The sequence below is a fragment of the Strix aluco genome, chromosome 30 (assembly GCF_031877795.1).
Source record: "Strix aluco isolate bStrAlu1 chromosome 30, bStrAlu1.hap1, whole genome shotgun sequence".
NCBI classification, from domain to species: domain Eukaryota; kingdom Metazoa; phylum Chordata; class Aves; order Strigiformes; family Strigidae; genus Strix; species Strix aluco.
In genome coordinates this window covers 2,508,693-2,721,599 of record NC_133960.1, presented here as the reverse complement: position 1 = coordinate 2,721,599, position 212,907 = coordinate 2,508,693, and the positions used below count along the sequence as shown (strand labels likewise).

At 56.2% G+C, this 212,907-nt stretch overlaps 13 protein-coding genes across 53 annotated transcripts; 6 read left to right on the top strand and 7 right to left on the bottom strand.

Annotated features, from left to right (window-relative positions):
• Window positions 1-3,443: 3,443 nt before the first annotated feature.
• TPM3 (tropomyosin 3) lies at window positions 3,444-25,083 on the top strand. 19 transcript variants are annotated; one of them, XM_074809600.1, is made up of 11 exons: window positions 3,444-4,918; window positions 5,273-5,398; window positions 11,774-11,907; window positions 12,744-12,861; window positions 13,110-13,180; window positions 13,982-14,057; window positions 15,121-15,183; window positions 15,343-15,412; window positions 17,224-17,302; window positions 19,215-19,278; window positions 23,181-23,906. In XM_074809600.1, exons 1-11 carry the CDS (start codon window positions 4,805-4,807, stop codon window positions 23,256-23,258), a joined length of 993 nt encoding a protein of 330 aa, XP_074665701.1. In that variant the 5' UTR covers window positions 3,444-4,804; the 3' UTR covers window positions 23,259-23,906. The 19 variants fall into 19 exon arrangements, with proteins under 19 accessions (XP_074665701.1, XP_074665715.1, XP_074665700.1 ...); XM_074809599.1 differs by lacking the exon at window positions 13,982-14,057 and adding an exon at window positions 14,552-14,627 and having other exon boundaries at window positions 3,446-4,918; XM_074809598.1 differs by lacking the exons at window positions 3,444-4,918; window positions 5,273-5,398 and adding an exon at window positions 8,267-8,454.
• A 5,318-nt stretch (window positions 25,084-30,401) lies between these two features.
• SSR2 (signal sequence receptor subunit 2) lies at window positions 30,402-37,163 on the bottom strand. 2 transcript variants are annotated; one of them, XM_074809440.1, is made up of 6 exons: window positions 36,897-37,163; window positions 32,881-33,035; window positions 32,210-32,308; window positions 31,728-31,836; window positions 31,529-31,606; window positions 30,402-31,210 (listed from the first exon to the last, which is right to left on the bottom strand). In XM_074809440.1, exons 2-6 carry the CDS (start codon window positions 33,033-33,035, stop codon window positions 31,100-31,102), a joined length of 552 nt encoding a protein of 183 aa, XP_074665541.1. In that variant the 5' UTR covers window positions 36,897-37,163; the 3' UTR covers window positions 30,402-31,099. The 2 variants fall into 2 exon arrangements, with proteins under 2 accessions (XP_074665541.1, XP_074665540.1); XM_074809439.1 differs by lacking the exon at window positions 36,897-37,163 and adding an exon at window positions 34,746-34,885.
• A 2,783-nt stretch (window positions 37,164-39,946) lies between these two features.
• CCT3 (chaperonin containing TCP1 subunit 3) lies at window positions 39,947-49,623 on the top strand. Its single transcript, XM_074809332.1, has 14 exons — window positions 39,947-40,082; window positions 41,322-41,383; window positions 41,864-41,914; window positions 42,010-42,072; window positions 42,651-42,747; window positions 43,171-43,288; window positions 43,474-43,660; window positions 44,947-45,096; window positions 45,543-45,675; window positions 46,140-46,221; window positions 46,721-46,901; window positions 47,167-47,412; window positions 48,455-48,586; window positions 49,260-49,623. Exons 1-14 carry the CDS (start codon window positions 40,052-40,054, stop codon window positions 49,362-49,364), a joined length of 1,638 nt encoding a protein of 545 aa, XP_074665433.1. The 5' UTR covers window positions 39,947-40,051; the 3' UTR covers window positions 49,365-49,623.
• A 217-nt stretch (window positions 49,624-49,840) lies between these two features.
• On the top strand, window positions 49,841-54,767 carry GLMP (glycosylated lysosomal membrane protein). Its single transcript, XM_074809333.1, has 6 exons — window positions 49,841-49,933; window positions 51,176-51,433; window positions 51,728-51,910; window positions 52,057-52,275; window positions 53,172-53,449; window positions 53,736-54,767. Exons 1-6 carry the CDS (start codon window positions 49,856-49,858, stop codon window positions 53,902-53,904), a joined length of 1,185 nt encoding a protein of 394 aa, XP_074665434.1. The 5' UTR covers window positions 49,841-49,855; the 3' UTR covers window positions 53,905-54,767.
• A 1,747-nt stretch (window positions 54,768-56,514) lies between these two features.
• TMEM79 (transmembrane protein 79) lies at window positions 56,515-60,846 on the bottom strand. Of its 2 annotated transcripts, XM_074809395.1 has the most exons (4): window positions 60,715-60,846; window positions 57,527-58,354; window positions 57,114-57,327; window positions 56,515-56,849 (listed from the first exon to the last, which is right to left on the bottom strand). In XM_074809395.1, exons 2-4 carry the CDS (start codon window positions 58,257-58,259, stop codon window positions 56,645-56,647), a joined length of 1,152 nt encoding a protein of 383 aa, XP_074665496.1. In that variant the 5' UTR covers window positions 58,260-58,354; window positions 60,715-60,846; the 3' UTR covers window positions 56,515-56,644. The 2 variants fall into 2 exon arrangements, with proteins under 2 accessions (XP_074665496.1, XP_074665495.1); XM_074809394.1 differs by lacking the exon at window positions 60,715-60,846 and having other exon boundaries at window positions 57,527-58,422.
• Window positions 60,847-61,753: 907 nt separating this feature from the next.
• On the top strand, window positions 61,754-94,717 carry SMG5 (SMG5 nonsense mediated mRNA decay factor). 2 transcript variants are annotated; one of them, XM_074809728.1, is made up of 22 exons: window positions 61,754-61,941; window positions 68,418-68,516; window positions 69,151-69,274; window positions 69,935-70,091; window positions 73,759-73,848; window positions 75,141-75,230; window positions 76,109-76,187; window positions 76,763-76,888; window positions 77,342-77,410; window positions 79,333-79,541; window positions 79,683-79,820; window positions 80,918-81,619; window positions 83,457-83,626; window positions 83,888-83,963; window positions 84,633-84,808; window positions 85,865-86,023; window positions 86,243-86,302; window positions 87,231-87,390; window positions 88,345-88,435; window positions 89,044-89,118; window positions 89,441-89,579; window positions 89,946-94,717. In XM_074809728.1, exons 1-22 carry the CDS (start codon window positions 61,865-61,867, stop codon window positions 90,027-90,029), a joined length of 3,150 nt encoding a protein of 1,049 aa, XP_074665829.1. In that variant the 5' UTR covers window positions 61,754-61,864; the 3' UTR covers window positions 90,030-94,717. The 2 variants fall into 2 exon arrangements, with proteins under 2 accessions (XP_074665829.1, XP_074665830.1); XM_074809729.1 differs by lacking the exons at window positions 88,345-88,435; window positions 89,044-89,118; window positions 89,441-89,579; window positions 89,946-94,717 and having other exon boundaries at window positions 86,226-86,302.
• Window positions 94,718-94,840: 123 nt separating this feature from the next.
• PAQR6 (progestin and adipoQ receptor family member 6) lies at window positions 94,841-100,981 on the top strand. Of its 3 annotated transcripts, none has more exons than XM_074809732.1 (7): window positions 94,841-96,342; window positions 97,523-97,631; window positions 97,866-97,993; window positions 98,769-99,179; window positions 99,422-99,518; window positions 99,632-99,776; window positions 99,941-100,981. In XM_074809732.1, the coding sequence occupies exons 2-7, from the start codon at window positions 97,581-97,583 to the stop codon at window positions 100,210-100,212; spliced, it is 1,104 nt and encodes a 367-aa protein (XP_074665833.1). In that variant the 5' UTR covers window positions 94,841-96,342; window positions 97,523-97,580; the 3' UTR covers window positions 100,213-100,981. The 3 variants fall into 3 exon arrangements, with proteins under 3 accessions (XP_074665833.1, XP_074665832.1, XP_074665831.1); XM_074809731.1 differs by having other exon boundaries at window positions 94,841-97,631; window positions 98,769-98,974; window positions 99,053-99,179; XM_074809730.1 differs by having other exon boundaries at window positions 94,841-97,631.
• A 1,253-nt stretch (window positions 100,982-102,234) lies between these two features.
• On the bottom strand, window positions 102,235-103,105 carry BGLAP (bone gamma-carboxyglutamate protein). Of its 2 annotated transcripts, none has more exons than XM_074809574.1 (4): window positions 103,020-103,105; window positions 102,696-102,740; window positions 102,528-102,594; window positions 102,235-102,379 (listed from the first exon to the last, which is right to left on the bottom strand). In XM_074809574.1, the coding sequence occupies exons 1-4, from the start codon at window positions 103,078-103,080 to the stop codon at window positions 102,247-102,249; spliced, it is 306 nt and encodes a 101-aa protein (XP_074665675.1). In that variant the 5' UTR covers window positions 103,081-103,105; the 3' UTR covers window positions 102,235-102,246. The 2 variants fall into 2 exon arrangements, with proteins under 2 accessions (XP_074665675.1, XP_074665676.1); XM_074809575.1 differs by having other exon boundaries at window positions 102,235-102,376.
• A 1,058-nt stretch (window positions 103,106-104,163) lies between these two features.
• On the bottom strand, window positions 104,164-107,983 carry PMF1 (polyamine modulated factor 1). 4 transcript variants are annotated; one of them, XM_074809524.1, is made up of 5 exons: window positions 107,760-107,983; window positions 107,537-107,642; window positions 106,936-107,090; window positions 105,672-105,867; window positions 104,164-104,747 (listed from the first exon to the last, which is right to left on the bottom strand). In XM_074809524.1, exons 1-5 carry the CDS (start codon window positions 107,966-107,968, stop codon window positions 104,688-104,690), a joined length of 726 nt encoding a protein of 241 aa, XP_074665625.1. In that variant the 5' UTR covers window positions 107,969-107,983; the 3' UTR covers window positions 104,164-104,687. The 4 variants fall into 4 exon arrangements, with proteins under 4 accessions (XP_074665625.1, XP_074665627.1, XP_074665626.1 ...); XM_074809526.1 differs by having other exon boundaries at window positions 106,990-107,090; XM_074809525.1 differs by lacking the exon at window positions 104,164-104,747 and adding an exon at window positions 105,161-105,376.
• Window positions 107,984-109,504: 1,521 nt separating this feature from the next.
• SLC25A44 (solute carrier family 25 member 44) lies at window positions 109,505-121,769 on the bottom strand. 12 transcript variants are annotated; one of them, XR_012621166.1, is made up of 6 exons: window positions 121,683-121,769; window positions 116,138-117,325; window positions 112,314-112,441; window positions 110,921-111,775; window positions 110,768-110,824; window positions 109,505-110,413 (listed from the first exon to the last, which is right to left on the bottom strand). XR_012621166.1 is itself a non-coding variant. In XM_074809367.1 (6 exons), exons 4-6 carry the CDS (start codon window positions 116,757-116,759, stop codon window positions 111,584-111,586), a joined length of 942 nt encoding a protein of 313 aa, XP_074665468.1. In that variant the 5' UTR covers window positions 116,760-116,872; window positions 117,215-117,325; window positions 119,045-119,066; window positions 120,135-120,242; the 3' UTR covers window positions 109,505-111,583. The 12 variants fall into 12 exon arrangements, 5 of the variants coding, with proteins under 5 accessions (XP_074665468.1, XP_074665467.1, XP_074665466.1 ...); XM_074809367.1 differs by lacking the exon at window positions 121,683-121,769 and adding exons at window positions 119,045-119,066; window positions 120,135-120,242 and having other exon boundaries at window positions 109,505-111,775; window positions 116,138-116,872; window positions 117,215-117,325; XR_012621165.1 differs by having other exon boundaries at window positions 110,768-111,775.
• Window positions 121,770-122,673: 904 nt separating this feature from the next.
• Window positions 122,674-135,950, bottom strand: SEMA4A (semaphorin 4A). Of its 2 annotated transcripts, none has more exons than XM_074809560.1 (15): window positions 135,888-135,950; window positions 128,688-128,828; window positions 126,967-127,127; window positions 126,778-126,840; window positions 126,585-126,683; window positions 126,084-126,192; window positions 125,845-125,961; window positions 125,580-125,710; window positions 125,323-125,492; window positions 125,093-125,243; window positions 124,764-124,953; window positions 124,562-124,677; window positions 124,312-124,478; window positions 124,114-124,226; window positions 122,674-124,011 (listed from the first exon to the last, which is right to left on the bottom strand). In XM_074809560.1, the coding sequence occupies exons 2-15, from the start codon at window positions 128,824-128,826 to the stop codon at window positions 123,377-123,379; spliced, it is 2,361 nt and encodes a 786-aa protein (XP_074665661.1). In that variant the 5' UTR covers window positions 128,827-128,828; window positions 135,888-135,950; the 3' UTR covers window positions 122,674-123,376. The 2 variants fall into 2 exon arrangements, with proteins under 2 accessions (XP_074665661.1, XP_074665660.1); XM_074809559.1 differs by lacking the exon at window positions 135,888-135,950 and adding an exon at window positions 130,272-130,422.
• Window positions 135,951-136,520: 570 nt separating this feature from the next.
• LMNA (lamin A/C) lies at window positions 136,521-161,931 on the bottom strand. 2 transcript variants are annotated; one of them, XM_074809228.1, is made up of 12 exons: window positions 161,466-161,931; window positions 143,148-143,304; window positions 142,893-143,018; window positions 142,609-142,779; window positions 142,394-142,519; window positions 141,938-142,158; window positions 141,644-141,848; window positions 141,394-141,501; window positions 141,140-141,259; window positions 140,955-141,053; window positions 139,094-139,348; window positions 136,521-137,981 (listed from the first exon to the last, which is right to left on the bottom strand). In XM_074809228.1, the coding sequence occupies exons 1-12, from the start codon at window positions 161,813-161,815 to the stop codon at window positions 137,949-137,951; spliced, it is 1,971 nt and encodes a 656-aa protein (XP_074665329.1). In that variant the 5' UTR covers window positions 161,816-161,931; the 3' UTR covers window positions 136,521-137,948. The 2 variants fall into 2 exon arrangements, with proteins under 2 accessions (XP_074665329.1, XP_074665330.1); XM_074809229.1 differs by lacking the exon at window positions 161,466-161,931 and adding an exon at window positions 159,925-160,031.
• Window positions 161,932-189,754: 27,823 nt separating this feature from the next.
• Window positions 189,755-202,823, top strand: MEX3A (mex-3 RNA binding family member A). The gene is made up of 2 exons (XM_074809398.1): window positions 189,755-190,223; window positions 201,718-202,823. Exons 1-2 carry the CDS (start codon window positions 189,755-189,757, stop codon window positions 202,821-202,823), a joined length of 1,575 nt encoding a protein of 524 aa, XP_074665499.1.
• The last annotated feature ends 10,084 nt before the right edge of the window (window positions 202,824-212,907 follow it).

Below are 212,907 nucleotides of genomic sequence, written 5' to 3'. Positions count from 1 at the left end.
GTAAGTAACTGGGTTGTAATTAAGTAACCAGGTTGCCATTAAGTAGCCAAGTTGTTGTAAGTAACCGGGTTGTCATTAAGTAGCCAGGTTGTTGTTAGGTAACCGGGTTGCCGTTAAGTAGCCGGGTTGCCTTAAGTAGCCAAGTTGCCATTAAGTAGCCAGGTTGCCCTTAAGTAGCCACCTTGTTGTTAAGTAGCCAGGTTGCCATTAAGTAACCAGGTTGCCATTAAGTAACCAGGTTGTTGTAAGTAACTGGGTTGTCATTAAGTAGCCAGGTTGCCGTTAAGTAGCCAAGTTGCCATTAAGTAGCCAGGTTGCCATTAAGTAGCCAGGTTGTCATAGTAACCAAGTTGCTATTAAGTAGCCAGGTTGCCATTAAGTAGCGAGGTTGTCCTTAAGTAGCCAAATTGTTGTTAAGTAACCAGGTTGCCATTAGGTAGCCAAGTTGTGGTTAGGTAACCAGGTTGCCATTAAGTAGCCAAGTTCCCGTTAGGTAGCCGGGTTGCCATTGCTGTTGCCGGCGGGGCTGGCGCAGAGGCCGGGGGCGGTCCCTGTGGCACCGGCCGTGGCAGCGGAGAGCAGCCAGACCCCGTCTCTGTGCCGGGAGAAGGGGGGCTGGGAAGGGGCTGTCCTGGGGGGACAGCGGGGTGCAGCGTCCCCCCCTCGTGTGGGGTTAAGCCCTGGTGTCCCCCCCCTCAACGTGTCGCTTCGGTCGCAGGCCCTGGCAAAGGGGAGCGCGTGTGCGAAGCGACGGGAGAGGAACCCCGGGGGCTGAACCCCCCCATGCTGGGGGGCAGCCAGCGAGGGGGAGCCACAGTGTGGGGCGAGCTGGGGCCCAGCCCCACGGCCAGGCTGGAGGGGTGGGTGCTGGCAGCCCCCCTGCGCCCTGTCTCGCCCACCCCCCATCCCCACAGCCGGGGGCACGTGGCCGGGGGGCACCCGCGGCGCTGGGAGAGGATTTGGGCCGCGGCCGCCAGGACGCTGCAGCGGAGCGTGGAGTGGGAGCTGCGCCTCGCCGGCAAGGAGCGGATGGGGGTGAGGCGGGGTGCACCCAGTCCTGGGCTGCCTGTCCCGCTCCAGTGCCACATCCTGGGGGACAATGTCTCCCAGCACCCAAGGGGGTGGTGGGTGGGGTTCAGCACCCGCTCCTGTGCCCGCACAGGTCCGCCGAGCCGCCCTGCGCCAGCTTGTGGAGGATGAGCACCAGCAGCAGCAGCGGGAGCTGCGCCGGCTCGGGGAGGCCTTTTACGTGGAGCGGCTGTGAGAGCCTGACCCGGCGGGCTCAGCACCCGCCCAGCACCGCCCGGCTTCCTGGCTGAGAATAAAACACGGCGAGCAAAACGGGGGCTGTGTCTGCTGCGTGCTGGGATGTGAGATGTCCCAGGGTGGGGGTGGAGGGAACATCCAGCCCAGCACAATCCCTGCGGTTGGGATCTGGCAACAGAATCCCAGAATCGTCTGGGTTGGAAAAGCCCTTGAAGCTCCTCCAGCCCCACCATGAACCTCACCCTGACCGTTCCCAACTCCACCAGATCCCTCAGCACTGGCTCAACCCGACTCTTCAACCCCTCCAGGGATGGGGACTCCCCCCCTGCCCTGGGCAGCCCATTCCAACGCCCAACAACCCCTTCTGCAAAGAAATCCTTCCTAAGAGCCAGTCTGACCCTGCCCTGGCGCAGCTTGAGGCCATACGTTGCCCTTGACCCTACGCACGCCGGATCCTGCACACGCGGTCCCGGCCGTGGCCACGCCAGGAGATGGCAGCACGGCCAATGTGCCTCAGCCAGCTCTGCCGGCTCCACGCCTGGGTCCCGCCGAGCCACGCGCTCCTGTCCCCCGTGGCACGATGCTCCTGGCCGTGTGGCACAGCCCTGCGGCAGCAAGGAGCCCGGCCGGGCTGGGTGTGATGCTCTCTGGCCCTGCTCACCATCCAGGCACCCCATGAACCCCCGTCTGCTGCCCAGCTGTGGGGAGCCCTGTCCCCCGCCTCCCGTCCCTGCCGCCTGCACCCGACCTTGGTGTCTCCTGGCCCCAGGGCCCATCAGCGCCCGCCCTGGCTCTGCTTATTGACAGGGCTGGGGGCCGCCGGGCCGGCACCCCCCACCCTCGACCCTTCATTAGCTCGGCTGTCGGGTTGCATCACATCAGCTGCTGCTGCACGCGTGCCCCCGGCTCCCGGCATCGTGCTGCTGCCACATGTGTCCCTGCTGTCCCCAATGCCACCCCATAAGGCCAGAGCCCCTGGTTCCCCAGCCCAGGCCAGCAGCGGGGCAGGGGCTGTGCCCCCCCCCCCATCCCTCCATGTCCTGCTCCATTGGCCCCTCAAAGTTTAGGCCCCCACAAAGCCCCCGACGTCATTCCCAAGGTCAGTGTGTCCTGCTGCGGCCAAGCGCCAGCGTGGCCTGGGGAGACATGTGCCCCCAGCACCCCGAGAAAGCCCATGGGCCATGGCTGGACACCACTGGCTGGGTCCCAGTGGCCCCCCCAGAGCGGGTCAGGGGTCCTGCTGTTGTCACCCAGCTGTGCCCAGCACCCGGGGGGCCACATCTGCACGCGGGATGGGGCAACGTGACCTCTGGCCGCCACACGGAGAGAGCGCTCCTGCGGACAGGGGGTCCCAAAGCGAGACGGGGATGCAGGAGGGGGGGACATGGGGTATGGCCCCCCAGCACCAGCCAGGGCTCGTCCTTGGGCAGGGTCACACACAGCCCCTCAGCAGCGCAGAGCCCGCCAGGATGGGGCCAGCTCCCCGGTATCGACGGCCCCGCTAATGACGGCGGAGCGTGACCAGGGGCCATCGACCCGTATCGACCGGCAGCGCTCAGCGACAAGGGCGCGGGGGTCTGCGGAGGGGGCAGGGGGACGTTGATGGGTGGTAATTAGTGGGAACGAGGCCACGTGCACGGGGCCAGGGCGCTCGCCGGCCGCGTCCCCCCATCGGGTGCGGCTGAGCGCGGTTATAAACGGCGGCTGGGCGGCCCCCGAGCCAGAGCGCCGAGGAGCCCCCCGAGCCGGCCCAGGTAAGGTGGTGACGGACACGGGGTCCCCTCAGCCCTGGGTGCCCAGGGACGGGTGGGCAGCGCTGTCTGCTGAGCCGTGCCGTGCCGTGCCATGCCAGGAGACTGTGCCCACACCTCCCTGCCCCGGCTTCGTCCCCACTGCAGGATGCCTCCTGCTTGGCCATGGGATCCCAGAGCATCCCAGCGCCCAGGCGGGCTCCAGACACTGAGGCGAGGTTGGGGTGCTGCCTGCGCGGTGCCCGGGTGGGTCCTGCCTGGGCAAACAGCGAGGAGTTACCCCCCTCCCAGTTCTTTTCTCCTTCTCTTGCAGGGAGCTGAGCCCCGGGTCCTGTCTGCCTCTGCCTGCCCCTGCCTCTGTCTGATATGTTTGATATTAGGTTGTTTTATTGGAAAACCAACTAAATATCAAACATATTCTTACAGTGCCAGGGATGCCCAGCGCCGACCCGGCAAGATGCTGCCTGCAGCCTCCCGTGGGCAGAGGGGAGTGTGGGGGGTCCCTCTGCACCCCTGTCCGCACCCCCTGCCTGCCCTCTCGCTGCTGCACTAAACCCTGTCTGCCCGCACCTCGTGCCCGTCTCCGCGGGGCTGGGGAGAGGGAGCCAGGAGCTGCCACCCGCGGGGGCCGGCGGAGGTTTGGGATGGTGGCGGGGTCAGCGCTCGCCACCTGTCCCCCTGCTCATGCCTGGGATGATCCCAGGGCAAAGGCACGTGGCCCCGTGCCCGCTGCTGGCTCCGTTGCCCCCATGCGTGGGATTATTTATGGGTCTCAGGGCCCTTCGTGGGCACTGTCCCCTCCTGGTGCCCTGTCCGGGGAGTGGGGAGCTGCCACTGGGGTCTCCGTCTCCTGGGTCCCTGGGTGCTGACCCCTTCAGCCCCCAAAATCTGTCCCTGGGTGGGAGCAGCGCATCTCCCCCATGGAAGATCCCGACCTGGCTCACAGAGCCAGCGGGACCTTGGGGCCGGCGCGAGGAGGCCGTTAATCTCCTTGGCTGCGTAGGAAGTGCTGCCACTCGCCCTGAGAATTCCTCCTCGTGCCTGGGGAATTTGCTCCTCCAGCTGCCAACAGCATCTTCTGCCTCACTGCCAAGCACCGGTGCGGCCGGAGCCGGGCTTGGGGCTCGGGGGGCTCCCCGATGGGCTCTGCCCCGGGTGTTGGGCTCGGCTCCCCCCACTGCTCCCTGCTGAGCCAAACAATTCGGGTCAGGGGCTGATGTTAAGCCCCTTCTCTTAAAATAGCATCCGACTGAGCTTGCCCTTTTCCACACCACCCCCGGACGTGGGTAAATGTCAACCCGGGGGCCACCAAAACATCCCGAGCCCCCCCAGTGGGGTGCAAACTGGGGAGCTTCACTGCCGGTGCCGCATGGACCCAGCTCAGTGTCCCGAGCATGTCCCAAGGGAGTGGCCGGGTGGGAGCACAGTGTCCCCATGACCCTGGTCAGGGTGTCCCATTGCGCGGGGGGAGCGGACAGCCAGGACAATGCGGGACGTCCCGCTCACAGACCTGCCGCTGCTTTTTATAACCACCCCAGCTGTCCTCAGGAGCCCAAATAAGGCTGCGGCCACCCGGACCCCCCCAGGCAGACAATGGGTCCCGAGCACAGACTTTTTGGGAAGGTGGGGAGGCGGCTCGGCCCAAGAAAGGCAAAGCCCCCGCACCGGCGGGCAAGGCAGAGTTGATAAACCAGGTGGCGGGGCGGCAGGCAGCACTGCCCCCCTGCCTGCCCCTTGCCTGTCCTGCTGCCCGCCGCCCCGCCGCCGGCGCCCGTGTCCCACCGAGGATGGAGGCCATCAAGAAGAAGATGCAGATGCTGAAGCTGGACAAGGAGAACGCCCTGGACAGGGCGGAGCAGGCGGAGGCTGAGCAGAAGCAGGCAGAGGAGCGGAGCAAGCAGGTAGGGTGGGTGGCAGAAGCCCCCAGCCCAAGGATGTTTGGGGGGGGGGGGGTGGCTTCTCCCCAAGCTGGACCATGCTGAGCCCAGAGCCAGCACAGACAAGGGGTACAAGGGGGTGAGAGCTGCCACTGTCCCACAGCTCGGGGGCCGGGTCGAGGTGCCGTGGGGGTCAGCCCCTGCCAGCTGGTGGCATGTGGGACAGGGACGGATTCTGTGGGGCAGAGCTGGCCCCAGGATGGGGCAGGAGGGATGCAGTGGGGCAGAGATGAGCCTGCGATGGGGTAGGCAGGGCTCTCCTGCCATGTGGGGGTCCGGAGGGGCAGCCACCTGCGGTGACTGCTGCTGCCCTTCCAGCTGGAGGACGAGCTCGCTGCCATGCAGAAGAAGCTGAAGGGGACAGAGGATGAGCTGGACAAATACTCCGAGGCCCTGAAAGATGCCCAAGAGAAGCTGGAGCTGGCGGAGAAGAAGGCGGCGGATGTACGTATGGGATGCAGGGTGGGAGCTGGGTTGGCTGCCCCCTCCTTGTCGCCCTCCCAGTGGGACCACAGCCCTCCCCTGTGGCCTTGGGGACAGAGGAAGGTCCCTGTCAGGCTCGGTGCACTCCAGGCAAAGCTGTGGGGGTGTCTGGGAGCAGGGAGTGACCCCGGGAAGGACACCGAGTCACAGCTGCCAGCGGAGGAGCTGAGCTCCAGAGGAGGAGGGAGCCCTCGTCCCCCTGGGCAGGCAGAGGCCGCATGGGCAGCGTGACAACGGCACAGCCAGGCTATTGTTGGCCGCTGTTTCCAGGAAAACAATGGCGCGAGCGGTGCAGGGTTTCGCCGGCCGGCCGCTGTCTCAGCCATCACATGGCGCAGCGTCTGTCCCCGCTCATCACCTGCTGGGACCTGGCAGCTGGAGGGGCTGTCACCCCATGGGGCTCCGATGTCTCAGGGGTAGAGCGGCGGGGAGATGCCGAGAAAGCTCCTCTCCCTCGATGGGCCCAGCTCTAGTGTCCAGCCTGGAGGCAGGAGCCTTCCCCTCGCCAGGCCGTGGGGAAGCACCCCAAGCCCTGACACGGCGCCTGGGCTGGCTCCTACCGGCACGTCCTGGCTCGGAGCTGGGCGCCAGGGTGTAATCGGGAACTCCCAAGCCCTCCCTGAGCCCTGGGTGGTTTCTCAACCCCACGGCTTTGCTCGTGGCTCCCTGGCACGGCCCTGGCTGAGTGTGCCGGGAGTGGCAGCCCTGCGCGGGAGCTCAGCACACGCTGAGCGCGGCACTGCAGAGCTCTGGGGAGCCCTTTCCCTCCCTCGCACCCTTCTTCCCTCCCTCTGCTCCCCACTGGCGTTTTCACGCTCTCTCCCTGCCACCACACTGCGGTGCTGAGAGCCACATCCCCACTTCGCAACTCGTTCATCCCTTTCTGTGAATCTGGAGACCCCTTTTTCTGGCTGCCACCCCCCAGGGTGACTCTTGGGACTCCCCCCGTTTCACCCCAGCTCAGGGAAGCGGAGGGGCAGGAGGAGGGATTTCACACCCCGGAGTGTTGGATGCACAGAGCTGCCTCCCAGCTCCTTCCAGTCTGTGGGAACGCACAGGATCGGGCCCCTTTGGTCACCAGCTCATCTCTGGGGGACGTGCCAAGCCGTTCGGCCGAGTGCGTGCCAGCCCTCTCCGCCCTGGCAAACGCACCCCTGGTGCATGTGCCCGGCTGTGCAGGTTTTTAAGAGGTGACACAAGGGCAGCAGCCTGGCGCCCCTTTCCCTTTTATCTGCGTGCCTGAAGCGCTGCCGAAGAGAATTCGTGGCGAGCGAGGGCAGCAGCAGCTCCGGGGGGGTTTATTGAGCTTTCAGGGGGCTCCGTGCAGCGTTTTCTGCCCCAACTGAGACCGGAGAGTTTTAGCAACAGCAAAAGCTTTTGCAACAGCAGGTTTTGGCGCGCGGCGGCGGCGCGGGAGCCTGGCAGCAGCACTCTGCGGCTCGGCAATGCCGGCGAGCGCCCGAGCTCCGTCCTGGGGGGGAAGGAGGGGAGCGGGATCTGCCGCAAGGCTGCGGGGGCTCGGCCCGGTGGGGGCCAGGGGCTCCCCAGGGCTGGGGGGAGGCGGCGTGTGAGCTCAGCCCCCGGGAATGCGACGCCGCTGCGGCCCGGCCGTGGCCGTATAAGGCCCGTGGGGCTGAGGGACAAGGTGGCCCTGGGGTCTCACAGCCGCCTGGCCACAGGACCCCGAGGGGTGGGGGGCTGCGTGGAGCAGGGCAGGGGCCGAGGGGTGCGTGCGCCCACATGGGGCAGGACGTGGAGGCCTGTGTGGGGCAGGCTCCCAGGACTGGGTGGAGCAAGGCCCAGGTGCTCAGGTACCTGTGGGGCAGGTCCCTACGTGCCCACACCAGCGTGGGGCAGGTCCCTGTGTCCCCACATCCACGTGGGGCAGGTCCTGGTGTCCCCACACCCACGTGGGGCAGGTCCTGGTGTCCTCACACCCACGTGGGGCAGGTCCCCGTGCACCCAGGTCCATGTGGGGCTGGTCCTGGTGCCACGTGGGGCAGGTCCCAGTGTCCTCCCACTTGCATGGGGCAGGTCTCTGTGTCCCCCCACCTGTGTGGGGCAGGCCCCTGTGTCCCTACACGCACGTGAGGCAGGTCCCAGTGTCCCAGGCCCCTGTGGGACAGGTCCCAATGTCCCTACACCCACATGGGACAGGTCCCAGTGTCCCCTCACTTGCATGGGGCAGGTCCCTGTATCCTCAGGTGCCCGTGGGGTAGGTCCCTGTGTCCCCCCACCCACGTGGAGCAGGCGTTTGTGTCCCCACACCTACTTGGGACAGGCCCTTGGTGTCCCCACACCTGCGTGGGACAGGTCCCCGTGGCCCCAGGCCTATGTGGGGCTGGTTCTGGTGCCACGTGGGGCAGGTCCCAGTGTCCCCCCACCTGCATGGGTCAGGTCCCTGTGTCCCCACATTCACATGGGGCAGGCCCTGGTGTCCCCCCACCTGCGTGGGGCAGGTCCCAGTGTCCCTACACCCACATGGGACAGGTCCCAGTGTCCCCTCACTTGCATGGGGCAGGTCCCTGTGTCCTCAAATGCCCGTGGGGTAGGTCCCAGTGTCCCCACACCCGTGTGGGGCATGTCCCAGTGGCCCCAGTCCCTGTGGGGCATGTCCCAGTGTCCCCCCACTTGCATGGGGCAGGTCCCCCTGTCCCCAAGCCCACGTGGGGCTGGTCCTGTCCCGCGTGGGCCAGGTCCCCCCCCGGTCCCCCAGGTCCCGCCATCGCGGAGCCGGGCGGCTACTCCCCGTCTCCATGGCAACGCGGGCGGGAAGGGAGGGGGCGGAAGTGACGTCACTTCCCGGGCGGCCGGGCCGGGGCGGCGGGTTCCGGTATTTCAGGGCGGGGCGGGCGCGCAGCGGAGCGGCGGGACGGGCCGGGAGGATGGCGGGGGCCACCACCATCGAGGCGGTGAAGCGCAAGATCCAGGTGCTGCAGCAACAGGCGGATGACGCCGAGGAGCGGGCGGACCGGCTGCAGCGGGAGGTGGAGGCCGAGCGCCGCAACCGCGAGCAGGTACCGCCGGTCCCCCGGGCCGGGCGGCCGTGTGGGTCGGCCCCGCCGCCGGTCCCCGGGGAGGGGGTGCTCCGCAGCCGGCCGTGGCGACCCCCCGGGGTGGGGAGAGGTGGGGGGGGGTTTAGCCGCGGCGGGCGGCGTTTCCGCGGGTGTGGCGGTGCCGAGGGTGGCTCCGGGCTGGGTCCGGGCAGCGCCGCGGGGCTGCGGGAGCATCTGCGGGATCCCGGCCCGGGTCTCTGCAGCGATCCGGGCTCTCCGCCGCTCGCCGGGGGGTCTGCTGGGGTCCCCCCCCGGGCCAGCGTCCCCGCCGTGTGTCCCGGGGTGGCTGCGGCGGCTGCTCTCACCGGGGTCCCCCGGACCCCAACCGCGATGTCTCGGCCGGTGCTGAGGAGCGGAAGGAGCTGACGGATCGTTGTTTGATCGTTACCGGCTTCCCGGAGCTGAAAGTGGTTGGTCGGGGGGTCCCGAGGCTGGTGGGGGATCCTCGGGGAGGGCGCCCGGTCCCCGGTTGGGTTCCCCGGCTGCCTGCTCGCCCCGAGCCGCTGGGGAGGAAGGGGAGGAACCCGGCCATCTTGTCTGGCCCCGAGTTGGAAGCACAAAGGTGTGAGCGGCTTTGGCGTGCGCTGAGAAAATGGAAGTGATTTCACTCGTGATGCTGCCGGTGCAGGAACCCGGTGGAAAACTCCCAAACTCTACATCCTGCCCAAATCCCGGCGAGCGGGGATCTCCGCTGCCCCCGGGACCGGCAGCTGCGTGAGAGCGTGTTGGGGGCAGGCGGGGACCGGGCTGGGGGTGTTTGGAGGGAAGGAAGGAGCGACCGCGGCGGAGTCCGAACTGGCGAGCACCTGCCCTCGCAGCTGAGCCGGGCAGAGGTGGGGACGGCGGTGACACGGGGCAGGTCCCTGTGGGCGACTGGCTCGGATCAGGGCGTGACCCTCCACAAATTTGCTCAGTGATTTTTTTTTTTTGCGGTTGATTCTGTTCAAAACCTCAAGCTGAGGCTTTTCCACCTTCAGCACCCGAGTCTGACGCCGGCAGCGAGCAGTGTGGTGCTGCTGCTGCGGGACGGATCCGGCTCTGCCGCCGAGGGTGATGGCAGAAGCTTCTGCCGTGCAGTGGGACGAGGCCACTCCCAGACCTCAGCTGGGCTCTTTCTTTGCAGCCACATAAGGAATTCTCTTGCAATAGTGGCGTTGTCATGGGAACATGCGTGTTTCTCCCAGCTTGCTGGAGTCTCGCTACAGGGCAGAGCACCAGTGCTCCCAGTGTAGCCGTGTCTTGTGTTCACCCCGTAGCCTGGCCCTCGGCTCCTGAGGAATGTCCCTGTTAGATCTTGGTGGTCTGAGGAAGCAATGGTGGGCCTCAAAGGCCAAGGCTGGCTCTGCCCTTGGCTTTCAGGGCTCCTGGTAGCTCCCTGACTCGGGGCTGCCTTCCTGAAGGAAGCACGGAGTGACAGGAATGTGCTGCTTGGCAGTGGGGCTGCCTGGAATTATCACCCCTGTGCTGCAGGGAAGCCTGACAGCTTCAGTGGTATGCAGTGAGGAGAAGCAGAAAGGGAGGTGTAAGGACCCTTCTGCAGAGTGAGTCAGTTCCTTAAAAGCAGGGGGGGGGGTTTGGGTGGATTAAGTGCTGCCTGCAGGAAGTCAAGGCTAAATGATGTGGTCCAGGAGGTCAGGAAATGGAGGCCTCCTGTGCTGGTGTGTCTCCATCCCCTGGGAGAAGGAGGAGGTTCTCCACCTTGACAGCTCATCGCCTCTTCAATAGGCAAAAGACATGCGTTGTCAAGAAGTCTCCTTCCCAGTTCTGTTTCGCATATCGTTTTGTTCCTCTTTCGAGCAGACCACTTCCTCCTCCGGAGGAACGTGCTGGTGGGGCTGGCTCTGGGGCAGCCTGCTGCAGCGCTGCCTTGTTTGAGCATCAAAGTGTTGTGGGTTTCCCCGGCGAAGAGCAGGGCGTGCCACCATGGGAGCTCCTTTTCAATTTCTGTTCTCGCAACCTGGTCTTGAAACATGCTGTGAGGGGGGGAGCTGAGCACCTTGCTGCCAACGGGGAGGAAGAGCTTGGACTGCCTCTCCCGGGAGCTGGATGTGATTTGTTGGGCCCTGCTCTAACACTGGCTTCTTTCATTGCTTTGCTGCTCCCTCCCTGGGCATGGTTAGAAGCAGCGGGTACTTGCAGGCTGCTTTGTTACAAGTGGCTGGGGTATTTCATACATGCCCAGCGTGTGTCTGCGTACGGGTCTCTGGGGAAGGTCTCAGTGCTGCCCTGAAATGGCTGCAGCCCTGTCCATCTTTGTACCAGCGCAGTTATCCTGCTGGAGAGCAGGATTCGGGGTTCCCCTGGGGTCACTCAGGTGGGATGTTAGTGTCCCCAAAGTGTTTCAGCTTCCCCCCAGACTCTCGTCAGGGTTGACGCAGGCTGGGCTGTAAGCAGACCCCTCCACTGTGGTCGATAGCAATGCTATAACCTGCCTTGTTGAGGAGTGTGATGGCTTCTGATCTCTGCTGATTCATTAAAGCCTCGGTTGCTTTTTGTGGTCCCACTTCTGGCAAGTGCATGGCACCTGCGGGCTCTCGGCGATGTCACCAGCTCCTGGCGCGTACGGCTGAACCGAGGGGGCTGCCTGCCTGTGGCTGTTGCTGGAGAACAGACTCCTCAGCCTGTCTCAAGACTGGACGAGGCTTCTGCTCTTCCCTTGGGCTCTCAGTGAATCGCTGGGAGGAAGGAAACCTGGAGCACAGCTGGGGCTTGAGCCGCCGGGGTCGTGGGCTCGCCAGTGATCAGCTGAGCCCTGGTCGGTAGAAAGCCCGGCCTGACTGCCCTGCCACAGCTTGGCAGCCTTCGGAACCTGAAGCTGTTAAATCTGTCTCACGTTGCTGATGAGAGGGCTTGTTTCAAGCAATGCTCATGTCCGGATCACATGAGTAAACTGACTTTGTGCTAAATGGTAGCTGGTGTGGTGGATAAATAGGACTGTGATTGATGGCCTGGCAGGATTACAGCAGCTGCAGAGAAGATCCATTAGCATAAGTCATCTACTTAGTGTTTATGGCTTAAACTGTCACGTCAGCTCAAGCTGACAGGCGGGAAACCTGCAGGATGACTGTCACACGGACAAAGCGTGTGTGTGTGAAATGTTGGGAAGCTTAACGTGCGTGCAAGTGCACGGGAGCGCGGCCTCTGTAAGAAAGTGGATAGAGCACTCTGGCTTTGTTTTGGCTTCCCGTGTGCTGCCGCTGACCTGGGGGCAGACCTCAGCTGCCCTGCACTAACTGCTAAACCTGCCACGGACTGAGTCACCCTCATCTGCTCCCTCTAGGCTGAGGCAGAAGTGGCATCTTTGAATCGCCGTATCCAGCTGGTAGAGGAGGAGTTAGACCGAGCCCAGGAGCGCCTTGCCACAGCTCTGCAGAAGCTGGAAGAGGCAGAGAAAGCTGCAGATGAAAGTGAAAGGTGAGCAAGGGCTGCTGCTCTCGCTCTGTCAGACACTTCACATGTGTTCCTGACTGAGGGCCCAGCGCCATCAACCTCCTGGGCTTCCTGGAGGGTGGGAAGTAGATACCACATCAAGGCGGGATGTGGGAGTGGGTACCTGCTTATGCAGAGCGACTAAACCAATGCTGCTGGCCTTGGGTGAGTATCTTGGGACCTGAGGTGAAGGAGCAAGTACTGTGTGTTACCGTGCATCCCCGCCTCCAAGGGAGGAGAAATCAGTGGGTTCTGGGACACTGTTGACTTGTAAAAGGTGGCTGCTGGTGGGGAAGCCTCTCTTCCTGCTGCTTCTGCCAGCATCCTCCCTTCTGGCAGATGTCCCCTGACCTGGCAGCGTGATTCAGAGGGGAGCAGTCCACTTCCAGTTGGCTGATGTACCTCACTGGTGTGCACGCTGGAGTGAGCAGCCTGACCCAGCTGATGTCCTGCCATAAAGACAGACTTGGCTCTTCCTGTATTCCAGCCTGGGAAGGGCTTGGCTCAGCCCTGTGGAGTCCCTAAGACAGTCTGGCTTGTTCTTCTCGGCAGCACCACATTTCCCGTGGTCCAGGAGCCCAATGAGCTGCTGGAGTAACGTCCTAAGGAACAGTTAATTCTGAGCAATTGAGGCTGCTGTATTTGCATCAGCCTGGTGGTGTCTGCCTTCCTGTGCTACCTCGGCGCTCAGAGGTGTCACGGCTCCTAAGGAAGCAACGTGGTCCTGAGGGAGCACTGTTAATGCTCTGAAAGTCATTACACTGCTGGCTCGTGTGGGATTGTTTTATACATCTCCCCTCCCTGTGCTTTCTTTTGGGCAGAGGCATGAAAGTGATTGAAAACAGAGCTCTGAAGGATGAGGAGAAGATGGAACTGCAGGAGATCCAGCTCAAGGAAGCCAAGCACATCGCAGAGGAGGCGGACAGGAAGTATGAGGAGGTGAGACCCTTGGATGTTCTAGCACAGCTGGCCCTGGCCAGGAGAGGTGGCTCCTCTTCCTGCTGGCAGGGCTTCCTCAGCAAACCTGGGGGGAGACCCTGGCTCTCAGCAGAGCTACATCAGGGTTCCCCTTCGCCAAAAGACTCTGGCAGCTCCAGTGACTCCTGCGGATGTTCCCTTTACTGCCTTGCACAGCCTACAAGTACAAAATAATCTTCCTTCCTCTTAACTCGGCTTCTCCCTTCCAGGTTGCTCGGAAACTGGTGATCATAGAAGGAGATCTGGAGCGCACTGAGGAGAGAGCTGAGCTTGCAGAGTCGTGAGTAATCTGCTCGCATGTAACTGGCATGGCTACCTTTGCATGGGAACTAACACAGCATTTCTAACCTTGTTACACAAGGCCTGAAGCACAGGGTGGGTTTAGATCCTCAGATGAAAGAGTTGGAAGCACTTTCCTGCTCGGAACAGGCTTAGGTCCACTGAGGATGTGGAGTTGGCGACGATGCGATTTGCCTTGTAGTGGAGATGTTCTGCCCCTCTGCATGAAGGGACTCATGAGTTAGCGAGGCCGGAGAATCCTTCTCCGCTCGGTGTTCACCAGCACTGCTTTGTACGTATGGTCACGAGATCCTCACACGTTGCTACGGGGCACAAAAGTGCACAGTGCTTGTCCTAAAGCAGCAGAGGCCTCCCGGGCTGGGAGCTGAAGTGGCACGTGGGATGTCCAAGGGCAGAACTGTGGCTGAGGTTGGTCTCTGGCCTCTTAAACTATTTGCAGTAACCACTGCAGGCTTCTGCACTGCTGAGCAGCAAGCTGGACTTCCTCTGCTCGGAGCAGACACGCCAGTTGTGGTGTTTGGGCTCCTTTCACGTGTCTGGATGCTTTAGCTGATCCCTGAGGAGCTGGTCAGGGCCTTTCTGTACTCTGGGCCTTGTCTAACAAAGTTAGTGTGTGTGCAGCAGTAGCACTGTGCTTCCTGCCCAGACATGCATGTCGTGACCATGACTTTTTTGTGTTTTTCCCCTACCCCCTTTTTTGCTCTGCGGTATTGTGTTATTGGTGCTCCTTTTGACCCTTGCCCCCACCCGGCTTGTGCCATCGTGTGACCGTCACTAACAGTCGTTGCCGGGAGCTGCGGGAGCAGATCAGAATGATGGACCAGAACTTGAAGTGTCTGTCTGTTGCCGAAGAAAAGGTACTAACCTTTCCCTTCTCGAACCATTAAACCAGAACTCCTGTGGTGGTCTTGCCACGCTCCTTCCCTCAGCTTAACTGCATCTTTCTCTTTCCTGGAATGTTCTGTCCTCTCTGCCCATAAATATTCCTGTCTGAGTGGTGGTGGCTGTCCATCTGTCTGTCAGAACAGCTTTCCTCCTTTCAGCAAACTAAACATGCAGTTTCTACTTGAAGACTCCAGGTCCGGCAGAAATCTGTGTCCACATCTCAGCTGCTCAGCTCAGTGCCCTGCGCGTGTGCTGGCAGAATACTCAAACTATAAACTTGGAAGTGGGAAGGGAACTTGCTTTCCGCACAAGTGCCTCAAAGCAGGGTCCCATCCAGTCTGATTGCAGACCATCTCCTAAAGACCTTCCCGGTCTTCCCTGCACATGGATTTACTACTTGTCTCTCCTGTCTTTCCTTCCCACTTCTTTTCCTTTTTCTCCCCCTTTTCTTTACAAAACCCCACAGTAAATGTTCCGAGCTGGAAGAAGAGCTGAAGAATGTCACCAACAATCTCAAGTCTCTTGAGGCTCAGGCTGAGAAGGTAGGGCTGCTTGTCCAAGGGCCAGAAACATTTCTGTTTTGCTAGGAGGGTGTGTGACAGCAGAGCACCCACTGAGATGGAAATGATGCAACTGCAGCCTTAAGCAGGCAAGGAGAGCGCTGTGCTTGCTGTCTCGGGAGAGCTAACGGATTTCAGTGCAGGGCTGATGTTGGCTCTAGAAGCTGAGAGTGTGGGAAGTCTGGCTGCCCTTCCCTGCCTTGGGGCGGACTCGATAAGCCAAGATGTTTATGCTGCTGGGATGAGAATTTTTCTGCGCCCAAGTTTGTGACATGCATGATGTGGGACTTGCTGTGTGACCCAGTTCTGTTGGACTAGGGTAGGGATGTGAACAACTCCCAGTTGGAAGCTTCTGTGGGCATGTGCTCTGCAGTGAGGAGTTTAAGTCTCCCTCTGTAGCCGTGGGCTCTCTGGAGTGGGAGGTATCTGGGGTTGCTGAGGGTGGCTGACTACTGACTCCTATCCTTTTCCACAGTACTCTCAAAAAGAGGATAAATACGAAGAAGAGATCAAGATCCTGACTGATAAACTCAAAGAGGTGAGTGACTGTGTTGGGATGGCCCAGCTGGGTGAGCTGCCCTCAGCTTGATCAGGGAGAAGTGTTGAGGGTGGGAGACTTCACGTCCTCGGGCGGGCGCCTCTGTGGTCCTTTGTGTCCCAGAGCTGTTGTACTAACTGCCTCACTTCTGTCTGCCAGGCGGAGACCCGGGCTGAATTCGCTGAACGGTCTGTAGCCAAGCTGGAGAAGACCATTGATGATTTGGAAGGTACATTTTGGGGATGGGAAGCCAAAGAGTATGTGGTGAGGAGTGGGGAGCTGAGGAAGGCTGTCTCCTGGATAAGCTGGAGAGTGGAGACACACTGCTCTGCTCCTCAATACTTGGAGCATGACCTAAGTCTGCCTCCAAGGTGAGGCTTGGTGCCTCTGGGCTTGAGTCGTGCCCCGTGTATCTACTCTGAAAACAGTTCCCTGGCTGCGCTGCGGCAGATCTCAAGCTCTTGATTCAAACACCTTGCCGTATCTGACTGATAGTGACAGATAGTGCGGCTGGTGTATCTTGGTTGCGATGTCCTCAGGAAGGTAACTGGATTCCTGGGCTCCAGCTTAACCCAATTTAAGGAGCAGCATAGGAAGCAAAATGCCTGAACTCGACCTGAATTGGTTACAGTAACATACTTGTGTGCAGAATCTCATGCGTGTGGCTGGCTGCTGCAGACAGTGTTGCTGCAAGTCAACCACATAGTCGTGAAACAGGCCCCCATGAAGACTCGGGTTCCCCAGTGTCAGTCCTGGTTCAAGACGAAATCACCAGAAGCCCCATCCATGTGGCATGGTGGTCAGCCTGCGCCAAGGATGGGTTCCTTTCCTCCTCCTCTTTTGGTTTCATAGTACTTCAGGAGCACTCCTGAGGCCAGCCATCACAGAGTCCTACTTTTCCCTAAGCCGTGGAAGGAGAAGGTCCCAACTGCCTTCCTTAAATCTGGGGCTGTGGCTGGATTTCTCCATGGATAGCTGTGGCTGGGGTGGTGGTGTTGGTAAACCAAAACTCTTACAGGCCTCCCGCTTTGGCCACAGCATGCCTTTTAGTGCCAGGTCTTGGAGATTCAAAGCCGCATCCTACTGTCTGGAGTCACTCAGGAGTTTTTTATCTAGAAATAGCAATGGTGTCAGCTAAGTTGTTCCAGAACTGCAGCCAAGCAGCAATTTGAGCCATCTCATGATCCAGGGCAAGTTTTTATTGGGAACTGCAAAAACTCCTCCAAATCCCTGCATGCTTCCCTTGAAACACGTTGATTGAGAGTTGGCTCTGGTCTCCTGCCTTGCTGCTGAAGTGACCTAGTTTATGACAACTGACAAAGTTCTCTGGGCTCTGTGAAGCCGTTAACAACATTACCAGCTGTACTGTAGCCTAGGCAGCCAGAGCTGGGAGAAGCCTGGGCCAGCTCTGCGCAGCGCTCAAGGAGCGCATCAGTGCGAGTTTCAGGACTGCCTCCTCCCCTGAAGGTGGGTGATCTGCCTGTCTGCTCCATTATCTGATGGAGAACAAGGCGTGGCCTGTCTGTTGGGCTCACCCTGCCCAGCTGTGTGCTACAGAACGGGAATTCCCTCTGGTGCCCAAGACTATTACGTGACTGACTTCTCCCAAGCTGTTTTTTTTTGTATTGAGACAAGGTGAGAACAAAGCACTTCAGTTAATCTGTGCCTTCCTTAGGTGTAGCAAGCTTCTCCCTAAGTGGATGGAGTTGCCCTTCCCTGCTACTCCTCCTGTCAGTGGTTCTTGCTGACCTAGCTGGGCAGCTTGTTCTCACAAGCTGATGTGGTTTGAGTTCTTGGCTCTGCTCCCCTCAGAGCTGGCTTGTAATCCTGGAAGGCACTTGCTGGTCAGACTGTCCTCAGGCTGTTGGAACCTTCCCGTTCATTGTTGGGAACTAATACAGAGTCCTGGTGGCTCCACATCTAACTTCATTTTCTTCTGTTCATGAATCCCATACTGCTTTTCCTGCCCCAGGGTGTTGGAAGAAATCCTCTGCCTTCCCTCATTGTTTCCCTTTTGTTCTCCTCCTAAACCTCTTCTAGATGAGCTCTATGCCCAGAAACTGAAGTACAAAGCAATTAGTGAGGAACTGGACCACGCCCTGAATGACATGACTTCCATGTAAATATGAGCTGGCTGGTGTTTGCCTCTCGCTTCAGCAGGCTAGACCGCCAGAGCTTGCTTGGTTTGCTGTGATTTTCATAGTTGGAGAATCAATGGCACTGTGTCTAGGTTACTTCTACAGATCTCTGCCTCGAGGATTGCGGAGGCTTCCCTGCAGCATGCTCTACTCTAACTCTAGGTCCTTGTGATCTGCATGTGTAACACCAAGTGCTGTGCTGGCCTGAAAGGGTCCTGACTTGAACTCTGAGTGCAATTCCCAGTCCCACTGGGAAAGGCTTCCTAAGGTAACGTGGCTTAGCTGACTGCTGGAGCCACTGAGCCATGGTCTCGGGATTCCTCCTGGAAGAGGCTGTGGATAGCGCTCGAGTGGATTCTTTAGGAATTGCTCTAACAGGCTTGAGATGAGCTGGATCATGAACCGATCTGTGGAAGTAGCTGAACTCGTACATTTCTGCAACTTTGCTACTCGGCTTTTTGTTCAGATTTGCGGTGGGTTCTGCTAACAGCTGCTCCGCACAGTCCTTACCACTAACCGAGGAGAGGCCACGTACTCGCACCGCAGAGGAAGAGCCTTACCGCTCGTGTCCGAAAGCTCCCTAAGCAGAGTTTGCTGTGCACAAACCCTTAAGCTTCTCTTAAAATTAGTGTCTCCTTCTGTCTCACACAGATAAGTCTTGCGATTCCAAACTCCACTTTGGATTTGCCTCTCTGCTTGGTGGCTTTTTCTGCATCTGCACCCTACATTCACGCTCTTGTCATCTCACTCTGAATTCCAGTACCTTTTTCCAGTCACTGTGCACAGGGCATCCCTGGGAACGAGTGCTGTAAAGACACTGAAGCTTGACAGCAGCAGCAGCCCCCCAGTTATGCTGCACTTGCTCCTAAACAAAGCTCCCTCTGTTTGACCCGACGTGCCAGACACTGCTGTGCTCTGAGGGGCTGCCTTTTCAATGTCTGGGTGTAGCTGGGAGTATGTTGTTCTCATCTGCATATCTTGTGTAGAGCCATAAAGCTCCTTTTGTATTTCTCTTGCCTCTTGCTTGAGCATGATGTCACCTTTTTTAAGGAAAACAATTCTTGTATAAATTGAATGGATCGGCTGGTGCTTTTGAGAAATAGGCTTCTAGTGACCACTTGCTGCTTTAGAGTAACTGTTTCAATGTTGCCTTCAAACCAGTGTAACCCTCATCGCCCTTGGTGGAATACACAGACTTCATTAACGTGCTGGATTTTTCCCTTTGGGTCTCTTACTGGCTCACAGATGTGAATTGCAGCTCTGCAAACGGTGCTGTGGCACGCAGCATGCTCCGTAGGGTCAAATGGGAGGCTGGGGTTTGTAGCAGGAAGTCCTCGAGCTGTGCCTGCTTAAGCCTGGCTGAAGACACTCCTCACGCCTGCCCGCGCTGTAGCATTTGTGGGCGTCGGTGGCCAAATGCTGCCTTACAGTGGGAAGTCGCCACATCTGATAGTCACTAGGTCACTGGCAGGGTGTGAAAGCTAATAAATACCAAGTGAGCTCTGGCTGGTTTCCAGTTGGACGGGACTGGTTGGGTGGGAGGTGCTGCCTGTGCCTGTGGGGGGATATGTGGCCCCTTCCTTCAGGAAGGAGAACACACCACAGCAGGGCTGTGGCCATCCCAGCCAGGAAATCTGTGTTTTACAGAGTCCTCCCCTCCCCAGGCAGGGGCTGAGGGTGAGGGGATCCTCCTGGGAGTGTGGCATGGAGCTTTACACTGAGCACGGCAGCTGGCAGCAGGCTGCAAACACTTGGCATGCCTCACCGCTGCTCTCATCTGTTGCTGGTTGCTCTGGTATCATAAACACTGATCAGCCTCTCGTAACTGGACGTGCTGCCTCGTGGTGGCTCGTCAACTATTTTTTCCTTTCTGGATTGGTTCATCTGCTGCAGTGCCCGAAGAGCCCTTCATGAGCAGAGTTTTGATGAAATGGGACACCTCCCGTGGTTTCCTCAGGTTTGTGTCGCTCCATTTTCCACACAAATGGCACTAGCAGCGAGGATAGTCCAGACATGCTGAACTGCCCCAGCCTGTTCTCACTCTGTCTTCTGTGTCAGGGCCGTCCCCTCTCTGCCGGGTCTGGGTGGGGAAGGAGGGAGCATTCCCGCAAAGAATTTTGAAGGGTAGTAGCTTGGAAGGCTCTGGCAGATGGTGGTCTGACTCTCCTGGGGTGTGGGGCAATAACTCTGTGCCCTGTAAGCACAAAGCAAGAACCATAACTCCTTGGTAACCAAACCTGCAGCTGGAGTAGGGGGTCTAGATCCCGCAGGAGGGGCAGGGCTACCGTCACCAGCCTCTGGGGGTGTGGAGGCTTCCAGCCCAACGTTGGGTTGCCAGCTCTTACCAGGTGGGAGGTAGCCCCCTTCCTCACGGGGAGGTCTTCTCAGCTGTGGGTTTATTACTGACTCGCACTGTGTGGAGCGGGTGGCTCTGCGGTTGCACAGCGGTGTTGCAAGCGATGGTATCGAAGGCTGGGCTGTGGCAGGCCCTTCCCCTGCTCCTCCTGATGGAACTCCACGCTGGGTGGTAGATGCATGGATGGGTGGGTGATGCAACTTCTGCCCTGGGAGGTTTTGAGAGGCTTCTGGTCTGACTGGATTGCTGGGCTTGTGCAGGCTGGTTACTGGGAGCTGGACTGTTGACTCAGGAGTGCTGGAAATGCAGATTAACTGACCAGGAGACACATGTCCTCGAGCTCTCTGGGTTGTGAGGATGGTGGCTGGTAAAGCTGCCCCGAGGGCTGGGTGGAGAAGGGAGTAGGCCAAACACTGGAGCTAGCCCCAGCAGACCTGGGCAGGCATTCCTTGTGGAGGAGCTGAGGTCTAGGAAGGGTCATGCTAATTATTTCAGTCACTCTGCTCCCTGGTGAGTGGATCCTCAGGTCCCTGTCCACAAGCAGTAACGCTTGTTTGAAGGCTGTGGGCTGTTGCACCGGCCTGCAGTCACCGGTACTTCTGACTGCAGTTCGCTCCCATCTTCTGCCACTCTGGAGACCCAGGACCAGCCCTGATCACCTGGGGCTGGAGACTGGCGTCAGGGTGCTCAGAGCCAGGCTGGAGGCCAGAGAGCATGTCCCGAGCTGTGGTAGTGGCTGATGCGCAGGGTGGGCTCTGGTGTAGGCCAGGATGGGGCGTACCCACCCCCCCTAGCACAACTTCCCTTAACTTCTAGTTAGGCTGTGGTGGGACAAATTGTTGGCTTCTCTGGTTGTTCCTTGGTCCCTTGGTGGCTTTAAGGAACAGTCAATCCACATTACTACCCTCCGTCGTGCAGAGCGAGGTGCAGGTAGAGCAGGAGCCGAGGGTAGGTGGGTGAGGGTGAGCTCGTGTGGGCTGGGACTGGAGGCGGGGTGTGTGCTTTGGGTGCTCCATGTGAACAGCTTGACTCATTGTCCTGAATTTTACTTGGCCAGTTCTTGTTCAAGAGCAAAATATTCCTAGGTTGAAAGTAATGAGGAATGGTGTAGATCTCCTTCAGAGAGTGCCCTAGATTTCTAGGGACTGTGTAGTACAAGGGTTTGAGAAGAAGCCTAAAGCCAGCAAGAATTGCTGTGCTTCGTGCTCGCTCGTCAGGCAGAGGCAGCACGCTGTGCGGGTCGCTGCGGTTTGTGATGATTAGTTCTGCCAGGCTGAAAGCTGTCAGATAAGGATTTTTCACTGCCTGGAATTCCCCCAAATGCAGGAATTGGAGTTGTTGGGCCAGGAGGACCCTGCCTGTGTAGATAGGCAGAGATCGATGCTGAATTGTTTCTCGGCGGTGGCTGGTTGTGGCTGACAGGCTGCATGGCAGGACAGTGACCATCCAGCCCCGAGAGGTGACCTGTGCTGGGGGAGGATCAGACTGGTTCTCCCGTTCCCAGGAGCTGCTGACGGGCACTTGTGCTTGGTACCAGCCCTGGGGATGCGCGTGGCTGCTAGAGCCCCGAGACAGGGACTGGGTGGGAGGTGAAGGCTGTCAGATGCAGTGGCAGTTTGTGCCACTGTGTTTAGTTTTCTGTTTAGTGTGGAGAAGAGGAGGCTGAGGGGAGACCTCCTGGCCCTCTCCAACTCCCTGAAAGGAGGGTGCAGAGAGGGGGGAGGAGTCTCTTGAGCCAAGGACCCAGCGGCAGGCCAAGAGGGAATGGCCTCAAGCTGCGCCAGGGCAGGGTCAGACTGGCTCTTAGGAAGGATTTCTTTGCAGAAGGGGTTGTTGGGCGTTGGAATGGGCTGCCCAGGGCAGGGGGGGAGTCCCCATCCCTGGAGGGGTTGAAGAGTCGGGTTGACCCAGCGCTGAGGGATCTGGTGGAGTTGGGAATTGTCAGTGCTGGGTTAACGGTTGGACTAGATGATCTTCAAGGTCCTTTCCAACCTGGATGATTCTGCGGTTCTGTGCCCTGCTCAGTTGTTCTGGGGCAGTTGTAAAATAGGAGCCTGTGTGCCAGAGCTTCCTCGGTCCTGTACCTGAAGCAGATGCTGCCTTCGGTCCTTGTCTAGATGCAGTGAGTTGTTAGTGTGGCACAAAGACGTGTCCTCCAGGTCAGCTATGAGATGCTGTCATTCTCAGTTCTTACGGTGTCCCTGGTCTGCTGTTAAAACCCATCAATCCCTCTGCCGTGTGGTGTGGCTCACTCTGGAAGGTGCTTCTGGTTCAGCTCTGGTAGGATGACTTCCTGCAAAGTGCTCCACGGGCTTAAAACACATCCCAAGTCTCTCCTTACCTGGGTACAGCCCAGCCTGCAGGCTCCTCTTCTGGTGTTCTCCTCTTCCTTTCTTTGCCTTTGCAAGCACTTGGCAGCACTTTCATTTCTGCCTAAACTCAGTTTCCTCTGATCTTCCTGATCTGAAATGCAAGTTCAAGTAAGACAAACCTCTGTTCTCCCCAGCTTCATCTCTGTAATAGCCTAGACTTGATCCTCAGAGGCACGCGTTATGGAGACAGCTTATTTGATGTGCTCATCTTGGTACTCTACTAACCTTCCCTTTCTCTCTTTTTCTCTCTTCCTCTTGTTTCCCCTAATCCTGTTGCTGCTGCAGAGCGCCTGTACAGCCAGCTTGAGAAAAACCGTCTGCTCTCTAACGAGCTGAAGTTAACGCTGCATGATCTGTGTGACTGAGAAGGGGGCCCACTAATACCATTAAACAAGCTTATTGCGACCACCAGTGCTGTGGACCACAGTGAAATCTGATCATTCTTAAGACTGGCAGACTTGCAAATTTTATGCATTTGCTGCTACTTAATGGGGCACTTGAATTTATTCTCTAATTTATTTAAGTGTTTTTTTTTTATTTTATAAAGGTAACCTCTATTCTTGGTGAAGTAGCCCTCAGACTTGGCTGGGTTTTGAGCAGTCTTGTTCACTTGTCCAGGGGGTCCTGCCTGGCTCCTCCATGGAACCAGAATGGCTGCACCCACCAAGAGAAGAGTTAGGCTTATGTCTGCTAAAAGATGCCTGTCAAGTGCTTATGACTTAATTTACTGTTAGCTGAATGACTGTAGGATTTCCTGCTGCATGGAATGATGGCTTCGAACAATAAATGACTGACCTCATGGTCTGTAAGACACTGCACACCTGTAGTACTTTCCTATATAGTTGAGTTCTGACCTAGGAGGTTTGGGGGCAGCGGTTGTTCCCGGGGCCTCACCCCAGTGCAGCTGCAGAGCCCCAGAATGGGTTGGGAAGGCTCACGGACATCTTGAAAGCAAGTCCCTAAATCCACAGCATGAAGCTGTGCCTTGAGTGCCTGCAGGGAATCTTTAAACGCTGCAGTTTCTAGTGCTCTAGGAAGGCTGCTTCTCGCTCTGTGCACAGTTTCTGACCCTGGGGAGGTTGGGGAGAGGCTTTGAGAAACTGCCTGTACCTAAAGGACATCTTTCTACAGCCTGTCTGTCCGGTGTCCCAGCGCGTGGATCTCTTCAGTGACAAGGGTGGGCTCAGCTTTGGAGTAAAGCCTACCTAGAGCGCTAGTTGCTGATCTGAGCTCTCCTCCTGGCTTAAGGAACATGTGAGAATTGACTGTGCAGCTGCCTGTAGTCTTGGGCAGAGTTGCAGCACCCTTGCTCCTACTTGCTCCCTGCCTGCCCTTCACTGAAAACAGCCTCTTCCCCGCTGTCCTTGAGGCATGGTTGTCTGCTCCCTGCTGCTAGGTAGTTGTGGTCTTGGTGACCAGCTTGGCATCTCTGTCCTGTGCTGGGGGGAAGGGGGGGGGGGGGGGCACAACCAGCTGTAATTCCAGGGGGTGACTTCTAAGAGCGTGTTACCTCTGCGTTGCTCTTGGGTGCCTTGCTGGGCCACGGGGGTCTGCTGTCTGGAAGTGTTGAAGCCCTGGGGAAAGCTAGCTACAGTCGGAGGCACCTGCATGCAAAACACTGCCTAGAGCACTGGCTAAAGGTACGTTGTGACCGTGCCGACTGGGAGCACCAGCAATGCGAGAGGCGAGGGCTACAAACGAGCCAGGTAACTTCAGAGCTTCTAGCTGCACCCAGCCAGGCACCCTGGCCTGAGGACTCGCTGCGGCAGCGTGCTGGGAAGGGGCTAGCGCAAGCTTTCTCTGGCGAAGGTTTCTTGGTTGTCTGAAGCTGACTTGTAACTTTTGACTCTTGCTTCCTGCCAGATAAACTGAAATCCACCAAAGAGGAGCATCTCTGCACGCAAAGAATGCTGGACCAGACCCTGCTAGACCTGAACGAGATGTAATGGATCCCTGCCACTGCCTCCGCCACACGATGCCAGGGCGGCCGGCCCAGCCGCTGCTGACCTCTAACCCTTGGGGACCAGAGTTTACTTTTCTGTTGCCAACTTGACCAAACACAAATCTCCTTTGCCTCAGGGTTAAAGGTCATCAGGTTGGGCAGAGCTTCAAACAGCATTATTAAGGGAAATAAACAATGCAATAATGTTTGGGGAGCATGTTTGAGATGTATACATTTTGTAACTACCTTTTTTTGTAGCAACCATTGTAAACATTCCAAATAACTCGTGAGGCTGGTGAGCTACACTTTGAAGCTCTTGGCTTAAAAATTGGATATTAACCTTCTGTTAATCAGCTCTGGGCCACCCTGCTTTGACAGGGGAGGAAAGAGGGTGTGATGGTTCTGGCTGTGGGCCACTGAATCACAGTGGCTGGGCTAGGGATGGAAGCCTGTTGGGAAAACTTGCTTTCCAGGAGCTGTTTGCCAAAAGAGCAGTTCGATTTCTCAGCTTTAAGGTAACTCTGTGTTGTGGGGAAGCAACTTGGGCAAAAGGAGACTTTTTTCTTTTAAAGCCAAGCCTGTTATCTGAACTGAACCTTTACAGGGGTTGTTTCCACCCTCCCCCCCGCCTCTGTTGGCCATTTCCTTTCCTGGTAGGCTTAGAGAAGCCACGGCCCCTCTAACCCATTGCTACACAGGGGTTGAATTTGCCTTCACTAAGTGCTGATGCACCAAGCTTTATCGCTCATTGCTGGGTTACACTTAACATCTTAAGTACAACAGCCTTGTTTTCTTGGAGAAGTTTTTTTGCCTACCCTGAGGGAGGGAACTGAGGCCTTCCCGCCTGGCCAGGAGTGCTCTTAGTGTCTTAATAAGGTACAAGCCATCTTGCTGTGCATTGCTGATGTGTAGTTGTGAGGCATGAGTGTGCAGATGTGTCAAGCTCGCGGCGTGTAGCTTGTGGTTTGAGCATGCTGCTTGGTTGTAGCAGTTTTAGGGGCCAATCTGGAGAAAAAAAAACCCTATCAAGTGTTTTGATACTAAATCGAAAAATTGTCTTACTGTCTTTTGAAATAAAAACCAATCCCTCCATGCTGCTGTCTGGCTGCAGAGCTTTACTGTGTGAGAGCTGTTCACAGAATGATCGTGGAAAAGCCCTTGAAGCTCCTCCAGCCCAACCACGAACCTCACCCTGACCGTTCCCAACTCCACCAGATCCCTCAGCGCTGGCTCAACCCGACTCTTCAACCCCTCCAGGGATGGGGACTCCCCCCCTGCCCTGGGCAGCCCATTCCAACGCCCAACAGCCCCTTCTGCAAAGAAATCCTTCCTAAGAGCCAGTCTGACCCTGCCCTGGCGCAGCTTGAGGCCATTCCCTCTTGGCCTGCCGCTGGTTCCCTGTGGGCTTGTGGGGGATGAGGGTGGGTTTGAGGACCGGGGCCTGTGCCCGTCCCTCAGGGGGGAGGAGGGGGGTAAAACCGGGCTCGCTTGCTTCTTCCCGGGGCCAGAGCGCAGCAGCGGGCCTGGGGGTTGGGGGGTGGCGGGTGTAATCCGCCCTCTTTTACCTCAGCCTTTGGCGCGGGGCGGGGGGGCCTGTGGCTCCCGCGCAGGGCCCGGTCGGCGGCAGCGCGCATGCGCACGGCGCCTGGACGGGAGCGGGGGTGGGCGGGGCCGCTGGCGCGTGCGCAGTGCGGCGGCGTGTGGGAGCGGGAAGGACGCGGGGCCGGCCCCGCCATTGTGGCGCCGGTCGGAGAGGCTGAGGGGGACGGGGCTGGCTGCTCTCCCTGTCCTCCTCTGCTTCGTGCTGCCCGTCTTCGCCTTTAAGCTGAATGTGCCCAAAGCGCTGCTGCCCTTCAGCTGGGAGCTCCGGGTTCCCTGTGAGCTGGAGGCTGAGTGGGGCTGCTGTTCCTGGTGAGCAGGCAGCGGTATGGGGCAGCAGGGGCCGTTGCTCCTCCTGAGGAAGGGAGTGCTGTTGAGTGGAGAAAAAAGGTGAAGAGGAGTGTTGAGGAGATGGGAACCCTCTGGTAGAGAGGTTCTGTGGTAAAGAAAGAAGGGTCTAAGGGGGGATGTATGGAGGAGGGGTCAGTGGCTCGTTTTCCTGGGCTAGGGAAAGGTTTGGAGAGCACAAGGGGCTGTTCTGAAATAAAAAAGCAAAACCCTGAGCTCAGGATCTTCCTCTGGGGTGGTGGGCGTGGCTGTGCTGTGTGCTTGTGAGACGGAAGGCTCTTGCCTTGTTTAGAAGCACCGTAGTCTGAGGGGCCCCTGTGGTCTGATGGGGAGGGGGTGAGCGAGGGCATGTTGTCCGGTCTGCTTGTGCGGGGCGCCAGTTTGTGTTGTCAGAGCAGGGCTGGTTTGTTTTCTGGCCTCTCACTGCTGGCTAGTGCCGACATCAAAACTTGGGGGAAGAGGGACCATCGGCTGTTGGCCTGTGCACCCTTGGAACTTGACAGGTGAGCGTTGGGAGCAAGCTCTACCCAGCACTGAGAAGAATGCATTGAAGCAGGTTATTACAGGAATAAATACTAAAAAAGGGAGGCTTAAATGACACTATAAGCCTGCATTTAGTTAAGCACTCTGCCCCGGTATGGTTTTAAGCCCATTTAAAGACACACCTGTGAGTGGAGGGGGGAAAAACATCTTCCAGTCATTCTTTCAGGCCTTTCTCACGTTACGATATAGTCACCATTGAGCCCTGTTATGGGAATGGTGCCATTGGTTCCCAAAAAGCTTCGGGATCTGCTCAGTCCTCACAAGCCAGAAAACTAAGCAATGTTGTAATGGCTGAGGAAGATGGTAGGTAGAAAAGTAAAAATTCATAGAGCAGAGGATTGAATGCATAGATGTAAATATTTACAAAGAGCAATTCAGTCTCTTAAAAAATCTGTGGTTTGTGGTAACATACTGTTCAGCCTCTGTAGGACAGGAAGCCACCTATTTGTTCTTTATTATTTTCCCTAGTACTAGCTTTTCACAAGTTTATAACCCAGCATGAGTTTGTAGGTGCTGAATTAAGGATTATTTGTTCTCTTGTAGTGACAGGCATTTACTCCGCTGTGATGTTGTTGATACGATAGACAGTATTGAAATTATCTCCCAAACTCAAGAACTCTGCGTGGATGATTCTGCCCTGGATTTGGCTGAGCGAGCTCTGCACATCAGAGGTTTACGTGTGAGATAAACTCTGCTGCTGTAGTCCCACAGTTGTAATCCCAAAGCTGTAATCCTGCTGCTTCTTGTCTTGATATTTCAAGGGAAAGGAGGTTTGGTTTTATGATGTCAGCTAGCAAGAATCCATGAGTTTTAGTCTCTGTGTGAATTCTCCTTTCCGTAGATGATTATCACATTCCTGTAATTTGCGAAGTGGCCTTTTTGCAGAATTAGAACTTTCCCTTGAATATTATGAGCTTGACGTTTGCAACCAAGTTATTGCACGTGGTGGGTCTGACCTTCTTCCAGTGGTCTGGAGGTGAAGATGGCCACTGTGAGAGCAGAGCAGGTGGGACAGAGCGATCTTGTCTTGGCTCACCAGAGTATCCTTCTAAACAGCCTTCCAGCTAGCTCGTCTGTCCCGGTATGTGCCCATGCTCTTTCCCAGCTATGACCAACCTGATTTGTAGTAAAAGAGACTGTAAAGGCAAACAGGAGTTCTGCGGTCCAAGTCTGAGTTTCTGAGATGGCTTTAACTCCTCAGAGGAGTTACTTGGGCTCTCTGAGGATGTCCGTATCCTCTTCTAATAAGTTGAAAATCTTGAAAGAATTCTTATAAAAGAACAAAGATGTTCACACGCGAGCTGCATCTGGTCTTTCTAAATGCACTATCTATGTTGTGGAAGATGGATTTTTAGGTAATAAGAAAATGAAAGCTTGATTGTAAAACTTGCACATTTCTGTTTGGGTTTTTTTTGTTTTTGATCGGGATCATACTTCTCCTTTAAAATATAATTGGATCCATTAAGTTGGCAGTGGGCATCTAACGCTTAAGGGCAGGCCGTGTCTTTTCAAGTGCATTGATTTGAAAATTGAAGTTGGCTTGTCTCTGTTTGATGGGCCGCTCTCTAAATCAGAGTAATTAACTAAACTAAAGATTAACAACAGAGAGTGGGCCTCAGAGCTTGGAAAGCGTGTGTCATGATTGCCCTTGTGCCACTTTTGTGCTGCTCGCTGAACTATTTTTGTTGGAGAGTGTTTGGATTCAGGAATTAGTTTTTACATGATACTGGATACTTCGGAGGATGAATAATGAGAGCCTTTCTGCTTCAGTCACTAATTCCTATCCAGAAGAGTTTCACAGTGACCATAAGTGCTGGCTGCCTCCTGGCTGTCCTCCATTCTGCACTGAAATCTGTTTATTGGCAGCAGAAACATTTCTCTGGTACAGAAATTACCACCACAAGCACTCTCATTGCTCTAGGACAAAGCGTAATGCAAACTTCAGGTTTCCAAGCCAATTTAGGAGTGCTTTTGTTATTAATCTACAGATTAATAACTTTTGATAATAGAGTTGTGTTTCTTAATGAAAACTGTGTTACCACTATTAGTTGCTGTTGATGGTTCTCAGGAGCAAACCACATGTTTTATTTCAGGTTTCACTGTACCCAGGAGACAGGTGGATACTGGAACTGAAGTGAGAGTATGTGATCCCTGTGTGATCACTACAGGAGTTTATGACACAGACAGCACTAAAGTGTATTTATCTGATGTGAATATGTGTTTAGTTAACAAAGAGCAGCTGCCAAAGGGAGTGCCATGATGAATTGTGTTAGAGATATTTAGCACTAAGATATTTAGCACTAATAAGGAAATGAGAGAGAGAAGGAGATTAACCCTTGCTGTGTTACTTCAGTCTCTCACACTTCTATTCACATTTCATCCACTCCTTACTGTGTTAGAAACCTCTACAGAAACACACGATTCTGTGAGTGTTTGTGGAAAGGGCACCGGGTTTTCCAAACTTCACTGATCTTTGTCAATTTGCAGAACCTGAGAATAAGTCACCACTTCTCTAAGGAGCATTTTGAAGAGCTCCTGTCTTCTCATAATGGATCTTACCATATAGTTCAGCCCCCTTTAAGTCCTGGGAGGCCACTCTAAGGTCTCCCCGGAGCCTTCTCTTCTCCAGCTGAACCCCCCAACTCTCTCAGCCTGGCCTCACAGGGGGGTGCTCCAGCCCCCCGAGCATCTTTGTGGCCTCCTCTGGCCCCGCTTGAGCAGGTCCGTGTCCTTCTGCTGTTGGTGCCCCCAGAGCTGGACCCAGCACTGCAGGGGGGTCTCCCGAGAGTGGAGCAGAGGGGGAGAATCCCCCCCCTCGCCCGGCTGCCCACACTGCTCTGGATGCAGCCCAGTTGTTCTGGTAACTGAGGCACAGCGCTCACTGCACCACGGCCTGGGATTTCTCAGCTGTCACCACCATCCTGCTGAGCGTCCAACAAGCGGCCGGAGCAGGTGACACAGTGCCCCAGGCACAGCCCCCCTCTGCGAACAGCCACTGCCTCCCTGCCCGAAGCTCGGGGCAGAGATCACCCACCTCTCCCCCCTTGCAGGGGCTCACTGTGCCTCTACCTCCCCCGCAGGAAAAGGGCCTTGTGGGCCCTCCTTTCGCCCTCTATTGGGAAGGAGTGGCTGAAAGCTGCCAGTCAGAGAGGGACCTGGGGGGGGTGACTGATTGATAATGAGCCAGCAGTGTGCCCAGGTGGCCAAGGCCAATGGCATCCTGGCTTGTACCAGCACTGGCGTGGCCAGCAGGGACAGGGAAGGGATCTTGCCCCTGTACTCGGCACTGGGGAGGCTGCCCCTCGATGAGTGGGTTCAGTTTTGGGCCCCTCACTCCAAAAAGGCCCTTGAATGACTCGAGCGTGTCCAGAGAAGGGCAACGGAGCTGGTGCAGGGTCTGGAGCACAGGTCTGATGGGGAGCGGCTGCGGGACCTGGGGGGGTTTAGTATGGGGAAGAGGAGGCTGAGGGGAGACCTCCTGGCCCTCTGCAACTCCCTGAAAGGAGGGTGCAGAGAGGGGGGAGGAGTCTCTTGAGCCAAGGACCCAGCGGCAGGCCAAGAGGGAATGGCCTCAAGCTGCGCCAGGGCAGGGTCAGACTGGCTCTTAGGAAGGATTTCTTTGCAGAAGGGGCTGTTGGGCGTTGGAATGGGCTGCGCAGGGCAGGGGGGGAGTCCCCATCCCTGGAGGGGTCGAAGAGTCGGGTTGAGCCAGCGCTGAGGGATCTGGTGGAGTTGGGAACGGTCAGGGTGAGGTTCATGGTGGGGCTGGAGGAGCTTCGGGGTCTTTTCCAACCCAGATGATTCTGGGATTCTTCCGTTTATTCTCCTGATAGCGATTTATTTTACTGACTGTATGCCCATCAGCGGCTCCTGAAGGCAGCCAGCTGCCTCCAGGACTTCCTGGTAAAAGAAAGGCAGGCTTCTTTCACGGTGTTCATTTTATTACAAAAGCCTCAGTACCTCAACACACCTCCACCCTTAACAGAGCAACTGGAAAGAACAGAAACACAGCAAGGAACTGCTCACCAAAATACAATGGGGCTTCCTAGAGAACAAGCATCGACAGGGACCTCCCGTGCCCCAGCTAGCGAAGCAGCAGCTCTAACACCTCTCGCAGAAGGTCTGTTTGCCCCCAGATCTCCTTCCTAGCAGCATTCCAGCGAGGCAGGCCGTGCTCGGAGGAGCGGGACCCTGAGGTTTAAGACATTGGAGGAGGCTGCAGCAGGCCAAGAGCCGTTTGGCTGAGCAGAGGCTGGAGGGCAGCACAGATGTCAGAAAGGCCGCAGAGCTGCGCCCCCCAAACAACCTCCTCTGCGTGTTCACACATTTGTATCACCGAGGCACTGGGTCTGCAACGGAGCGAGGTGTCTCCGAATACGCAGACAAGGGAGTTTGGGATTTTCGGTTGGGTTTTTTTTTTTTTTTTTTACTTTTACTCATTTCTTTTTTAAGATGTAGAAGGCAACACATCACTGCCATGGAAGTGATCAATCCCCTCTTGCCGACAGGGCTGGGGCGTAGCCCAGGGCAGCGCTTTGCTGATCCCAACACACCTGCTGTTCTGGGTGCTGGGATGTTCTTTCCTGAGCTCTGGGGTGCTGGTGGCATTTGACTTTGCTCAGTTCTTTTTGGTCTTGGGGGTGTCGTACTTCCTCTTGCTCGAGTACCACAGCAGCAGCGGGATCCCGATGGAGGGCAGGGTCATCACACCAAAAGCTGCCCAGTCCAGCTAGAAGGAGAAATTGTTAAAAAAAAAAAGAAAAAGTCAAATCGTACAGGTGAATCTTGCAGCCATCAGATCTAGTCTCAAAGCTTCTGGCTCAAATCCCACAGTGCCAGCTCCTTCAGAGAGGCAGCTGGGATGAAAACTCTTTGCTTTTTCTGTGATAAATTTCTGGACAACTGATACAGATTCTTTACAATCCATGTTGGTGTTTTCCAGGTGACTGCAGCACCAACAAAACACACCACAAAGTGGCAAAAAGCCGCTGTGCTGGGTTACAGAGTTGCTGCGATGCAATTTCAATTACCAACGAAAGGTACTTACAAAGTGAGGGGAGAACCTCCTGTCAAACTCGCGCTGAGCCAAGATTCCTCCCTGCCCAGGAGCACTAGTGAAACCAACCTGAAAAAAGTCAGGGGAAAAAGATATTTGCCACCTTTCCTTCTTGTAACAGAGCCCGCGTGGTGTAAGAGTGCAGGGACACGCGTCCCCCCGTAACAAGCATCTTGAAGAGTTGACTCACCACAACCTGTCCACCCTCCTGCGCCAGGTACGTGATGGTAGCGGAGGTGAAGTTGAAGTAACCAGCTTTGAGAGGCCGCAGAACCACAGTGTGGGACACGTTACTCGCTCTGAGAGCCGTGAGTTAAGGAAAATAGTTGCATTTCATCAAAGGAAGAAGAGTGAGGAGATAAGTAAAGGTGGATGAGTCAGTGCTGCTGACAGATCCGAGTCCTCTGCGGTTACAGACGTCCAGACCCATCCAAGGCTGCTCCAGCTGCTCCTCCCTCCCAGGCAGATGAATTGCACCAGGACCTGGCCCTGTTTGCAAGGAACTTCTTTATTTTACCAGCACCTTCAAGGAGACCAGAGATTTTAATTCAACGCCCTGCCCAGGGTCTGGCACGCTGGAATTTCGGTGACAATGAAGGAAGACGGGAGAGCTACAGGATGCTCAGGGGGAAGGAGGAGTGACAGGAGAAATTTCACAACATGAAAAGATACGGAGCGATCCTGTCCCACTTGACGTTGAGCATCCCAGAGACAATGCCAAAATCTTCCGGGGGGAAAGAATCATCCGACAGCTCCACATCTAAAGCAGCACTAAATGCAACAAAGAAAGGGGTGAGAAGAGTGTCTTAGACTTTGCATTCTACTCACAGGGAACTGCACCAAAGAGGGATGACAGTTCCACACTGAGAGTTCAGCAGCTGCAAGAACTGATTTTTGAACCATAAAAAAATCACTAATAGAAGATGGAGAGGAGAGTGAAGGTGTATTACAGGGAGACTGCAGAAAGAGGAAGGCAAAGCTGAGAAAAATTACAAAAAAGGTAGGAATCCAGATGTGAAAAATAGCTCACAAAGCCAGGAAAGGAAGGCTGCGTGCATGGGGAGCAGAGTGTCACAAGACACAAAAGTAACTAAACCAAGCTGGACCAACAGCCAGAGCAGCCACGAGGTGAAAGCAGGAAACAGCAAAAGCAGGGACAACAGAACAGGAAGAAAAAGGCAAATTGCAGGGTCAAACCTTCAAACGCTGTTGGTAAGCTCAGAGTTAGAGAGAGCAAAATTAACAGCACATCATGGAGCCTAAAATAGTCTCAAACCCTGCAGACACACACACACATGTAACGTTTGCTCCGGGTCAGTACTAGAAGCCTGGACAAGGTTTACCTGGAGCCGACGTTGTAGATGTTGTACTGCAAAGTCAAGTCCTTGCCCTCCACTGCGTATCTGTTTAATAAAGATTTGGAGGCCAGGAGCCTGGCGCCTTCCTCACAGTGGGCCACATAAAACAGGGCAAACACAGCGAGAATGAGGAGCTTCATCTAGACACAAATGAAAATGGAATGTCATTGGTAATTTAATTACAGAATCATCTAGGTTGGAAAGGACCCCGAAGCTCCTCCAGCCCCACCATGAACCTCACCCTGACCATTCCCAACTCCACCAGATCCCTCAGCGCTGGGTCAACCCGACTCTTCAACCCCTCCAGGGATGGGGACTCCCCCCCTGCCCTGGGCAGCCCATTCCAACGCCCAACAGCCCCTTCTGCAAAGAAATCCTTCCTAAGAGCCAGTCTGACCCTGCCCTGGCGCAGCTTGAGGCCATTCCCTCTTGGCCTGCCGCTGGGTCCTTGGCTCAAGAGACTCCTCCCCCCTCTCTGCACCCTCCTTTCAGGGAGTTGCAGAGGGCCAGGAGGTCTCCCCTCAGCCTCCTCTTCTCCACACTAAACCCCCCCAGGTCCCTCAGCCGCTCCCCATCAGACCTGTGCTCCAGACCCTGCACCAGCTCCGTTGCCCTTCTCTGGACACGCTCGAGTCATTCAAGGGCCTTTTTGGAGTGAGGGGCCCAAAACTGAACCCACTCATCGAGGGGCGGCCTCCCCAGTGCCGAGCCCAGGGCTCAGATCCCTTCCCTGTCCCTGCTGGCCACGCCAGTGCTGGTACAAGCCAGGATGCCACTGGCCTTCTTGGCCACCTAAGCACACTGCTGGCTCATGTTCAGCCAGCTGGCAATCAACACCCCCAGGTCCCTCTGACTGGCGAAAGGAACACGAACAGGACAACTAAGCATTCACGTGCAGCAAGACATGACCAAGTGTAAACTGCACAGCGATATCGATACAGGATTATCACAAGCTGGCAGAAAATTACCCTCCACACAAGCCTGCAACTGCCCCCGAAACACTTGTACACTTTCTGCAGGGATGCAAGAAGTGGCACAGCGGTGTCCCCGACCAGCAGGCATGGAAGAAGTGACAAAGGTTTTCTCCCTTTTCAAAGCCCCGCAAGTACCACTCCCCTTTATCACATCTCAGCGATGGGCAGAGGTCTCAGATCACAAAACCTCTTCTAGTAACTTTCAGAGCAAAAGCTCTGGCAATTAAGTTTCACCAGTTTTAGCAATTAACAGTTAATTGCCATTGCCAAGCACAGCAGCTTTCCAGCAGCGTCTTACACAACTTCTCCCCAGCAAATTCTGTATTCTTCTCAGAGAATACCAGCTCCTCATTTTCAACATTTCTGCTTTCCTGTTTCCAGCCACTTTCCTATTTCCAGCCACCAACTCCCTCCAGCGGCCTTTCGTTGCCCACAAGTCCCTCCTTCAGGCCACGTCTCCCTTTCCCCAAGCCCAGAGGACGAGGAGACCACACGGCCACTCTACGTGCAACCCCTCAGGAAACCTGATGGGCTTTTAAACGCAAAAACTGCTCCTCACGCGGCAGAGCCTCCTTCCCTCTTAATACCCGCGGACCCTTCAGTCCTGCCCTGACACAGCCTTCACACCAGCATTTCCCCCCACACACCCCGGAGACTCAAAGATAAGCTCAGAGATCCTGTTCCACGCAAAACAACCCGCCGGTTTCACCGACTGCTGCTCGCAGGAGTACCGGACATCGACGGGCCCCTCACATCCCCTCAACACCGACGGCGAGGCCACCACCACAAACCCGGGGACACGCGCACGGGGACGCGTCACTCCCCGGCGCCCAGTCCCTCCCCACGGAGCCCCACGACTGCCCGCGGGCCCCTCACCGTCGGTGCCCCGCGGAAGGCCGAGTCAGCGCAGAGGCCGCGGAAATACAGCGAAACGGAAACGGCGCCCGCGCGGCGGCCCCGCGGCACGCTGGGAAATGTAGTATCGACCCGCTACGGCGGGGACTCCGCGCATGCGCAGAGCGGCCTCCTGCTCTGGGGCTCCCCGCGGGGGGAGGCGGCTTGAAGCACCGTCCTAGGACGTGCGGACAGGATCCCGGAATCCTCTGGGTTGCAAAAGCCCTCGAAGCTCCTCCAGCCCCACCATGAACCTCACCCTGACCGTTCCCAACTCCACCAGATCCCTCAGCGCTGGCTCAACCCGACTCTTCAACCCCTCCAGGGATGGGGACTCCCCCCCTGCCCTGGGCAGCCCATTCCAACGCCCAACAGCCCCTTCTGCAAAGAAATCCTTCCTAAGAGCCAGTCTGACCCTGCCCTGGCGCAGCTTGAGGCCATTCCCTCTTGGCCTGCCGCTGGGTCCTTGGCTCAAGAGACTCCTCCCCCCTCTCTGCACCCTCCTTTCAGGGAGTTGCAGAGGGCCAGGAGGTCTCCCCTCAGCCTCCTCTTCTCCACACTAAACCCCCCCAGGTCCCTCAGCCGCTCCCCATCAGACCTGTGCTCCAGACCCTGCACCAGCTCTGTTGCCCTTCTCTGGACACGCTCGAGTCATTCAATGGCCTTTTTGGAGTGAGGGGCCCAAAACTGAACCCACTCATCAAGGGGCGGCCCCTCCGAGGTGTCGGAAAATGATAAAGGAGCAAAAACATAGCAAAAGACAAAAAGGCAATGTTTCTCATACAATCTGCAGCTGAGAAGGTTTGGTTTGGTGACCAGGATCACTATTGCTATAAACAAACTTACGGTTGCTTAGTTCTAGAGTAGAACTATTGTATTGTTAAGATTTATGATCAACAGAATGGCGATCTGAAATTGTGCTGTAGAAAGTACCTATTTTTGTGTCCTTTAGGTGAATTTAGCTCATTGTAATAGGAAAACCACACTTAAGTTACAGCTTAAGTTACCCACCTCTTCAGGAAGCCCCCCACTCTTTGAGCACACATATATTAATAGGTAGATACTGTGACTTTAAAGGAATAAAACTAACAAAGAGGTGATATTGTGATAAAACACTAACCAATACTTATGTGTAGAGATGTGTGTTTGTGTGTTCAGAATCAAACAAATACAGTGCATGTTTGGAACTTGGTGTACTGGCCACTGTGGCTGCCCAGCACCATTTTCTGTGTAGAACTGTCATAAATGTCACTACAAAACTGTCACTACAAAAAGGCCATTGAATGACTCGAGCGTGTCCAGAGAAGGGCAACGGAGCTGGTGCAGGGTCTGGAGCACAGGTCTGATGGGGAGCGGCTGAGGGACCTGGGGAGGTTTAGTGTGGAGAAGAGGAGGCTGAGGGGAGACCTCCTGGCCCTCTGCAACTCCCTGAAAGGAGGGTGCAGAGAGGGGGGAGGAGTCTCTTGAGCCAAGGACCCAGCGGCAGGCCAAGAGGGAATGGCCTCAAGCTGCGCCAGGGCAGGGTCAGACTGGCTCTTAGGAAGGATTTCTTTGCAGAAGGGGCTGTTGGGCGTTGGAATGGGCTGCCCAGGGCAGGGGGGGAGTCCCCATCCCTGGAGGGGTTGAAGAGTCGGGTTGACCCAGCGCTGAGGGATCTGGTGGAGTTGGGGTCTGTCAGTGCTGGGTTAATGGTTGGACTAGATGATCTTCAAGGTCCTTTCCAACCTGGATGATTCTGTGATTCTGTGAAATATGAATTTCTTGACTCTGTGTTTTAACTGGCTCTTTGCACACTGGGTGAAGAACCCTGGTTTTGAGACAACATGAGGAGAACACAGAGTGCTGCCCCTGCCCTACCCCAGACCCCACAGCCCCAGGGGAGGGCCCCAAGCCCCGCGGCGGAGCCGGCCCGAGCACGGCAGGGACACGTGGCAGGACGGGCTTGCACCAGGAAGGTGCGGCTGAAGGAATTCTCCTTGCCAGGACTCAGTGTCCCCTTAGGGAGAAGGGGACAAGTGGCCTGACCCTGTGATTTGGGTTTGCGGGAGGCTCATTGCTGAAGTTAGTGCTTTGGGAAAGAAAACAAAGCTGCCAAGCAAGGGTGTAACGCAGGGAGCCAGAAGGTGGCCATACCTCCCCTCCTCTGACTACTGCTCACGTTTCTCTCCATCTGTTCTTGAGGTCAGTATGATTCTCCTCTTATCTTCTTCTTGAAGAGCTTTGGGAACAGGAGGGACAAAGAGGTGCCGTCCCCACTTTGCTTTCAGTTAGTGACCAGCACATAGAGCAGAAGCCCGATGACCACCACGACTCGCAGGAGCACCTCAACGAGGAGCAGCAGCACACCGACGACGATGATGGCCAGCAGCTCTGCCCAGCTCACCAGTGCTGCCAACTCCATAGAGGCTCTGTGAAACGAGGGAGAAGAGGATGAGAGCAGCGAGCAGGATCTGGGTTAAATTCCTCAAACATCAGGTGGGACACCTCTCCTCGTGCACAGACCCAAAACTGTATCTTCATGTATTAGGGATGCTCTGTTTACCCAACCCCACGCCAGAGAGGCTCCACCCTTCTGTTTCCCACAGATTAAGAAATGTCGTGACCTCCCTGTTACAAAACCAGTAACAAAACTGAAAGCCACTGGGCCTGATTTTCAGTGCTGGAGGAAGCCTTGAGAGGTGACCTGTTCCCATGTTTCTCGGGCAGTTGCCTGCAGACCTCTGGTGGGAGAAGGGCCACGAATCCCCACCTCGGAACACATATTCTCCCTCACGCACACAAATGAACAACCCATGAATCCACCTCTCCAGGGCCCAGACACTGGCTCCATGTATCAGTTCTTTATCAAAATTCCCCACTCCCAACCTTTCTGAAAAGTTCTCTATACACCCACTTTCGTCTTCCCCTGCTGAAGCACACACGGCTTATCCAAGCTGCAGACTATGGAAAGCATCACAGAGCTTAAATCAACATACACTGAGGTGGTGTAACCTTAGGCTGGGCTTCTCTTTCCCACACCTCAGCAGGGTTTGCTGCAGTGCCAGGATAGACTAGGACCCCATCACTGAGAAAATACCAGTCCTTGGCCTAAGAAGCTTAGAGCTTCTAACAAAGAGGCTTGAATTTTGCTGCAAAGCACCTTACTCACGCAGCTGCTGGCTATCAGCGGTTAATGCATCCAACCTACTTCTACATGTTTTTATTCCTGGCTAACTGTTGGTGGGTCTGTGTGAGCAGGTAACCATGAGAGAGGAAGACAAAGCCTTGTTACTGAGCTAAACAATTTGAGGGGACGAAAATCACAGAATCCCAGAATCTTCTTGGTTGGAAAAGACCCTGAAGCTCCTCCACTCCCACCATGAACCTCACCCTGACCATTCCCAACTCCACCAGATTCCTCAGCACTGGGTCAACCCACCTCTTGAACCCCTCCAGGGATGGGGACTCCCCCCCTGCCCTGGGCAGCCCATTCCAACGCCCAACAGCCCCTTCTGCAAAGAAATCCTTCCTAAGAGCCAGTCTGACCCTGCCCTGGCGCAGCTTGAGGCCATTCCCTCTTGGCCTGGCGCTGGTTCCTTGGCTCAAGAGACTCCTCCCCCCTCTCTGCACCCTCCTTTCAGGGAGTTGCAGAGGGCCAGGAGGTCTCCCCTCAGCCTCCTCTTCTCCACACTAAACCCCCCCAGGTCCCTCAGCCGCTCCCCATCAGACCTGTGCTCCAGACCCTGCACCAGCTCCGTTGCCCTTCTCTGGACACGCTCGAGTCATTCAAGGGCCTTTTTGGAGTGAGGGGCCCAAAACTGAACCCACTCATCGAGGGGCGGCCTCCCCAGTGCTGAGCCCAGGGGTCACATCCGTTCCCTCTCCCTGCTGGCCACGCCAGTGCTGGTACAAGCCAGGATGCCATTGGCCTTCTTGGCCCCCTGGGCACACTGCTGGCTCATTACCAATCCCCCCCAGGTCCCTCTCTGACTGGCAGCTCTCCAGCCACTCCTCCCCAGGCCTGTAGCCCTGCTGGGGGTTGTTGTGGCCCAAGGGCAGCACCCGGCATTTGGCCTTAGTGAAACTCCCCCAGTTGGCCTCAGCCCATCGCTCCAGCCTGGCCAGGTCTCTCTGCAGAGCCTCCCCACCCTCGAGCAGATCACCACTCCCACCCAACTGGGTGTCATCTGCAAACTGACCGAGGGTGCACTCGATCCCCTCGTCTAGATCATCAGTAAAGATGTTAAACAGGAGTGGCCCCAAAACAGAGCCCTGGGGGACACCACTCGTGACCGGCCGCCAACCAGATTTAACTCCGTTTCCCACAACTCTTTGGGCCCGGCCATCAGCCAGTTTTTTACCCAGCGAAGGGTGTGCCCATCCAAGCCATGAGCAGCCAGTTTCGCCAGTTGAATGCTGTGGGAAACGGAATCAGACAAGCTGGAAACTTTTCTAGGCACACAGGCTGTGAAAGGCCAAGCGACAGCGGCTTTGTGCCCTCTTGTAATTAACACTGAACGACTGGAGGGGCCGGACCCACAGTGCATCGTGATCGAAATGGTGCTGTGGGGACGCCTCCCGGCTGCAGGGCGAGGACCTCAGCTCCGAGGGGACGCCAGAGCCTCCGCGGCACTGGGAGGGTCTCAGGTCGCACCACGAAACGCCGAAGGGGCCGCGGCCGGGGAAGGCCGCGAGGGGCGGCCGCGGCCTCAGAAACTACCGCTCCCAGCGTGCCTCGCGGCAGCGCGCCTCTCCCATGATGCACCGCGCGGCGGGCGAGACCACAGCACTGCCGGGAAAGGGGGTGGGCGCTCAGGACTTCCCTCCCACACGGGCTCTCAGAGGCCCCGATCCGCCTCCCAGCTGGCCTGTGCAGCCTCACATCCCGCAGCCGGGGTCTTCCAGGCGCAGTGGGGGGCGCAGCAGGAGAATGTCCCCCCTGCGGCCGCCCGATGGTGGCTCCTCCCCCCCCTTTGCGTCAGTGCAGCGATCCCCCCCCCCGGCGGCTCTCGGCGCCGGGATTCCACGCATGCGCAGTACCGCGCGGCACCGCCCAGCGCTGCACGGCCCCATGCGCTGGGGCGTCACTTCTCAACCGACCATGCTGGGAGGGGCGGGGAGGGGAGGGGGGCGGAGCGCCGCCTCCTTATTGGACGCCGGGCCGGCGGCGCTGGGTGGGATTGGTCGATGCGGGCGGGAGGCGGGGCAAGAGGGTCGCGGCCCGGTGAAGCGGCAGTTCTCGGCGCGGCTGCCTCGCGGTCGCTGTCTCCAGAAGGTTCCGCGCTCGCCGCCGCGCTCGAGCCGCCGCGATGATGGGCCCGCGCCCCGTCCTCGTGCTCAGTGAGTGCCGCCGCCGCCCGGGCCGCGCCCCGGGGCTGGGGGGCTGAGGGCAGGGTGCCCCTTTCCCTTCTCGCGTTCCCCGCCGCCATGTTGGGTTCCCCCTCGCGACCGGGCGCTCCCTCACAGACGCTCCCCCGGGGGTTCCGCTGGGCTCTGGCACGCCCTGAGCTCCCCTCTCGCTGTCCCTTCGCACTCCCCGCAGACTCTCCACTGCCCGGTCCTGAGGGGCCGTGCCCCGCCCCCCCCCCCCCCCCCCCCCGGCCGCCGCTCCACCCGTGGCCCCGCTTTACTCCCTGCGCGGGAGGTCTCAGGGCATCGCAGCCCCCGCTCCTCATTCCGCCTTTCCTGGCGGATCTTGACTCATCTCAGCTCTTATTTCTCCTCGCGTGTTTTTCCTCACGTTGCTTTGTGCTGGCTCTTTGAGCCCCTCACACTGCGTGATTCACCCTCCAACACGAGGCTGTCCATGGGGGTTTATTTCTGCTTGGCTTTCTCATTCTCACTCTCCATCTGCTCCGCTCACCGGCAGCCCAAGAGAAAGGCTTTGCAATAGGCCTCCTTACCTTCTTCTTGGTGCTGCTTTTACCGTTGCTTCCTTTTCTTCTGTCTTATAAATCTATTAGCACAAAGATCCACTCCTGAAGTAAATCTGTGCTCATCCAGCCTAGGCTTGTAGTAACAGAAAAGCAGCACCAAAACTAGAGATTCTTCAGGGCAGACCCTTTTGACAGTTACTCCCCAAATACAGTTGTCAGCCTGTGGCTGCTCACCCTAATCTACCACAGGCCGAGCAACACTAGTGTATAAAACTTAATTTTAAACCTGTGTTGTACTTGACATGAGCATCTGTAACTTCTTTTTGACTGGAAACTGCAGCAGTTCCTAGGCTGCGTGGGATCTTGCAGATCCTAGTGATTCACTGCTGTTTGGTTTTTCTTGGGGGAATAGGTTGTATTTTAGGGTTGCAAAGTTTTGTCTCAGTTGAATTGTGATGCTAATCAGGAATTCTGTTATAATAAGGAATGTTGTTTTCACTGACACTTCTCTACGAATACGTTTTCTTACAGTGGCTGTGGTATACTGTAAACTCTTAATTTAGAACTGATCGTGTATCAAGTGTGTGTGACTGAGAGGGTATCTTTGCACTGTCAGTATCACTGTTTCAGTCTTGGAGTTCTTGGTAAGAGCAGATTAAAGTTTATTTATACTTTAATATTTTTTTTTTCCTGTGTGCTTTAGGTCAGAATATGAAACGTGAGTCTGGAAGAAAAGTCCAGACTGGAAACATCACTGCTGCTAAGGTACCATATTCTTATGTCAGGCTATTTGGATTCTTTTTTTGTGTGTGTGTGGTATTTACTGTGTGTTATCTTTTTTTAGTGTATGTGCTATATTTAAGAGGGAAAACTGGCTCTGAAGCATGTTTTCTGTAGTCTATATGAATCCAGAGTAAAGCAGCATAGAAAATGAATTTTCAGTGTTAAAATAATAGGTGCAATGTAACTGAATGTGGAGGGGTTTAACCCACCAAAACCTCTTTCTCTGCAAAATTTGTGAGTGTGTAATTTCTAACATCTGATTTAGATAATAATTTACTGTGGTGCCAGTGCCCTTATAACCCCTGTGTTCTCACTCCCACACAATTCTGCTGCATCTAAGCAAGCGCAGGATCATTGGGTCACTTAAATTTTGCAGTGGCTGCTTGTGTCATGTAGACTGTGGGTTTTTTTTAGACTTTTCCATGCCCTCCTTTATTGCCTCATTTCTTTTGTTCGTCCTAGACTATTGCTGACATTATCCGAACGTGTTTAGGACCAAGAGCTATGATGAAGGTGAGAACTTTTGCTGAAATACCTCTCTGCATCCTGGCTAGAAACACTACACGTGCTATAGGTCGGTGCAAATATCGTTTCTCTTCTGGTTGCAGATGCTTTTGGACCCCATGGGTGGGATTGTGATGACCAACGATGGCAATGCTATTCTTAGAGAAGTAAGTTTCTCCTTAAGGATTGTCATTCTTAACATGTGAGCTGGAATCTTCCAGGATACGGTTACGTAGCTGCCACTATTCTGTCTTCTGTCCTGAGAGCCAGCAAGTATTAAACAGCAGTACTGAGACTTGCTGGGGAGGAATTAAATATTTCCAGCAAGTGCTCTTCCTCCTCAGAAAAGCAGGTTTGATCCCAGGGTGGTGGATTTTCATGGAGGTTTTACAAAGTGGACATCAATTCTATGGTAATTGTAGCCATAATCACTTGCATCAAAACCTTGTGAGTAGATGCTTGCTCTTACAATGCCAGGTAATTAGACCAAGAAATCGTTGTTGGCTTTTTGGTGCAAGTGCTGTTAAAACAACATCACAAAAATGATAATGCCTGAAAAACCGTGGGAGACACAATATTGTGAAATACAAGGGCTTATTTTTGGTCTCAGAAAGAAAAATCTTTGCTGTAGTAGGGCAGAATGCCTTTGATGGTTTAAAAGGTGTCGTATTTGTTCCGCTGAGCGATGCAAGAAGTTTCAACTTTAGTACTGTGGAACAAAAACATACCCCTCGCTCCTGTACAGATTCAAGTCCAGCATCCAGCTGCAAAATCAATGATAGAGATCAGCCGTACGCAGGATGAAGAAGTTGGAGACGGGACCACATCTGTAATTATCCTTGGTAAGGAGAGTGAATAAGACGTGCTTTTTATAAAAGGTTATGGCTGAAGTTTGCTCTTTTTGCTCACCAGAGCCCAGTAAACGTGCCTTAATGAGACAGATATTTGTTATTTACCAACCCTACAACTGATGTTTGGGGTTTTTTTTACCACAGAAGAGAATGCTTGGTTCATTCTCTAACATAACCCTAACCCTAAGGTTAGGGTTAGGTGATCACCTAAGGAAAGAACACCACTAGAAAATTGTGGTTTTTCCCTGAGATAAGCTCGATTAAGTACAAAGAAAGGTGTAGATAACAGTAGAGCCCTCTGTATGGAGAGCAGATACTTTTTATCTGGTACACTGTTCTGCTGTCTTGACTTGATTGTTACAACAACTTCCCTGGGGAATTTTGATGTTTTGGGGTTGTTTTTTTTTTTTTTAGCTGGAGAGATGCTCTCCGTTGCTGAACACTTCCTTGAACAGCAGATGCACCCGACTGTGATCATTGGGGCTTATCGTAAGGCTCTGGATGACATGATCAGTATTCTAAAGAAAATTGGGTAAGTATGGGCTGTTGGGAGTTAGAAGGGATGTGGGGTTTCTGTCTTGCTTAAAGATGATTCTCCAGGGAATCATGTTAGTGAAATACAATTTAAGGTAATTGGAGAGAGACTCAATGGGATTATGAATAGATTGTAGCTTGGAGTAATACTCAGTTTACTGTTTGGTTTTTCCTTTCTGTCAGCACTTCAGTGGACGTGAACAACAAAGAGATGATGCTTAAAATCATAAAGAGTGCTATAAATACCAAGGCAATAAACCGCTGGTCTGACTTGGCCTGTAGCATTGCTCTTGATGCTGTTAAGACTGTGGAGTTTGAAGAAAATGGCAGAAAGGAAATTGATATTAAAAAATATGCAAAAGTAGAAAAGGTGAGTGTGTCCCGAGCCATTTCTTATCTACGTGCCCCTTTCTCATTCTGAACAAGCTGTTCTTAGGAAGCAGTGGGAAGAATTTTCTGCTACTGATCTGCAGTCCGCAGACATAACACTTAAAGATACTTCAGTCGGTGCTCTCAGACTTGCTGGTTTGCAGTGAAACCAGGGACAGTTATTTCAACACTCTGAGAATATTTGTCAAAAAGATTGTTTAAGTTGTTTTGGTTTCCATCTTCCAAACACATGGTGCCAGGCAGTAGGATGTGAGCAGTTTCTCAAGTTCTTCCGTAGCTCTGCAGAGAGACCTGGCCAGGCTGGAGCGATGGGCTGAGGCCAACTGTATGAGCTTCACTAAGGCCAAATGCCGGGTGCTGCCCTTGGGCCACAACAACCCCCAGCAGGGCTACAGGCCTGGGGAGGAGTGGCTGGAGAGCTGCCAGTCAGAGAGGGACCTGGGGGGGATTGGTAATGAGCCAGCAGTGTGCCCAGGGGGCCAAGAAGGCCAATGGCATCCTGGCTTGTACCAGCACTGGCGTGGCCAGCAGGGACAGGGAAGGGATGTGACCCCTGGGCTCGGCACTGGGGAGGCCGCCCCTCGATGAGTGGGTTCAGTTTTGGGCCCCTCACCCCAAAAAGGCCATTGAATGACTCGAGCGTGTCCAGAGAAGGGCAACGGAGCTGGTGCAGGGTCTGGAGCACAGGTCTGATGGGGAGCGGCTGAGGGACCTGGGGGGGTTTAGTGTGGAGAAGAGGAGGCTGAGGGGAGACCTCCTGGCCCTCTGCAACTCCCTGAAAGGAGGGTGCAGAGAGGGGGGAGGAGTCTCTTGAGCCAAGGACCCAGCGGCAGGCCAAGAGGGAATGGCCTCAAGTTGCGCCAGGGCAGGGTCAGACTGGCTCTTAGGAAGGATTTCTTTGCAGAAGGGGTTGTTGGGCGTTGGAATGGGCTGCCCAGGGCAGGGGGGGAGTCCCCATCCCTGGAGGGGTTGAAGAGTCGGGTTGAGCCAGCGCTGAGGGATCTGGTGGAGTTGAGATCTGTCAGTGCTGGGTTAATGGTTGGACTGGAGGATCTTCAAGTTCCCTTCCAACCTAGGATGATTCTGTAACGTAAGTCAGCGTGCTCTTAAAATTAGATGCATCTTAAAATTAACTGGATGCATCATGATTACTTGAGAGAGTTTTCCTTTATCAGTACATGGGAAGGATAGTTTCAGGAGCAGATACACAGGTTTTCATCGACCAGACTGACTTGCCTCATTTTGCCCCTTTCTTGTGTCTGTCAGATTCCAGGTGGTTTTAGTGAAGACTCGTGTGTTTTGCGTGGAATCATGGTGAATAAAGATGTAACTCACCCCAGGATGCGTCGCCTTATTAAGAATCCACGCATTGTCCTTCTGGATTGCTCGCTAGAGTACAAGAAAGGAGAGAGCCAGGTAAAGCAAGTCCTGTTAGAGATGTCCAGAATGTTTGATTTAAGATTAGTAAAGTGAAAAAACCCAGATAGGTGGATAAAAGCCTGAGTGGCAAAAGGCTCTTCGTGTTCTGCCTTTCAGAGACCTTTTTCCCATGTGGGCTAATCCTGCTGCAGGGTCAGTACCCTGGAGAAAAAAGTAGAAAAATGTAACTGAGGCTACAGTGATGGGTGTATGTAAGTGATGGTCAAGAGTCAGACATGTTTCTGTGCTTTAATGAACATTAATGTTCAACTGACACAGTGTCACCGTTTATTTGGTCAGTATTTTTCACTGTGTAGTTCTCCTTAACCTCTTGCCCAGGCAATATTGGAGGAGTTCAGATCACTCAAGCCAGGGGTTCTGTGTGTAACTCAGTGAAGGGTTGGGAGGAATAAAGTGAGATATTTCCACCTCTTTCTGCGCAGACTGATATTGAAATAACGCGGGAGGAAGACTTTGCCCGCATCCTGCAGATGGAGGAAGAGTACATTCAGCAGATTTGTGAGGATCTGATGAGAGTCAAGCCAGATCTGGTCATCACCGAAAAAGGAATTTCTGGTAATAACACGTTGATCCTTCTTAGTGTTGAATTCAGCTTAATAAGGTTCGTGCTGTGTTAAATGCACCGTTCAGTAACTTCAAAAAAAAATAAAAACCCCAAACCCAAAACCAGCCATACAAAAAAACCCCACAAACCTGATTTTGAACACGACCCTGGTTTTGTTTTGTTTTTTAGCTTTCTAGTGAACAGGTCTACATTGGAGGCATTGAAGTTGATATTTCCTTGTGAACATGGACACTTACAATAATATTTTGCTTTTCCAGCATTTGGAAACGATACCAAAGTATAAGTGAGGATGAGTCCAGCAAACTGGGAAGCTGCTCTGTAACTTTGCCTTGCAGCTTGGTTTAAGAAGCCACATTTAGTTTTTTCTTGCCATAACCCTTTTTACTTTAAAGACACATTGAGTTTGTTTTCATAGCACTGGTTCATCAATAAAACTGCACAAACCTGATTTCAGATCTGGCCCAGCACTACCTGATGAGAGCCAACATCACCGCGATCCGCAGGGTGAGGAAGACAGACAACAACAGGATCGCCAGGTAAACGCTGGCTCCCCGCTGCAGCCCGTTCTTGCTGTCTGTGGCTTGGAGTTTTCCTTCTTGTCTCACCCTTTCCCCGCAGTTTTTATTTGAGTTTTCATTCCTGTCTCACCCTTTCTCCCCAGTTTTTGAGTTTTCATTCCTGTCTCGCCCTTTTTCCACAGTTTTTGAGTTTTCAGTCCTGTCTCACCCTTTCTCCCCAGTTTTTATTTGAGTTTTCATTCCTGTCTCACCCTTTCTCCCCAGTTTTTATTTGAGTTTTCATTCCTGTCTTGCCCTTTCTCCCCAGTTTTTGAGTTTTCTTTCCTGTCTTGCCCTCTCCCCCTAGTTTTTATTTAGAGTTTTCATTCCTGTCTCACCCTTTCTCCCCAGTTTTTGAGTTTTCATTCTTGTCTCATCCTTTCCCCCTAGTTTTTATTTAGAGTTTTTATTCCTGTCTCACCCTTTCCCCCCAGTTTTTATTTGTGAGCATCTAACCTGACTGTTGTTGGGGTTCTAGGGCCTGCGGAGCTCGCATCGTGAGTCGCACAGATGAGCTGCGGGAGGAGGATGTGGGAACTGGAGCCAGGCTCTTTGAAGTTAAAAAAATAGGAGATGAGTATTTTGCCTTCATCACTGATTGCAAAGACCCCAAGGCTTGCACTATCATTCTGCGTGGAGCCAGCAAGGAAATCCTAGCAGTAAGTTATTACACGTTCTGCTTCCCCCTCCTGTCCTGTCACCTTCGTGGTGTCAGTAAGTCATCGCTTCCTTGTGAGCCGCTTTTGGGGGCAAATGAAGCAAGAGTGGGTTTCCTCTGAGATCTGGAGCGACAAAGAATTCCCATCCCATGGGCTGAACTGTACAGCGAGGCAAAACCCGCGTGCTGCAGGAGCCAGCCCCGCCGACTGGGGTGTGCCACAGATCCCTGCGATCCCTAAATCTCTACTTTTGTGCCCATTTCAGGAGGTGGAGCGCAACCTCCAGGACGCCATGCAGGTGTGTCGCAACGTCCTCATCGACCCGCAGCTGGTGCCGGGCGGGGGAGCAACCGAAATGGCTGTTTCCCACGCGCTGACGGAGAAATCCAAAGGCATGACGGGGGTGGAGCAGTGGCCCTACCGTGCGGTCGCCCAGGCTCTGGAAGTCATTCCCCGGACGCTGATCCAGAACTGCGGCGCTAGTACCATCCGTGTGCTGACCTCGCTCAGGGTAAGGCACGTGGCGGGGGCTCCTCGGAAGAGATTCGGCCCTTTCCTGCCACGTCCCACCACTCAGTGCCCTTCTGGGAGCAGCTTTTTAGTAATTAAGAGCTTTACATTAAAAGAAACCTGTGTTGAGGTAACCGAGCCGTTGAGGGCGATGTAAAGACTGTCGCTGCTTCTGTGTTAGCTGGGCTGCAGACACTTTTACTGTGGTTTTGTGCCAAATTTGAAAGCATGAAAATGGAATTAAATAGCTCGTTTGAGGTACCAGAGTTTAAAAACAAAACAACAAAACCCTGAGGCTGAACAAAATCAGAATCTTTTGAGTTCAAATTTGGATGGTGCAGGACAGAATATCTCCCAAGTTTTAACTTATGATATAATTAAGTTTTTTCAAGTGGTGCTCAGCAACATGCTGTATAAACTTCAAACCAGAAAATTCTCATGATGGTTTTGGGCCGCTCCCTCCAAAAAGGCCCTTGAATGACTCGAGTGTGTCCAGAGAAGGGCAACGGAGCTGGTGCAGGGTCTGGAGCACAGGTCTGATGGGGAGCGGCTGAGGGACCTGGGGGGGTTTAGTGTGGAGAAGAGGAGGCTGAGGGGAGACCTCCTGGCCCTCTGCAACTCCCTGAAAGGAGGGTGCAGAGAGGGGGGAGGAGTCTCTTGAGCCAAGGACCCAGCGGCAGGCCAAGAGGGAATGGCCTCAAGCTGCGCCAGGGCAGGGTCAGACTGGCTCTTAGGAAGGATTTCTTTGCAGAAGGGGCTGTTGGGCGTTGGAATGGGCTGCCCAGGGCAGGGGGGGAGTCCCCATCCCTGGAGGGGTTGAAGAGTCGGGTTGAGCCAGCGCTGAGGGATCTGGTGGAGTTGGGATCTGTCAGTGCTGGGTTAACGGTTGGACTGGAGGAGCTCCAAGGTCCTTTCCAACCTGGATGATTCTGGGATTCTGTGATTTACTGTTTTCCTGAGCCTGTGGTCAGTTTGAGTTTCCAGAAGGTGAATTTGCTGTGAATTTTTACTCTGTTGGTAGTGACTTGTCATTCTGTTTACAGGCAAAACACACTCAAGAAGGCAGCCAGACGTGGGGAGTGAACGGTGAGACCGGAGCCTTAGTTGATATGAAGGACCTGGGGATCTGGGAGCCTTTAGCAGTCAAACTGCAGACCTACAAAACGGCCGTAGAGGTGAGGAGAAGGCGGCGGGGGGGTGGACACAAAAGAGCCTGTGTAGCACCACCAACCCAGCGGGGTGCGGGCCGGGGTCTCGGCTCGCCGATGCCAAGGGATGCAGCACCCGTGGGAGCCTGTACTCGGGCTTTTAGAGGGGCTGATTTTTGATTCTGTGGCTAAAATTTGTTGTGTTCCATCCCACCTTTTTCTACAAACTGTTCAGACTAGTCTCTCAAGGATGGGCTGAGAAATTCAGCCCCAGCAATGTGCTGGAGACTAATTAGTGGCCCTGAGAGCTTCTGCCCTCTGGAAGGTCCCAGCGGCCTCGCGTAAGCTGCCCTCCCCCTGCTCAGAGACCCCCTTTGGGGCGTTTGCTCGCTGGTGTTAGATCAGAGGTGGTTGGTCAAAGGGATGTTTTGTCCTTTTGTCAGCTAAAAATAATTGTAAAATAATAATTGTAAAAATAATTGTAAAAATAAATGTCCCCTTTTCCACGGGGCCTCCCCGCTAGGTGCCCGAGCCTGCTCCCCCCTGCCTGGGCCAGGCACCGTGTCCTTTCCACGGGAGAGAATCATTTCCTCCAAGGCAGATGCTGCTTTGGTGTGAAAGCTGAGCAGATTGGATATTTTTTTTTTTTCTTCTTTGTGATGAGCTCTTGACTAGATCTGGGTGTGGGGTTTCTCCCTAGACTGCAGTTCTCCTCCTTCGCATCGATGACATTGTTTCGGGGCACAAAAAGAAGGGGGATGATCAAAGCAAGCAGCCCGCGGCGCCGGAGGCAGCCCAGGAGTGAGAGGGGACACGTCGCTGATGGAGGAACCAGGCGAGAAGAGCTGGAGGGAGCGACCCGGGGCTGAGGCTGAGCTGGGGGGGAAAGTTTGTCTAATGTCTGTGGGAGGGATGGGGGGGAAAAAAAACCCACCCCCCAAGAAGTGGGGGAAGGGCGGATGTGTCATGTGAGAGCCCCTGCTTTGGGTGGAGATACTAATTTAAGTGGTGGGACTGTAACTTCTCCTTAACTGTTTGCCTCAAAAATAAACCACGTCATTTCAGCCTGTCTGTGCGTGGACGGAGGGGAGGAGGGGGATGGAAATACCTCCCTGCCTCTGCGCAGGGCAGTGCGGCGGGCCTGGGGCCGCCCGTCGCGGCCGCTGACACGATCTCTCCACCCCAAAAAATCTCTTCTGAAGGGCGGCGGCTCCTTTAAGAGGGTTCCGCGCGGCCCCTTTAAGGCGCGGGGGGGCGGAGGTCTCCGCGAGGTCACGTGAGCGGGGGGATCGCAACATGGCGGCGCGCACGGTGCTGCTGAGCGCGCTGCTGGCGGCGGCGGCGGGGCGGGGCGGGGCTGCGGGCGGCCGCGAGGTGAGCGGGGGGGGGGCCGGGGCGGGGGGGCGGCTCTCGGGGCGGCCGCCGCGGCCTCCAGCCTCTGCGGGGGAGCTCGGCCCGCGCGTAACCGCGCTCCGTGCCCCCGCGGGGCTGAGCCCGCCCGATCGCGGTGATGCGTGGCCCACGGGGGGGGAGGGGCGGGGAGGAGAGGGGCTGCCTCGGGTCTCCCGGCCGTGGGGCTCAGGCCGGAGCTGGAGGGGACCTGCCCCTGTCTCAGTCCTGCGCGTCAGTGGGGACCCTGCGCTGCCAACCCCGGGCCTGCTGCCCCCACCCCGCCGTGTCCCGGTGCCACCCACCTCCGTCCCTTGTGTCCCCGGGGGCGCTGGGGGCCCCGTGGCTGTGGGTAGGGAAGTGGTTTCACTGCCGGGGCGGGAAATGTTGACCCAGCGTGTTTAGCAACACCCGGGCCGGGGCAGGACTTTTCCCCCGCAAAACCTCACGGTGAGGCCGAGTCAGCTCATGTCCCTCGTCTGACCAGGGACTTGCGTGTCCGGAATTACCCCGCGCTGGGTGGGACCGAGCCCCGCTGAGACCTTCCTCTGGGGACTTGATTGCCAGACGGCTCAACAGGAGCCAGCAGAGTGCCCAGGGGGCCAAGAAGGCCAATGGCATCCTGGCTTGTACCAGCACTGGCGTGGCCAGCAGGGACAGGGAAGGGATCTGAGCCCTGGGCTCGGCACTGGGGAGGCCGCCCCTCGATGAGTGGGTTCAGTTTTGGGCCCCTCACTCCAAAAAGGGCATTGAATGACTCGAGCGTGTCCAGAGAAGGGCAACGGAGCTGGTGCAGGGTCTGGAGCACAGGTCTGATGGGGAGCGGCTGAGGGACCTGGGGGGGTTTAGTGTGGAGAAGAGGAGGCTGAGGGGAGACCTCCTGGCCCTCTGCAACTCCCTGAAAGGAGGGTGCAGAGAGGGGGGAGGAGTCTCTTGAGCCAAGGACCCAGCGGCAGGCCAAGAGGGAATGGCCTCAAGCTGCACCAGGGCAGGGTCAGACTGGCTCTTAGGAAGGATTTCTTTGCAGAAGGGGTTGTTGGGCGTTGGAATGGGCTGCCCAGGGCAGGGGGGGAGTCCCCATCCCTGGAGGGGTTGAAGAGTCGGGTTGAGCCAGCGCTGAGGGATCTGGTAGAGTTGGGAACGGTCAGGGTGAGGTTCATGGTTGGGCTGGAGGAGCTTCAAGGGCTTTTCCAACCCTCATGATTCTGGGATTCTGGGATTCTGCAGGTGTCGATGCAGTACAACCCCGGCTGGAACAACTCCTCTGTCAACCTGCTCCACGTGCGGGCGGTGGGGCCCAGTGACACCCTGCACTACATCTGGAGCAGTATCGGGGCCCCCACGGTGCTGCTGGTGGCTACGGAGAGCAGGACCAGCTCCCTGGGCATCAACTGGACCCAGCTGCTCTCGCCCGCTCCAGCGGGTGCCATCTGGATCGACCCTCCCAGCAGCATCATCTACTCCACTGCGGTGGTCTTCACCAAGGTACCCCTGAGGAAGGTGGCCCTGCCCCAGGAGAGCTGCCCCATGGTGGAAGGGGTGCAGGGTGTTGCTTGGGGGCAGAGCAGGTCGGTCTCAGCTGCAGCAAAACAGCCCCTTGTGTGTTCTACCCTGGTTATCTCCGGCTTGAGGTGTGATGGTGCCTTGAGACGTTTGTTTTCTGTTTGTTTTCTGTTGGTTTTCTGGTGGCAGTGGCAGCCCGTGGACCGTAGCACGAAGCGGTGGTGTCCACAGCACCTGCTAGTGGCTCCCAGCCCCTCTCCCCTTCCTTCTCCCTAGGTGTTTGAGTACAGCGAGGCCCAAACGCTGGAGGAACTCTTCTACCCCACGTACGACCTGTCTGACTTTTCCTGGGACAGCGTCAATCACACCCTGAACCACACAGCCCTGATGGCCGAGTTCACGGGCATCCCGGCCGCCGACCCCAGCGGCAGCTTCTCCAACGGCAGCCTGACGTTTCGGGTAAGGCCACGGGGGCAGAGAGGGGCTGGGATGCTGCAGGAGAACACGGTGAATATCACGTCCAAAGCACCTTCTGGGGAGGGAACGTTGCTCCTTGGTGTCCCGTGGGGTGACTGTGGTGTCCCTCTGACCTGTGTCCCCTGTAGGTGACAGCCTACGAGGCCAGTGGCCGTGACAGGCCCCTGCCCAGCCTCCTGCACACAGCAAACAGCTCTAAAGTGGAGTTTGTCCTGGCCGGGGTGGCTCCACGGGGCAACAGCTCCCGATTTGTGCTGGAGGTGGCCACGGTGGAGGAGACGGGGGTGGCGCAGAAGCTGCGCTCGGCACGCTCCATCGATGACGAGTACACTCCCACCATCTTCGAGGTGAGCGTGGGGTGAGCACTGGGCGTGGGGACATCCCCTGCTGTGGGAACAAGGGTGGGGGGGACGTGGGGCAGCCCGGACAACCTGTGGCTCCCCACTGTGACCATGAAGACCATCTGCACTTGGGCCACAACAACCCCCAGCAGGGCTACAGGCTTGGGGAGGAGTGGCTGGAGAGCTGCCAGTCAGAGAGGGACCTGGGGGGGATTGGTAATGAGCCAGCAGTGTGCCCAGGGGGCCAAGAAGGCCAATGGCATCCTGGCTTGTACCAGCACTAGCGTGGCCAGCAGGGACAGGGAAGGGATGTGACCCCTGGGCTCGGCACTGGGGAGGCCGCCCCTCGATGAGTGGGTTCAGTTTTGGGCCCCTCACGCCAAAAAGGCCATTGAATGACTCGAGCGTGTCCAGAGAAGGGCAACGGAGCTGGTGCAGGGTCTGGAGCACAGGTCTGATGGGGAGCGGCTGAGGGACCTGGGGGGGTTTAGTGTGGAGAAGAGGAGGCTGAGGGGAGACCTCCTGGCCCTCTGCAACTCCCTGAAAGGAGGGTGCAGAGAGGGGGGAGGAGTCTCTTGAGCCAAGGACCCAGCGGCAGGCCAAGAGGGAATGGCCTCAAGCTGCGCCAGGGCAGGGTCAGACTGGCTCTTAGGAAGGATTTCTTTGCAGAAGGGGTTGTTGGGCGTTGGAATGGGCTGCCCAGGGCAGGGGGGGAGTCCCCATCCCTGGAGGGGTTGAAGAGTCGGGTTGACCCAGCGCTGAGGGATCTGGTGGAGTTGGGAACGGTCAGGGTGAGGTTCATGGTTGGGCTGGAGGAGCTTCAGGGGCTTTTCTAGCTGAGAGGATTCTGGGATTCTGTGACTCCTGCCCTCACCTCACCGCCGTTGCTCTCCCTCCACCAGATGCTCTCCCTGGTAGCCGAGTCCCAGAACGGCAGCTCCACGCTCAGCTTCCTGCAGTGGAAGGCGACAGCCTACGGCTCCCAGACCCCCAGGCGCGAGGACAACATCCAGTGCCGCTCTCGTGGCCTGCAGGCAGCCAACTGGACCCTGCCCGTGTCCAGCGTTGTCCGTGCCTACTTTGGGGAGGGGGTAGGCAGCACCTACACCGTCAGCGCCATCAATATCTCTTTTGGGGGAGAGGATGGAAAGGTTTACCAGGAGAAGCGCTACCTTAGCTGGTGAGTGGGGTCCGTTGTGCGTGAGATGCTGCTCTCCCAGCTAAGAACTGGGGGGAAATGTGAGGTTACAGGGTTTATCAGTTTTATCTCCTTTCAAAAGTCTGTGTTTTCTTATAATCCTGTAGCCAGGGGTTTTGCAGTTTATTGATGCTCTCCCTCACTCCTCCCCCTCTCCTGCCAAGAAATCCTGATCTGGCCCTGTCAGGGTAGAAAGCCCTGGATATTCCCCCCATGGGACACGGCTGATCCCCACCCCACGGCTGATTTATCTCCTCCCCTCCCGCAGGTCGGCGCTGCTGGGCTTCGGGCAGCCCCCTAAGGACACCTTCTCCCCCCTCGTCATCTCCATCATGGCGGTGGCACTGGGGACCCCCATGGGGATGCTGCTGGTGGGCAGCTGCCTGCTTCTCTTGGCCCAGAGGAAACGCTACTCTGAGTACGAGCCCATCAACTGAGTGGGACACTCTCTGGAGAGACCCCCAGGATCCTTCTTGTCGCCAGGAAACGACCGCAGCTGCTGCAGGGGCTCCAGTGTCTGCAATCTCTTCTCTGTCCTCCCTCTGTCCCTGCAGTCCAGCCTTGGAGGGGACCAGGGCAACATTTGCAGCAGTTGCCCACGTCGCATATCGCTCTGTCCTGCTCCGTCCCACTGCCCAGATCCTGCATCTGATTTCACTTCTTCCTGTTTTTTCCTGGTCCATCCAGCCAAGGGAAGTGACTAGCAGGAGTTGGTCAGGGTCACCTTGACCCGCGGGATGATCCTCCTCCTCCCAAGGGGTAAAACCACTGTTGTGTGTCTGCAGCAGCCGGGGCTGGGCCCTTCCGGAGCGCTCCAGGGTTCTTCGGGTGCCTCCAACCCAGGAGCAGGGCTGCAGGACAGGGCTGGGGACCAGTTACTGCTCCTGCCAGCGTGCAGGGTGCCTTGCTGCTTCTCGCTGTGCCGGGGGCATCCCAGGACAGCCCCCCTCAACCCAGCTGGGCCTCACAGACTCCCCAGTCCCCAACAGGCACTTTCTGCTGCGCTGGCCTCGGTGAGGGCTGCTGGTGCAAGAGGGAAACCCAGTGCTGCTTTGCGGCAGCTGCTTGAGCTCAGGTATGTCCTGTCAGCCCATAAAGGGCTGATCCAGCCTTGCTGTTGGCTGTTGGCTCTGCAGGGCTGGCTCAGAGGTGCTATCCAGGTGCTTGAAGCCATGGGGCAAGCGTGGTCTGTGGCTGCTGGGTGTTTGCAGAGGTACCCTGTCACTTGGGGGTGTGCTGGGTTTTCACGTTCTCCATCACTGACTTGTCTTCGACCAAATAAAGTGGATTTCTAAGAGCAGTTTCTCGTGGAAACACTGCACTACGGGTGAGTGCGAGGAGAGCAGCTCTGGGGTTTCACAGAGTGCTGAAGCTCAGCAGGAGCCAAGGTGTCAAAACACCTCTGAGAGGACGGAGGCTCCCTGCCCCTGGATTGCCAGTCAGAGAGGGACCTGGGGGGGTGACTGATAATGAGCCAGCAGTGTGCCCAGGGGGCCGAGAAGGCCAATGGCATCCTGGCTTGTACCAGCACTGGCGTGGCCAGCAGGGACAGGGAAGGGACCTGACCCCTGGGCTCGGCACTGGGGAGGCCGCCCCTCGATGAGTGGGTTCAGTTTTGGGCCCCTCACTCCAAAAAGGCCCTTGAATGACTCGAGCGTGTCCAGAGAAGGGCAACGGAGCTGGTGCAGGGTCTGGAGCACAGGTCTGATGGGGAGCGGCTGAGGGACCTGGGGGGGTTTAGTGTGGAGAAGAGGAGGCTGAGGGGAGACCTCCTGGCCCTCTGCAACTCCCTGAAAGGAGGGTGCAGAGAGGGGGGAGGAGTCTCTTGAGCCAAGGACCCAGCGGCAGGCCAAGAGGGAATGGCCTCAAGCTGCGCCAGGGCAGGGTCAGACTGGCTCTTAGGAAGGATTTCTTTGCAGAAGGGGCTGTTGGGCGTTGGAATGGGCTGCCCAGGGCAGGGGGGGAGTCCCCATCCCTGGAGGGGTTGAAGAGTCGGGTTGAGCCAGCGCTGAGGGATCTGGTGGAGTTGGGAACGGTCAGGGGGAGGTTCATGGTGGGGCTGGAGGAGCTTCAAGGGCTTTTGCAACCCGCATGATTCTGGAATTCTGTGACTCGTGCCCTGCAGCAGCGTGAGGGGCTCTGGGGTGGTTTTGCCCCTGAGCCGTGGGCTCAGCGTGAGCCCAGGCCGTGGGCCACGTCTCTGCTGAGAAGAGCATTTGCAAGAGCCAGCCTGTTCCCATTCTCTGACTGCGGTGGGGCAGCTGCAGCCGTGATACAGCATTCGGGGATGGGAGGTGGGACAAGCTGAACACTCGGCAGATCTAGGGATGGAGGGGCTTCCCCTTCATTGGGTGGATTTTTAACTGTTTTGGGTTATGCCTGAGAACTGGAAAACAGAGACAATGAGACGTGCATGGGGCTGGACTCCCGGGGGTCTCCTTCGTGTCTGCAGAGGACTCCGAGGTGGGGTGCAGCCTGGGTGCCCGTTCTGCGGGAGGATCGGCCGCCCCCAGCTGCAGCAACCCTGGTGCTATCTCCCCCATCCCGGCTTCTCCCGCCTCCCTCCTTGGGGCAGGGCTCCCTCTCTCCTACCCGGCCAACTGCTTTGTGAACCAGGTGCTGAACCTCCCGCAGGAGGAAGAGGAGGAGGGAGCAGCTGGGCGGGACTGGCCACCCCACCCTGCAGGGAGCCAGGAGCAGGGTGCTGGGCTGGCGAGCGCTGGGAGATGGACAGTTGGGGGAAACACCATTTTTTCCCCTTTTGGAAACATCATTTTGGGGCTGGATGCTGGCACACTGTGGGCGAAGCTACCAGCAGTGATTCCGAGGGGAATTTAACCCACCCTCCGCAAACCAGCCACAGAACCACTTGGTGAAGGGTTTTATTGGGCAAAGCCAGCTCCAGCAGCTCAGTCAAATCCCACCCCACCCCATCCTCATGGAATGGGGCTCCCTGGGTCTTGCTCCAGGCCCCGTTCGCCCTCCTGCAGAAAACTCCCAGTGCAGAGGGTTTTGTCGGGCGCCCAGCAAAACCTTGCCGGGTCCGGGCAGGGAGCAGGGGCCCAGCCAGGTCTGCCCACACCCCTCCACCTTCAGGGCTCACCAGACAAGGCAGTGAGGAGAGCTCAACCCCTCTGCACCGCGGGGTCCAGGCACCCCATCTCCCCGGGGCCTCCCTCACCCCCAGTAGCGGAGTTTGGCCCCGCTGTCCTTGGAGCGGTCCTCGGGCTTTGGCGTCGCCACAGCGAGGAGGTTTTCGGGCTCCAGGACAAACATGCTGTAAAGGTTCCAGAGTAGCATGGCCAGGAGGGGCAGGAAGGTCATGCTGAAGCCGAAGGCGCGGAAGGAGCGCCCGATGGCGTACGACAGCCAGTAAATCAACCTGGAGAGGGCACAGAGGTGCGGGCTCAGCGAGGGCGATGCCTTGGGGCCGGCACCCAGCTTTGCTCAGGGGTTCTCACCCCAGCAAGGGTTTGCCAGGCGTGGAAGTGGGATGGAGCAACCCTGCCCCTGTGCCAGCTTTCCTGGTTGTTGTTGGCCAGGTGAGGCACTACCGGAGACGGAGTTTGCACCAAGGTGTGGTGTTTGCACCCCATTTGCACCCCAGGCACTGCCGCAGGCCAGGGAGGGTAAAGAAGCCACTTACCGGGAGATGGCAAAAAGCCCCGTGAGCAGGGGGATGAGCTTGAGGACCTCCTGGGGGAGGTAGGTGGCCAGCACAGCCATGTTGAAGAAGTAGAGGATGAAGAGATGGACAGACTGGGAGACGTAGGTGCGGTGGATCTCCACCTCCCGCTGCAGCTCCCCGAAGGGCTCCAGCGCGGAGGAGCAGAGGCGGGAGATGCCGCTGACGATCATCCCTGGGGGGGCAGAGAGAGGGGCTGGGAGTGAAACTGCGCTGGGGCCCGAGGGCTGGGGGAGATGCAACAGGGTGGGAAAACTCAGTCTGCTGCTCCTGGTGGGAGCAATGGAGCTGCAAAGAGCTCAGCGCCGGCTCTACGCACCAACCCAGCCCGGCGATGGGGACAAAGGGCTTTTTACACCAACCCCGCGGCTCACCCAGAACGATGGGGAACGTGGCAAAGGCAGCGCAGCGCAGGGTGTAGACCAGGCGGGCGCTGACGGTGGGCAGCAGCGGGGCATCAAAAGGCAGGAAGGCGTAGGCCCCGTAGATGAGGCAGGGGCAGAGGAGCAGGGCCCCCACCACCGAGGCCACAGCCTTGAGGTTGTGGGTGCCGCAGTCCCTGGCGCACGGGCACCGTGGCCCCTCGGTCGGTGGCTTGGCCGCTCGCCCCTCGAAGCCCAGTGGGTCCCTGTAGCGCGAGGGGCCGAGGGGAAGGAACACCTGCTTCTGGCGGAGGCAGTCGGCTCTGTCGTTGTGGGGGACGTGGCCCTCCTTGCCCTCCTCCCGGGGCCACGGGGCAGGTTGTTTCTTCTGCTTGCCAGGTGTCCGCTCAATGCACTGTGGGTCGATGGGCACAAAGACGTGGGCCGCCATCACGGGTAGCCCGGGGGCTTCCTCATCTTTGGCCTCAGCTGGGGGGCAGGTGAGAGCAGCCTCCTCAGGGTCTTCACGGCCTCCTTCAGGACTTGAGCGCCTCTTCGTCTCCGCCGGCTCTGGCTGGCCCTGGGTGCTGTGCTGGGACCGGTCCCATGGCAGGGTGGCATCAGGGTCCCCTGGGTGTTCATCCAGGGCTGATGGCACCTTGTCCAGGGGGGCAGGCAGGGCCACCTTCCCCAGCTCCAGCAAAGCCACCTCCTCAGGGGGCAGGATGGGGTCAGCAGCAGCCATGAGAGTGCTGGGGATGCAGCTGGGGGCTGGCAAGAAACTCTCCTGCGTTTTGGGGTGTCGAGAGTGGACGAGGTTCCTGTCCTTCCCGCTTCACCCTGCACCAGGAGAAAGAAGACAGATAAAATACAGCAGAAACGAGAGGTTTGGGGTCATGCACGCAGCCGCTGTTACAACATGAGGTACGAATAGCGCTGAGGGATCTGGTGGAGTTGGGAACGGTCAGGGTGAGGTTCATGGTTGGACTGGAGGAGCTTCGAGGGCTTTTCCAACCCAGATGAGTCTGGGATTCTGAACTGGTAGCTGCTGCCCCTGGAGTCCCCGTCGCCTGCCTGCCCTTCCGCTGGTAGGAGAAAGCAGAGCCCAGCGTCCCCGTGCTCTCACGCCCTGCCAGCGCGCCCAGCCCACGGCAGCGGGTTCAGGGCTCGTGTTTCTTACTGATGGCCTGAAATTTGTGTAGGATGATGCTTCAGGTAAAACATTCTCACCTAACTGCAGTAATGTATGCACCTTGCTGGAACACAGACCATTTTGCCTAGTATAGCTTCCTTCTCGACCTTAATTCCCTGTTGACATCCTTCCAAAGATGAAGACCCAATGGGCAAAAATCTAGATTTCTCCTGAAGGAAGCTGCTCTTCTAGACTTCATCCTCACCCCAAAAGTCTCCTTTTAACTCACAGTGCTCAGTCTCACATGTCTGTCCTTCTCTGCTTCGGTGCTTGAAAACTTTTGTTTAGCAAAGAATTTGCTTTCAACCTACATTTGACTTCCTGCTCACATCAGGGAGTGACTGCCTATCTCCTCCTTCCCCTGCAGGTCTGATTGTAGATGCTATACTACTAAAACCTCGTTATTTTTACAAAAATCTACTCCAGTGCAGTATGAAGCGTTATAAATAATTAAAGAAACACTAGAGTTGTCAAAATAAATGAACAAAGTGCACTTTGAGAGGCATGCTCTTGGCTTATTGGGGGTTTGTTCAGTTAGCAGTTGAATCTCAGACTTCAGTCCCTGGAAATATCCACCAGAAATGCAACCAGTGAGCCTTTGTCTTTCTCCCAGAGTCATCTAGGAACAGGGCTGGACATCAAATATCACGTATAAAACACCAAGTGCCAGTCTCCTCTTGGCCTTTCCAGGCAAAGCAAGGACTGAAAACGCATCCAACCACGCATCCAACGCCTGTGGGCACCGCTGCCCAGAGCTGGGCGCCTGGTGAGCCCCGGGTCTGGCTGCAAAACAGCAGCAGCCTGGGAATTGCTTCCCCACCTGGCCAAATATTGCAGGGCACGAGCCCTGGCACGGGGGGCAGCTGGACACTGCCTCGCCGATGCAACTGCCTCCACCCGCGGCTCCGTCCCATGCCACATCCGTGGGGAGATACTTGGGGAGAGGCGGCCAGGCCGTGTCTAGGGACCACTAAAGCCAGGATGAGCCAGATTTGCTGCCTTTTGTGGCTGAGATTGATCTGGGGCGGGCACAGGAGGCTGCTGGGCGCCACTTGCGGTGGGGGAGCAGGAAATCCAGGCAGAAATCTCACATTTTTCCTCTCTTAGCAGGGATCCCTGTCTCTTAGCCCGTCCCAGGTATTGCTGGCTGCAGGTATGAAAATCTCTCGCTCTCTCTTCTGGGCACATTCGTCCCTGCACCCCCAGAAGGACCCGTGGCCTGGACACAGGCGTGGGGAAACTGAGGCACAGAGCGGCACAGGGCTTCCTCCAAGGCCCACACAAGGGAGTGGGGCTAACGCAGCTTCCTGCGCCTCACAGAATCACAGAATTGGCTAGGTTGGAAAAGACCTTGAAGATCATCCAGTCCCACCATTGACCTAACACTGACAGATCCCAACTCCACCAGATCCCTCAGCACTGTGTCAACCCGACTCTTCAACCCCTCCAGGGATGGGGACTCCCCCCCTGCCCTGGGCAGCCCATTCCAACGCCCAACAGCCCCTTCTGCAAAGAAATCCTTCCTAAGAGCCAGTCTGACCCTGCCCTGGCGCAGCTTGAGGCCATTCCCTCTTGGCCTGCCGCTGGGTCCTTGGCTCAAGAGACTCCTCCCCCCTCTCTGCACCCTCCTTTCAGGGAGTTGCAGAGGGCCAGGAGGTCTCCCCTCAGCCTCCTCTTCTCCACACTAAACCCCCCCAGTTCCCTCAGCCGCTCCCCATCAGACCTGTGCTCCAGACCCTGCACCAGCTCCGTTGCCCTTCTCTGGACACGCTCGAGTCATCCAATGGCCTTTTTGGAGTGAGGGGCCCAAAACTGAACCCACTCATCGAGGGGCGGCCTCCCCAGTGCCGAGCCCAGGGGTCAGATCCCTTCCCTGTCCCTGCTGGCCACACCAGTGCTGGTACAAGCCTCGCACGCCTCCATCTCCCCACTCCCAGCCCCACTCCTTCGTCGCCCCACGGGACACGGGAGGAAGCTGGCACCAGGCTCCCCTCGCTGCGAGACTTACTTGGGAAGAAGTGGGGGGCCATAGGGCTGGGGGCCGTGCAGCAGCGGAAGCTCTGCTGGGAGCCTGCGAAACGCTTCCACAGTCTCTCCCCGCCGCCGTCTGGACTTCAAACCAGTTTAACCAGCTAAGGTGGGGCCGGGCTGAAAGGGGCAGGCACAGCAGCCTCGCCCGACGCGGCGCTGAGCCCGCCGGCGGCCCCTCAGCCCTGGGCTGGCCCCGAGCCCTTCCCGTGGCCTCAGCGGGCCCCTCCGTGGCGTGGGGCAGCCACCATGTAGGAGCAAGCACCGGGCAGCGCGTCCCCCTTCGTGGGGCGCCGGGAGGGCTGGGGCCTGGTGAAGGAGACGCCCCAGTGTTTGTCTGCCATGGGACAGGCCAGGATCTCTGGGCTGCTCCTGCGCGAGCCGTGGCCACGCCGAGGGGGTGAAGCGCCAAAGGGATGGGGAGTCCCTGCCCCAGCCAGCAGCACCTGGTTTTCATGCTACATGGCGGTGTGAAGGGACTCCCAGGACCAGGGAGGGAGGGATTCCTCCCACCCTTCTGTCCAGCTGGGCCGCCCACGGCCCCCACAGTGATGGTGGCGCCTGTTTGAGCCCCCTGAGCTCCAGGCGGCCCTGAGGCGCCAAGGCAGAGGGACGTCCACCCCACAGCTCTGCCAGGCCCGTAGCGTGGGGCAGCCACGGGGAGGGCCCAGCAGGCCCACAGTGGGATCCCGCAGCAGCCCTCAGGCCCGGCTACCAGCGCTGCTGCCCTCATCCAGCGCGCAGGGCGACTAATAAAGCTCATTGACTGACGCCGGCGCGGCCGCCATATTGCCAGCACTAAGTGCTGGCGCGGCGGGCGCGTGTGTGCGCGGAGGGGATGGCGGAACTCTCGCGAGATGACGCCGCGCAGCCGCCATATTGCCAGCACTAAGTGCTGGCGCGGAGAGAGGCGCGATTCTCGCGAGGTGAGACCGGCCCCGCCGCCGCCATGTTTGCCCGCCGCTCGCCGCTCTCGCGGCAAGTCTCGCGAGAACTGCGCGGGGCAGGGGGCAGCCGCGCAGCCATGGCGGCCGAGCGGGGCCGGGGGCGGCGGCGGCGGCGGCGCGGCCGGTGCTGAGGGGGCGGTGGGCCGCGCCCGGACGGGCTGGGCCTTGCCCTTGCCGGGCGCCATGAGCCAGGGCGGCGGGGCCACCGGCGAGAGCGGCGAGCCGGAGGCCAAGGTGCTGCACACTAAGCGGCTGTACCGGTGAGGAGAGGGGCATCGAGGGAGGGGAGGGCGGGGGGAGTGTGAGGGTCCGCGGGGGAGATGAAGGGGGTCAGGGGAGATGAGGGGGCCGGGGAAAGGAGATGAGGGGGTCCGGGGAAACTAGGGGGGCCAGGGGGAAGAAAGGAGATGGGGCGGGGTCCAGAGGAGGTTGGGGAGGGCCGGCGCGAAGGGGGGGGGGCGATCGGGGGGAGATTGGGGGGCCCGGAGAAAGGGGCTGGGAAACCAGGGGAGTTTAAGGAGACCAGGGGGGAGGAAAGGAGATGGGGGGGATCCAGAGGAAAACGGGTATGACAAGGGTGAAGTAGATTGGAGCGTGGGGGAGGACGGGGAGCTGGGGAGACTAGAGAGGACCAAGGGGAATGGGGTCGGGGGGATTTAGGGAAGATGGAAGGGAAAGCGGTGGGGGAATTAGTCAGGGAAGATTTAGGGGAGCTGGGGAAGGAGATGGCAGAATCGAGGAAGGACTGGGGATTAACGGGGAGAGGTGATGGGGGTGAGATTCGGGGGAGATTGGAGGGGAACCTGGGGAGGCTGGGGGAAATCAGGGGAAAGGGGATTGGAGGGATGTTCAGGAAAGATGGGGGAAGGAATTGTCGGGATTTAGGGAAGATTGGGGGAAACAGGGCAAGGGGATGGTGGAATTTAGGGAAGATTGATGTGAAGAAAATTGGGGAGAATCCAGGGGAAGTGGGCAGTGCTAAGTGAAAGGAGAATGGGGAAATTTAGGGAAGGTTAAGGGGAAGGGATCCAGAGGAGATGAGCAATATGTGGTGTGGGGGGTGGTACTGGTGAAAAAAGGTATGGGGCATCCAGGGGAGATGAGTCAAAACAAAAGGTGGTGGGGAAAGGAGCTGTGGGGGATCCAGGCAAGATGGGAGAACAGTGGAGAAATGGGGAGAAGGCGGCAGGTGGGAGGGTAAGGATGGGGTCAGGGGGAAGGGGTCGCGGAGCACCCAGGGAGATGGGTCAGGACATGGGTTCTGGAGGAAGGAGTTATGTGGGATTCAGGGAGGTGGGTAGGAGATGACAGGGGCTGAGGGCGAAGGAGGGTGTAGGGATGCAGTGGGATAAGGGCAAGATGAGGGGGTCTCTGGCATTGGCAGGAGACAGGGATTGTGTGGAAAGTGCTGGAGAAGAGTGTGTGATGAGCAGGAGCTTGAGCCACGGCACTTTTTGGCTGTATGGAGGGCAAGACTGCTTTAACTGCAGATCTTCCCAACAAAATGCTCTCTGGGACTCCACTCCCGCTAACATCTCTGCACTGTGCGTTGGAAATAGTGTCAGAAGACGGGATTCAGGAAATAATGATGGCCTTGATCAGCTCAACCCAGCAGGGATGAGATGCCATGCTGTCAGCACTGAGGTGCCTGTCCTCTGCTCTGCTGATGACCTGTTTTGTGAGCGTGGCCCAGAAATTGTCCCCTTCTGTCTCAGTTTCTCCATCAGTAAAGCAGATTCATAGTGGAGTTTCAGCAGTGGCAGCGTGGTTTCAAAGATGAGCAAAATGATGAAGGCAAGAGATGGATTTTATGTTGGGGTCCATTTTCTTTTTGTCTCGATGACTTGCTCGGTGACAGTGGGCATGTCCTTTCATCTCGTGTCCTCCTCTAAAGCAGGGCTAGGCTTGCCTCCCTCAGAGATCCGGCAAGAGCCTTGCCCAAAAGTCCAAAGCAGTAATAGCAGGTTTGAGTGGTAGTTACTAGAATTTGCTTGTTTCCGTGATGCGCTTCGTACAAGCACGTTCCCTGCGCTTTGAAGTTCTTTTAGGTGCATTTCTTTTTCCTATTGCGAGGTCAGTGGTAAAACACAGTGGCTTGGATTACCCGAGGTGTGGGCTGCCTCGTCGCGCTGGAAGCGCCTCCGGGGCCGCGGAGCTCTGTATCTGCTGTCACGCTGAGATACCCCATTTGATCTTCGGGGTGGTTTCCCACGGCTGCTAGTGCAGCAGAACGCCTTGCCCACTGCCACCTGAGGTGTGGTGGACAGGGTTGGAGAGGGTGTACGTGCTCCTGCTTGCAAAGTAGAATGCATTTTGTTTAAACCGTCTTCTTCATGGTTTGTGGTCGCAGTGGCCCAGGCCTGTGCGTGCCGCTGGGCTCACCTGACGAGCGGTACCTCACTGTTCCTCTGGAGCTTGCAAGGGAACGTCCCTTGATCGGACATGGGAATGGTCATCAAGGCAAGGAATTGATTGTTTTCTGTTTAAATTGTTAGGGCAGAATAAGGTGTGTGGTTGCTTTATAGCATTTTTACAGCAGAAAAAGAAAACCACGCTCCTGTAGAGATGGCTCTTCTTTTCGCTGGAAGTAAATACTGCGATTTTAGGGCAGGATTTATAATACCTGCAGTGGCTGCAAATTTTCTTGCTACGTAGCTGATAGCTCTCTTAGCAAGCTTTCTACCTTAACAGTCTCTTGTCAATTCTTCTCTATTTCAGCCCGAAGTTCAGTTAGATGAAGCGGTAACTTCCTGTCCTCTAAGAAGCACGTTGTACTTTGTGTGATGGCTGACTGTCTCTGGAAACTTTTGGCCATCGGATTAATCAGTGCCTTTGAATCGCAGATGTTTGAATGGCACAATCCCAGCTATAAACTGTGCTCACGTGGGATCAGCTTTGTGTCTGCTTGTGAGAGCAGTGGGAGCTGAGCTCAGGTCTCCCTTGGCCACTGGAGTGTCCTTTTGGATTTGAGGTTGCCCATCACTGTTTGTAGAACGGTCGGTCTTTAATCTTTTCCATTTAACTCTTCCTGGATTGATAATCCCCAAGTTTCACTTCAGAACGTGGCAACTGGATTATCCTGGGAGGTGTTTTACAGTGTATGTTTTAGCGTAGGATGACTGGATTTATTTTACTTCTTTTCCGGATTCTGGGTAACCATTAGCTCATTGGCTTTGCGTTACTATTCTTGCCTGCCAGCCTTGTTCTGGGCAGTATTATTTGTGTACTGACACATGCCAGAATACAAATGAATGGCTGCAGTACTTTTTCCCTGAGAAATGTCTTACTCCTCAGAGACTGTGGCTGTTAGTGACGTATTAAATAAAGAAATAGAGAGAGGACAAATAACCCTCCCTGCTGTCTTGCCCCATCCCGGAATGTTGATGGCACAGAAAGAAAGTGATAGATGAGTGTCTGCGTGGCTGAAGAGGACTTCGCGTTGGACCATTTCCACCCTGCTTGGCATGATGTGCTGTACTTGGTTCTTTTAATAGACTGGCATCTGATTTGCCTCCTCGGTGGTTCTGATGTGCTGTCTGAAAGCAACGTTTAAGCCCAGCAGGTATAAAAATGGGTACTGGGACAAAATTTGGCCTCTTAACTGCCGAGTAAAATTCAGCCCGTGGTCTCAAGCCACCCAAGGCACAAATGCTAAATTGCATTTCAACCAGTGCATGGTCTGTAGCGCCTGGCTCGATGTTTCCTAACATTTGTGAAGTGAGGCTGGCTCCTGTACCTTTTTGTCCTCACCGTGTCCCCTTTCCTCACCACTGCGGACACAGGATCCTTGCAGGTCATTGCTGGCTGTCACAGATTCTTTGCTACTCCTGCCTCGACCTCCTGCAGCAGCACCAGGAGCTCATGCTGAGAAGAAGACATTTTAGCTGTCCATTTGCTTGCAACTTGGAAAGTGGGTTCTGGCAACTGCTTTTTCAGTAATTTCTGTCATTTCACGGGTGTGCTGCACAGCATCACGATGCATTTCTGTCACTGCTGAACTCAGGAGGATTCTTGGATGAGGTTTTGTGACCCCCTTTTTTCTCAGATATTAAAAAAAATAGAGGCTTGTTTGGCATGCAAGCTACTGAGCAGTGAGAGAACCTGGACCATGTGCCCATAAAGGAATCTGAATTGGTTAAGTGGCAGGAGAAGGAGTCGGTGTTGAACCTTCGAGTACAGTTGACTTGCACGTGAGGATTTGGCCGCACGGGTTCACACCTGCACATGTGACATCCCATCCTAAGGGCTGGCCGTGACCTTGGATGCAGGTGTCGACTGCTTGTAGACACCGCAAAATCATTTCCCACCTTGAGGTGTCGGTGACATGTGAGCTTGTGTCAGACACAGCAGCTGCCGATTCGGTGCCCAGCGAATGCGTTTTTCCAGCTATTTTGAAGATGTAGAGACTGCCTATTTTGGGAATAGAGGATCATAGTTTTCCTATACTTCTCTCTGGGAATCAAATGAGTCAGCAGTTCCCTTTTCTTCTGGTCACCCTTCTGCATAGGAAACAAATCGGTTCCCTGTGAGCCACAGTTTGTTTCCTGCTGCAGCGCTCACTGCAGAGGGTCTTTGAGAGATATAGTGACAGGACATTAATCACAGGTTGCAGTAAGGATTTGTTTATTGCCTCCTGCTTTGTGGGGATCTATTTTGGGGAAACTAAACGTGGCCGGGGGGGGGGGCTTGTTGGGTTTTTTTCTCTCCCCTCGGTATGCTGTGAGCTTGGATTAATGCCTTTTACCTGTAAAGTATTTTACTCGCTTGCCTGACTTGCTGGTGAGGGTATTGGGTTGTTAGAGTTTGCAAAGGACCTTCAGGCCATGTGGGAAAGATGCTTGTGAGCAGAAGTGGCTGTGGACGTCAAGGTCAGTAGCAGACTTCTGTATGTGGTTCTTCTCTATTCTTGATTTTCTTTATGATTATTTAGGAAGAAGTTGGTTCAACTCTGTGGTGTTTTGACCTTCCAAGCCATTGTGTAAGACAGTCCTATTCCCTACACTCCTCTTCTTCTGTCTGGTTCTGGTTTACTGAAGACAAATGAGATTTCCAGTTATCCTTGGATGAAAGGCTTCCCATGACATAGCATGAGATGGCACACTTTGAGCTCCTGAACGTTCTGATTTTTTTCCAGGGAGGTTCCTTTTGGTTTGTGAAAGGAGATTTGCCTTGCTAGTAAGGGGCTGGTATATGAAACAGTTGCTTTGCAGTGGTATCTGTAGTTTTCAAGGAAGTGGTGGTGGTTTCAGCCTACCTCCTTAGCATATGGTTTTGCATGCTTTTGCTTGCAAATGCCGTGCAGGTGCCCTGTGTTCAGTCTGGCCACCATTTGTGCACGTGCACAGAAGAAAGGTTCGGTCATTGCGTTGTGCTGCGGGTGCGAGGAGGGAGTTTGCATTCTGCAGGTGATGGAGGTTTCGGGGAGAGGGAGCGGGCTGGTATCCACATCTAACTGTTCTGCTTTGCAGAAATTTGCTCTGGTCAGGTCTGTCTCATTCTGCATTTACAATGCATCTTGCTTGTCTTCAGCCTCTTGTTGGAACAGCTCTCCATGTGCGGCAGGCTCAGCTGTAGGAGCGGTAAAGGTATTAGAGCAAACGAGGAATGGCAGGTAGATAGACGTGAAGTTGAGGGGGAGTTTGATAGTTAATGGCTGGGGATGGCTTGGAGGATGTAGTTCTTAAAGAGGAACTTGTAGAGTCAACAGCTGGGAAAAGTTCCTTTCAGGAGTCAGTTTATTGACCTCACATACAGGCTTAACAAAGGCAGAGGTTTAGAGATGATCTCTCTTGGTAGGAAGGGTTTAGCATGGCTGGTCAGTTTTGGTTTATTGAACTGTCCATGAGGTATTGATGGGTGCTTCCTGTCAGCACTAATGCTTCTCTAAGTTTTATTTCACTGCAACGTTCTGGAATTGTAGTCTGATTTGTTCATAGCTACAAACTTTTAAGTGCTTGAGATTTTACACACGGTGTGGTATTCCTCCTCCAGGAGAGTCTGGGGCAGTGATTCACAGTAGTATTTTTTTTTTTTTTGCATGACTCAGGGGTCTGGGAGGTTGGTTGGTTTGTCCTTTAGCTGGCTCTCAGGGGAAAAATCTCAAAAAAATTCATATTTTAGGCTGGTTTTGACTATCTCTGTTACGTATCACTGAGAGATCTTTAAGGACTTTAATCAATGAATCACTGTAATGAAGATCAGGAAGTTTTGGCAAATGAGAGTGACATGAGTTGCCTTCTTTTATAGACAAGTTGTTGAGGAAACAGGAGTTGGTGGAGGTTTGACTCTTACCCTATCAAAACACTAATTGTTAGAAATAAATTGATTTTTTTTTTTTATTCATAGAGTTTAAGATGTTGAAATTAATCTGAGTATGTATAGCATGATTTAATTGCTGAGGGTAAAAGTTGCTAGCATGTCCAAAGACCTTTCTGGCTCTGCTAATGTAGAAATAATTGACATTTTTGACCAGACAGGCAGTGGTAACTGGTGATTAAACAGCTGATTTCCAGCAAAATCATTACAGTATATGTAACTCTGCTTTTTTCTTCTTTCCATAAGTTTTTCAAAATAAACTGCAGAAAGGAAATCTGTTAATATGGTGTGGTGGTATAATGCAGCTTGCTAATAATGGAATTAACCAGGCTAGTATGGTCTGTGCAGACGTTCCAGATCTCATGAAATAATCCCAGATAACCTGCTGTTCTGAAACTCTTCTGTCTGTGTTACCCTGCAGAGCGGTGGTAGAGGCCGTTCATCGTTTGGATCTCATCCTTGGGAATAAGGCGGCGTATCAAGAAGTGTTCAAGCCAGAGAACATCAGCTTGAGAAACAAGTAAGTTGGGCAGGGCACTTGTTTTTTACGTTTGGCCGGCGAAAATCCTTGTGAAGCGACACGTGGAGGTATTGAATCTGCAGTTTCACAGTGTGTTTGATTTGTAGAGCACCTGTTGACCTCCAGGTTTTTGAAGCAGAGGCTGGATGTTTGAACAGCACTTCGCCGTGCAGTCTGTGGCTGGAGGCTCTCGTGGGTGTAGCTGTCATACAGACAAATCATCTTCATGTTGGCCAATGCCTTCCTTTGTGATTATCTTTAAAAAAAACCTCTTGGTGAAGAAACTTCTTATGTGGGTCTTTTACCAGGTTCAGAGGGTGCCTAGCAGGGATGATTTTTCTGACTAATTTTTTTAAGCTGTCAAGACAATTGTGACATGACTGCAATTTAGGCAGTTACTGATGGCCAGCTGAGCCGAGGTGGCTGGTGAGGTGTACGTACGGCTTTTCCTGACACTCTCGTGTGGGAGTGATACAAGCTGTACCATCACCAGATGGCCTAGTAATGAATTCAGATGTAATGATCCATAATGACCATCGTAATGAATTCAGATCCTCCTTTTCCGTGCTTGTGTAGTGGTAGCTGTATTTGAAGCTGCTGTAGCTAAATATGAATTCTCTGCTGTCGATCTCAGGCTGCGGGAGCTGTGTGTGAAGCTGATGTTCTTGCATCCAGTGGATTATGGAAGAAAAGCAGAAGAACTGCTCTGGAGAAAAGTTTACTATGAAGTTATCCAGCTCATTAAAACAAATAAAAAGGCAGGTATCTGCGGCTCTGGCATGAGAAAGTCTCTGGCTGTGCAATGGGCGAGACAAGGTGAAAATTTTCATTTGCTTGGAGAAGTTGTGGTCTGAACCCAGGGCAGGAAGCCAGGCACTCCTGGGTTTGAATCACGGAGCTGCCATACCCCTTTTGTCTAGCTGTAGGCAGGTAAGCTGTAATGATCTGCTGAGAGAGCTGCCATTGCAGAGGATAGTCAGCATAATCTGCTTAATTTTTGTCTTCCCACCTTCAAAAGACTTAAGACCATTGTTCTACATAGAGGTATAAGAGGCTTTGTCAGTGCTGATTGTTTTTACTAGAGTTTATCACTGGAGAACACTCCCAGTATTCACACTTGTATTTTGTAATGCTGTGAACTCTCTCCTGGTGCTCTGGTTGTCTGAACGTATTCAAGGTGCTCTAACCAGACACCTTGATTTTATTTATTTGTTGTTGCAGCAAGTGTTTCTCCTTGATGTTGACCCTTAGTAAATACCACTAGATACAACGTTGAGCAAGAGGAGGTACAGAACTGTGCAATACCAGTTACAGCTGAGCTACCCACTGTCTTGCTTCATACTTGGTATAACTTGGGTGGCCAGCCTCAAATGTTACCGGGAACTTTATTAACATATTCTCATTTTCCTTCCCTCCAGCACATTCACAGCCGGAGCACTCTGGAGTGTGCGTACCGCACTCACTTAGTTGCTGGCATAGGATTTTACCAGCACCTTCTCCTCTACATCCAGTCTCACTATCAGCTGGAGCTGCAGTGCTGCATTGACTGGACACATGTGACAGACCCTCTCATAGGTCAGTGCTCCGTGTGTCGGACCCAACCCCAGGCAGGTGGCTTCCCCATGTGCTGGTCCATCTTTGATTCGGTGTTCAAGGGATTATCTTTTTTTTTTTTTTTTTTTGATTAGCCAATTATCTGTTTAGAACAGCTGCTCTCTTCTCCATAGCACTGTTTTGGTTTGTTTAATGCTAAACTAGGGAAGAAAGAAGGGTTTCTAGCAGGAAGAAAATGCTGCTAGAAAATTCTTTATTAAGTGTTTGGTGATGGTAGATTTTTATGGAAAATTGAAGAGCACTTCTGGCTGTACAGAATGTTTTTAGAAGCTTAATTAAAGCAGACAGACAGGCCATTGGGGGAATAAGTTCTTGAAATCAACAGATTTTTGTCAGGACGTGCTATTCACTAGATGTGAGATATTGTTCCTCCTCTTGGTGCCCCTTCTATCTGTGCTCCCTTCATGTACTTCCTAGTTGTGGCTTTGAAACCGCTATTGAATCTTGGACTGAGAACATGAGGAAGCTCCTGTAACACAGTAAGGTGTGTTTGCTGTCTTGGGTAACTGCCTCTGCACATGCCCCTAGATGCAGGGTAGTTTTGAGGTATCTTACCTGTTAGGGGAGGAAGAATGAGAGTGTTTGTAGTCTTGAAACAGCTCAAGGCTGCGTATGCATTCACGTCCTCCGTTACCTTGTAATAGTTTGTTCAGGTTCACTCCTGGGTTGTGCTCAGTGGCCTCAAGGCACCTGTTTGTGTTCAGGTGGCTCCAGGTGAGAAATGGAGCCTCTGTATGTTTTGTGAACTGTATTAGCAAGGGTTTAATTGACGTTCTTAAGGCGGGTGGGGGGGAGGATGGCAGAAACTGGCATAAGAGAAGTTAGTATGTCTTTAACAATAGAATGTTTTAGTTGCTGCTATCCTATTCTTGGTTCTGGGAGATGGTTGTATCATGATTGGCTTTGAAATGTCACTTTAAAAGGCAGATGTCCCTGGCAACTGTTGCTCTGAGAAATGTATCTCAGTACTGCAGAATTAATAAATTCTCAAAATGCGCATTCCAGATGGGTTTGTACCCTGTGGTGCGCGATTGCGTTTGAAAGGCTCTCCCCATTCAGGTCTCTTAAGGTGTTTAGGCTCTTTAATTAAAAGAACGCAGCAGGCGAGTATGTAACTGGATAATAGAGATGTAACCTTGCATACTCAGAAAAGATGGATGTGTAAGAGTCCTGTATGAACTACAAATGAGGGTGGACACAACTTGATGGTACTAAATGGGAGCAAGAGGATTCAAAGCGAAAAAGAAAGGGAAGGCCTTGTATTTGTATAATGTAACTCCTCCAGCGCCTGCTAGTGAGTGGGAACCATCCCTCACGGGTCACTTCAGCCTCCAGATTTCACTTCCACTCTTCTAAACTAAGCTAAGAGGGAAGCAACTCAGACTGCAGGCTAGACTGGTCTTAAAAAATCTTCCTTTGGGATTCCTGGTTGAGGGAATTTTCTCCTCCAGAAGGTGGAAGTCCTTGGCAACAGGAAGACTGAACCTAGACTGAATCCATGACACTGGCTGCCCGGCGCAGCCGATGCTCTCTGGAGAGGCCGCGTGAGCGCGGTCACCGTTACCGCCTGGTCTCTGGCTGGGGAGAAGGTGCTGATGGCGAGGTGGGGGGCATGGTCTCGCCAGTGTCAGCCCCTCCCAGGAACTGAGTCACGTTTGATGGCTTAAGTTAGTTCAGATCAGCTGGCTGCAGCTTTCCCCTGTTGCTTTTGACACTTTCCACTGCCTGAACTGCTTTTTTTTTTTCTTTCTGTAAGTTCAGTGTAGACTAGAATAGACTATTTCAGTTGGAAGGGACCTACAAGGATCATCTAGTCCAACTGCCTGACCCATTCAGGGCTGACCAGAATTTGGAAGCATGTTATCCAAGTGCCTCTGAAACACTGACAGGCTTGGGGCATCGATCACCTCTCTAGGAAGTGTGTCCTAGTGTTTGACCACCCTCTTGGTAAAGAAATGCTTCCTGATGTCCAGGCTAAACCTCCCTTCACAGAATCATCTCGGTTGGAAAGGACCTCGAAGATCATCTAGTCCAACCGTTAACCCAGCACTGACAGTTCCCAACGCCACCAGATCCCTCAGCACTATGTCGACCCGACTCTTCAACCCCTCCAGGGATGGGGACTCCCCCCCTGCCCTGCGCAGCCCATTCCAACGCCCAACAACCCCTTCTGCAAAGAAATCCTTCCTAAGAGCCAGTCTGACCCTGCCCTGGCGCAGCTTGAGGCCATTCCCTCTTGGCCTGCCGCTGGGTCCTTGGCTCAAGAGACTCCTCCCCCCTCTCTGCACCCTCCTTTCAGGGAGTTGCAGAGGGCCAGGAGGTCTCCCCTCAGCCTCCTCTTCTCCACACTAAACCCCCCCAGTTCCCTCAGCCGCTCCCCATCAGACCTGTGCTCCAGACCCTGCACCAGCTCCGTTGCCCTTCTCTGGACACGCTCGAGTCATTCAATGGCCTTTTTGGAGTGAGGGGCCCAAAACTGAACCCACTCATCGAGGGGCGGCCTCCCCAGTGCCGAGCCCAGGGGTCAGATCCCTTCCCTGTCCCTGCTGGCCACGCTGGTGCTGGTACAAGCCAGGATGCCATTGGCCTTCTTGGCCACCTGGGCACACTGCTGGCTCATGTTCAGCCGGCTGGCAATCAACACCCCCAGGTCCCTCTCTGACTGGCAGCTCATTCCCACGCGTCCTATCACTGGATCCCGGGGAGAAGAGCTCAGCACCTCCCTCTCCACATCCCTTCCTCAGGAAGCTGCAGCAAGTGATGAGGTCGTGCCTCAGCCTTCTTTTCTCCAAACTGGACAAGCCCAAAGTCCTCAGCTGCCCCTCAGAGGACGTGCCTTCCAGCCCTGGCACCAGCTGTGTTGCAAAGACAGTTTTGCCCAGAGGCAGTTCTTCCTATCCAACTGCAGCTGTCCTGTCTACAACACAGATTTGCTGTCCTGATTTTTAACTTGTTTTAATTGTCTTCCTCCCTTTTTTTTGGTTGGCCAGTCCTAAATCTAGATTTCAGTCTTGAGACAGAGGATTTGTTTCCATCTTTGATGTCGGGGAGGGTACGTCCACGTTGTACGCTACTGCCAGGTACAAGTGTGCTCAGACTTTGTTCTGGCTTCCAGGGATTTGCACCGGCTCCTATCCAAAGGTCTCATTAGCCATGCTAACAAAATCAGCCTCTCGACAGGCCTTATTAGCTTGTGCTCAATGCTGTGTTAACATGATCACGTGGCTTGTAGACAGGAATTGGCCTTTGTCCTCTCATCTGAGTGCAAATGGAGCCAGCTCTCTGTGGCATACCTTGTAGACAAAGTCTGAGTGACAGTCACTTCAGTGACTCTTAGGGATGCAGTGAGGTGCACTGCCTCTAATCAGCAGGGAATTGAAGGGGGAGTGGGTGAGCATCAGTGTCTAGATGTATTTTCTACATTTATTTTTCACATTTTGACGACAGGAGTGAACCGGTGCTGGTCTATAAGATGCCACAGACAGCAACCAACAGTGTGGTCTGACCACGTGGTCTCTGTTTTCATCTGGTGAAATGTTGGGTGTCTCAGGCAGAGGTGTAGGCTGCTCGTGTGTCTTTCCAGCAGCCTTTATCCCATTGTATATTTGATTTCATATTTCTCATGTAGGCTGCAAGAAACCTGTGTCTGCATCGGAGAAGGAGATGGAGTGGGCACAGATGGCATGTCACAGATGTCTGGTTTATCTGGGAGATCTAGGTAAGAACAACGTTGCCTTTCAGGGCAACCTTTACCACATTGAAAGGTGGTGCCTGTGCAGTGCTGAGTCCATCGTTGTTAGTCACCAGCCATAGTTACTTGCAGACACTGGTTCTCAATGACTGGTATAAGCTGAAATCCTCGTGGATGAACCGCTGCAAATTGTAGGAGCTTTGTTTTTTGGGCAAGTAGATGAGGAATTTCGTTACTGATAAACAGCTGTATCCATGGCTGTGTAAGAAGGGAAACCTTTGCTTTTATTTATGTTGTTTGGACAGTGTGAGGGGAAACTCCAAGTGGGCTGACTTCTCAGTTCAGACTTGCTTTAAGGTTGCCTTACAGAGCCACTGTCATCGGCACAAGTGTGACTGAAAATCAGTTTTGTTAAGCAATATTGTGAATCAATCCAGGCCACTGCACAAGCCCCAGGTTCTTTGTCATTGTGTCTGGCTCCGTGTCATCCTTTTTAAAGCAGACGTGTCTATCCCACAGTCACGACCTGCTGAAGTGTGTGTGGTAAGCGTGTCAGCTTCTTGCTTGTGAACACGTGGGAGTGAAGGCAGTGAGAAAACATGTAACTGTGTGAAAAACAGCTATTTGAAGTGTGGCGCGGGTAAATGTGCTTGACATGCAGCAGCCTTCAAGCTCTTGAAAGCTGTTTGGCATTATTGTTGTGCATGAATAGGCCTAAAAATGGCATTGCAGATAAACGTCTTATGGGGGTAGTAAGAATGATTTACCAGACTGGTGGGAGAGAAATGTGCTCACCTCTTCACAATGCTTTCACCTGAGGTTTCCAAAACACCTATTGTTGTCCAAAAAAAAAAAAAAATTAAAAATTGATCAAGTCCAGTCTAGCCCCAGCCAGGTATTTTATTAGGGCAGCTGCCTCGCTTTAGGTTTCACCCTCTGCTGTAGTAGAATATGGTCTGAGGTAGTGGAAAATGGAGCACAACTCTGAGTTATTTCAAGGATAAATGAATCAGCACTTAACACATGGAGCAGAAGAATTTCTTCCTTTTGCTTACATGCTGCCACAAGTGTTGAGGGATATCCCCTTTGCTTGAAGTGGCAGGGGATGTGCTGTGCAGAACAGCGCAGTTAAAAGCGCTTCAAACGGGCTGGCAAACTCTCTGCATTTCCATGTTTTGCCAAGAGCAGTTCTTCTTTGATGGAGTTGTTGACTTGGCCAGTATTTCTAGTTTTGTGGTATTTTTAATCTGTAGGGAAACGCTGCTTCTCTGCAGAAGGGAAGAGAAGACACTGATGCGCTGTGTATGGTTTTCTTTCAGCTCGCTATCAGAATGAACTGGCAGGTGTGGACACAGAGTTACTGGCTGAGCGGTTTTACTATCAAGCCCTTTCTGTTGCACCACAAATTGGTGAGTTACCATTAATTTTAGGGTTGTTAAAATTGTGTTGCCGCAACCTAAAAACAATACTCTGTGATAGTGTGCTGGTCGGGTTTATATCCTGCTGCTGAGAGAGGAGTGGTTTTATCCTCTGGTTAAAATTGCTTCCTTCTTTGAGAATCTCTGTTGCTGGCAAGCCAAAGAGAGGAGTTAAAACAATGACCTCTTCAACAATGACTTCGATTTACTCATCTGATAACCTCTGAGAAGCTCAGGCTTTCATGAATGTGGTAAAGTGCTTTCTGGCTAAGGGAAGATCCAGCTGTCTGTTGCCAGAAGCAGAACATTATTGGTCATCTCCCTCTTTTTACCCCTGCAAAATAACCTCACGTGCTGCTTTCTCCTTCAGAAGTGACTACCTTATGAGAACACATTGTAGCAAGAGTTGAGGGCCTGTCTTATCTTAAAAAATGTGTGATTCCAAAAAAATGGTTTCTCTGTGCTGTCTTGGAAGAGTTCTCACTGACTTTTATTTGATAGGCTGATCCCAAATACCAAAAAGTGACAAAAAAATTATGTACCACCGTGAGTTGGAACAGAACTCTTAAATGCTGATGATGTCTGTGTCAAGAGGAATACAGAGTCAAGGCCATGGCATTATTAATACAGAGGACGAGGCACTGTTTGCTCTGCTTTCTTATGTAGATAACTGGCAGGAAGGATCTAAAAGCACTATAAAACAACAAAAATCCCCCTTGGGTGGCAAAAGGATCGAGTATTGCTGCTTTACTGCTTGTGTCTCCTGGCTTCCCTCCTGTGTGGAAATGTAGTGAGAGGGAAAGGATCTGCTTTTGAGCAGGGTTGTTGGAGAATTGTAAATGAATTCCCTTGCCCCTCTCTCGTGACAGGCATGCCCTTTAACCAGCTGGGGACATTGGCAGGGAGCAAATACTACAATGTGGAAGCTACCTATTGCTACTTACGCTGGTGAGTGTCTGCGAGGATCTTGTCTTCCTGGACAGAGAATCAGTGGACTGTGGTTGCTGGTGCCAGATTCTTTTCTCCTTTCCTTTGCACTTGTGACTCTTTCCAGCAGATGAGGTTCAGGAGAGGGGGAAGAGATGGGTTTATTTCGCCCTTGAGCAGGACTAGTAATAAGGAAGAGCCTTGGTCATTAAAATCCATGCGTAGGGCTGCACTCAAAGGGCAGCTTTTCAGCTGAGACCCTCTGCCTGTGCTAGAGCCAGGTTTGGAGGGGAGCGGAGGTGCCGAGCGAGGTGCCCCGCATGGTGAGGTGGGTGGAATTCAGTTATTTGAACGTGGCCTTAAGGCACAGATTTGGAAAGGTGTGTAAACATCGCAGGTGGAGCTGTGGTGCAGCTTGAAGTGGGGTTTGCAGACATCAGTGGGAGTTAAGTACCTCAACATGTTCAGACAAAAGCACTAGGTACCTGTCTTCATGCTTAGATGCCTGCATAACTTTTTAGTGAATTAAAGCCATAAAATGTGAGCAACCTTGTGGCGAAGTAACTTTTTTGATGTGTTGTGTTTCGGTGTCTCAGTATCCAGTCTGAAGTGTCCTTTGAAGGTGCCTATGGGAACCTGAAGCGGCTGTATGACAAAGCAGCCAAAATGTATCACCAGTTGAAGAAATGTGAAACCAGGAAGTTGTCTCCAAGCAAGAAACGGTAAGAGGGAAAAGAAAAGGAGAGGGGCGCAGGCTGAGGGTTTGCAGTGCCCCCAGGGTCATCCTCTGGGCTGAGAGGAGTGTTTTTCTGGGAAGGGGGAACTGGTAGATGGCCAGTTGGAAACAGTGACTGTTCCCAGAATTTTGAGAGCTGCAGTCTAGACCCCATTCTTGATCTCTCGGGTCATAATTTCAGGAGAAAAGTTAAATGCTGGCTAGGTGTAGAGTTTGAAGTGAGAGATTTGCTCGCTCTCCCCTGGAGCTTGTGACTGTTCATGAGGGTTGAGGCATATTGGTGAAAATTAGAAGTGTGTGAGCCATCTCTTTTCTCCAGTTTCATCAGAATGTAGTTTTCAATTGTGACCTGATGTACCTATTAATAGAGCTCTCTCAGTCTAGTCCATCTCTGTGACAGGGTACCTGCTTTACAGTGTTTTCTTCTCAATCTTTTTAGAGGCAAAGACATTAAGAGGTTGCTGGTGAGCTTTATGTACCTGCAGAGTCTTTTGCAGCCAAAGAGCAGGTAAGGTTGCGACAGATTATATCTTCTATTGATAACTCGCAGTAGCAGGCATTCAGAACTGGAAGGGACTGTTCCCTGTAGGATAATAGAGCCTGTGCTGAGGGTTTCTGCCAAAAGGTCCATGACTTTCGTCTTCTAACCTTGCAGGGAGAGTGGAGAAGATTGTCTTCCAAGGGAGGCTGAAATACCAAAGGGTTAAATACTTTGTGACTCTGGCTAAATCGAGCCAGTAGCTGAGTGAATGTTGAACTCCTGAGCCTCGTAGCTCGTCTCTGTGCTGTACAACTGCCTTTGGTGGTTTTTTTTTGCCTTGTTCAGTCATCAAATGCTTTTTCCTGGCAAGCCCTGGATTTAGACTGATAGGACAGCAGAGAGTCACTGTCTGTACGTGTGCAGGGCTGTTCATGGCGTTTGGAAATCTGTAACCAAATACCTTGTTCAAAGAAACAAATAGCATAACCTGTTCGTGTTAGAATAAATGGAAAGCTTTGTACAGATGTCTGCTTTTTTTTTTTGCTTTTTTTTTTCTTGGATGTTCCCTGTCTCTGCTGGGAGGTTTTCAGGTGATTGTAAATTAACCTCTTAGTGCTTGAAATAGGGCATGTGTTTTAAAGGGCTTATACACAGCACTACAGTTAAACTCCTCATGGAATAGTTTAGGTTGGAAGGGACCTTCTAGAGGTCCAGTCCTCCCCCAGAGTAGGGTCCACTGTGAAGGTGGCTTCAAATGTGAAGTTGGATGAGGTTGCTCGGAGCCTTATCCAGCTGTGGTTTGAGTGGATCCAAGGACAGACATCCCACACCTCTCTGGTCCCCCTTCCAGCACATCTAGTCTCATTTTCCTTTTCTGCAGCTTGTACCCATTGCTTCCCTTCCTTTTGCTGTGCACCGCTGAGAAGAGGCTTACTCAGGTCCTCTATAACCACCTATTTGGCATCTGAAAACAGCAGATTATACCCCCTGAGCTTTCTCTCTTTCAGGCTGAACAAACTCAGTTCTCTTTGCCTCTTCTCATACATCATGTTCTCTATTCCCCTTGACAGTCCTCTGCTGGACTAAATCCACTTTGTCAGTGTTTTGTTTTAGTGTTGTGTGAGTTTATTTTTTTTTCTTTTTTGGTATTGGGGACCCCAAGACTGGGCGCAGTACTCCAGATGCCATCTCGTGAGTGCCAAAGAGAGGGGGATAATCATTTTCCTCAACCTGCTGGCTGTGCCCTTGCTAATGCAGCCCAGCACGGGATTAGCTTTCAAATATTGACTTATAGCAGAGTGGAACTTCAAGGCTTATTTAATATCTGCTTAACACATATTTAGCACATAAGAAAATTGGAAATTCCTTCAATTTCCCAAGCACATTGCCCCCTGAAAAGGATTTGCTAGATTTTGCAGATGGGTTTATTTTGTAACTAGGAGACTCCCATAGCCCATTATACTGAATGCTGTGGGTGCTTCTTTTGAAGTAGCTAATAGCTGCAGAGGATTTTGGAATATTCTTACAGGGCTACAAGTTAGATCCATGGAAGGAAGAAAAGTTGAGTCCCCAGATTGTGCGCTGCAATGCTCCACTGAGCAGTGGATCCAAAACTTTTGCTACTTTTAGCATTGGGGTGCCCTGTGTATCTCAGTGGCTCCTGCCTGAGCTGCCGGGGAAAAAGTCATATTTTTTGGACACCCATCTCTTTGCAGAGAGGTGCTCTAGTTATTGTCTTTAGTTTGGCAGCTGTGGGGAGGAAAACATAATCTGATTCATCTTGCTTGCTTCCCATAGCTGTTGTTGCCTGCAGTGTATTCCCTGGTGCTTCATCCTGTCGAGTGCTAAAGGAAGGCCTAACTGCCAGCTTTGGTTCAGTTTCCATGCAGACATTGCCAGGAGCTTGAGTCTTGAATAATAATTCTTGTTTATTTTTCCCTCTTGTTAAGCTCTCTGGATTCTGAGCTGACATCTCTCTGCCAGTCTGTGCTAGAGGATTTCAACCTGTGCTTGTTCTACCTGCCTTCTCCTCCTAATCTGAGCTCAACTAGTGAAGATGAAGAAGAGTATGAGAGTGGCTACTCCTTCCTGCCTGATCTCCTGATCTTTCGCATGGTGATCATCTGCCTTATGAGCGTTCACAGCCTCAAGAGAGCAGGTAACCAGTGCTTTATTCAGCTATTCAGAAAGGTAATGATTAACGTTCAGCAGTCCAGTTAGGCTGAAGAGGTTGTAATTGGCATTCATGTTTTGGACTAGTGGTCAGTCTCCCCCACCTCATTGTGCTGTCTTGTTGCAGGTTCAAAGCAGTACAGTGCAGCCATCGCTTTCACTCTGGCCCTCTTCTCTCACCTGATAAATCACGTCAATATTCGCCTGCAGGCAGAGCTAGAAGAAGGGGAAAATCCAGTCCCAGCCTTTCAGAGTGATGGCACAGGTAAGAGCAGACACAGTATAAGCTGGATCTCCTCAGCTGCCTGCCTGTAGGGCTGGCTTTTACTTTTCTCGCCTAAATCTCCTGGGCGTGGGTTTTGTAGTGTAGTGCCAGAGTGGTGGTAGAGACATCTTGATCTTTGCCTGCTGGACTGAAATCCCCAAAGATGGGTGATCTGCTGAGACAGTCTCCACTTTGATGCTCTCTGTGAGTATCAGCATCATCACAGGATTAAAATGCCACTTTCCTTGTTGGAAGGAGTTACCTTTCTGTATCTCTTGGCAGCTCGTTCATCATCTGTTTACCCCAATCTGTGCTCCTTATTTTCTGTCTCTATTTGCTGTTATTTACTGGACTCTTTTCTCCTCCGCTGAGGAGATGATCTCAGGTGAAACACCTGGGCAGAGCAGTGTCTGGGGGAGGCAGGGCCTGCTCAGCATACCTCATCTCTGCTCAGACAAAAGCAGATCTTTAGTTTCTGGGGGATCCTGTTGAGCAGAGAATAAAACTGCTGAATCTTTCCTCTGCAAACAGTCAGTTTGTAATATTTCACAGAACACAGGACTGGAGTTTTCCTGGTGAAAAGCAACAATGAATGACTCCTCCCCTGCATGGGTTTTGAAGCTGTTAGGGCTGCTGGAAAGTCTGTCAGCATATTGGTTAAGGAAGGGATTAGGTCAACTCTAGTAGATTAGGTCTAGTTACAGGCTGGAGTGGCTGGTTTGAGCAAGCTGACTGGCACATGCCCTTGCCCTGCTTGGTGGGTCGCTTGGCTCTCAGGCTGTAGAAAGCTGGGGAAAAGATTTGAGATTCAACTGTGTATTTTACGCTGGTCTAGCAGCATTCAGCACTGAGGCTGCCTGATCGTGGGGCAGCGCATTTTGGGCAGTAGGAGTCCAGGCTTCCTGAGTCTTTCTGGGCACCTTTTAGAAAGCCAGTCATTCTTCTGGGGTTGCCGTTACGTGTTCTCTGGTTAAAGACACTAATAGAAGCGATGGCTGAAATTCGCAGTAGTGCTGCCCTGGGCTTAGGGCTGGCAAGCAGCTTGTGTGACGTGTTGGGATTTTCTTAACTTGTGGTCTTGTTGCAAATGCCTGCAGATGACCAGGAGCCGCGAGAGCCGTTGAACTCGATTGAGAAGGAAGCTGAAGCTGACTTGGCCAATCATCAGCCCAGCGAGGAACAGCGGAAGAATGACTGCAAGAAAAGCAAGAAATACTCCCGCCTCTCCTGTCTGCGCCGCCGCCGCCACCCCCAGAAGGTGGATGAGAGTGACCTGAGCGAGGGCTTTGACTCTGACTCCAGTCAGGGCTCCATAAAGGGCAGCGATGGCTCAGAAAGTGGCTCAGAGAAGAGCGACGAGGAAGCAGAAGCTGCTTTTGATGTGGAGACGGACTCTGACATGAACAGCCAAGAATCTCGGTCCGATTTGGAGGACATGGAGGATGAGCCAGGTGAGGAGGGAAACGGCCGAGGCAAAAGCGGGCCCAAAGAGGCCTTAAAAAACTGTGTGGATGGCAGTGGGCTGGGGGACTCCAAGAGCCCAAGCATCTCTAAAACTGAGGCTCCGGATCCAGCAGTGAATGGGCCAGCTTCCCTGAGCACTAATGACGCAAGCATAGCCAGTAATCTCCAGGCCATGTCCACCCAGCTCTTTCAGACCAAACGCTGCTTTCGCTTGGCTCCTACTTTCAGCAACATCCTTCTGAAACCGAACAGTGAATCACCCATCTTGAAGGATGGAATAGAAAGCAAGCCATGTGTCAACGGAGATCTGGAGAAGCCCAGCTTGGCAGAGCAAGGTAAGGATCAGCGACCTCGTTCAAAACATTCGTCGTTGCAATTCTCTGTAGAAAACTGCAAGCTGTAGCAGTCTGTCTGTTAAAATTCACATTTTCCTGTGGTGCAAGTTTTCCTTTGGCCAGGTTTGGAGGAGCAGGTTGCCTAAGTACTGGGCAGGTCTTGGGTGTTTCCTGAAGGAGGAGGTTTACTGCCTGACATTCAGGAATATGTGCACTGAGCAAAGGAAACACCTGCAGCCTGCCAGGTTTATCTGTTGCTCTGCTCAACAGGCTAAATGCCGAGCAGCTCTGATAACACAGAGGATAATTCCAGCAGGTATTAAAAATTCAGATTATCTTCCTTTTTCCCATGTGAAATGTCTGTAATCAGACACTTACTAGTGCTTCTGGTGATGGAGAGTGCAGATGCAGTCCAGGAGGTTCTCCATGAGATGTTAGATTGTCAGCTCTGCAAAGCTCTTGTAGGAGCTTGTGTGTAAGATGTGACCTAGGTGCACGCGAGAGGAGTCGAGGGCCTCTCTGTGACCCTCTGAACGCTGCCTGGCCGAGTGCTCGGGACTGAACCAAACTGCAGATGCACAGCAGGTGGAGCTGCAATGTTTCTATTACCATGCGACTTACACAACTGAGTAATGTTCTGGGAAAAAAACAGCTTGAAAGGGAGATCTGATGCACTACAGGGAGTTGTTTGTATTTCAGATAAAACCACATGGGCCTGTTTGGTCTTGTTTGTCATTCCTCCCAGCTTCCCTGGAGCAAGGAAACATTTTTGCATCGTGCTGCCAAATTCAGTGGGCCTGCAGCACTGGCAAGATTCAGGCTTTGCCTGGGCCAGGATTTGAAGGGGAGTATTAGATCATGTTAATGTTTACTGGCTCCCGGCACTGCTTCCTAGCCACTTGAAAGAGATGGGGGTGAAGGAAGAAACAAATGATTTTTGGTCTGTTTAACGTTTTCCTTCAATGGGTTACACAGATGTTGCAGCTCCAGGAACCTATTTGAATAGTGTGGCCATGATACCTTTATAAATGTAAAGATTGAGAGGTTGAGTGAGCCAGGTTGAATGAATTAACTCATGTGCTTTTTAGCTTTGAGCTCTCCTTGCCTCAGCCGTGCTGTTTCAAAACTCAAGCTATTTAATGGTCTTAACAATCTATCAGGGATGGTTTCGGAATAAATTACTTCCTCCCTTTTTTATTCTGAGGGTTTATTGAATGATAATTGCTGTGCTAATAGGCAGAAATGACTGTGCAATTAAAATAAGGGACTGGAGCAAAAGGTGTTGTTGATTCCCAGATTGCTGCTACCTTGACCTCGGGTCACTCACGTAGCCAGGATGCAATTTCCCTGGCAGTGGCTCTGAGATCCTCGGGTCTGTAGAATTACGAGATTACAAAGCATATTCAGTATTTAAACAATCACCTGGGCCCTGGCTCATAAAATAGCCCTGCAGTTGCCTTCTCTTGCACAGCCCAAAGATCGGTGTGCCGTGACCTAACCAGGGATCGCTGGCTCTGTTCTCCGCAGTAAATGAAACGGTCCTTGTGCCAGCACGTGCTGCTTCCCCCGCTGTTAGTGAGCGTCTCAGAGGCTGCTGCAGGGGTGAAGGCATTCGCCAAACTTTCGCAGGGGGATTTTAGCAGTCTTCTCCCAGTGAAGAAGAAAATGCAACAGTGATATGCTCTTATCACAGGGGACAGGGAGTTGATTTTATGAGGATGTGTGGAGGCACCCAGAAGTTCAACTCGTACCAACCCAGTGCTCTTCTCGTACCAGTAGCGCTTGGCTCCTCAAGGGGTTTTATGCCTGCTATCCTGCTTTTCCCTTTGTTTCCCAGATGATGTGTCTGACTCTGAGGAAAGCATTTCAAGTAGCAAATCCTGCAGGAATGAGCGATCCCTTCAGGAGAAACTAGAGATCGTGACCAACGAAGGGCTGCTGCTCACTGTCAAGGTGTTCCTGGACTGGCTGAGGACAAACACGGACCTCATCATCATGTGTGCTCAGGTGGGAACTGCTTGGTGTCCAGCTCCCCTGGGCGGGGACACTAAGGGGATATTGAAGCTACTGTCCCAGTCCTGGACAGAAGGTGACTGTAAATACCCCACCAGCTGAATATAAGATAATCTTGACCTAAGAAGTGTAGTGAAGTTTACTCTTCATAAAGCATTCTCGGGTCTGTGAAAGATGCTGGAAAGCAAAGTGGCCTGGTTATTGCATACGTCTGCCTTGACATTTTCTGTGGCCTCTTGTGTTTTGTTCCTGCAGAGCTCTCAGAGCCTGTGGAACAGGCTGTCTGTGCTCCTGAACCTTCTGCCTTCTGCTGCAGACCTGCAGGAATCAGGTACTGGAGAAGGAAGTGACAGTGTAATGTCTCAGCAAGCCTAGTCGTCAGTGATTTCATGGTGTGTGATAGATCCCGGGGTGAGAGATTTGCCAGTAGCAGTTTACACGTGTGTAAGCAACATCACGTGTGTGTTTTTGTGTTTAAACACCATTCCAGTTAAATACTGTCCCGTAGACTTCAGCTCTGTTAATGTGTTATATATGGCTGACAATATACTGAAACACTCCTGTGTGCATAAGTCTTTGTGTGGCCAACGTGATTGGAATTAACTCTCAAGACCATAAGTAAGGGTATTATTTTTGTCATGGCGATTGTGGAAACTAGTTTTGAAGCTCCAGATGCTCATGATGTGGCCTGTACCTCAGCCCAAAGATCCCCATGGTTCATGAGAAGCATAGTTTAAACAGGGATGTTTGTCTGTCGGAAAGAATGGGAAAGCTAATCCCCCCCAAACTACAGTTTTTTGAAGTGATGTGCCTCAGCAGGCTGTTTGGGACAGTTACTCTTTATATTGTGCGTGGCCTTTTTGTTCCTCCAACACATGCTCACAGTACACGTGTAATTTAAAGCCTTCACCCTTGATCATTACAGATTGTGTGCCTTAAAGCAGTTCTCCTCTTGTTTAAGTCACCATATATTGCTGTGCTTCCCCTCCATCCTCTCCAGGGCTGGCCCTGTGTAACGAAGTCAAGGACATCCTGAGTGGCGCTGAGCTCCCAGACCTCAAAGCCAACTTGCTGCTCCCAGAAGATGTGGCCCTGCGGAATCTTCCCCCTCTGAAAAATGCACACAAGAGGTTTAACTTTGAGCAGGACCGGCCCATTTTCTCGGCCGTTGAGGAGGTGAGTCAGGGCAAATCCTGAATCTTGGCACAAGCTTTATGTCCCTTTCTGGGGGTACAGCCTGTCTTGGCTGTGCAGATGATGTAGTTCTTTCTTGCCAAAAAACTGAGGATGGGTTCGTGTTATTGGTGGGTGCTGTAGTCATCTGTTTATCCAAAAATCAGCGTTCGGAAAATTCCCTGCCAGAGTCGTTATGAAAGGAAGCAGAGTCACGTGTTGACAGCTTTGCTCCTGACCTCCCTGCCTGGGCAGAAGAGTTGTTATCTCTGCCCTGCCCAGAGTGAAGGGAGTTTGGTTGGAGCTGCAGGATACTTCCTGTGATCCTTCTCTAGTAAATGCAAAAGTCGGTGAAATCTCACTTCACGTGCCACACTGTGCCCTCGTGCAACACTTCTGTCTGTTTTCCCAAGCACAAAGGGCCAAGGTCATTGTTTCTGGGTAGCGGAGGTGTGCAGAAAAAGGTTCTTCTCTTCTTTTGCCTTGCTGGACCAATCCGCTTCCTTTGGAGCAGGGAATACATTAACATTTTCTGCCTCGATTTGAGGGCACCGCTCTGACACGTGACGTGGGACCCACGTTTGTTAAATCCCAGTCCTGCGAGTTGAGCTCTCGAACGTCACCTCAAGCTGCTGGGGCAGCTGGAGCAGAGTGCAGTGATCTCACATCCCACGTGAGCTCACCGTTTGCTGCCTTTGTGCAGCAAGAGTGGTGCCTACCCCAAAATCAGATATAGATTGTTTTATTTGATTCCTTTTCCCAGCACTGAGGGCTTGAGCAGAGATTTGTGGGGGAGAGCCTGTTGATGTTTTCTGCAGTCTTCGCAAGTTGGGGAAGCCCAGACTGCAAGCACTTCCAAGCTTTCTGTCCAACTGTAGGCTTTCCTGCAGTCTCTTGTCTTCAGAAGCACATTTTCATCAGAAATGTTCCCTTTAGATTTTTTTTTTTAATAGCGGTTTCTGCCTTTTCCAAAAGCGTGAGCTGCAGGGTCGGAGCTGGCTCAGGCTACAACCCCCATGGGGAGACATGGCTGGTGATTGCCTGTCTGCTTCTTTGCAGTCTGTTGTTCGGATTTGCTGCATTCGGAGCTTTGGCCACTTCATTACCCACTTGCAAGGCAGCATCCTGCAGTTCAACTCGGAGCTTGGGATCTTCATCAGCATAGCACAGTCGGAGCAAGACAATTTGCTGCACCAGGCGCAAGCCCAGTTTCACATGGTGAGTTGGCAGAGGTGGGCTAATTCTCTGTACTTGGCACAATTTCCTGTAGATTACTATTAGATTGTAACTATAATCACAGATCTCTAGTGGGAGGTCAAAGTTTTGCTCCTTAAAGCTACTTGGGTGTCCCCTTTTCACCCTGTTTCTGGAAGCGTGTGCTAGTGTCAGCTTGTGTGTTTCCTGCTAACTGATATGGAAGTTTGTTTTTGTAACTAGGCTGCAGAAGAAGCTCGTCGGAACAGGCTAATGCGAGATATGGCTCAGCTTCGACTGCAGGTAGGAGATGGCAGGTTCCAGCCTGAAAACTGGCAGGGTAGTGGCTGAAATGTCTGAAACTAGGAATCAGAGAATACCAGCTTGGAAGGGATCTCAAGGATCATCTGGTCCAACCTTTCTGGCAAAAACACAGCCTAAACAAGATGGCCCAGCACCCTGTCCAGCTGAGTCTGGGAAGGGAGAGCTCTCTGCTTCCATCCCACGCACAGGCAGTAAGTCTGTTCTGCAAAGACAGAATCATAGAATATCTTGAGTTGGAAGACACCCGTAAGTCCCTGCTCCTCGTAGGGCTACCTAAGACTAAACCGTCTGCCTAAAAGCATCGTCCAGATGCTCCTTGAACTCTGACAGGTTTGGTGCTCTGACCGCTTCCCTGGGGAGCCTGTTCCACTGACTGACCACCCTCTCAGTGAAGAATCTTTTCCTAATGTCCAACCTGAACTTCCCCTGATGCAGCTTCGTTCCATTTCCTCGAGTCCTATCACTGGTCACCAGAGAGATCAGCACCTCCCCCTCCACTGCCCCCCTTGAGGAAGCTGTAGACTGTGATGAAGTCACCCCTCAGCAGCGAGGTCTCCCCTCAGGTTTCTCTCCAAGTTGAACAAGCTGAGTGACTTCAGCTGCTCCTCCAAAGTCTTGCCCTCTAGACCTTTCACTCTCTTGTTTGCCCTCCTCTGGGCACGCTGTAATAGTCTGATGTCCTTATACTGAGGTGCCCAAAACCGCACACAGCACTTGAGGTTGGACCACACCTGTGCGGTGCAGAGTAGGACGAGATCACCTTCCTCTGACCCCCTGGCTGCATCCAGCTCTGCTCCGTGTGCTGGGAGGTTTCATGGGCCTGATGGAGCTTTGCAGGGTGAGTCTTGCCCTGTTAGATCGTTTGTTTTAGCGTAAATACAAAGCGAGTGTCTGTGTGTTTTTTCAGCTGGAGGTTTCTCAGCTGGAGGGAAGTCTCCAGCAGCCCAAAGCGCAGTCAGCCATGTCTCCGTACCTCGTCCCGGACACCCAGGCCCTCTGCCAGCACCTGGCTGTTGTCAAGCAGCTGGCCACCAGCGGGAGGTTCATAATCATCATCCCTCGAACAGGTACGGGGACTCCACAGCAAAAAAACCAGCCTGCCTTCCGCTCATTCCAGAATCATAGAATCATTTGGGTTGGAAAAGCCCTTGAAGCTCCTCCAGCCCAACCATGAACCTCACCCTGACCGTTCCCAACTCCACCAGATCCCTCAGCGCTGGCTCAACCCGACTCTTCGACCCCTCCAGGGATGGGGACTCCCCCCCTGCCCTGGGCAGCCCATTCCAACGCCCAACAACCCCTTCTGCAAAGAAATCCTTCCTAAGAGCCAGTCTGACCCTGCCCTGGCGCAGCTTGAGGCCATTCCCTCTTGGCCTGCCGCTGGGTCCTTGGCTCAAGAGACTCCTCCCCCCTCTCTGCACCCTCCTTTCAGGGAGTTGCAGAGGGCCAGGAGGTCTCCCCTCAGCCTCCTCTTCTCCACACTAAACCCCCCCAGGTCCCTCAGCCGCTCCCCATCAGACCTGTGCTCCAGACCCTGCACCAGCTCCGTTGCCCTTCTCTGGACACGCTCGAGTCATTCAATGGCCTTTTTGGCGTGAGGGGCCCAAAACTGAACCCACTCATCGAGGGGCGGCCTCCCCCGTGCCGAGCCCAGGGGTCACGTCCCTTCCCTGTCCCTGCTGGGAAGCGAGCCCCGTGGGCCGAGGTGGTGGCTTCCTCTCCTGCTGCTGTTGTCTTTTACTTCAGCTGGAGCAGTTGTAACGCCGTTGCCACATGTCACTGTCGGGGCCTGTTTTATGTGTGGCCCATGCTGGGAAGAATCCAACATAGTGTATCGATGAACATCTGGGAAGAGAGAGGCCCTGCTCGCCCTTCACTTCATCTGCCTCCTGCGGCAGCCGCTGCTGCTGCGCATCACAGACTGTTCAGGGCAATGAGGAATTCTTGACACATCTGGATGAGTTTGCAGCAGTAGAGCTGTAAACCAGATGTTCTTTTTTTTTTTTTTTTTTTTCTGTTAGTGATTGATGGCTTAGACTTCCTGAAGAAGGAGAACGCAGGTGCTCGGGACAGCATCCGGTATCTGGAGGCAGAATTTAAAAAGGGAAACAGGTGAGAATGGGGGAGTGATGTGATTTGCCCTTGCTTTTGGTGTATTTTGGGGTGGAATAAAATGTTAATGGTGGGAGCAGGCGCTGCATCCCTTGGAGCAGAGTGAGGAGTGGGCCAAGGAAAAGCCAGGCCTCAGGAATGCGCTTGGCAGGAGGGAAAGCAGTGAAGTAACAGATTTGGCAGCTGGTTCTCCAGATGCGCTTGTAGCTGCTGCTGCGCCATGAAATGTAGCTGCTTCTGAGGACCGGGGGGAGCTGCATCTCTTTATCAGAGCATAAAACTGAGCAGTGCCTTTTACTGATGCCCTGGGAGTGCTGGAAGAGCTGTACGGCGCTATTGCCCAGGGTAGCTGCAGAAGGACAAACAGCTCTTTCTGTGAAGACAAACTGCATCTTCAAGGCCTGTGTTGGGGCTGGTGAGCTTTGAAACACTCGTGGTATTGTGACCTGCACCCAGCTGTGGTGATAAGGGTGGAGGTGATCTAGAGGATTCCTTGGGTGGGGCTTTGGGTGGTGTTTTGGTTGATAAAAGGGCGGACGTGCCGTAGAGCATTGACTCCAGTCTGTGACACGGCCTCTCTGAGCTCAGTGACTCTGATCTTTCCTCAGGTACATTCGTTGCCAGAAAGATGTTGGGAAGAGCTTTGAGAGGCATAAATTGAAGAGACAAGATTTAGATGCCTGGTAAGATTACAACATCTGGAGATGCCTGAGCCCGATTCCCAGCAGGCAGGTGGCTTTGGGGAGAGGTGTTAGCACTGGGACCCATCGTGCAGCGTGCTTGATGCTCTAATAATTTTAAAATTTCTTAGAGTGTTAGGGCATCCATCTGTGCGTCTCGCATAGCACCAAGTGTTTGGTGCTAAGAAGGGTCTCAAAAAGCCCTCAGCAGGCAACAGAGAAACAGTCCTGCTCTCCCTGTGTCCTCCTGAGCATATGAAACTGCACAAACAAGTGGTCTTCCCCCTGATTTTCCCCTCTGTTTCTATTTTCTTGCGTCTGGCAGGAATCTCTATAAAATACTGGACAGCTGCAAACAACTGACAGTGTCCCAGGGAAGCGGAGATGACGACACCACGGGAATGGTCACCATCATCACGGGCTTCCAGCTGGAGGACCCAAGCACGTTCTCGGTGCCCATGCAGGTCGGTAGCTCTTTGGCTGTGCTGAGCCTTTCTGCTTCCTAGCAAGATCAAAATCTGGTTGACTTTTTAACGTTCCTGCCTTGGGTAATAACTGTCCTGGATTTCCCAGATTTCGAGATTCCTGTTTCCTTGAAGGCCCCTTGATTTCTCATGCTTTTGTGGTGCAAAGTATCCTGGGGGAGGTGGGAGAAGTAATCTGTGTGTCTGTGCAGGCCTCTCACGCCAGAGCAACTTCAGCATGGAGAAGGATTGAGCCTTTTAGCCATGGCAAACTCTGCCTGAGAATCTCCCAAGTTGTGAGGGGCAGACTTCTTGACAGGGCAAGAAAAAAAAAAAAAAAAATGTTTTGTCTCTGTTTGTTTGCAGTCTGCCATCCAGGCAGCCGCCAATGCCAGTGTAGAAATAAAAAATGTTCTGGAGTTCTACAAGCAGTGGAAAGAGATGGGCTGATGTTCGGAAAGGCATCGGGTTGGTGTACCTTTCTCTCCCCCTCTCGGAACGTGCAGCGTCTGAACAAAGGAAACAAAAATCCGGGCGATACTTAGAAACGAAGAAGCAGCAGCAGCAACAATAACAAAAATATCTACCAAAAAAAAAAAAAACAAAAAAAAAAATCCAATTTGGGCACGCACACAGACACCCTCCACCTGTATCCCCACCAGACGGCTGTACATCTCCGACGGCGCCAACTGCTCTGAGAAGAGAGAGGCACCTCGGCACGGCCGAGGCAGAGCTCTGCCCTTCTCCCAGTCGGCAGAGATGGGCGAGAGACGGGCAGTCATTCATTCCCCCCTCATTCCTCCCCAAAGCTTGCTTGGTCACCTGAAATGGGCAGGCAGCTTCGAAAGCGTGGACTTGACTTCAGTGAAACCAAACCAGCGCAGCAGAAATGGAGCCCTCCTAGCTTGGGAAAGAAGATCCAAAGAGTGTTTAGCTCTTGCTTGGCAATCTGGTGACAGGAAAGCAGATTTTTTTTTTTTTTTCTCCCCTCCTTTGAATTATTTTTCAAGGGTTTTTTCCTTTTAATTCTTAGTTTTTATATATATAAATAATATTAAAAAAAAAAAAGTCGAGTTCCTTTGGGGTTCTGGATACTCTTCCAATGTCAGAGAGAAAAGGAAACAATTATGCTATTTAAAAGGGGGGGAAAGCTCTTAATATAATTTTTTTTTTTCTTTGAACAAGCATATTTATTTCCTTTCCCTGTCCCCCATGGAGCGGGCTCAGTGCAAAGGGATTTTGGCCTGCAAGGAGAGAGTAGTCTGAAGCGCACATCCTTGCTCTCCTTACAAGCTGCATGCTTCACGAGCAACAAGAGATTGGCTGGGCTGCTTGAGAGAGGTGAAAAGGACTCTGCTCCTCCTTCCCCAGTCCCTCCCACTTCTTTGCTTCCAGCGTAAGACCTTGGAGAAAAGGAGTGGAATCCAGCGGAGCTGCTGGAAGAGAGAGAAGAGCCGTGTGGGATTTAAACACCGCTAAGGCTCAACCACTTGGCTGGAGTGCTGTGACCCTGGGTTGGAGCAGACATCTCCAAAGGACCCAATGCCTCTTCTTTTTTTTTTTTTTCCTTCTAAATCTTGCAATGAGGTGTGGAGGACGAAGGAGGATCTCAAAGCCATTATCTCTTCTGCTGGTTGTTCCGACACACCACTGCTGCTATGCCATGATAGAGAGGGTGGCAGAACTCGAGTGTTTGTGTCCCCCCTCCTCGCGTCCCTCTGGAGACAGCGCAGTGACTGCCGCTGCCCAGGAGGACTGAGCTCACAAACCGTTCAGTGCTTTTAGCATCCCAAAAAAGAAGGGATGATGCTACCTGGACAGATGCTGGAAGAGCTAATTTCCCTGTGAGGGACCTTTCAGACCTCCATCCTGACAGCATCTCAAGCAACCTGTGTCTGACATCCTGTCACACGCCGATGCTTGGAAATGAAGAAACGGGTTGCTCCCGGGACAGCAGAGCGGTGGGAACGGCCTCTTTGTAGTTCATCTGTGTCAATGTACTCAAGAAACAGATGTCTCCATCCACACGAACTAACAGCAGCTATGCAAGTAAAAACCACTAGTCTTCTACGTTTGCGTGTTTTTTCACGTGGGCCAGCCAGAAGCTGCTACGAAAGGGGCATAATACAGACAGACAAGTAACATACTCCAATCTGTGCAGACTTCCTAGCATGATGCATTGTACTGGAGTGGCAGGATGTTCCTTGTTTTCAGGTAAAAACTGAAAAAAAAAAAAAACCAGCACAAGTCCCAGAGGATTCATTTATATTCCAGTTTCAGTTCCTTTGCAGCATGCAGCCTCGTAGCACAGCAGGGAGAGATGCCGAGCTTTAAGTTAGAGCTGGAGCTGGCCCTACGAGGTCTGTACCTTGGGGTCTGAAAGGCAGGTGGAGGGGCTGGAGTGGCAGGATTTCCCTGCAGGTTTTTCCTTTTGCAGCTTCTCCTGAAACTCGTGGTGCTTTTCTAGGCTAAGCCAAGGAAACGATGTAAGCAAGAACGGCAGGTCAAAGACTCTGGCTCATCTTGGGTGTTCTTAGAGATCTAAGATGGGCTGTGAAGCTTGTCAGTCCCTCTTTCCTCCAGTGCTACCAGTGTTTTTATTTGAAGCCATTTGTTTAGCTCATTATTTTTGTTTGATGGGATGGGAAAAGAAAAGAGAATCATCTTGTGGGACTTATCCTTCAATGTATGAGCCAGAGCACAGTCCCCTCCCCTTTGCCCCTCAGCTGATGCCGAGGACGCTGCTTGGTGATGGTGGAAGCCTGGCTCAGTGGGGTGGATAGCTGGTGGGCTGTGTTGGTTTTTTTTTTTTCTTCCAGCTGCTTAAGGAAACCCTCCACCACCTTGCTGCAGAGCCCATCAGAAGGGTCTGCACTCTGCAGCTCCTTTCTGGAGGTCTGCTCGAGCTGAAGCCTGGCTGTGTTTGCCATCTGGAGAGGCCCAATTGTCATTCCCTTCTGGCTGCGTAGTTGGGGTTGGTCAAGGTGAGAGAATTGCTGGGCTGAAATCAAAATCAGGAGGAGCTGGAGGCATTCCTCAGCTCTGCTCTGGGCCAGGTATTCCCTTGGCCACAGCTGGATCTTGAGGGGAGAAAAGAGCAATGCAAAATAAAGCAGCAACCAACAGGGAATGCCTGTGGCTCGTGCCTCGGGTCGGATGGCTCCCAGGCTGCCGGGGGTGCGGGATGAGAGCTGGGAGCCCAGTGCTGTGGGCTCAGGGCAGCAGATGAGGCTGGTGCTGTCACTGCACAGACAGTGCAGGGGGTCACAGTCCGGTGCAGGAGACTAACCCAGTCCATCCATGTCCTGAATCAGACTGGTGGCCTGTCAGGGCTGGACACAGAAGGCAGTTTAAGAACAAAAGTAAATAAACTTGATGTTTCTGTAACAAGACGTTGCTTCTGAGCTGCAGTGAGCCCACTTTGGGGCCACGTGGTGAAATCAGAGGGCTTCTTTCTAAAAGGCAGCAAGGTTGTTGCCTTACTTTCCTCATAACCATCCCTTAGTAAGTGCCCTGGTCTCCTGAGGGGGGGTGGTGTTTAATATTAACACAGAGGTTTTGCACACCTGGAGAGGAGGAAAAGGCCCTTCGACGGGGATTCTTAACAGCCCAGTGGCATCTTTCAGTACATCGTACCTCTGGGCTGAGTGGGGAGGGATAGTAACCTTTTAAAAAAGGCACCTGAAAGATCCCTGTGCAGGGCTTCCTCTCCAGAACATGCAACTGTGGTTGAGGACCTGATGAATTATTTTTTATTTTTGGATGCACATCCCCAGTCAGAGATACACGAAGCTGAAAAAGTGGGAGACTTCAAAGCTCTGGAGCAACGTAGCGGCAAAGCAGCCTCAGGGAAGGTGACGAGCTCTGTCACCTTCTACTGGAGGCTCAACTTCTTTAAGATTGGGGTAAAGGAAGACACTTCTTACCCCCAATCTCAGCACTCACGAGTTGGAGTCTCCTCCCTGGGTATAAATTGATGCAGATCTGCTACGTCCAAGGGTTTGTGCCAGTTTGCCCCGCACAGGATTTGGTGCATCGCTTCCAAATCCCACCCCAGAAGCCAAAAGCAGGAGGCTGCTTTCCCCGGCCTGTTACGTTGGTTGCTGATGTGAAGCCGTTCTCCAGGGCTAAAGAAAACTTGAGAGATCACTGGGGAGGCTCCGTGTATCCCGGCTCCCTGCTCTGCCCGTGGCTCCTGAGCCCCGTGGCTGGGCTTTCCCCAGAGCTCCCCCCAGCCTGCCCCTGCCAGCCCGGGGGAGAGCCGCAGCCTCATGTCATACAGCGATGGAGCCTTGTGAAAGCCAGCTCAGGGCCAGTGCTATTTCTGTACCAACTCAAAGCTTGCTAAAACCAGCTCCAAGCTAGTCCCAGCGCACCCACTGTGCTGAGGAGAGCAAAAAACAAAACAATCTTGTGGGCTGAAAGCGTTGGTTTTAATGTGGTGTTGTGTGTTTCTTGGGTTTGATTTTTTTTTTTTTCTTTTTGCTACCACCATGTTGAGCTCTTGGAAGTTTATGGGGTGACCCCGAGCTGGGGGAGCGCGGGTTTGTGGTGGTTGAGGCTCGCTGGGTTTCCCGGGGTGGCAGTGCAGGGCCCGGGGGCTGTCCCCAGGCCGTGGCTGGTGGCCACAGTCGCTCTGGTGCTTGTTGGACTCGTGCTCGGTGGTTTCACGGGCTGTGCCAAGCGCCTCTTCCTTCTGCTCTGATCCCTGCTCGGCTCGATGCCACCTGCAATGCCTTGGATTTTCGCTTGCGTCTTAGATTTTTTTTTTTTTTTTTTTCCTTCTTGACATCCAGCAGAGCTTCCCAGTCTGGCTGGGGCAGAAAACAGGGTGGGGAAAACAGGGCGGCTGTGAGAATGGAGAAGGGCAGGAGGGTTGGCACAGGAGCCCTGTGCCGCTGGTCCTGCCTCTGTCTGCTGGCAGGGAGAGGACTGTTGCTTGGTTTGAGGCGAGGGACAATCATCTCTCCCTCAGTCCTCCTTTTGTAGCACAAAAAAAAGCCCAGCCTGTGGATTTGTGCTTAGATAGCTCTGGCTGGGGGACCGATGGGACGAGGAGGAGCTCGGGGGCTCTCACGGCATGTGTCTTGACTGTGATCTGAACACATTGACTAGCTTAATAAAATACAAGATGTTTGTACCTCTTGTTTTGTGGTGATTCCCAGCCCGGGTTTCTCCTACGCGGCCCCATTTTTGATACGTGAATCATACGTGCACTTTGACCAAACTTTCTGCTTTTCAGAAAAAAAAAAAAAAAAAGCGTTGCCATTCCCAGCCCCTTTGAATGTTGAGTCAGGTGAAGGAAGAAGGTGAAACCCTTGGTTTGCTTTTGATCTGATGGGATGAAATGTAGGTGGGTCCCTTCCTTATCACTCTAACAGGACTAATTTCCTTTGTTCCTCTCCCCTTTGCTCGCTGCCTTTGTGCGTGGGGACAGATTCATCCTCCTGCCAGGGCTCTGCACGTCGGAGCATCCCCAACCCCAGCGACATTGTGATCAGCAAAAAGAACCGCAGAGGTTTATTGGGTGTCTTCTCAGGGGGGTTAGAAATGACACGTTATTTTAAAATGCGTAACTTCTAAGTGTTGATTTAAGAGGCTTGGTTTTGGGGGCAGAGCTGAGCCTGTGAGGGTCCAGGCCAGGCACTGGTGACACGGAAGCTGGGGGTGGTGTTTTATGGCGGGGGGAAAACCTTCCACTCCCTGTATTCGTTCCCACCAAAGCTCCTTTATTTGCTCTGCTGGTGGAAAGCCTTGAGCCAGGCACTAATATAATTTACTCTCCCTCTCCAGTTCTTTGGAGGCTGCCAGCAGTAGGAAAGTCGGAGAGGGAGGTTGTGAAAAGGCGAATCTGCCTTTTAGTTCCTAGTGGGAGAAGGAGCCGTGGGCGACTTCTTCCCACGGGGCGAGACGTGCCCTGCGTCCCAACGCCGCTGCCTGCCGTGGCACAAAAGGGACCTGTCACCGCCAGCTCTGTCCCCTCCAAAGGGGCTGGAAACGCCTCTTCCAGCTTGCGGGGGCCGTGCTCAGAGGCTGCCCAGCGTCGATGGCCTCGGCGGGGGCTCTGATGTGCCACCTGCCTCCTTAAAAACTCGGTGCCTCCGTTTCCAGGCAGCTTCTTGCTGCAAGAGCTGCCCCGGTGGGGCATGAACTGAGGGGTTTTTTGCAGAATTGAAGCAGATTAAAACCTTATAGCGCTGATGAAGAGCTGGGCCTCTGGTCCTTGGAAAGCCCCGGGAGCCTCCCTCTCACCGGCCGCTCCCCCCCCTGCACCTCCGCTTCTGCTTTCCCTGTACAGAAATGCCATTTCTCTGCCCCGAGTAGGTCCCCACGCAGGGTTTGCTGCGCTTCACACAGGTTATTTTGAGGGGCTTTTCAGCCCCGGGACCTGCACCCCTGCATAGATACAGCAGGTCCCTTTGCGGGCAGGCTCACGGGACCCCCAAACCCTCACGCCGGCCGGAGAAGCACCTCTCAGCCGGTGCTGCCGGTGCCCCAGAGCCCTGGGTGCAGCTCAGCCCCGGCGCCTGCGGATTTGAGCTGCACGTCCTGGGGTGCTGAGCCAGGAACATGAGCCTTCTCGGGAGTAAATAAATCCCCAACGCTGGGAGCTTGGACAGCAACGATCCCGCTCACGGTTCAACCCTCCACCTCCTGAACGGCGGCTCCATCCCACCGCGGCGCCGACGCCTCTGCTGGCATTTGCTCCTGGACTGAGCCCGAGCCACCTCCAGCCCTCGCTGTGCCAGCGGGACGCTCTCAGGTCAGCCGGGAATGTTTTCCCAAATTTAATTTTGCTTTCTTCACCTTTCCCCACCTCCTGGGTCTCTGCGGCGCTCGTGGGGCCCCGTGGTGTAACCGGGTGGGTGTTTGCTGCGGGTCCCTGCGTGGACCTGGCACTCGGCTCCCCCGGCTAAAGAGCTCGTTGGCATTTAAAATCTGATGCCCAGAGCCACTTTCCCGTAGTCCCACCACTGTCGGAGCAGCGGGGTCTTGCACCCAGGGGGAATTTGGGGGGATTTCAGCCAAAGGCAGCAGCGTGTCCAGCACAAAGTTCCCTTTGAGCCCCCGCAGAGGCCCCGGTTGCCCCGTCCGCCAGGGAGGGACCCTCCAGCCACTTTCTGCTGCCGCAGCCCGGGAACGCGGCCGGGGGAGGTGGGTGGTGAGCGGCAGCCGTGGGGCTGAGACCCCCGGCCCGCAGGGGTGAGGGGGGGAGGCCCAGCACGGTGTCACCCACCATCCCACCAGTGCTCCTCGCCAGCTCCGCTCCTGCCCCACGCAGGGTGGTGGGAGGTGTCTCCAGACCCTTTTAGGTTGTTTCTTTTTTTTTCTTTTTTTTTCCTTTTTCTCCTCCTTTCTAAACCACTGGGTGAGTTTTGGGCTGGGGGTTGGCAGGGGACACTCAGGATTCCCCTTGTGCTTTCCCCATGCCGTGCCTCAGTTTCCCCACTGGGGAAACCCTTCCCCAACCACCAAGTTCTGTGTCCAGCTTCACCCTGGCCCCTGTGTAAACCTCCATGGCTGGGCCAGGGCTTGGGGGTCTGCAGGGCATCCGTGGGGCTTTTCTCCCTCCGTGGTGGCCCGGTCCTAAGCCTGGTTCTACCAGGGACAACCCCAAAGCAGGTAAATGGGGTCAGGAGCCTCCGCGGGGACGCGGTGGGGCAGGGCGTGAGGGCAGGATCTGGCTCTTTGCTGCAGCCCCCCCCCGACTGCTGCCAGCCCCCACCCATGCCCCCCCTGTCCTGGGCCTGGGGGGCCCGATCCTGCTCAGATACCCCGCCATCCCCCTCACCCTCCCCGTGGCTCTCTGGAAGGGTGAAGGGGGGAGCTTTGCCAGTCACATCCCTGGAAAAAGCCGCTGAGCTGAGCCGAGAGTCGAGCCAGGGCAGCTGTCCCGGCTCCTGCAGCCCCCTCCCCCAGTGGCCCCTGTCCCATCTCTGCAGGCCATGGGCTGTGGCCCAGTGCCCTGACACCTCTAGCCCCGAGCGCCTCGGCCCCACCATGCTGACGATAAAGCTGCCGCAGATCTTCAGGGTCCATCAGGTGCCGCGGGTACGTGTGGCTGGGTGATGGTGGGGCTCTGCCCTCAGGTTTTCCTCTCCCCGAGTTCCCTCATCCAAGGTGGAAAATCACCTGGGGGTCCCCACCCAACCTTGCTCCAGCTGGTGAGACGCTCCCAGCGCACCCTGCCTCAGTTTCCCCACCCACCACGAGGCCAGAGCAGCTCTCTGGGGCTGCCCCACTCCCCTCCCGTGTGTCTCCTGACCAGCCCCGCTGTCCCCACAGATCTTCTGGGAGGATGGGATCATGTCAGGGTACCGGCACCCCAAAAGCTCAGCCCTTGACTGCGTCCTCAGCTCCTTCCAGATGACTAACGAGACGGTCAACATCTGGACACACTTCCTACCGACCTGGTGGGGATGGGGACAAGGACAGAGACGAGGACGTGACTAGAGTGGCGATGGGTGTGGAGATATGGGATAGTGACAGGGACAGAGATGGGGAGGGGGACAGGGACAAGGAAAGGATGAAAGGATGGAGATGGGAATGGGGACCGGTTTTGGGCACCTCAATCCGAGAGAGATCTCGAGGGGCTGGAGCGAGGGCAGAGGAGGGCAACGAAGCTGGGGAAGGGCCTGGAGAATAAATCCTGTGAGGAGCGATGGAAGGAGCTGGGACTGTTCAGTGTGAGGAGGAGAAGGGGAGGGGAGACCTCATCACTCTCTGCAGCTCCCTGAAAGGACGTTGTGGAGAGGTTGGTGCTGGTCTCTGCTCCCAGGGAATTAGTGACAGAACGAGAGGGAACGGCTTGAAACTGCAACAGGGGAGGGTCAGGCTGGACAGGAGGGAAAAATGTTTCCCAGCAAGAGTGGTCAGAGAGTGGAATAGGCTGCCCAGGGAGGGGGTGGAGTCCCCACCCCTGGGGGTGTTTAAGGGCCGTTTGGATGAGCTGTGGGGGGATGTGGGGTAGGGGAGAGCTTTGTAGAGTCGGGCTGAGGGTTGGACTCGCTGATGCCGAGGGGCTTTTCCAACCTGAGTGATTCTGTGGGACAGAGACAGGAGTGGGGATGGGGGCAGGGACGGGGCCAGGCGTGACGATGAGGAGGGGCTGGAGGTGGGAGTAGGGACAAGGATGGGGACAGAGACAGGGAATAGGGACGGGGATGGAGCTCACCCCTGTGCCCGCAGGTATTTCGTGTGGCGCTTCCTGGTGCTCTCATCCTCCCTGGACTTCTGCCGGGAGCCCCACCACTGGCCCCTGCTCATCTACCTGCTGCTCGTCTGCCTCTACCCCTTCGCCTCCAGCTGCGCCCACACCTTCAGCTCCATGTCGGCGCGCGCCCGCCACATCTGCTACTTCTGTGACTACGGAGCCCTCAGCCTCTACAGCCTGGGTGAGCCGCTGCGGGGGGCCTGGCGCAGGGATGGGGACAGGGACCGGGAGCCACTGGCCCCCTCGTTTTTTCTTGCAGGCTGTGCGTTTGCCTACGGTGCCTACGCAATGCCCGACCACTGGGTCAGCGGCGTTTTGCACCGTTACTTTGTCCCCGTGGCTGCTTTTAACTCCTTTGTCTGCACCGGCCTCTCCTGCTACTCCCGGTATGTTTTGCAGAAAAAGCACCAGAAAAGCACCAGAAAAGCACCAGTCCTGCAGCTGGGTGGAAACTGGGGCTGGATGTTTCCTCCTTCTCAGCTTTGGGGTCTCTGGGGTGGGTCCCCTTGTGCAGGCAGCAGGTGTGGCCCAAAGCTTGCAGGGTCCTCGCTGCAGGGGCTGACAGGAGTCTATGTCCCCCCTCCCCAATTCCCCCTCCCCAATTCCCCTCCCTTCTCCCCCTTCACAGCTTCCCTGAGCTGGAGCATCCCCGGCTGAGCAAGGTGCTGCGCACGGCGGCTTTCGTGTACCCCTTCCTCTACGACAACATCCCGCTCTTCTACCGGGTGAGTCGGGGTGTCCCGGGGCAGGCTGCTACCACCACGGGGGTCCCGGGGTGCTTCCAGGGGTGGGGGGTGTGTGTGTGTGTCCCCACCATTGCTCACCCTCCTCCCCACAGCTCCTCTTCTGCTTCTGGAGTAGCTGCGCCTGGAACGAGGCCGTGGCCGGGTACTGCTACCACCTCCTCTTTGCGCTGCTCACCGGCTTCCTCTTCGCATCCCACCTGCCCGAGCGCCTCGCGCCCGGCCACTTCGACTACATCGGTGAGCAGCAGCCCCCAGTGCCTCCCAGTGCCTCCCAGTGCCTCCCAGTGCCTCCCAGTGCCTCCCAGTGCCACAGCGCCTGCCCCCAAAGCAACCCCTTGCAGTGGGAGCTGGGCAAGGAATCCCAGCACCCAGGGGTGCTGTTGGGCCTCTCACCCCGACAGGACACAGCCACCAGCTCTTCCACATCTGCGCCGTGCTGGGCACCCACTTCCAGCTGGAAGCCGTCCTCAGCGACGTGTGCTCGCGCCGGGCCTGGCTGCGGGGCCGCCTGCCTGCCCCTGGGCTCCCTGGCACCTTCGGCACCGCCGGACTGGCCCTTTTGGGCAACGCCGCCATCATCAGCGCCTTCACCACCGCCTTGCCGCGGGCCCCTGGCAGCTCCGCCGGCCCCGCAAGCGTCCCCACGGAGGCTGGGTGCCTCAGGGAGCCGTGACACTGCGGGGTGAGTGGCTGGGCTGGGGGCGCCCAGACGTCCTGGCACCCCCAGAGCTCCTCCCCTGGCTCCAAGTGTGGGGAGAAGAGGGTGAGGGGCTCAGATGCCTCAGTCCTGCTGTTGGATGTCTTGGGGTGTTATAAGAGGAGGTGCCCCCCCCTCCCCGGTCCCTCAGCCAGCGAAGCTGCACCCCCCCCTTCTCCCTCTTCGTGCCTCAGTTTCCCCACTTTTAAAATACAGCTAATCACACTCATCACTGCAGGGAGGGCACTGACCCATGTAGCAGCCCCCCATGAAGATGCCCAACCAAGGCCTGGGACCCCCAAATCCCTGACCCAAGCAGGTCCAACACAGTTACCCTGGGGACCCGTGTCTGTCTGTCTGTCTGTGCGTGATAGTCACAGCCCAGCAGGGCTGAGGTGCAGTATTGGTGGCCCCACTGCGGCGTTCGTGGCCCCAGTGCAGCGGCGGGGCCATTGCTGGGTGCTGGGGGGCAGCTGAGGGCTCTGGGCCCCGGGGCTGGAGGCAGAGAGAAGGGTTGAGTTTCAGTGAGGGCAAAGGCCGGGCTCTGCCCTTGGGGCACAACAACCCCCAGCAGGGCTACAGGCCTGGGGAGGAGTGGCTGGAGAGCTGCCAGTCAGAGAGGGACCTGGGGGGGATTGGTAATGAGCCAGCAGTGTGCCCAGGGGGCCAAGAAGGCCAATGGCATCCTGGCTTGTACCAGCACTGGCGTGGCCAGCAGGGACAGGGAAGGGATGTGACCCCTGGGCTCGGCACTGGGGAGGCCGCCCCTCGATGAGTGGGTTCAGTTTTGGGCCCCTCACGCCAAAAAGGCCCTTGAATGACTCGAGCGTGTCCAGAGAAGGGCAACGGAGCTGGTGCAGGGTCTGGAGCACAGGTCTGATGGGGAGCGGCTGCGGGACCTGGGGGGGTTTAGTGTGGAGAAGAGGAGGCTGAGGGGAGACCTCCTGGCCCTCTGCAACTCCCTGAAAGGAGGGTGCAGAGAGGGGGGAGGAGTCTCTTGAGCCAAGGACCCAGCGGCAGGCCAAGAGGGAATGGCCTCAAGCTGCGCCAGGGCAGGGTCAGACTGGCTCTTAGGAAGGATTTCTTTGCAGAAGGGGTTGTTGGGCGTTGGAATGGGCTGCCCAGGGCAGGGGGGGAGTCCCCATCCCTGGAGGGGTTGAAGAGTCGGGTTGACCCAGCGCTGAGGGATCTGGTGGAGTTGGGAACGGTCAGGGTGAGGTTCATGGTGGGGCTGGAGGAGCTTCAAGGGCTTTTCCAACCCAGATGATTCTGGGATTTGGGCTCAGGTGGGGGTGCAGGCGGCTGGCAGGGGCCATGCGGGGGGTGAGCCAGGCAGGTCCTGCACTGTAGCCCCCCCAGGAGCTGCGGCCGGGGCTGTGCTGGAGATCAATTTGGGGCAGGGGTGATTAATCACCCTGGGTGGGGCCCCCGCAGCAGCATTGCAGGTGGTTTGGGTGGGGGAGAGGAGAAACAGAGCCCAGCAGCCCCCAGCACGAGGCACACGCGTGTGCGTGGTGGGTGTGCAAGGGAGGGCCGGGGTCCCCGGGCTGTGGTCTCGAGCTCCTCACACCTCCCCCTGCAGCCCCAGCCTTGATGAAATGGTGGTTTGCTACAGGAACCCGGCTGGTGGGAGGGCGCAGGGCTCCGGGGGGGGCACATGGAGCAGCCCCGCAATAACCCCGCGCTTGGGACAAGCATCTTTTTTCTTTAAATTAAACTGGAATAATGGTGATGCAAGTGCTGGGCTCATCATTGCCAGGGCTGGGCGCTGGACACCTTTGGGTGCTGGGAGAGGGAGGTCCTGGGCCTCGGGAGGGTGATGTGGGGGTACCCCCACTGCCCTCCCCCCCCCCCCGCCACCCCACGCCCTCAGCCCAGGAACGAGCTGGCTCCACCATCTGTGCATTTATTTCTTTCCACGGTTAACAGAAAGGGGTGTAAAAGGGGGGCTGTAGGGTGGGGGTTGGCGCCCCTGTGGGGCCGCAGCACGGCTGGGGGGGCCGGGGGGGGTCAGACGGGGCCGTAGAAGCGCCGATAAGCCTCCTGGAAGCCGATGTGGTCGGCCAGCTCATCGCAGGCGGGGTTGAACTCGCACACCTCGCGCTTGGCCTCCAGCGGGTCCCGCACGACCCCGTAGACGCTGCTGGGGACAGATGAGGGATGAGGAGGGTGGTGGAGGAGCCCCGGGGGGGGGGACGCCCAGGATTTCAGCTGGGTGGGGAACGTGTGGCCCCGTCGGTGTCACCCAGGGGGGGACACACGCTCCCCTGCGCAAGGGGGCCAAGCGCTACCTGTCATAGACGTAATTCCTCTTGTGTCTCCGCGCCAGCTCGGCGCTGGCACGTTTGGAGACGAAGGCTGTGGGGACACAGCGAGGAGGGGGGCGGTCAGGGGGGGCTGGGGCCCCCCCCATCCCTGTCCCCAGGGCAGCAGGGACGAATCCCCCTGCGGACACTCACCTTCAGAGCTGGGCGAGTCGTCGGCGCTGACGGAGCGGTCGGCAGCTGAGGGACGAGCGGGTGACTCGGGAAGACCCCACACAGGCTCTGCCCTCACCCCGCTCCTCCTTTTGGGGGGGGGGGTCTCACCCCCGCCCTGCTCCTCAACCCTGTGCTGTCCCCCCTCACCCAGCCCCCCCCCCACCTGGCCGAGGGAGCCCTGATCTCTGTCCCCCCGATCCAGCCCCGCACCCTCCCCTCACCGAGGCTCCACAAATCTCCCTCCAAGCCCCTCCGCTCCCTCCAGCTCCTGGGGGGACCCTCCCCACCGCCCCCACCCCGTACCTCTGCGGCAGAGGCCGAGGGTGAGCAGGGCCAGGAGGGTCAGCAGGACCAGGGGCTTCATGGTGCTGCTCCGCGTGTGCTCGGGGCTCCCCGGGCGCCTTTTATCGGGCGCTGCACGAGGAGGGGCCCGCGGCCCCGCCAGGGCTATTTCCAGCACATCCGCCGCGGCCGGGAGCCGCCAGCGCAGGCGGCAATTGTGGTTTTGGGGTGAACCCGGTTCCCCCCGTGACCGGCCAGAGCCCACAGGGAGGGAAACGCGGCCCCGGGCCAGTGTTTGGGCCCAGCCCTGCCGGCCTGGCAGCACCCCAGTCCCTAACTGGGGCTGGACCCTAACCCGAATGACCCTAACGCTAAGCTCCCAGTCCCTAACTGGGCTGGGAGATGGGGGGCACTGGTGGGACTCCCCACTGCCCTCCCCAGTCGTTGACTGGTCTGTCCCAGTTCCCACCGCTGGATCCCAGCAGGGTTGCTGCCACGCTGGGAGAGTTTCCTGCCAAAACCTGTGGGGATTTCCTCTCCACACAGGGCCAACGGGCACTCGGTGGCCAATTTTTGCCTCGGGGACCAGCGCGTCCTCCCTGTGGCATCGCAGCCCCCGGCCAGGGCTGGCGGCCGTGACCGCGAGAGGCCGCGCAGGCGCCCTTGTCCTTGCCCTCCACACGCTCTCCCGTGCCACATCCCACCCGGGCAGCGCCGGTTCCCAGAAACGAGGCCTCGGAAAGATCCAGCACCTCTTAAAACCCCCAAACGGGGGTTTGTAAGAGCAACAAGCGTTTTGCTGGTGTGGTTCAGGCACCGAAGCGGAGCAGAATCTCTGGTTCATCCATCCATTCACCTCCTGCTCTCCACAAGACCCCAGCAGTGCTCAGGGGGCTCCCCCCCTCCCCAGTTTGCTCCCATTTAACTCCAGAAAGGCTCCGAGCAGCGGGAGCTCCCAGGGCCGCCTGGGGTGACATTCCTCTTTGGGATCCTGACCGCTTTCCCGACTTTCAGATCCTCTAAATCCCAGCCCTGTCTTGAAAAGCGGAACCGGAGGCTTTGGGGCGGAGGAGGAGAGAAATGCCGAAGCCAGAGCCTTTGTCAAACAAACCCATAAATACAGAGTACGCGGGCCAAGCGCACACAGCGGGAGCCAAGACCGGGGGAACAACAGCTCCAATTTATTTAGATTATAATGCAGCGAGGGAAGGCTTGTTTACGACAGAAGGAAAATATGCCTAAGTCAGTCAATCGCAGGCTCTGGCTGCCTGTAATTGAAAACAGAGGTCTGTGCGTGGTGGAAACGGCCACCGTTGTTCTCAGAATTTGTTTTCCCCACCCCGCGGGGCACAGCCTCTCGCAGGTGAGCAGAGAACCCGCTGCCCTCAGCAGATGCGGTGTGGGAACACTCACAATCCTCCTCAGGCTCGGGAGGACGCTCCTCGTGACCCGCCCAGCCCAGAGGAACGACCTTTCCTTCATTTTGAAGAAAATCCTCACTCACAGGGATTCCCCAACACGCTTCCCCAGCTCGTGAAGCCCCGCCGAGGCCGTAAAGAGCAGCTCCAGAGGGGTGAAACCGAGCCCAAAAGTTTGGTTCTAGGAGTCAACGTGGAGGTTTCACAGGAAAATATTCAACCCCTTTGCCACGAGGCCACACCGGCGAGGCAGGGCGCGTCCCCGGCTCCCTCACACCGCGGTCCCCGGAGAACCGCCCTCGCTGCTGGGAGGGGGCAGGTTGGAAAATAACTAGGAAAAAAAAAAAGAATAAACAGCAACGAGGAACTTGACGCGATAAAGCAGCTGCTGACACGGCTGTTCTGAGGGGCCACGGGCAGATAAATTGTTTAAAATCACAGATATTGAAAATGAATGTGGCAAAAAGTCCGACTGTGGCAGCTCCAGCTGCACAAAGTGCCACGGCAGCATCTACCCGCCCGCGGGCTCCGTGTGCTGCAGCTCCCCGGCCCCTCACTCCTGCGCAGGAGGCACCGATTTTTCTCTAACGCACATCTAAGATACCATCAAGGCCACAAATTTGGCTTTAGTAAGCCAGAATCAGGCCCGTTCCCACGCTAAAGCAGCGCGCTGGCTGTCAGATCTGTAGGATTCTCCCCGTTGAGCCGAGCAGGGAATAGGAAATTCTCATCTATTTCCAAAGATCCTGATGCGTTCTTTTTTATTTCTTCACAAACTTTGATCAAATTGTGCAAGTCCGGCAGCTTTTCAGTCCCGCTGCAGGTTTCTTCTGGCCTGACAAGAGGAGGCTGCGTCTGCCACGATGATAAACCCCCCCCGCAACACGCAGGATCTTCCCCCTGTCCTCACTGCGGCTCCTTGAGCGTCGCCATCAGTTCTCGTTGCTCTTTACTAATTGCCTGGAAGGAAAACAACCGCCACTGGACTCAGCAAAGCACTTTTCTCCCCAGACGCCGGCGTTCAGGACCCCGAGCGTCGCGCGCGCCGCCATCCCCCACGCGGCCAGAGCACGACCCGCTCATCCCACCCGCAGAAACGTCCCAGCCACCGCACACAGAAAAACATCCAGGACCTCCAGTGAAACGCCCAGGCCCTACGTGGCTCCTGGTGAGGCCTTTGATAAGTGGAGAGCTGCAGAACCGTGCTTCTTGCACGCTGATGCTGCAGAGAGGTTTATTTATTTTTTGTTTTTACCTGCCAGGCATGTTTGCGAGCTTGTATCAGCTGCTGCAGCTCTGCGATCCTATCCCTCCCTGCAAGCACGGACTCTGCCACCTTCCTGTTCTCTTCCTCCTTCTCCTTTAGGATTTTCTGCAGGTATGCCCTGTGCTTCAGGAGGTACGGCACCATGGCGCTGCAGATATCCTCTTCCGGGATGCCGCTGGGACGCCTGCGAACAAACCGGGATGTGAAGCCACCAGGCAGCAACAATCCTGCACAACAACTTCTGTCACACACCTCAACTTAAAGTTCCACCGCTGGAACGTATCAGCTCAGCGGCTCCTCCGCCTCCGGATGCTCGAGGACAGCTACAACACGCCCATGTAAAGCCCCCAAGGGCACACACGAAGGGAACGGGACGAGACCTTCCCAACTCTGCCATCTGTGAGGCCTGGAGGCGGGCAGGGTGTAATGAACTTCCCCAAATGCAGAATCACAGAATCATCCAGGTTGGAAAGGACCTCAAAGCTCCTCCAGCCCAACCATGAACCTCACCCTGACCGTTCCCAACTCCACCAGATCCCTCAGCGCTGGCTCAACCCGACTCTTCAACCCCTCCAGGGATGGGGACTCCCCCCCTGCCCTGGGCAGCCCATTCCAACGCCCAACAGCCCCTTCTGCAAAGAAATCCTTCCTAAGAGCCAGTCTGACCCTGCCCTGGCGCAGCTTGAGGCCATTCCCTCTTGGCCTGCCGCTGGGTCCTTGGCTCAAGAGACTCCTCCCCCCTCTCTGCACCCTCCTTTCAGGGAGTTGCAGAGGGCCAGGAGGTCTCCCCTCAGCCTCCTCTTCTCCAGACTAAACCCCCCCAGTTCCCTCAGCCGCTCCTCGTACGACATGTGCTCCAGACCCCAGAAACAAGGAATCGTGATGATACTTTTTGATTAAAACACCCAGCCTGCCTTTAGGGCGGGCAAAAGGCGGCGTGTCCAACTTCCAGTGCCTGCTGAGGGCCTGAGCAAGGCAGCCCAGCCAGAAGCGCTCGGCTATTAGCCACCAGCTGTGGCTAAAACATGCCTTCAGCCTTTTAAATTATTCAGAATCGAGTTCACCTCCCTCTGGCCTCAGCAGCACTAATCTCTTTGCGCTGAAGAAGGACATGACCTAGAGAAGCGCAAATAAAACTTATTTTCGAACGTTTTTGATGCTGTTAAGGTTTTTAAAATTTTTTTAAATCTCCTTGCAGCATAAAGGCCTACAGGACACATCAACACGACCCAAACATTGCACGGGAACTGACTTTCGCCCTTGAAGGAATGTGCCTCCACACACGCGCTCCCCAGACCATCCATACCATGCAGGCTCTTCCCGGTTCTTTGCCTCCTCCACGATCTTATCCAGGGAATTAAAGAGCGGCTCCAGATTTCCTTCATCCTTTACCTCCTGGATCTCCTCCTGTGAAGGAAGGACACCGCAGGGATTCAGCAGGGCCCAAACCAAACTGACACAGACATCATCCTGCTTGTGAGCCTTGCTTTTCCCTGGATGAAGGCTACGTCCTGGGAATCACCAGCTATTGAGTCACCATCCCTGGAGGCATTTAAAAGACATGTAGACGTGGCGCTCACGACAGGGTTTAGTGGTGGAGTTGGCAGCGTTAGGTTTAAGGTTGGACTCGATGATTTTAACGGCTGTTTCCAACCAAAATGATTCTACAGCTCTTCCTGTGGAAGACAGAGAGGTCTGGAAGAATCCCTGGGGAGCAATCTTAACTTTCTGGTTTTGCCATTCAAGAAATGTGTTTGCTGCCCTTAATACCAAGCAGCGCAGTGCTTTTACACCGAGGGCGTGAAGCCCCTCCGAAGGCATGCACAGCCCCGAGCCCCTGCCTCCCCCTTCACCTTGATGGACGTCTGCAGCTGGGATATAAACTGGTCGTAAATGCTCCTGGTCATCTCGGGCTGCAGTTTGTAGAAGCAGCAGTAGCAGTTCGCAAACCTCTGGTAGCTGCAAAACCGGAGGGGCCGGGGGGTCACTGCAGGGGGCCGGGGCCTCCCCGCGGCACGGCCCGGCCAGGCCAGGCCGCGCCTCTCACGGAGCGGCGAGACCCGGCCCCCGCCTCACCTCCCGGCCGCCACCAGCTTCTCCAGGAAGGTGTCCACCACGGTGGCAAACACCTGGGCGCGGCCCGGCGCAACCGGTACGGACGGGACGCTCTCGCCACCCGCCGCGGCCTCCTCAGCGTCGCCCCGCGCCGCCGCCATTTCCAGCCGCCCGACGGCCCCGCCACCGCCGCCCATTGGCCGCCGCCACCGCCCGACGGCTCCGCCCATTGGCCACCACCACCGCCCATTGGCCGCCGCCGCCGCTCATTGGCGGTTGCGCGGGGCCCGCCCCTGCTCACTGCGCATGCGGGGAGCGCCGCGCTCCTCCCGCCCCTCCGCAAAGCGCGAGGACGCGCCCTTAGGGGCGGGGGCGTGGCCAAGCGCCAGGGGGCGTGGCCACGGAGAGCTCAGCCCACCCCCGAACCAGGGCAGAATGGCTTAAGCATAAAAACCCCCAAAATAATAAAAATCACAGGGGGCTGAAATGCTCCATCTGTCGCATGAGGGCAGGAAAGGGCGCTCAGCACAATAAGCAGATCACGGGGTTAACCCCCGCCCACGTCTGCTCCCAGGCAGAATTAATAAGGCCAAATGCCGGGTGCTGCCCTTGGGCCACAACAACCCCCAGCAGGGCTACAGGCTTGGGGAGGAGTGGCTGGAGAGCTGCCAGTCAGAGAGGGACCTGGGGGGGATTGGTAATGAGCCAGCAGTGTGCCCAGGGGGCCAAGAAGGCCAATGGCATCCTGGCTTGTACCAGCACTGGCGTGGCCAGCAGGGACAGGGAAGGGATGTGACCCCTGGGCTCGGCACTGGTGAGGCCGCCCCTCGATGAGTGGGTTCAGTTTTGGGCCCCTCACTCCAAAAAGGCCATTGAATGACTCGAGTGTGTCCAGAGAAGGGCAACGGAGCTGGTGCAGGGTCTGGAGCACAGGTCTGATGGGGAGCGGCTGAGGGAACTGGGGGGGTTTAGTGTGGAGAAGAGGAGGCTGAGGGGAGACCTCCTGGCCCTCTGCAACTCCCTGAAAGGAGGGTGCAGAGAGGGGGGAGGAGTCTCTTGAGCCAATGACCCAGCGGCAGGCCAAGAGGGAATGGCCTCAAGCTGCGCCAGGGCAGGGTCAGACTGGCTCTTAGGAAGGATTTCTTTGCAGAAGGGGTTGTTGGGCGTTGGAATGGGCTGCGCAGGGCAGGGGGGGAGTCCCCATCCCTGGAGGGGTTGAAGAGTCGGGTTGAGCCAGCGCTGAGGGATCTGGTGGAGTTGGGAACGGTCAGGGGGAGGTTCATGGTGGGGCTGGAGGAGCTTCAAGGGCTTTTCCAACCGAGAGGATTCTGGGATTCTATAATATTCTCGGTTAATGAAATAAAACGATCAAGCCTGAAGAATTCAAAAGGGGAAGAGTAATCCATGTTCAGCACCAAAAGAGAGGGAAAAGCAGTAAATCTCATTCATTTTTCCCTTGTCAAGATGCTGATTGTAAGAGCTAACCAGAACTAACCACGGCTTGTAAAGGAAGATCTGGACTTGCAACTAATCCATGGTTTCAGGTACCACACCTGCTCTAGCCCGTTTTTTTTCTGGCTTGTTCAGCTCTGCACGCTGTCACTGTCCCTGTTTTTTCAGGCAGCCTCGGCTGGTCAGGTCCCTCCTAGTGCTCCTCAGAAGGCAAAGCGCTAAAACCAAGAACACAGCCTTGTGAAATGACAGAAATTGGCTGAATCCCCTGGAAAATGCACTCACCGAGACTAACGCGTTTTTAAACTCAGGCGTCAAATTGAAGGTCTCTGAAGTTTATTAGTTGTCAACAACTTCGCTGGTTACGAGAGGAATATTAAGCTTGAGAGTGTCTCCCTATGCTTGTGCTGTCTTGCCACTTCTGCGACACACACCAAGACTCACCCTGCTGGTAACCAGCAGAGGCTGGTTATTATTATTTCTTTTAATATTGGTATTACCACCGGCCTCGTGTGAGAACGGGGCTACCGTACGCTCAGGATACCTCCTCGCAATCTTGCGATGCTGCTGTTCCACTTTTTAGAGCGGAATCCGCCGACTGGTGTTGTCTTTCAAACAACAAAAACGCGACAGAAGAGCCGCCTGCAGCACGCGCTGCTTGACCAGCTCTGTCAGTGGCTCAGGCACACATCACCTTATTTAACGCTGCGAAAAACAAAGGTGGGATTAAAAGGCCTTTGATGACTCAGCTGCAACCCCATTAAAGTGTCTTATAACCATGTTCTGCTCTTAAACATAAAAGTCCCTCTCCAACTTCAGCAGCATCTGTCTGTACTTGTTCCACCTCCAGCAGAAACTGTGGCACATCCAGTCTCTGCCTGGGCTGAACTGCAGACGTCGGGATGAAGGTAAGAACCACACTTAGCAAGTCCCAGGTGGAAAAGACGCCGGGCAGCAGCCACAGTTCGGCAGGATCGAGGCTACAACCAGGAATCCCTCGTTACGGCAGCGGGATGGACAGAGGCGCCGAGACATCTGTTATTTGGAGGCGTCTCTCTCGCCTCTCAGACACACAACTAACCTGGGTGAGCACCACGCGTGGGCTGGCATCAGGAGAGGCAAATCTCAACTACTGAGACCAGCAGAGGGAAGTCAAACTGTTCCTTCCTTCCTCCTCCCCAAGGAGCAGCCTCTTGCTTCATCACTCGATTGCAAGTTTGCATCTGGTAAAAAGCACAGGCCACAGCTCAGGGTTTTGATCCAGCAAGAGTGTGCAAAGAATCATCCTTGCCCTTCCCAAACAGGATAAGCAGGATTTAAACTTACAAAGTATTAGTGAACCTTACTTCTTATTCAATATGAACATGCCAATCAGGTTTGAACTGGATCAAAAGCCAGTACAAGCGTTTTTTTTTTTCCTTCCCCACCTCACATCCAGTTGGAGCTCTAATCACACTCGGTTCTCCTCTCGGCTGCTGGCAGCACAACAACCTGACACTTCCAAACACTTTGTGCTTAAACTAACTAAAGGTGGGAAGTGGCAGCGGCCACCCTGAACATGCAGTATTGACACTCACATTGAACAAGGCCACAGAACAACCACTCAAGTCCCCCAGAAATCAGAATAAGCTTCCCTAAAATAAAAAAAATTAAATAACAACAGATTAAAAACATCGGTTAGGTGTCAAAATTGCCATCAGCTAGTTACAAACAGCCAGCTCAACTCCTACCTTGCCTACCAGCCAGCTTGCTGTTTGAAGGATGAGAGATAGGAAACATTTTCCAAGAACATACAAAAAAGGTATGTACAGATCTATTCAAAACGCAGTAAAGAAGGTCTTAAGTGGCTCCAGGTTACTCTCGTCTCACATCTTCTAGAAATAAATGTGGGTGATTGGAGAAGTTTACTGGTCTATTCTATTTTTTCCAGCTTCCCACAGTACAACTGCAATCAGCACCCAACCCACCAGAGGGCTCTGCTGCAGCCTGTTAGACTCCCCTCCTCGGAAGTCTGGCAAAAATTAAAATAATTTAAAGAATAAACTGGCTTTTTGCTTCAGCCAGTAAGTCTTTAATTTAAAAAAAAAAAAAAAAAAAAAAGGTAATTAAGAACTTGCCAGGATGCGTTCACACACCTGGCTGCTTTTGAATGAACTGTCACAGGCAAACAACATTGCCAAAGGTCACATTTTGATGGTTTTAAGCAGAAACGGCAGCAGAGCATTGTATTACAATCAAATCTGAAGAGGTGAATTGCAGTCGCTCTTGCTTCTGCCTTGTACCGTGAAACCAGCTAGAGACAAAGGAGACAGCAGCCGCCTCTCCTGAGCTTTCAACCATGACGGTCCAAATTCAGCGGGTTCAACGGAAGATTTCCCTTCCAGCAGCTGCCTCTACCAGTGTCTCGAATCCACCAGCTCCGGGCGGAGGCTCAGCTTCTTCAGAGTTTCATACCCCACCACGATGACGATGGTGGAAGGAGTTGCCGAGATGATGCGAGCAGAGAGGCCTTTAGTCAGGCCCCAGGGCCCTTCCTCTGCCATGAGCTGTCTGAAGGTGAGGATGATGGAGCTCTTGCCTTCCACCTGCAAAGCCAGAAGAAATATTCACCGAGCTGCCAGACTTCATGCTGAGCTGCTCTGGGGTTCTGCTCCAATTGAAGACTCTAGAGACTACAGATCAGCCTGTCCAATAACCTTGATCTAGTCTCCAGAACTCCCCAAGGGGGGGAAAAAAAAATAAAGTAAGAAATCCTAAAGGGGCAGCAGTAAGTGGGATTCTTAGATCTGTCTCCTCCTTCCTCCCATCTAGAAGGGGCTGGATCAACACAACAGCTCAAGTCTCACTAAAAGCTGCTCAAAGCACCTCTCCTTTTCGGAAGGACGCCACATCTTCTGGGGAACCTCATTTGAGGCAGGCGAAGCCAGCCTCGCTACCTGAGCCGCCTCCTCTTAATGCTGACTGCAAATTAAGCAGCACGGTATCTAGGACAGAACAACCTACGAACTGAGAGAGAAGGGGAGCAGTTTACCTGAAGCCACAGAGATCAAAGAGCCGAGACTGAACCCCACCCCTGCGTCATGCTGCTGTTGCAGACAGACGTGCCGAGCAGGCTGAGCTTACCTGAACCCGAGCCCTGATGACATCCATGGGGTTGGTGAGCGTGGAAGCTGTCGCAGCTGCGAGCGGCCCCGATATAGCTTGCAGGAGGAGATGGGGACAGTCCTTAGGAGTCAAGCTCGAAAGCTGTTCTGGGAACAGGAGAGAGAGTAAAATTTCAGACGAACGGCTGCTTATCTTTAACTCCACCTGCTAATTTAGACTGATTTGCTGGGGGCAGAATCCCTGATTTACAACCTGTCACAGAATCCCAGAATCATCTGGGTTGGAAAAGCCCTTGAAGCTCCTCCAGCCCCACCATGAACCTCACCCTGACCGTTCCCAACTCCACCAGATCCCTCAGCGCTGGCTCAACCCGACTCTTCAACCCCTCCAGGGATGGGGACTCCCCCCCTGCCCTGGGCAGCCCATTCCAACGCCCAACAACCCCTTCTGCAAAGAAATCCTTCCTAAGAGCCAGTCTGACCCTGCCCTGGCGCAGCTTGAGGCCATTCCCTCTTGGCCTGCCGCTGGGTCCTTGGCTCAAGAGACTCCTCCCCCCTCTCTGCACCCTCCTTTCAGGGAGTTGCAGAGGGCCAGGAGGTCTCCCCTCAGCCTCCTCTTCTCCACACTAAACCCCCCCAGGTCCCTCAGCCGCTCCCCATCAGACCTGTGCTCCAGACCCTGCACCAGCTCCGTTGCCCTTCTCTGGACACGCTCGAGTCATTCAATGGCCTTTTTGGAGTGAGGGGCCCAAAACTGAACCCACTCATCGAGGGGCAGCCTCCCCAGTGCCGAGTCCAGGGGTCACATCCCTTCCCTGTCCCTGCTGGCCACACTAGTGCTGGTACAAGCCAGGATGCCATTGGCCTTCTTGGCCCCCTGGGCACACTGCTGGCTCATTACCAATCCCCCCCAGGTCCCTCTCTGACTGGCAGCTCTCCAGCCACTCCTCCCCAGGCCTGTAGCGCTGCTGGGCGTTGTTGTGGCCCAAGTGCAGAAGTCACCCACAGAACATCTAAGTGGTGCTTTCTAGACCCACCAGAAGTTAGCAACATGCAGGGAGAAAGCCCGTAAACACCCCGGCAGCTCAGCGCTCCATCATGCAGCCTCTGGTCAGCTCAAGCACAGACTCTCAGACCCTCTGGGCAGAAAAGACTTGTACGTCCCCAAAACAGAGCATGGAAACGTTCACCCCCCCTTTAAAAGGCAGAGGGGGGAACCTTTAGACAAGGTTGTCAGAAGTTGTCTGCAGAGATTCGTGCGGATCCAGGAAGCTGTCACTGCCACAGAGCTCACTGTCACAGAGATATCCCCACGGTGTCCCGCCGGGGGATCTCCAAGGAGAAAAGCGCTGGGCTCTGCTCGTCCCAGGGATTTCCTCACTCTGCTCCTGCTACCTGGCAACCGGGATTGGAAACTCCCACACTTTTACCGATTCAAGTTGTAGGGAAGACAGTCCAAAAGTCCCAGTTTCTTTGGGTGATGCGGTGGTTGTGTCTATCTGGTGAGAGGGAAGGAAGCTGCTCTGTTTGCGACCCCGAACGCCGATCGGAATCACTGCCAGCAGTGTACTTTGAATGCCGAGGAAGGTCCAGTGACCCGGGCTGCTGCCAGCCGAGACCAGCACACGACCCAGGGACAGAGGACTAGAAAAAGCAGCCAAAGCAGAGATGTACTGACAGCCGGGGCTACATTTACCATCAGACTTAGTCTTTCACTGCAGAAGACTAGGAAAGAGAGCAAACACCTGAAAGAGGCAAGCTCCGTTCTGTCCAGATCAACTTGCGTGTTCTTAGACGGCCACTTTTGAACCTTTTTGCCATGAAAGTCTTACAACTGATACAGTGGATTTGGTATTAAAAATTTTTGATGTGGAGAGCAAAGGGAGCACTCCCAAAAAGCTCAGGCTGGACCAACATCCCAAGCTGCTGTTGCCATTTAAACACAGCAGATGCGTAACCGACGCTCCCCACTGTCACCAGACTGGGCCCGCTCTGAAAAACAAACTAGGCATTTGAGACACCTGTATTTTTAAAAGCAGGTGATTTTCAAGATATACTTTAAGCCTAGTACAGTGAAATCTAAGCCTCTCATTATCATCACTTTTAGGCAGATTGCTACTAGGTAAATATTAGTCTAAAAACCACATGCAAAGCTGCACGACAGAAATCTAAAGGATTATCAGGGGAAAATAAGTAAATCGTAGCTGGGCAATATCTTTAGTATTTGGGAACACCCTGAGGATTACCAGAGCTGAGCTAGGGAGAGAACATACTGTTAAGTGGAGTTTTATATCACAAGGCTTGGTGCCAGTTTTAAAGCTCTGGAAACTGAACCATGATCTTAAGGCACAAAACCACAGAAGAGTCACAGTCAACAGCTCCGTGTCCGAGTGGAGAGCGGTGACGAGTGGTGTCCTCAGGGGTCGTGCTGGGGCTGGCACTCTGTAACAGCTTTGCTGGGGACATGGACAGTAGGATCGAGGCACCCTCAGCAAGTTCACTGACAACACCGAGCTGTGTGGTGCGGTGACACACTGAGGGAAGGGATGTGCCATCCCAAGGGACCTGGACAGGCTGGAGAGGTGGGGCTGTGTCAACCTCGTGGAGTTCAACAAGGCCAAGGGCAAGGTCCTGCCCATGGGTGGGGGTAACCCCAAGCACAAATCCAGGCTGGAAGAGGAGTGGCTGGAGAGCAGCCCCGAGGAGAAGGACTTGGTGGGGTTGGTGGGTAGAAAACTGCCTGTGAGCCAGCAACGTGCGCTGGCAGCCCAGAAAGCCACCCGTGTGCTGGGCTGCACCCAGAGCAGTGTGGGCAGCAGGGCGAGGGGGGGATTCTCCCCCTCTGCTCCACTCTCGGGAGACCCCCCTGCAGTGCTGGGTCCAGCTCTGGGGCACCAACAGCAGAAGGACACGGACCTGCTCGAGCGGGGCCAGAGGAGGCCACAAAGATGCTCGGGGGGCTGGAGCACCCCCCTGTGAGGACGGGCTGAGAGAGTTGGGGGGGTTCAGCTGGAGAAGAGAAGGCTCTGGGGAGACCTTAGAGCAGCCTCCCAGGACTGAAAGGGGCTACAGGAAAGTGGGGAGGGACTCTTGATCAGGGGGGAGGGATAGAACGAGGGGTAATGGTTTTAAACTGAATGAGGGGAGATTTAGATGAGATCCAAGGAAGAAATTCTTCCCCATGAGGGTGGTGAGGCCCTGGCACAGGTTGCCCACAGAAGCTGTGGCTGCCCCTCCCTGGAAGGGTTCAAGGCCAGGTTGGACGGGGCTTTGGGCAACCTGGGCTAGTGGAAGGTGTCCCCGCCTGGGGCAGGGGGTGGGAACTAGATGGACTTTAAGGTCCCTTCCAACCCAAACCATTCTGTTATTTGGTTTTGCTCTGAGACTTGTAGCTCTAGAAGGTTTTTTGCCATATACGAGACTCCCGAGTCAATGTGAACTGAAGGACAAATTATACTGACACGGTGGCTTCAGAACTCTGCCCAGTGCCAGACAAGAACCTTCCTCACTTCCATGCAAAGTCAGCATCGTTTGGGATTAGTGGAAGAGAAAGTTCAAGTAGATGTATCGAGTCCCTCTTGCCTAGAGCTATCTAGTTTTAAGTCCTCTAGCACTGAGGCCTCTACTCTTTGACTCCGCATTTAAAACAAGGCCCTGCTCAACCTTCCACCCAACATCCGCAGAATTCGTTTAAATTGGACACAGCTTTTTGTTTTGGGGTTCTGCCCCCACCCCAAATCAAAGAGAGAAAGCAAATCACACTGGGTCCAGAGTTTCAGAGTGGATCTGGGGGGCTTCTAGGTCTCCTGGGGTAAGATACATTCAAAGTCTCCTTTCACTTACCGGCATAGAAGTGGTAGAAGGGCCACCAGACCGCACTGTTGGGAATATAGGTGAGCAGCGAGGCCACGTAGCCCCTGTAGAAGCCTCTAAAGCCATCGGCCTTGAAAATCTGTACAATGATGTCCTTGGTTTGGCCAAAGACCAACATCCTCTTGCCATCTTGGTTCTGCACCTTAAACCTGCCCATGCTTTCCCCTTTCCTTTGCATCATGAGATGCTGGGAGATGACATCGATGGGCACCGTGATGCTCTGGGCCACCAGAGAGGCTGAGCCACCAGCCACCAGAGACTTCACAGCATTGTTGTTGTTGTACCGTGACACATACTTTCGGGTGAGCTCATACGTTGTCACATAGCACTGGCCAGAGATCAGGGTGAAAGTGTTGACCAAAAAGCCACGGTAGAGCCCAGCTGTCCCTTCTGTCCGCAGGATTTTCACAAAAGCATCAAAAGTCCCGTTGTATAGGCTCTTGCCCTTCTGAACCTGCAACCGTGTCCGGATGAGCGTGAAGGGGTAAACGCTCACCCGGATCATCATAGTCATGCAAATCCCAAACACGTAGAATTTCCTTTTGTCCAGGTGCTCCCACTCGATGATGGGGATGTTGCGTTTGTCCTCCATGACTCCTCGGAGTGGGGTAGGAGAGGTGGCGTGTCCCAGATCTACCTCAAAAGTACAGAGTGGATCCAGGCTCAGCCCTCCTGTCTTGACCGACTAGGCTGAGGCGCTGGCATCTGAAACGAGAGACACTTTCAGTAGAGGACGAAGCACCTCAGTTAGCTAAAGCACCCTACCTCACCTAACTTTGCTGATTTTCCTGCAGTACGCCGAGTGCCCTTGCGTAAACCATTCTGCTGGCAGAGCGGCGGGACCGTAACCTCAGCGAGCGGGGCCGTATCACGCGGCTGACGGCGGCGCCTTCTGATGTCACCGTAGCTCGTTGTTAAACTCTAACAGCACACGTGGCACTTCTCACGACGGTCTAGACTACTCTGCTGCAAATCCAAGCTTGCCGGACTTTGCAAAGCGGTTTGAGATCCACAGAGGAAGAGCTTTGTCCCAAAAGCAAGCGCTACCTTTTAACGAGCACGCAGGAACATGGACCGTCAACCAAAGCAGCTTCTCCCCAGTCATTCCGGGTTCGGGATGCTCCTGGATGTCAGGGTGTCACTTGTCAGTCCCAGGCTCTGTACAAAGAAGGAAGCGACAAGTCTCCATTTGTGTTCCCAGATTCCTCGCACAAATGAGACAAGTTTTTCTGGGCATTTCCATTTTGACTGTCCTAAAGCTGGAGGGTGATGTAAGCCAGGGAAGGGATTGGAAGGGAAGGGAAGGTCGTGAAAAGAGGGGCAGCAATGAGAGAACAAGGCAAAAACAGCCACATAGAGTGTCCATGTTGATGACTGAGACCCTGAAAAGAAAGGGTTAAAAGTCCCCGCTCAGGGATCTCTCAGCTGAGCAGGGCCTAACTGCGCTTTTCAGCTAAGGCGAGCAAAGTTCATCCTCACTTCCAATACCTCATCATCACTTCTGGGAACGCTCACAAACCTGCCATCCCTCCAACCCTGGCAGCATTCAGAGTGCCGGCAGCGGAGGGATGAGGAGGGGAGGGCCTGGCTCAGCCTCCTCCAGCAGCCCCTGCCCCTGGCTCCTGCCCTGCTGCGCTATCGCCGCGTCTCATCCCGTCCCAGCAGCTGCTTCCCCAGGACAAGACTCTCAGCAGTTCCATCCGCTGCCCTTTTGGCTGTAATTTGCTCTAACTTGGTGTATGATTAACCAAGCTTGAAAAGCAGCTGATCTCCTTGCAGGGCCGGGTATAGACAAGCAAAAAGAGAAGAGCATCTCAAAGAATCACCTCAACGTGAAACAGATTCCTCCACTGACCACGAGGATTTTCTTTCCGTATCACAAAAGGCCTACAGGTCTTCAGGAGTAACAGAATACTAAATTTTTAGAAAGGGCTTGACTGCCGCTGCATCCCAGCTTACATTTGAGGCAAACGGGTATTTGAAGTCTGTGCAGAGGCACGAGCTGAGCTGTCGGAGAGCAGAGCAATACCAAGCAGCTCCACTCGCAAACGCAGAAACTGGCACAAGCGTGGCCGAACCAGGGAACCGAAAACAGATTCAGCGTCGACTGAGTGAGAACTCAAATTTAACACGAGATGCAGTCGACATCGTACACCGATTTGGGGGCTGTTTTATGTTATCAGGTCAGGAAGACCACAGCATAAACGTCTCCCAGTTGCAGACTTCGTGAAGAGCTCAAAGAGCCAAGAACCATCTGGTTAGAAACGCGAGAACAAAACAATGGCAATTATCTACCTCTGGCACAGAGAAGAAATTACAATTATGAAATTATGGTAGGGGGGTGCTACTAACAGCCCATTTCATTGCCTATCTGCCAACAAAATATTTGCTTAACATCAGTAAACAGTGTTACAGGCTGCCATGGCTCCTGCTGATGGACAGTGAAGTTAAAAATACCCAAGGGCATCCGGGTCCAACAGAGAGGGTGGGGGAAGCCCTGTTTTACCGAGCACAAAGAAAACTACACTTCATTGTTACAGTCAATTGACTTGACAGATAACGCAGAACAAACACCATGGCCTTGTCTAAACAAAAGTTGTATTGCTTTAATTATAATTACAGCATTACTAGTTCACTAATACAGGCATAATTAGACGGCATAAAGCTTCCTACACAGGAATTACCTGCACACAGCACCTACGAAAGCATAATTTTGTTCTTGTTAGGAGTCCCACTAGCTTAATATTTTATAAAAAAAGTCTAGCCAATGCAATTTCCTGGTGAAGCCTGAGGGTTTAGTCCACACTCCAAATTCCTCTGCCACCCAAAACCTGAACCATACGCAACAGAGCTCCCCACGTCAAAGGTAAGGTGTACCTGCTAAGAAAAGTCCTCAGTGCTGCAATAAGGGAAACAAATAAATAATAATTAAAAAGTATCCCTGATTTTTATTTAGTTTTATGTGCTACAGTGCTTTGTCTTTAGAATTTTACCCTCCTTGAGGAAATAACTGTACTTTCTTTGGACTCTTACTGATTTCATTGAGGATCTAAACTAGAAAGCCAACGTCACTTTACAGTATCACAGAATCATCTCGGTTGGAAAAGCCCTTGAAGATCATCTAGTCCAACCATTAGCCTAACATTGACAGTTCTCAACTCCACCAGATCCCTCAGCGCTGGCTCAACCCGACTCTTCAACCCCTCCAGGGATGGGGACTCCCCCCCTGCCCTGCGCAGCCCATTCCAACGCCCAACAACCCCTTCTGCAAAGAAATCCTTCCTAAGAGCCAGTCTGACCCTGCCCTGGCGCAGCTTGAGGCCATTCCCTCTTGGCCTGCCGCTGGGTCCTTGGCTCAAGAGACTCCTCCCCCCTCTCTGCACCCTCCTTTCAGGGAGTTGCAGAGGGCCAGGAGGTCTCCCCTCAGCCTCCTCTTCTCCACACTAAACCCCCCCAGGTCCCTCAGCCGCTCCCCATCAGACCTGTGCTCCAGACCCTGCACCAGCTCCGTTGCCCTTCTCTGGACACGCTCGAGTCATTCAATGGCCTTTTTGGAGTGAGGGGCCCAAAACTGAACCCACTCATCGAGGTGCAGCCTTACCAGTGCCAAGTACAGGGGCAAGATCCCTTCCCTGTCCCTGCTGGCCACGCTAGTGCTGGTACAAGCCAGGATGCCATTGGCCTTCTTGGCCACCTGGGCACACTGCTGGCTTTAATCCCAGGGCCCGCGAGCAAAGTTCCACCTGCGGGGAGGTGAGGAGGGAAGGCATCCTGGCATCACCAGGGATGCTTCACGGCCACAATTCTCACTCTGCCAAGATGAGAATTTTGCTCAGAGCATTTATTCTTCCAGAAATTAAATCCAGAGCCTTTCTCAGAGCAGTGATCCTGTCGTGCCCAGTTTCAGTTTGATGATCTTTCGGGGAGATCGATACAAAAGTAATTGCTAAATCTCCAAAGAACTGACCTGCCCTCCAAAATGAAATACAAGTACGGCAGCTTCCCTCCCAGGTCACAGAGCCATTCTGTACTTCAACACTCGAAGTTTCCACGCCAAAACTACACTTCAATAGATCTATACAGATGGTGACTTCTCACTATGAATAGAAAAGCATTTCTTGAGTTTCTGCCTAGAAATTAAAGCAGAGGATTACCAAGCAGACTGCACCTGCTTCTGCTCTCTCGTTAGTTTGTTGTCTGACCTACAGGATACAGCTTCAGTCTTCTAAACACAGACCACAACTTAGTATGACACCCCCCCCCCCCCCGCCAATTTATCTCCTCTTTAATTCAGCCCTATCAATCTGTTCTCCAAACCGTTTTTGCTGCAGCTGTATCTAAACATGATTCTTTGGCAAATAAAGACAGGGCCTTTGTGTACCCCTGGCCAAGGATGTCTCCTGCTCAGCATACTAATGCCTTCGCACGCCGGCCTGGGAACCATCCAGAAGCAGGCGGCGAGGCCGAGCTCCAACCACTGTACACGGTTGCCTGTGGAGATGCTCTCAAGTGGGAAAACACGAGATCAAACAAATCCACTACAAGTCTCTCAAATTTGAAGCCTTTTATCTGTGCCACGCTACGCCGAACCCGCTCTAAGTAGGCAGCTCCGCTTTCAGTCTTTACCGTGGCGCTCTTAAATTTACCCCAGGATTGAAGTGGATACAAAAACTGCCTCGGTGATAATCAGAGGCCCTCCGTGAGCGGCTGGCTCTCTGTAAACGGGGCGGAGGCACTCGAAGGCCAGCACTTCCCAACACACCCACAACCTCCCGTACGCTGGAGCTGGGCAGCTGGCGCAGCCACCCGCCCTCCCACCTTAGAGATGAAGCCATCAGTGCTTATGTTTGGCCAGGCAAAAAAAAAAATCCGATGTGCTCTAAAAGCGGTGAACACGTGCAAAGTTTGGTACGGTACCCGCTCAAGGTCACCGTGTGGATGAGCAGTTGTGCGGACGCGAAGCCTTTCCCAGCGCCGCGGTTTCATGTCGCTGGCGTGTCCCCCGCTCTCCCCCCACGCAGCTTCGCGTCCTGCAGCCCCCCGACGGCGCAGGGAACCTCCATCCCCTTCCCCGCCTCCACCCCCTTCCCCGCCCGCCCCTGGGCTCCTCGGCAGCGCAGCACCCACCTCCTCACCCAAAGGGATCTTGCACCAAACCGCCTCCTCCGGCCTCTCCCCGCGGCCCGGCCCCGCGCTGCCCCTCACCCCGGGTTCCCTGCAGGCCCCGGAGCGCCCCCCGCCAGCCGCCCCCCCTTCCGCTGGCTGCCCCGGGAGCTCCCCATCACCCACCTGCAGCGGACCCCCACAGCCAGCCCCGCACCCCGACCCCCCCGCACCTTCCTAACCCCGCCCCAGCAGCTGCCCCCCCTCCACCATCCAGCCGCCCCCAGCACCGGCCCCGAGCCGGGCCACCACCGTCCTGCCCCGCCGCCACTCGCCCAAGCTAAGGCCTCCGAGCCCCCCCGCCGCCTCCTGCCCCGCTCCCCGGGCCCGGCCTCCTCCGCCGCCCCCTCACCTCAAGCCGGCGGGCGGGAGGCCCCCGCCCCGCCCCGCCGCCGGCCAGTCCCGCCACCCCATGGCCGCTCCCCCCCGTCGGTGGCCGCCGGCCGGAAGTGAACGGCGGCAACACGTCGGGGCGTCGCGCGCCACCCGACCAATCAGCGCCCGAGCACCGGCGCCATCTTGGGGAAGGGCTGACGCCGCTCCGGAAGAGATGTCGCCCACTTCCGGCCACAGTAAAGAGGGCGGCGGCCCCTCAGCCCCGGGCGGACGCTCGGGGAACGGAGTGCGCATGCGCACAGCGGGAGGCCTCGCCTGCGCCCTCACCTTAAAGGGACAGCACCGAATTACACATCTTAAAGGGACAGCGGCCCCTTAACGACTGGATGCGACTCCTGTCTTCCACGGGAAGAATTCACGTGTTGGCTGGTGGAAGGGCAGAGGGCGCGGCGGGGTGGGGAAAAGAGCAGAGATGCACTGAAAGTTGAAGTTGGAGGTTGCAGAAAGCTGGGGATGAGCCTCTTTAATCAAGTAATAAGTGATAGGACAAGAGGGAATGGCCTCAAGTTGCACCAGGGCGGGTTTAGACTGGGTATAAGGAAGGATTTCTTTGCAGAAGGGGTTGTTGGGCGTTGGAATGGGCTGCCCAGGGCAGGGGGGGAGTCCCCATCCCTGGAGGGGTTGAAGAGTCGGGTTGAGCCAGCGCTGAGGGATCTGGTGGAGTTGGGAACGGTCAGGGTGAGGTTCATGGTGGGGCTGGAGGAGCTTCAAGGGCTTTTCCAACCCAGATGATTCTGGGATTCTGTGAGAGGACGGGAGTGATGGGTGGGGGTAAGAGGGACATTTCCCCCTTCTGGTGGGTGTGTGGGTCTCTCCCTTGCCCCTCGTTGCACATACACACCTTTGCACACCCCCATGTTGCACAGACGTGCACACCCCCCACACCCCCCCGAAAGCCTGGCACTGCCCTCCTGGGGCTGCTCCTTGGACCCAGCAGCACAACGCAGTAGCTTTTCCTTTTTAATAAAAAAATCAAATGTACAAAGAACAGGAAAATTTACAGCTGGTTTGTCTTAAAAAAGAAGGCTCAACATCATCAAAAAAGCAGCAGGGGCCAACCCTGGGGGGGGCAGCTGGTGAGAAGGGGTGGGGGAGGCCACCCCCATGGCTGTCTGCGGGTCAGGGCGATGCGGTGTCCCCCCTGTCCAGCACCCAGGGCGGTGGGGAGCGGGGTGGGGAGGTCTGGCAGCGCAGGGTGGGTGCCCGTGGGATTGGCTTTCCCCATTTTGGAGCTTTTATGGATCCCAGGGTTTTTTCCTGGGGTGGCACCAGTGTCAGCATCCACCAACTCCGCCCGTCCCCACCCCACGGCCTTGCCCCACGGCTACGTCCTGCCCTCAGCCCCACATCTTTGCCCCATGGCCATGTCCCTCCTCTGTGCCCACGTCCTTTCCCTGTCCCCATGTCCTTCCCTCGTCCCCTCTTTCCCCACATCCCACCTCCTTGTCACACCCCACCCCCTTGCCGCTTCCCCCACTGCTCCCAGGGCCCCATCCCACCCCGCTGCCCCTCGCCGCTACCCCAAAATGTTACCTTATGTTAAAACACGCGCATTAAATTAAAAAAAAAAAAAAAAAGAAAAAAACTTCACATTCATATCACCCCCACACCCCACTCCTTCCCCACGGTCTCCTTGACCCGGTGGTGCTGTCACACGGTGTCCCCCGCCGGGACACGGAGCCTGTTGTTATCAGCATCTATATCCCCATCAAGCTGGAGGCAGCAAGCGCGGGAGCCTTCCTCCTCCTCCTCCTCCTCCTCGGTGGGGACTTCGGGTGCTGGGGGCTCTCTGGTTCCCCCATTGAGGGGTACCTTCTCCCGGCGCTGGGATGGGGGGCTGTGGGGCGTGCTGCACCCCCGCACCTTGCTCCTGGCTTTGAGTTGGTCGTGGTAGGCGAGAAGGGCCAGGCAGGCGGCAGCGGCCAGCGTCACGGCCAGCAGCACGGTGACGGTGACAAACTGGGGCCAGTAAGACCGGGGGGGGCCACGGTCTGAGGACCCCCAGGCCAACCCCTCCTCAGCCAGCCCGTCTGGCTGGGGGGCCGCCCCACTGGGGTCCTGTAGGTGGTAATGAGCCACGGTCCAGGTGTAGCCGTTCTCGGTGGCCTGGCACTTGTAGGTGCCAGCAGTCCCCCGTTGCATGATGACCACCAGCGTGTGGTCAGGCAGCAGCGTCGTGTCCCCCCGGCCCCCCCGGCCCTCGGGCTTCTGCCAGCTGTAGGTGGCCAGGGCAGAGCGGCGGGGGCACGGCAGGCGGACCACGGCGTTAAGTGGGGGGCTGAGCCCTGTGGGGTGCGGAGGGGGAGAGCAGGGTGATGCAGTGCACGTGCCACGTGTCCCCACCCCGCTGCACCCTCACCCCGTCCCGTCGCGCCCCCATACTCAACCCTCTACGGCGGGATCCTCCTGTGCCCCCCCGGCTCGGGGCACGGCCGCGCTCCTCCCACGGTGGCACACGGTGGCCGGGCTCCCCGTCTCGATGTCCTGCAGCCACGTGCTCCTGTGGCCGGGAGAGTGGCATCAGCACCCCAGTCCCTTCCGGATATCCCCCTTCCCATCCTCATCCCGCTGCCTCTGGGGCTCACGTGTCCTGGGTGGGGGCGGCACGGAGGGGCTGGCAGGAGCCCTCGAGGCTGTGCCAAGCGCAGTACGGGTCCCGCGCCAGCACGCACTCGGCGCAGCTCCGGTGCAGGCTGCAGTTGGCCAACGGGACTTGGAGGATGCCACCGGAGTAGCCCACGTAGAGGATGCCCTGGGGAGGGAGAGGTGCAGCGCTGAGCCTCCCCCCCATCCCTCTGTACCAGGCTTGGGGTGGGCTCTTGGGTCACCCCCTACCTTCCCCGGGGCCAGCAGTAGGTTCTTCACCGGCTCCGGCGTCCCGAGGAGCTGGATGCTCTCCACAATGTGGGGACCCCCAGGCAGCTCCACCGCTTTGTGCAGGAAACCCTCCGCTGCGGGGGCACAGGGGACATCACTGGTGTTTTGGGGGGGGCGAGGGGTGACCAGGTGCCCTGTGTGTACCCCCACATAAACCCACCCGTGGCCAGGAACATGACACGGTAGGTGGCCCCCGAGATGCCCCAAATCTCATCCACTGCGATGCGCGTGTACGTGACGTCCGTCTTCACCAGCAGCGGCCGCCCCTGGGTGGGTGACACCTTCCCGTCCATGAGGAAATGGTCCTTCATGAAGGTGAGGGCTTTGTCGGAGGAGGGACCCATGGAGCACTGCAGGGAGAGAGGAGCCATGGGGAAACTGAGGCACGCTCGCCACACCACCACCATCTCACCCCAGTGCGAGCACACTGGGCAAACTGGGACAGACACCCCAGGAGGGTCTTGTCCCCCGGGAGTGGGCAGCACTCACACTGCCGGGCCGGGGATTCATGTCCGGGCCACTGTAGACCGTCCAGCGGGAGCTCTCCTTGTTCAGCTCCTTGTACTTGCCCTCGAAGACCTTTTCCAGAGCCTCCTGGCTGTAGGCACAGACGGCTGCGCTGCCTGCCCTGCCCGCCTGCCTGCAGGGACAGCAAGGTGGGCGTGGGGATGATGTGGGTCCCCGGTGCACCCGCAGCACCCCTGGGTGCTGGGACTCACCACTGCGAGGTGAAGACGGCGTAGAAGTCGGCACCACCGTCGCGGCGGGGCAGGGCGAAGGCGTGATGGATGACGTTGAAGGGGAAGTGGCCGGGTTGCGAGCAGACCAGCTGGGCCTTCAGGAACGTCGTCCACTTTTTCTGCAGCACCTTCTCCCCCCCGACATCGCTCTGCGGGAGCCGGGGGGATGTTCAGCCCTGGGGTGACAGGAGCTGGGTACCCCCATCGTCATCCTCCGTCATGGTCTTTGCACCCACCTTGCAGACACGGGCCACCCGCGGCACCAGGAGCCGCTCGAAGAAATCAAACTCGTCGGCCGTCTCCTCGAAGAAGAAGTAGACCTTGTCATCTCCTGGGATGCTGAAGGAGGCCACGAAGGCGGCGTCGGCTGTGGGGCACAGCCAGGGCGGGTGGGTGAGGAGCTGGAGCGAGGTGGGGGGGCTGCTGCAGGCACCCCCCAGCATGGGGAGGGTGAGGGGGGGGCCACGGGAGGGTCCTCCCAAGGACCATCTCCCTGCTCACCCGAAAGCCAGCGGAGGAAGGCGTCTGTCTTGAGCAGGGTCCGGCTGCCCAGCGAGCGGGAGATGATGGGCTCGTTGCCCTGGAAGTTGTTCATGGTGCCGGCGTAGAGCTCGCCGTCTGCTCGGGGATGGGGTCGGGGTGAGCCACGGCAGGGACACTTCCCCTCCATCGCTGTCACCCCCCCAACTCCATCCCAGGGATGGGTGCCCACCCGTGGGGGCCACTGGCCCCATACTCACCCACCAGCAGGGCCGTGTAGGTGTGCTGGGGGTCAAAGGGGCACTGGCCCTTCCCGTCCAGGAAAGGTTGTCCTTTGCCGCTGGACATCAGTGTGAAGTTCTCCAGGTGCTGTGGGAAAAGGGAGAAAAATCAGCCGACGGAGTTAAACCAAACCCCAAATCTGCAAGAAACGGCTGCGGACTCCCTCTGGCTGTTCCCCACATGCTCAGCAAGTGGGGAAACTGAGGCAGAACAGGCTGCCTGGGGGCACCCTGGGACCCAAAATCCGGGGTTTACCACCTGCATCTGACCTGGCACCACGGGCTCCTTCAGTGCGTGGAACGCAGAGATGCGCCTCAGTGCTGGGGGGCACCCGGCACCCCACAGCCCAGGGGACTCCCCGTGATGCAATTAGCTCCAATCCCCCATCCCGCTGGGCCAGTCTTTTGTGGCTCCTCATGGCAGCGCCAGAACATGTCCGGAGAGTCCCCCGGCATCCTTGGCAGGGGGGGGGCACTCACAATGTAGGTGCACGCGGGGCTGAAGGCGTAGGTCCCGCAGACGTAGAGGTGGGTCTGGTTCAGGGCTACGAGGACCCGGATGAAGTTGAAGCACTCGGTCTGCGGGGGGGAAAGAGCAGAGGTGGGGGCTGAGCATCCCTGCAGCTCTGTGAGACCCATCCCCCCCACCGAGCCCCCCGTAGTGCTGTCTCACCTCCTGGCTTTTCTTCTTAAAAGCACACTCAGAGGTTTTCTCGGCCGTGGGTCCCCACAGAATCTGTGGAGGGAAGGGAGAAGGTCCCCAGCTGCTGAGCCAGGCTGTGACCTCCCAGCCCCAGTGGGGAAACTGAGGCACAGTGGAGGGGACCCCCCCCCGGCCTCCTCAAAAGCGACTGCTGCTCACCGAGGCTTTGGCATGGATGCTGCCCGGGGTGCCGACGGTGAGGGCCAGCACCCGGTCACGGGCCCCCACGTACAGTTCCTCCTCGCTCTCGTGCAGGAGGAAGATGTCGTAGTGGGAGATGTTGTCTTGGCTGAAATGGGTCAGGGTCCGTCGGGGGTCCCCTGGCAGGAGCAAAGCGGGGTGAAGGGGGCCAAGGGACACACACACACACGTGTCCCAGCACTATCACCACCATCAACCCCGGGCGGATGCAGCAGCAGCAGCAGCTGCCACTGCGGCTCGTGTCACCTCTCACGTAGGAAACAGGGTGCGCTGCTTTGCCCGCGCGTTGTCATCTTCACTTCCCCCTCCAGGCCCCCACCTCTCCCCCCCTCCCTGTCCCCTCTTGGTCCTGCTGCAAGAGCTGGACACCCCCAGGCTGCAAAGCCTGAGCATCCCTCGTCCTCTGACGCTGCTTTGCTGTCCTGTACGGAACAGAGTGCACTTTTCTCTCTCACAGAATCCCAGAGTCATCTGTGTTGGAAAAGCCCTTGAAGCTCCTCCAGCCCCACCATGAACCTCACCCTGACCGTTCCCAACTCCACCAGATCCCTCAGCGCTGGCTCAACCCGACTCTTCAACCCCTCCAGGGATGGGGACTCCCCCCCTGCCCTGGGCAGCCCATTCCAACGCCCAACAACCCCTTCTGCAAAGAAATCCTTCCTAAGAGCCAGTCTGACCCTGCCCTGGCGCAGCTTGAGGCCATTCCCTCTTGGCCTGCCGCTGGCTCCTTGGCTCAAGAGACTCCTCCCCCCTCTCTGCACCCTCCTTTCAGGGAGTTGCAGAGGGCCAGGAGGTCTCCCCTCAGCCTCCTCTTCTCCACACTAAACCCCCCCAGGTCCCTCAGCCGCTCCCCATCAGACATGTGCTGCAAGCTCTGCCAGTGATGCTCTGGGACCACAACCACAGGGCAATGGTCCCTTTGGGGGATGCACCACCCCAGGGTGCCAGCCTGAGGGGGTTTACAAGCCCCCCCAGTGCCCTCAAGCACAGCTGGGGGCCGCAGGCTTCTCGTTTGACCCTGATGGCCACCAAAACAGGGAAAAAGAAAAAGGAGGTTTTGCAATTCTCGAATGGCTGCATGGGGAAGGGGAAGTGGCAGCGTGGGCCCGGGGAGGGCACAGCACTGTCATGGGGCACAGGACTCTCCTGCCTGCCCAAACGCCGCCGTCCCACGGCACCACCAAAGCCCTTTCTTTGCCATTTGGCTGGACACGCAGGCAGGACGCCGAGGAGGCGGCTTTTTCTGCCATCCAGGGTGGTCCTGAGCAGATCCCCGGGTGCAAAACCACTCTGCTAGAGCTGGCACCCTGGGGTGCATCCAGCTCCCACTCCCAAAGGGGTTTGGGTGCCAACCAGCCTCATTACATCTGCCCCCGCAGAGGCCTCATAGCTGTTCACATCACCCAGCTGCCACCAGCGCCCACCCCCAGCCCCGTAGCTGCCTTCCCACAGTCCCAGCCCCACACCGGGCTAACGAGAGGGCTAATGAGAGGGGTAATGAGAGGGGTAACGAGAGGGGTAATGAGGCGGGGAGGCTGGGATGGCGAGCAGCCCATGGGTCCCTGGTGCTGGCTGCTCAACCCTGGGGACCGATGCTCTCCCAAAGCCGATGTTGTCCCCGCTCCCCAGCCCGGATTGTCCCCGTCCCCTCCCTTTGGGTCTCTCGGTGCCGTACTCACCGCTGGGGAAGGCGACGCGGGGCAGGGGCTCGGCGCAGAGCATGGCAGCCGGCATCACCACACCGCAGAGCAGGCGGAGGGCAGCTGTGGGCATGGCGGGGGGCGGCAGGGCTGCACCCCTCGAGGGTCCCAGCACCATCCCTGGGGGGGAAGGGCGAGGGTTAGGGCAAGCACTGCCAGGGCTACGTGTCACCGAGCGGAAACGAGCGGGGGGAAGCCAGCACCCGGTGTGGCGGCGGCGGGGGGGGGGGGGAGAGATCCTGGGGCCTCAAGCTGCGTGTGGCCCCGAATATGAGCGAGCTTCCCGCTGTCACCGCGGCACAGGCAGAGACGTCCCTGCACCCTGCTGAGCCCCCTGCACCAGGACACCCCCCCCCCAGCACAGGGGTGTCCAGCTGCTTCTGCCTTTGCCCCCGTAAAGCCCCACAGTTCCCGTCCCCCATCAAGGATTCCTCCATGCAGCTCCATCAGTAGCTGGAGGGTCCATAAAATTAGGGGAGGGGGGACAGGACAACCCCCCACCTCTTGCAGCTCTTTTTGTAGCTCTTGCCGGAAGCAGTAGGGAAAGAGCAACGTCTCGAGGACCGTGTGGTCCCCAGGACCCCTCACGGGTGGCCATCGTGTCCCCAGCGAGTGGCATTACCTCTCCGGCGGGCGAGGACAGAGCTGGCTCACCTCCACCCCTGGAGCATCGGCACCCGGCAGGCGCCTGGCCCCAGGGGTCTGCGGCCAGAAGACCCCCACGGGCCCATGCCCAGCCGAGGTCCAGCCGTGCTGCCAGGCTCCCAGCCCAGCTCGTGGCGGGGCTCGCTGCAGCCCAGCCCAGCCCAGCGTGGCCCCGCCGGGGCACTACGGGAACCAGAAAGTCCTGCTGGAAGAGGACGAGCCTCAGCAGGTTGGGGCAGCGGGTGCTTGCTCCCGCCTCGCCTGCGTTACACCCCCGTGGGAGGCAGCGAAGCCTGGCGGAGAGAGCTGGGATGGGAGCCGGGGTGCTCTGCTCCTCCAACTGGGGTGCCCAGGGGCTGACGTGGGGGGAAATGGGGTGTCTGGATGCCTGGGTCCCCTTCTTGGCTTTGGGGAAATCTTTGGGGCGAGAGCAGGGCAACATCATTTCTCCTGCTGAGAGGATCAACAGCGGGTCTCAGCGTCGCTCCCCACAAACAGCCTCATGAGGCTGAGCGTTGTCCCCCACAAACAGCCCCCCTGGGGCTGAGCATCACCCCCACAAACAGCCCCATGGGGCCAAGCATTGCCCCCCACAAACAGCCTCAGGGGGACAAGCGTCGCTCCCCACAAACAGCCCCATGAGGCTGAGCATTGTCTCCCCCAAACAGCCCCCCTGGGGCTGAGCATCACCCCCACAAACAGCCCCATGAAGCTGAGCATTGCCCCCCACAACCAGCCCGTGGCTGTCCCGGCAGCCAGGCTCCATCCTCCACCCCACTCTGGGATGGCTGTGGGTGACAAACCCAACGAAGCCAAAGCCCTGAGGGTCCCCCCAACACCATAGCCACATCTGAGGTACCCCAATATCTCCCTCCAGACAAGGCTGAGGATCTTCTTGCCCTGCCAGGGCCTCCTTACCTGCCTCCCCCAGTGCCACCATCCACCCGCCGGGACACCAAGCCCCTGGAGGACAGCGCTGTCCCTGCCACCTTGCTTGGCCGGGACAGAAAGCTCCTTGTAAGCACAGAAAGTAGGTTACTCTGCCCCGGATTTCCCACTTGGCGAAGGGTTGGCTGAGAAACGGGGCTGCACGGAGGCTTGGACCGGCCGCATTGTTCTGCCCTGGGCCAGAGCCACCGGGGCCAGCGGAGGGGGAGGAGGGATGGGAAAGGGAGCGGAAGCTCCTCGGTGAGGCTGAAGGCTCAGGGGGACCATGACAGAGCTGGGAAAAGCCCCCAGAGTGTTCCCCCAACGTGAGCCAGCTCTGAGACAGGGTGTGAAGAGCAAGAGCAGCCTCAAGGCTGCTCCAGCATCACAGGGAGCCGAAGCTCCGTGAAAGCTCTGTCCTTCCTCCTCTCTGGGGTCCCCTGGCCAAAGTGGTCTGGGGACATGCTGGGGAGGGGCATTGCACCCCCCCTGCATAGCATTTGGAAGTGACTGTCACCAAGGGCCTCTCAGCTTTGGGGTGGTTTAGTTTCCCCTGGTGCTTTCAGGTTCACCACGGCCGTGGCTCCGTGGGACTTGGTCCCCTGTCCCACCCACCCTCCAGGTTCCCTCCAAGCCAGGGAATCTTACGCTGCCACTAAACACACACCCTCCCTGCAAAGAGCAATTTAACCCCCCTGGGGCGGTGCTCAGCGAGGGGAGACACGATGGTGCAGGGCAGATGTGACGCTGGTGGCCACATCAGCACTGAGACGGCCGCCAAGACTTTCCTCAGGCCTCACTTTCCAGAGTAGCTGGGAATTGGGGTCCCCCCGCAGCAGGGAGGAGGGTGGCCCTTCTCTGCCGCTTGATCCCAACCCCCTGCCCATGTTCTCCCCCCTCCAGGAGCATCCCCACGGCATGGGGAGTGCAGGGATGCTTCTGACACCCGGGCAGGAGACAGGGGCTGGGGCAGCCTGGCTCAGGCTGGGGGAGGCTCCTTCGATCCCCCCCCGAGCCGGAGCGGGAGTGGGTGTGGGGGAGATGGAAAGCAAGAGAGGTGGGGGGGATGCAGTAGGGGTAGGGGAGGCATCTTGGGGGTGCGGGGGGGAGATAGGGGAGGGATTTGAGAGGTGGGGGATGCAAAGGGCAGGATGCAAAGGGTGGTGACAGATGTGGGGTAGCGCAGGAAAGAGGTAGGAGGATGCGCAGGAGGGAACTGGGGGGTAGAGGAGATGTGGGGGGGTGCAAAGGAGCTGTGGGAGGAAGAAAGGGGGCTATGGGAGGGGGGCAAAGGCGAGGGGGCGAGGGGGGGGATGCAGCTGGGACCTCAGCCCCTTTGTCACAGCCTGGCAGCGTCAGAGCTGTCTGGGGGGTCCCCAAAGCCCGTCCCCACTATGGCGACTGCCCCCAGCCCCGGCTCTGCCTCACGGCCCCGCGGAGGCACCCCCAGCCCGTCCCCCCCCCCCCCGGTACCCGCTCCCCGCGCCCGGTGCCGGTGCGGTGGTACCGACCTGTGGCAGCACCCGCGCCCGGGCGGCCGGGGAGGCCTGGCGGGACCAGCATCCCTGCGGGGCCACCGGATCCTGCTCCCGTCGCCATGGCTACGGCTTACCTCGGCCGGCTCCGGCTGGCCTCTCCCCCCCCCCCCCCACCCCTCCCTCCTCGCCCCCCGCAGCCACACACGGACACACGGACAGATGGACCCACGGCTGCGCCCCCTGCGCTCACGCACGGGCACGGGTGGGCGCACAGCGGCGTGAACGCTGCCACGGGCACGCACAGACCCGCACACACGCGTGAGTGTGCACATACACCCCCCCCCACCGATGTGGACGGACACCCCTCTGCACCCACATGCACACACCGGCGCACCCACATGTCCCGTCCACCTCCTCTCCTGACACGTCCCTGTGCCCCCAGAACTACAGCGCGTCCCTCCACCCCAGCTTTGCTCCCCCTCTCTTTGCACCGTGTCCCTGCACCCCCATCTTGGCATCCCTGTATCTGTACTGCACCCCTGCACCCCATCCCTGCACCCCCATAGCCACACTGCACCCCTGCACCCCATCCCTGCACCCCCATAGCCACACTGCACCCCTGCACCCCATCCCTGCACCCCATATCCTCACCACATCCCTGCACCCCATCTCTGCACCCCAATATCCTCACCACATCCCTGCACCCCATCTCTGCACCCCCATATCCTCACCACATCCCTGCATCCCATCCCTGCACCCCAATATCCTCACCACATCCCTGCATCCCCATCCCTGCACCCCCATATCCTCACCACATCCCTGCATCCCATCCCTGCACCCCAATATCCTCACCACATCCCTGCATCCCCATCCCTGCACCCCCATATCCTCACCACATCCCTGCATCCCATCCCTGCACCCCAATATCCTCACCACATCCCTGCATCCCATCCCTGCACCCCAATATCCTCACCACATCCCTGCATCCCCATCCCTGCACCCCAATATCCTCACCACATCCCTGCATCCCATCCCTGCACCCCAATATCCTCACCACATCCCTGCATCCCCATCTCTGCACCCCCCTATCCACACCTCATCCCTGCACCCCATCTCTGCACCCCAATATCCTCACCACATCCCTGCACCCTCATAGCCACACTGCATCCCTGCACCCCCACCCCTGCACCCCCATCTTTGCACCTCCTTATCCACACCTTATCCCTGCACCCCCATCCCTGCACCCCCATATCCTCACCACATCCCTGCATCCCCACCTCTGCACCCCCATCTCTGCACCCCCATCTTGGCATCCCCGAGTCTGCACTGCATTCATCACCCCCGTCTCTGCACCCCCCTATCCACGCTGCATCCCTGCACCCCCATCTCCACACCGCACCCCTGCACCCCCACCTCTTCATCCCTGTCTCAGCCCCCCCCCGCTGCTCACCCGTCCCAGATGAGCAGTGCTGGCTCTGGCTGCCTGCGCTACCCGGCTTTGGGGGGTCCCAGGAGGGGGTTCGGGGTGCAGCCAGGGTCTGGTTCCAAGCAGGCCACACGTTCCCACTGCCACAGCACCCAGAGCCCCCAGTTTTGGTTAACAGCACTTCCCCCCTCCAAACTTCCCTTGCGGGGCAGCCTGGCCCAACCGCCGCCAGCAGATCCCACTTCTCCTTTGGAACCTGCCCTCCTTCCCCTTCCCGGCCGTGTGGAAGTGGGTGCCCTGAGCCCCGAAACAGGATCCCCCGCCATCGCTGCTTCCCCCCTCTGCAACTCCCTTCCCTGCACGACCTCAGGCAAGTCACTTAGTCCCCAGCCTACAATTGCACAACACTGCACGAGGCACCCTGGGAAGGTGCCAGCCCTGCTGCTTTGTGCAAGCTGGGATGCCAGTACCCACACCCCCAAAAGCATCCAGGGGCCCCTTTCCACCCCATGGGTGCCCACGGCTGGGGAGCAGTCCCCCCCTCAGCTGCTCCCCGCTTTCTGCTGTCCCGGTTCCCACGGGGCTCGGGATGTTGGGAGCCTTTGCCGGGGAGTCGTAAGGAGCTTGTGACCGGTGCCTGCCGGCCCGCCGGCACCCAAGGCTTAGCTGAGGCCTGCGGTGGGGAGGCAGAGCTGCCCTGGCCCCCTCGCACCCCAAGGGTTGAGCTGTAGCCCCCCACCCCTGCCTGGGACCCCCGAGGGTGCCCTGTGGGTGTCCCGCGATGTGCAGCACCTTAGGGTGCAACCTTGGGGGGGTGGCAGCGAGCACAAGCTCACATCTTAAACCACCCTTGGGATTAACGGGGCAGCCTGACCTTAATCCCCCTGGGCACGCAGGGGCCTGGAGGGGGCCAGTGTGGGGCTCGCAGGGCCCCCAGCACCCGCTCAGCTGTGCCCCGGCCTCATAAACCTCGGTGGCTGCCAGACATCAGGGTCAGTCCTGGCTCTACCCATCCCAGTGATTGCTCCAAAACTCCCTTGTGTTAGATTTTTGTCCCCAAAAAGCCCGATGCTCTCCTGCGTGTGCCCCCCCGGGTTTGTTTGCCGTGCCCAAACCCCAGTGCTCCCACCCAGCCATGCGGCCCAGGGTGCCTCTGCAGAGACCCCGACGCTCAGTGCACAAGTGAGCGAGGTGGGGTCATGGCCACCTGCTCTGGGCTCCCGTTTGCCTCCTGGGGGAGCCCGGAGCTGGGCTCAGCCCCGTGGGGCTGCAGAAGGAGCTGGAGAAGCCCGACCCTGACTTGGTGCTTCAGCTGGAGCAGGGCTGGGGCTCTGCCGCAGGCGCTTGTGTGCACGGGCCCCAGGGGCTGGGCGAGGTCCCCGTGGGCCGTACACGCTCACTATGGGCTGTGCAAGGTCCCCATAGGGGTGTGTAAGGTCCCCATAGGGGTGTGCAAGGTCCCCATGGGCCGTACACACTCCCCATGGGCTGTGCAACGTCCCCATAGGGGTGTGTAAGGTCCCCATAGGGGTGTGTAAGGTCCTCATAGGGGTGTGCAAGGTCTTCATAGGAGTGTGTAAGGTCCCTATAAGGGTGTGCGAGGTCCCTGTGGGCCATACAAGCTCCCTATGGGCTGTGCCACATCCCCATAGGGGTGTGCAAGGTCTCCAAGGTCCCCGTGGGCTGTGTGAGGTCCCTGTGGGCTGTACACGCTCCCTATGGGCTGTGCAAGGTCCCCATAGGGGTGTGTAAGGTCCCTATAGGGGTGTGCAAGGTCCCCATGGGCCATAAACACTCCCCATGGGCTGTGTAACGTCCCCATAGGGGTGTGTAAGGTCCCTATAGGGGTGTTCAAGGTCCCCGTGAGGCCACACAAGGTCTACGTGGGGCTGCGCAAGGCTCCCATAGGGGTGTGCAAGGTCCATGTGGGGTGTGTATGGTCCCTACGGCTGTGCGAGGTCCCCACGGGGGCCGTGCAGGGACCCCACAGGTCGGGTGAGCCGTGGGGGCACCGAGGGCAGCAAAGGGACACGGAGCAACGCCGCCAGCTCAGCCCTTCCCGGTGTGACGCAGCCCGGCCGTGCCCGGGCGCCGTGGCGGGGCGTGGGGACGACCCGTGACATTTCCCTTTGCCTCCTGACCCCGTTTCTCCCCGCAGCAGGGCTGGGCAGGAGCACGAGGCCCCAGCAGCGTGCTTGGCTTCCCCCCGCCATTCCATAACCCGCTATTTTGGGCACAACCTCATGATTTTTGGGGTCTGGCAGCACAAGGCTCGGGGTCCAGCTGGATTCCCCCGCCTTGGGGCTGGACGCGGCGCAGAGGGGCCGTGGTGCTGCAGCTCCTTGGCATCCCCAGCTGTGGGGGGCATCCCTGAGCTGGCAGAGAGATGGGGGGGCAAATGGGGTACAGGGAGGGGGTGACACGGGAGCTGGTGTGTCCCCTGCCACCCTGCGAGCCCCCCCCCACTGTGACCTCTCCTCCTGGGAGGGGGCGTTGGGTACCTCGCTGGGTCCCCACAAACCAGCCCAAAGCTGGAAGGTGGCAGCGATGCCCCGGAGACCCCTTGGCACCCGCTGCCCTCGCAAGGTTCAGCCCTGCTTGCACCCATGGCCGGGGTGAGGTGACCCCGCATGGCTGGGGGGACCCAAGCATCGAAGCACTGGGAGGGGGGGTACCCCCAGAATGGGCACCCCGGACACCTACCTGGCTGTGCCTGCGCCCCGGCCGCCCGCCCGCGCTCCCTCACATCGCGGCTCCCCAGCGTTGTGCCCGGTAAAGCCGATTACCCGCCGGCTTTACGGCTCCCTCCTTCTCCCCGGCATCTCCTCCTGCCTCGCTCCAGTGCCTGGCACGGCCCCGGGGCCCGGGGAGGGGGGACAAGGGGGGTCCCCTTGGTGGGGTGCCGGGGCCATCCCCATTCTAGGAGCAAACCTGCACTCAGGTTCTGCACCCCCTCAGCCCATCCCATCCAGGGGGATGTCTGCTCCCCAAAACCTCAGGGGGGGGAAATCTCTGAGCTCTCCCCCCTAAATTCCATCTCCCCCCCCAGATTCTATCCCCTCCCCGCCAGCCCCTCTTTGCATCACTGCCCAGGTTCGGGAGGGTCCTGGCCCCACAAGGACCCCGGGCACCCCCCTGGGTGAGCCAGGGTGCAGGGAGCCACCCCGCTTTCCCCACCCATGGCAGGGTGCTGACCCCCAGCCCCAGCTGCGGGGCTAAAAGAGATTCCATTCCCCCCCCCCGCCCCCCCAGGCCAAAAGCGAGCGTCAAGCTGGGGTGCAGCCAAGCCCCCCTCCAGCCCCCACCCCAGGACAGGAATGACGACAGCACACGGGGTGGGAAAGGTTTGGCTGTATTGATTCTGGAAGGAAATACAGGCAGTAATACAGAAGCTTTGCAAGCACAGATACATACGCAGTCTCACCAGATCCCACCGGAGTGGGGGGGGCTTGTCCTGGGGGCCTGATCCTGCCCCCGGGCTGCACTCGAGGCAGGGGGTGCTGTGGGCATTCCCCGATTGAGGCAAAAAGCTGAAATCTCCATCAACGGCTGGGTGGACCCTTGCGGAGAGGGGAGCTGCCCGTGCCAGACCCCAAAATCTCCCTCAATCAAATGAAAAAACTTCCTCACTGCCTTCCTGGCAAACCTATCCTGGACTAAGCATCCTTGGCCTCATCCTGCCCTGAAATGGGCTCCTGAACTCCTGCCACCAGAGAAGGGCCCAACCAACCGCAGGCGAGAAAAACAGGGGTGAACCCCACTGGATGCGGCAGCCCCCAAAGAGGGCGTGCAAGGGGGGGGTCCCGCTGGGTCCGAGCCTGCGGGAGTGAGGTCCATCACCCCATCCGCCAAATCCATGTGGTCCCGGGATGCAGCTCCGGTGGGTTTTCACTTCCCCTACTCCATCTCCCCTCAGTGCCGTGCGGGGTCCTGCGGGGCTCCCAGCCCTGCTCTGGAGTGGCCCCCGCCTCGGCTAAGGCACAACTCGGCTGCTTAAAAAACAACAAAAAAAAAGAAAAACCCCAAGGGCAAGAGGTGCCTCGGCTGGGAAATACAGTACGTGGAGCGATGGGAGCGCACGTGGGCAAGGGGCTGGGAAGGGGGCGAATGCCCGCACGGCCGCGGAGAGACATGGGGCATCACCCGCAAGCTGCCAGGAGCCCCCCGCGCCAGCACGGAATTTTGGGTTCAGATCCCAAAAAAAAAGAGGAAAAAAAGGGTCGCAAAGGTGCTTGAGGCAGCAACCCTCCACCGCACGTGCCCACCAGCGCAGTCAGGGTGATCCGCAACAGCATCGGGGCTCTCAGCTCAGCCTGGGCCCCAGCACCGCTGCGGAGCCGCTCCTGCCGCCGCGACGCGCGTGGCTCCCATGGGGGTGGCTTTGCTTCTCCCAGTCCTATATAAAAAGCTTTGGCAAAAAAGTGATAATCTAAAGAGCTATTAAACTACAATCTCCTTCTGCATGGCTGTTTGGTAAACATAATTCCTCGGTGTCTTTGGCTGAAGTTTTAAAAAAATTTTGAAGCTGAAAAGCTTTTTTTTGTTTGGTTTTTTTTTATAGAAATAGATTTTTTCTTTACAAAAAAAAAAAATCAAAGCATCTTTTAGCATTTTTAATATATATATATATAAAATTTCTGCTATAGAAAACAAAAAAACCCAACCTTGGTTTTTGATACCATCTTTTTAAAGGAAAAGATTTCTTTTGCTTTGGGAAGAAACTAGCTCGAGATGGCCAGGAAACACAGGAATGGTGCCACCGAGTTACATGATGCTGCAGTTTTGCACAGCCTGAGCCTGGGAGGAAAAAAAGAAAAAGAAGAAAATTAATACAGCCCAGGGTTACCATCCATTTGCTCTGGCTGCGAAGGAGGCAGCAATGTCCAAGCGGGACCCTCTGGATGCCCAGTGTGGGCCCCTGGCTCTCGTCCGCCCTGGCCCTTGGGGTATAATAAATGCCCCCTGGCTTGGGTATTTATAGCACTGAAGTCAGAAATTTGAGAATTAGCAGTAATATATGAGGGGAATAACACTGACTAATATCGAGGGTATTAATATTCAAGTGCTGAAATATTCAAGTTACCAGCATGAATAATGCTGGGCAGCGGTGGAACGAGAGCTGCCGAGGGTGAGGGATGTGCTGGGGCTGCCAAAAGGGTCGAGCGTGGGATGGGTGGGGAGATGCTACAGACACCTCCTGCTCCAACCCCTCTCAGACTCCACCATCCCCTTGCAAAGAGGCTTGTGCAAGCCCGAAGGTGCCCGGGGCAAGAGGAAAAGCAGAGAGGAGGAGAGGAGAGGGCCCCTCGCTCCAAAAAGGCCCTTGAATGACTCGAGCGTGTCCAGAGAAGGGCAACGGAGCTGGTGCAGGGTCTGGAGCACAGGTCTGATGGGGAGCGGCTGAGGGACCTGGGGGGGTTTAGTGTGGAGAAGAGGAGGCTGAGGGGAGACCTCCTGGCCCTCTGCAACTCCCTGAAAGGAGGGTGCAGAGAGGGGGGAGGAGTCTCTTGAGCCAAGGACCCAGCGGCAGGCCAAGAGGGAATGGCCTCAAGCTGCGCCAGGGCAGGGTCAGACTGGCTCTTAGGAAGGATTTCTTTGCAGAAGGGGTTGTTGGGCGTTGGAATGGGCTGCCCAGGGCAGGGGGGGAGTCCCCATCCCTGGAGGGGTCGAAGAGTCGGGTTGACCCAGTGCTGAGGGATCTGGTGGAGTTGGGAACGGTCAGGGTGAGGTTCATGGTGGGACTGGAGGAGCTTCGAGGGCTTTTCCAACCCAGATGATTCTGGGATTCTGTGAAAGAGGGGAAGGCACCCCCGCAGTGGTCCCTTGTTGGGAAAGGATGAAGCAGGGAGAGGGTGGAGACCCATCAGCGCAGGGACAGCCTGGAGCTGGGGTGTGGAAATGGCACTGACCTGCCTACGGGGGCTGGAGTTCCCCAGGAGGTAGTTCCTGGTCACCAGGCTCTCCCCAAGGCCGATGCCAGAGTCACCAATGCTGCGGTAGCTGCGGGTGACGGTCACACTGGAGGTGGATGAGCCCGAGGACACGGTGTTGATGCCGGCGTTCTGGTTGCCCGACTTGTCGGCCGGCTGGCCACATGTGCCACAGACCACCGTGCGTGAGCGGAGGTTGTATTCACCGGGGTCCCCAGAGCCACCGCAGCTGCCCTAGATGGGGGGGGGGGGGTGACAAACAACAAGAGGGAACGGCTTTAAATTGCAACAGGGGAGGTTCAGACCGGACAGGAGGAAAAAATTTTTCAGAGAGAGTGGTCAGAGAGTGGAATGGGCTGCCCAGGGAGGGGGTGGAGTCCCCACCCTTGGGTGTGTTTAAGGGCCGTTTGGATGAGCTGTGGGGGGATGTGGGGTAGGGGAGAGCTTTGTAGAGTCGGGCTGAGGGTTGGACTCGCTGATCCCGAAGGTCTTCTCCAACCTGAATGATCCTGGGAGTCTGTGTGGTTCTGTGACCTTGAACACCTGCCCAAGCATCTTCTGCCTTGAGCACCCTGCCCTGAGGACCACAGTGTGACCCAGGAGGGCTCTTCAAGTTAGTCTTCAAAGAGGGTTCACGCTCCCCCCATCCTCTCTATCATGTGGTTTAAAAATAATAAAATATTATTATCATGATATTTATAACCCCAAATTACTGGGGCTGGCACATTGCTGATGGGTGAACTAGCCCTGCTGCCCTGTCCTTGCACCCTGGGCTCTCAGCACACCAGAGACATCCTAACTGTGCTCCTCCTGTGCTTATCTAAGAGCATCCTCTTCCTCGCTGCCTGGGAGAGCACAAGCTGCTGCTTTCCAGCAGGAAAATCGCTCATGGAAAGGATTCAGCCCCCAGCTGAATGGGCAGCACTGGCCCACGGGAGCTTGGCTCCTCCGTCCAGGGACAGTCGATATCCGTCTCGGCGTGGCTCTTCAGATCCCGAGAACTCGAAGGAAAGTGGATGATGGACGCCCCATCCTGCTCCTGTCACGCAGAGCCCCGGGGAGCGGCATCCAGCAGATTTTTCGCCAGCGTTGAGGCACAGCGTGGCGGTGGCGGTGTCTCTCCGTGCATGATTCCTGCGGGCATCTCATGGGGAGGACAGATCTCTCTTTGCTGACGGGCTGAGGGGGCTCCTGGGCTGCAGGCAGGGATGTTTTCTTTGATATGGGGAGAAGTGGTTGCAGCTCTACTCCTGGCATTCTGCCTGCTCTCTGCCCGCTTCTCTTCCTGGTGCGTATTTCGGCTCTGTGAGGGGAACGATGGGCTGAGAGGAAGGATAAAGTCACCTCTGGATTTGTTCCATCACCCCTGTGAAGAGGATGGAGCAGCTGCTGTGGAGAAGTGTCCATCAACTTCTCACCATCCCATTCTCCACCTCCAAGCGATGCGAGGTACCAGCTCAGCCTCCCGCCCAGCTCCTCCAGCCCTTTTCGCAGCAGGTCAAGGTTGTGCAGGGTTGGAGATGGCTTCCAGCAAGGTGTAGTTGAGAACTCTCAGTGTTAGGTTAACGGTTGGACTAGGTGATCTTCAAGGTTTTTTCCAACCGAGAGGATTCTGTGAAGGTCTCCAGAGTTTTTTTTCTAAGCAGTAATCTTCTCCAGGTCTGTTGGCTTCTCCTGTGTAGTTGTTTCCACAGCAGCCTCCCAACTGCCCTCTCCCATAAGGCCTGATCCTGTGTGATGCTGAGCTGCCTCCCGCCCTGACTGGGACCGGCCCCCAGCTCCCTCAGCATCCCCGTGACGGACCCCCTGGGCCCGGCGCCTTCCCCAGCACGGTACTCACGTGGTGGTGGCGGTGGTGGATGTTAACTTCATCCTCATCCTCATCCTCATCCTCATCGTTGATGATCACGGTGCGGACCAGTTTCCTCATGGCCACCTCCTGCGGGGGGACAGGAAAGGAGTTGGGGGGGTTGATGTCTGCCGACCCCCCTGTGCCCCGAGCTGGTGCTGCCGTCAGGCTCTCACCTCCCCGTTGGAGTTGATCAGGGCAGTGCGCAGGCTGTCCCCAGAGCCCCAGCTGCTCTGGGCTTTCCACACCACATTGCTGGGGGGGCTATGGGTCGCCCCAGCCCCTGAGGCCCAGATCTAGGGAGAAAAGCACAGAGAAAAGCAACGTTTTGGGTCTGCGGGTCTGTCCCCAGGCTCCAACCGCTCCGCGTCACCGATGGCCTGGATGGGTTTAGGATCTCGGCTGGATCCTTCCCCGGGCAGGGACTCACCGTCACCACCTGGCCAGCCTTCAGAGTGAACTTTGGGGGGAAGCGATAGGTGATGGGGGGGTCGTCTCCATTTTGTCGCTTGATCTGCCAGTTCCCCATCGCCTGGTCCTGCGGGAGAGAGAGCAGCAACCCTGAGACCCCCCCGTTCCTCCCCAGCTTGTCTTGGTTCACCTCCTGCCTGTGGGGTGAAGTGGGGCTGAGCTACACCACCCCCAGGGATCCCAGGGATCCTTCCCGAAGGCAAACGCACCTCGTTGGACTTATTCCTGAGACGGACGAATCTGCCCTCCAAGTCCACCTCCTCCACGCCGACGCGGCCGCTTGTCCTGGCGTGGTGGGAGAAGCTGGTCCGACTCTCGCTGTCCTCCAGCTTCCTCTTCTTGGAGGAGCCCGGGGTGGACAAGTGGCTACGGGAGGCACCTTTGTGGGAGGAAGGGCTGGGGGACAGCCTCAGCCTGGGCAGGAGGAGAAGGTGAGATGGAGTCAGCGAGCACACGAGGGCTGGGACCCACACAGCCCCTTGGGCACGGTGCCCTGTGCTCACCGCTCCTCCTCGCCCTCCAGCAGCTTGCGGTAGGCGTTGATCTCCATGTCCAGAGCCAACTTGATGTCCAGCAGCTCCTGGTACTCGTCCAGCTGCTGCTGCATGCGCGCCCGCATCTCGGCCATCTCCCGCTCCTTGTCGGAGAGCAGGCGCCGGTTGGTCTCTCGTTCCCTGGCCAAAATATCCTCCAAATCGTGCAGCTTCGCCTCCTTGGCAGCCAACTGTGTGGAGAGGTCAGCGTGAGTTTAATGGTTGGACTAACGGTCAGTGTGAGGTTAATGGTTGGACTAACGGTCGGTGTGAGGTTAATGGTTGGACTGGATCATCTTCAAGGTCTTTTCCAACCTTGATGATGATTCTGTGATTGTGTGAGGGAAGGTGAGGGTGGCTGCTCCACCAGGAGGGGACCATCCCCTGGGGTGGACATCCAGGGGGGATCCCTTGGTCCTGACTCACCTGCTTCTGCAGCTGGCTGACCTCAGACGAGAGGTTGTCGATGCGGATGCGGGTTTGCTGCAGCTCCTCGTGGGCAGCACCCACCATGTTGCTGTTCCTCTCGGCTGACTGCTTGGCATTCTCCAGCTGGAGGACAGGATGGGTGGGTTAACGTCCTCAGCACCCTCTGCCCATCGGGGCGGGGAAGGGGATGGTCGCGTGCGGGTGCTGCTCACCTTTGCCCCGTAGGTCTTCTCCAGTTCCTCCTTGTAAAGCCTGATCTGGGCTTCGTGCTGGCTCCGCAGCTCCTGCAAGGCTTCAGAGAGTTTGCTCTCAAACTCCCGCTGCCGCCCGTTGTCGATCTCCACCAGCCGGGTCTCGTGGCGGCGCTTGGTCTCCCGCAGCTCCTGGTGACGGGTCAGAGGACACAGTGTCACCTCGGGGTGGGATGGGCTTTGGGGATGGGGACACGACGCAATCCCAAGCGAGCCCGGCGCTGCAGCGGCACGTCGCGCCTCACCTCACTGTAAATGTTTTTCTGGAATTCAAGCTCTTCCTTCAGCGTCTGCAGCCGGTTCTCGGCGTCCACGCGACGCAGCATCTCATCCTGCAGCTGCTTCTTGGCTTCGTTCAAGGCGCTTTCCAGCTGCGGGGGATGAAGAAGGATGCTCACAGGGACCCACCACCCAGCTGTGCCTCTGCCCCCCGATCCCCTGGCACAGCGGGGACCTGGGGGGTCCCTGGGGCATTTGGGGACAGGGTTGTCACCACTCACCTTGGCCACCTGTGCCCTCAGGTCCCGCACTTCGTTCTCCAGATTCCGCTTCTCGCCCAAGGCTGTGGAGAGCGCAGCCTCCTTGGAGTTAAGCAAAGCCTCCACATCCTTGAGCCGCGCCTGGGCAGTCAGCAGGTCCCCTTCCTTCTTGGCATTCCTGCAACCGGGATGGCACGGATGAGTGGCACGGCGGGGAGAGACCACACGATGCACCCCACACCCCCACCCCAAGCACCACGTCTGAACTTCTCTGATCACCTGAAAGAGCCGCAGGGTTGTACCCAACACCCACCTGACAAGGAACCAGTAGGTCCCAGCCACCTGGCGTGGCCAGCACTGGTTTGATACTGGGAAACAGAAAGGGCTGGGAAGGACTGGGTGAGCAGGAGGCGTCTCAGGGCTGTAATGTCCACGTGTGACACACACACCCACGGTGGCTGCACTGCTAGAGGTCAGGACAGCCCAGCCCATGCCGCAGAGGCACAGCGCAGCGTGGTGTGGCATGACACAGCCTGGTGTGACATGGCGTGGTGTGGCCCAGTGTGGCACGGCATGGCACAGCATGGCGTGGCGTGACACGGCGTGGTGTGGCAGCGTGCGGCGTGGTGTGGCACAGCACAGCATGGCATGGCACAGCGCGGTGCAGCGTGACACAGCATAGCGTGGCGTGACACCGTAGCGTGACATGGCGTGGTGTGGCACAGGGCATCACGGTGTCGTGTGGCAGTGCAGTGTGACATGGCACACCACGGCGTGGCGTGGCACGGTGTGGGATGGTGTGATACAGTGGAGCACGGTGGCACGGTGCAGAGCAGCGTTGCAGTGTAGCACAGGGCGGCACGGGGCCGTATGGGGCAGTGACAGCTGGGGAGGAGCGAGGGTGCTGGGGGGTGCAGAAGCCCTGTAGCCAGAGCTGCCCCGTAGCCAGAGTTGCCCCATAACCAGAGTTGCCCCATGGCCAGAGCTGCCCCATGGCCAGAGCTGCCCCATAGCCAGAGTTACCCCGTAGCCAGAGCTGCCCCATAGCCAGAGTTGCCCCATAACCAGAGCTGCCCCATGGCCAGAGCTGCCCCATAGCCAGAGCTGCCCCGTAGCCAGAGCTGTCCCGTAGCCAGAGCTGCCCCATGGCCAGAGTTGCCCCATGGCCAGAGCTGCCCTGTAGCCAGAGTTGCCCCATAACCAGAGTTGCCCCATAGCCAGAGTTGCCCCATGGCCAGAGCTGCCCCATAGCCAGAGCTGCCCCGTAGCCAGAGTTACCCCGTAGCCAGAGCTGCCCCGTAGCCACAGCTGCCCCATGGCCAGAGCTGTCCCGTAGCCAGAGATGCCCCGTAGCCAGAGCTGCCCCATAGCCAGAGTTGCCCCATGGCCAGAGCTGCCCCGTAGCCAGAGTTGCCCCATGGCCAGAGCTGCCCCATAGCCAGAGTTGCCCCATGGCCAGAGCTGTCCTGTAGCCAGAGTTGCCCCATGGCCAGAGCTGCCCCATAGCCAGAGTTGCCCAACCAAGGCAGCAGCTGGGCAGAGAAACCCTCGACGCCTTTCCCAGTGCTGGGAGGCTGGTGCCTCTCCCTGGAGCGGACGGAGGGCAGCGGGCGATGAGCCGGGCCGGGGGCTGTCCGGGCGTGGACGCACCTCGCCACGAGCTCAGGCCACCGCCGTCCCCCGGCGGGTGCAGAGCAGCGGTGCCGGCCCCCCAGGCTGGGCTCAGCCTCCAGCACTGCCGTTCCGTGCCTCCATTCCCTCCTTGCTTTTTAAACCCTCCAACAGCAGGTCAAGGCCATTTCTTAGAAGCAGCAGACCCGAGACGCATCGCTGTGTGACCAGGGAACCTGATCCGACTAAACCCACCAAAACACAACCTGACGCTATTTTGGTAGGCCCTATAAAAAGACAAGACCCAATGCACTTTCTGGGGCCGTCAGCACCGGGCTGGCTTGCGCTGTCAGCTCAGGACACAGATTGTCACCCCACCGCCCTCAAAATCGGGTGTAGGACTCGTGGAGGCAGGACGTGCCCGGGGACTGGCGCCAGCTGCGGTGGCCCCTCGGCCGTGGGCGAGCGCTGGCCGTGTGCCGGCGCGTGGGGCACATTCCTGGGGCGGTGAGCGCGCACCCGCGCCATTAGATCATGGGTAAAAAATACCAAGGGAGGGGCTCGGGGCACAGACGGCGCTCAGCCCGTCCCAGCTGCAGGATCCAGCCCCGCGGCAGGACGGGGAACGTCGGCAGCGAGACACCGAGGAGGTGCTGCCGCCCCTCCTGCGCACAGGGACCCCGGGACGAGCAGGGATCAGACTCGCACGTGGGTGGGAAGCTCCTTGCTTGGCCAACGGCAGATTTTCCTGCCTTTCTTTCTGCTTTCTGACCTGAGCCAGCACAGAGATGTTGTTCAGAGATATTCACACCGCGTCGGGCCCTGCCAGACCCGATTCGCCCCCTTTTTGTGGGGAATCCCGCTTTGCCGGAGCCGGCCGCCCAACCGCCACGCCGGCGGGTCCTTCCCATGCAACACGCTCCTTTCATGCCAGTGACTCATAGGACAAAAATGCCATCCGGGAGCCGATGCGGAGCCTCCTCGCCTCATTGCAAGCAACATTTGAGGCTGAGTTTTCCCATCTGACAGCAACTCGCTGTTGCAGCCAGCGTGGCCACCCCAGCACTGCTGGCAGGGTTTAATCCCGCTGTCCTCGACCGAGTTAACCACTCCGAGAAGATCCTGCCCTTGGTGTTTTGCTTCCGTAGCTCTTTGCTCGCTGTGTCGGCTGCAGGGGTACAGCTGGGGGGGTCACTGGCTCTTTGGGATGGGGTTCGTGGCACGTGCAGTGTTCAGGCACATCCTGGAGCCTCTGACTCTTTGGGGGACACCAGTGCCATTTATAAGTGACAGATTCGCCCTCTCCAGGGGCTGGAGGGATCCAGGCTCTAGGCGAAACACATTGATGCCTAGAAAATGGTAAATCCCAGAAGACTCAAGGACAAATCTCTTTTCCTTAAAAGCCTCCGGTGCTGAGCTCTGGGTTACACTGGGGAGGAGCAGAGACGGCAGCTCAGAGCTCTCTGGCTGGGCTGCAGCGGCCGTGGCGGGGCTGAGCTTGGGAGCAGTTCTGCTGGAAGGACGGCGGTGAGACAGACCCTGTCCTGTCCTGTCCTTTCCTCTGGTAAGTCCAGAGGTCTTACACAGCTCACTGCAACCTGAGCATCTCCACCCATGGGCCTTCAAAACACAGCCCCGACCCCGAACGCAGCAGCCACCAGATGAGATTCCAGCACACAGGCAAGTCCTCTCCCACCCCTGTGCCCACCCGTCCACGCAAACCCCTGTGGTCGCTGTTCCAGCCCAGCCAGGCTTTGAGTTTTCCCCTCCCGTTGGGTCCTGCTTTTATTTCCCCTGCAGCCTCCCGGGCTCCAGCTGGCGCTGGGCTAAAAATAAAAACTTTCATGGCAGCTGCGTTGTTCCCACTTCCCTCAGCGAGGGGACGAACAGGGACCTTCCTCCTCCTCCTCCTCCCCGGAGGGTTTCACTGGTCTCTCCATCCTGCCTGTTCAGAGCCTAAAAGATCCCAAATCCTCTGCCAGCCAAAGGGGAAGCACAGACCCACACTGAAGGGCTGCGTGCCTGCAGCCAGGGGACAAGGGCTCAGCGTCCCACAGGATTGGATCCCCTGTGCTGGCAGAGTCGGGTGTAAAAAACAAGCATTTATCGAAGCCAAGAGGAGAAAACACAACAGAGGCACCAAATCCTCAAGAAATAAACGTCTCAAGAGAAAAGATGGAGGGAAAAGGGGCCTCAAGACATTTTATTTTTAGCTTTTAAAAGCAGGAAGGAGGAAAAAAAAAAAAAAAAGAAAATTGCAGCTGAGCTGCCAGAAAATCCAAATGTTAATGGAAAGTTGGAGCTGCTCTGACTGTACTCGGCACAGACACAGAAAGGAGCCTGCAAAGCTGACACGGTGGCTTCAAAAGGGGCCAGGGCTGAAGACCCTCAGGGTGCACAGTCCCTGCAGAAGGTTCAGGGACAGCCCCGCAGGGCAGCGCCCAGGATCTGCTCTTGCTTCCCTTCGCTCTGCCCCCAAATCCCAGAAATCTGGCGCATTCTGGGCTCTCCCTCTGGAAAAGCTGTGACAGGCCGGAGCCGTCGGAGCTCACGGGAGGCGAGCAGCTTTGGGCACGTGCCCCGCCAGGCTGGCAGAAAGGTGCCAACCCTCTCCGAGAAGCCAAAACCCACTAGATGCATTTTAGGAAACACCCTTTGGTTTCACCCTGCCCCTGATCACCACGAGCCATTTCTGCAGCACGAGGCGGCTCCCGCGGGATGGAAGGGGATCAACGGGGTGGTGGAGCCAGTGGAGAAACAGGCGTTCCCCTCCTTCCCAGCCTCCAAATCGCAGCTGCCCTACCCCAGAGAAGGTGCCAAGTCAGGGGAGCTCGCAGGCTCACGCCCCATCTCGAAATCTTTCTGCACGTCCCCAGGTTTCTTTCTCACCTGGCTGGCACGGAGCCGGGTGACACACCAGCCTGCTCCCCCGCAGCCCTGCCACAGGACTGGGGAAACACGACCCCAGCAAAGACTTTACGACATGTTTACGGCTTGGGAAACTGAGGTAAGAGAGGCATCATGTGCCCAAGGAGGTTTATGAGGGATCTGATTGCTGGGAGGACCCAGAAAACCTGCTCTGCCCCACCTTGGCCTTGCTGCTTTGCGCTGCGCTGCCTCCAGCACCAGGGATTGGTCCTAGGGATCGCTCCCCCCACCCCAGGGATCGCTCCCCCCACTCCAGGGATCGCTCCCCCCACCCCAGGGATCACTTCCCCCATTCCAGGGATCACTCCCCCATCCCAGGGATCGCTTCCCCCAACCCAGGGATCACTTCCCCCACCCCAGGGATCGCTTCCCCCAACCCAGGGATCACTCCCCCATCCCAGGGATCGCTTCCCCCAACCCAGGGATCACTCCCCCCATTCCAGGGATCACTTCCCCCAATCCAGGGATTGCTTCTCCTGCCCCAGGGATCGCTCCCCCCACCCCAGGGATCACTTCCCCCATTCCAGGGATCACTCCCCCACCCCAGGGATCACTCCCCCATCCCATGGATCACTCTCTCACCCCAGGGATCACTCCCTCATCCCATGGATCACTCCCCCATCCCATGGATCACTCCCTCACCCCAAGGATCACTCCCGCACCCCAGGGATCACTCCCCCACCCCAGGGATCACTCCCTCACCCCAGGGATGGCTCCCCCGCCCCAGGGACCAGGACCCCCAGGACAAGCAGCAGGGACAGCGCGAGGAAGGGCGGTCTTGAGAAAACCTCCGCAGTGGGGCAATGGGAATGTGGCAAAGCAGCTTCTCCCAGCTCCTGACTCATCTGTGCCGCTGCGCCTTTGCCAAATCACCAGGATAAACACAGGCCGGTCTCCTAGCAGGGGAGCTGTAAATAGGCAGCCCGATGTATAGCGAGGACAACATCTGTACGGAGCCAGCATCCTGTTAGGCACCAAAACCGCTGCCAAATGGCAGCCAGGGGATGCCAGTGCTGGCGGTGCTCAAGGATGCACGGAAACAGCCCCCGCCCTCCAGCAGCGGCTGTGCCAAAGCCCCTTCCTGGTGCCAGGGTTGGTGCCGCACGCTCCTGGCACGCTCGTCCCTGGGGCTGAGGGGCTTGTTTAGCTCCACGGGGCCCCAGCAGAGCGAGAACAGCTTGTTGGCATCGACTAAGAGCTGGGCTTCCCACTCCTGGAATTGGGATCTGGCCTTTCCTTGCATCCTAAAAACAAACCAAAACTGCTGCTTCGCTGGGAACCAGAAACGAGCGTTTCACAGGGATGCAAAGGGACCCCTCAGCCTGGGGTTCCCAAAGTTTTAGTCATTCCTGTCCCTCCACAAACAGATTCACAGAATCATCTGGGTTGGAAGGGACCTTGAAGCTCCTCCAGCCCAACCATGAACCTCACCCTGACCGTTCCCAACTCCACCACATCCCTCAGTGCTGGGTCAACCCGACTCTTCAACCCCTCCAGGGATGGGGACTCCCCCCCTGCCCTGGGCAGCCCATTCCAACGCCCAACAGCCCCTTCTGCAAAGAAATCCTTCCTAAGAGCCAGTCTGACCCTGCCCTGGCGCAGCTTGAGGCCATTCCCTCTTGGCCTGCCGCTGGCTCCTTGGCTCAAGAGACTCCTCCCCCCTCTCTGCACCCTCCTTTCAGGGAGTTGCAGAGGGCCAGGAGGTCTCCCCTCAGCCTCCTCTTCCCCACACTAAACCCCCCCAGGTCCCTCAGCCGCTCCCCATCAGACCTGTGCTCCAGACCCTGCACCAGCTCCGTTGCCCTTCTCTGGACACGCTCGAGTCATTCAATGGCCTTTTTGGAGTGAGGGGCCCAAAACTGAACCCACTCATCGAGGGGCGGCCTCCCCAGTGCCGAGCCCAGGGGTCAGATCCCTCCCCTGTCCCTGCTGGCCACCCTAGTGCTGGTACAAAAACCCCATCCCCAGGAGCCTTGCCGGGACTTGCAGGCACATACAAAGCCCAGCGTGACGGGACCTGATCACAGCAGGTACCACCAGGAATCGGCTACAAATATTCCCTCACGAAGCCTTTCAGGAGCTTTTCTCCTTTCGCTGGATACGCCAGAGCAAACGCCCCGCGCCCACGCGCCGTCTCCCCGGAGCCTCGCCTCTCATGATGGGAAAAGCAATTAGGCTTCATCAGCACTGCAACAAATCGATGCACATGACCACGGCGCGGACCGACGGGCCCCCCTCACTACTTAAAAGCCAGAGACATGATTTCAGAGAATAAATAGTATATTAAAAAGCCTCACGCACCCTGTGCTGGCTGGGGAGCCCCGGTGTCGCTCCCCGTCCCCGGGCTGTCACGCCAGTGCTGGTGACTCATCCCAGCCTTGGCCAGCGGCTCGAAATGGAAATCCCAAGTCACCAAGTGACGTCACTGTTTGGGCTGAGTCCCCCCTAGTAACAGGAGGGCTCTGTGGTTTTGAAGGGCAGATGGTATATTTTCTTCCTTTCTGGAAGAGAAGGATCTGGGGGGTTCTCATTGACAAGCAGCTGACCATGAGCCAGCAGTGTGCTCAGGTGGCCAAGAAAGCCCACGGCATCCTGGCTTGGATTAGAAATAGTGTGGCCAGCAGGAGCAGGGAGGTGACAGTCCCCCTGTGCTCGGCACTGGTGAGGCCACACCTGGAGGGTTGTGTCCAGTTTTGGGCACCTCAATCCGAGAGAGATCTCGAGGGGCTGGAGCGAGGGCAGAGGAGGGCAACGAGGTGGGGAAGGGCCTGGAGAATAAATCCTGTGAGGAGCGATGGAAGGAGCTGGGGCTGTTCAGTGTGAGGAGGAGAAGGGGAGGGGAGACCTCATCACTCTCTGCAGCTCCCTGAAAGGACGTTGTGGAGAGGTTGGTGCTGGTCTCTGCTCCCAGGGAATTAGTGACAGAACGAGAGGGAACGGCTTGAAACTGCAACAGGGGAGGTTCAGGCTGGACAGGAGGGAAAAATGTTTCCCAGCAAGAGTGGTCAGAGAGTGGAATAGGCTGCCCAGGGAGGGGGTGGAGTCCCCACCCCTGGGGGTGTTTAAGGGCCGTTTGGATGAGCTGTGGGGGGATGTGGGGTAGGGGAGAGCTTTGTAGAGTCGGGCTGAGGGTTGGACTCGCTGATCCCGAGGGGCTTTTCCAACCTGAGTGATTCTGTGGTTCTGTGTTATCAGAGGGGTTTTATAGCTGGAAAAGGGGGTTTTGCCGGCTCCCATGTAGGAGTCGAGGGGGGAACGGACGGAACTTTGCTTTCCACTGCCCACGCTGCGCTTTTGGGGGTGAGGTTTCCATCAGGCATACATGTCTGTGTCTGCACAGACAAGGGGCAGGATTTATTCTCCACAGACCTGTGCCCCGGCGTGCAGCGGGCAGAACAACTTCCCACCAGGTCTGCCGGTGCTTGCTGCCTGCAAAACCCCCTCTCACAGCTGCCCTGGATTTTTCCAGGGTGCAGCAAACCGCAGGAGGCAGATGCAAAGAGGATGCAAAGAGCTGGGAAAGGGCAAGTGAGCATCGGTGGCTGGAAGCCAGCGGTGCCAGGAGCGGGCAGAGCCCAGCACGGCTCGTGGCTGAGCCTCGGGGACGAGCGAGCAAAACGAGGGCGGAATTTCCTGATGGATTCTCTTCGCCACCAAACCCCTGGGCTACCTGGAACAAGCAGAGACCCAGGCCTCCAGGCTGGGACTACATACCACCAGCTGAAACTTGATTTAGCAAAACTGATCCAGCCCCAGGTTTGTCCCCAGAGCCGCAGAGCTCGGCAATTTGTCTGCAGGGCGCACAGGAAAAAACCCGGCCAATGTTTTTGTCTCCGCAGGTGCCGAGGGGATCGGCTTACCCTGGGGTTTCCAGAGGGAGGGCTGGTTCCTCGCTTGCAAAATCCACATTTTTGATTGGAAAAAAAAAAAATATCGCAGAAGACTTTAATAACCTGTACATCTCAACCGCTTGAAAAACCACAATCAAGCACTGATCAATCCCCCCTCGCAGCCCAAGCTCGGCATGACCCAAAATCTTTTATTATGAACATTCCAGCCTGCTTTTTGGTGGCTTCCCGCAGATTTTGAATCAGGTTATCTACAAGCACTTGATGGCCTGGGCTTAAACCATCTTAAATATAGATTAAAGCAATAATGTCCTTCATCAGGAAAAAGGAACTCTCTGAAAAGACTGGAATTGTGCTGGAAAGACAATTTTTTTAGACATAGCTCAAATATGTGAATACACCTTCCACATTGCTCACTTTCCACCTCCTGAGGACAAGGTTTCAGTGGAAAAGGCACAGGAAGAAAACTTGTTTTTCCAACCACAATTTACTGACAATTTGCAGTGTCGTGTGTAACATAAAAACCTGTTTAACGCTTAAGCCTCCGTTTTGCCTTTGGGAAGAGGCGAGACTAAGGAAATCCAAAGTATTTGTCGCAATTCTGTGAACATTCACACTGATGAAAAATGTGGTTTCATATCTTTAACATAATGGACAAATATTCCCACAACATCCACATTTTGGACTGAATGAAATTTAAGGGATTTTGCTCAGTCTTGACTATCTTACTCCGCCACAGTAAATTCCAGTTTTTGCAACAACTGGGTTCCAACTTTATGGGATGTTTTGTATGTAAATTATTTTTTTTTTCACCTTAAATGACTCCTAGTGTTGCATTTCCATAGAAATCCCAGAATATTAGAACGACTTGAACGCATCCTTCTCTTGGTGAAGCAGAAAGGCAAAGCCTATAAAACACCACCTTAAAGGATGAAGCCAAAGTGCAGGTTCCCAGGGGTTCCGGGGGGATTTGACATGGTGGGGGGTGGCCTTACAAAAGCAGTTAAAAACAGTGAGCTGAGTCGCTCATATGAATCACGTCTTCGGGACTTGGAGCATTGGGGCAGGAGGGGAAAAACAGTCGTTAAGGTCGTGTTTTGCTGGGACCTGGCAGCTGGTGATGCAGCCAGGACTTGGGGCAGCAGAGAAGGAGCAGGGATGCAAATCCCAGCCCCAGGAGCGAGGAAACACGTTGCCACCATGCAAATGTGGCGGTGGCCTCCTTTCCCTCTGCACACACGTGCGGTCTGATGGCGTCCCGGAATGCAAAGCTCTGCAGCCCCTAAGTGGGGTGATGGAAAGCAGTGAGGAGGTTGTGGGGGCATCGCTGTCCTGGCTACGCTGCGGGGAGAAAGATGCAGCCTGGGCAGTGCCTGCGGCGTTACGGCTGGGAACGGGGTCCCTGGGCAAGACGGGACAAGGCAGGGAGGACCATGAGCCAGCAGTGAAAGAAGAAAGCCAACGGCATCCTGGCTTGGATTAGAAATAGTGTGGCCAGCAGAAGCAGGGAGGTGACAGTCCCCCTGTGCTCTGCACTGGTGAGGCCACACCTGGAGGGTTGTGTCCAGTTTTGGGCACCTCAATCCGAGAGAGATCTCGAGGGGCTGGAGCGAGGGCGGAGGAGGGCAACGAGGTGGGGAAGGGGCTGGAGAATAAATCCTGTGAGGAGCGATGGAAGGAGCTGGGGCTGTTCAGTGTGAGGAGGAGAAGGGGAGGGGAGACCTCATCACTCTCTGCAGCTCCCTGAAAGGACGTTGTGGAGAGGTTGGTGCTGGTCTCTGCTCCCAGGGAATTAGTGACAGAACGAGAGGGAACGGCTTGAAACTGCAACAGGGGAGGTTCAGGCTGGACAGGAGGGAAAAATGTTTCCCAGAAAGAGTGGTCAGAGAGTGGAATAGGCTGCCCAGGGAGGGGGTGGAGTCCCCACCCCTGGGGGTGTTTAAGGGCCGTTTGGATGAGCTGTGGGGGGATGTGGGGTAGGGGAGAGCTTTGTAGAGTCGGGCTGAGGGTTGGACTCGATGATCCCGAGGGGCTTTTCCAACCTGAGTGATTCTGTGATTCTGTGTCCCAAGCGAGGCAAAACAGGGAGCAAGCTCAAGGTCTCCTCTTACCTCTCCAGCAGCACCATCCCACCCCATTTTCTATAAATCTGGGTACACAAAGCTTACAGGCAGCAAAATTTGCTTAAGGAACAAAGCAGGGGATTGTTGGATGCAGCTGCCACCCATCTTCCTGGGAACAAAAGGGTTTGCTATCCCGGCTCTGAGCGCAGATAAAGGCAGGCGAGGTGTTTACATTGCTGCAAGGTTTGTTTGCACGCAGGTTGTTTGCCCACTTCGGCCGCCGGCGTGAGTCACCGCGAGCTCCCGGCTGCACCGGCGCTGTCAGGGTGGCTGCCAGGCCAGCTCTGAAGGCGACGCCGTTGGGAAAACGCAGCTCAGCGCAGGGATGGGCAGCGGGGAAGATGAGTGCCGGTGTTTTGCTGAGCTCTGCCAGCACAGCAGATGCTCCCAGCACACCTCTGCCTGCTCTCCCTGCCCGCACGTAGTGTGCCAGGATGAAGCCCGGAGCGGCTCGGTGCGCGTGCAGGAAATAACCACTTCCCCACCAGCGAGGGCTGCAACGCGGCATCCCTAGAAAGTGCAATTTAACCCCAGTCGCTGCATGCACGGAATCACCTGCAAATGGGGCCACACAACAGCCTTCGGCCTCCCCACTACCTCCCTCCTGCTCAGCCCCACGTGCCCTCACAGCACTCACAGAATCCCAGAATCGTCTGGGTTGGAAAAGCCCTTGAAGCTCCTCCAGCCCCACCATGAACCTCACCCTGACCGTTCCCAACTCCACCAGATCCCTCAGCGCTGGGTCAACCCGACTCTTCAACCCCTCCAGGGATGGGGACTCCCCCCCTGCCCTGGGCAGCCCATTCCAACGCCCAACAACCCCTTCTGCAAAGAAATCCTTCCTAATATCCAATCTAAATACTTCCTAATATCTAGTCTATCCACTCGCCACAGGGCAAGCCCCAGCCCGGCAGCTTTTTGCGCTGGGTTGCCAAAAGCGGCGCCGCTTGCTAGCTGGGACACACATGCCACAGGTCTCTGCCCTGCGAACGGGGGCTCCGGGTGCAACCCAGCCTGCAAAACCATGATGCCAAGGAGCAAATCTGCCCTCCCCAGCGCTCTGCTTCCCCCCTAAAGCCCATGGCAGGAAGGTTCAGCTTTACAAAACTCCCCCTAATTTTTCCCAGTGCCCGCAGGGCTGTGGGGAGATGACTCGGGGAGCGAGCGTGGCACGGTGCCCTGCAGGGGGGGCATCCTTGCACCCCACAGATGCTGCCGGGGAGGGAGTTATCTGGGAGCACCCGTCACACCAGGAAGGAAGGGGCAGGCGAGGGTGGCTGCCGAAGCGGCCGGGGCCTCCCTAAGATGTGTCGAAGCACGGCCCCGCTGCGGCCGCACCCTGCTCCAGCCCCAAGTCATGCAGCTGAGCGTGACTCATCTCCCTGCTCATGCTCTGCTGCAGGTCTCCGATCCTCCTTCTCCTGCCCCACAGCAACACCCCCCCCGTCCCCACGGAGGGGGACAGGCATTAAAAAACCCATGGAGAGTGGCACGGAGGTTTCATTGCCACCATTCACGCCTGCTTCACCACTGGGATGCAAAAGCTTTGCGAGCTCAGCCAGGGCTGGATCCAGAGCCCTCCCCAGAGCCACCAGCGAGCACAGAGCCACCGTATTGCACGGAGAGAGGGACAAGTGGCTCTTCCCAGTGGGGAACTGGGAGCTGCAATGGGGCAACTGGCCACCCCCAGTGCTGGAAAACAGTCGGGTGCCCGTGAGCGCTAAAGCCAAGAATCCTTTGGGCTCCCACTCCTTTGAAGGCCACATGTTACTTACACATCCATGTCAAGAGCGTGGACTTTTGTTTTGGGCTCACATGACTCAGAACTGGGGCTTTAACGGAGAAAGCGCATCACTGAACTGTTATTAAATAAAACCCTAACAAATTGGCACTACCTCTACTGCGGCAGGGAGACGCCAAGCTTTGCTCAGCCAGGGCTGGGGGCACTGAGCTGGGTGGCAGGAGGACGCGGATGTTGGTAGCAGGAGCCAGAGCAAGTGGCTGGAGGTGGCTTTTGTCCAAGAGGGTTGAGAGACCTCCGCTATCAGAAACTCTCCTACAGAAGTGCTTCTGAGCCACTCGCAGCCCCGATGCAAAAATTCAAAAGCTTCAGAAGAGCTGTTGTTTGCTCCCAGCCCCGGCTCCATCACCTCTCGGCACGGACACGGCGCCGATACGTGCGGTGGTGCAGCCCTGTAATTAAGCGGGGTAAAGTCCAGGCAGCGGGGCATTCCCTGAGCAAACTGCGCGGGCTGTTGGGGAACTTTGTCCCTGTTTCTATCGCATCTCCTGGCTCTAAACATGGGAAGGTAGAAAGAAAGCATCGTGGCTGGTGACAGCTTGGAGGATAACCACAGCCACAGGCGCCTTCATCTTCATCATGGAAAGGAAATTGGTTTACGATCGACAACGGGCGACGCTGACTCAGCACCGCTCAGGAACGGAGGTGTCCTAACCCCAGTCTGGTTTTGTGGCATCTCTGCGGGCTTGGTTCAATGCACTTCCTCAAGCAGGTTCCACTCCCTTTGGCTCTCCTGAATACCCACAGCCCCAATTTGCACCGTGGGGCTCACGGACGCGCCGCAACCCCCCTTGGCACACCGAAACGGGGCTGCGGGATGGCCGGGAGCCGGGTGCACGGGGCTGCAGCTGCCGCCGCGCCGAGCGGGGCAGGGGGACCGTGCCAGCCCCTTGCAGTTGTTCAGCTTCACACTGGGGCTATTCAACCCTCGGCAGGGAGGGGAAGGGAGCGGAGACAGGTGGGCACCCAGCCCCGACACCCCGGTGAGGGGCTGCGGGTGACTTGACGGCAGCTGCGGACAGATACAGGTTTCACAGGCCTTGGCTGTCAGGGAACACGCCGAGGCAGTCGCAGGGGAACAGGCTCAGCAAAGTCACACAAACAGACAGAACGGGGAAACGGGCAACGTAGCTGGTGGCAGGAGAGCGGGAGGCGATTCCCAGCTCTGCCCCGGGGCAGCCCAGCCAGAATCCGCTGGGCTGATGCTTCCCAGCGCCTCCTCCAGCCCCCATTTTGGCCAGGACCAAGGGGAGAACTCCGGTAGCTTCCTCCCAGCCCCGCTGCCAGCAGCAAGGAAGGAAACTGCAGCTCCCAAAGGGCACAAATTTAGCAAAATAAGGAGCTGGCAGCAGTCTGGCATGTCCCACCCTGGCCATGGCACCTTCTTCACATGCCTCTGCTGAGCGCTGCACCGGGCACGGCTCTCGCTTCGGCTGGGCTCTGAAGTTTAAGTGTTAATGGGACTCAGACAGCTGAAGTGATGTGTGTGAGGCTGAAAAACACTTGTGGCAGCAAGCGTGGCCAGGGCAGGCCGGGACGCGCTGTGCTAGGCACCGTTTGGGGATGGATGCGCTCCCACACCAAAACAAGCCCCGTTTCCCTCTGCAATTGCTTCTCTTTAATCCCTGAGCTCTGAGGGTAAGGTCCTTCAATTGCCAGGGTGGATCCTATCCTAAAAACAATGTTTCAGGCAGCAGGATTTCCTCTTGTTCCCCTCATCCCTGAGCACACACCAGGCAGCGAGGTGACGGCCCAGCCCTGCAGCGGGACGGGGTAACGCTCACGTCTGGAAGGTGCCAGCAAACGCGGCCGAGCCACGAAACAAAAGTGCTGGAGCCTTTTCCTGGGGCCTGAGATCGTCCTGCTTGGGCAGCTGGGGAAAAAGGGGGGCTGAGAGTTTGCACAGACAAGAAATACCCCCGCAGAGAAATAGCCAGGAGCTAACAAAAACCTCAGCCTCGAAGAAACGGGGTTTTTGCCGCAGGGTCTGTCAGCGCAGGGCAGGCGTGTTGAGCCACCCCGAGCTGCCGGGTCGGCGGAAAATAAATCTGTCCAGAGCGCTGGAGACTCAGGGCAGCGTGTTTAAGAGGGTCCCCGAGGGGCATGGGGGGTCCTGGCTCCACACCGCCTGCTCCCCCAAAGCAGCACCCGGCTGCACAAGCTGTTCTTTGTTTGCTCCAAAAGGGCAAAGCCTCCGCCGAGCCAAACCGTTCCTTCCCTGGCAGGGTTTCTACAAGACAGAGGGGGGGAAACAGCCCAGGAGCCTGAGGTTTCTCCCCCACGCAAATGTTCCAGCACGAGCACATTGCTGCTAAAGGCGGCAGAAAAGCAGCGCCCTGCCCCGTGGCAAGGAGGCTTTTTTTTTTTTTCCTTTTTTTTTTTTTTTAAATTTTTCTCAGTAAACGGGTCTCATTTACCTGCTCCTTCCTGGAAGGTCGTTGCTCAACCCCAGCACAGGGCAAGATCGACCTGGGATGGGGAATTGCTGTGGGGTTCACCCCAGCCTTCCTGGCAGCCTCGCTGATGCCTCCTTTGCTCTGCCCTTGGAGATGCTCCCCCCCCACACCCACACCGACCTTTGGAAAACAGGAGATTTTTCCTCATTAGGGCCAGGGATGAGACGTGGGCCTGGGGAGGAAGAGGCGCTGCCAAGGCACCAGCTTAATTGGGTTAGGGGCTGCAATTCAGGAAGCCATCGCTCATCAGCCGCACTGCTAATGAGGGCCTGGTTCCTGTTTCGGAGGAGGGAGCTGGCCACAGCACAGTCACCCCTTGCCCACGGGAGCGGGGCACTGGGAAGCCCCTCGGGGCTCCTCTCATGGGAATGAAGGTGCCCGAGGGCCGTATCCATACACCCTGCACCCTCAAACTGGGGCTCGCTCGTGCTGACAAACAGCCGTGCCTCGAGGATCTGGGATGAGGTGAATCCTCAGCGGAGCAAGACAAGGGCTACGGCTCCTGTTTTCACCCCGTTGAGTCAGGAGCCAGCTCATGGAGAGGGGGCGATGGGCAGGACCGGGGTGCGGAGCAGCTCTCCGCAGCGGCCCAGAGCTGTGCTGGAGCCTGTGCCCCCCCCAAACCACCCGTCTGCCCCTCACTGGGGACGGCAGGTCAGGGACAGCTGGGACAGGAGCATCTCAGGCTGGTCCCGGCTCTCCCCAGGGTCTGGGAGGAGACAATGCTCAGTGCTGCCAGCACCCCTGAGTCACCAGCCACCCTCACCGCACCCTCTGCTCCGCCTCAAATGTGGCTCTGGCAGAGCCAGTGGCCACACAGGGCTGGGGAGCCCACGGGGAAGCCCAGGGGCTGGGGACACGCGTGGCACAGGGCCAGGCAGTGGTGCCCGGAGCGGGTCCCTCGCCCTGGGGCACAGCCAGCACCAGGCTGCACAGGGATGAGAGTCCTCGGGTGCGAGGAGCTGGGCTGGGCGCTTCAGGAAGGGTCCAGCCCCAGGGGAAGAGCAGCCAGCCAGGAATAGAGGGGTGGTGGGAGGCACAGGGCAGGCAGCTGCCTGCAGCTTGACCCAGCTCTGCCCCAGGCTGACCCTCCTCCACCCACACAGCTCTTGCACCGGTGCGTCAGCAGCTGGTGAGACTGGTGCCCTGTTTGCACCCCTCTAGCCAGCACCTCTTCCCTCACCCCAGATGGAGCACCCAAGTCCTCTCCTTCCCGGGGTGGGCCCAGCGCCGGGCACCGTGCCCACAACCAGACACCCCCAGTCCCCCCACCCTCCCTTCTGCACTGGCGAGACAACCCCGGCTGCGGCTGCGGGTGCTGATAACGCGGCCCCAGAACCGGCTGCCCTGCGGGAGATACCCACCGCTTCCCCCGGGGGCTGCCGGCCAGAGCGAGGGGAGCAGCGAGCTGCTGAGTTATTTATTGGCCAAAATGTCAGTGAAACTGCCCGGGACAAGGCGTCGACCTGGGGGCTCGGGGTGGGCAGGCAGAGCCGGCAGGACCGGTACCTCCCTGCCCAGCCGGATGGTGGAGAGCGAAGCAACGCCCGCACCGATGGCTCCACCACGACAGCGGCACACGGGTCCTTCCCGACCCCCCACTGGCTCTGACCCATCCGCAGGGTCGGGTTTGCGGCTGCCCCATTCCCCCATGCCCGAAAGATTCCGGGTACCCTGGACAAACAGAGCCCCGCGAGCAACATCGTGGCTTGGCAGATGATTTGTGCCCCTCTTTGAGCAATTCTGCCTCATCCAGAAGGTCCCCAGTGATGAGCTGCGGCCCCTTCACAAGGATTTTGGGGGTTGGAAAGTGGCCCCAATACCGCTGCCCACGAAAGCAGGGACACGCCAGAGGTAAGGAATGAACAGCATCAGCTTCCCTCGGCAGAGCCACTCTTCCATCTCACAAACTGTGACTCAGAGACAACTCAACACACCGAAACACCCCTCTCCTTCAGAAACTCTGCTCACCACCCATTCTCAGAAAACCGCAGTCTGAAACCCCACTGAACCCCACCTCCAAACCGATACCTGCTTGTTGGGAATCCCCTCGAGTCAAAACACTTTTTCAGGGGGATCTGTCAGCGCTAGGGAACAAGCACAACAAGCTCCAGGAGCGCAGCCCGTCGCAGGAAAAAGCTTAACACATCTTTTTTTTTTTTTTTGCAGGGACTGCTCTGCAGCACAGCCAGCTCCAGGCTCAGCACGCAGCTCTCAGCCAGGGACGGCTGCGGGCCGGGCATTTTTTCCAGCCCTTGAAAGATCCCGGCCAAGATAGATAGTTCTGGGTTTGCATAAAGCAGCAAAAGCCTGTAGCCAGCTCAGCTCCTCCTCTTGCCAGCTCCCAGATCCTTGGGATCTGGCGAGGAGGGATCTGCCTTGCAGCGAGCGGGACGAGCGAAGGCGCCTTATCTAAGGCCAGAGCCGCGGCAGCGCACGGGAAATAGAAAGCTAAATATAAAACACCACCCGGCTTTCAAAGACAGCTGTAAAAGGCTGCGCATTCACTCCCTTCTCAGTAGGTAGAATATTTATGGCATCTTCTGAGGAAGTTAATTTTAGCCTCATTTGGTACAGACTCAAAACAAGGCGTCCAGAATAAGGGGCAAAAGATCAGCTGGAGGAAGAGGGGGTTGTCCTGCCACCGCCCAGCCCGGATCCTGCCCTGAGCCAAAGCTGATGACGGAAAGGGACCCGCTCGCTCCTTCCGTGGAGCGGGACTCAGGGAGCTGAGTGTGACAGGGCTGCGGGGAAGCCCAGCGGCCTGTCCCTGCAGCGTGACACCAGCCAGGGACCCGTGTCCCCAGGGGACCTGCCCCAGTCCTGAGGAGGGGAGGGTAGAGGCACTCAACGGCAGCAGGGAGGTGGCGACGAGGTGGGCATGTCAGGAAAGGAAAAGATATAAACCTGATGGGAAGGGGCTGGGGACATTTGAGCCTCAAAGCAGACCTGGAGCACAGCACCCAAAGCCAGCCGATGGGAGAGGGGATGCAGGCGTTGCCCGAGCACTGCTCGCCCCAGAGCAGGGGACCCCACAGAGCAGGAACAGCTCGGCACAGGGAGAGTTAAGGCAAACAAAACCCGAGCAGGTTCTTTAACTGGTGCCAAAGACAGCAGAGGAAAATAGGACGAGCAGGCGAGATCTGTGGGCAGGACAGAGCCAGCTGGCTGGCACCGCTTCCCGGTCTGCGCCGGAGCGTGTTTAGGAATAGCTCCAGGATGACGAAGGCAGAGGGGCCGCCAGCCCAGCGCTCCTGCCCCGCGTCGCACAGACCCTCCCCAGGAGCCTGGCGCTTGGCCCCTCAGCCCCAGCCTGGCGTTTTCACAGTTCTGCCCCCAGATCCCCCCCGGCCAAGGGCATCCCGGCCAAAGATGGCGCTTGGAGGGAGAGCAGGAATGCTGGGACAGCTTCCCTCCTCTCTCAGTCCCTGCCACAGACACTCCTGCCCCAGACGGGTCACGGGTTTCCCCTCTCCCTGCCTCCTCCAGGTCGCTCCTTCCTCCCCCCCCGGCTCCCCGCCAAGCGTGACGACAGTGACCGTCGCACCGCGGTCCCCCCGCCGGGCACTCACCGGGCTTTCAGCTCCTTGTGCTCCTCCCGGACTTTGCTGAGCTCCAGCTGCAGCCGAGCTCTCTCCTTGGCCACCGAATCCAAGGTCTTGCGGGCATCCGCCAGCTCCGACTCGTAGGCAGCCTTGATGCCCGAGACCTCGCGGCTCACCACCTCCTCCGACTCGGTGATGCGGAGCCGCAGGCCGGCGTTCTCCAGCTCCAGCGAGCGCACCTTGTCGATGTAGACGGCCAAGCGGTCATTGAGCTCCTGCAGGTCCTCCTTCTCCTGCAAGCGAGTGATGCGGGTGGGGGACAAGGGGGTCCCCGAAGTCCCGCTGCGGGTGCTCCTCTTCTGCGAAGGCGTCGCCATGGGGGCCGGCGTCGAGGCGAAGGACACGGCACAGGTCACAGCTCGGCGTCCCACGCCACCCACCCAGCTGTCTCGGCTGCTCCTGGTTGTCTGAGTGACTTGCTTATATCCCAGCTGGGCTGTGCACTGGGAGGAGGAGCTGCGAGGAGGAGGCGGGTGGAGTTATCCGAAACCTGGGTGGAGACAAACCCACTTGCATCAGTCAAGGCTCTTGCTTGGGAAAAGCTGGAAAAGCATCGCTGGGAAAAGGGGCCTTGGGAAGGCGGCTCTGGGGTGCGCCAGCCCGTGGTGACCCCCTTGTAAACCCCCCGTGCCCCCCCTTTTCTAGTGCAATCCCCCCAGCTGAGGCTGGTTTTCAACCTGGGGGGACTTGTCAAAGGCAAAGTCACCCTGCGAGGGGCTGCAGCAATGGGGTGCAGCCAGGCACCCCCAGGACCCCCCCGGTGGGGCACCCCCAGGACAGGGCAGGGGGCATCTCAGCAGCTGACCCCAGGGTGCTGGGGGGTCCTGGGGTACCCTGAAGGCAGGACCCCCAGCCTGCACAGAACCCGGCAGCACCCCAAACTCTGGGCTCAGGGAACTCAAATACAGAGTCCCAGGTCACCCCAAACACCACATCCTAGGGGTACCCCAGAACCCCGAGGCATGACAGACACAGAGCCTTGGGGCACCAGAGGACACCCCCACCCCCCCAGTTTTCCCAGCACCAGCTTTGCCCAGTTCTCTCAGCGCTGCCTGTCCTTATTGCCAAGCTCTCCCCAGTAGCAGCTGTGCCCAGTTTTATCCTTTCTCCCAGTTTCCCATGCCCGCTGTGCCCAGTTTGTAACAACACCCCCAATTCTGAGCACCAACTGAGCCCACTTTCCCCTGCCCCTCTTCCCAGTCACCCACCTCCCAGTGCAAGCCATTCCCAGTCCCGCCAGCACTCAGACATTCTTCCAGCATCTCCAGTTCCCAGAGCAGGCGATTCCCAGTGCTCCCAGCCGCTGGCAGAGCGGGGTGCGGGGTGCCCTTCCTCCCTCGAAGCGCTGCTGAGGCTCGTGACTTCCAGATCTGCCACACGCTTCCTGACACCCTCCAGCGCTACCACGGGGGGGGGGGTTGTCCCTTCCTTGGATTTTGTCCCCCCTGTGCTTTGCACTACAAAGCCAAACCCTCCTGCACAGCTGAGGGAGAACTGGGACCAGCAAGGTGAATGGAGAAGCAACCCTTTGGCACCCCAGAAATGAGGGGCTGAGCCAGGATCGCGGCGGGTGGTGACCATGGGGGGCTCCAGCTTCCTCCTTTGTGAGCTCCTGATTGTAAAATTGGGCTCTGCAGCGAGGAAAGCTGGAAAAGGAGCTGCACCCCAAAGCTGGGGGCACTGGTGAGAGCCTGGGCAGCAGCGCCCACCCCGAAGCCCGACCTGCCCCAGCCACCATCGGGATGGAGAGACTCAAGGCCAAAGGCACGGCCGAATCGCCGCTTCCCAAGGCGCCGCCAGCCCCAGCTCACGCTGTCCGCGCTGCAACGGAGCCCGATTCGTTTCCCAGCTAATTGAAGTGCAGCAAAGCCCCGGGCAGGCCGGGAATGACTCACCCAGCAACCAGAGCAACACACGCAAACACATGCGCGCACACACACGTGCGTGTGCATGCGCGCTTTATGAATGATTAATCCCCGCTCGGCTCACGGCCCCGTGAGTCACTGCTGCCAGCGACCGGTAGCAGGGTGGGGAGAGGGACCACAGCAAAAACCCAGGGTCCAACTTTCAAAAAGCAACAGCCCGATGCCAGGGAGCCGCCCCAGCACCACAGCGGGGGCAGCCCGGGCACAGCCCTCTGGGCATTGCAATGGGGAGAGTTTTGGGGGGGGGGTATTTGGGGTGCTCAGCTCCCCCAGTCTCGTTGCACCCCCCTTCTCATCCCTGCTCCAGGGGGGGGGTCCCTCTCTGCATCCAGAGGCACCCTTGGGAGCTGCATGCAGGGGGTGACTGTGCCACCACCCACCCAGTGCTGGTCTCCCTGCCCAGGGCGGGGGGAGTCTACTCTCTTTTACCTTTTGTTCAGTCCTTTTCCTCCTTAGAATTTGCAGCTGAATTCCCCTTTTTCTCCCTCCTTCTGCCTCCTCGCCTGTCCAGGGCTGCCTTTCCTCCCCCGTGTTCCCCCATGGACATATCCCCTTCCCCGGGGGGGGACACACACCACAGCCCTGGGGACCCCAAGGGAGGTGTGAGCACGCAGGACCCTGGGGCCTGGCCATGCAGCGGGGGGACATGGACAGGGATGGTGACAGTGGCCCTGGTACCACGCTGGGCCGGGCTGGGGACGCGTGGCCCCCCGAGACGCCCGTGCTGCAGCCTCGCTGCCGAAGGCGGGGTCTGGCCGATGGCCCCGGCGCGGCGGCTGCCAAGCCGCGGGGCACTGTGGGACGCAAACAGCCTTCTTCCACTCCACAGCTTTGTTTTGTTTTAAAAAGTAACCCCGGAGAGGGAAGGAAAGTGCTTCGTGCCCTTTGCCTCCGGGTGCTCCCCGAGCAGGCGACGTTCACCACGGTCCAGAGCATTCCCTGGGTCAGGGACAGAAGGGTTAAATCTTCCTTGCCTAAATGTGGGAAAAAGCGGCCAGGGCAAAGGTGGGGAGGGACCAGCTTGGGCAATAGCTAAAAATCACAGCTAAGGGTCATCGGCACAGCCTGTCCCTGCTCTGGCAGCCCTGGGCACCTCCTGGCTCCTTGCTTGTCCCACGGAGCTCCTGCCGTGGCCGGGACCCTGGCACTTGGTTCCGTGTTGTCCCCACCGGCTGCCCCGGGGGAGCGAGTTTGAGGTGGCCGTGGGCTGGGAGCAGCAGGATGAGGGTAGTGATCTGAGCCTGGCCTCGGCACTGGGGAGGCCGTCCCTCGATGAGTGGGTTCAGTTTTGGGCCCCTCACTCCAAAAAGGCCATTGAATGACTCGAGCGTGTCCAGAGAAGGGCAACGGAGCTGGTGCAGGGTCTGGAGCACAGGTCTGATGGGGAGCGGCTGAGGGAACTGGGGGGGTTTAGTGTGGAGAAGAGGAGGCTGAGGGGAGACCTCCTGGCCCTCTGCAACTCCCTGAAAGGAGGGTGCAGAGAGGGGGGATGAGTCTCTTGAGCCAAGGACCCAGCGGCAGGCCAAGAGGGAATGGCCTCAAGCTGCGCCAGGGCAGGGTCAGACTGGCTCTTAGGAAGGATTTCTTTGCAGAAGGGGTTGTTGGGCGTTGGAATGGGCTGCCCAGGGCAGGGGGGGAGTCCCCATCCCTGGAGGGGTTCAAGAGGTGGGTTGACCCAGCGCTGAGGGATCTGGTGGAGTTGGGAACGGTCAGGGTGAGGTTCATGGTTGGGCTGGAGGAGCTTCAAGGGCTTTTCCAACCCAGATGATTCTGGGATTCCGTGAGGGGCCTGGAGGGAGTCTGCTGGCTGGGGAGCCCACGGGGCCCTTGCAATCCTCCTTGGTGACACTGGCAGCCCGGAGTAAAGATGCCCCGCAGAGGGTCAGACTCTGGCTCCTTCACACTAGTTGCTCCATGCAAACCTCTCTGGGACGGGGCAGTGATGTCCCCCACCCTGCACCCACGCAAACCCCCTTTCTCCTGGGAGCAGAGAGCCCTGCGCCACTCCATCTTCCCCACCAGCCCCGACCACAATGCCGGGGTGATGCCCTCGGCCCCGCTTCAGCCCAGGTCAGAGGATCCCAACCCAGCACGCACGCGGGAGACAGAGGAGCCCATCGCCGTGAGCTGGTCACTGGGTCTGGCTGGCTCACGACCGGCAAAGAGCTGCTTGTCCCTTGTGCGAGGCAGAAGGGGGTTTAATTTAAACCAGATGAGCCGGGCTGCATCACAGAGCTCAGACTCTGCTCCGCACCTCCCAGCTCTGCCGTAGCACGGCCCAGGCCAGGGCACGGCACGAGGCTTCAGCCCCAGAATGTGAATTCCTGTGGTTTCCACGAGCACTCGGGGAGCTGGAGCAGAGCAAGGGGGACGGGCGAGGGGCGGTGGGTGGCGGGGAGGCTGCGTGGCTCCAGGAGAAGCTCTCAGCACGGGCTGGATCTTCCTCGGCGTGACTCAGAAGGCAGAAAGCAGCCACATCCCTGGAATTTCAAACCCCTTTCAGCCTCCAAAGCTCTTTGGCCTGCAAAAAAGCCTGGAAACATCGGGTGCCTGCAAATGTCACCACGCAAACTTTAGATGCGCACGCGTGGGCAGCGATGAAGCGCAGCTGCTCTGGGGGTGGGGGGCGGTGAGAGGAGCTGCAGCGTCGGGGACCCCCCCGGCACATGGCTGCTCCTTGGGACGCGGGAAGGGCATGTGACATCGGGCCAGGCAGTGCCCCAGCTGGGAGCCCTGTGGACTGTTTGTTGGATGGCTTTTCAGCTCTTTTTGGCTCTTTCCAAGGGCCCTGGGGTTCACCTCCCAGGCTGTGCATGGCTTTTGTCACCCGCTTTTGCAGACACAGATCAACTCTGGGCTGAGCCACCCCAATCCCTCAGACACCTTCCAAGCTCTTTCCCCAACAGACGCGCCCCGCTCGCTGCCGGCCCCAGCACGGGCCCATTTCTCCAGCAGTTTCCTTTCCAAAGCAGACACACCCCACCTCCAAGTGGAGATTTTCCCATCCCAACCCTCTCTTCTGGCCAGCAAGACGTAGCACCATTAACCCTCCATCCCCAACCACCCTATTACCACGACGAGACGATCCCAGCCTCCAAGATTTTTCCCATCTGAGCCCAGACAGCTTCAAATCTCAGGGTTGGGTGTACACAGCAGTCCGCCTCCCTTAGAGCCCTGGCAGTAAGTAACGTGCCCAAGGATGAAGAGGGATGTGGTGGTGGAGGTGGGGATGGGACCTGGGTCTCCCTGTCCTGCATCCCAACCCATCACATCACGCCATGCATGGCGCTGACCTGCAAGGCCCTGAACGTGATGGGCTTCCAGTTCCCCCCCACAACAATCTGTGCATATAAGGGGGTTGGGGTGTGTGTATAGAGGAGTTTTAATTAGCTAATAATCTTTAATAGCGTTTAATTGCCTTGTTATAAAAAGTAATTACAGCAATACATCAATTACAGCTGTAAAATTAATAGATTTACCAGTTGTATTTATTGAGAGAGCTGAAAGATGCAGCGAGCAGCAGCCAGGGCAGCGCTGATGGGTGCGCTCTGAGGTGCCAACGGCAGGAATGGGAGCAGCCGTGGAGCCACGCTGGCACGAATCCTGCCCAAGCCCCTCTGCCCAAGCCAGCCTGGGAACCACGAGCACCTGTGATCAGCAGCCAAGGGGTTAAAGTGGGGTGGATGGACAGACAGACGTGCCAGACAGGAGGATGGGGCTCCATGGGTGTGACTTTGGCTCACGAGGTCCCTGCTGTGTCCCTCTGGGACACTGGAACAAGTCACCTCTGCTCTGCTTGAGCTCCTGAGATGGGAACAGTTCTGCCTGGGCTGGGGCAGACGTCTGCCCCGCAACGACAACCGAGGGGATGCCTGTGTCCCCGCCTCAAGTCACGTGCTTCGCTCTCGGGAGCAAAAGCATCCCTAAAATCCACCCTCTGAATCCCCCTTTAGCAAGACAGCAGGGACCCAAGGGTGCAGGAACCTGTGGGTGCAGCAGCAGAGGCAGGAGCACACCCAAAGCGCTGGGGCAGAGGGGAGCGAGCGCCGGGGTTCGCAGCAGGCTCTGAGCTCCCGCAAACTCTGGCCAAAGCCAGGAGTGCTGGTGCTGCAGCTGGGCTGCCAAGAGGCGAATGTGGCCGCTCCAGGCAGCCCAATGGAAAATGCAGCTCATGGCTTCCCCACCAGGGGAAGGTTTTAAAGGAAAAGCTGGTTTGGTGTCACGTTGCTTTGTGGCCCCATTATCTGACCCGCGAGTTTGGGGATGGGGCTGGATGGGGTGCTGAGCCCTCCTGCCCCTTTCCCAAGGGTTGTTCCTATAGATCAGCCTGTTTTCCATAAAGTCAGTAGACCACGCATACATCCACCCAAAATATCCCATTTCACTGCAAGGAGCAAGTTTCTGAGTGTAAAATCCTGAGCAAGCCAGTTTTCTGCTCCCCACAACCCCCTGGTGCCGCTGGGCTGGGGTCACGCTCACATTTTAATGACCATTTTTTCCCCAAGCAGCGAGTTTGGCATGCTCAGGAAAAGTGAACACAATGGCTGGCGCCAGCCCAGGCCAGCGTGGGGTAGAGGACGGAGGCAGACACGAGGGATGTGCCCCGTTAAATGCCACCTTAGGAATGACACCCATACCCGCAGCTGACTGGTGGGAGCCCGACTCACCCCCATTGATCTGGAGCGGGGGGCTCGAAGGGGTTAAAAATCCCTTCGTGTTTTGCCCAGACACCTGGGGCAAATTAAGGGGAACCTTGGGCTGCTGGAAATGAATCTCTGCTTCCCACACAGGCTGCAGCAGAGTCATCTCTGCCGCGGCAGCGGGGAGCTGGGGGATCTCCCGCAGCGGGTGCTCTCCGTAGACATGTGGTGCCTCAAGACAGGGCAGAGTGGGGGGGACCGGAGGCTTTGCGAATAAAAAAAGCAGAGCTGCTAAGTGGCGATTCCTGGCTGCTCTCACTATTTGTGCTATAAAAGGGTTTAAAGCAGCCATGGCCCTTACGGTACTCGCAGGCAGGGATGGGCTGGTTGCAGCCAAGGTGTCAGTGGATGGGGCTGGGGCTCCCTCCTGAGCCCCCCCAGCCACGACTCGAGCTGGGCTGGGCTGAGGATAGTCCCGTGGTGTTGCCTCTCGCCCAGCCACGGGCAGCCCGCGGCACGGGCAGGGCTGCACGGGCAGGGATGTGGTTTGCAGGGTTTTCCTCCCGTGTGGTCTGTGCCAGCTCACCCTGGCAGGCAAAACCTCGTGGCCTCCGAGCCCTGGCAGGTCTGGCAGCCAACGCCGCGGGCAGGATGAGGATCTGCCTGCCCTCATCCCAGGCCAGAGAAATCCCTGGCTCTGTCAACGGGGCGGCAGCTCACCAGCTTCCTCATGGGGCAGTGGAGGTGCCAAAGGGGATGTTTGTGCAGGATGGAGCTGGAGAAGATCCAGGACATTCACGGTGCTCAGGCTTCCCCACGCTGAAGACCCACAGGAAAGGTGGATAAAAGCCAACGTGCCTTCAGGGCTCACCACGGCCCTGCTGAGCTTCCCCAGCATCCTCCATCACTCCAGCCTAGCCACAAATCCAGCCTCAGGGCAAATGTCCCCAGGCTGGCAGCGCTCCCAGCGCCTTCCCTTTGTCCCTGGGGAAGCCCCGAGGTGGACGGCTTCGGGTGCAAGAGATTGCAGCCAGGGGCTGTTGCTGCTCCTACAGTAAAACAGCCACGTGCTCCAAGGTCTCTATTGCTTGGGGCTTTTAGGATCCCACAAGACAAATATCTCCAGGGGTGGTTTCAGAGTGAACTAATTCTGCCGCTGAGGTGATGTCTCCTACTTTTACATTTTGCCCATGTACACAACGTCCAGCCCAGCACCTTTGTTCCCGCTCTGCGGGCAGCTACAGGGATTAAAAACCAGCTTTTATCGGCGGCTGTGCAGGGTCAGGCTGCCCTGTACCAGAGAGCAGCCTCCAAGCATCGCTCACCCCCTCCTGCAGCCCTGGAGAGGGGATGGGGACAAGGATGGGGACAGGGACAGGTACACAAGCTGGGAGGGTGCCAGGACAAACACCCAGAGCCCCACACCCGCTGTGCAGATATTCACATCCCTTTTTGCTGCCTTTCAAAGGGAGAACCAGGGATGGCCCTTGAGTGTCAGCACGCACCGGCCTCGGCATGTCCCTCCTGGTGTCCTCACGCAGATGGGACAGAGCGGACGCACCCCGTGTTTCCAAAGAGCATCCCCCCGTCCCTGGCAGTCCCCGTGCAGGGCTGTTTCCTTGGGCAGGTGCCACCGTCTCACAGCTGGGGATGGCTCCTTCTGTCACTTCTTGGCAGCTCCCTGGAGAAGGGGTCACGTCTCCAGCTGCTGGCATCCGGGACCAGCCGGGAGCAGAGCGGTGACCCATTGCACACACTGGCAGAAGGAAACCTTGCCCCAGCACATCCAGCTACCAGCAGCTTGAGGTCTTCTTATGCCAGAGATGTTTCATGAGCTCACTAGTCCCCCCAAAACACCATCTCAACCTTTCCTTGAGCTTGTTTGTCCTTTTGGCCACCCTGGATCCCACCGCAATGAACTGCACAGTTTCATTATGTGCTGCAAGAAGCATCCCAGACATTTTCTCATACAAAATACGGTGTTTCACAGACTCCCAGGATCATTCAGGTTGGAGAAGACCCTCGGGATCAGCGAGTCCAACCCTCAGCCCGACTCTACAAAGTTCTCCCCTACCCCACATCCCCCCACAGCTCATCCAAACGGCCCTTAAACACCCCCAGGGGTGGGGACTCCACCCCCTCCCTGGGCAGCCTATTCCACTCTCTGACCACTCTTGCTGGGAAACATTTTTCCCTCCTGTCCAGTCTGACCCTCCCCTGTTGCAGTTTCAAGCCGTTCCCTCTCGTTCTGTCACTAATTCCCTGGGAGCAGAGACCAGCACCAACCTCTCCACAACGTCCTTTCAGGGAGCTGCAGAGAGTGATGAGGTCTCCCCTCCCCTTCTCCTCCTCACACTGAACAGCCCCAGCAGCTTCCATCGCTCCTCACAGGATTTATTCTCCAGGCCCTTCCCCACCTCGTTGCCCTCCTCTGCCCTCGCTCCAGCACCTCGAGATCTCTCTCGGATTGAGGTTTGCTTCTATTGTCTCTGAATCACAGGGATACGGAAATCTCAGCTCTTCCCTTCTGACCTCCCAAATCTGCAACCCTTGCTGCTGCAGAGGCAATTTAAAGTGTGACTGAGCCACGCCGAAAAGCTCAGAGAGCAAGATCTGAAGGGAAAAACACAGCATTTATGGCAATTCCTCTCCCGGTCCCAAGGCCTGACTCACACTCCCTGTGCTCTTGGCATGTTGAGTGTCCCCTGGGTTCCTCTCACAGCGGAGAGCGGCTCAGAGCAGCCAAATTCTCAGTGCTGGGGCTGCACCCTCCTGGGGGGGGAACCTGCTGTTCCACAGCACTGCTGGGCACCGGGAGGGGACACGAGCTGTGGCCAGGGCCTGGGTGATGGGAGCTGCTCTGCTCAGCACCTTCCTGCCTCTGCACCCCTCTGTATTTCCTGGAGACGCACCATCGCTCCCCGTAACCCATCAACGGGGGAAGCTGCACCGGCCAAACACTGTGAGCCCAGACGGGTGCGTCAGCAGCTGCCTTTCATTCATTTCCCTTTACAGAGATTTCTGCAACAGGGGTGTTTTCCTGCTATTTACTACCAATTCTCCCTCCCAGCCCTGCTCAGCTTTTCTGCTGGGGCGGGAGAGGAGAGAGATGTGGGCTGGCTGGCTTTACCACGCTTTAGTGCTGCAAAAAGTGAAATAAAAAAAGATTTCGCTCAAAATAGTGCAAAACGGAAGTGCTGGGGTAGTCCCGCAGATTAAAGGAGAAAAAGAAACAGGCTCGGTTGCAGAAATGAGAGCAGGACGTTGCACGAAGCCGTGGTCAGAGTGTGGCACAGACCACCCAAGCGAGGGGGATGCTGGACTTACTACCTGCTTGCTCCAGACCCTGCAGAGTTTGAGCAACCCCGAGGCTGCTCTTGTCTACACTATGAGTGAAAAAAGGTCTTTCCCCAAAGCAGAGCGAAATCTGCCCCAGGAGGGGAAGCTCTGCGTATTGGGGAAGGGGCTGGACCCCCCAAAATGGCAGCAGGGGGTGCCTGGGCTGTGGTTTGCAAGGGGAGCCGCGGGCGAGGCGGCGTAAAGCCGGAGCACTCACACGGCCAGAGGCTGGTTGGAGTTGCTAATCTGAGCTGATCCTGCATCTCTGGGTACGTGGGTGGAGGAGCAATGGGAGTTTTCTTAATGGGGTTTGGACGTAAAAGGCAGCAGAGGCTGGAAATGAATAGATCAACATCAAAGGAAAAATGTGATGTAAAAGTGCCTCGTCTCAGTTTTGTCCCAGGCAGGAGAGGCCAAGCAGCTGAATGGGCCTTTCCACCCTCACTCCTAATTACGGGCTGCGGTGTGACAGAGCCCGGCGGCCGAGCTCAGCGACGGGCTGTTTGTTTGCCTGTTGCCAAGTGCCCCGTGGCTGTGGGTTGGGATTTGCCAGCCCTGTGGTTCAGCCGCTGTTTTGAATTTGCAGAGGGGGTTTGGGACGGGGGAAGCCAGGGAGATCCCTGCTTTTGAGCTGATGGCAGAGCTGAAACCAGAGGCTTGGGCTGGACCGGGCAGGATGGAGCCTGTGGTAGCAGAAGAGGGGTCTGTGCTGGCCGTGCCGGCAGCGGTGGAGACCCCAGTTGCTGCCGAGAGCCATGAGGATGGAGGCTGTGGGGCTGCCCGTGCACCGAGTGCCAGGCACCCCAGCTCGCCCAGGATGAGTGCAGGGGGCTGTTACACAGAATCCCAGAGTCATCTGGGTTGGAAAAGCCCTTGAGGCTCCTCCAGCCCCACCATGAACCTCACTCTGACCGTTCCCAACTCCACCAGATCCCTCAGCGCTGGCTCAACCCGACTCTTCAACCCCTCCAGGGATGGGGACTCCCCCCCTGCCCTGGGCAGCCCATTCCAACGCCCAACAACCCCTTCTGCAAAGAAATACATCCTCTTGACCAAGGATGTTGAAATGACCATAATACAAATAAAGCCGTGTATTATTAACGATTTTACAGCATCATCCACACCACAGGCTCTGCACAGTCCTCAGCTCTGTCAAGCAAGCGCCAACGCCCAGGGTCTGACCAGATCCTCCAGATGCACGGCTGGGTCCGTCCCGGTTCCCTTCCCCTTGCCCTCCCCACCACCTGTCCCCGTGGGGCTCCGCGTTGGCAAAGACACGGCACAAAACCATCTCTCACCGCACGGACCCCGCAACCCCCAATCTCTGGGCACCCGCCTGCCGGCACCCCGCAGATGCGGCGGCCAGGAGCTGCCAGCTCTCCGGGGAGGGATGTCGGGGTCACACAGGCCACGGGCGACCCTGGATCTGTCCCCCAGGAGAGGCAGCGTGGTGCTCTCCCAGCCAGCCGAGGGCCGGGGCTCAGCTCAGCCTAGCCCAGCCCAGCTTAGCTCAGCTCAGCTCAGCTCAGCTCAGCCCAGCTCAGCCCGGTTTCCCGGGCAGGGACCAGGAGCGAACGGCAGCACCATCTCGTGTCTGATCTGTGCAGTACGGAAGAGGCGAGTCCAGTCCTGGGACAACACTGTCCTCGGTGGCTCCTGTCCCCATCCCCTGGCGACCCTGAAGCGGGTGGGCTCTGGGGGCTGCCAGCGTCGCAGCCATCCTCACCCAGGGCCTTCTGGAGGAGGCCGGGACTTACGACAGGGGTATCACCCGTCTCTGAAAAGTCCCCAACCTGCAGACCCAGGGTGACACGGGGATCGTCCGGCTGCCGTCCAGAGATTTCAGGCTCCCGGCAGTCCGGGGGTGCTCCCCCTTGGGGATGCAACCCCCTCGCTGCCCCATGCCACCCCACTCTGCAGATCCCTGCTCTTGCTGCAAAGCACATGGCACCGAAAGCACCAGGCACAGATTCATTTTTATAGGCACGGCGCCAAGGCTGAGAAACTGCTTCTCATTAGAACAGCAGAGCCTGGTAATAAACGGTGCCGAGCCCCCATAATGGGCTGGCATCCTACCAAGGGATGCAAAAGGGACTGGGAGAGGAGAAATCCCCCACCGGGCTCTGCACTGCCTGCAGCGCTTCTCCCTGTGCCCCCGATGCAGCTTGGGGTTGCGGGGAGCACCCCGCCTTGTTTCCACTTGATGCTGGTTTGGGGAGAATCAACCCTGTCCTGACCCCGGCGGCGGCACGGACGGCGCTCACCTCCCTCTCCCTGAGCAGCAGTCACCCTACGCTGGGTTTTTCTCTCCCTCCAGGCCGTTTGCCAACGGCGTGCTGCAGAGGGAGGAGAGAGGGGGAAAAAGGCTCCTGGACAGCAGATAGTCCCGGTGAGCCAGCCAGGAGACAGGACACGCTGCCAACACGGCTGCCGGGTGAAAGCAGGGGTTGGGAAGCAGCTGCAGCCCCTGCACGGCCCAAGCTAACGTGGTGCCACCACGGAGCGGGTGGGATGGGGATGGAGATGAACACAGTGCCCCGTGCAGGGAAAAACTCAACGTTGGACCAACGTGGGCCTTTTGGGGGTTCTCATTGACAAGCAGCGGACCATGAGCCAGCAGTGTGCCCAGGTGGCCAAGAAAGCCCACGGCATCCTGGCTTGGATTAGAAATAGTGTGACCAGCAGGAGCAGGGAGGTGACAGTCCCCCTGTGCTCTGCACTGGTGAGGCCACACCTGGAGGGTTGTGTCCAGTTTTGGGCACCTCAATCCGAGAGAGATCTCGAGGGGCTGGAGCGAGGGCAGAGGAGGGCAACGAGGTGGGGAAGGGCCTGGAGAATAAATCCTGTGAGGAGCGATGGAAGGAGCTGGGACTGTTCAGTGTGAGGAGGAGAAGGGGAGGGGAGACCTCATCACTCTCTGCAGCTCCCTGAAAGGACGTTGTGGAGAGGTTGGTGCTGGTCTCTGCTCCCAGGGAATTAGTGACAGAACGAGAGGGAACGGCTTGAAACTGCAACAGGGGAGGGTCAGACTGGACAGGAGGGAAAAATGTTTCCCAGCAAGAGTGGTCAGAGAGTGGAATAGGCTGCCCAGGGAGGGGGTGGAGTCCCCACCCCTGGGGGTGTTTAAGGGCCGTTTGGATGAGCTGTGGGGGGATGTGGGGTAGGGGAGAACTTTGTAGAGTCGGGCTGAGGGTTGGACTCGCTGATCCCGAGGGGCTTTTCCAACCTGAGTGATTCTGTGACTCTGTGAGACTCGGGATACAAGCGATAGCTCCCACATCCTGGCCTCTCGGCCCAGAGCGTGCTGGACGCGGAGCCCAGCTCCTTGTCTCCCTGCTTCTGGGATGGACCCACGGTCCTTCCTGCCTCCCGCTGCTCTCCAGCCCAGCTGCGCGGCCCCAGCATCCTCCCCCAAGCACAGACCACTCCTCTGCTCTCGCCGGCACATCGCTGGCGCCGGGATCTCGTTGCTCCCAAGGCAGAGCGCCAAGCGATCTGGACGGGAATAGTGAGCAGGCTGACAGCCGGGCTGAGCTGCAGGTGTTGGGCTGACAGCAGCACCTCCCCACTGCTCGGGGAGGTGGCGGGGGCAGCGCCAAGGCTTCTCTGGTTTCCAGAAACAAGATCTCCAGGGAGGCTGCCTGGCCCAGGCACCAACTGGCAGACGTGGCAAACACCGTAGAGGGGATGGCCTGGCAGTGAGGTGCCGCTCTGCTGCGCTGCGACCCTGCCTGCCGCGGGAGCATCGCCCGGTAAAAGACTTTTTAGTGGTGCCCGCAGCCAGCCTGGTCCCCAGTCCTGCACCCCCACGCTGCCCTCAGCACCCACCTCGCTGACACTGACCTTGCAGATCCTCTAAGCAAGGTGGTGGGTCCAGCACGGCCCCAGGAGCCCAAGGTGCCTAAGAAGCCCAAGGAGCCCACGGCATCTCCTGACACTGGGATGTAGGATGGGGCCCCACGTGTCCTGTGAGGGTGGGGGGGGGCTCAGCCATCTGGGTGGCTTTTTGCCAAAGTGCTGAATTGTGCCATATGCAGGAAACACCTCCCTGCAATCACCCACCAGGCAGGGAAGACAAGCCCGTCCACCCATACTCTCCAAGGCAAAGCCAGGGTGGGATTTGAGGCAGGAGCAGGGTAAAACCCAGCATCAGCATCGCCACCCTGGGTGCTACTCCCTCACCTGACCCACTGCCTCCTCCTTTGGCATGTTGCAGGGACAGGATGACACTGCCCTGAGCCACTTCCTTGCCTCCGAGATGCTGAACCCAAGGTGTGGGAGGCTTCAGCCATCATGAGCTGCGATGGGGTCTCTTGGGCTTTGCAAAAGCAGGGCCAAGGGTTGCCCGTTGCTCCTCTCACTGGCCACCCCCAAAGGGGTCTGAGCCCTACCCGAGGCTGTGGAAACCTCAGGTGTTGCCTCCCACTCCCCTGCACCTTCTCCCTCCTGGCCACGTCCACGTGAGAAACCCACAGCCCCTGTGTGTTCAGCACAGCCCTGTGCCCCGCCGGTGGCTGGGACCCCCCGAGCTCCCAAGGGGCAGGAGGGTGTTCCCACAGCCAAGGCAATCCAGGAGCATCTGAGCTGTCTGCAACTCAAGCTTGGATTTACACCAGGTGGCCCTTTGCTGCTTGCAGAGGATCCGGCCCCTTGGCAAGCTCTGAAATGATCCCAAGCCCCCCTGCTTTGTTATTAAATCAAATCCATCTGGCCTTGACCACGGACGTTTGTTATTCGAGATCCCTCTCGGAGCAGAGCTGGGATTAGCTGCCGGGCATGGGGGGATTCTCCCTCCCTCTCTCCCACCCGCTCCCAGCCCCTCCTGCCTCTCTCTTTTGTGTTTCTCCACTTCTCAGAGGAGCAGGGGGAGGCGCGGGCTCTTAAGGCAGCTTTTGTGCAGCATGGAGCTGCACGGGTGTCCCTGTGGGACCATTATGCCACCGCGCTCCCGGCGGGTCCCGTCTAGACATAATTGCCTGCACCTGACTTACCCATGTGTGGGGCAGCCGGAGCCCCCCAAACCCCGGGGACACCACGGGCCGCCAAGGGGGGTGACACGGGGCTTTGTCCCAACCACCTGCCATTCCCATTTCTGACCCCCAGCAGCCGGAACCGAAGCGTTGCCAGGAGCTACTTTCCCTGGGGGACACGTAGGGCTGAGCAGGGTTGTCCCCCACCCCAGACCTCAGGAACCCACCATCCCAGCAGAGCAGAGGCAAGCGCTGGGGCAAATCGGAGCCATGCAGGACATGCTGCTGCTGAACAAGTGCTTTTAAGCGCTACAGCAAGTGCTTGTCAGTGTTGCTGCTTGCCTGGGCCATCGCTGCTGGTTTCCCTTAAGGCTGCAGCTTTCAGACCACTGTTCAGGAGGCGCTGGATTGAGCAGTTGCCTCTGGCTGTAACCTCCATGAAGATGACCGATTTCCACTGCTCTGACAACATAGAAAGTGGTGGGGAAATACGATTGGTGATGCCCTGCCGGCAGGATGCGGAGGCGAGGACTCGGTTGGCGTGGGGAAGCACGTGTGGGCCCCTCGTGGACCTCCCGGTGCCACCCTCGGGGCCAGCAGACGCCCATCCGCCGCAGCCACCTCCATGCAGCAGGGACGAGGCGACAGCGTGTCTCGCTCCGGCCCCGCAGGGACCCCTCGAGCTTGGGCAGAGGGGAGTCGCGATCCCCACAGGCTCCCCAGCACTGGGCCCTGTGTTCAGGCTGCCAGCAAAGGTGCCAATTAGTGCATCGGCTCATTTCGGAGCTATTGTATGTTATCAGCACTGGCGTGGCCAGCAGGGACAGGGAAGGGATCTCACCCCTGGGCTCGGCACTGGGGAGGCTGCACCTCGATGAGTGGGTTCAGTTTTGGGCCCCTCTCTGGGTACGGCGTGAGCAGGACCGGACAAGTCAGAGACTAACTTTAAACGTGGACTTGGTGTTTAAACCTCATCTACAAAGCCAGGGGGAAGCAGCATGCCTGGGTTCCCTTTCCAGCCTTGGCAAACGTGTGATGCCTTGAATACACTCTTGAAGAGCCTGCACCATCCCCCATTCTCCTTTCACCTGTACCAGAGCCCGTCCACCACCTGGGGCCAGGGAGGTGGCATCTGAGCAGCGGCTGCATGGACGGCCCTTCGCCCCCAGGAACCACAGAATCACACAGAATCATCTGGGTTGGAAAAGCCCTTGAAGCTCCTCCAGTCCCACCATGAACCTCACCCTGACCGTTCCCAACTCCACCAGATCCCTCAGCGCTGGGTCAACCCGACTCTTCAACCCCTCCAGGGATGGGGACTCCCCCCCTGCCCTGGGCAGCCCATTCCAACGCCCAACAGCCCCTTCTGCAAAGAAATCCTTCCTAAGAGCCAGTCTGACCCTGCCCTGGCGCAGCTTGAGGCCATTCCCTCTTGGCCTGCCGCTGGGTCCTTGGCTCAAGAGACTCCTCCCCCCTCTCTGCACCCTCCTTTTCACTCCTAAACAGGAGTGGCCCCAAAACCCAGCCCTGGGGGAACTGTCGCAGCACAGGCAGAGGCTCAGAGCCTCCTCTGCGGGCTGGCAGCTGCTCCCCATCTCACCACAGACCTCTTCAGGACCAGCCCAGGGATTCAGCATCCCGCAGCCGGGTCGTGCCAGATCTGCTGAATTTCTGCCTGACTTCCAAGGTCTGGTCCTTCTGTGGCTGACTGGAAAATATAAAAGGAGACAAGGCACTTTCTCAGGAAGCTCTGGAGTCCAGGGCACTCAGCAGTGCAATAATTAACAGTGGGTACCTTCATTCCTGGGCCACACACAGATGAATGAATACGGTTCGTACATGTTCAGGGTTGGTTATTGCACCAACGCTGCTCTCTTAGAGGATCCTCAGTATTTAGGTGCAAAGTCTGCACCCAGCAGGAACTTTTTAATGGCACAAGGGACCTTTCAGTGACAGAGACGCTGCTGTCACCTTCTCCGATGGCCCTGCTGGTACCAGTCTGCAGGGGGATCTCAGGACAGCTACGATGGGGTCCCGGCTCCCTCCCAGCCCACCCTGCCCTGCAGTGGGCTGTCAGCCCGTTTTGGAGGAGGCCGGGAACATGTCCACTTGACGTGCCTGAAAAGCAGCACACATCTCCCCGTTGCTATGGAAACACTTCTTTTAAAGCAAGTGAATAATAATAATTAACACGATCTATTAAATAATAGTAATAAAGGCATTAGTAATGACTTGTAATTGGTAAAGCGCTCTTAATAATACATGCTCGCTCCGTGACCTGCTCCCGGCGCAGGAAGCTGGGCCAGGGGCAGGATCTCCCACCCGAAGGAGAGTCCCAGGTTAGGGCGAGTGCCCTCTGCGTTCAGTACCGTAAAGGCAGGAGCTTAGCGGGATTCAGTGGGGGATCAGACATTTATCTGGATAATGAGGATGTCTAGACTGATAAGAAGAAGGGTTGAATTGGCTCAGGGCCTGATTCTGCTTCGTCGGGTGGTTCGCACAGCTTGGCACTCCCCAGCGCCGTCGGGAGTAACTTGTGGGCAAAACCAAGATGGGTTGAGGCCGTGTGTCCGCGCCCGGGCTGGACACAGCCTTTGTTCTTCCCGTTTTTTAAACCTAGCAATCAGAGGTACCATCAGGATCCTTACCCCTGGAAGGTAGAGGCGAGAAGAACCCTAAGAAACCTTTAACATGCTCTCAGATGGGCTTTTCTGAGCTCTTGTTTTCCTGCCTTAGATATCCCCTCGCTGTCTCCCCGCTCCCCACGGAGCAAACCCCCCAGACTCGGGCACAGCCACCCGCGACACCACCCTACAACCTGGCCCTGTGCAAGGAAGGCAAAGCCTGTGGCAGGGGAGACGATTTTAGGCTGAGCCATTGGATTGGAACCGCGCAGGACTCAGCTGGACAAAGACACCCTGGGCTTCGCAGTGGCCAGGCACAGAGACAGCTCTTGCTAACTCAAGTGACCTTTAAACAGCAATGCCCAGGGAGGAGAAGAAAGAGATGAAAAGAGCATCTTCTCCCTCAGCCTCCCCTTCTCCCTCACCTGCTGCTTCTGCTCCTAGTCCCACACAAAGACGAATCTTGAGGACTTGCAGGTCCCTGTGGATCTGTGGTTTCCCCCTGCCAGCCCAGCTGGGTTACTCCTCTCTGCCTCACACACACCGGCCCTTCATGAGCTGCTCCTGACCGCCACCACGAGCAGCATCCAGAGCGAACTGGCACAAGGTTGAGCCCGGAGGGACTTTGCAGAGGTGAAGAATCAGTTGCACGTGCAGCAGAGCTACTGCAGGAGCTGGAAGTGGAGCAGGAATCCCACGTGGATCCTCTGTCTGGTGAAGCGGATACTGCAGCCCGGCCTTACAGGGCTCTCTCCTCTACAGAGAAATCACTTTGCACAAAACTCGAGGAATTTAATACCTCGGAGGCCTCCATCCCTCTGCCAAACTTGGTTGAGGTTGGTCAAGAGGTCCAGACCAACACGCAAGTTGTCAGCTCAGGTGTGACTTTGCCTCCCTCAGGAAGCCACCTCTTCAAGCTGTGAGATGCTTCCAAAAGGATCTGGAATTGCAGAGAGCAAATAGATGCAAAGACCTGACAGTGTCACCCACTTTTTTGTGCCAAGCATCCCTTTGCTGACTGCAGCCAGCTGACAAGCTCTTTGCACAGCAGTAGCGAGGAGCAGCTCGCTCAGAACTGCTCAGTGCTCCTGCAGGAGCCTGCCTGGACAGGCCGATCGAGGAGGAGAACGCTCCAGGAGAACCTGGCCTTGATGAAGGCACCTGCATGAGAGCTGAGCTATTTGGAAAAGCAGGTCCCCACTCTCAGTGCTGAGCCTCTGGCAAGGCATCGTCCATCTCCAGGCTTGCACAAGCAACTTCAAATCATCTAAATCAGTTCTGGGGCTCGGTCCTGTTTAACATCTTTATTGATGATCTAGACGAGGGGATCGAGTGCCCGCTCGGTCAGTTTGCAGATGACACCCAGTTGGGTGGGAATGTTGATCTGCTCGAGGGTAGGGAGGCTCTGCAGAGAGACCTGGCCAGGCTGGAGCGATGGGCTGAGGCCACCTGGGGGAGTTTCACTAAGGGCAAATGCCGGGTGCTGCCCTTGGGCCACAACAACCCCCAGCAGGGCTACAGGCCTGGGGAGGAGTGGCTGGAGAGCTGCCAGTCAGAGAGGGACCTGGGGGGGATTGGTAATGAGCCAGCAGTGTGCCCAGGGGGCCAAGAAGGCCAATGGCATCCTGGCTTGTACCAGCACTGGCGTGGCCAGCAGGGAGAGGGAACGGATGTGACCCCTGGGCTCGGCACTGGGGAGGCCGCCCCTCGATGAGTGGGTTCAGTTTTGGGCCCCTCACGCCAAAAAGGCCATTGAATGACTCGAGCGTGTCCAGAGAAGGGCAACGGAGCTGGTGCAGGGTCTGGAGCACAGGTCTGATGGGGAGCGGCTGAGGGACCTGGGGGGGTTTAGTGTGGAGAAGAGGAGGCTGAGGGGAGACCTCCTGGCCCTCTGCAACTCCCTGAAAGGAGGGTGCAGAGAGGGGGGTGAGTCTCTTGAGCCAAGGACCCAGCGGCAGGCCAAGAGGGAATGGCCTCAAGCTGCGCCAGGGCAGGGTCAGACTGGCTCTTAGGAAGGATTTCTTTGCAGAAGGGGCTGTTGGGCGTTGGAATGGGCTGCCCAGGGCAGGGGGGGAGTCCCCATCCCTGGAGGGGTTGAAGAGTCGGGTTGAGCCAGCGCTGAGGGATCTGGTGGAGTTGGGAACGGTCAGGGTGAGGTTCATGGTTGGACTGGAGGAGCTTCAGGGTCTTTTCCAACCCAGATGATTCTGGGATTCTGTAAAAAAGCTGCAAGATGTGCTCTTTGGGCTTTTCCCCAAACAGGCCCCATGTCCAGGCTGCTGTGCCATGCCGGAGCAGCATTAAGAGCAACGAGGTGTGTCACAGTGATTGCAAGACACCTGCATGGCTTGGCCTCCATCCCACCCCGCAACACCGTGCTGCAACTTCCACCACAGGACTAAAATTAGTAGCAACAGGAAGAGCTCCGGAGTACGACGGAATGATTAAAGCATCCCTGGAAAGGAGGCATCACGTGCAACGTAATGACTTTCCTCATCTCTGGCACAACGTGCAACAACTGTTGTGGAATACGATGGGGAAAGGTAAGGAAGGGAGAAAGAGAAAGGTGCTCCTGCTCAAATCTGGGGTGATAGTGCTTGTCTAGAGGAGAAAAACCAGGACCTTGACTCTGCTGGACTGTGCCATGGACACGCTGTATGACTGTGGTCAAATTGCTTATAAAGACACGAAAAACTTCAGGATCACACACTCTACCACCACCTGAGATTTATAAACTGCTTCGGTTACAAGTAAACACCTAGATTAAAGGGGAAAAAAAAAAAAATCTCTTTTACATCCATTTAACTTTGTGTGTCGAGAGTGCTTTGTGAATAATCAGTGTCATCGTCTTCCAGCACAGTCAGTGGGGATGAGGCATTGATCTTTCACTCCATGCAAGGATATCCAAATCCACACTTTGGAGTTCTTTGTTGGCCTTGTTTGGCCAAAAATATGACTGCAGCCAGCCCCAGCACCCACATCCATGTTCCAGAAAGGCAATGGGATTTCATTGGACCTCACCCCTAGCTATAAACCTTCCCTGTTCTCATTTAAAGTCACCCATAATTGGAAAAAGCATTAAACCAGTGGGTACAACGAGCCTCCAAGCAGGAGGATGTTACTGTGCTGAGAGAGGTTGCTTGTAGCTCAGGAAAACTGTTCTGCCCCTCTGGTTGCACCCTAATGGAGGTTGGTTCGATTCCACGACTCAGATCGACATCTCAAAACTGGAAATACGGCACATCCCCCTCTCCCAGGCAGACCCGTAAAGACAGAATCACAGATTCACAGAATCCTCTGGGTTGGAAAAGCCCTTGAAGCTCCTCCAGCCCCACCATGAACCTCCCCCTGACCGTTCCCAACTCCACCAGATCCCTCAGCGCTGGCTCAACCCGACTCTTCAACCCCTCCAGGGATGGGGACTCCCCCCCTGCCCTGGGCAGCCCATTCCAACGCCCAACAGCCCCTTCTGCAAAGAAATCCTTCCTAAGAGCCAGTCTGACCCTGCCCTGGCGCAGCTTGAGGCCATTCCCTCTCAGACAGTGCTCGTTTGTCGGGGTAATAGGAGACAGGTAAGACCCTGGGATGGCGCTGCCATATTTCCGTACAAGATTTCCTGGACAGAAATACGTGCACATGCGCCGCACAGCTTGACAAGGAACGTGCGGTGAATCCAACACATCCTGGACGTGTTGGATTTGCTGGGCACACGCAGACCATCTGGGCAGCACATGGGCCTCGGGCTTGACACGTCCAGGAAGCAGCTGATTTACTGCGGATGCAGCCGGCAGCCGATCGGAGCAGACGCGGGAAATCTGCCCCACTGGCATCGCGGCACAGGACGGTGCGATGCCCGAAGAGCGGATCTGCACGTGTGCTAGCGCAGCTACGCCAGGATTTCTAGGCTGATGGAGATTCAGAAATACCAGACAAGTGGCCAAAACCCTAACATCCCGCCGGACAAAATTTAGAAGAGGACATGTCCAAGGAAACATATGGTAATCCTGACCTTCTATAAATTGAAATCAGGAATTATCTGCTTGCAGAAGATGGAATTTCAATGTGGAGGAAAAAGTATTCCTTGGAAAACAAACTACATGTGTAAGCAGCAGGAATGAGGGGAGAGTATGACCCTGAAAATGAAACCTCCTTTCGATCCCAGACCTAAAATCATCCTGATTTCGAGTTGAAGGAATTTCTTCAACAACCTCAGAGCCGTTTTTCAAAAAAAATCTCATGACCCGACATCCAAACCCTCTACATTTACAATCACAATCAAGTCTGCAAATCGCTGAGCACCACCAGTCCCACTGCCAGATTGTGCCTGTAGCTTAGCACTCCATCTGCAGCCAATATGCTGAGCTCTTAACAAAATTGAGGGGTTTTTAAATCTGGTCTCCTGGGCCTGATCCCATGGACCAGGACTCACCAAAACCAATGGACTTCAAGGAGCTTTGGATCAAAGCTTTGCAGTAATTTACTTATCTCATAGAAGAGCTTAATTAACAAATGTTTGCAAAGCACTTTAGGATCCCTGCATGGAAAGCAAGATACCTCTTGCTGTCGGTCCCATCTACAAAGCAAAGAGGTTTAAAATCAACGCGCAGCAAATGAATTGCAGGGACAGTTGCAGCCGCAGATGGGGCTGCAGTGACGTACCCTGGGGTGGATCGGCCACCACGGAGGGCAGATTAATTTCTGAACCTCGTGCCGCAGGAAACGGCCAGCACGTGGGGCTGCCGGATGAGCCGGGTGGGCTCAAAGCTCCACGTGCCCGCAGGGTGTGAGAGATCCCTTCCAGCTTTCGAGTGTTTGGGATGCTCCTGTTTCACACGCGGCTCAGCAGAGAGTGAAATGAGCTGCCCAGGGCTGGGACGTGATGCCTCGGAGCTCTCACAGCGTTATCCCAGCTCCAGTCTCATGTGAAACAAAAACGAAGAAAAGCCTAGAAAAGGCGTCCTGGCCACAAGCAGCATTTTTGCCTCCCTGCTGCCCGTACCACCCTCGGCTTTCCACAGCAGTTTGTGGGAGTGGGGATGCTCACCCAGCATTAAAGCTTTTCCGGCAGCTGCCGTTTTTCAAATACCTCTTTCCCCCAGATTTTCGGGGGGAAGAGGGATGCAGCGCTGGGAAGTACCAAACTTTGCTTTGCATTGATGACACAAATTAACCCAGAAAGTTTCTTTCCTGTGTTTGCTCTTGATGATGAATGTAAGTTACTGTTTTGCCTAAGGACACTCTGCTGGCACCACCTCAGTCAATGTCAGCTTTATTCTTGCCTTCGACAGGGCTTTCTATTACAAGCCGTGGTGCCCGGACTCCCCTCCCCGATGGCTCTGGCATCGACAGCAGTTGCAGTTTGCAGTTTCTCCCTTTTCTTTGATCATTCTGCAACCTATTGCCTAGGAAAGGGGTGAGGAGCACATGACGCTGCTATACGATCCCAACCTCTCTGCTTGGCAGAGCCTTCTGTCGTCCCTGGTTTTAATTAATACTTTTTTTTTTTCCCTGACAGTAATTCAGGGATGTGGATTTTAAAACGTTTGGAAATACCAACTTTTTAACTAGAAACACTGTGCTTCTGCCAAAACCTTGGTAGGGACGTTTGCAGAGTGGATGTAGCTGTGCACAGTCTACACCCGCAGCGAACCACTCAGCTCACAATCCACCAGCGCTACCTGGAACCAAAAAATAACCTTTTACTCCCACGTCCAGGGAGCTGCAAACGTTCAAACCTCCGACAGTCCCGTGATATGAGCCCCAGTGATCTATTCCAGCTCATCAAGTCAATTCAAGCCACCTGGCAGCGCTAACTTTAACCTGAATTACTATTGAAATACAGCTTCCCCAGAGGGCAACAATGCCAGACGGTAGGTAAGATCATTCCTGAGCAGTTGCTATCACTGGGAGGAGGATCAAAGTCTTGGTTGGAGCCCAGCTACGCCCCCAAAATATTGTATGAACTGAGAAACGTTGCTATCAGGGACCCATCAGGATTAGTCATTGCCCATGTTGCCAATTCTTGCAATTTTTCTATGAGCATTCGTGTTTGCCTGAAATTCCCAGCTCCGTGAGTCATGTGAATATGTGTGAGGAGGAATTTTCATGTTTTAAAGTAAGTTTCTAGACCTTGTGGCTGTGGAGAAAAGCGAGGTGATGTAACTTGAGTGAAATCTGAAAGCCCCAGGAGAAGGCAAACGAAAAGAAACCCCATATTCATTATTTTTGTGGAGTCACGCAAAGTTTTGAGTTAGTTTTATGATTTCTGGGCCTGACTTGTGCTGTTTAAAAGCTGGAGCTCTGCAGTTCTGTCTTTTTTTTTTTCTTTTCTTTTTTTCCCTTTCACTTTATGATTTCAAGGGGCACTTTCTTCTCTTGAAAGCTCCAGGACAGAACTTAAAATGGAGGTTGGAAGCAAAACTGTGTCCCTAAAATGACGTGATACCTTCAGACCGGGCATCTTTAGTGGCTGCGTGAATGAGATCAAACTTTGGCAGATGCAAATGTTGCTCTATAATTTACAGGAGAAAAGGCAACGCTTCCCAGCAATACCACAACACACTGCACGCACATGGATGCACGCATGAATACACACCCCCGTTACAAACACACCTGCGTGTAGACGTCTGTGCACACAAAATACTTCGTATAAAAACACATTTGCAGTTCACGCACGTATTTCAAGTAAATGCTCCCCGCTTGCACGCGTGCTTTATGTTGTTCGCGTTTTGCACGCACATGCCTGTAACACGTATGCTGACATGGATACACCCAATCTTTTTCCATGATTTTAAGCGTGTGAGCGAGCCACAGCCTGCAGGTACGTGCAAGAGGAACAGGCAGAGCGTGTGTGACCACCCACACGTATTAAATGCACAAATTTTTGTCCCTATAACCCCCGTGTGGCACACGGGACCGAGCGTGTCTGTATGAAACAAACACTCCGTGTGATGAATGTGTATGTGCTTAGAGAGCCTCGATCCATCATATCACAATACAAACAGATGCCACCTCTGAGATGAAGGAAAACATCCCAAACTGCCAGACTTTCACAAGTCCCATCACCATGTAAACGTTAAAAAAAGAATTACGAGTAAATCGAGACAGTGTTCTACAATCATGACCAAAATGAGCCACATGAAATGCAACACCATGAGGTGGGTTCTTCTGTTCTTAGCGATACTTTTTTCTTTTTTTTTTTTTTTTTTTTTGAACACTCACAACACCAACACCCAAACCTCTAACCCCCAGCCGCTCCGCTCCAGGTCCTGCAGCAGAGGGAACCTGCCACCACCAGCCCTGCCAGCCGGTGTCCCAGCATCTCCCCGACTTTGTGCTACGGATCGGGAAACCTGGATGCCAAAACAAAACGAAAGCAAAATTCCCATTCCCAAAGTGCCTGGGCAAAACTTGCAGGGAAAGCTATAGCAACACCTTACCGTCTGAGTCAGTGGATGAGACATTTCCTTGTGCTGGGTGCCCCATCTGCTTAGTTCATCTGCAAGCTGAGATCTTCTGCTTGTAGACCCAGAAAGGGGGTGGGGGGGGGTGGGGGGGGAGAGAGAGAGAAACCTTGCTGCAAGGATCTGAGAGCCAGAGAGAGGAAATCATAGAAAATACAGTGGGGGGTAGAAAATTCCTGCCTCGGTGACAAGGCATCAGTGCCACCATCCCCCCGGCTCCGTCCCCAGCCAGAGCCGCAGACGTCGCCTCTGCCAGAGCTGCAGTGCAATGTGGCTCGCTGGGAGCCTCGCATCTTTCTGCATTGTCTCTCTCCAGTGTAAGCTCAGGCAATCTCATTTCATGGGAGAGACATCTGGTTTGATTCAAAGGGAAGAAAGGGGAAGAGGGGAGAAACGCACACTCACACACACACAGCCCAGCCTTGCTGGCGGGGAGCTGGAAAGCTATTTTCAATGCTTCCCTCTGCGCTAAATCGCTCCTCATTTCAATGAGAAAAGCTAGCCGAGGGAGCAGGGCTGTCCCATGGCTCTCCCCCAGCATCCCCAGTTTGCAGAGGGGGCTTTGCTGGGGCAGGGAGCCAAGGGCGGGGAGGCTGAGCCCCAGCAGCCTCGCCAAGCCTGGCTGCTCCTGCGCCCGGAGCCACGGCAAGGCCTCGGGGTGCCGGGGGGTTCCCCCTTCTCCCTTTCCGCGATTCCCAGTGCTGCTGGACGCACAGTTTCGGCCCTCAAACGCTCGTGATTTTCGTTGGGGGTCTTCCCATCACAAGACCGAAGCCTCCATGTTCGGGGGGAACCCAGCACCTCTTCAAAGGCCGCGTCCCCCTTCGCACGAGGCCAAAGCCAGTGGGCTACCTGCCCACGGGAGGTGGGCTCACCCCTCCAGGACCAGCCCCCTCCTCCCCACCGATCACCCCACTGACCCTGGTGCCACTGTTTGGGGTGCCCCTGCCTACCCACCGCTTCTCCCAAAGGGCCCCCCTATCCCAGTGGATCCCCAGGCTCCTTCACCGCTCCACAGTACCCCTCACGGGTGGGCAGGGGCAGGGCCTCACACACACCCTCCTTGGTGGGGTGCACATTGACAGGTCCCCATGCAGCCCCCCATCCACGCGTGACCCGCCCATGCTGGGGTGCACAGGGTGGGTCCCCCCACACACCCCTTCAACCCGTGGCTCCTCTGTGACAGGGTGGGTGCTGTCGGGTCCCCATGTATTCCTCCTCCACTTGTGGCCCCTCCACACCTGGGGAATGTGCAGCGAGTATCCACACAGCCCCCTCCACTCATGGCATGGTGGGTTCCCCCACATCCCCCTTCACCCATGTCACAGCGGGTCCCCACATCCCCCTCCATCCATTGCACAGTGGGTCCCCCCTTATCGACCCCCCCGTGATCCAGCGGGTCCCCCCTTATCCCTCTCCACCCTTGCCATGGCAGGTCCCCCCGCATCCCCCTCCACCCATGACCCAGTGGGTCTCCCCGCATTCCGCCTCCACCCATGTCACAGCGGGTCCCCACATCCCCCTCCATCTGTTGCACAGTGAGTCCCCCCTTATCGCCCCCCCTGTGACCCAGGAGGTCCCCCCGAGCCCCCCTCCACCCTTGCCATGGCAGGTCCCCCTGCAGCCCCCTCCACCCATGTCACAGCGGGTCCCCACATCCCCCTTCATCCATTGCACAGTGGGTCCCCCCTTATCCCCCTCCACCCATGACCCAGGGGGTCCCCCTGCAGCCCCCCTCCACCCTTGCCATGGCAGGTCCCCCCGCATCCCCCTCCACCCATGTCACAGTGTGTCCCCACGCAGCCCCCACCATCCAACGCACAGTGGGTCCCCCCTTATCCCCCTCCCCCCATGACCCAGGAGGTCCCCACACAGCCCCCTCCACCCATGTCACAGCGGGTCCCCACATCCCCCTTCATCCTTTGCACAGTGGGTCTCCCCTTACCGCCCCCCCTGTGACCCAGCGGGTCCCCCCTTATCCCTCTCCACCCTTGCCATGGCAGGTCCCCCTTATCTCCCTCCACCCATGACCCAGTGGGTCCCCCCGCATCCCCCCTCCACCCATGTCACAGCGGGTCCCCACATCCCCCTTCGTCCATCGCACAGTGGGTCCCCCCTTATCCCCCTCCACCCATGACCCAGGGGGTCCCCCCGAGCCCCCCTCCACCCTTGCCATGGCAGGTCCCCCCACATCCCCCTCCACCCGTGACCCTGTGGGTCCCCCCGCATCCCCCTCCACCCATGTCACAGTGTGTCCCCACACAGCCCCCACCATCCATCGCACAGTGGGTCCCCCCTTATCCCTCTCCCCCCATGACCCAGGAGGTCCCCACGCACCCCCCTCCAGCCATGTCACAGCGGGTCCCCACATCCCCCTTCATCCTTTGCACAGTGGGTCTCCCCTTACTGCCCCCCCCGTGACCCAGCGGGTCCCCCCTTATCCCTCTCCACCCTTGCCATGGCAGGTCCCCCTCATCTCCCTCCACCCATGTCACAGAGGGTCCCCACATCCCCCTCCATCCGTTGCACAGTGGGTCCCCCCTTATCACCCCCCCTGTGACCCAGGGGGTCCCCCCGAGCCCCCCTCCACCCTTGCCATGGCAGGTCCCCCTTATCTCCCTCCACCCATGACCCAGGGGGTCCCCCCGAGCCCCCCTCCACCCTTGCCATGGCAGGTCCCCCTGCATCCCCCTCCACCCGTGACCCTGTGGGTCCCCCCGCATCCCCCTCCACCCATGTCACAGTATGTCCCCACACAGCCCCCACCATCCATCGCACAGTGGGTCCCCCCTTAACCGCCCCCCCCCCCTCATGACCCAGCGGGTCCCCCCGCGGGCCGCTGCCGGCTGCCGTGGGGGGGGTGTGCGCGGCGGCCGGGGACTACATCCCCCAGCAGGCCGCGGGCCGGGGCAGCCTCCCGCTGCGCCCAGCCGCCTTCAAACAAAAGAGTTTTCCCCCCGCGGGGCTCCGCGCCGCCCCGCGCCCCGCCGGCCCTCGCACACCCCGCCGGCGGCTGGAGCCGGGGGCGGAGGCGGCGGCGGGGGGACCCCGGCGGGCTGGAAGTGCCTGGGCGAGGGAGCTCGGGTTACAGAGAGAAAGGGGCTTGGCTAGGCAGAGGGGAGGTGGGCGGAGGGTCCTTTTCTCTGTCTGTTTCTCTCCCTCTGCCTTTTTTTTTTTCCCTTCTCCCTCCCGAGCTCTTTGTGTCCCCCCCCCACTCCCCTCCTCTCGCTCTCACACCCCCCCCCCTCCCCAACCAACCACCACCACCCAACCCCCTCTCAAGTCTTTGTTAGCCATGCCTAGCCTGGTAGTACCAGGGATAATGGAAAGGAACGGGGGTTTCGGCGATTTAGGCTGTTTCGGTGGGAGCGGCAAAGACAGAGCGCTGCTGGAGGATGACCGGGCGCTGCAGCTCGCCCTGGACCAGCTCTGCCTGCTGGGGCTAGGCGAGCCTTCCTCCTCCTCCTCCTCCTCCGCCGTGGTGCTGGTGGAGGACAGCAACAACAACAACAATAACCCGCCGCCGCCGCCGCCGCAGCAGCCCCCGCCGCCGCCGCCGCCGCCGCAGCAGCAGCCGCCGCCGCCGCCGCCGCCGCCTCCACCGGCCCCGAAGGGCTCGTCGGCGCCCAGCGCCGGGGCGGCGGAGCCCAAGTTGTGCGCGTTGTACAAGGAGGCCGAGCTGCGGCTCAAGAGCAGCTCCAACACCACCGAGTGCGTCCCGGTGCCCAGCTCCGAGCACGTGGCCGAGATCGTGGGCCGGCAAGGTGAGCGCCGTGGGTGCCGGTCCCCGTCTGTGTCCCCCCCCCACCCCCCACCGTGTCCCTCCCCACGCCCGGCCGGGCCCCTTCCTCGGGAAACTTCCCCCCCGCGGCCGGGAGGGCTGGGGACCGCCCCACCGGGGGGCCCCGCCAACTTCCCCCCGCGGGTCGCCCCTCGCCGCCCCCTCCCTCCCATTGTTCGGGGCCGGGGCCGGGCGGGCACCGGCGCCCCGGCCGGCTCAGCCCTACCGGGGACAAAGCGGAGGGGGCCTCCCCCCCCTCCCCGGCCGCGTCCCCGGGCGGAGCGGGACTCCCGGGGCTGCGGACGGGTCGCTACTCTTCTGGCAGGGGATTTTTTTTGGGGGGAGAGGGTGGGGGGAGATCTATAGGAATGCCTGCGTGGGCTTGTCCGGTTGTCTGCACCGGAGCCCCAAGCCCGTCGCTGCTCCGGTTCTGCGAAAGAGCTGTTCCTGAACCGCGCTCTCCGCCCTCCTCCTTTAAAAAAAAAAAAAAAAAAAATTAAAAAAAAAGAAAATAAAGCGGGGGGAGGAAAGAAAAGAGCCGGCTGAGCCCGGCCCCAGCTTCCCCGCGCCCCGGCCGGGCTCGGCGCGGTGGGGAGAAAAATCCCCTTTGTTGGGTTCGGCGGAGCGAGGGGGTGTGGTTGTGCCGGGGCTCGCCGGGGCCGGGCGGGCGAGCTGCCGGGCCTAGCGCGGGTCCAAACTGCCGATTAATGGAAGTTGAACTCCTTCGGCAACCATGTGACTGGCGGGGGGACCCCGGAGCGGGCACCCGGCCGTCCCGCGTGGGCCCCACGCACGCCTCTGCCGCCCGGCCCCGCCGCTGACCACGCTCCGCGACAGGGATGCTTTTGTTCTCCTTACGGCTCTGTTCGGAGCGAGGTGGAATGGAGGAGGGCTTTAAAAAAAAAAAAAAAATTATATATATATATATATACCACACCCACTCTTAAGTCACCCCTCGCCCACCCCCACCGCTCCGGGCTCCCGAGTGTGCGTGTGGGGGCGAGGTGCGCTGCGGGGAGGGCAGCTCCGCCGAGCCGCCCCTTGGCATTGCGGGAGCCGTCGCAGGGTTAAAACATGGGGCTGGCGAGAGAAGTTTTGTGTCGCTTACAGAGGGGGGAAAAAGAAAAAAAAAAAAAATAATAGTGTGGCTAAGTGGGATTTTTTTTTTTTTTTTTTTTTTTCTTTCTCTAAGCAAGTAACTTGACGCTCTGGAAGTGTGACGGGCAGAGACTGCGGCTCCAAATCCAGATGCTTCCTCTTGGGTTGGGAATTCAAATCGCCCAAGCAGGGGCTTTGCAGTTTGATGGGGGGGGGAGTGGGGGTGGCTTCTTGGGGCCGGTGCGCCCAGGAGGGGATGTGCAGAGGCTGAGGTGGGCAAGGGGAAGCCACGGGGAGGGGGGATACGGATGGCTAATGGCTGTGCTTCCTTACGCCGGAGTGTGTTACGGGAACAATGGGGCCTCTGGTGGCACCGCTCTCTCCCACCAGCGAAGGCAGAGCCCCCCGTCCCCCTGCAGGGATGGAGAGCGTGGGGGGGTGCCGTCCTCCCCCAAAACTCAGGGTGCCTGCAGCGGAGGGAACGCCTCTCGCTCTGGCTTCCCCCCCACCCCGCCACGCTGGGATCGTGGCCCCTGCACTGAGGAGTTGGGGAAACAGGGGCTGGAGAGGGGGGTGAGGGTCTGGCCAGGCAGATCCCCCCCCTCCTCCCCGGGCCTGATCCTCCCTGTGAGGCTTTTACACCGCCACGAGCCGAGCGTGGCCAGAAACAGCGGGGCTTTGCACCAACTCTGCGCTGGCGGGTGCGAGGCCTGGAGAATCAGGCCCCCTTTGTTTAATAAAGTTAGAAAAGAGAGAGGATTCGGCAGGCGGAATCGAGGGGAAACGTTAGACGATGCGGGAGGTGCCCGAGTGATTTTCTTCCTGGATCTCACTGCTGCTCCAAACTCCCGAGAAGGGGGTGTGTGTCGATGCAGCGGCGTGCCCGTTGTGGCCGGGGTGATGGAGCGGAACGTGGAGACCTGGATTTTTTTTTTTTTTTTCCACCATTTTTTGCGTGTGTGCGTGAGGGTTTTCCCACATCTGGGAAACTGGGAAATGTCAGTGGGCCAGAGCCCCGGCAAGGCGGACTGGGCAGCGCTCCATCAGTTAGTGGGTCAGACAGTGTAAGCTGTGCCCCTTTATAGAGGCGGGTGGGCAGGATCCTGTGCTGGTGGAAAGCAAGACCGCTTCAGCCGCGTCCCCGCAGCCACAGCTCTTTACTCCAGCAAAGATTGTGGCCCACACTTATTTTTAAAGGCCTATAGGAATGTCTCCCGAGTCTTGTTTTTGTGTGGAAGGATTACAAGGGTCTGCTCTCAGATGGAGCTGGGTGCAGGGCACCCTGAGGGGCCGAATCCTGCACCTGACCAGGAATCCCAGAGGGAACCCAGAAACTGCAGGTTGTCACCCCCTTGGTAATACTGCTCATGGGGCTGATGGTTTTCTAAGGAAATGAGCGTTTTATGGGTACTTGTGAATAGGGCGATGAGCATCTTGGAAAAGAGAGGGGGAAAAAAAGTAATAGTGAAATAAAAATTATTTCAGGGCTTTAATTGGTAACAGGGTTGAGCTTTAACATAGTATTTTCTGATCTGACGAACCACGCTGTTCATATTATTTTAAAATAACATCTACCCAAATATCCACCTTTGAAAGTACCTTAACTGACGTGTGTACGTGAGAGGCCTGGATCGGGGCGCAGGGGCCCTTTTACGTGCATCTGGCGATGGGATTTCCACCTGCCGTACGACTGCCCTTTACTGTGCCAGGAGAGTGTAAAGGCACTTGCGTATAAATAAGGCTCAAGCCCCATATATTTTTATCGGGCTGTTTGTAAGTGTGATTTGCGAAGAGGTTTAATTGTGACGAAGAGGGTGGCTCCGCTTCGAATGAGAGATGCTGCAGGAGCTAAACCTGTGTTTGGCGGCTCCCTGCTTTCCCCGGGAACTGTTAACGTGCCCTCGCGGAGCCAATCGCGAGCTGGAAACCTCGGTCGAGTTTGCGGTGGTGCTGGTTTGTGCGCTGAATTCGAGCAGCGCTTCTTCAGCTCACTGGGACTGACTGGGACGGGACTGGGGACTGCTGGAAGGGGCATTTTGTGGGAATTGGCCGGACAGGTGCCGAGAGCTGCTCCTCCACCGTGATGCCCCACGGTCTGCGGTGGAGAGCTGGGTGGCCAAGGGCTGCTTTTCAAATTAAAGGAGAGGAAACTAGAAAAGGAAGGATGAGGGGATAAAGTCATAACACCCTCTTGACTGACGTTTATGACCTCTTCCACTCTGCCCCTGGCCATGGTTGGCAATGACTTCCCTTCCCTGGCTGGAAGTGGAGCCATGACCTCCATGCGTGCCCTCCCGTTGCTGCTAGGGTGAGGAGCAGGGATGTCTCTGCTCGTGTCACGCCTCCCGCAGATCGTTTCCCCCTTCCCTGGGTGTGTGGCAAGAGTGTGAACTCCGGCCGTGCTGCGCTTGGGTGGCTGAGCCTCCTGGCACGTGCCGTGGCAAGCACGGTGCTCCCTGGTTCTGGAGCTGATCTGGGCCTGCGTGGCACATTGGGGTGTTTGGTGGCTCTTGGATTTCACCTGCCAGCTCTTGTTGTGAGCATCTTCTCTGCTACACCCTTTCCGGGACCGCGCGTGTCCTCAGAGCAGATAAATTTGCCAGGGTGTGAAGACAAAGCACCGAAGCGGTTTGCAGGTGAGTTTTGAGGAGATGGTGGGGCACCAAGGGAGTTGCGAAGGAGAAGGTTCTTGCAACCCAAGGGTGTAGGTTGAGATGGGAGAGACGCTGGGAAGAGCAGAGAGTGTGTAAAAGGTGTCGTGCTTCGGCTGTTCGGACTGTGGACTTGGGAAGGGGCAGAAATCCTCAGTCACCAAGACATCCAGGTTCTTCCCTGAAAGTCACCTGAGGCAGGCGTAGGTCAGCCTGATGAAGATGCGTATCTGACTTTTCTGCCAGTGCTAAATCTGCTCCCACTGACAAAACTGGGCTGCTGTCAGTGGAAGCAGAGAAGAGGCTGCTGGACTCTTAAGCGGGGCACGTTTAAGGCTGGATCTTGTAGTTACGGAGACGTGGTTGTGGTTCTTTGTGTGCCTGGTGTGTGCAGGCATGGGGAGAAGGTGGTGGGGCAGTTTGGCTTCCTGCTGCGCGGAGCACAACAGCGCGAGCCGCCCGCTCCCAGCAGGTACCTTCCCTATAAGAGTATTTTTGCTCTCATCATCAATAGTAGCATCTATTGTCACCGGTACCCAGAGACACCCTTTGATGAAGCATCTCCCAGCCTGCTCTAACTAGCCTGTTGTCAACAGGAATGAGATTATGTGAGAGAGGAGCTTAACATAAATTGCTCTTTCTTGGCAAGGTGAAGTCAAATAACAAGAGGCCCCACTAACCCCAGGTGATTGGGCTCTTTGTGTAGCTCCAAACATGCTCTAACGCTTTCAGCATTTAAAAATAGTCCAAGGAAGCCTTTTTCATTGAGGAAGTCTGATGATTGCAGCTCCCCCACCCACCATGTGGAGGTGGATGTACAGCATCCGAGAAGCAGCGAGGGGGTCAGATCCTGTTGTCTGCTTGCTTCACGTAAATCTTGGAGCTAGAGCCACCCGGTCTGGTGGGGCCCGAAAACCAACCTCCTTACGCCACTCTGGCAGCTGGAGATGGGCCTTAAAGGGAGAGAGAAATTGCAGTCGGTGTCGGATTGTTATAAAGTGTTAATGAGGATCCACTTGAATTTACACCAGGGAAAAGTGCAGAACGGGATCGACTTTGTGCGGTTTGAACTAGAGGTGGGAGGAGAAAATGGGTCTGGGAGAGAGACAAAGGGAATTTTCTAGGGAGACACGCACGCTCCGCGCATCGGATCTGGCTGCCGTGCTGACCGAGTGAACCGCGCCGCAGCGCAGCCGGCCGGAATCTAGGGCAGTGGGAAAGCGTGCTGGCGTTGGGTGGGGGCCCCCGCCCCCCCGTTCCTGCCTTTGTCTGGCGGCCCCATCCTCCCGCGTCCGTCCCCCCCTGCCGCCGCCTCGCCTTGCCCCCCGCTTTCCCCCCGCGCCCCGTCCGGCTCTGAGCGTGTGCCGGGGCCACGCAGGATTGTGCCATGCGGGGGGCCGCGGGCACACCCACCCCGAGGTGATGCATTGCTGGCGGAGAGCGGCTGCTCGGGGCCGGGGGCTTCCAGCCCCACTTCCCAACTTTCCGCCACCGCACAACAAGGCAGCGATTGTCTGTGGCATCTGGGTTGTTGCTTCTGGGTCGCGTTGCTTTTTCTTTTTGGTTTTTTTTTTTACCCTTTTTTTTTTTTTTATAAACAACTTTCATTGCTGTGTGAAAAAGCTTAAAATCGCTGCACTGAAACGAGGTGGTTGCTGATTTTCGTGGCGTGGTGATGTGGGATTTTTTTTTTTTTTTTCCCCTTCTTGTAAACACAACTTGCATCATCAGTACAATAAAACCTCAATGCAAAGGGATTTAGTTGTTTGTTTGTGGTCCTTTTGTGTGCATTTGTGTTTTTTGACACCACTTTCATCAGATTTTCAATGCAGCAAAATCTTACCCCACAGATATTCAGGAGGGTTTATTTGTGATGTTCTTTGTGTGCTTGTCTTTTAACATGGCTTTCATCTTAAATGGGAAAAGAATGCCCCACCTTACCAGAGATATTTGAGGGTTGTTTATTTTATGGTCCTCTTTAATTTTATGACTATAACAGAAAAAAGACCAAGTCCTAATTTGCCCTTAGGCTCTCGTATACCACACCGGCAATGTCAAAATGTCCTAAGTGGGGTATTTACAGGTGTAATTTATACTGGTGCAGTGTAAAGGTGTCTTAGTATAAATGAGAAGTGAGCTAAAAATCTTTTGTCTGTAGAGATAATTTTGTATCCGATGAAAACAAGAAATACGAGGACCTGGAGTGATTTGCGGGGTGTGTTTTTTAAAAAAAAAAACCCACACAAAAACCCCAACCAAACAAAAAAAACCCCACCTCGGGGCTGGATCCTTGGCTGTTCGCTGCAAACTGGTACAGCACCTCTGATGCTTTCAGGTGAAGCCCGGACTTGTTGGCACAAACTGGGACGTGCTGGAGGTGTGCCAGTTTGTGCCAGATAAGACCCTCTAGACTGCATCAGTAGCAGTGTGTGCCTGTGCAGGATCTGGCCTTCTGGCAGCAGTAAGGAGAAGGTTGTCAGCGGGTCTAACTCTGAATTTACACCCAAGTAAAACACCCGGTGGAACTACTCCACAGGCATGGGTGCATTTCCATGGCTGGCATTTACACCGTCCGTGGTGCAGCGGGCACATCCACGCCGAGCACCGCTCCGGCCTTTTCCTGCTGCCCTGGGTGTAAACCACAGGGAGGTCCCATGGAAACACGTCGGGTTTACGCCACTCCAAAGATTTGGGATGGGTTCGTGCGAAGTACCTGGCGGTCAGATCGGATGCGTCCTACACCCCTTGTTGCCCTCGTGAGCGACGGCCTTAGCTGGGCAGGTGGTCCGAGCTCTTGAAGCCTTCTCTGTTAGTTTTGATGGATTTGTTTACCCCTGATGCAGGGGGAAAGAGAGAGGAGAATGTGGCTGTGCATCCAAATCTCCCCCTGCTTCCCCACCCCTCCCCGGTTTGGCAATGTCTAGACTCGATTTATTCATTTGTTTTTAGCCAGAGCTAGCTGCTCTGCGGATTAATTCCAGTTAGATAACTGGTCTGGGTGCCCGAGGCTTGACAGTCCTCAAGGGTTTGTTCCTGTATGTTAACATTTGTGGCTTACTAGGGTGATTTGCAAACACATTTACTTTGAGTCAATTGGCAATCAGTTAACTGAAGTTAAAAAGAAAAAGGGGTGGGGGAGGAAATAACCATACAAGCCTCCTTTGCAAAAGGCTTTGGGATCTGTGTTATTGGCAAAAAAAAAGAATAATAGAAGCTAGGTAGTGGAAACACAACAAGAAAGGGCTTAATTCTCTCTCTAATATAAAAATCTAACTGGCAGGAGTCTGCCAGGGATCAATTAGCTGATGTCTGCACACTGCCTTAAAGAGTAGAACACTACAGCAAAGTTATATATTATTACAGTTTCTACAGGTCCTTTTCTCCTCTCAGCTTTACATTTTTAACACCACCTACTAAGCAGTTCTCTCCCCTTTTAATAATCCACCGAGTAAAGCAGTTTGTTGCACGTTGTTTTCAAATTTCAGTTACGCACGAAGAAAGCCTTTCATTAAAAAAAAAAAAAAAAAAACACAACATACAGGACAAATTTCATTTGGAAAAAAAAGCACATAGGACCATGCTCCTCATCTGGCCAGGATGTAAAGGGCCACAACCTGATCTGGCTGTGCCCTGTCAGAAACGGAGCAATGTCAAAGGAGGCTCAGCCCCTATTTAGTCGTGCGAAGCAAGGTCAGGGTTAGGGTTGAGTTGGGCTGGGAGCCTCGGTACTAAGTGGGTAAATCAGATTTAAGCCCGGCCTGATTTTAGCTGATGTAAATCAGCGCAGCTCTCTTGAAAGTTGGTGGAGTTATCTGGATTTATACTGCTGATGGCTTGGCCTGTTGTCTGCACCAGTTTAGACCTGCTAAAGATCTGGGCCACTGAACCTGCTGGGCTGCTGGTCGTGATGGAGTTGGTCTAATTTCCTGTGGGGTTATTTTCTCCAGTTTTTAAGCACAGGATCCCCCATCTGTCTGTCTCTGCAAAGCTGGCTTTCCTGTCTGCAGGCCTGCACGGAGACCCTCCCTCCTCCTCCCCCTGCTTCTCACACCATCGACTGCACCATGCGTCCTTTTGTCCGTTTCGAGATCCTCCCTCCCCCTCTCGCCACGCTCTCTCCTTGCCCGTCTCCCTTTTGCCGTTTTGGGGTGTCTCTCCTTTGCCTCCGCACCCCTCATTCTCCTCCTCCCTCGGAGGAATCTCGGCGTGCCTCTCCCTCAATTTCCGTCACCTTTCCTCCATCCCTAACTCCCTCCCACCCTCTCCAGCTCATGTAACTCGCTTACATTTGCCCTCATTCATGTGTATTCCTTGCCACTGTTTCCTTCCATCTGTCCCCAGCATGGAGCCCCCGTCCTTTGTCACTGCTCTGCTTGCATGACCCTTCGTGTCGTCTCCTTGATTGTTTCCTGTCGTGCTGGGCTCAGATCCCTCTCCCCCCACACGCAGTCATTGTCCCGTGGCTTAGAAAAACGCCGAACCCAAGCCCAGCCCTGACAAACGCCTACCTGAGGTCCTTCTGCAAACCAGAGCGAGCCTTGCGCTCCTGGGAGGCAGAACGCGGGTCACTGAGGAATTCAGCAAATGCTCCTTCAGTCCGGGGTGACGCATGGGAGTCATTTTGAGCGCGGATGCTTGCCGCTAACACCCCCTTTCTTTCCATGCAACGCTCCGGTGATATCCCTGGGGAAATGGTGGCATCTCGGTTAATCTTCCTAAGATGGAATCTCCATCTTTGGAGTGAGCGGCGTAGGAGCGGGGCAGGGAAATGTCTGCCAGGGATGGGGCAGGGAGAGCCGACCCTGCCCTGGGGCTGCGGGAGGACGTAGGTGACTCCTTGTGGTCTTATCCCACCCTCCACAGGCTCCTTGGGATGCACCTTTATTTTGCGGTTTTGTCTGCGTGGTTTTATTCTACAGTCGTGTTGTGCCTAGCACTGTAAAGTCCTGCTCTTTGAGTTTCCTAAGTGCTAATTATACAGCGCTGTAGATGACCATCAGTCCACATCAACTGTTTAGAAACTTTACTGAAACAAAGCATTGCAAATAGACTTCAGGGTGCAAACTCAGTCGGGAGTAACATGTGAGCGACATTGGACTTGGCAGGGGGTGGATTTGGTTTGGATTTTGGGGATTTGCCCAGCTCCTTCTGTGGGTCAGATCTAGCATTTCCATTCCCCAGGAATGTGAAATTAGTGGCTTAGAGATGGGTTTAATGCAGCAGCATCGCAATGCGAAGTATTACAGGAAGTTTTGCAGTAACACAAGGCAAGAGACAGCTATTCTCCCCACTCCACAAATGGGCGACTGAGGCTCAGAGAGCTCAAGTAGCTCTGAGGAGTTAAAAGCTGCACTGGGAGTCGACGGCAAAGTCAGGATTTACCAACACGTGTCCTACACCAATGCCAAGACCCTCTGACGGGCGGTGGGGTTTCGGAGCTGTGCCGGGAGGTTTAGTGTTCGCGCAGTCTCCTGCAGTTTGACGAGGCTGCACCGCGGTGCCCATGCGATGTTGCGAGATGCGAGTGTGACCTGTCAGGCTGAGCGTGCTTTGTGCAGCTGAAACTATTGGTTGTACCGCGCGCGGCGCCTGCCACCGCTGCGAGCGCGGGGAGTTATTCTTGTCAGCCGTAGTGGCACGAGGCTCTGTTTTTATCACTAAAGGTGCGGGGTTCAATTCTTGCTAATGATACGTGGTGGTGGGATCGTTACGTCCCTGTAAATACCCCGATGTCACAAGTCTGTGTCTCACGAGACGAGCTGCAGATAAGTGGCAGCACTGAGTGGCAGCCCTGAACTCCCAGCTGGGAGAGATGTTGTTATTTATTAGGATCTGTATAAATAATAACGTTCCAGCCCATGAGCTGAGGAATCTTAATTTCTTGGTTGCAGAAGCATGGTCTGCAGGTCATCTCGTATATGATGTCAGTGTAGTATGTTGAGGAAGACTTGGTGTCAGATGGTCAGAGGAGAGGACAAGAGGCTCCTTTTAGGTAGATAAGATGGGGTGGGGAGGAGGTGGGAGATCTCACAGAGATTTCAATGCCATATCCTGAGTCAGACACCTGAATCCTTAGGAAACCAGGGCAAAATGCTCACCTTGCTCCATTTGCACCGGTAGAAATGTGGTGCCCTGGAGAATCACATCTTTTAGCTTTTCTTAGCGACCTAAGCTTAGAGCAAACCTCCCCACAGAGGAAGCCCCATTCTGCGTGGGAACTTGGTGCCAGGCTTTGAAAATGCCTTCAGGCACCGAGTAAGGCTGTTGGAGAGAGGGCTCGGAGGGACAGCAGCAGGGAGGGTTTCCAGAAGGAGTTTAGAAAACTGTGCCACATCTGTAAAAATATTTAGTTGCTTGATGGCATCCTAGTGTCATCTAGGAACCTGGAGTCACACAGCTGGCTCCAAAGCCCTCTAAAAAACCATTTGGAAGCCAAAACACACTGAGAAGTCTCTTGCCTTTTTTGGAAAAGCAGAAGGATGTTTTCTGAGCTGTAAGGAGCAGGGGGAATAGGCTTGGTGGGCTCCAGGGAGGTGGATGCTGATATGTAAAAGCACTGGCATGGCAAGTGACCTCAGGAAAGGGTCCGAGCGCCCGGACTGCTGTGGTGGGGAGTCTTGTGGCCATCAGCGTTTGATAAACCAGATGGAGAGTCGAGGGCAAAACGCAGCCCTCGGCTGGATGGGCTCCCCGCCCCGGGCAGCCAGCACCCTGCCTTCGCCGCGGCTCCTGGGGAGCACCAGGAGCAGGGTCTGCGCACAGCTTGCGGTGGGGCTCTGTGTGGACACGGGAGGGCAGCCCTGTCCCATTTCGTGCTGTTTTGACCCCAAAGCAGATACTGGCTTCCTGCTACCCCCCAGCCTTCTAGCAGTGCTGATGTTTGGGGTCCCACCATATCTGAGGTGGAGAGCCCAAATTGCTCTGTCTCTGCTACTCCCCCCCAAGCTTGCCCCCTGAAAAGTGACCTGGGTCACACCGGATTCATCCCAAAATCTCCACAGTAGGACAGAAGTGCCTGTGGAGGGCTCTGCTCTCTTGAGTTATGGCAGACGTCTCTCCCCTCGTGCTCCCTGTGAGCTGGCGCGGGATGGCGACGAGGCTCTACATCAGCCATGCCTGGCTGTGGACTCAGCATCTCCCTACTTTCTCTTGTCATCTCCAGCCTCTCTCGCAGCCCCGTGTGTCAGCCAAATCCTTCCTGTCCCGCTCTTGACGAGAGGGGGAGCCAGGGCAGCCATCTTCTCTGAGGGGCAACATGGCGGGGCCTGGGCCTCAGCAGGGACGGGCTTCCTCACAGGGACCGCTTGGCCCGTGGAGGGGGCTTGAATCCCCCCTCCAGCTCCCTGATGCTTGGGGGTGTGTGAAAGGGGGATGTCTGAGGGGTGACTGCTGAGGAGCGGCTGATTTCTGAGGGGAGGTGGCTGAGGGGCATTGTGGTGGGGGGCAGCACACAAAATGGCGACACCCGCCTGAGGATGAGGGAGTGGGGAGCTCCTGAGGGAGGAGCTCTCTGGGGATGGTGAGGGGGAAACCTTCCTCTGGCATTTCTTCTGTCAGGGTTAGGGGGGGAAGGGCCTCTCCCTCGTTTTAGGTCCCCAGGCAGTGGCTGCTGCGTGGTGTGGAGCCTTCTGAGAACATGGCAGCTCAGCCTGGTTTCATGAGGAAGAGGGGAGGGCGGCAGGACAGCCTCTCTAACCTCCCTGCCTTGTTTTCTCTCTCTTCCCCAAGGCTGCAAGATCAAAGCCCTTCGGGCAAAGACCAACACCTACATCAAGACTCCAGTGCGGGGTGAGGAGCCGGTCTTCATGGTGACGGGACGGCGGGAGGACGTGGCAATGGCCCGGCGGGAGATCATCTCCGCTGCCGAGCACTTCTCCATGATCAGGGCCTCCCGCAACAAGGCTGGCACCACTTTCGGCAGCGCTCCCACCTTGCCGGGGCAAGTCACCATCCGGGTGCGCGTGCCCTACCGTGTGGTGGGCTTGGTGGTGGGCCCCAAAGGAGCCACCATCAAGAGGATCCAGCAGCAAACCAACACCTACATCATCACGCCCAGCCGGGACCGGGACCCCGTCTTCGAAATCACCGGTGCGCCGGGCAACGTTGAGCGCGCCCGGGAGGAGATCGAGACCCACATCGCGGTGAGGACGGGCAAGATCCTGGAGTATAACAACGAGAACGACTTCCTCTCCAGCAGCCCCGACTCCGGCATGGAGAACCGCTACTCGGAGGCCTGGCGAGTCCATACGCCGGCGCCGGGCTGCAAGCCCCTCTCCACCTTCCGGCAGAACAGCCTGGGGTGCATCGGCGACTGCTCTGTCGACCCCGTCTACGAGACCCCCCGGCTGAATGACCAAAACGACTTCAATTACGGTTACCTCTTCCCCAACTATGGCGTGAACAAGCAAGATCTGTATTACGGGGTGCCGGAGTCGGGTGCCCCGATGTGGGCTGGGCAGGAGAACACCAACCCCGTCTCGGTGCTCTTCTCGAAGCAGCAGCGGTCCAGCAGCACCGGCGCCATCCACCCAAATTCACATCGCTCCCCGTCCTCCTCCATCCAAGAGCCCAATCTCTCCGGTCTCCCCAGGCGGTCCCAGGGGGAACCACTCCAAGGGTTTTCCAAGCTGGGGACGACCGCCGCTGCCCGGACGTCTGTCTCCAGCAGCCGCGAGTGCATGGTGTGTTTCGAAAGCGAAGTTACGGCAGCTCTGGTGCCGTGCGGCCACAACCTCTTCTGCATGGAGTGTGCCGTGAGGATCTGTGAGAGGACTGATCCAGAGTGCCCGGTTTGCCACGCTGCAGCCACTCAGGCCATTAGAATATTTTCCTAAAGAGACAGAGCAGGGCTTTGGGGTGGGGGGGTGGGGGTAGGAAGGGAGCGTGGGGGGGTCCAGGAAAGCAAAATGATGATAATAATAATAATAATAATGATAATAATAATAATAATAATAATGACATCTGAAGAACAAACAAATGAATGAAAGAATAAATTAATTTAAAGAAGAGGAAGAAGAAAAAAAAAGAAATTATTTTACAAGCAATGTATGTTATTTTTTAAAAAAAAAAAAGTGAATAATAAAATTAAAATGAATAGCAAAGCCAGAAATTTTGAAGGGCGAACGATGCTCCAGCCTGCAATGTCTTTTTTAAAACAAGTACTCTGAACGCACACTCGGATCTCGCAAGCAAAGCGGTTTAGTTCAGTTTTTTTTGGTGGTGAGATTGGGACTTCTCTGCATTGACCAAGCCAGGCCATCTCGATCGGACGGAGAAGGGAGCAGGGACGCGGGGAGGGCCCTGCCAGCCTTTCTTCTCCAGCCACGTTCAATCTTCATCTTGGTCTGAAGCCCCTACTCTCCTCCCCCCCAGGGATGTCAGCCCAACTGGGAGCTCAGAAAGAAACAAATAGAAAGAAAGGAAAACGGATGACGGGGATTTAGAAAAACGAGAAAGAAACCATCAACCTCTGGGAACCTGTTAGAACGAGGGCACAACTGTATTACCTCAAAGATATAAACAAAAAAAAAACCACAGCAGCTAAAGAACTTTTATTGTTTTCCTTTTTTTCTAAAAAAAACCAAACAAAAAAACACAAAAAAAAATCAAAAAAAAGATGATGAAGAAATAAAAATGACGCCGGTGAAACTGAAGAAGGTTTGGAAGAACCTATTGGAATCACACTGGGCGATTAGCATTTATTTTATTATTCTGAGCCACCGTGGAGTCTGGAACTTTGTTCTTTTTTCCTTATCCGAGCAGGGATTTGTTCATCAGACGAATCAGGAGTCACTAACAGGGTATTTCAAAAGCAGTCCTGAGTTCCCATCCATGGGGGGAGTGTATCGACTTCCGTGTTTCCGTAGTTCACTCTTCATCCTTTTTTCCAAGTGATGCCAGCTGCAGCTACACACAACACACACACACACACACACATAACATTGTGCTTTTCTTTTCTTAAAAAATATATATATCGCACCAAAACCTAAGAAAGACGATCATGCAATACAGGCAATGAGCCCATACAAAACCAACATGCATCCCAACAGAAAGCAAAAAAAAACCCCGAGTTTATATATATAATTTTGTTGTCGTCGTTTTTAAACTGGACCAAAACTTTTGTTACCCAAAACCAAGTGGGGGAAAAAAAAAAAAAAAGAAGAAAAAGTATTTCTTTATGGACCAAAACCTCTTCAGCTGTCCTTTACCTGGATCTTCCTGAGGTTGGCCACTTTTATATATTATATTTTTTTCAGAACGAAACAAAACAAAAAAAAATTGCCTTGTTGAACATCCTTTAATCATTTCAAGACTCCTGGTTTTGTTAAATCAGATACTTTTTAAACCATTGGGAAGTGGGAGAGGATGGGCTTCGAATCTGGCTTCTGTGCCAATGCACACAAGATGCAAGCCAGCATCTTAACATCATCAGGTTTGTTCAACCGGTCTCTGGATGCCAAAATGCTGTGATGGTAAAGATGTGTGTTGGATTAACCTATCAAGTACCAGTATACCTATCTATAAATATATGTGTATATATATATATAGGCACTTAACTCATCAAGCACCTATATATATATATATGTGTATATAAAATCATATATATATAATTTTTCTCCCACCACCACCGCTTCCCTGTTTCCTACCCCTCAACTTCTGCTCACAGATCCTGGACCCTGATTTAGAACTGAACCAACAAGTTTCACAACTTGGCAGAGACAGTTCTACAGCAGAAAAAAAAAAAAAAAAAATAAAAATCGCCTGAGATTTTTTTTTCCCTTCAGTTACAGGAGACTTTATTTTCATCGTAATAATGTTCCTGGGAACATCCCCTCTTCTGCTCAGTTTGCTGCCGCTTGCTCCCGGTTGCTGCCTCCACCCCGGTATGGTCTGCTCGAGCCATCCTTGGTCACCGGAGGAGAGGCTGAGCTTGCCACACTCGGGGCAGGCTGCTCTGGTGCTCTGCGTCGATAAAGATCCACTTTCGATCTTCAGATATCGGGTGGAGGGGCGTGAAATGATGTACCTCCACCATTTTGCATCAACGGTAAAATATTATGTAGGGGCAAGAGGTAGATGGAGGGGGTGGACGACGTTCCTAGGCTCTGTAGTGGATGCTGATGTTTTGGAAAAAGAAAAGAAATGCTGTGCTAAAGGGACACTGTCAGGTCGAATTTGTACTCACCTCCTCCCCAAAGCTTTAAGAAATCTCCAGCCGCTTGCTTCTCCCGGCCCTGTGGTGTGCACAGCACCGGGAGCGGGTCGGGATGGGAGCGCTTCCCGGGGGAAGGTGCCGCGTTTTGGACCCGCCGGTGTGGGAGCCGTGGGGCGATGGAGGGCCGGGGGTGCTGGCCAGCCCTGCTCCGGCCCAGTTCCCAAAACCTCCACGGCCCGGTGCTGTCCCAGGGCACGGACGTACAAGCCATCCCCCCGTGGAAGCGTGGCCTCGGCAAAGGCTTCAGAGCCCCGGCCAGCTCTGGCCACGTCCTTTCTAAAACTGGCCCAGTTCTTGTTCAAAATCTGGCTTCGGTTTGGTCCCAGTAAAAGAAGGGGAGGGAGAGGGGGAACGTTTCTGTTCTCTCCCCTCCCCACGCGCACCACCTCCTCCGTCATGTCCCGTCCCCCCCCACCCCAGGGTTGTATTTTAACCGTTCATTGTGCAAAATTCTCCCGCTGATGTCGAGAGAGTGGTTGGGGCAAGAGCTGGGTTGCGGGGGTGGGGGGGGGGCGGGCTTGGGGGGGGGGATCCAACCACCCTTCAAAGGGGCGTTCGGAAATGTTCGTGTTGGTAACGGAGGGGATTTAGGTGGAAACTGCAACGGCAAATGCTTCCCTGGCCGAGTCCCCCGGGGCCGATATGTTAGTTGAGTGACTAGTCGTTCTTGGCTGAGTGAAGTCTGTTCGTGGTAATGTGAGCAAGTTTTTGATCAATGTCTTTATTTGATGCCAGGTTGTGAAGAGGTGGGTGGGAGCGGGGAGGGGGGAAGGAGACACCCGTGTCGGGGACCTGGGGTGGGGGGGACCTATTCTAGCACTGACCCTAGGGAGTGGGGAGGGGGGAAGGTAAGGGGGGCTCTTGTCTGCTCCTTTTATCTCCTCCCTTACCTTAACAAGCGAAAACGATGTAAAAGCCTCCTGCATGCTGAAAAATGTTAGAGAAAAAAAAAAAAACCTTTCTTTTTAAAAAAAAAAAAGGAAAAAAAAAAAAAAAGGAATAATGACCCAAACAAACGTCCATGCTTGCTGATCGGAACCGGAGGGGGGGCTGGCCGTCTGTCCAGGCAGCGGCACGTCTGCCCCTCTCTGCAGACGAGGTTCCTACTCAAGTCTCCAAGTTGGCCTTTAATAAAATCTTCAGTTCCAATAACCTTTATATATATATATATATACATATATATATACATATACATATATATTAAAAGAAAGCTTGATGTAGCAGTTCTAGTTTAAAATGAATAGAAGTATTTCGGCCCCTGTTTTATTTTGATTTCTCCTTTTCCCCTGTTTTCCCCCGTACCCCCATCAACTCCATATTTTGATGTAGCAACTTTGGAAGAAAGAAAAACAGGCGCTGTAAACGCACCGAGAGCTACCTCTGGCCCGAGGGGGGGCTGCACGGGGGGGCTCGGGCAGTGCGGGAGAGCTGCGGCCCCCCCGCCGCTCCGCGGCCCGTCGGGGGCACCCCGAGAGGGGCAGTCCCGGGCCCTGCCTGTTAGCATCCTAGGGGAGCCCGGTTGCGGGGCTTAAACAACAAATTTGCGTAACTTTTTTTTTTTTTTTTTCTCTCTTTTTAAATATATGTATATATATAAAAATCTTAAAAAAAAAAAATAAAATAAAAACAAAAAACAAGAAAAATGCCCATGACCTTAACTATTTGCTCTGACTTGTATCTTCCTTGATAGGTGACTAAAAATGGCTTGTTGGTCTAATTCACCAGCAATAACGTTAACTAAAGACAGACCCCTCCTCCCTGCACCCTGCCCTTCTCTGCAGCAAGGTCCGAGCGGGGTTCGCTGCGCACGGGTCCCCCTTCCCTCCCGCCCCCCGGGGCCGCCTTCGGTGACCCCCCTTGCGATAGGAGCAGCGGCAGCGTAAACCAGCTGAGCTAAACCTCGCTAGCTTCATCTGCCCTAAACACCCCTCCCAGGGGTCTGAGATAACCCATTTTGGGTGCTAAATTGAGACGGGGCACCCTACTTGCACCGGGGGTGCGGAGGAGGGAGGCACGTGGCGCTGGGACCCGGCACACGAAGCCGGGTCTCGCCCAGCCGCCTGGCTCTCCCTCTGGTTTAGGAGCAGCAAAACCCTTGCGGGGGGAGCCTGGTCCTCAAGATCACCCCATCTTGCAAAATCGGGGCGGGGGGTAAGGAAGCAGCTGGCCCACCAAAAGCGGGCCGGCTCCTCGCAGCGGTACGGCGACGCGCGTGCTTGCAGGATGGGACCTCGCGGGTGGCCCCGCGGCAAACGGCCGCCGCCGCTTTCCCCTGGGCGCTGCTGGCCAGGCAGGGGAGCGGGGTGGCCCCGAGCTTTTTCATCTGCCCGTGGGGTTGGCGGAGCCAAGGTGGGGGCACCCAGCTGGGACTTGTGCCCGGCTGGGTGCCGGTGGCTGTGTCCCCTGGGCGCTCATCCTGCTGCAGGGCTGAGCTGCGGCGGGGCGCTTTTGTGAGGCGCGAGTGGCGGGACGGAGGGCAGGTCCCCAAAAACCCAGGGGGCTCAGAGCATAGCTGCGTTGGAAGGTGCTGAGCTGTTAGCAGGAGGCTTCCAGGCCCGTGGGGGAGATGGAGTGGACCAAGCGAATGGGACCGACTTGGTGCCAGACGCTCCGGTTCAGCGCGCCGCTGGGATTTACGCACGTGCTTTGCCAAACCGCGGCCAATTCGGCGCTTGCTGAAACCGAGGAGCGGGAGCTCCGGTGCTTTGCTCAATTCGGGACTCATCCTGCAACCTTTCCTTGTGGACGTGACCTTGCGGGCAGAGCCGAGGCGGTGGCAGGGCTCCCCGGTCCTGGCAGAGCCGGGGGATGTGACCAGGAAGCGGACGGGTGGCAGCGGGGTGCTCGGCAGCGGAGTTTCGGGGTGATGCCGTGTCCCCCGAAACCTGCTGCGCCTTTGGCTGGTGTTCGGCGGGGACAGGGACTCCTGGAGAAGGGACGGTGCGGGGGAGAGGGTGACAAAACATAACAAAGGGAAACGGCGGGATAAAGTAATATGCTGTGATGTCATCCTCATCGACATAAATTATATAGAGAATAGTATGTATTATAATACATAACAAAAGAAAAAAAAAGAACCAAAATTGGATTTATATTTAATGAGGAGATACTATAAAAATATCTTGTCCTAGCTCCCATTTGCAAAAGTATTTTTCAGCTGGAGGGATATCTATTATTTTTTTCTCTTTTCTTTCTTTCTTAAAAAAAATAATCTCCATACATACAAAGGCTCAGACTGTTAATATTGTGAACCTCTTAAATCAAAATGATCCAACCTGTTTATTTGGTATTTGAAGGGTTTATTTTGATGCATTTACTGGTGTTTTTTAAAGAGAGAGAGAGGAGGGAAAAAAAGACTAAGATTTTAAAATTAGAACATTTCTTTATAATTTAATATTCTATTTTAATAAATGCATTTATTACATGTAAATGTAGCAAGGAACTGGGCTAATAAAAATACTTTTTATTAGGTAATTTATTATAAGAAAAAAGGATATTTTATTTTATGATAAAGTGATCCTTAAAAGTTTAGAAGGTTTAGAATATATGTAGGTTAAAAAATACATTTGTATCCAGAGTATTGCTTAAAAAGTGTTTTTAATATATGTTTCCTTTTTTGTGTGTGCGTGTGTGTATGTAAAAGGTGATAGTTATGGTGCAGATAGCCCTTTCCAGAAATAAGAAATTAACACAGTTGGATGTATTTAAAAAAAAAAAAAAAGAAAAAAGGTAATTAAAAACCAGAGACGTAGAAGAGAAAAACCACTATGAATCAAAGCCCGTGCGGTCGTTTCGAAGCCCCCGTCCTGTGGTTGCTCTGTCTGGCGAATCCCTTTGCGGGGGGTCGAGGTCTGAGCGCGCTGACACGGCTTTGTGGGCTCAGGCTTTGGCTGCAGAGACCCTCGGGGCCGGGGCTCGGGGGTCTTTCGGCCGCGTCGCCCAGCGCCGGCCCCCGGCGAGCCCCGGCCCCGCTGCCACGAAGCACTCGCACCCGCGGGCTCCCCGGGGCCCGGCTCCGACCCGCCGCCCAGGCATGAAGGTTTGCTCTGGCCGTGGCTTCTTTCGGGAGGGCAGGGGCTCGAGGGGAGGCTGGGCACTCCTGGAAAACAAAGCTTGCCTTCCTCACCTCCTCCGCCCTCCTCCTGCTCCTTTTCCTACCCGCGCTACAACGAGCCCTATCCCGTCCCAGGGAGCCGGTGGGAGAGTTTTGCCATTGATTCGGTTCGCACCAGGGTTTCAGAGAGCCCTGTCTAAAACTGCTTCTTGTCAGAGGCGAGAGGATTTACGGTCCTTCCCGCAGTCTTGACGGGAGGGACCGACAGGCAGTGCCAGCTCGGACCTCCCCGGGACGGGAACCAAGCGGGTGGTTGCCATCCGTTGCCTCCCTTTAGGCTTTGGCTCCATTTCTTCCTGCAGCTGAGCGGTTGCAAGGACGGGATTATTCTGTCCCAGCCTTCAGGCCAGGCCTGATCTTGCACACATCCACCGTCATCCTTTCGGACCTAAGGGCTTGTGCGGGACCGGTGCTCTGCCGCAGCGGCTTGGGGCTTGTACCGGGTGCTCTGAGACAGCTTGTGCAGAGCCTTGGCCAGCTTCGACCCATCCTAGATAGGTAAATGTTACCCTTTCTGCTCCCCCCAAGCCAGCGTGGGCATGTCTTGTGCAAGACAGCTGAGGGAAGGACAGCCTGGAGCCAGCGGAGTGCCCCCTTTTCAGCCAGTGAGGCTCTGAGCTTGCGAAGCACGTGCTTTAATCCAGGAAAGCACTTAGGCATGCGCTTAGCTTCAGCCACATCCCCGAGGGTTTTGCAGGATCTTGGCCCAAGGAGCTGCTTTGCAGACGGGCTGAGCAGCCTCGACCTCCCCGTGGGCTGGGGAGCACGGGGGGGGTCCCGCACCTCCACCGCCAAGCCAGCCCTTGGCCTGCTCCCCTTCCCAAAGCGGCAGGAAGGTGAGGGATGCTTCTGCTCTGTTGCCTTTCAAAGAAGCATTTTAAAATAAGATTTTTTTTGTTTGTTTGTTTGTTTTTAACCAAAAAGGAGAAGAAAAAAAAAAGTTTGAGTTGATGGGTATTAAGAAAAAGTTAATAATAATAAACATTCAAATTTATTTCATATAATCCTAGAGTAAAGATTAAAATAAAATTAACTAGTTCAAATAGTAGATGCTATCCATATTGTTTAATCTATAGTAGATCCAAGTGATCCCAGACAGAGCAGAATGTAAAATAAACTTGTAAACAAGATCAGCTATCATTTTTAACTTCCCCAGAAATTCCATCTTTTTGTGGTACTATTTTTCTGAAGCAAACAAATAAACGAACGAAAGCCTAACAAAATAACAGACCACCGACTGGTACCTTCTGTCAATCAAAGTCCTGAAGTTATTTTTATAGAGGGGAAAAAAAAAAATGGGATCTAATAATATGTATTTTTTTAAAAAGATACGTTTGGGTTTTTATGTTGCTTTTTTAATAAAAATATAAAGATTTGGCTAGTCACTGAACAAAATAAGAAAGTTTTAGGCCGTTATTTTTGCCTTATTCTGACCTCCAGCCTTGGGCTTGGAGCATGAAATTTCACAAAAAGAAACGTTAAAAGTTGCTGTTACTTTTCTTGTGCTGTTCTTGCTTTTTGAACTTCTCCAAGCACCGAAGGTGTTGGAAGGTCCCTGTGATGGCCGGGTGGGACCGTTCCTGGGTGGGAAGGCGAAGGAAAGAAAAATTGGCTGAACTCCCCTCTGTAACGTGACGGACAGAGCTCGAAGGCAGCGAGGTGCTGGTGCGAAGGCGCGGGGCTCCTCTGGCGCGGCCGCTGCGGGGCCGTGAATTAGGCTTTCTGCCCTCGGAGCCGGGCAGTAGACATAAGACATTAGGGTTGGTTTGTTCCCCCATTATTTTTGGTTTTTTTCTGTTTTTTGGTTATATCTCGACCCAGTGAGGAAGCATTGCACCAGGGAGATGATGTGCGCCTCGGGATGAGCTCGCTTGTTTAGCAGCTGGCGTCTTTCAGGACGCCAGATTTGGCTTGTTGGGTGTTTTTTCTGTGCCAGATGCTCCCTTCGGGGAGCTGTTGCTCAGCCTCAAATCATCGGGTTCGAGCGCTGGAGCTGCGGGTGAAACAAAAAGCTCTGCCGGCCTGGGGGTCCTTCCCGTGCCGGCCCACGGCGTCCCTGACCCCGCAGCTTTGCTTCCCGACAGCCAGCCCCGCGCCGTCCTGCCCTGGGGAGGGTGACATCGGTGGCAAGCGCCTGGTTTTTGGCTGCGAACGCGAGGGAGGAGGCCGGAGGCTGTTCTTGGCCGGTGCCACGCGTCGGGCTCTGCGGCGCCTGAGAGCGGGAGCGAGCGGCTCCCGGAGCCGGCAGAGCAGCGTGCGGGTCCGGTGGCACGGAGGGAGGTTTTCCTGCTGACGGCAAATCTGCTTGGGGCAGCTCGGGGGGGGGCAGGGGAGCGCAGCCCTGGCACCGGCGGGGGGGGCAGGATGCGCCCCGTGCACCCAGCCAGCTGGTTAAACCCTGGTCCTTACGTTTCAGAGCCAGGCCAGCACTTTTCTCCGGAGCGTTGGCGACTGCTTTTCGCTGCACCAAAATCACCGTTTACACGATATAACTCGAAAATAAATGACCTAGCGTCAACTCCGTTATTATTAGAGAAGCAGAGTGTTGCAAGAGAAAACACTCGTGAAGGGTGGTTACCTCTGGGTTTAGCTTTCGCTCCTATCCTCTGTGTCGTGGCTCAGCCGTAGCAAACCCAGGGATCTCCTGCAGTTCAGGAGCATCCACAAGGATCCCAAAGCCTTCGAGAAACGCAGCGGCTGCCCCTCGCTCCCTCGCCCGCAGACGGCGCCTGCTTCTGGGGTGGGACGAGGCAGCCGCTTACCAGCATTCACTCAGCAAAGCCATGCAATAGGTTAGGACAGGAAGCGAAGACAGTTCTCATTTCGGTTTCTGCGTATAGCACTGTGAATCAGAGATCACTCCACGGGACCCTGCCCCGCGCGCCGGGGAGGTTTCGGAAAGCAGGGCACGATGTCTCCTGCGCTTTCGGAGGGGTTCGTGCTTGGTGGAATCAAGCGCCTGGTCCTTCTCTGCAGGGGCGGCAAGGCAGCCTGTTTGCTCTTTCATTTTTGTTTTACCTCATTTTTTGGTTTTGATACTTGAAGAAGAGTCAGTGATTGACATTGTACAGTGATGCCCTGGACTGGAGAGTGGATGCACTTTATAGTAACTTGTATACTGATAGTGGAGTCCCATCCTGCCTCTGCCGAGCCCGCAGCAAGGTTTCCTTGGTGTCAGCGCCGGCAGGAGCAGAGCCAGGATGGGCTGGTTCTTCCAAAAACCTTTCTAGGATGTTAGGGAGCAATCTCTGTATTTTATTGTGGCTTTTCACATACTGTAGAAACTCGAAGTCACGTTCTGCTGCCAGTTGACCCGTTGGAAAATTCAGCCATAATTGCGCTGGGCTGATTTCAGTTTTGCCTGTGCCGTGACGGCTGGAGATGGTGGAGGTCAGGCAGCTCCTGCCTTTACTCCCGTGTAACTCACCCGTTTCAATGGGGTTACTCTACTGGAATCTGAAGTCGCTTCAGCCCTGGCAGGCTGTGGCGTTACCGCTGGACCCGCTCCAGCATCGCTTCAGGGCTGCTAATGGAGCAAATTGAAAGTCACCCCCAGTAAAGTGACACTAATGTAAAATCTGGAGTTGTT

What these genes read in the sequence shown, in the direction of transcription:
- SSR2 (XM_074809440.1), bottom strand. Translation starts at nt 33,035, where the DNA reads ATGAAGCTCCTCATTCTCGCTGTGTTTGCCCTGTTTTATGTGGCCCAC. An exon ending in ATCTACAACGTCGGCTCCAG is followed by an intron (nt 32,309 to 32,880) that starts GTAAACCTTGTC and finishes TGTTGCATTTAG; the next exon opens with TGCTGCTTTAGATGTGGAGC. An exon ending in AGGAGGGTGGACAGGTTGTG is followed by an intron (nt 31,607 to 31,727) that starts GTGAGTCAACTC and finishes GACTTTTTTCAG; the next exon opens with GTTGGTTTCACTAGTGCTCC.
- SEMA4A (XM_074809559.1), bottom strand. Translation starts at nt 130,293, where the DNA reads ATGGTGGCACTGGGGGAGGCAG. An exon ending in GGTGGCACTGGGGGAGGCAG is followed by an intron (nt 128,829 to 130,271) that starts GTAAGGAGGCCC and finishes CTTCCCCCCCAG; the next exon opens with GGATGGTGCTGGGACCCTCG. An exon ending in GCCGCCCCCACCCAGGACAC is followed by an intron (nt 124,227 to 124,311) that starts GTGAGCCCCAGA and finishes TCCCGGCCACAG; the next exon opens with GAGCACGTGGCTGCAGGACA.
- BGLAP (XM_074809574.1), bottom strand. Translation starts at nt 103,080, where the DNA reads ATGAAGCCCCTGGTCCTGCTGACCCTCCTGGCCCTGCTCACCCTCGGC. An exon ending in CCTCGGCCTCTGCCGCAGAG is followed by an intron (nt 102,741 to 103,019) that starts GTACGGGGTGGG and finishes CTCGTCCCTCAG; the next exon opens with CTGCCGACCGCTCCGTCAGC. An exon ending in CGACTCGCCCAGCTCTGAAG is followed by an intron (nt 102,595 to 102,695) that starts GTGAGTGTCCGC and finishes GTGTCCCCACAG; the next exon opens with CCTTCGTCTCCAAACGTGCC.
- LMNA (XM_074809228.1), bottom strand. Translation starts at nt 161,815, where the DNA reads ATGGCGACGCCTTCGCAGAAGAGGAGCACCCGCAGCGGGACTTCGGGG. An exon ending in AGAAGACCTACGGGGCAAAG is followed by an intron (nt 142,520 to 142,608) that starts GTGAGCAGCACC and finishes CCTGTCCTCCAG; the next exon opens with CTGGAGAATGCCAAGCAGTC. An exon ending in CTGGAGGGCGAGGAGGAGCG is followed by an intron (nt 141,849 to 141,937) that starts GTGAGCACAGGG and finishes CCTCCTGCCCAG; the next exon opens with GCTGAGGCTGTCCCCCAGCC.
- TPM3 (XM_074809600.1), top strand. Translation starts at nt 4,805, where the DNA reads ATGGAGGCCATCAAGAAGAAGATGCAGATGCTGAAGCTGGACAAGGAG. An exon ending in CGGACAGGAAGTATGAGGAG is followed by an intron (nt 12,862 to 13,109) that starts GTGAGACCCTTG and finishes TCTCCCTTCCAG; the next exon opens with GTTGCTCGGAAACTGGTGAT. An exon ending in TGTCTGTTGCCGAAGAAAAG is followed by an intron (nt 14,058 to 15,120) that starts GTACTAACCTTT and finishes CCTTTTCCACAG; the next exon opens with TACTCTCAAAAAGAGGATAA.
- PMF1 (XM_074809524.1), bottom strand. Translation starts at nt 107,968, where the DNA reads ATGGGCGGAGCCGTCGGGCGGTGGCGGCGGCCAATGGGCGGCGGTGGC. An exon ending in AAGCTGGTGGCGGCCGGGAG is followed by an intron (nt 107,643 to 107,759) that starts GTGAGGCGGGGG and finishes CCGGTTTTGCAG; the next exon opens with CTACCAGAGGTTTGCGAACT. An exon ending in ACATTCCTTCAAGGGCGAAA is followed by an intron (nt 105,868 to 106,935) that starts GTCAGTTCCCGT and finishes GTTTGTTCGCAG; the next exon opens with GCGTCCCAGCGGCATCCCGG.
- GLMP (XM_074809333.1), top strand. Translation starts at nt 49,856, where the DNA reads ATGGCGGCGCGCACGGTGCTGCTGAGCGCGCTGCTGGCGGCGGCGGCG. An exon ending in CTGCGGTGGTCTTCACCAAG is followed by an intron (nt 51,434 to 51,727) that starts GTACCCCTGAGG and finishes CCTTCTCCCTAG; the next exon opens with GTGTTTGAGTACAGCGAGGC. An exon ending in ACGGCAGCCTGACGTTTCGG is followed by an intron (nt 51,911 to 52,056) that starts GTAAGGCCACGG and finishes TGTCCCCTGTAG; the next exon opens with GTGACAGCCTACGAGGCCAG.
- SMG5 (XM_074809728.1), top strand. Translation starts at nt 61,865, where the DNA reads ATGAGCCAGGGCGGCGGGGCCACCGGCGAGAGCGGCGAGCCGGAGGCC. An exon ending in AACATCAGCTTGAGAAACAA is followed by an intron (nt 68,517 to 69,150) that starts GTAAGTTGGGCA and finishes TGTCGATCTCAG; the next exon opens with GCTGCGGGAGCTGTGTGTGA. An exon ending in TGGCTCAGCTTCGACTGCAG is followed by an intron (nt 86,303 to 87,230) that starts GTAGGAGATGGC and finishes GTGTTTTTTCAG; the next exon opens with CTGGAGGTTTCTCAGCTGGA.
- CCT3 (XM_074809332.1), top strand. Translation starts at nt 40,052, where the DNA reads ATGATGGGCCCGCGCCCCGTCCTCGTGCTCA. An exon ending in CACATCTGTAATTATCCTTG is followed by an intron (nt 42,748 to 43,170) that starts GTAAGGAGAGTG and finishes TTTTTTTTTTAG; the next exon opens with CTGGAGAGATGCTCTCCGTT. An exon ending in GTGTGCTGACCTCGCTCAGG is followed by an intron (nt 47,413 to 48,454) that starts GTAAGGCACGTG and finishes TTCTGTTTACAG; the next exon opens with GCAAAACACACTCAAGAAGG.
- TMEM79 (XM_074809395.1), bottom strand. Translation starts at nt 58,259, where the DNA reads ATGGCTGCTGCTGACCCCATCCTGCCCCCTGAGGAGGTGGCTTTGCTG. An exon ending in CACGTTCCCCATCGTTCTGG is followed by an intron (nt 57,328 to 57,526) that starts GTGAGCCGCGGG and finishes CTGCCCCCCCAG; the next exon opens with GGATGATCGTCAGCGGCATC. An exon ending in GGGCTTTTTGCCATCTCCCG is followed by an intron (nt 56,850 to 57,113) that starts GTAAGTGGCTTC and finishes TGCCCTCTCCAG; the next exon opens with GTTGATTTACTGGCTGTCGT.
- SLC25A44 (XM_074809366.1), bottom strand. Translation starts at nt 116,759, where the DNA reads ATGGAGGACAAACGCAACATCCCCATCATCGAGTGGGAGCACCTGGAC. An exon ending in CTTCTACCACTTCTATGCCG is followed by an intron (nt 112,442 to 116,137) that starts GTAAGTGAAAGG and finishes TCCTGTTCCCAG; the next exon opens with AACAGCTTTCGAGCTTGACT. An exon ending in TCATCAGGGCTCGGGTTCAG is followed by an intron (nt 111,776 to 112,313) that starts GTAAGCTCAGCC and finishes CTGGCTTTGCAG; the next exon opens with GTGGAAGGCAAGAGCTCCAT.
- PAQR6 (XM_074809730.1), top strand. Translation starts at nt 97,308, where the DNA reads ATGCCCCCCCTGTCCTGGGCCTGGGGGGCCCGATCCTGCTCAGATACC. An exon ending in GGGTCCATCAGGTGCCGCGG is followed by an intron (nt 97,632 to 97,865) that starts GTACGTGTGGCT and finishes CTGTCCCCACAG; the next exon opens with ATCTTCTGGGAGGATGGGAT. An exon ending in ACACACTTCCTACCGACCTG is followed by an intron (nt 97,994 to 98,768) that starts GTGGGGATGGGG and finishes CTGTGCCCGCAG; the next exon opens with GTATTTCGTGTGGCGCTTCC.
- MEX3A (XM_074809398.1), top strand. Translation starts at nt 189,755, where the DNA reads ATGCCTAGCCTGGTAGTACCAGGGATAATGGAAAGGAACGGGGGTTTC. An exon ending in CGAGATCGTGGGCCGGCAAG is followed by an intron (nt 190,224 to 201,717) that starts GTGAGCGCCGTG and finishes CTCTTCCCCAAG; the next exon opens with GCTGCAAGATCAAAGCCCTT.